This window comes from Rhinopithecus roxellana, chromosome 17, assembly GCF_007565055.1.
Source record: "Rhinopithecus roxellana isolate Shanxi Qingling chromosome 17, ASM756505v1, whole genome shotgun sequence".
Lineage (NCBI taxonomy): Eukaryota > Metazoa > Chordata > Mammalia > Primates > Cercopithecidae > Rhinopithecus > Rhinopithecus roxellana.
Window position 1 is genome coordinate 40,508,852 of NC_044565.1, and position 261,587 is coordinate 40,770,438.

General features: G+C 41.2%; 4 protein-coding genes, 1 non-coding gene and 2 pseudogenes across 14 annotated transcripts; 4 read left to right on the forward strand and 3 right to left on the reverse strand.

The window, feature by feature from the left end:
* Nucleotides 1–321: 321 nt before the first annotated feature.
* PEX13 (peroxisomal biogenesis factor 13) lies at nucleotides 322–34,589 on the reverse strand. Its single transcript, XM_010377559.2, has 4 exons — nucleotides 34,196–34,589; nucleotides 20,332–21,026; nucleotides 6,242–6,367; nucleotides 322–3,583 (listed from the first exon to the last, which is right to left on the reverse strand). The coding sequence occupies exons 1-4, from the start codon at nucleotides 34,285–34,287 to the stop codon at nucleotides 3,285–3,287; spliced, it is 1,212 nt and encodes a 403-aa protein (XP_010375861.1). The 5' UTR covers nucleotides 34,288–34,589; the 3' UTR covers nucleotides 322–3,284.
* Nucleotides 33,790–119,250, forward strand: PUS10 (pseudouridine synthase 10). Of its 8 annotated transcripts, none has more exons than XM_010377550.2 (18): nucleotides 33,790–34,039; nucleotides 38,636–38,776; nucleotides 41,853–42,107; nucleotides 44,295–44,381; nucleotides 85,177–85,211; nucleotides 89,779–89,890; nucleotides 91,923–91,984; nucleotides 92,322–92,367; nucleotides 94,540–94,604; nucleotides 95,873–95,958; nucleotides 96,898–97,023; nucleotides 104,152–104,208; nucleotides 105,075–105,151; nucleotides 105,245–105,300; nucleotides 106,131–106,248; nucleotides 111,860–112,002; nucleotides 114,555–114,654; nucleotides 117,243–119,250. In XM_010377550.2, the coding sequence occupies exons 2-18, from the start codon at nucleotides 38,651–38,653 to the stop codon at nucleotides 117,279–117,281; spliced, it is 1,590 nt and encodes a 529-aa protein (XP_010375852.1). In that variant the 5' UTR covers nucleotides 33,790–34,039; nucleotides 38,636–38,650; the 3' UTR covers nucleotides 117,282–119,250. The 8 variants fall into 8 exon arrangements, with proteins under 8 accessions (XP_010375852.1, XP_030776401.1, XP_030776402.1 ...); XM_030920541.1 differs by lacking the exon at nucleotides 33,790–34,039 and adding an exon at nucleotides 34,578–34,813; XM_030920542.1 differs by lacking the exon at nucleotides 33,790–34,039 and adding an exon at nucleotides 34,842–34,892.
* Nucleotides 119,251–119,571: 321 nt separating this feature from the next.
* LOC104673474 lies at nucleotides 119,572–121,568 on the forward strand (annotated as a pseudogene).
* LOC104673611 lies at nucleotides 121,514–122,901 on the forward strand (annotated as a pseudogene).
* Nucleotides 122,902–135,391: 12,490 nt separating this feature from the next.
* REL (REL proto-oncogene, NF-kB subunit) lies at nucleotides 135,392–178,800 on the reverse strand. 3 transcript variants are annotated; one of them, XM_010377509.2, is made up of 10 exons: nucleotides 178,433–178,800; nucleotides 168,356–168,498; nucleotides 164,969–165,117; nucleotides 158,453–158,544; nucleotides 141,617–141,757; nucleotides 140,293–140,397; nucleotides 139,982–140,194; nucleotides 139,103–139,171; nucleotides 138,579–138,647; nucleotides 135,392–137,146 (listed from the first exon to the last, which is right to left on the reverse strand). In XM_010377509.2, exons 1-10 carry the CDS (start codon nucleotides 178,440–178,442, stop codon nucleotides 136,371–136,373), a joined length of 1,767 nt encoding a protein of 588 aa, XP_010375811.1. In that variant the 5' UTR covers nucleotides 178,443–178,800; the 3' UTR covers nucleotides 135,392–136,370. The 3 variants fall into 3 exon arrangements, with proteins under 3 accessions (XP_010375811.1, XP_030776399.1, XP_010375828.1); XM_030920539.1 differs by lacking the exon at nucleotides 178,433–178,800 and adding an exon at nucleotides 169,055–169,135; XM_010377526.2 differs by lacking the exon at nucleotides 138,579–138,647.
* LOC115894492 lies at nucleotides 148,136–148,275 on the reverse strand. The gene has a single exon (XR_004054597.1). It is a non-coding gene; the product is annotated as a U4 spliceosomal RNA (small nuclear RNA).
* On the forward strand, nucleotides 178,441–203,904 carry LOC115894172. The gene is made up of 5 exons (XM_030920518.1): nucleotides 178,441–178,507; nucleotides 178,653–179,044; nucleotides 179,658–179,713; nucleotides 188,160–188,252; nucleotides 203,588–203,904. The coding sequence occupies exons 1-5, from the start codon at nucleotides 178,441–178,443 to the stop codon at nucleotides 203,616–203,618; spliced, it is 639 nt and encodes a 212-aa protein (XP_030776378.1). The 3' UTR covers nucleotides 203,619–203,904.
* The last annotated feature ends 57,683 nt before the right edge of the window (nucleotides 203,905–261,587 follow it).

Below are 261,587 nucleotides of genomic sequence, written 5' to 3' on the forward strand. Positions count from 1 at the left end.
CTTCATATGAATTCTAATACTGCAAAAGCATTAACAATTTATCTTAAAGAAAAAGTCAATCAAGTTTCACATATTTTTATTTCTCCATAAAAGTAACTTCACAACCTACTAAAAATAAAAATTTAACTGCATTCAGTTTCTGTTCATTTTTCTATTAAAGAAAGCACAAGATAAAGGATAGCCGTGTTCAAGTAATGTGTAATTATGACACAGATTGAATCAAGTACGTACATAAAATGTTAAAACATGAAAATGTATAGTTCTGTTACCATTTCCTTTCTGAACTCATAAAATATAATCAGAAAAATTAAAAGAAACATGTTTTATTATTGTAACTTATATTTTATTTAAAAATATTACGGTGTGTTAGCAATTTCTGTAAAGTAGCACTCCTTAAATAAGTTCCTAAAAATAATATTGGAGCCTTGAACATTTATCTCAGCTAAAAAAATTATTCTAAAACTGTCATGATAAAAAAGGTTACAAAATTTCTCTTTATTCTAGTCCTCAATTCCTTCTCCAGAATTTTAATACAAAAGGAATTTTCAGACACAAATAGTCACCAGATAATGCATACTATAATTTAGCAGACTTAACCAAACAATAAACACCCTTACAAAAGTGCCACTGTTTTATCGCTTTGTGCTATACTCTTCTCCCTATACATCTTTAATAGTGGTCACTTCTACTTTACTTCTAGCATTCAATTTAGACATCTCAACCCCAAATTTAATAATTTGTTTTATCAAAAATTTGTTTTGAGAACAAAATTTCTATAAATTATCTAACAAATCAAAGCAGAACCTTTAATTGTAGAACACAAATGAAAAATAATACACAAGAAACCTTATCTCTTCAACTTCAAGGCTAATACCTGGGTGTTGGAAAATTGGCCAAAGATAAATACGTTTTACTATAAAGTATTTATTTTTCTGCACTGGGTCAAGATTTCTGTTTTAAAAGATATGTTACTTATGATACTGTCATTTCAAAAAAGGGCTTTCCAAGAAGCCTTTAGTAAAGTTCTTCTATGCTGGGTATGTCCTTGGTTCCTGTATGTTTCAGTCTGAACTATTCGAGAATTACTTACTTGTTGAACATAGTCTATTAGAAAAAAAATACTAAACCGCCGGGTGCGGTGGCTCACACCTGTAATCCCAGCACTTTGGGAGGCTGAGGTGGGTGGATCACCAGGTCAGGAGATGGAGACCATAATGGCTAACATGGTGAAACCCCGTCTCTACTAAAAATACAAAAAAAATTAGCCGGGCATGGTGGTGGGTGCCTGTAGTCCCAGCTACTGGGGAGGCTGAGGCAGGAGAACAGCGTGAACCTGGGAGGCGGAGCTTGCAGTGAGCTGATATTGTGCCATTGGACTCCAGCCTGGGGGACAGAGTAAGACTCCGTCTCAAAAAAAAAAAAAAAAAAGAAAAAGAAAAAGAAAAACATACTAAATCACAATTTTTATCAAACAGTTCAAAATTTTCAACAATATCTATAAATGTATTCTTATACACCTGTATTCCTGATAGTATTACTCTGTAGTATGTTCATAGCAAGTATATGAAGTTTCCAATTTTCTGGGGAAATATTCAGTGTACTGAAAGTTAACTGCATTTAAAATCATTATAAACCAAAAAAACATGTCAAATAGCACTATCATATTCTTTTGTTTTTGTTTTTGTTTTGTTTTGAGACAGTCTTGCTCTATCCCCCATGCTGGAGTGCAGTGGTGTGATCTCAGCTCCCTGCAACCTCTGCCTCCTGGGTTCAAGTGATTCTCCTGCCTCAGCCTCCTGAGTAGCTGGGACTACAGGTGCATGTCACTGCGCCCAGCTAACTTTTGTATTTTTAGTAGAGACAGGGTTTCACTGTGTTGGCCAGGCTGGTCTCAAATTCCCGACCGCAGATGATCCGCCCGCCTTGGCCTCCCCAAGTGCTGAGATTACAGGCGTGAGGATTATCATATTCTAAATGGCAATTGAGCACTAAGACTATACATAAGTCACAGTAGTAAAAATTAAACCTAAAAGAGAAATGTATCCAATGTGACACATTTTCAATATTTACAGAGCATCCTAAATATGGAATTAAAAAAATTACACAAGGTAGAAGCAAAAAATCTATGAAACGATTAAAAATTACTATTATAACTGATTATATCATTAAGTGCAAACTCAAAAGAACTCTAGTATTTGTTGTAGGAAAAGTATACCTTTCATATACTTCTGATTCACCCAGTATGAAAACTAGTCATATTTTAAAGAGATAAATAATTTTTTTTTTTTTTTGAGATGGGGTTTCTCTCTTATTGTCCAGGCTGGAGTGTAATGGCGAGATCTCCGGCTCACTGTAACCTCTGCCTCTTGGGTTCAAGTGATTCTCCTGCCTCAGCCTCCTGAGTAGCTGGGATTACAGGGATGTGCCACCACACCTGGCTAATTTTGTATTTTTAGTAAAGATGGGGTTTCTCCATGTTGGTCAGGGTGGTCTCGAACTCCCAACCTCAGGTGATCTGCCCACCTCGGCCTCCCAAAGTGCTGGGATTACAGGCGTGAGCCACCACGCCCCGCTTAAAGAGATAAATAATTAAGTGATCCTTAGAAGAAATGGAACAGTTTGTAAGAAAGATAAATTTCAGACTTTTTGCTAGGAGGGAAAACTATTAGGGCTACATACTCTATCATTCTAGAACCATCTCCTTCAGAATGCTTCTGGGTGACCTTTTCAAGATAAATTTTTTAAAATACAGTAAAAGATAGTAGTGTCAGTTGTTTGTGGGTGAAAATATAAACCCAACACTGGATATAATACAGATCAGAAAATTTTATTGTTGAGATTACTTAAAGTTGTAAAAAAAAATTTACCTTTTGCCTGTTCTCATACTGATACGTTATCACTCCATTTCTAAGGATTCCAAGTTAATTAATTTAGAACTTTAAAAAGTATTAATGATCCCTACTGTACCAAACTGTGCATGTTACAGTTCATCAATCTTACTCTTCCAATAAACCTAGAGATCTAAGTAAGATGAAAATGACAGCAGTCTCCATAATCTTAAAATCTAGGTGAAACAAATGTCCTTATGGTCCAATAATGTGTGTAATAAAATGTAACCAGGTCACCAGACCAACATACTAGTGTGTAACTTTAATAATTTCTAGCAGCAAAACACCTGAAATAGCCAATAACAAATGTTTTCATTGGATTGTACATTCATTTCTTTGTGAGAAATAATTTTAAAAAGTACTCTATTGTTCAACTGCAAGCAAACATGAAAGATATCAAAGATCTTGCTTTTCTCCATCTCTCCCAGTGGAATCAGGTGCAACTGGAACCTTATTAGTTTCAACAAAAACAGATTCAAAGGCAGCTTCCTGTTCATCCAAAGAATCGGCAACCGTGGCTCCTTTAGTTAGTGTTGGGTTGGTAAAAGATGGTTGTTGCTTGGAAATTTTACTTGACTCCACCGTTTTCCTACCTTTTCTTTTACCAAGAATTTTGACATAATTTGCAGGTATAAGTCCTGTTGTTTGGCCATCAAGACTAGCCAGAAGCCAACCACGCACTTTGGGTTGTTGTTCTGATGGAAAAAAAAGACAGTCTTGTAATTACAATATACTTTGGAGGTCCAACAAAATATTAATGGTAAAGTATCATATTCAGGAAAATCTGTTATGCTTACATAGTAGATAACAAATAGTACATGCATATATATTCAAAATCAAATGCTGAGTAGGCTTAACAGTTCCAGGGTCCATTCTTCTATTTTTATTTTATACTGACTAAATATTTCCTTCTACCTTGAAGAACATACAGTTTGTATCAGTTGGTCCATTCATAGAGTAAGGAGAGTTAGTTCTCTCAAAACTGAAAACAATGTCTTTCACATTTTAAATTGGAGTCTAAGAAATGAGTATCTCATTCCTTCTCAACTGCGTAAGTTAGGAATAAGTATAGAAAAGATATACCTTTACACACTCAGCTTTCTTAGCCTACTTTTGGCAAAAATATAAAATTCATTTCATGTGATTGTGATACACAATTCTGAAGATAGTGAATATTAATTTCAATCCAAGTTGGGCAAAAAATTGAAGACTTCTGTTATTTCTAGCCGTATGATAAATAAAGGCAATATTCTAAGCTTAAAGGAAGATTATTTAATGTATTCAATATTCTATGGTATTTTCCTATCTTATCTATATCTTTAAAAAGCTGCTTAACTGTTACAATTTTAGTTCAACATTATAATTTAGGCACAATATAAGACTTTTTAATGTTTAATGCTCTATAATAATAGAAAAAAACAAATTTACCATTTACCATCAGTCTATGACTGATTTTGTTCCAAATGCCCAAACACACTTTTCTTGAGCAATGGAGGAAAGCCAAGAAGCAAGCTAGTGTTAAGAGGTACTATTCATTGAAGAATGAAATATAAAATTTTTCTGAAGTGTTATTAAGTAACTGAAAGAAACCACATGACCCCTAATGAAAATTATCTGTGTTGTTCCTGTCTCTAACAAGAAATCTTTAAAAAATCACTCATTTGAAACCCAAAATAGTAAATTGCTATTTTCCCTATAAGAAAAATATGAATAGGCCAGGCGTGGTGGTACACATCTGTAATTCCAGCACTCTGGGAGGCCGAGGTGGGCGAATCACAAGGTCAGGAGTTCAAGACCAGCCTGACCAACATGGTGAAAGCCTGTCTCTACTAAAAATACAAAAACTAGCTGGGTGTGGTGGCGTGTGCCTGTAGTCCCAGCTACTCAGGAGGCTGAGGCAGGAGAATCGCTTGAACCTGGGAGGCGGAGGTTGCAGTGAGCCGAGATGGTGCCACTTGCACTCCAGCCTGGGCAACAGAGTGAGACTCTGTCTCAAAAAAAAAAAAAAAAAAAAAAAAAAAAAAAAGGGAAAAAAAGAAAAATATGAATAGAACACCTAAAAGTCTAGAGGTTTGTATTTTATTTTTCTCTTGAGACATTGCCCAGGATGGAGTGCAGTGGTGCTATTCCACAGGTGTGATTACAGTGTACTACAGCCTCAAACTCCTGGTCTCAAGTGATCCTCCTGCCTCAGCTTCTTGAGTAGGTGGGACTATAGGCACACACCACTGCACCTCACTTAAGTCTAGGATTTTTGTAATAGGGATGAGGCAAAGATTTAGTAATCTCATCCCAAATTTTCAATTATTTACATAGTAATGATTTCAACTATTTGCATAGTAATGAACATTGAAGGTATTTCTTCCCTGCATAGAATGACCAAAGCCAAAAAAAGGTGAAGTTTCCATTAATAGATCCTTCCATGAAAAAACAGCCAGATTTGTTAAAAGCACAGGGTCTCAAGTTAGACAAACCTAGATTCATAGTCCAGCTCTATTGCACCTTGCCTTTGTGACACTGGACAATTTACTTATTCTGAGTCTCAGTTTCTTCAAGTGTAAAACAAGGAGAGGATAATAATAGTACCACTTCACAGTATTATTGTAAGGGTTAAATGAAATATGCAAAATATAGTACTTTGTATATAGTAAGTACTCAATAAATAATAGGTTATTGTTATTAGTACCTTTAGCAACAAAACATCACTTTTTGTAATAAACTTGAATCCCCACAAACACACATATTTAAAAAAATCCATAAAAATCCTGATAATCATTACTCAGGAAAGGTGAAGGAAAAGGTCATTTTGCCTAGAGTCATTAAAAAGTATCAGTGACTTGGTCCAAAAATAAACCCCAGATGTGTATAAATTTCTTGCTGGGGTTCTATAATACTTCATGACAATATTTCCTAAAATACTCATGATGAAATTTCTGAGGTAAACACTACTGAAGTAATAAAGAAGCAACACCAGTCCCAGTAATCAAGGACTAACAGTAATGCTTAGCTGATGCTAGATAATTTCTTTGCTTTATTAGATGTGTTATGTTTAGTTACTGACATCACATTTTTGTGTGGGGATTAACAGTTTGAAATTCAAGTATTTTGAGTTTAGAAAAGCCTATATAAACAAAGTCTTTCCTTATCTCAGTGAAATACTATTAGAATAGCTGCTGGGGCATTTCTTCCTGACTCCTCCAGATTTGGAAGCTCTAAATTGACATGAAAAAGAAGTTCTAGTAACTATCTCTAAGTTAACTAACAACGAACAAGATCATTTGTTGTAGTTTTTAATACTGCATTTATGAATATCAAAATTTACAGATAATTCCAATTTATTCATGGTTTATTACCTTTGAGAGCTAGGTTTAGCATATCACCAGCCCGGAAAGAAATTTCTTCTTCAGATACGGCAGCAAAATCATATTCTGCTCTGGCGACTACATGGTCATCCTCACCACTTGCCCAGTTGATGCTGTCTATAAGCCAAATTAAAATTAGGTTAATAAAATTTACAAAAGAAAAATGCAGATATTTCATGGCCTATGGTTTGCAAACTGCATAAATTTGCCAAGAGAAAAGTCCTACCCTCCCAAGTAAAATCTATAATGAATACTGTGTTAAATCAACAATAGATCCACTAGAGATACCTATTACGAACTTTTTCCTTTCTTTAAGCTCCAATCTCCAGCTCCCTTACCGTGAGGCAGGGGTTGGCAAATTTTTTCTGCAAAGGGTCAGAGAGTAAATATTTTAGACTTTGAAAGCCAAGAGGCAAAACAGGATATTGTGCAATTACTTATATAAAAAGAGGAAACAAAATTTCCATAAATTTATTGACAAGATTAAAAACACAATAACCATGTTCCTTTTTTGTAATACAGGTCTATTTGGAAGTTACTTAGAAGAAGGAAATATTTTGGGGGAAGGATATTTCACTTAATTGGAATTCAATTATAAATATTCATTTGCTAATTCTAATTTGTAATAAAATTTGAGGTACTGCATTTTTGAAAATGCCTTTTCACACCGATAGGTAAGGTCAAATCCTAATATCAGTCTATGAGTATGTGGTTTTAATTGAGCATATTTATTAGTTGGGAGAGTAACAGGCCAGAATATAATTCTGTTAAATTCTTCTCTTGATATTTGCCTTTTACCATGTTATTACATTGCAGATTAATCACTTCCAAATGAAGATTAAGTGAAAGTTCCTCAATCGCATAGTTAAATGGATTTTGAAATATGGAAATTCCTTTTGTGCTTGCATGGAGGTCCAAAAAATGCTCTGGCATTGTATTAGCTTAAGCTTGGAAAATGTATCTGCTGCCAACTTGCATGGGAATGGAGATACTGCTTGTGTTAACTTCTGATGGTCTGAGAGGTATATAAAGCAGTGTGACATCACTTGTGAGTCAAACTATATTAGGTGTCGTCAAAACTTTACTCCAGCCTAAGTTTTACATATAAGCACTGTTCTGCTTTGTGGTTTCAGTTTGAATTACTTAAGAATATAGGCCAGGCACGGTGGTTCATGCCTGTAATCTCAACACTTTGGGAGGCCGAGGCAGGTGGATCACCTGAGGTCGGGAGTTTGAGACCAACCTGACTAACATGGAGAAACCCTGTCTCTACTAAAAATACAAAATTAGCCGGGCATGGTGGCACATGCCTGTAATCCCAGCTACTCGGGACGCTGAGGCAGGAGAATCGCTTGAACCCGGGAGGCGGAGGTTGTGGTGAGCCGAGAGCGTGCCATTGCACTCCAGCCTGTGCAACAAGAGCGAAACTCCATCTCAAACAAAAAGAATATAAACAAGTCAGCTAGGCATGGTGGCTCATGCCTGTAATTCCAGTACTTTGAGAGGCTGAGACAGGGAATTGCATGAGTCCAGGAATTCAAGACCAACTTGGGCAACATAGGGAAACCTTGTTTCTACAAAAAAGTAAACAAAATTAGCCAGATGTGGTGGCACGACCCTGTAGTCTCAGCTTGAATCGCTTGAACCTGGGAGGCGGAGGTTGCAGTGAGCCGAGACTGCACTACTGCACTCCAGCAACTGGGTGAGGCCCTGTCTCAAAAAGAAAACAACAAAGAATATAACTAAGTCTGGGCTGGACATGGTGGTTCATGCCTGTAATCTCACTCAGCACTTTGGGAGGCTGAGGCAGGATTGCTTGAGGCCAGGAGTTCAAGACCAGCCTGAGCAACACAGTGGGATCTCGTCTCCACAATAAATAAATAAATTAGCCAGGTGTGGTGGTGTGTACTACTAGTACTAGCTACTTGGGAAGCTGAGGTGGGAGAATCATGTGACCCCAAGAGTATGTGGTTGCAATGAGCTATGATCACGCTACTACTGCACTCCAGCCTGGCTGACAAAGCAAGACCCTGTCTCCAAAAAGAACTCAGAATTTAACTAAGTCTGCAGTAAAAGGTGATTTCCAAAGCTGGGTTCCAAAGAATGGGTTTAATAACAATAGCTGAAAAGGTGTTATGTTCAGAAAAATTTCATTCTTGGCCTCAATCTCAAAAAAAAAAAAAAACTTAAGCCTTGTTCTGCCACTGAATTGCCATGCGGTAGGGCAAGTCAGGATCTTCAGCTTCTATATATGACAAAAATTCAGAAAACTGACAATGATTATGTCACAAGAGTGAATAAACTTTACCTCGACACTACCAGTTCAGTAACACATGACAAATTCAAATATTTTCTGCAATGTACCTGCTGATGAATAATACAATGATTAACCACAGAAAAAAAACCTGTATTTGCAAAAGTTTAACTTTTGTCCAACTAGGCCTTTTCCTGCTCCACCTATATTTTTCACCATTATCAGGTGCAACACATCTTAGCAGATTCAGGTTGTACAGAATCAGTGTTTTCACCTTCTTAGAAAATGTTCTTATCTGTAGTTGAACCATGACTATTCACAGAGGCTAATTCTTCAGTCATTTCCAATTCATCATTGACTTCTCAAACAACTAAGCGGTACTGTCTTTTTTTTTATTTTAGTAGAGACAGGGTTTCACCATGTTAGCCAGGATGGTGTTGATCTCCTGACCTCATGATCCGCCTGCCTCGGGCTCCCAAAGTGCTAGGATTACAGGCGTGAGTCATCGCACCTGGCCTGTCTTTGTTTTATGCTACTTTAACAGAATACTATAGATTGGGTAATTTGTAAACAATAAAAGTTTATTTGCTCACAGTTCTGAGGACTAGGAAATCCGAGATCAAGGGGCATTTGTTAAGGGCCTTCTTGTTGTGTCGTAACATGGCAGGAGGAATCACATGGCAAAAGAGTGCATGCAAGAGAGTAAGAGGGCCAAACTGGCTTGTATAACAAACTCACTCTCAAGATAATGAACTCACTTCCATGATGATAACATTTAGCCAACAAATTTAGCAAGTATTCATATCCACTGGGTCATTATGAACCAAGGAAAAACATTCAAATCATTTGTCTTATTTTAAGTTGACCATGTTGCTCAAAATGTCATCAACTCTTCAAGAAACTGTTCTCACTGAGAAGCTAATAACCTTAAACAAGTCTACTTACTCTGGACATATTTTTTTGGCTGTTGCAATTACCATGAGTAAACAGGTTTCCTTGCCTGGGTAACATATGAACCTCTCAGGAACTTATTTTGGTTGCAGCCTCATTTTATTTTATTTTTATTTTGATGAGGAAATTCTGCTGCGATGAGAATTCCATTTTAAATTTTCTAATTTTTTGACTGTTGATTTTCTGTGAAGAGTGCTCAATCTGGTAATGTTGATTTGTAGTATAGCCATTTAACATAGCTATAGTGTCACTGTATAATAAATATAGTTCTTTACCATCTAATTCAATAACAATAAAATTCATACTATACTGTGCCTTGAAAGCATGACACTCAAAGTACACTTTTTTCTTGTGTGCCATGTATGCATTTGTAATTTCATACACACACAAAAAAACTGTGGTTTAACAATGTATATATTACTCATCATGCTATCAAGTTATAACTCAGTTACTGAAATTTGTAGTGGGCAGAGCAAAAGTGAAGCCATCGGAATTTCACATACAGTCTCTGTGCAAACTATTCAATTCTGCTGTTATAGTGGAAAAGCAGCCATAACAATATGTATGAAAATAAGTTTGGTTGTGCTCCAATATAACTTTATTAATGAAATTTGAATTCTATATTATTTTCCTATCACAAATTATTTCAATTTTTAAAACAATCTTTTAATTTTCCAACAACTGAAAAATATAAAAACCATTTTTAGCTTGTGAGCTGTACAAAAATAGGAGCAGACCAGATTTGGCCCACAGGACATGGTTTGCCAATCCCTGCTCTAAGCAGCTAAAGTAATAGGACCTCAGTTTTGCTTCTCCTCAAAAATCTCTTTGTATCATTACCGATTTCCTCTCCTTTTGACTCAGATAAAAAACTGTCCTTCCTTTTTACCTGCCAGGTTCCGTAAGATCACACCCTCTCTTACTTCCTATAGGAGCTTCCTCATCATTTAACTCCTATCTTTCCCTTATTTATAACTGCTCCTTCTCTACTGACTCCTTTCTTTTAGCCTAACAACATTCTCAGATCTCCTCACTTCTGAAAAGACAAAGCAAAACAAAAAACTGACAATCACCCACCACAACAACTTGATCACTCAATTTGGCCATTCTTTTCCTCCCTCCTTCCATTCACTGCTAATCTTTTCTTTTTCACTTCTGACTTTATTTACCCTTTATCCTCTGCAGTTTGTCTTCTCACTACCAAAACTACTTCCTGGAGCGTGATGATTTCCAGTTGCCAGATCTAATAATCTTTTCTCAGTTCTTGATCTTATTGTAGAACCTTACATCATTCATCATCCTTCCACCCTTCCTCCATAATGCAGCAATAATACGGTTCTATTTCTGTTCTTCCTGATTTCCATCTTATTCTGTCTTCTTTTGTCGTTCTATGATAGTAGTATCATTCACTTACATTAGTTCTTCCATTTATTTGAGACGAAGTCTTGCTGTGTCACCTAAACTGGAGTACAGTGGTACAATCTCAGCTCATTTCAGGCTCAACCTCCAGGACTCAAGCCACCCTCCCAAGTAACTGGGACTACAGGCATGCACCTCCACACCCAGATAATTTTTGTAATTGTTGTAGATAGGTTTTCCCTACGCTGTGCAGGCTGACCTTAAACTTCTGGGCTCAAGTGATTTGCCAGGCTCAAGCGATCTGCAGGCCTCAGCCTCCCAGTGTTGGGATTACAGGTGTGAGTAATCCCAATCTGACTCTATCTCAGGACCCATGTCCCTGCCATGCTGAGCCAAGCCACCATCATTTCTCACTTGAATTAAGGTAATGGCTGCTTAACTCTCCTGACTGGTCTCTTCTGCCCTAGCTCAACCTAAAAACCATTCTTACCAAAAAGGTGTGTGTGTGTGTGTGTGTGTGTATGTATGTATATATGTGTGTGTGTGTATATATATATATATATATATATTTTTTTTTTAATACTTTAAGTTCTCAGGTACATGTGCACAATGTGCAGGTTTGTTACAGAGGTATACATGTGCCATGTTGGTTTGCTGCACCTATCAACTCGTCATTTACATTAGGTATTTCTCCTAATGCTATCACTCCCCAAGCTCCCCCATCCCCCAACAGGCCCTGGTGTGTGATGCTCCCCACCCTGTGTCCATGTGTTCTCATTTTTCAACTCCCACCTATGAGTGAGAATATGCGCTGTTTGGTTTTCTGTCCTTGTGATAGTCTGCTGAGAATGACGGTTACCAGCTTCATTCACATCCCTGCAAAGGACATGAACTCATCCTTTTTTTATGACTGCATAGTATTCCATGGCATATATGTGCCACATTTTCTTAATCCAGTCTATCATTGATGGACATCTGGGTTGGTTCCAAGTCTTTGCTACTGTGAACAGTGGCACAATAAACACACATGTGCATGTCTTTATAGTAGCATGATTTATAATCCTTTGGGTATACACCCAGTAATGGGATCACTGGGTCAAACGGTATTTCTAGTTATAGATCCTTGAGGAATTGCCACACTGTCTTCCACAATGATTGAACTAATTTACACTCCCACCAACAGTGTAAAAGTGTTCCTATTTCTCCACATCCTCTCCAGCATCTGTTGTTTCCTGACTTTTTAATGATCGTCACTCTAACTGGCATGAGATGGTATCTCATTGTGGTTTTGATTTGCATTTCTCTGATGACCACTAATGATGAGCATTTTTTCATATGTCTGTTGGCTGCATAAATGTCTTCTTTTGAGAAGTATCTGTTCATATCTTTTGCCTACTTTTTGATGGGGTTGTTTTTTTTCTTGTAAATTTAAGTTCTTTATAGATTCTGGATATTAGCCCTTTTTCAGATGGGTAGATTGCAAACATTTTCTCCCATTCTGTAGGTTGCCTGTTCACTCTGATGATAGTTTCTTTTGCTGTGCAGAAGCTCTTTAGTTTGATTAGATCCCACTTGTCTATTCTGGCTTTTGTTGTCATTGCTTTTGGTATTTTAGTCATGAAGTCTTTGCCTATGCCTATGTCCTGAATGGTATTGCCTAGGTTTTCTTCTAGGGTTTTTTATGGTGTTAAGTCTTACATTTAAGTTTTTAATCCATCTTAATTTTTGTATACGGTATAAGGAAGGAATCCAGTTTCAGCTTTCTACATGTGGCTAGCCAGTTTTCCCAGCACCATTTATTAAATAGGGAATCCTTTCCCCATTTCTTGTTTTTGTCAGGTTTGTCAAAGATCAGATGGTTGCAGATGTGGTGTTATTTCTGAGGCCTCTGTTCTTTTCCATTGGTCTATATATCTGTTTTGGTACCAGTACCATGTTGTTTTGGTTACTGTACCCTTGTAGTATAGTTTGAAGTCAGGTAGCATGATGCTTCCAGCTTTGTTCTTTTTGCTTAGGATTGTCTTGGCTATGTGGGCTCTTTTTTTGGTTCCATATGAACTTTAAAGCAGTTTTTTCCAATTCTGTGAAGAAAGTTAGTGGTAGCTTGATGGGGATAGCATTGAATCTATAAATTACCTTGGGCAGTATGGCCATTTTCACGATATTGATTCTTCCTATCCATGAGTATTGAATGTCCTTCCATTTGTTTGTGTCCTGTTTTATTTCACTGAGCAGTGGTTTGTAGTTCTCCTTGAAGAGGTCCTTCACATCCCTTGTAAGTTCGATTCCTAGGTATTTTATTCTCTTTGTAGTAATCGTGAATGGGAGTTCACTCGTGATTTGGCTTCCTGTTTGTCTATTACTGGTGTATAGGAATGCTTGTGATTTTTGCACATTGATTTTGTATCCTGACACTTTGCTGAAGTTGCGTTATCAGCTTAAGGAGATTTTGGGCTGACACAATGGGGTTTTCTAAATATACAATCATGTCATCTGCAAACACAGACAATCTGAGTTCCTCTTTTCCTAATTGAATACCCTTTATTTCTTTCTCTTGCCTGACTGCCTGCCCTAGCCAGAACTTCTAACACTATGTTGAATAGGAGTGGTAAGAGAGGGTATCCATGTCTTGTGCCAGTTTTCAAAGGGAATGCTTCCAGTTTTTGCCCATTCAGTATGATATTGGCTGTGGGTTTGTCATAAATAGCTCTTATTATTTTGAGATGTGTTCCATCAATACCTAGTTTATTGAGAGTTTTTAGCATGAAGGGCTATGGAATTTTGTCGAAGGCCTTTTCTGCATTTATTGAGATGATTATTTGTTTTTTGTTGTTGGTTCTGTTTATATGCTGGATTACATTTATTGATCTGTGTATTTTGAACCAGCCTTGCATCCAGGGATGAAGCTGACTTGATCATGGTGGACAAGCTTTCTGATGTGCTGCTGGATTCGGTTTGCCAGTATTTTATTGAGGATTTTTGCATTGATGTTCATCGGGGATACTGGCCTAAAATTCTTTTTTTGTGTGTCTCTACCAGGCTTTGGTATCAGGATGATGCCAGCCTCATAAAATGAGTTAGGGAGGATTCCCTCTTTTTCTATTGATTGGAACAGTTTCAGAAGGAATGGTACCAGCTCCTTTTTGTACCTCTGGCACAATTTGGCTATGAATCCATCTGGTCCTGGACTTTTTTTGGTAGGTAGGCTATTAATTATTGCTTCAATTTCAGAACCTGTTATTGGTCTATTCAGAGATTCAACTTCTTCCTGGTTTAGTCTTGGGAGGGTGTATGTGTCCAGGAATTTATCCATTTCTTCTATATTTTCTAGTTTACTTGCGTAGAGGTGTTTACAGTATTCTCTGATGGTAGTTTGTATTTCTGTGGGATTGGTGGTGATATCCCCTTTATCATTTTTTATTGCATCTATTTGATTCTTCTCTTTTCTTCTTTATTAGTCTTGCTAGCAGTCTATTTTGTTGATCTTTTAAAAAAACCAGCTCCTGGATTGATTTTTGAAGGGTTTTTTGTGTCTCTATCTCTTTCAGTTCTGCTCTGATCTTAGTTATTTCTTGCCTTCTGCTAGCTTTTGATTTGCTCTTGCTTCTCTAGTTCTTTTAATTGTGATGTTAAGGTATCGATTTTAGATCTTTCCTGCTTCTTGTGGGCATTTAGTGCTATTAATTTCCCTCTACACACTACTTTAAATGTGTCCCAGAGACTCTAGTACGTTGTGTCTTTGTTTTCATTGGTTTCAAAGAACATATTTCTGCCTTCATTTCATTATTTACCCAGTAGTCATTCCATAACAGGCTGTTCAGTCTCCATGTAGTTGTGAGGTTTTGAGTGAGTTTATTAATCCTGAGTTCTAGTTTGATTGCATTGTGGTCTGAGAGACAGTTTGTTGTGATTTCTGTTCTTTTGCATTTGCTGAGGAGTGTTTTACTTCCAATTATGTGGTCAATTTTAGAATATGTGCAATGTGGTGCTGGGAAGAATGTATATTCTGTTGATTTGGGGTGTACAGTTCTGTAGATGTCTATTAGGTCCGCTTGGTCCAGAGGTGAGTTCAAGTCCTGGATATCCTTGTTAACCTTGTGTCTCGCTGATCTAATATTGACAGTGGGTGTTAAAGTCTCCCATCACTACTGTGTGGGAGTCTAAGTCTCTTTGTAAGTCTCTGGACTTACTTTATGAATCTGGGTGCTCCTGTATTCGATGCATATATATTTAGGATAGTTAGCTCTTCTTGTTGAAGTGATCCCTTTATCATTATGTAATGGCCTTGTCTCTTTTGATCTTTGTTTAAAGTCTGTTTTATCAGAGACTAGGATTGCAACTCCTGCTTTTTTTGCACAAGAGATGGGTCTCCTGAATACAGCACACACATGGGTCTTGACTCTATATCCAATTTGCCAGTCTGTGTATTCTAATTGGGGCATTTAGCCCATTTACATTTAAGGTTAATATCGTTATGTGTGAATTTGATCCAGTCATTATGATGTTAACTGGTTATTTTGTCCATTAATTGATGCAGTTTCCTTATAGTGTTGATGGTCTTTACAATTTGGCAAGTTTGGCCGGGCGCGGTGGCTCAAGCCTGTAATCCCAGCACTTTGGGAGGCTGAGGCGGGTGGATCACGAGGTCAGGAGATCGAGACCATCCTGGCTAACACGGTGAAACCCCGTCTCTACTAAAAAAAAAAAAAAAAAAAAAAAAACTAGCCGGGCGAGGTGGCGGGCGCCGTAGTCCCAGCTACTTGGGAGGCTGAGGCAGGAGAATGGCGTAAACCCGGGAGGCGGAGTTTGCAGTGAGCTGAGATCTGGCCACTGCACTCCAGCCTGGGTAACAGAGCAAGACTCCTTCTCAAAAAACAACAACAACAACAACAACAACAACAAAAACAATTTGGCAAGTTTTTGCAGTGGCTGGTATCAGTTGTTTCTTTCCATGTTTAGTGCTTCCTTCAGGAGCTCTTGTAAGGCAGGCCTGGTGGTGACAAAATCTCTCAGCATTTGCTTGTCTGTAAAGGAATTTATTTCTCCTTCACTTATGAAGCTTAGTTTGGCTGGATATGAGATTCTGGGCTGAAAATTCTTTTCTTTAAGAATGTTGAATATTGGCCCACACTGTCTTCTGGCTTGTAGGGTTTCTGCCGAGAGCTGCTGTTAGTCTGATGGGCTTCCTTTTGTGGGTAACCCGGTCTTTCTCTCTGGCTGCCCTTAACATTCTTTCCTTCATTTCAACCTTGGTGAATCTGACAATTATGTGTCTTGGGGTTGCTCTTCTTGAGGTGTATCTTCGTGGTGTTCTGTGTATTTCCCAAATTTGAATGTTGGCCTGCCTTGCTAGTTAGGGAAGTTCTCCTGGATAATATCCTGAAGAGTGTTTTCTAACTTGGTTTCATTCTCCCCATCACTTTCTGGTATACCAATCAAATGTAAATTTGGTCTTTTCACATAGTCCCATATTTCTTGGAGGCTCTGTTCGTTTCTTTTCACTCTTTTCTCTAATCTTGTCTTCTCATTTTATTTCATTAATTTGATCTTCAATCACTGATATCCTTTCTTCCACTTGATGGAATCAGCTATTAAAGCTTGTGCGTGCGTCACGAAGTTCTTGTGCTGTGGTTTTTAGCTCCATCAGGTCATTTAAGGTCTTCTCTACACTGTTTATTCTAGTTAGCCATTTGTCTAACCTTTTTTCAAGGTTTTTAGCTTCCTTGCGATGGTTTAGAACATGCTCCTTTAGCTTGGAGAAGTTTATTACCGAACTTCAGAAGCCTACTTCTGTCAACTTGTCAAACTCATTCTCCGTCCAGTTTTGTCCCTTTGCTGGCAAGGAGCTGCGATCCTCTGGAGAAGAGGTGCTCTGGTTTTTGGAATTTTCAGCTTTTCTGCTCTGGTTTCTCCCCATCTTTGTGGTTTTTATCTACCTTTGGTCTTTGATGTTGGCGACCTACAGATGGAGTTTTGGTGTGGATGTCCTTTTTGTTGACGCTGATGCTATTTCTTTCTGTTTGTTAGTTTTCCTTCTAACAGTCAGGCCCCTCAGCTGCAGGTCTGCTGGAGTTTGCTGGAGGTCCACTCTGGACCCTGTTTGCCTGGGTATCACCAGCAGAGGCTGTAGAATGGCAAATATTGCCGCCTGATCCTTCCTCTGGAAGCTTTGTCCCAGAGGGGCACCTGCCTGTTTGAGGTGTTTGTCGGTCCCTATTGGGAGGTGTCTCCCGGTCAGGCTACACAGGGTTCAGGGACCTGCTTGAGGAGTCAGTCTCCACTCTCAAAGCTTGAACACCATGCTGAGAGAACCACTGTTCTCTTCAGAGCTGTCAGACAGGGATGTTTAAGTCTGCAGAGCTGTCAGACAGGGATGTTTAAGTCTGCAGAAGCTGTCTGCTGCCTTTTGTTCAGCTACACCCTGCCCACAGAGGTGGAATCTATAGAGGCAATAGTCCTTGCTGAGCTGCAGTGGGCTCTGCCCAGTTCGAACTTCCCGGACGCTCTGTTGACACTGTGAGCTACTCAAGCCTCAGCAATGGCAGATGCTGCTCCCCTCATCAAGCTGCAGCATCGCAGGTTGATCTCAGACTGCTGTGCTAGCAGTGAGCAAGGCTCTGTGGGCGTGGGACCTGCTGAGCCAGGCACAGGAGGAAATCTCCTGATCTGCCGATTGTGAGGACAGTGGGAAAAGCATGGTATTTGGGCAGCAGTGTACCGCTCCTCCAGGTACAGTCACTCATGGCTGCCCTTGGCTAGGAAAGGGAAATCCCCTGACGCCTTGTGCTTCCTGGGTGAGGCGATGCCCCGCCCTGCTTCAGCTCGCCCTCCATGGGCTGTACCCACTGTCCAACCAGTCCCAATGAGATGAACTAGGTACCTTAGTTGGAAATGCAGAACTCACTCACTTTCTGCATTGATTTTGCTGGGAGCTGCAGACCGGAGCTGTTCCTATTTGGCTATCTTGGAAGCCACTGCCCACAAAAAGGTATTCTTTTTAAAACCTACATCGGCTGGGTGCGGTGGCTCATGCCTGTAATCCCAGCACTTTGGGAAGCTGAGGTGGGCAGATTGCCTGAGCTCAGGAGTTCGAGATCCAGCTGGGGCAACACAGTGAAACCCCATCTCTACTAAAATACAAAAACTTAGCCAGGTGTTGCGGCGTACACCTGTAGTTCCAGCTATTTGGGAGGCTGAGGCAGGAGAATTGCTTTAACCCAAGAAGTGGAGGTTGCAGTGAGCTGAGATTGTGCCACTGCACTCCAGCCTGAGTGACAGAGCAACACTGTGTCCCCCCCACCAAAAAAAAAAAAAAAACCTAAGTCAGGTCATATTACTCATTTGCATTTGCTCACAAATGTCCAGTGGCTTCCCATTTTTGAATAAAGGCCAAAGTTCTTACACATGTCTATAACTTACACCATCTACTCCCTTCATCTCCTGCCACTAACACTTTGCTCCAATCACACTGGCCTCCTTCCTGTTCCCATGACATGCCACTTAAATACCTCTGCACTTTTGCTGTTCCGTATGCCTCAAACACTCTTCCTTCAAACAGCTGTAGGACTTATTCCCTTAATTCCTTCAGGGAGGCATTCTCTGACTATATGTAGCACTGCAACCCCTGTTACTACTCCTGTACTCCTGACACTCCCAACATTCTTCCCTGTTTTGTTTTTTCCCCTATAGCACTTACCTTCTGGCTTACTATATATTTTACTTATTTATTTACTGTTTCTCCCTATTAGATTGCCACAAAGGCAGAGATTTTTTTTTTTGTTTTTGAGACGGAGTCTCGCTCTGTCGCCCAGGCTAGAGTGCAGTGGCCGGATCTCAGCTCACTGCAAGCTCCGCCTCCCGGGTTTACGCCATTCTCCCGCCTCAGCTTCCCGAGTAGCTGGGACTACAGGCGCCCGCCACCTCGCCCGGCTAGTTTTTTTTGTATTTTTTAGTAGAGACGGGGTTTCACCGTGTTAGCCAGGATGGTCTCGATCTCCTGACCTTGTGATCCACCCGTCTCAGCCTCCCAAAGTGCTGGGATTACAGGCTTGAGCCACCGCGCCCGGCCAAAGGCAGAGATTTTTAAAATATATTTTATTCATTGTTATATCCCTAGCTCTGAGAATTCTTTGGTATGTAGTTGGCACCCAACAAATATGTATTGAGTTAATGAATAAAACATTATCCCTCTAATAACCCAAATTTAAAAGTCTAGGGCATTTTGATTTCTACTTTGCCTTTATATATCTCATTTAGTCAGTAACTACATCCACTGAATCTATTATATGAATCCTGCTTCTCACACACTCTATTTTGGGTCTTCATTATCTCTCAAACAGTCTAATACAAAAGTATCATAATTGATGTTTCCAATTTAATAAATATTAAGTACCTTCTATGTGCCAAGCAGGTCAGACAGTAGGAATACAAAGGTGAACACAATCCAAATCCTTTATGCACTTTACCATCTAATTACAACCTGCTTTGACTTCTACTGATTTATCTTAAACACTTCAGACTGACTTATTGTTTACATGTATGTCACAGTCTGCTTAAAAATAAACACAAACATAAACTACCAAAAAACCATCTATTCCTTACATAAAGATTAAGTCTCATAATGCCAATTAAGAGCTTCTACTATTAGCTTTCAACCTAATTTCTCAGCATTATTTCTTACTATCCAATGCAATACTATAGGACAACCGCCAAACAAATCTCATATTTTCTGCCTATATACTTTTGTTCAAGCTGGTCTATCAGCTTGACAGTTTTTGTTTCTTTATCTAACTGATGAAAGGTTGCCTAGCTTTCAAAAATCTAACTTAGATACCATTTCTTCCTGGATACCACAGTCAAAAATGTTAGCTTCCCTTTTCTAAAGTTAGCTAATACTTTCTACTAGTTGAGAGAATATAGCATAACATTCATCAACCAGTCCTGGTTTTGTTTATAGTTCTGCCTTATTAAAGATGTGACCCTGGGTAAGTGAGTTCTCTGGATTTCAGTTTTATCACTTGCAAAATGAGGATAATTCCTATCTGCTTGGGTTGTTGAAATAATTAAATGAGATAAAATACACAAAATACCTAGCACAGTGTCTTGCATATTAAAAAAGGGTTCAAGAAATCTTATGTCTCTCCCCATTTGTCGTATTTCTTATCACATTTTCTGCCTCATTACAATTACCTGTGTATGTGTTTTAAACCACCTCCCTTCCAACAAATTTTAGGAAGATAGGAATTATGCCCTATGTATCTTTGTATCCTCCACAGCACCAATTTCAGTACCTTGTAAACAGTAAGGTAATGTGCACTGTTAAACTGAACTAACAATAAATTAATCAGCAAACCTATTTTTGCTATATATTTCTCTGCCAGTTTTGAAGCTCTTAACTGAAAATAGAACTGGACAGAAACAGTAAATACAAACAAATATAAAGAAAACTAACAAATATATTCTTGAAATTTGAGATTGTTATATGGTATCTGAACCTGTTCCCTTACAGTTCTCTTACCTGTTACTTCATCACTATGAGTAGACAATAGTTTCCAAATGAGGTAAGGACCACCAAGGATAACAGCAAAGAACAAGAATATTGGCCATGACTTTGCTGAGGTAGCTGCTTGGTCCTCAGCACCAAGGCATGCCACAGTTCCTTCACTTTCCGCCCAGAGGTCTTCATTCTCAGAGCCTCTTCTTAAACCTAACATCCGCTGTAACCTTCTGTAAAGATACCGTATAGTCCTAACTAATGCAAAAGCTGAAAACACTTTTGTAAAATGTATTTTCAATCGGGAAAAGTGATTTGCTACATCCAATACAGCCCTGAAACTGTTATAGACAGCTGAAAAGGTAGCATCCATCATCATACTGACAGAGGCAAATGCATGCACAATACTTTCGATGGACTGAAATGCACCCCTGCTGCTTTCTTCAGCTTGCTGAACAAATCTACTGGGTGGAAGATCATCTACACGGAGGCGGTTGTAGCCCAGCCCATTATATCCGTAACTATAAGGACTATAGCTTCCATAAAATGAATTTCCATAGGCAGCATATCCAGAAGAAAATGAACTGTAAGCAGGTCTAAAAGTGTTCACACTGCTACTTCCTGTCTGCTGTGATGGCCTTGGAAGAATAGGTGGGGGCACTCTGGTAAGTGCTGGTTGTCCAGGTCTTGTCATTAAAGTAGGACCCAAATCAGCAGATCTAAAACCAAAAAAGATTCAAAACAGTTATTTAAGCATACAATAAATTCAATTCAAAGTAATTATTAAACACCTCCTATATACCTGGTGCTATGACAACTTCTTCTGTTGCCCAGGCTGGAGTATAGTAGCACAATCAAAGCTCACTGTAGCCTCAACCTCCCAGGCTCCAGTGATCCTCCCACCTCAGCCTCCTGAGCAGCTGGGACTACAGGCGCATGCTACCATACCTGGCTAATTTTTTATAGAGATGGGGTTTCCCCATGTTGCCCAGCTGGTCTCAATCTCCTGGGCTCAAATGATCCACTGCCTTGGTTTCCTAAAGTGCTAGGATTACAGGTGTGAGTCACTGTGCCCAGGCATCATTTTAAAGTTTATAATTTAATAGTTTTTAGTATACTCACAGAGGTGTGTAACTATCACCATGTTTAATTCAGAAGATTTTCATCACCTCACAAAAGAAACCCCATATTCATCAGCAGGTATTCCCCATTTCCTGCCCACCCCTCCACCCATCTTTGGCAATCATGAGTCTACTTTCTGTACCTAGACTTGTCTATTCTAGACATTCCATATATAGTTAATTCTCGTTATTTAAGATAGTTATATTCTGTAAAGTCACTGTGAACTCTGAACCAGCAGATACCAAATCATTGCTTCTTTCATCAATCAGTCAATACATATACTTATTTTATATGTGTTTCTGTTTAAAGTCACTTTATTCCAGGTATATTGTTAACTCATTAACAACTCATGGCCAACAGTACAATAGCTCATGCCTGAATGAAGCTTATCTAACACCTGTATTGTATCTGTAAGGCACACTACAGCCTTCCTGTGCTTAGGAACACTAGAGATCACTTCAGCACTATGCTTGGGGGCCATTTTAGACAGCAAAATCACCATTAAAAAATGTGAAAAAACCCGGCACTAAACAGACTTTGATAAGGACAACTGTTTACAGCATGAGAGCTGAAATAAGAAACCAGAGTGTTGCTTTTTTTGTCTCTCGGTTGTTCCTCAGTTGTCAGCTGAGGGACAACTCAGATTTTTACCTGATCTATGTTTGCCCTCAAATGACTGGGAAAATGCCAGGAATATTGATTTGGGGATTACAAATAAATTTTAGTGAGCAGACTAATTTGAAAATACAGAATCCACAAATAATGAGGATCTATGGTAAATGGACTCATACAATATGTAGTATTTTGTGACCGGCTTCTTTCACTTAGCATAATGTTTCCAGGGTTTATCCATTTTATAGCATGTATCAGTACAGGCAGCCCTTGGTATCTGTGGGGGAGTGGTTTCAAAACCTCCTTCAGATACCAAAATTCATGAATGCTCAAGTCCCTAATATAAAATAGCATGCTATTTGCATGTAACCTATGCACACCCTCCTGTATACTTAAAATCACCTCTAGATTATAGTATCTAACACAGTGTAAATGTTATGTAATTAGTTGTACTGTAGTGTTTAGGAAATAATGACAAGGAAAAAAGTCTGTACATGTTCAGTACAGATGCAATTTTTTTTTCTGCTTTTTTTTTCAAGAGACAGGGTCTCACTCTGTTGTCCAGGCTAGAGCGTTGTGGCATGATCATAGCTCACTGCAGCCTCCAACTCCTGGCCTCAAGTGATCCTCCCACCTCGGCCTCCCAAAATGTCAGGATTACAGGTGTTAGCCAACACGTCTGGCCTATTTTCTGACTATTTTTGATCCACAGTTGGTTGAATCCCCAGATGTGGAAGGCCAACTGTATTTCATTCATTTTTATTGCCAAATTATATTTATTCACACATCAGTTGATGTATATTGGGGCTGTTTTTACTTCTTGCTATTACAAATAATACTGCAATGACCATTTATGTACAAGTTTTTGTATGGACACGTTTGCTGGGTTATATGGAAACTCTACATTTAGCCTTCTGAGGAACTGCCAGATTGTGTTCTAAAGCAACTGTACCATTTTACATTCTTGCCAATATATGAGGGTTTCCAATTTCTCCACATCCTTGGCCACATCTGCTCTTATATTTTTCATTATAGCTATCCTAGTGGGCATGAAGTGGCATTTCACTGTGGTTTTAATTTGCATTTTCTTGACGGCTAACGATGTTGAGCATATTTTCATGTACTTAGTCATTCTGCAATCTTATTTGGAGAAATAGCTATTCAGATACTTTGCCTACTTTTAAGTTCACCTTCTTTTTTTTGGAGACAGGGTCTCCCTCTGTCATTGAGGCTGGAGTGCAGTGGTGTAAACATGGCTCAAGTGATTCTTCTGCCTCAGCCTCCTATGCAGCTGAGACCACCACTCCCAGCTAACTTTTTGGTAGAGATGAGGGTCCCACTTTGTTGCCCAGGCTGGTCTCAAATACCTGGGTTCAAGCAATCCTTCCACTTCTGCCTCTCAAAGTGCTGGGATTACAGGCATGAGCCATTGCACTTGGCTTAGCCTTTTTATTGCTGCTTTTTAAATTATTGTGCTACATGAGTCAAAAATATCTTTTAAAACTTTTTTTTTGAACAAAAATTCAATTAAGGCTCACACACTGCATTTGGTTGTTTTGTTTCCTTTATTTTCTAAACTAGAACAATTCAACTTTTTCAAATATCCCTGACCTTCTAAAGAGTCAACCCAGTTTTTTTCTAGAAATGTCCTACCCCCAGCCCAGGCGTGGTGGCTCATGCCTGTAATCCCAGTACTTTGGGAGGCCGAGGCAGGTGGATCCCCTGAAGTTAGGAGTTCGAGACCAGCCTGGCCAACATGGTGAAACCCTGTCTCTACTAAAAATACAAAAATTAGCCGGATGTGGTGGTGGGCGCCTGTAGTCCCAGCTACTCGGGAGGCTGAGGGAGGATAATAGCTTGAACCCGGGAGGCGGAGGTTGCAGTGAGCTGAGATCAAGCCACTGCCTTCCAGTCTGGGTAACAGAGTGAGACTCTGTCTCAAAAAAAAAAAAGAAATGTCCTACCCCCAGATTTGTGTTTCCCCAAAGTGTTTTTTAACTTGTACTCTTATTTTGCCTCCTATTAAATTAAGATTGCATTTAACAGTTTGATTAGAATCAGGTTCAATATTTTTTGGCAAGAAAAACTCATAAGTGCTATTGTTTACTTCACACAGTATTACTTTAGGAGGCACATAAAATGCCATATTATTGCCTCCTTATTTGTGAAGCTAAGTTTGATTAGTTGGTTAAGGAGGTGACTATGAGAGCTTTTCATTAAAATGTATCTTTCCCTTTGTAATTAGTATATAATCTATGGGATGACAGTTTGGTACCACACAAATATTCTATTCCCCAGCAACTGTTCATTTGATAGTTTAGCATCCATTCATCATCCATGCCTGAAACAAATATTAGATGTGGAACTGCAAAATGGTAATTTTCTAATCCAGGCTGAAGTTTTAATTTAGACATATCATAATATTATAAACAAGCTACTAGAGCTCTATTTTTTTTTTTTTTTTTTTTTTTTTTTACTGGATCTAATATTTAAAAATGGAACAAAATTTAAAAGGAGCTAGTGAATGGCCAGATAGTGTAACGCATTCAGGCTTTGATTAAGGAGTTCTGCTCCAAAGTAGAAGCAATAATAGAGAAAACAGACAGACAGACATTATCTAGATTTAACACAAGACAGACTTACGGAACAGAAACGAAACAGAAATGTAACATGGTAAGGAGGGCTGAAGCTACAGGCCTACTCAATTCTGGTTCTGTAAACAGGCAGTGACAGCCAAGATGCAGGCTTCCATGAAGTAACAAAAATGAAAAGAGCTCCATTAGAATGGAACCAGTTCATTGCTTGAGGCCAGGAGTGAGGATGTGTCACCTTGGCTCCTACAAAGAGATTATAAAATTTGCTGATGACAGTTTAATTATTTTGAGAAAGTTACAGAACTGAGAAAGGGAGAGGACTATGAGAAGGCCTCCAACCCAGGAAATGAAAGAACTACTGACCGATTTGATCTGTGATATCCTTAATCTAATTCACTGCTTTTATGGTGTTTTGTTTTGTTTTTGTTTTTGTTTTGGTTTTTGTTTTTGACACGGTCTTGCTCTGTCACCTAGGCTGGAGGCTCACTGCAACCTCAAACTCCTAGACTCAAGCAATCCCTCCCACCTCAGCTTCCCAAGTAGCTGGGACTACAGGAGTACACCACCATGCCTGCTAATTTTTTTTTTTTTTTGGTATTTTTTGTAGAGATGGGTTCTCATTACATCTTGAGAGGCTGGTTTCCAACTCCTGGGCTCAAGCAGTCCTCCTGCCTTGGCCTCCAAAAGAACTAAGATTACAGGTGTGAGCCACCATGTCCAGTCTGACCCACTGTTTTTACACCTGATTCTTACCTAAGTGGTAAGTAGAGGGAAGACGTAGAGGCAACAGGAAACCTAACCTGTTAGATAGAGAGAGGGGAATATGGAAGAGGGAAAGGAGAGAAAACAGAACTCTAAAATTACTACTCAAAATGACCATCTCAAAAATGCCACACACATGAAGAAATAAAAACACTAAGAAACAAGGCCAACAAAAACCAGCAAGTATAAAACCCAATTAAAAAAACTAATTTTATATAACAGCTCAGGAATGATTTTAGATATGTTAAAAATTATCAGAGAGAGAAATGAAACAATGTCTGTGAAATAAAAATTGAAATAAAAACATTTAAATATTTTAAAAATTCCATTAGAAATATTAGAAAAGGTGGCCACAGGCCAGGTGTGGTGGCTCGCGTCTGTAATCCCAGCACTTTGGGAGGCTGAGGCAGGTGGATCACGAGGTCAAGAGTTCAAGACCAGCCTGACCAAGATGGTGAAACTCTGTCTCTACTAAAAATACAAAAATTAGCTGGGCGTGGTGGTGGGCGCCTGTAATCCCAGTTCCTCCGGTGGCTGAGGCAGAGAATTGCTTGAACCAGGGAAGCGAAGGTTGTGGTGTGCCGAGATCGCACCACTGCACTCCAGCCTGGGTGACAGAGTGAGACTCCGTCTCGAAAAACAAAAAAGAAAAAAAGAAGAGGTGGCCACACCCACAGGAACCGTTTTCAACTACCAGTCAAGAAGAAAATCAGCTGCTGTACACTAAGGAGCAGACTGGAAATACAGAACTTGGGAATTCTACTTTAAGTAATGGTTGTCGAGGTAATTAGATTAACCCTCCCACTGAACTAGAAGGGTAGGAAATAGAAAAGAATTCTGTTTACACATTAGAGAACAAGGCACTGAGGAATTCTGGAGTCAAAATCCAGGAGGGAAAAAAAAAAGCCAGAGAGCCAGATCTTTTGAGATATTTCCCTAGAAACTAGGACCAATTCCAGAACAGATGGTTGACAGAATGAGAAGCTAGGCAGAGATTTTAACAGACTCCCTGGGCTAAGGAGACATAAATTGGAGTTCAGAACCCTAAAGAGGAAGGCCATAGGGAACCCTCACACTTCAGATTGGGACCTTAAAAAGGGAAATATGCTAGTAGAAAGGGTAAAAAGGTTAATAGGAAATGGACTAACTCTGGCAGGAATGAAAAACAAGTTTTAAATCAGCTCAATCCTTTATTGGATTAAAGTGATTCTAGATTGTTAGTGGCCTAACATTCTGGTCAAAGGGAAAAGTCTTTAGAGAAAGATATCCCTAGGCCTCAAATCACATTAAACTGTCTATATACAATGTGCAGCTCTCATTTAAAAATAAATGGGCTTGGCTGGGCACGGTGGCTCACTCCTGTAATCCCACCACTTTGGGAGGCTGAGGCAGGTAGGTCACTTGAATCCAAGAGTTCGAGACCAGCCTGTCCAGCATGGTGAAACCCTGTCTCTACTAAAAATATAAAAACTAGCCAGATGTGGTGGCGAATGCCTATAATCCCAGCTACTCAGGTGGCTGAAGCACGAGAATCACTTGAACCTGGGAGGCAGGGGTTGTAGTGAGCCAAGACTGTACCACTGCACTCCAGCCTGGGCAAAAGAGCAAGACTCAATTTTAATAATAATAATAATAATAATAATGATAATGGGGCTTATATAACAAAATTAACAAAATTACGGGTGGATCACGAGGTCAGGAGTTCAAGAACAGCCTGGCCAAGATGGTGAAACCCTGTCTGTATTAAAAACTACAAAAAATTAGCTGGGTGCAGTAGCAGGCACCTGTAATCCCAGCTACTTGGGATGCTGAGGCAGAATTGCTTGAACCTGAGTGGCAGAGATTGCAGTGAGCTGAGATCATGCTACTGCACTCCAGCTTGGTCAACAGAGTGAGACTCTGTCTCAGAAAAAAAAAAAAGAAACTTCGGATAATACAAAGAGCTCCAAAGGGGATCCAGATAATAGAGTTATTATAGAGTTATTAGGCAGAGACTTTAAACAACTATGTTGAATATATTCAAATAAAAAAAGGCAAGATTGGGATTTTCCTGAAGAAAATAGGAACTATAATATAAAGCAGGACCAAATGAAGATTCTACAACTAAAAACAAAACAAAACAAAACCTGAAACTATGAACTCAGTGACTGGTTTAGTACCAGATTAGACACAGTGAAAGAAAAATATCAGTGAACTAGAAACAGACGGGAAGAAAATACCCAGAATGAAGCATAAGAAACAGAAGGATAAATACAGAAAAGAGAGTAAGATACAGAGAGTATAGTGACACATGGGGGTATATATGCAAGTTGAGTTAAAGGAGTAAAGTGACAATAGATAGAAACCATATTTAAAGAAATAATGGCTTAACGTTTTCTGGAATTAATGAGAAGCATCAAAGTCAGATTCAAGTATCCCTATGAATTCCACCAGAATAATACAAAGAAAACCACACTGAGGCCTAACAAAGCAAATTGCTGAACACTAAAACAGAGAAATTGAAAGCAGCCAGACAGGGGGTGCGGTAAGGTTCTTTTTAAAGGAGCAAAGAATAAGACAGGGAGTTGTGGCTCATGCCTGTAAGCCCAGCACTTTGGGAGACCTAGGTGGGAAGATCAGTTGAGCCCAGGAGTTCAAGATGGGCTTTGGCAACATGGCGAAAACCCGTCTCTACAAAAAATACAAAAATTAGGTGGGCATTGTGGCATGTGCCTGTGGTCCTAGCCACTCGGGAGGCTGAGGTGGGAGGACTGCTTGAGCCCTGGGAGGCGGAAGCTGCAGTGAGGTATGACTGTGTCACCGCACTCCAGCCTGGTGACAGAGTGAAACTTATTTCAAGACAAACAAACAAACAAAACAAAAGACAGAGATGGCCAAAAAGTCAGAGAGCTGACAAAAGAAAAAAAAAAAGGAAGTCAGGAAAAACTTAGGTCCCTTGATGATAATGTTGAGAAGGCAGATCTCTAGACTTCTTGCTAACTAAACAATAAATGTCTTTATAGTCCAAATCACAGTAAGTCCGATACTGTTACTTATAGCAGACACTATTCCTGATATAATGCTTAACAGAAGAAGATAGTAAAGACTAGTGTTCAAACAAAACTTAAAATAATATTTAAAGGTATAATTGGTGAGAATTTTCCTGAATTAAAAAAATACATGAATCCTCAGACTGAATATGGTGGGTACTGAGCAGGAAGGAAAAAAAATAAATGTGTGTGTGTATGTGTCTGTATATTCATACCTGGATACAATATAATAAAGCTAGAGGACCAAACATATCAAGGCTACTAAGGAGAAGGCAGTCTGCCTACAAAGAAATGAATTAGGCCAGGTAAGGTGGCTCACACCTGTAATCCCAGCATTTTGGGAGGCTGAGGTGAGTGGATTGCTTGAGCCTTGGAGTTTGAGACTAGCCTGGGCAACATGGCAAAACCCCATCTCTACTAAAAATATAAAAATTAGTTGGGCATGGTGGCACGCACCTGTAGTCCCAGCTACTCAGGAGGCTGAGGCAAGAGGACTACTTAATCCCAGAATGTAGAAGCTGCAGTGAGCCATGTTTCACCACTGCACTGCAGCGTGGGTGGCAGAGTGAGACACTTTCAAAAAAAAAAAAAAATAGACTCAACAGAAAAATTTCTCTAGCTATAAAACTTTGATACAAAACCAGAATAGTACAAAGAAAGAAAACTTCAATTTTACCTAGGAAAATGTATGCAACAGTCTTACAATATTAGAATAGAATTCTTTTTCTTTTTGGAGACAGGGTTTTGCTATGTCACCCAGGCTGGAGTGCAGCAGTATGATGACAGCTCATTGCAGCCTTGAACTCCTGGACTCAAAGGGATCCTCCCACCTCAGCCTCCCTAGTAGCTAGGACTACAGGGGCATGCCACTACACCTGGTCAATTTAAAAATTTTTTATAGAGATAAGAGTCTTGCTATGTTGCTCAGGCTGGTCTCGAACTTCTGGCCTCAAGCAATCCTCCTGCCCTGGCCTTCCAAAGTGCTGGGATTACAGATGTGAACCACTCCACCTGGCCTAGAATAGAATTTGGAATAGCATATCAGAAAAAAATCATGACTAATCAGAGTTCATTAAGAAATGCAAGGATGGTTCAACGATAGAAGGTTAACTGATACAATAAACAACATTTTCTCTAATCTTGTCTTCTCATTTTATTTTGTTAATTTGATCTTCAATTACTGATATCCTTTTTTCCACTTGATTGAATCAGCTGTTGAAGCTTGTGCGGCATCACGAAGTTCTTGTGCCATGGTTTTCAGCTCTATCAGGTCATTTAAAATCTTCTCTACACTGTTTATTGTAGTTAGCCATTCGTCTAACCTTTTCTCAAGGTTTTTAGCTTCCTTGCAATGGGTTAGAACATGCTCATTAGCTCAGAGAAGTTTGTTATTGCTGACCTTCTGAAGCCTACTTCGACAAACTCGTCAAAGTCATTCTCTGTCTAGCTTTGTTCTATTGCCAGCGAGGAGCTGCAATTCTTTGGAGGAGATGAGGTGCTCTGATTTTCAGAATTTTCAGCTTTTCTGCTCTGGTTTCTCCCCATCTGTGTGGTTTTCTCTACCTTTGGTCTTTGATGTTGGTGACCTACAGATGGCGTTTTTATGTGGATGTCCTTTTTGTTGATGTTGAAGCTATTCCTTTCTGTTTGTTAGTTTTCCTTCTAATAGTCACGTCCCTCAGCTGCAGGTCTGCTGAAGTTTGCTGGAGGTCCACTCCAGACCCTGTTTGCCTGGGTATCACCAGCAGAGGATGTAGAACAGCAAATATTGCTGCCTGATCCTTCCTCTGGAAGCTTTGTCCCAGAGGGGCACCTGCCTGTTCGAGGTGTCTTTCGGCCCCTACTGGGAGATGTTTCCCAGTCAGGCTACATGGGGGTCAGGGACCCACTTTGACGAGGCAGTCTGTCCGTTCTCAGAGCTCAAACACCGTGCTGGGAGAACCACTGCTCTCTTCAGAGCTGTCAGACAGGGACGTTTCAAGTCTGCAGAAGTTTCTGCTGCCTTTTGTTCAGCTATGCCCTGCCCACAGAGGTGGAGTCTATAGAGGCAGTAGGCCTTGCAGAACTGCAGTGGGCTCCTCCCAGTTTGAGCTTTCCTGCTGCTCTGTTTACCTATTCAACCCTCACTAATGGCAGACGCCCCTCCCCCTGCCAGGCTGCTGCCTCACAGATTGATCTCAGACAGCTGTGCTAGCACTGAGTAAGGCTCCGTGGGCATGGGACCCGCCAAGCCAGGCATGGGACAGAATCTCCTGGTCTGCTGGTTGCTAAGAATGTGGGAAAAGCCCAGTATTTGGGCGGAAGTCCCGTTTTTCCAGGTACAGTCTGTCATGGTGTCCTTTGGTTAGGAAAGGGAAATTCCCTGACCCCTTGCACTTCCTGAGTGAGGTGACGTCCTGCCTTGCTTCGGCTCACCCTCCATGGAGTGCGCCCAGTGTCCAACCAGTCCCAGTGAGATGAATCAGGTACCTCAGCTGGAAATGCAGAAATCACCTGTCCTCTGCGTCAATCACGCTGGGAGCTGCAGACCAGAGCAGTTCCTATTCCCACATTTTCATATTAAAGCAAAAATACACACAATGGTCTCAACAGATGCAGAAAAGCCATTCATAAAATTTAATATTTCTTCACGATAAAAATCTGAGCAAGGTAAGGGCCAGGCGTAGTGGCTCACACCTGTAATCCCAGCACTTTGGGACGCCTAGGCAGGCAGATCACCTGAGTTCAGGAGTTCGAGACCAGCCTGGCCAACACAGTGAAACCCCATCTCTATTAAAAATACAAAAATTAGCTGGGCAGAGTGGCATGCGCCTGTAGTCTCAACTGTCCGGGAGACTGAGGCAGGAGAATTGCTTGAACCCAGGAGGTAGAGGTTGCCATGAGCCGAGATTGCACTTCTGCACTCCAGCCTGGGAGACACAGTGAGACTCCATCTCAAACAAAATAATAAAAATAAAACAAAATAAAAAAACTCTGAACAAGGTAGAGAGAGAGAATTTTGACAAGATATCTATCAAAAACAAAAAGCTAACTTCACATTTAACAGTAAAACTTCAGAAGCACTCCAATGGAAGTCAGGACCAATATAAGGATGCTAGCTTATCTGTAAATTACATAACTGGCTACACATAACTAAAGAGAATTTCAACCAAACCATCAGAACTAATAAAGAGTTTGAGATTATGATGTATATAATATTTACATTAAAAAAATAGCATTCTGCCATACCAGTTAATAACCAACTGGAAAATGTAAAAAGAAAACAGAAAGCCCATTTGCAACTACTACAGCAAAAATAATCTAGGAATAAAAAATAAAATATGGAAAAAAATTTCACGGAGACAGTTTAAGTTTTTTTTTTTTTTTTTTTTTTTTTTGAGATGGAGTCTCCCTCTGTTGCCCAGGCTGCAGTACAGTGGCATGATCTCGGCTCACTGCTAGCTCTGTCTCGTGGGTTCATGTCATTCTCCTGCCTCAGCCTCCTGAGTAGCTGGGACTACAGGTGCCCGCCACCACACCCGACTAATTTTTTTTTGTATTTTTAGTAGAGACGGGGTTTCACCGTGTTAGCCAGGATGGTCTCGATCTCCTGACCTCGTGATCTGCTCGCCTCAGCCTCCCAAAGTGGATAATTATAAGATATTTAAGGCAAAAAGATTATCAAAATTCTCACCAATTGTAGCTTATACAACATTCATGGAATAAAAACTTACTTGATCCATAAATTCAGCTCAGTTCCAATAAAAATCCCAGTAAGTCTTTTTATAAAGGACTAAGTGTAACAAGGGCAATTACAAAGAACAGCAATGTGTGGAACTCTTGACATACTACATATCAAGACTTACAAAAATTCTGTAATTAAGATAGTGTGGTGCTAGTAGAAAGTCAGAAAGTGCCCAAAACAGAACTACATATTTGGGAAAACTTGATATGATATAGATGGCATTATAAACTAAGAATAGACTACTCAATAAATGGTACTCAGACAATTAGCTACCTATGTGGAAAAAAAATTAGATTCCCTACTTCACATTGATTTTTATACAAAGTTAGTTCCATGTGGATTAAATATATAAATGGGAAAACCAGAAGATTTAAAAGAAAACATACAGAAGAACCGTCCTGATCTAGGTAGACAGGATTTCTTGACCAAGACAAAAAGCACAAACAATAAAATATGACAGTTTTGGCAATATTAAAATCAAAAACATCTGTAAAAAAATTGAACATAAATATAAAGGAGAAGCCACACAGTGAAAGATATTAGCAAAATGTAGTAACAAAAAAGGATTAGTATTAACAATACTCTTACAAATTGATAAGCAAAGATAGAGCCAACAGAAAATTGGGTAACAGAAAAAACAAAAACAGATATAAAAAAATCATAAACATTAATATGTAACTATATATGAAATATATATTACTGTTACATTGTTAAGTTTTAGATATAAAATGCATATAAATAGCACAAACCTAAGTACTAACGTTAAAAAACATTACTGGGTATGCGAAACACCAAATAAGGACAATAGTCACCACTACAAAGACGAATGGGAGAGTTTAACTTTTATTTTTAAAAATGCGACATAAATCTGGCAAATGTTAACATTTTTTAAAGTTGGGTAGTGAATACGCAGGTATTCTTACTCTCTACTAGTCTCTGTGTTTAAAATATTTCATGATAAAGTGGGCAAATGGTTAATTTTACATAAAAAGAACTTTAACAGATGCAAAAAATAAAACCTCTTCTCATTCGACAAGCAGTCTAAATGGGGAAAAAAGAACCGAATCATAAAAAAGGTAGCAGATCATGTCACCGTGGCTTACCAGCCTAATTAAAGCTTATTATTACTTATTATGTATATGTCCTTATTAAACTAAGTAGTTACCGTGTTAAAGCATTTTAGTGTTTAAATAAAAGATTTCAGAACACAGCAGAAATACATCCCAATATGCTGGGGTTTTTACGCTTAGGAAAACCTACAATAGTAGTTGATTTGACATTTGAATCACACCTATCTGAATTAAGATGTCCAGCACTACCAAACAAAAGCCACACGAGGCCACGAAACACTCCCAACTCTGCATGTTTTAGCCTTTTCAAAGTCCTAGAAACCAACTGATACTGATTAAAAACCAAACAAAAACCTATAGCCCTCAGAAAAATACATCATTTTGCACACAAAGGCCATCCATAGGCCTCAGATCTAGAACTCCTGCTTTAATATTGCTTCTCCAATCTCGAACTGAAACATTGGCTGAGTTACGCTGGAAAAGAAGGCAAAGTGTTCGGGGCTTGAGTTCTAGTTGCGTAAAACCTTCCGGGCTTTCGGCAACTTCTCGAGAGGTTAACACCTTTAACGAGAGACTTTGCTCCCTACCGATGCCGTGGCTGGACAAATGCCTCTGTCAACTGCTACAGACCCAAAGTCTACGCTTTAAAGATAGTGAAGCCGTTCTGTCAAGGTGAAAACAGAGGGGTAGGTAGGAAGCCGCCCCCCTTTCTTTCAAGCACAGAGACCCAGAGAGACGCCCAGGAGCTCCCGAAAAAAACGTTGGTGCTTAGAGTTGCCGGGTCAGAAACAGCTGTGAGACACTGAAAAATCCCCATTGGTAAGCGCCCCAGATCCACCTCGACTCCTACCCGCAAGGTTGGGGATTGGTTAAACGGGGGTAGGGAATACCTCCCCCAACAACCGCTTCAACCGCCTTCGGCCAAGTCCCCGCTCGGGCCCACCAACCTCACAGCCTGAAGAATCCCACACTCACTGGAAAGTGGGGCCGGGTCCTGGTCCCGGTCCGGCTCCCGGAATTCGGCGGGTCTCCCAGGGTTTGGGGGGAGGTGGCGGCTGGGACGCCATCTCCTCCGCCTCCGCTCAGCTCCCGCTCCTAGCCCGGACTGTCCAGGCCAGCGTAGACCAGCACCTCGAGCGCAAGGCACAACGGGCAGAACACCGAGCCGTCCACCCCTCCCACCCTGGCAGTCAGAACAAGGCTTGAATTACTTCGCCAGCTGAATCTTCGCCAGTAGCAGGGAGACTGCTACTAATTTGTAGGAAGAAACACGCTCTTTGTATTTGCCCCAGAAAGAGCTCCTGTTCTAAACCTCAGGGTAAAGGCTCATCGATATTTCTGGCAGCGGCTACGACTCCCTAGACGTCAGAGTCCAACAGAAGCTTTTCTGGGAGTGGACCAGTAGGGCTGGGAGTAAAGCCCCACGCACTCCTACAGTCGCGGGGGCGGTGGGGTGAGGTGGCAAAGTATGCGGTTTGACGGATTTCCCTACAAACAAGAAGGGAGAAGCTCACTTAGTCGTAGCGAGAACGGGCTGGTACTTTCGTTTAAAGCCCACGTTTCCTCGGGGAACAGAATTGCTAGACGCAATAGGTGCGTTGCCTTTAGTCTTCCCTGTTCCCTTCGAGGGCCGGAAGGGGTTAAATCTCAGGCTCCGGCGTCTGGGGAGAAGGTGAGGCGGATAGGTATGAGGTGAAGGAGTGCAGACTGGGTGCAGAAGAGGTGTGGCGAGAGAGAGAGGTCATTTCTCTCCTGCTGGAGCGGCTTTGTTAGCAAAGGAGGGGTGAGTGGGAAGTTTGTTGCACCTGACCGAAGGGGGAAGGGCTTGCTTGGCCAAAACTGAGGCTTGAGGTTAGATCTCGGGATGAACTTTTCAAGAGTCCACAGTAGATTCCATAGCTGAATGTTTCAGAAGACCAGTGAAGTGTGATCACCTCTTTCCCCGTAAATCCACACCCCCAGCCCCACGCTGCGGTACGAATGACACCCTTCGGTAGGGAAAGGAGTTTAAAAGATCTTAGGATATGAGACTCAGGCAGTTTTTTCTCACACCCTGCTCCTTTCCTCGTTTTCGATGACTGGTTTTTGTAATCGTCCAGGAGGTGAAAATAAAGTCCTTCCTCTCCTCCAGTAAGCCAGAGACTGGGCTAGTTATCCTTGGTCTGGGGAGGAGGGGTTCAGTCCTCCTAGGGAGCCTGACACATGAAAGGCGGCTGTGTAGCAACTTGTTAGCGTTGTTTCTGTAAAACAAACACGTAAACGAAAAGCAAACATCTTGAGGGTAACCAACACTGGAAAACTTACATTGTGGGATGCCTTTTTCAGGGCTTGCTTTCAAACATAATCTAATATGGACAACCGATTTCTGGTATCTTATGAAATCCTGACATTTCATTACCTCACGATGAAACAATCAAATTTAAGGCGTAACTTGTTTTCTCCTTTTAATGTTAACATTCTTGAGAAGTTGATAGATTGTTGGTAGGTGAAAATGATGTTGAGAGATTTGTAAATTCATAGCTCGTTTATTAACACACATTCAAAAGAGGTCTTTTTGTTTGGGGTCTATTTTTAGACCTCTTCAAATTACTCAGGACTGGAAGTTTTGTAATTCTCATCAATCAGGTTTGGGAACTTCTCAGAGCCAGGAGATTGTAATGTGTCGTTTATTCGCTTTGCATGATACCTTTGTTCTTGTGAATTTATTGGAGAAATAAACATTGTCTTATAGCCATGGAAAATAAAATAAATTTTAATATAGCTGTTTAAGTCTCGAGGGAAATCTTCCTTAAGTGTCCTTTTAAAGTGCTTATTGATTTGTTTATTGGAAGAGGGCGTATTTGTGTCTCTTTTTGAGTTAAATGTTACTTCTGAATTAAGTAAAATTCTTAAGCTAAACTAATGGAGAAAAAATAACTTAGAATATAACCGGTGAAACAGAAACAATTTCTCCGTGTATGTAGTCAGAGATGCACTGTAAATGCTTATATTCAGCCCCTCACAGCATCCAATCTTTTCTCTGCATCAAACTGGATTAAATGGACTGAGAAAAGGGATACAGATCACTAGTAAGTAATAATGACTTGACCTTGACCACACAGATCTTATTTATTTATTTATTTATTTATTTATTTATTTATTTATTTATTTATTTTGAGATGGAGTCTCGGTCTTTCGCCCAGGCTGGAGTACAGTGGTGCGATCTTGGCTCACTGCAACCTCTGCCTCCTGGGTTCAGGCGATTCTCCTGCCTCAGCCTCCGGAGTAGCTGGGACTACAAGCACGTGCCACCATGCCTGGCTAATTTTTTGTATTTTTAGTAGAGATGGCATTTCATCGTGTTAACCAGGATGGTCTTGATCTCCGGACCTCATGATCTGCCTGCCATGACCTCCCAAAGTGCTGGGCTTACTGCAACCTCCACCTACTGGGTTCCAACGATTCTCCTGCCTCAACCTCCCGAGTAGCAGGGATTAAAGGCACGTACCACCACACCTGGCTAATTTTTGTATTTTAGTAAAGATGGAGTTTCACCATGTTGGCCAGGCTGGTCTTGGACTCCAAACCTCAAGTGATATGCCTGCCTTGGCCTCCCAAAGTGCTAGGATTACAGGCGTGAGCCACTGGGCCTGGCCAGATCTTCATTGTTTAGAGGCTGTTTTCCACATATTCTGTCTTCTTTCTTGAAAATACCCTGGAGTCCAAATTTACTTAGGCAACCCTAAATAAGCGTTTCTCAATTCTAGTGTCTCAAAGTTGTCACCTAGTCAGCTTGTATGGTGTGTCCATACAAGCCTGATTTTTTTCTCCCTGCTGACTCACATATTCACCTGAATTAGAATTCAGCCAGATGCAATCTGTTTTTATTCGTCCTGGCTGCTGAACTGATTTTTATGGTGAAGAGTTCTATGTAACTATATACCTGTCTTCCTCATTATTTTGTGCAAGAATCTTGGTAAGTGGCCCCAAACATTTAGCAACTTGCAAGTAAGTAGTAAGTTTTAGAGATGTGGAAAACACAGACTAGAAGAATCACATCTTTATACTAAGCTGTTGGGAAGAGCTTCACCCTTCCACAAATTTTAAGCAAGTTCATTTGAATTATGAAACTGCACAAATTAGAAGATGCCACTGTCTTTCTATGACCACAGTTATAGCATGCCACAAGATTGCCATGCAATGATTATTTTCTAAAATATTGTTAGTTGATCATTTTAAGGTAGTATGGACTGTTTCACTAATTAGAAGATCTAGTTTTGCTGAACAAATTAGGTTGTTTGAAATTTTAGTACCCCTCCTTCCTGGTAACAGGAGATAGATTTGCCCTCATTCTCTATATAGTATTTTTTTGTGAGTTTATTTAAATTGCAAAAATTGGCAACTTAAGCAAACCGTTGCTCTCAAATACTATGTACTTAATTTGTTTTTGTTGGAGGTTTTTTTTTGTTGTTGTTTGTTTGTTTTTTTGAGATGGAGTTTCACTGTCATTGTCCAGGCTGGAGTGAAGTGGCACAATCTTGGCTCATTGCAACCTCCGCCTCCCAGGGTTCAAGAGATTCTCTTGTCTCAGCCTCCTGAGTAGCTGGGAGTACAGGCACACGCCAACACACCTGGCTAATAGTTTTTTGTATTTTTAGTAGAGATGGGGCTTCACCATGTTGGCCAGGCTGGTCTCAAACTCCTGACCTCAGAAGATCCACCCACCTCGGCCTCCCAAAGTGCTGGGATTACAGGCATGAGCTACTGCACCTGACCAAATTTGAGTAATATTTTTAGATTTTATGGCTGGCTTTGGGGAAAGGGAGTTCTGGTTTCTATGAACAAATTATATTGTTCCTTCACCTTGAGGAAGAGGGACTGTAGTTTTTCTATGGCTAGTCTGGGGAAGAATGAGACTGAGAGACAGGAGGGCAGAAGGTCAGAGAAAAAGTTTTGCTTCTGAGGCTGCTGCTGAGACCTTCATTTTGGGGTATGGCTTTCTAAGCGCCACCACCAGCAAACTCATTTTTAATTTCTTACAGGAAAAGTTTAATGAATTAACTTTGTACAATACTGAATGGTTCAAAACAAAGAGCAAAATTTCACCCTGTACCTCTGTTTTCATTACCCTCTTCAGAAGCAACCATTCTTGATTATTTTTATTTCTTTTGATCAACTTAGTTATATTGACATATTTTATCATAATCCAGAATGCTAAACTAAATTTCTTAACAATTAGAAACCTTTACTGGATCCATTTTATAAACTTCCTTCAAGTTTGTATTTTATAATATGTGTATAATGAAAGGGGCTTGGTTAGAGAGTACACAATAGTGCTTTTCAAATGAAAGCTAGTTTTTATCCCTAAACATGATGACTTGTCTGTGACGGTAAAATGCAGAAGCTGATCATTAGTTTTACTTTTTTTCTTTCTAGTTATAATTATTCGGTATGTTCCCACTGACTGAGGAAAACAAGCATGTGGCCCAGTTGTTGCTCAGTACTGGTACTTGTCCAAGATGTATCTTCAGATTCTGTGGTGTGGATTTTCATGCACCTTACAAACTTCCATACAAGGTATTTTCTTCTTTTTTTTTTTCAAGTTAAGAGAAGTTTCTCTATATTTTACAATGAATGCCTGTACTTTTGAGAGCAGGTATGTATTCATAACTCTTTTTTAAATTAAAAATCTATAATAAAATGAGTGATATTCTTAATTTTGGAATAGTCTCAGAAATGTAAGTTCCTTCTTAAGTGATTATATCTAGGTATCTAACATTTAGTGTAATGGGATCTTTGTGGAGGAACTCCCTGGTGCATTTAACATTTGTATAGATGTTTCCTAAAGGATATCTAAACAGAATATCACAAAATATTGCTTCCTCCCAGGAGGGGCTAATATTCCTTACATGTCCTACTAAGTGGAAGCATTGTGGGTATGGTTGCCTTTTTCTGTTTTTTCCCATTTTCTATATTACTAGTTGTATTTATAAATAGGTATTTGGAATCCTTTAGAAATAAATGCTTATCATAATCATTATTACTGTTACTAATGACGAAAGTAATATACAGAGATCTTTGACATTTATGGTAATATACAGAGAGCTTTGATGTTTAATATCATACTTTTTTGCATAAGGTATGTAACATTTATGAAATGTTTGATTCTAAAAGTGATACTCTTTTTAGAGGCAGATAGTAGTAATACACATGTAATTATATACTTTATAAACAGTATGTATACAACATATACACACACAGTTTCTTGTAATTTAAAAAATTGTCCAGGAGTTAGTAGTATCAGTTATTTTTAAAATGTTATTAGTTGTTTCTATTATTTTGGCAATAATAATACACAATATTCAATTATCATTACTATATGTCAAGGTCTCATATAATTCTTATAAACTGATTAGGTAAGTACATACTATGATTGTCCCTATTTTCAGATGAAGAAACTGAGATACAGAGGGGTTAAGCAACCTGCCAAAAGTTAGACAGCTATTAAGTGAGCAAGCTAGGATTTGAGCAGTCTGACTGAATTCAAAACCTAGGATTTGGAGCTAGAAGACATGGATTTGAATCCCAGTTCCACCACTTTGCAGCTTCAGTTTACTCCTCATTCCATGGGAATGATGATAATACCCACCTCACAGGACTTTAAGGAACGATACCTAATAAAGTATGTGGAAACACTTTGAAAACCAGAAATTGGCCGGGCGCGGTGGCTTACGCCTGTAATCCCAGCACTTTGGGAGGTCAAAGTGGGTAGATCATGAGGTCAGGGGTTCAAGACCAGCCTGGCCAAGATGGTGAAACCCTGTCTCTACTAAAAATACAAAAATTAGCTGGGTGCCGTGGCAGATGCCTGTAATCCCAGGTACTTGGGAGGCTGAGGCAGGAGAATCGCTTGAACTTGGGGGTTGGGGGTGCGGAGGTTGCAATGAGCCGAGATTGTGCCACTGCACTCTAGCCTGGGTGACAGTGTGAGACTCCATCTGAAAATTAAGAAAACAAAAACAGAAAACAAACCAGAAATGGTACTTGTGCTATGATGATTTAAATATGTGTATATTCATTTATACACAATATGACTGTAAAGTAATAAGACTGGTTTTGTGTAACCCTGCTTACACATTTTTTTCAGATTATTCTATTATATGTTATTAGATTTTAAATTTATATTAAACTATTATTCTATTATGTTATTAGATTTTAAATTTATATTAAGAGACTGAGTGTTACCAACTTTTCTTTGTTTCATTTTATGTAAAGTAATATACAAGAATATTTGGACAGGTTTTTGGAAATGTTCTTAAATTTTGATCTGTTGTATTCATGTAGCCATGTATGTACATGCACATCTGTATATGCACTATGTTTTACATACATTATAGATTTTAGGTAACAACAAACATACTTGTGTGAGTCAAAATGTACTTGTATATTTATCTGGTAAAGCAGGAGAGCTAATTTCTCAATAAAGTGGATTTAAATTTGTTTGAGTGGAAGATTTTTTCCCCTTAAAGTCAGTAAATTGTCATCTGAATGAATTTGAAAAAGATACTTTTTCATCAATGGCATAAAAAACATGTCTAAACAAAACAGAGGAAAATACTCTGAGTATTTAGATGAGAGGGATATCTAAATGAGAGAAATATGAGAATGGTTTCAAAGAAATGCAAGTTCTAATACAAGACAGAAATTAGGCAAACTAGAATATAGTAGAGCATGTCTTTCAATTAATATATGGAAATGGTTTATAATCATATGCTAACTTTCAGCATTGTCAGCATTTGTGTACTTTTCTTAGTAAATTTTCTCCAAATTATTTTTACTTATTACATTGCCTCTAATGATCAGGTTTCATATTAAATAAATGTTATACTTGGCCGGGCGCGGTGGCTCAACCCTGTAATCCCAGCACTTTGGGAGGCCGAGACGGGCGGATCACGAGGTCAGGAGATCGAGACCAACCTGGTTAACATGGTGAAACCCCGTCTCTACTAAAAACTACAAAAAACTAGCTGGGCGAGGTGGCGGCGCCTGTAGTCCCAGCTACTCGGGAGGCTGAGGCAGGAGAATGGCGTGAACCCGGGAGGCGGAGCTTGCAGTGAGCTGAGATCCGGCCACAGCACTCCAGCCTGGGTGACAGAGTGAGACTCCGTCTCAAAAAAAAAAAAAAAAAAAAAAAAAGAAAGTTATACTTGTGAGCTTTTAGTAATTGTGAGGTTATTAAATAACCTAGCAAGGATAGAAATTCAGTTTGTATTTTTATATGTTAATCATTAGAACTGAAGTTTGTTTTTACTGAAATTAGCGAGTGAATGACTCTCACAACAGAATTACAAATTAACAAATTTGTCATGGAGCCTTTCTCCCTCAGATTTATGACTTTTGCTTCACTGATATATGGAACTCTTTTGAAAAAGTATTCCCACATATATAATAGAGATAGGTAATTCTCTTTTAAATTCCATAAAAGCCAATGCTGGCTAATAAAATAACTGGATTGCTTCAGAATTGATATGTCAACATTGTAAAATCTGTGATATGTCCTAATTTTCACTCGTGTTTTCTTGTTTCATCTTACCTAGAAAGCCTTAAGGACATTGTCAGTGGGTCATTACTTTTTCTTTCATTAACTTTCCAGGAGTTGCTCAATGAACTACAGAAATTTCTGGAAACTGAAAAAGATGAATTAATTTTGGAAGTTATGAACCCACCTCCCAAGAAAATTCGACTGCAAGAACTGGCAGATAGTATTGATAATCTAAGTCAAAATGGAGAGGGAAGGATCTCTGTTAGTCAAGATGGAAGCATTGCTTCCAAGAACTCAAATTTAAATGTATGTAATGTATGCCTAGGAATTCTTCAAGAGTTCTGTGAGAAAGATTTCGTTAAAAAGGTAAATAACCTGTTTTTCATTTTAGGTACAATTATGTAGAGATTTTCAGTCTTAAGACCAAGAATTCTTTTTTCTTTCCTTTTTTGGAGATAGGACAATTCTTTTTTCTTTTCTTTTTTGGGTTTTATTCTATTGCCTAGGCTGAAGTGCAGTGGTACAATCACAGCTCACTGCAGCCTCCAACTCCTGGGACTCAAGCAATCCTCCTCCATCAGCCTTCTGAGTAGCTAGGACTATAGGCACGTACCACCATGCCCACCTAATTTTTTTTTTCTTTTTTTTTTTGAGATGGAGTTTTGCTCTTGTTGTCCAGGCCATAGTGCAATGACATGATCTTGGCTTATCGCAGCCTCCACCTCCCAGGTTCAAGCGATTGTACTGCCTCAGCCTCCCGAGTAGCTGGGATTACAGGCATGCGCGACCATGCCTGGCTAATTTTGTATTTTTAGTAGAGACAAGGTTTCTCCATGTTGGTCAGGCTGGTCTCAAACTCCCGACCTCAGATGATCTGCCTGCCTTGGCCTCCCAAAGTGCTGGGATTACAGACATGAGCCACTGCGCCTGGCCCTAATTTTTAAATCTTTTTGTAGAGGTAGGGTCTCCCTATGTTATTGTGCTGGTCTTGAACAACTGGCCTCCAGTCATCTTCCTGCCTTGGCCTCTCAAAGTACTGGGATTACAGGTGTGAGTCACTGCACCCGGCCAAGGCCAAGAATTCTATTTTTTTTTTTTTTTTTTGAGACGGAATCTCGCTCTGTTGCTCAGGCTGGAGCGCAATGGTGTGATCTTGGCTCAATGTAAGCTCTGCCTCCTGTGTCCATGCCATTCTCCTACCTCAGCCTCCCTAGTAACTGGCACTACAGGCACCCAACACCACGCCTGGCTGATTTTTAGTATTTTCAGTAGAGACAGGGTTTTACCGTGTTAGCCAGGATGGTCTCGATCTCTTGACCTCATGATCTGCCCACCTTGGCCCAAAGTGCTGGAATTAGAGGTGCAGGCGTGAGCCACCGCACCTGGCCGAATTCTTTTTTTTTTTTTTTTTTTTTCCGAGACAGAGTTTCACTCTTGTCACCCAGGATGGAGTGCAGTGGTGCAGTCTCAGCTCACTACAACCTCCACCTCCCAGGTTCAAATGATTCTCTTGCCTCAGCCTCCTGAGTAGCTGCCATTACAGGCATGTGCTGCCATGCCCAGCTAATTTTTATATTTTTAGTAGAGACGGGGTTTCACCATGTGGGCCTGACCTCGGGTCTCAAACTCCTGACTTCAGGTCATCTGCCTGACTTGGCCTCCCAAAAGTGTTGGGATTATAGGCATGAGCCACTGCGCCCGACCTTCTGGTTTTTGTTTTTGTTTTTGTTTTTGTTTTGAGACAGAGTCTTACTGTGTCACCCAGGCTGGAGTGCAGTGGCATGATATCGGCTCATTGCAACCTCCACCTCTGGGCTCAGGTGATCCTCATACCTTAGCCTCCCAAGTAGCTGGGACTACAGGTGCATGCCACCATGCCCCAGTACAAGAATTTTTATATTGAAAGGAACACTGCCGTTCATTTCAACTTGTTTCACACAATTGGAGCATTAAAATATTTTCTTATGTTTTTTAAAAAAACCAAAACCTACTATTCTCAAATTACTTTTTAATTGACATATCTGAAAATTAATAAAATGTATATTCATGTGTTTCAGTCATAAGTGCTATTTAATTGAAGAAAAATGTAGCAGTTTGTTTTCATTTTGCTGTTTAACATAGCTAAATTACAGAAAAGTTCATTTCTAGTCGTACTTATTATTGTCCCAAAAAGACAGGTGGTACAGCCCTGTAGAAGGTAAATGATTGAATGTGGGATTGTCTTTTGTTTGTTTTTTCTATCAAGAGTGCTATATTTGGGTTTGTTTTGTTTGAAAGTTAGGAGGTGACCTAATAGAAAGCTATTTTGACACTTAACAGTTTATTCTGCAGATGTTACTCCTGGCTGTTTTGGTTCTTTGTAGTATTAGTCTTCAGGGTCATAGTTAGGCAATATTTAATCTCAAGATATTTGTGAGTGTTCCACTGTCAAAAGTGAAAGTTTGAAAGTTTTGCCATGTCATCTCCTGGACCAGAAATTCATGTTGTTAAGATTAGAGTAAGTAATATTTTCAGCAATTCCTGGGAATTTACGTAATTGTAATGCTTTTTTAGGTGTGCCAAAAGGTTGAGGCCTCTGGGTTTGAATTCACCAGCTTGGTATTTTCAGTCTCCTTCCCACCACAACTATCTGTAAGAGAGGTAAGGTCATTTGCATGCATAAAACTGTATGTGAAGTGCACGCTAGGAACTTCTCAAAAAATGGGAATGTAGAAATATTCCTTACTCTATTATATTTTTTACAATTTGTGTACTTATTGAATGATTGAAGCAATTTATAGCTGCTTAATAAATACTTGTTGAGTGAGTGAATGACAAAAGGAATTAATTTTGTTCCTAGGACTGCCATCTTTTTTAAAGTCCCTCAATCGGTTGCAGACATTCATTATTAGCTCCATGTGAGGCATGAAGGTCAGAGAAAGACATTTGACTAGGTTTCCAGAGATCTTTTGAGGTGGATATGTGCATTTTAGAACAGTCGTAGAATAGGGTCATTTCAATTATGATGAGCCTTCTTCCCTCTGGAGTAAAATATAAAAAGATGGTGTATCTTCCAGTCAATGATAAAAGGGAGAGAATTGTCCTCATTTTTTAAAACTGTTTTCTTTGTTAATTGAAAAAAAATTCATTGCTGTATTATTCTTATGTGTCAAAACTGACATGAAAACATAACGTTTTGCTAATATTGTTAAATGAAGTATAGTAAGAAACTTCTGTAATCTTAAATTACAACCATGGGTTCTAAGCATATTCGTTTATATTTATGAGATGTCTTTTCCCTAAGAAACCTACAGTGTCACCAGAACATTACATCGTAAACCCTCACTTTCTTTGGGTGAGCATGTTTATTAGCCCTAAATAAGCTGAAGATCGTTGAAGCTGGATAGAATGATAAAGAAGAGCCAGGAAGTGAAAAAGGGTAGGATGATTTTATATAGTATCTGTGTTGCTGACAAGATAACTGAGCAAATGGAAGAATAAAGGAGATGATGATGATGATATACTGGGTTTATAAACACTTAGAGTAATTTTCTAGTCAATCATCAAAGCATTTCTCACTGATGTGTCATCTTCTGGTCCAATTTTGGTACAGAGAAACAGACTTCCAAAAGCTGAGTGACTCTCACTTTAGTGAGAGTTTTGAGAAACAAATAGGAATAAGAAGTGTATTTTCTGAATGTGGTTATACATCTTACCATCAAACCCTTCCTCTCAAAGCTTATATTTATATATTTCCATAACCCTCAGAACCTGTGAATCAAAGTTTATATTTTTACATTAAGATTCATATTATCCATTTTATCACTTATTTGATGATTTTAACAATATTAGCTTAATGTTACTATTTATAAGGTATTTCTATTCCATATTAGAAACAGAAGATACTGTTTTTGTTTGTTTGTGTTTTGGAGATGGAGTTTCACTCTTGTTGCCCAGGCTGGAGTATAATGGCGCCCTCTCGGCTCACTGCAACCTCTGCCTCCCAGGTTCAAGCGATTCTCCTGCCTCAGGCTCCCAAGTAGTTGGGCTTACAGGCATGCGTCACCACGCCGGTTAATTTTTTTGTGTTTTTAGTAGAGACGGGGTTTCTCCACGTTGATCAGGCTGGTCTCGGACACCTGACCTCAGGTGATCCGCCCGCCTCAGCTTCCCAAAGGGCTGGGATTACAGGCGTGAGCCACCGTGCTTGGCCAGAAGATACTGTTTTTAAAAATAGAATTATTCTGCTTAAACTCTACTTTTCATAACTGATTTTAACCAGAAAACTATTTAGTAGAAATATGTGACTGTTCTAATTATTGAAGAATTAATATGTTTCCATATTAAGTGTGCTATGTTTTTTTTTTATTGTAGTAATGAGTAATGTATTTTTACCCATTCATTTCCTAAGAATAATAGTTCAAGTAATTACAGTTTTATATGCAGTATACTCTTTTCACATCCCAGGTTTCTTCAGAAAGTTATGTTTATGGTTCAGTTCGTTATTTTCTGTTATTATTATGTTACTTTCTTTTTTTTTTTTGAGACAGAGTCTCGCTCTGTCACCCAGTCTAGAGTGCAGTGGCACGATCTCGGCTCACTGCAAGCTCTGCCTCCTGGGTTCATGCCATTCTCCTGCCTCAGCCTCCCAAGTAGCTGGGACTACAGGCACCCGCCACCATGCCCGGCTAATTTTTTTGTATTTTTTAGTAGAAATGGGGTTTCACCGTGTTAACCAGGATGGTCTTGATCGTCTGACCTCGTGATCTGCTGGCCTCGGCCTCCCAGAGTGCTGGAATTACAGGCGTGAGCCACCGCGCCTGGCCATATGTTACATTCTTTTATTGCCATCTTTTATTACTTCTTTGGAGTTGAGATATGCTGTGCAAGCCAGGCTGGATATAAATTGCTTTTTAAACCACTTATTTGTTGCGCATCTCAATTTGGACTAGTTACACATATCTTCAGAGTATTCTGCATTTTGAATATAAATTCTGTGATTTCTCTAGTGCCATGTTCAACATTATGGCTTTCAACTTAGACCTTGTAAATATCTCTACCTTAGAACTTCTTTGTCTGTTTGTAGAACAAACATCACTATACTATCCATAAAATTGATGTATGTCAATTACCTCATAATTCACACTAGAATATACAATTGAGTCCATTTGAATGATTTGTTTTTTTCCACTTCTAAGAAGTAGATGATCACAGATCTATTTAAAGCAACAATATTTTATCAACATGGTGGTATTTATTATATTCCTGCTTACAAAAGAAATAAGGGGTGGCCTCAAGTAAAGTTTTTTTTTTTTAAATTAAACGGCCAGTCGCAGTAGCTCTTGCCTGTAATCCCAGCCTTTGGGAGGCTGAGGTGGGAGGATCTCTTGAGTTCAGTTCAAGACCAACCTGGGCAACACAGTGAGAGTCTGTCTCTACAAAAAAATTAAAAAATTAGCTAGGTGTGGTGATGCATATCTGTAGTCCCAGCTATCCTGGAGGCCAAGGTGGGAGGCTTGCTTGGGCCTGGGGGGTTGAAGCTGCCATGATCACACCACTGTACTCTAACCTGGGTGACAGAGCGAGGCCCTGTCTCAAAAAAAAAAAAATTAAGCAATAAAATTTGCATTAACGCATCTATATTCCTGGTTATACTAATCCTTTTCTGATGATAGCATTTTTTTTTTTTTTAAGACAAGGTCTTGTTCTGTCAGCCAGGCTGGAGTGCAGTGGTGCAATCTTGGCCCACTGCAGCCTCCGCCTCCCGAGTTCAAGCCTTTTCCTGCCTCAGCCTCACAAGTAGCTGGGATTACAGGCACGTGCCACCACACCCAACTAATTTCTGTATGGGGTTTCACTCTGTTGGTCAGGCTGGTCTCGACCTCCTGATCTCAAGTGATCCACTCGCCTCGGCCTCCCAAAGTTCTGGGATTACAGGTGTGAGCCACCTCTCCTGGCCCCAGTAGTTATTATTTATCATCATTATAAAAGCATTAATTTAAAAGCTTAGAAAGAAAAGTCTATATTTTTGTTCACAGTATAATAATCATTTTCCACTGAGTTCGGGAGAATATGGAAGCAGAATGGAGTATATGTCCGAAATGTGTTTTCTTAGAAGGAACTAGCTAATCAATCAGAACAGTTTTAAACTGAATACTACTAAAGAGGAGAAGCTTAAGCAGATTAACTGGTGAAACAGTGGTAGACAGTAAGACATAGTAAGTAGAGTAAATAAAGGCAGTATTCAGGGATTCACAAGAGAACAATGTGGAAAGTCACGGGACATAATGCTTAGAGTCTCCAAAGTCTATAATGGCATACAACATTTTAATAATAAATTTGAGATTATGAGAGAGTAATAAATACCTTACGACTGTCATGGTGACTCTCTGGGTTTGGTCTTATCATTTGAATGTAATAATGGAAGGATAAATCCTTCTTATAAGGCTCAGATTTGTTAAGGGGAAAGATGTAATAGCGTGATATGGCAAGAAATTATGTACCTGCACTGAGATTTGAGATTCTGAGAGTGATCTCACGGTGGTGCCTGTGGTCCCAGCTACTGGGGAGACTGAGGTGGGAGGATCACTGTAGCCCAGGAGGCGGAGGTTGCAGTGAGCTGCGATTGTACCACTGCACTCCCACTCCAGCCTGGAACAAAATAAGATCCTGTCTCAAAAAACAAAACACAACAAAACAAAACAAAATAGGATAGATAGAGTAGTAGAAGTATACTGTATAATATCTGGCCAAGGGGAGGATTGATTAATTACAGACACAAAATAGTCACAAAGGCTAATGAATAAAATGGTGTGAGGGACTCCCAGTGTCTGGGTACATGATGGAAATCATGTTTAACTAAAAGTGTGTTATCTGACAACTTTTGGATTGGAACTGTTTCTTTTCCTAAAGTAGTGGTTCTGTAACATGCATGAGACTCACTTGGAGAGTTTCCCAGGCCCCATTCCCAGCGATGCTAATACAATAGGTCAGGTGAGACTCATGAATTTGCATTTCTAACAAGCTCATAGGTAATGCTGGTGCTATTACAACAACACTCTGAGAACCATTTTTCTAAAGGATGGTGGGGCAACTAATCTAGTCCTAAATGAAAAATTGATAGCCTTTTAAATTTGTATTCCTGAAGGATGGGAAGAGGAGGCATAAGTAGAATATATCCTAAACTTCTGATAGGTGTATTTCAAACACTACAAAGAAAAGGCAAAGAAAAATGGCATAGGATTCTGTCCTGAAAGATAAATTAAAAGGATTGAGAGCATCAAACAAAGTGCAATTCACATTTTAATTCAAACCAAACTATCTCAATGAATGAAAAAAAGGTTGGGGGAAAATACATCTCAATGAAGAAGAAATAGGGATCTCTTTCTGTCTCTACCTCTGTTTTTACACAAAGGCTTGTATTTAGATATATTTATTTGACATTTTAGTTTGGCCTGTGAACCCCTGTGTACCTGTCATCCAACTCCAACAGTTAAATTTTTTGCCAATCTGGGATCGATTTCAAAAGAAATACAGGAAAGGGCAAGTCAAATTAATGCAAATGAAAGAGGATGACTTGGCTGGGTGTTGGCTCATGCCTATAATCCCAGCACTTTGGGAGGCAGAGGTGGGTGGATCACCTGAGGTCAGGAGTTTGAGACCAGCCTAGCCAACATAGTAAAATCCCGTCTCTACTAAAAATACAAAAATAGCCGGGTGTGGTGGTGTGCACCTGTAGTCCCAGCTATTCAGGAGGCTGAGGCAGGATAAGCATTTGAACCTGGGAGGCAGAGGCTGCAGTGAGCCGAGATTGTGCCACTGTACTCTATCCTGAGGAAACTACATCTGAAAACAAAAAACAAACAAACAAACAAAAAAAAAGAGGTGGCTTATGGCTTATGTCTATAAGAACAGCAACCAGAAAACTAAAGCTACTAATGAATAGAAGCTTTCAAGAATTGCTAAGGAAGATTTGTGTACTTAAAATTATGTTTAGAGCAAGAAAAAGATGAAAAGGATGGATAGATCTGCTATTTGGAACTGATAGTATACTGCTAATATAGAGAAAGCAGGGCTCTGAAAAATCCTGTTTTGCTTCTGTGCTTTATGTCGAGGAAAATGATCTTCTTGCCGAAAAGAGGTAGACTGGTCATTGGTAAGGGAGAATGAATGCTCCACATGGTGAAGCGTTTCAAAATGGGTTCAGGTGTTTAGACCTGGGTGCATTACATTCCAGTATAGCTTCAGAAAGAACTTGCAGCTGTTCCTGATTTTTGAGGGCTTTTAACCCATTTATGCTGGAGGTTGCAAATTTTTTTGGTGAAAAATCAGACCTTGGCAATGACCTTGAGCAGCAGGATATAAATATCTCCCACAAGCTTAGCGTTCTAATAATGGAACACTAGGAAAATGGGTTAAAAATAGCAGATTTTACAAATGACTGGAGACAGATAAAGGCAGTTGCAATTTTCCAAAGGGGAAGAAAGTTGGCCACAGAGGTCAGGATAAGAGGGAGATGTGATTATAAAATAATGGTAAGAGAGATGTAACATTTATTCTGAAGCCGGAGTAAGGGAGCCATGAGCCAAGGAATGCGGATGTTCTTTTGAAGCTAGAAAAGCCTAGGAAACAGATTTATTACTTACAGCCTCCAGAAGGGAACACAGCCCTGCTGGCACCTTGATTTTAACCCAGTGAGACCTGTGTCAGACCTGGGACCTAAAGATATTAAATTGGTGTTGTTTTAAACCACTAAATTTGTGATAATTTGTTATAGAAGCAATAGAAAATGAATGCACATTTAGAGGATTTAGTGCATTCAGGTGGTGGGGCCATCTGAAACCTGGTCACAGGATCCACTGCTAAAGGAGCTTGGGTTATTTAATTTGGAGAATAGATGATGCAGTGGGATGAGTTTGCTTTCCTTAAATATTTGAGAGATTTCCTTATAAAAGAGGAATTAGATTGCTGCAAGAATAGAGTCAAGAGCTATTAAGAATTAAGAATTATCCAGAACAGGATAGATTGTTTCCAGAGACTTCCCATCACTAGGGTGCTTAAGCCAAGGCTGGAAAATACGATTGTCCCTTGATAGCCATAGGGGGTTGGTTCCAGGACCCCCGAGCCCCTCGCAGATACCAAAATCCACAGATGCTTAAGTTTCTCATATAAAATGGTATACTATTTGCATAAAACTTACACACATCCTCTTGTATACTTTAAATCATCTCAAGGTTACTTATATAATACAATGTGGGGCTGGGCACAGTGGCTCACGACTGTAATCCCAGCACTTTGGGAGGCTGAGGCGGGCGGATCACGAGGTCAGGAGATCAAGACCATCTTGGCTAACATGGTGAAACCCCATCTCTATTAAAAATATAAAACAAAATTAGCCAGGCGTGGTGGCAGGTGCCTGTAGTCCCAGCTACTCGGGAAGCTGAGGCAGGAGAATGGCATGAACCTGGGAGGCGGAGCTTGCAGTGAGCCGGGATTGCACCATTGCATTCCAGCCTGGGCGACAGAGCGAGACTCTGTCTCAACAAAAAAATAAAATAATAATAATAACAATAATAATACAATGTGGGTGGTATGTAAATAGTCGTTATGCTACATTATTTGGGGAACAATCACAGGAAAAAGTCTGTACCTGTTCAGTACAGATCTTTTTTTCCCCCTAAATGTTTTCTATCCAGGGTTCATTGAATCCATAGATGCAGGATCCGCAGATACAGAGTGCCAATGTACTTGGCCAAGATACATAGAAAGTGTGCACTATATAGTTGGTTAGACTAGAGATCTTAAGCCTTTTCAACTCTAAGATTCTGTATAGTTTTAACAAAAATACTTATTACAGTGTTTATGTATTTGAGACAGGGTCTCACTCTGTCACCCAGGCCGGAGTGCAGTGGTGTGATCACAGCTTACCGCAGCCTTGACCTCTTAGGTTCAAGTGATCCTCCCGCCTAACCTTCTTGAGTAACTGAGACCACAGGTGCATGCCACTATGCCCAGCTAACTTATTTTTTATTTTTTTTAGAGATGGGGTCTCCCTATGTTGCCAAGGCTGGTCTTGAACTCCAGGGCTCAAGTGATCCTTCTGGTGTGGCCTCCCAAAGTGCTAGTGTTACAGGCCACTGCACCTGGCCCTGTAGTGGTTATTCTATATTGATAATTGATTCCTCTAAACTTCTGCATCATAATGCCACACAAAAACTATAGAATGAATGTCTCAGACATATGCTAATATTAGGTTAAATTTGTATTTATGGGAAAAGATTCCATTAAGTCCCTTTTATAAGCTAAATGCTTTTTAGTTTTATTAGGTTCATCTTTACTAGTTGAGTCCAGTAGAGGGCAATATTGTACTATCACTTTGGTTTATTGGTCCCTTTTCATGGGTAGGGTATGGGAAACAGTTTGCTTAGTCCATTGACTTTAAATGTATATATTGTCTTTTAAGTGTTACTTGGATGAAACACTTCTCAATATGCAATTTGATATGGTTGGAGTTTTGTTAGATCAAAACCTTTTTCCTATCATTTATTATACTTTATAATTTCATACTTTGCAGTAAGTACTACCAATTATACACGACCCTAGAAAATTAGCTAAGAATAAAAGCAGTACCATTTCTACCCAAGTACTAACCAGGCCCGACTCTGTTTAGCTTTTGAGATCATGCGAGATCAGGCACATTCAGGGTGGTATGGCCACAGATGGCAGTACAATTTCTGTAGCAGCATTTTTTTATGTTAAGAAATTGTCTTCTTTCTTTTTTTTTTTTTTTTTTGAGACGAAATCTCACTGTCACCCAGACTAGAGTGCAGTGGCGTGATCTCGGCTCACCGAAACCTCCGCCCCCCAGGTTCAAGCGATTCTCCTGCTTCAGCCTCCCTGAGTAGCTGGGACTACAGGCGTGTGCCACCACGCCCGGCTAATTTTTGTATTTTTAGTAAAGACAAGGTTTCATCTTGTTGGCCAGGCTGGTCTTGAACTCCTGACAGGTGATGCATCTGCCTCGGCCTCCCAAAGTGCTGGAATTACAGGCATAAGCCACTGTTCCCCCCTGAAATTCTTTTTAAATTCTGAAAAATAGATATTCAAATGGCTTTGGATTTTTACTTAAATCTGTGGATTCTTAACTAATTTAGGATTATTGATCTCATTCAGAATCTGAAGAAAGCAGTGAATTCCTTTGTCCTAAAAATGCACATACTAAAAATTTTGTATGTGTTTACAGAGGCTTCTTAAACTCTCAGGCCATTAGTCCTAGAATCTTTTTTAATTGGTAATTTCCCTTCTATTATTGATTGATGTTCTTTTTCTAAAGGACTATATTTTTTCTAATTATGTTTAGCTCATAAATAGAATGTGACAAAATTCTCTTAACTTCAAGTATAGAGAGCCATATATATATTGTGTGTGCAGGCATGAGCTGGCTGTCTTTGTTCATTATCTCAACTTTCTGATTTAGCATGTGTATTTTCTGCTTTTTGTCCATTTGTGCACGGCTTCTCAATTTTTATTTTGTATGACAGGCACTCTTCCTAAATCTGTGTATGTTCTCTCTTACCCACTATTTAAGACCAACCCTAGGTCCACTTCATTCAGTAAACCTTTTCTGAGCTTACTAAGGAGTTTTCAGAATTTATAGCTCCTATTTTTGGTTAGATTAGTTTAGAACTCCCTTCAATTACTATATGGTCCACTTATCCATGCAAAGCAAGTTTGATTCCTCTAAACTTCTACAGCATAATGCCACACAAAACTACTATAGAATGAATGTCCCAGACGTATGCTAATATTAGGCCAAACTTGCATTTATGGGAAAAGAGAGAGCATTCCACTAAGTCCTTTTTTTTTTTTCTTTTGAGACGGAGTCTCGCTGTGTCCCCAGGCTGGAGTGCAGTGCCGCGATCTCGGCTCACTGCAATCTCCGCCTCCCGGGTTCACACCATTCTCCTGCCTTAGCCTCCTGAGTAGCTGGGACTACAGGCGCCCGCCACCACGCCCGGCTAATTTTTTGTATTTTTAGTAGAGACGGGGTTTCACCGTGTTAGCCAGAATGGTCTCGATCTCCTGACCTCGTGATCCGCCTGCCTCGGCCTCCTAAAGTGCTGGGAGTACAGGCGTGAGCCACCGCGTGCAGCCCCACTAAGTCCTTTTAAAACTTAAATGCTTTTGAGTCTTAGTTCTTTTAGGGACTGCCCCTTAAGGATCTTTCAATAGACTTTTCATGAGTGGGTTGGGAAGTGTATAGTAACCTTGCTAGTTTTAGGTATGCAGGTTGCCACTTTTAAAACCATTAACAGGAAATGAGTGTGTTCATGCAGCAATCCACCCTATCTTATAAAAGGTAACTCCAAGAACTTGCTTCTGTGAATATAACATTGGTGTCTGAAAGTCTGTGTTATTATAATCATGGAATCATAGATGTATATGAGACCTTGGTGATCGGCTAGAGCAGGACTCCCCAGCTTTTTATGGCACTTATTGAAAAAGTCAATGTATATATGGTTGTGATTTGTCAGAGTCTCAGCCAGGCCACCACCCAAGTGTAAACCTGTTTATACCTATTGGGAATGTCTGATTGAGAGTCCAGGAGTTTCCAACCTTTGCGTATACGGGATCCCCCTTTAATATCTGAGAGTTAATGGGTAGTATCTGTAGATTGGAAAGAAGATATGCTATGCTTGGGTAATTTTTTTCAGCTTCACACATTGAGACCACTTCAGTAGTCATCACACTCATCTTTGCTTAAAGAGGAGAAAACCAGGGCTCTTAGAGGTTATATGATTTGCCCAATGTGTCCCATTTATTGGAATCTGGATATGCCTCCCTGCTTCATGCTGCTGTTACTTTTTAAGTTTTGTTTTTGTTTTTTTTTTAAACCACACCATCTCTACATCTTGTATATTTTCGTATGTTTTATTTACCTGACTACTTTGGTTCCATGGGTATTACCTTTTCTTAACTACACACCCTATTAAGCCATACACTAATGAACATCACTAAAGGTCAGAGGATCACCAGAGTGATGAATCCAGGCAGAGCTGCTGTGTTTAGGAGAACGTAAGACTAGACATGGGTGCAGGTTTAGGACTCTGTTACGTGATACATCACTAGGATGTGTTCCAAGGGAGAAAGAATGAGTGACATGCGATTAGTCAAGGTCTATATAGAACCCAAGCCCTGGTTGGCATGTACAATCAGAAGTGCAACTATCAAAGAGTCAAAGCAGATATTGAAGAGATCTAATAACTCATTATTGGGGTACTGGCACAAGAAGCCCAACAGATAAAGCACCCAATCCCTGAGGTCACTGTGGCATGCAGCAAGGAGGAACAAATCACATTCCTGTGAGTAGGAAGCCATAGTCAAGCAGGTCTAGACGCAAGCCTAATTCTAAAGACTACCACAATAATATAATGTATATTGGATTCAGGATTGCAGTTGGAGATTATTCAGACATATATTTAAATGCTTAAAGATGCATCTCTTTATGGCATTGCCTTTTCCTTGACCTAAACCCAGCTAAGTATAATGGAGGAGGAGGCAAGGAAGAAAAGAAGTTGGTGTGGCTCATCTAGCAGTGTAGGTAATTGAGGGAGACCAGATGCATTAAGAACATGAGGTAGCCTCAAATATTTGAAGTTTCTTTTAAAAATTTGTATGGTCTTATTCTTGTGAATTGTCACATTTGGCATCTTTAAAATTTATAGTAAGAAATGGTAATATAGCAGAATAAAAAAGAATACAAGATGAAACACATCCTTTTTCTTTAAAATGTTTTCCCTGTGAAATGGAACATATTAGCACATTGCTACCTTCTAACTATAGAGATCATTATTAAACTATTTTTCCTCCATTAATTTTTAGGACCGTGTGGCTTAGTAGATTAAGTTGCTGAAAAAGGGAACTTCTAGTTTAGACTCTTGCCTGTTTCAGGTCTAGGTTTTTCTTGTTGCATAGAATTGTCCTTTTTTCTGATACCACCACTGTGTTTTATACCTAGTAATTCTAGCTTACTAAGATATGATTGTTTTTGAAAAATTATTCATAAAAATAACAAATATATGTGTATGTATGCATATGTATATAAAGCAATTGTTTATATGTAAAACAGCCACACCACCATAATGTGTAGTTATTTTTTAGGAGCAGCAAGATAAAACCCCTTTCTTAGGAAAACAAGCCACCAACAGTTATTTAATATTTTCATGGCAGAGTATGCTGCATGTGCTCTTTCATTTAATAATCACAACCCCTTAAAGTAGGTGGTGTTATCGTCTCCATTTTACAGATGATGAAATTGAAGCTGAAGGTCACATTGCTGATAAATAGCAGAGCTAGGATTTGAACCCTGATCTATTAAACTCCAAAGTTTATGCTTTTTTTTTTGAGATGAAGTTTCACTGTGTCACCCGTGCTGTAGTGCAGTGATGCGATCTCGGCTCACTGCAATCTCCATCTCCCAGGTTCAAGCAATTCTCCTGCCTCAGCCTCCCAAGTAGCTGGGGCTATAGGCGCTCGTCACCTTGCCCAGCTGATTTTTTGTAATTTTAGGGGAGACAGGATTTCACCATGTTGGCCAGGCTGTTCTCGAACTCCTGACCTCAGGTGATCCGCCTGCTTTAGCCTCCCCAAGTGCTGGGATTATAGGCATGAGCCACTGCACCCGGCCTTGGTCAGATTTCAAAAGGGTTATTGTCTTTCTGTGTTATAAGTGGGACTTAGCCTAGGTTTTGACTTTAGTATTATCTTTCTGTAAATGGTTCAGTATCTTCAAGGTTAGGGAAAGGATTCTTGGTAAAAATATGAAACCAGAACTCTTGTAATTATTTAACAAGTGTTATAATTTAATAAGAATAATGATAAACCACCAGCTTATTTTGTGATTCTCTAAAATGATAACTCTGGAAATAAAATTTAAATTATAATTTTAGCACTTTCCTATCACATTTATGTTCAGGTTTTGTTATCGGATGACTGGAATAGGTACAAAGATGTTTCGAGTCAAATATTTTATTACAGCACCTATCTTAAAATACAGGAGTTTCAAGTCATTTTTGTGAGGAGCTATTTTTGATTTTCCTTTTTTTTTTTTTTTTTTTGCTCTTAGGAAGATTGATGCATGTATGTGTGATGATGAATTATGATGGTGAAGTCCCTTAATTGGAGGTGGAAGTCCCAATAAAGTTTTCAGCCACATCCTTTGTCATGGATATGTCCAAATGTCCAAGAAGAGGGGCCTAGGTGGCAAGTGATACCTTGAAATCAGACACATCCAAACTCATTGTCAGAAACCTCTCTCTTAAGAAATAGTACTTCTACTTTCTTCCCTCCAAGCAAAAGGAAGGACTAGCAAAATAGTCTTTGGCTGGGTTTGTCAGTTAAGAAGTGTTGACAAATTGCAGTGCTACAGCTGCTCCTCCTTTTTAAAATTAGGTTTTACTGCTCCAAATATTGAAAGTTATTTTTACAAATCTTCCCTTTTAAATAAAACTGAATCTGTTTTTCCTCCCTGATATTAATACAGGATCAATACTAGTGGAATCTATTTTTTAGACTAGATACCATTCAAGGCCCCAGATGGAAATGTTTAGCTGGGGATTTTGTCTTTAAACTGAGTATCTTTCTCCTTTCTCCTTGCCATTATGTTTATTATGCAAAGTTATCCAGTTTGTCTTAATGGAATACATATTTTCCAGTCAATTTGTATACTTTCTTTTTTTCTTTTTTTTTTTTTTGAGACAGCGTCTCACCCTGTTGCCCAGGCTGGAGTGCAGTGGCATGATCTTGGCTTACTGCAACCTCCGCCTCATGGGTTCAAGTGATTCTTCTGCCTCAGCCTCTCAAGCAGTGGGGACTGCAGGCACATGCTGCCACACCCGGCTAATTTTTTTTTATTCTTAGTAGAGACGGGGTTTCACCATGTTGGCCAGGATGGTCTTGATCTCCTGACCTCGTGGTCTGCCCATCTCAGCCTTCCAAAGTCTTTGGATTACAGGCGTGAGCCACTGCGCCCGGCTTGGACACTTTCATAATTTATAAAGCTCTGATGTAAAAAACCATAGTTGAGCATTGGATTGCCATTTCACAGGGCTACTTCCTTTTTATTGCGTGTAACTTTTGGTTTCACAATTAGTGTGTCAGAGATCAGCTGGATATATGGCAGTCTCCAGAGCCAGGGCAAGAGTGCTCAGTAGGTACTTACAGAGGGCTAGTTTTTTATCTTTAAAAATTATATACATGGCAAATTAAAGAGTCATATATTATATTCATTAAATTATAATTTGAAAGCTACTTGTGTAAGTAAATGTTGCAGTGTTGAGTATGATTGAAACCTTTGATTCTTTTTTCTGGTGGAATCTAAGTTTCTGTCTAAACTGGTTGTTAAAATGTTACTGCCAGTAGCTGAGTAAAGATAATGTGAGGGGAACTAACTTGTGTGGGGAAAAAATAAAATGGATTTTATTTAAATGTGGTCATGAACCATATAAAAGCAAATGAAATAATAAAATAGATGCAAAGGTATCAACACAGATAGCCCTTTTAGTCTTGTATTAAGAAGCATAATATGAAATGGTTTCTGTTTAGAATTTAGTTCACATCCAGGATTTAAATTTTCTGTGAGGCTGGGGTGTTATGAAGTGTATTGATTATCTGGTATTCCTTTAGTATTATCACTAGAAATTCATATTAGAAATCATGAGTTGGTGATTTTAGTGAGACTTTCATATTCTGAAAGCATCACAGAAATTCATGACCTAGTGTGGAGTGGGCATGTGCACTCATGCCCTATTAAGTAAATCAGTAGCTAGTCATGAATGCTAAATTTATATTCCAAAACATTTTTTTTTTTATTGTAGACATGTATTAAGGTACTTCTGGCTGGGTGCAGTGGCTTATGCCTATAATCCCAGCACTTTGGGAGGCTTAGACAGGTGAATCACTTGAAGCCAGGAGTTCACGAGCAGCTTGGTCAACATGGCAAAAACTTGTCTCTACTGAAAATATAAAAATTAGCTGGGTGTGGTGACAGGCACCTGTAGTCCCAGCTACTCGGAAACTGAGGCAGGAGAATCGCTTGAACCTGGGAAGTGGAGGTTGCAGTGAGCTGAGATCATACTACTACACTCCAGCCTGGGTGACAAAGCGAAACCTTGTCTAAAAAAAAAAAAAAAAAAAAGGTAATTCTATTGAGTAACATTCAATCTGCAACTTGTTTCTTAGGTGGCATGCAGCAACTGATATTTCAATTACTGCTTTATTGGTCTGGCCCCAGGGAAGTGTCCCCTACCCCTGTTAAATTGGAAGTCATATAGTCTGTACACAATGACTTTTCCCCTCCAATTTTCGTAATAATTATTTTTTTTCTTGCCTTGTTGCATTGGCTAAGATCTCTAGTACAATGTTACACAAAATTAGGGATAATGAGAATTCTTTTGGATTATTTTTCCATTTAAATTCTACCCCCTCATGCCTATCATTATCTTAGAAGTTATGTATTTAAAGTTTTTCCTTTAATCTTAAAAGTACTGATTAAATTGGTACTCCCATTTTTACAAAAAATAAAAAATTATCTGGACATGGTGGCACATGCCTGTAGTCCCAGCTACTCAAGAGGCTGAAATAGGAGGATTGTTTGAGCCTAGGACGTTGAGGCTGCAGTGAGCCAAGATTGAGCCATTGCACTCCAACCTGGATGACAGAGTGAGACGCTCTCTCTCAAATAAAAGTGTATAAATATTTCTATCTTTCCCAGAGAATGCAAAGACCCTGGAATACTTAGATTCCTTGTATCTCTTAATTTACATTTCACTGTGTGTTTTAATTTGACACATATTTCAATCCCATATGACATTTTATACAAGTACTATTCTATACAATCAGTCAATATTCACAGATTTACCCACATATTCATCTTGTGTATTACCCTTTATTTCAGCTTTTATCTGGGATTATATTCTTCTGCATGAAGAATATCCTTTCGTTTAGTTTTTATTTTTTAAAATATAGGTCAGGCCAGGTGCAGGGACTCATGCCTGTAATCCCAGCATTTTAGGAGACTGAGGCAGGAGGATTGCCTGAGCACAGGAGTTTGAGACCAGCCTGGGCAACGTAGGGACACCCAGTCTCTACAAAAGAATAAAATGTTCGGCCAGGTGTGGTTGTTCACACCTGTAATTTTAGCACTTTGGGGGCCAACTCAGGATCATTTGAGCCCGGGAGTTCAAGACCAACCTGGGCAACCTAGCAAGACCTCGTGTCTACAAAAAATCAAGAAAGTTATCTGGGCATGGTGGCATGCACCTGTAGTCCCAGCTACTCAGGAGGCTGAGGTAGGAGGATTGCTTGAACCCGGAGGTGGAGGCTGCAGTGAGCTAAGATTATGCCACTGCACTCCAGCCTGGGCAAGACAGCAAGACCCTGTCTCAAAAAAAAAAAGAAAAAAGAAAAGAAAATTTGGACATTGATTACAAAAAACATAATTTGAAACCTAAAATAATGTTCTCCTCCAGAGAGGATTTTTGTTTTCTTCTGAGTTCTAGCTAGAGACATTAGCAATTCTGAATTACCTTAATTCAGTGACAGGGATTGCAGTGATTTGAAGTTGATCTTTAGCACCTTTAAGGGCTGTTCTCGTCCCCATTTACCCCTGCTTCTAGGGTGTCATCCTTCATGGTTTCAGCCAAAGCATAGGGCTTATCAGGATTCCCTCTCTCTCTTCTGACTGACAGATGCCCCTTGGGGAAAAGCTGCTCAAAATGCCTGGCTCATCTTTGGTTTCCTTCTTCTGAATTTTGACCCTGTAACTCTTCACTGCCTTGTTAACTTTCTGATGTCTTCATGGAATTTTTTTTTTCCAGTTGTCCAGCTTTTCTAGTTGTCTTCGGGAGGGTTGATCCACTATTAACAAATTTTCTCAACTTCGTTTCCAATCTTGTTGAGTTTTTCATAAATAGTAATACTATGTTTTTAATTCCAAGACCTTCTCTGTTTTCTAGGTTTTTTTCCCGTGCGTGTGTGTCAGAGAGAGTGTGTGTGTGTGTGTGTGTGTATTTTAGAAAAATAGGATCCTATTCTTGTTTGATAAACACAATATTTTATCTTTCTGAGAATATCAATATGTGTTGCTATTGTGTAATGTTTTTGTCTCTAGTTTCTTAAAGTTGCTTTTTTCAGTTTATTTTGGTACATTATATGTTAGGGGCTTTCCTCAGTTGCCTGCTTATCCTTGGTGAGTTGGTCATATTGAAGAGTACAGAATAAGAAGCAGTTGAGCCTGGGCGTGGTGGCTTATGCCTGTAATCTTAGCGCTTTGGGAGGCCGAGGCAGGTGGATCACTTGAGGTCAGGAGTTCAAGACCAGCCTGGCCAACGTGGTGAAAGTCCATCTCTAATAAAAATATGTTTTAAAAAATTAGCCAGGTGTGGTGGTGGGCAAGTAGTCCCAGCTACTTGCGAGGCTGAGGCAGGAGAATCACTTGAGCCCAGGAGGCAGAGGTTGCAGTGAGCTGAGATTACACTTGGGCAACAAGAGCAAAACTCTGTCTCAGAAAAAAAAAAAAAAAAATAAGACGCAGATGGAAGCTAGGTGTGTGAATAAAGAGGGAAGATTCTCTGTGAGCTTTACTGAATACTGAGCTATCTGTGTTCATTTAGGTCTTGGGCAGGTGACATTTCCTTATAGAAGATGCAGTCTCCATCTAGCAATCTGCCAAGGTCTAGAAATGGGTGGTGGCTGGGGTGATGTGTGTATATCATCATCTTTCTGCCTGTGTTTACTCAGTGAAGTATTAATGCCCTTAAGTGTGACTCAAAAGACTCAATCAAAAGACCTTCATTTTACCATCTCCAGGAAATAAAACTCTGGTCTTTTACTAGGGTTAGAGAGGGACATTCACCTGGCTGCATGAAGTGGGGTAGGGGATCTGAGAATCTGCCTCTTTTGCAAACAATTTTTTTTATTCCCACCTTTTACCTTCCACCACGACTTCCAGAATTCCTTGGTGCTGCTTATTTCTTAAACTCCTGTTTTGATTGTGGAGTATTCATTTCTTCTGCTGCCAATTTAGGATTCAACTTTTTGGGTGTCTGCTAAGTCCTTTACCACTGTTCAGTCCGCTTTCCAGCTTCCAAATTGTTGCTATTCCCTACACTCCCACTGTCACCATCCTAGTGGATTTTATGCACTTTTAACAAACCTTTGTATTGCTGTTTTAGGGGCTTAACAAAAGTGCATACCTGGCCGGGTGCTGGGGCTCGTGCCTGGGGCACTTTGGGAAGCCAAGGCAGGTGGATCACTTGAGGTCAGGAGTTCGAGACCAGCCTGGCCAACCTGGCGAACCCTGTCTCTACTAAAAAAACAAACAACAACAAAAAATTAGCCCAGTGTGGTGGTGTGTGCTTGTAATCCCAGCTACTCAGGAGGCTGAGGCAGGAGAATCGCTTGAACCCAGGAGCGGAGGTTGCAGTGATTCGAAATCACACTGTTGCACTCTAGCCTGGGCTACAGAGCAAGACTCTGTCTCAAAAAACAAACAAACAAACAACTGCATCCTCAATTTGATCTTCCCTTTTTACCAAGAAGGCCAGATATATTTGTTTACTTGTAAGATAAAACTTTTCTTTTGTCTAATTTTAATTTGTATTATAGTTACATTATTTGTATTTACTGCATTAAGCAAATTACGAAGACCAAAGTGTACTATCTTGTTTTTTTCTTCATCTGTAAGGTCAGAAATACTTTCTTACACTAAAGCAACCCTAATGGAAATCTACCAATCTAGTTTTTATTTTACAAACTAATTACAAGGAGGATTATGAAGAGAAAACATGTCAAAATTTTATTTATAGTAGTTTATATTCTTTTTGGCAGTTAATATAATATTAGAATTTACACCTAACAGTGACCCTTAGAATGTTTGCAGATTTTAAGGTTATGTAATGGAGGAGTAGTTGGCTAAAGAGAAAGGTAGAAAAAATTCATTAACGGTTATTTTCATAGTGTATTTAATAATCATTTTTGACATCTCATGAGCCTAGGGCTTTTAAAGTTTGTTTATTTATTTTATTTTATTTTATTTATTTATTTATTTATTTATTTTAGACGGAGTCTTGTTCTGTCACCCAGGCTGGAGTGCAGTGGCGCGATCTCGGCTCACTGCACCCTCCTCCTCCTGGATTTAAGCGGTTCTCTTGCCTCAGCCTCCCAAATAGCTGGGACTACAGGCATGCACCACCATGCCTGCTAATTTTTTTTTTTTTTTGAGATGGAGGCTTTCTGTGTCACCCAGGCTGGAGTGTGGTCTCATGATCTCTGCTCGTTGCCAGTTTAGTTTGCCTCCACCTCCTGGGCTCAAGCTTTTCTCCTGCCTCAGCCTTCCGAGCAGCAGAGATTACAGGCATGCCCAGCTAATTTTTGTATTTTTAGTAGAGATGGGGTTTCGCCATGTTGGCCAGGCTTGTCTGGAACTCCTGACTTCAAGTGATCTGCCCACTTCAGCCTCCCAAAGTGCAGCATGAGCCACTGCACTGACCTGTTTAGTTATTTTAGCTTCTATTTTTATATCATACTATATACAGTTAGTGGTGATATATGAATAGCTCATCACATTACCATTGTCCAAAAATTTACTTGAAATTTCCCACACACCTTTATCATTAGACCTCGCCTTTAGATAGGTTGTCACCAAATTATTTTTAGGAATCTGTGGTTCCTTTTTTCTTCTTCCTTTAAATCTCTCTCTCTCTCTCTCTCTCTCTCACTCACTTTCTGTATTTTTCTGCTTCTCTTTCTTCCTCCCTCCCTTCCTCTCTTCCCTGCAAATATTACATCAAGGTGTCCTAGTAAAGATAGTGGCAGGATTTAAATTGGACAGGATTTAAGGTCCAAGGACCCCTGCCTTTCTCCTTTCCCCAGTGTCTTATTGCACTTTGTCATTGGGTGTGTGGTTAAATCTGCCTTGGTCATTCATTACATCTTGCACACCCGTTAACAAGCATTCATAGCTAGAAACTAACCCACTGCAGATACTGTTCCATTCTCAGATTCATGGCAAAATTCGATAAATATCATATCATCTACTTAAACTTTTAGACTAAAACTAGAAAATTTGGAAAGATCAAAACTTGAGAAGATCCTTTTTAATTTAATGGACTTTAAGAAGCAACTTAATTTATTTTTTGAATTACTGAACAGAGAGTCAGGAGACCTGTATTATAAAAACAACAATTAACATTCTTATAAACTATCTCATTTAAACTTCCAATTTTACAAGAAACCTCATTTTTCCTGTCTTCTAGATGAGGAAAGAAGCACCTACAGGGCACAGAACTTACTCTAAATCACTTCCTGGCTAAGTAGGAGAGAGAACTTGAACGCTATTCTTTCTGTCTCCAAATCCCTTGCTTTGTTTGGGATACTTTATGACCTCCTTCCCATCCTGTTCTGATACTACTTAGGCAAGTCCCTGGAAAGAAAAGGAGATGGCAGGCACACTAAACTGACAGATTGAAGAGTTTTCTATTTATATTGGAAAGATTTTGTTTGAAGTTTTTAGTGTATTGCTTTAATAAATTTAGAAAGACTTAAATATCAATAGCTTGACATACAACCTATTTTTCAGAAAATTCATATAATTTTAAGAAAAGTGCAAAATTCACTAAGTTTAGGAAGATGTTTCTTTAAAAATAAAATTATGATATATGGGGCTTATGTGCATTTCACAGTTTATAAAGCATTCATTCTATACCATAATACCTCTAAAGTTTAGCTGTTGCATTTATGGGGAATGAGGTTTACATTCAAATAAATGGGTAACTGTTCTCTTTGAAATGAAAATAAAATATAGAAAATTTTAAAACACATACTTTTATTGCATTCAAATACATGTAGTAACTTAAACTAGGTCAACGTAGTCCATTCATTAAATTTCAACTTGAAAGAATCCTTGGAGTTATCTTTTAATGAATAGATAAAACCAAATTTGTAATTAGCGTGTTAATTTTATGGTCTTTAAAAATGTATGTGAGAGCGCTTTAAAACTGTTTTTTTTTTTTTTTAAACATTTAAAACATTGCCCCTGAAAATCTGGTTTGTGTTATTGATCTATCAATGAAGGAAGTACTTACCAAAGAAAGGTAAATCCTCCCCGCCCCATTCAAAAACATCACACATTCTGAATTAGTAGGTACTTTTAATGCATTTTCCTTTGATTTCCCTGATGCAAAAGTGCAAGTAACTTTTTTTTTTTTTTTTTTTTTTTTTTGATGAAGTCTGGTTTCTCCTATAACAAGTGTTCTAATCTTAGGAGCATATTTCTGAAGGATTGCAGACCCAACCTAGAGTAAACCCATTAGATACGGCCCCATCCAAGTAAGACACTGAGGAATAAAAAAGAAGAGAAAAGGCCGGGTGCTGTGGCTTACACCTCTGTAGTCCCAGCACTTTAGGAGGCTAGGTGGGTGGATTGCTTGAGGCCAGGAGTTGAAGACTAACCTGGCCAACGTGGTAAAACCCCATCTCTACTAAAAATACAAAAATTAGCTGGCTGTGGTGGTACATGCCTGTAATTCCAGCTACTCAGGAGGCTCAGGTGTGAGAATTACTTGAACCCAGGAATCAGAGGTTGTAGTGAGCCGAGATCATGCCACTGCACTCCAACTTGGGCAACACAGTGAGATCCTGTTTCCAAAAAAAGTGAAAAAAAATTTCATCTTTAGCACAAACTCCTCATAGAAATAATAAATTTCAAAAAACCTATAAATTTTTCAAAAGTAAAAATTTATTCTCAGCCCAAAGATAGAAACTCTTTTGTACTGTTCCTCTGTTTTTCATTGCTGAGAGGTAATAGTGAAGCAGCAAGATTCCTAAAAATATAGTGCATTTTAAAATAAATAGATCTCAACCTATTAGATAATATTTAAATGAGGATTCCTCAAACTAATAGTACGCAAGCAAATATACTATGTAACATTTTAAAATTTTGTGATCTAATATTACTATTAATTTCTTTTTAGTAAATTGATTTGGTAATAAATTGAGATAATTCATTTTAGCAAACTTACTGTTATACAAAAGATAACTTAGATAATTGGCTGGGAGTTTATAAAATAACCTTTAAATTTCTGAAAAGGACTCACAAGTATTACATTTAACTTTTTTCTTTTTTAAATTATAAAAGCAGCACATGCTTACTGAAAATGCCAAACAACTCGTAAGTATGTAAAGTTAACATTAGTCTCTCTCTTTCTCTTCCTCTTTTCTACTTCCTATTTTCTGGAGTAACATTTTGGTAATCTCTTTCTAAGACCTTTTGATATATACATATAAACATATACATACATGCACTGCACATGGTTTGGGTTTGTTTGCTTTAGTGAAACATACATATTCTGCATACTTTTTATCTTGCAACAACCATTGACAACTTTCAACTGTGTTAGAACTTACAGAGCTCACATATGCATATATGAGCTTTCCTGTACAGATGGTTAAATCAGAATTTCTTAAATGAATTCATTTATCCAGTTGAAGAATATTCAGATCACCTTCAGTTTTCAGTTTTTATTATTACAAATGAAATTTGCAGTGAACATTTTTGTATATGGAGTCTAGTATATCTATATTTTTGTCTGATACATTCTTAGAACTGAAACTGCTGAATTGATGGGAATACACATTTAGAATTGTGATAGGTATTTCCAAATTGCCCTCCTAAAAGGTGGTACCAGTTTACAGCAGTGTATTACAACTGCGTGTCTTTTTCAAACTGAAGTTATACTCTTCAGTATTTTCTAACCTATATGCAAAAGTTTTCTTGTTTTAGTTTGCACTTGTAGTATTTGTATTTTCAAGTGAACTTTTACATCTTTTTATATGTTTACTAGCCATCTGGGTTTCTATTATCTGGTTATTTGGCTTTTTAAAATTGATTAGTAAGTGGTCTTTGAACATAGTGACTATGAATCTTTCATCAATTCTGTTTCTCCCAGCCTGTCATTTGTCATTTACCTTTGTTTGTCGTCATTTAACAAACATAAATTTCTAATTTTTATGGAACTTTTCATCTAGGAACAAATTTCTCTGTATTTTTTCAATATTTGTTTTGATCTTTCAATTATATTACAGTTTTTCTCACATATTTCTTATATTTATTCCTATGTGTTTTTAAATGTTTTTTATTTTTAATTTTAGTTGAAATTTGAGTGGAATCTCTTTTTCCCATAATTTTTTTTTTTTTTTTTTTGGCTATTAGGAAAGTAATGTATGTATGTTTGTAGGTGTGTGTGTTTAATGTTTGTCTTGGAACTCACTAACTTACAGGTCTCTATTATTAATGCTAGTGGTTTTTCAGTTATTCTCTAGGTATGCAGTTACCTTATTTGCAAATAATGATACTTTTGTCATTTCTTTTTTACTATTTTAAAAATATATCAATATATTTAGGTGTATCATATGTATATATTTTAATACTAAGTATAGTGTTAGCTCTATTCTGATAGGTACCCTTTATCTAATTTTTTTTTTTTTTTCGAGATGGAGTTTCGCTCTTGTCACTCAGGCTGAAGTGCAATGGCACGATATCGGCTCACTGCCACCTCCGCCTCCCAGGTTCAAGCAATTCTCCTGCCTCAGCTTCCTGAGCAGCTGGGATTACAGGCATGCACCACCACGCTCGGCTAATTTTTTTGTGTTTTTTAGTAGAGAGGGGTTTCACCATGTTGGTCAGGCTGGTTTCAAACTCCTGACCTCAGGTGATCTACTTGCCTCAGCCTTCCAAAGTGCTGGGATTACAGGCGTGAGCCACCATGCCTGGTCTATCCTTTATTTAATGAAATTTGCTTCTATTCCAAGTGTAGTATGTTTTATTAAAAATAATAAATGGATATTTGCAGTAATTATACTTTTCTCCTTTTATCTATTTTGTAGTCAAGTAAATTAATAATTTCCTTGTGTTGAATTTTTGTTGTTTTCTTGAAATAAGCATTTTTCATTCTGATTATAATAACAATTAGACTTAAGGGCTGGGTATGGTGGCTCATGCCTGTAATCCCAGCACTTTGGGAGGCCAAGGAAGGCAGGAGGATTGCTTAAGGCCAGGAGTTTGAAACCACCATGGTCAACATAGCGAGACCCCTATCTCTACCAAGAAAAAAAATTAGCTAAGTATGGTGGTGTGTGCCTGTAGTCCCAGCTACTCGAGACTATATTTTTATCGATAAATTCTTAGAATTGGAAATGCTGAATTGAAGGGAATACAATTCAGCTGGCCGAGGCAGATGGATCACTTGAGGTCAGGAGTTTGAGACCGGCCTGGCCAACACTGCAAAACCCTGCCTCTACTAAAAATACAAAAATTAGCTGGGTGTGGTGGCGCACACCTGTAATCCCAGCTACTTGGGAGACTGAGACACAAGAATTGCATGAACCCGGGAGGTGGAAGTTTCAGTGAGCCAAGATCGTGCCACTGCACTCCAGCCTGGGTGACAGAGCAAGGCTCTGTCTCCAAAAAATAATAATAATAATTAAATAAATAAATAAATCCAGGGATCAAGATAAAGACAGATTTTCTGGGGAGAGGAGAAAAGTAAGTATAAGGAGTTCCCGCAGGAGCCAGGCAGTCCTATAGTCCTGGGACCAAATGCCTGCATTGTGACTAGGAGGAAAGGGTTCTTGAGGTCAAAAGTATTTTTATAATTTATAATAATTTGCTTTTTTCACTCTCATTCTTTTAAGAGTATACAGTGGAGTTTTCCAGAGACTATGTGATTACAGCAAATTGAATGTAGAGGCAGATATGAAAATCTAGGTGTCTCCTATTAAGATATATATTAAACAGATTTGCAAAAATGTAACACAGCATCAGTTTTCTCACTAAATTATTACGTTTGAAAAATATGTTTTTCGGGACGGGCGGAGCAAGATGGCCGAATAGGAACAGCTCCAGGCTCCAACTCCCAGCGCGAGCGACACAGAAGACTGGTGATTTCTGCATTTTCAACTGAGGTACTGGGGTCATCTCACTGGGGAGTGCTGGACAATTGATGCTGGTCAGCTGCTGCAGCCTGACCAGCGAGAGCTGAAGCAGGGCGAGGCATCGCCTCACCTGGGAAGCGCAAGGGGGAAGGGAATCTCTTTTCCTAGCCAGGGGAACTGAGACACACAACACCTGGAAAATCGGGTAATTCCCACCCCAATACTGCGCTTTAAGCAAACGGGCACACCAGGAGATTATACCCACACCTGGCCGGGAGGGTCCCACGGCCACGGAGCCTCCCTCATTGCTAGCACAGCAGTCTGCGATCTAACCGCAAGGCAGCAGCGAGGCTGGGGGAGGGGCGCCCACCATTGCTGAGGCTTAAGTAGGTAAACAAAGCCGCTGGGAAGCTCGAACTGGGTGGAGCTCACAGCAGCTCAAGGAAACCTGCCTGTCTCTGTAGACTCCACTTCTCGGGACAGGGCACAGCTAAACAACAACAGGGGAAGCAGCAGAGGCCTGTGCAGACACGAACGACTCTGTCTGACAGCTTTGAAGAGAGCAGTGGATCTCCCAACATGGAGGTTGAGATCTGAGAACAGACAGACTGCCTGCTCAAGTGGGACCCTGACCCCTGAGTAGCCTAACTGGGAGACATCCCCCACTAGGGGCAGTCTGACACCCCACACCTCACAGGGTGGAGTACACCCTTGAGAGGAAGCTTCCAAAGTAAGAATCAGACAGGTACACTCACTGTTCAGCAATATTCTATCTTCTGCAACCTCTGCTGCTGATACCCAGGCAAACAGGGTCTGGAGTGGACCTCAAGCAATCTCCAACAGACCTACAGCTGAGGGTCCTGACTATTAGAAGGAAAACTATCAAACAGGAAGAACACCTATACCAAAACCCCATCAGTACGTCACCATCATCAAAGACCAGAGGCAGATAAAACCACAAAGATGGGGAAGAAGCAGGGCAGAAAAGCTGGAAATTCAAAAAAGAAGAGCACATCTCCCCCTGCAGAGGAGTGCAGCTCATCGCCAGCAACGGATCAACGCTGGTCAGAGAATGACTTTGACGAGATGAGAGAAGAAGGCTTCAGTCCATCAAACTTCTCAGAGCTAAAGGAGGAATTACGTACCCAGCACAAAGAAACTAAAAATCTTGAAAAAAGAGTGGAAGAATTGATAGCTAGAATAATTAATGCAGAGAAGGTCATAAATGAAATGACAGAGATGAAAACCATGACACGAGAAATACGTGACAAATCCACAAGCTTCAGTAACCGACTCGATCAACTGGAAGAAAGAGTATCAGCGATTGAGGATCAAATGAATGAAATGAAGCGAGAAGAGAAACCAAAAGAAAAAAGAAGAAAATGAAATGAACAAAGCCTGCAAGAAGTATGGGATTATGTAAAAAGACCAAATCTACGTCTGATTGGGGTGCCTGAAAGTGAGGGGGAAAATGGAACCAAGTTGGAAAACACTCTTCAGGATATCATCCAGGAGAACTTCCCCAACCTAGTAGGGCAGGCCAACATTCAAATTCAGGAAATACAGAGAACACCACAAAGATACTCCTCGAGAAGAGCAACTCCAAGACACATAATTGCCAGATTCACCAAAGTTGAAATGAAGGAAAAAATCTTAAGGGCAGCCAGAGAGAAAGGTCGGGTTACCCACAAAGGGAAGGCCCATCAGACTAACAGCAGACCTCTCGGCAGAAACTCTACAAGCCAGAAGAGAGTGGGGGCCAATATTCAACGTTCTTAAAGAAAAGAATTTTCAACCCAGAATTTCATATCCAGCCAAACTAAGTTTCATAAGTGAAGGAGAAATAAAATCCTTTACAGATAAGCAAATGCTTAGAGATTTTGTCACCACCAGGCCTGCCTTACAAGAGACCCTGAAGGAAGCCCTAAACATGGAAAGGAACAACCGGTACCAGCCATTGCAAAAACATGCCAAAATGTAAAGACCATCAAGGCTAGGAAGAAACTGCATCAACTAACGAGCAAAATAACCAGTTAATATCATAATGGCAGGATCAAGTTCACACATAACAATATTAACCTTAAATGTAAATGGACTAAATGCTCCAATTAAAAGACACAGACTGGCAAACTGGATAAAGAGTCAAGACCCATCAGTCTGCTGGATTCAGGAGACCCATCTCACATGCAGAGACATACATAGGCTCAAAATAAGGGGATGGAGGAAGATCTACCAAGCAAATGGAGAACAAAAAAAAGCAGGGGTTGCAATCCTAGTCTCTGATAAAATAGACTTTAAACCATCAAAGATCAAAAGAGACAAAGAAGGCCATTACATAATGGTAAAGGGATCAATTCAACAGGAAGAGCTAACTATCCTAAATATATATGCACCCAATACAGGAGCACCCAAATTCATAAAGCAAGTCCTTAGAGACTTACAAAGAGACTTAGACTCCCATACAATAATAATGGGAGACTTCAACACTCCACTGTCAACATTAGACAGATCAACGAGACAGAAAGTTAACAAGGATATCCAGGAATTGAACTCATCTCTGCACCAAGCGGACCTAATAGACATTTATAGAACTCTCCACCCCAAATCAACAGAATAAACATTCTTCTCAGCACCACATCGCACTTATTCCAAAATTAACCACATAATTGGAAGTAAAGCACTCCTCAGCAAACGTAAAAGAACAGAAATTATAACAAACTGTCTCTCAGACCACAGTGCAATCAAACTAGAACTCAGGACTAAGAAACCCAATCAAAACCGCTCAACTACATGGAAACTGAACAACCTGCTCCTGAATGACTACTGGGTACATAACGAAATGAAGGCAGAAATAAAGATGTTCTTTGAAACCAATGAGAACAAAGATACAACATACCAGAATCTCTGGGACACATTTAAAGTAGTGTGTAGAGGGAAATTTATAGCACTAAATGCCCACAAGAGAAAGCTGGAAAGATCTAAAATTGACACTCTAACATCACAATTAAAAGAACTGGAGAAGCAAGAGCAAACACATTCAAAAGCTAGCAGAAGGCAAGAAATAACTAAGATCAGAGCAGAACTGAAGGAGATAGAGACACAAAAAACCCTCCAAAAAATCAATGAATCCAGGAGTTGTTTTTTTGAAAAAATCAACAAAATTGACAGACTGCTAGCAAGACTAATAAAGAAGAAAAGAGAGAAGAATCAAATAGACGCAATAAAAAATGATAAAGGGGATATCACCACGGACCCCACAGAAATACAAACTACCATCAGAGAATACTATAAACAGCTCTACGCAAATAAACTAGAAAATCTAGAAGAAATGGATAATTTCCTGGACACTTACACTCTTCCAAGACTAAACCAGGAAGAAGTTGAATCCCTGAATAGACCAATAGCAGGCTCTGAAATTGAGGCAATAATTAATAGCCTACCAACCAAAAAAAGTCCAGGACCAGTTGGATTCACAGCTGAATTCTACCAGAGGTACAAGGAGGAGCTGGTACCATTCCTTCTGAAAGTATTCCAATCAATTGAAAAAGAGGGAATCCTCCCTAACTCATTTTATGAGGCCAACATCATCCTGATACCAAAGCCTGGCAGAGACACAACAAAAAAGGAAAATTTTAGACCAATACCCCTGATGAACATCAATGCAAAAATCCTCAATAAAATACTAGCAAACCGGATTCAGCAGCACATCAAAAAGCTTATCCACCATGATCAAGTGGGCTTCATCCCTGGGATGCAAGGCTGGTTCAACATTCGCAAATCAATAAACGTAATCCAGCATATAAACAGAACCAAAGACAAGAACCACATGATTGTCTCAATAGATGCAGAAAAGGCTTTTGACAAAATTCAACAGCCCTTCATGCTAAAAACGCTCAAGAAATTCGGTATTGATGGAACGTACCTCAAAATAATAAGAGCTATTTATGACAAACCCACAGCCAATATCATACTGAATGGGCAAAAACTGGAAAAATTCCCTTTGAAAACTGGCATAAGACAGGGATGCCCTCTCTCACCACTCCTATTCAACATAGTCTTGGAAGTTCTGGCTAGGGCAATCAGGCAAGAGAAAGAAATCAAGGGTATCCAGTTAGGAAAATAAGAAGTCAAATTGTCCCTGTTTGCAGATGACATGATTGTATATTTAGAAAACCCCATGGTCTCAGCCCAAAATCTCCTTAAGCTGATAAGCAACTTCAGCAAAGTCTCAGGATACAAAATCAATGTGCAAAAATCACAAGCATTCTTATACACCAGTAACAGACAAACAGAGAGCCAAATCATGAATGAACTTCCATTCACAATTGCTTCAAAGAGAATAAAATACCTAGGAATCCAACTTACAAGGGATGTAAAGGACCTCTTCAAGGATAACTACAAACTACTGCTCAGTGAAATAAAAGAGGACACAAACAAATGGAAGAACATACCATGCTCATGGATAGGAAGAATCAATATCAGTGAAAATGGCCATACTGCCCAAGGTTATTTATAGATTCAATGCCATCCCCATCAAGCTACCAATGAGTTTCTTCACAGAATTGGAAAAAACTGCTTTAAAGTTCATATGGAACCAAAAAAGAGCCCTCATTGCCAAGACAATCCTAAGTCAAAAGAACAAAGCTGGAGGCATCACGCTACCTGACTTCAAACTATACTACAAGGCTACAGTAACCAAAACAGCATGGTACTGGTACCAAAACAGAGATGTAGACCAATGGAACAGAACAGAGTCCTCAGAAATAATACCACACATCTACAGCCATCTGATCTTTGACAAACCTGAGAGAAACAAGAAATGGGGAAAGGATTCTCTATTTAATAAATGGTGCTGGGAAAATTGGCTAGCCATAAGTAGAAAGCTGAAACTGGATCCTTTCCTTACTCCTTATACGAAAATTAATTCAAGATGGATTAGAGACTTAAATGTTAGACCTAATACCATAAAAACCCTAGAAGAAAACCTAGGTAGTACCATTCAGGACATAGGCATGGGCAAGGACTTCATGTCTAAAACACCAAAAGCAATGACAGCAAAAGCCAAAATTGACAAATGGGATCTAATTAAACTAAAGAGCTTCTGCACAGCAAAAGAAACTACCATCAGAGTGAACAGGCAACCTACAGAATGGGAGAAAATTTTTGCAATCTACTCATCTGACAAAGGGCTAATATCCAGAATCTACAAAGAACTCAAACAAATTTACAAGAAAAAAACAAACAACCCCATCAAAAAGTGGGCAAAGGATATGAACAGACGTTTCTCAAAAGAAGACATTCATACAGCCAACAGGCACATGAAAAAATGCTCATCATCACTGGCCATCAGAGAAATGCAAATCAAAACCACAGTGAGATACCATCTCACACCAGTTAGAATGGCAATCATTCAAAAGTCAGGAAATAACAGGTGCTGGAGAGGATGTGGAGAAATAGGAACACTTTTACACTGTTGATGGGACTGTAAACTAGTTCAACCATTATGGAAAACAGTATGGCGATTCCTCAAGGATCTAGAACTAGATGTACCATATGACCCAACCATCCCACTACTGGGTATATACCCAAAGGATTATAAATCATGCTGCTATAAAGACACATGCACACGTATGTTTATTGCAGCACTATTCACAATAGCAAAGACTTGGAATCAACCCAAATGTCCATCTGTGACAGACTGGATTAAGAAAATGTGGCACATATACACCATGGAATACTATGCAGCCATAAAAAAGGATGAGTTTGCGTCCTTTGTAGGGACATGGATGCAGCTGGAAACCATCATTCTTAGCAAACTATGACAAGAACAGAAAATCAAACACCGCATGTTCTCACTCATAGGTGGGAACTGAACAATGAGATCACTTGGACTCAGGAAGGGGAACATCACACATCGGGGCCTATCATGGGGAGTGGCGGGGGGGAGGGATTGCATTCGGAGTTATACCTGATATAAATGACGAATTGATGGGTGCTGACGAGTTGATGGGTGCAGCACACCAACATGGCACGACTATACATATGTAACAAACCTGCACGTTATGCACATGTACCCTAGAACTTAAAGTATAATAAAAAAAAAATTAAAAAAATAATAAAAAATAAATAAATAAATAATAAAAAAAGAAAAATATGTTTTTCAAGAAAAGTTATTTATGTTAACACATAATGGATTTATTACTTTGTCATTAATTTTTAATGAATTAATAAATATTTTTTAGGCCAGGCGTGGTGGCTCACGCCGATAATCCCAGCACTTTGGGAGGCCAAGGTGGGCGGATCACCTGAGGTCAGGAGTTCAAGACCAGCCTGGCCAACATGGTGAAACCCCATCTCTACTAAAATACAAAAATTAGCCAGATGTGGTGGCAGGCACCTGTAATCTCAGCTACTCGGGAGGCTGAGGCAGGAGAATCACTTGAACCTGGGAGGCAAAGGTTGTAGTGAGCCGAGATCTTGCCATTGCACACTAGCCTGGGTGACAGAGTGAAACTCAGTCTCAAAATAATAATAATAATAATAGTAATAATTCATGGTTTTAATTGCTAATATGGTAAATATTGATAGCTATAACCAACATAAACAAAAGCTACTTGAGGTTCTCAAAAACTTTTAAGAATGTAGGTTGGGCGTGGTGGCTCACACTTGTAATCCCAGCACTTTGGGAGGCCAAGGTGGGTGGATCACCTGAGGTCAGGAGTTTGAGACCAGCCTGGCCAACATGGCAAAACCCCATCTCTACTAAAAAAATACAAAAATTAGCCAGGCGTGGTCCCAGCTACTCTGGAGGCTGAGGCTGGAGAATTGCTTGAACCCAGGAAGCAGAGGTTGCAGTGAGACGAGATCGTGTCATTGCACTCCAGCCTTGGCGACAGAGTGAGAATCTGTCTCATAAAAAAATGAATGTAATGGGTCCTTTAACCAAACTGTTAGAGAACCACCGATCTACATATAACAGTTTAATTTTTTTGAAGGTGCCTGTACTCATCTTCTATAATTCCTTAAATTTTCTTTGAATAGAATAGTCTACTGTACATGTGTCTATATCTGCATCTATATATATAATTACATTTTATGTGCATTTTTGTTTTTACACATTTATTGTGTGTTCATGTGTGTTTGTCAACAGAACTGCAACTTGAATGGAAGCACTGACCCACTTGGTGTTTTGGTTCTTTCTTGTGGCTGATTTTGTCCACAGGCCAAGTTTCTAGAAGTGATTTAGGTATGTGAGCTAGTGGATTTCTGATGATAGTCTTGGATGAAAGGCACAGAGTTCCATAGCCACAGGCAGGAAGAGTTGGTGGGAGATGGGCGGTCCTTCAGAGAAGCTGCCATCACAGGTCAGCCTTATCCTCTGATGTTGTGCTAGATTTCTTGAAACTTGTATTGTGCTCAAGGCAGGAACTCAGAACTATCCTTAGAATGGGGCTTCACTGTACAAAGTCCTGGCCAATATGAATGTTTCAGAGAAGATGCTGGCTCTCTAAAACCAAATTCAAAGAGGGAGTACATTTGCACTTCTCAGCCACACCCGGCTGCCAAAAGATGTTTGAGATCCTTGCTTCACTGAGGTTATTAACTCTAGAGTTACCTGAAATTCAGTTGCTATGCGTGTTCTCTCTCATTTTCATGACACTAAAGGACAAGACTGAGCCATATCTGTCTTCATCTATCTATCCCAGAGCCTTTCATTTATTGTAACTATTCTGTCTTTTCTGATCCCCCTCCCTGCCTCTACATCTACCCCACCTAACTTGCAGAATTTCCTCTTGTTATTTCCAATCAAATCCTTCAGTGCTAAACAAACATCAGCACCTACAGTGTTGGAAGATGCAATGCAATTTCCTTAAAACTCACAACATAAAAATAGTGATTCCAGGAACTGGAGTAACAGAGCTGTAAAACCTAATTTGGCCCCACAGATTCACTCTGTCTTTGCTGATCTGTCCTTGCTTTTCCCCTCTTGACTTGTCGGAAAAGAAGATCTTCGGCCGCGCGCGGTGGCTCAAACCTGTAATCCCAGCACTTTGGGAGGCCGAGACGGGAGGATCACGAGGTCAGGAGATCGAGACCATCCTGGCTAACACGGTGAAACCCCGTCTCTACTAAAAAAAATACAAAAACTAGCCGGGCGAGGTGGCGGGCGCCTGTAGTCCCAGCTCCTCGGGAGGCTGAGGCAGAAGAATGGCGTGAACCCGGGAGGCGGAGCTTGCAGTGAGCTGAGATCCGGCCACTGTACTCCAGTCCCGGCGACAGAGCGAGACTCCGCCTCAAAAAAAAAAAAAAAAAAAAAAAAAAAAAAAAAAAAAAAAAGATCTTCAACCTTTTAAATGCTATCTAAAAGTTCTTATTACCAAAGTAGAGAGAAAACCTAGAGTTAAATGATCTCTTCTTATGTCTCACTTAATTTTTTTTTTCTCAACCGTGTGGAAAGAAAAGAGAATTTTGATGGGTTTTTAAACATGGCCAACATAAGTTTTATTTGTCAGAGGAGACACCCAGATTCAGTCTGTTACATTCATTTAATCACAGGTCTGATATCCAAGGCTTTGGGGGAAAAGAAGAAAGTAGGATTGAGATGGGGAGGTGCTGGGGGTGAGGAGATGGTGGTGGTGCAAGAGTCAACTAAGTGGTAGATCAAACAGTGGTTATAGGAAAATATTCCCCCTTCCTCTCTTACCTGTCTCTTTCTGCTACCACACCTGAGACGCAAGGTGAGGGGCAGGCCTTGGAGCGGCAGATGTTCAAGGTTATAGCATGCTGCCACAACCCTGACACACGGTGAGGCACAGGCCCTGATGGGGCAGAAGTTTAAGGCACTAGCAGGCTGGGGATGGGGAGGAGGAGGAGGAAATCTTAGGCAGCGGTCTGGATAGAGAGAAAGAAGAAGAGTTTCTCTTGTCACTAACCTCTTTATTGAGCCCAATTTCCAAATGAAGAGTGCAAGAAAAATTTACATAAATGTTTGTATGTATGTATGCCTATGTGTATGTGTATGTGTTGGGAGAAGAGTTTGGAGCAGGGGGTACTGCTAAATGCCTCCAGCTGCCCACACAACTATTGTCATTTTTCTATTGTCATTATTCTCAGTCTATATTTATATTATCTTTGTTATTATAAATGAGTCCAAGAGATGTGTAAAATTCAAAAAATACAGTTTGAAGGGCATTGGTGGTGATTTAGAAACCTCAACATCACTGCCAATCAGCAAGTCCTGCCAATCTGTGTCCTCAATACTTCTTAAAGTTGCCTACTCTTCATCATCACTAGCATTGCTGTAATATATTATTTCTTGCTTGAAATACTGCTTTAGTTTACGAAAAATCTTCCTTCTCTTTAATTCCCATCTTTTTCTTCTAATTCACAATGCAACCAGAGTGGGCATTTCTGAAGACAAATATGATCATGCTACTTCATTCTTTAAAATCCTTCTGTGGCACCATATTGCCTTAAGGGGAATATCTAAACCCCTTAGTATGGGTCCGATAGTTCTGTGATCTAAGTCCTGCTTCCTCCTTTGCATTTCCCAGCCACACATGCTCAGTTCTTTAGGGACCACTGACGTAGTCCCTAGAACCTTCCCAGCGCTCTCTGGCATTTGCGCCCTAAGGTTGCCTCTGTTTGGAACATACTTTCCACATTTCTTTACCCTGTGAATTCTTTTTTTTTTTTTTTTAAGATGGAGTCTCACCCTGTTGCCCAGGCTGGAGTACAGTGGTACAATCTCAGCTCACTGCAACTTCCGCCTCCCAGGTTCAAGTGATTCTCCTGCCTCAGTCTCCCTAGTAGCTGGGATTACAGGTGTGTACTACCATACCCGGCTAATTTTTGTATTTTTAATAGAGATGGGGTTTCACCATGTTGGCCAGGGTGGTCTCGAACTCCTGGCCTCAGATGATCCACCCACCTCAGCCTCCCAAAGTTCTGAGATTATAGGCGTGAGCCACCGAGCCCTGGCCTGCCCTATGAATTCTAAGTAGCTGATCCTTCAAAACTCAGATTAGGTGTCACTTCTCCTGCAAGACTGAGCCAAGGATCGTTTACATGCCCCTCCTAAGTGTATCTCTGTCTCAGCCCCCACCACTCTGTATTTTAATTATTTTCATTACTGTTACTATTAATATCTTAATGTTTATTATCCTTTTCCCTTAGTTCATGGGTTTGCTCATGGGCAGAGACTGATTTTTTTATCTCTGCATTCTCAATTGCAATCTCACCACATAGGCAATACCGCCTAAATAAATTGAATACCTTCCTCTTATGGTTTGAGAAACCCAGAAAGAGAAGCCACCTTGCTAGTGATCACGTAATAGAAGCAGAGCCTGCCTTTTGATCTCGTGTTTGTTTCCCTCCATCAGGAATTACAGACTCAGATGTCTAACTCAGATGTCTATAAGAGCCAGATAGACAGCAACAATGAGAAAAGTGGGCTGGACACATTCTCTCATTTTTCTGGAAAATATGACTTTTTCACACTACATTTTCCCATGTATGATAAAGAAATATTTTGGCACAAGACATATTTTCCTCTTAAACTGCCACACAAGAAAAACAATAGTATGAAAATGATGGTTATATTGCAACTTGATGAATTATAGAAGATTTAAAGATCAAATGTTTCTTTGTGCTGCCGCGAGACTTGGCATATACATAAATGAATCACATCTTATGTTATGGTTTCGGTCTTTGGGGTCATGACCTAGCTTGGCAGTCAAAACCTTCTGACCTTTCCAGTTTCATCTTTAATCGCTGAACCCCTAACCTCACTTATGAACACACATAATATACCCCAAAGTGTCCAACTTTACCGAATTGTAGTTTTGCAACACACCATTTTTAACACCTCTCTCTATCTCTATCCTTTCTCTGTCACCTCTGCTTGAATCAACTTCAATCCCTGGTCTTACTGTTACCCACTCTCATTATTTGGTACTAGATGAACCTCTAACTCAGAAAGCTCAAACACCATTCCCAGGCATAGACCTTCTGGTCTATGGTGTGTGTGTTAGTGTTAGCAGAGTACACAAGCACTTTAGCAAGCACTTAGTCAACTGCCCCATTTAGGACTTGCCTGACATTCTCTAATAAAGTCAAATATAGTCCGATATTAAATTGCATGTTTTCTGAATTTTCTGGAGGTGACATACTGCCTCTGGTATCAAATTTGATTAAACCTGGTAACTTTAATGCTATTTGGTTCTGTTGGGGAGGAAAAATTTAATTGTTTACTCTAGAGAATGGATTTTTTTCCATTGACTAAGGGACAGAACATTTATTAAAATTATCTTGGTGATCTGAAATGGAGAAATGTACTTCTTTTTCCTTGCCAGAAGCAGGTCCAGGGCATTATTAGCTTGTGGGAACAACTGATAATCGAGCAATACTGACTGATTTGAGATTCGGCCTTTAAGCCCCTGCTGTGTGATTAGTTCTGTCCAATCTGTTGGCATGCTGGAGTAGGGAGCCTGCAGAAGTTTAGGAAGGAAAAACCCTTTAGCAAGTCTCTGATACTAAAGACATTTGATTTAATTTCATGTATTACACATGGTTACCTGGTTTCCCTTGGCAACCTCCAGTTCCACCCTACTATATAGTTAGAGGATGGCAGGATACATTGCAGACTTGATGACATTACCTGAAAGTGACTTGTGGAGAACAGAATTTGCTTCAAAAGAGGAGACACAGTAGTCACTAAGAAAAGACAGAAGAGTCTGAGATCCCTTAAAGAAGAGACAGATAGTTTTCTATAGCTCAGATTTCATTGAATCTGGAGGTTTCAGAACTAGCTATAGCAAAGCAGTTTGGAAATATGATGGAATGAGATCAAGTCCTATAAATCTTTTAAGGGATAAATCTGAATTTTATTGTTTATAAAATACAGATAAGGTTTCAGTTCAACAACAGCATTAATTACCATTTATTCAGTATTTGCTAGGAACATGACTTGGGTCTTTACAAACACATTAAATCCTCACAATATTCCTGCAAGGGATGTATTAATATTTTTGTATATATAAGGATATGTGTTTATAGATCTCTTAAAGAATGAGGCTGGGCCAGGAGCGGTGGCTCATGCCTGTAATCCCAGCACTTTGAGAGGCCGAGGCAGGTGGATCACTTAAGGTCAGGAGTTTGAGAACAACCTGGCCAACATGGTGAAACCCTGTCTCTACTAAAAATATAAAAATTAACTGGATGTGGTGGCGGGTGCCTGTAGTCCCCAGCTACTCAGGAGGCTGAGGCAGGAGAATCGTTTGAAATGGGGAGGAGGAGGGTGCAGTGAGCCGAGATCATGCCACTGCACTCCAGCCTGGGCGACAGAGCGAGACTGTCTCAAAAAAAAAAAGAAAAAAAGAAAGAAGAAGAATGAGGCTGAAGGAAGGGCAGGACAAAATTAACTACAAGGTTTCAGTTTTAGGAGACCATTCTTCTTCTTTTTTTTTTTTTTTTTTGAATGCTCCCTAAGTCCCATAGGTCTCAATAGTCTATTACAAAACAGTTTAGTAACAGTGTCTATAAATGATTACCTTTAGCCATCCAGAAAAGTTTAAATAACAATCATCTTAGTAATTCTCTCATTGTACACATTAGAAAATTGAGTCCCAGAAATTAAGTAAAACCTAAAGTTAGGTTTCTGACTCATAGTAATTTGTGTGTTATAATACTATGATACTGTCCGGCACAGTGGCTCACGCCTGTAATTTCAGCACTTTGGGAGGCCAAGGTGGGTGGATCACGAGTTCAAGATATTGAGACCATCCTGGCCAACATGGTAAAACCTGTCTCTACTAAAATACAAAAATTAGCTGGGCATGGTGGCATGCACCTGTAATCCCAGCTACTCGGGAGGCTGAGGCAGGAGGATTGCTTGAACCCAGGAGGCGGAGAGGTTGCAGTGAGCCGAGATCACATGATGGCACTCTAGCCTGGGCGACAGAGTGAGACTCCATCTCAAAAAAAAAAAAAAAATTACCATGATACTATGCCCATGCATTTTGAAATAAGGCTCGAATAAATGAGAGAAAAGAAGGAAGGGATCTTGTAATACTACTATTATAAATGGTATTAGGTTGAGCTAGCAGAGTAAACAAACTAACAAATCAGAAGGTACTGGTGAGACATTCAGGCACTGGTGTTACGGGATCCTTGGGGTGTTGCTTGGCAACACTGTGGACAGTGGCGTCTTTGCCTGAGTTTTTCTCTGGCCCGCTAGGCTAGTTCTGCCCACTCGGCCTGGGAGGCTACACCTGGGTCCCATGCCTGCCAAGAGCAAGCCAGGCGTAGAGTAGCGAGGGTTGTGTGAGTGAGGATGGGGTCCAGCCATTGCACACAGCAGGCTCGCTGGCTGCAGTGGGACAGGCAGCTCCAGGTGCAGGCATGGCTCCCTGTGAAGCTGCGGCTGGACCAGACATACCATAAACAGCTTACACAGCTGACCCCGGGGAATATGGTGGCATCTGGAAACTTGGAGACGCTAGAAACCGCAGAGCCCTAAAGAGGGTGTCACAGCCCTGGCTCAGGGAGCTCCTCGGTCTGGGTTCCGGACCACAGCTCTTCTCTTCCTCTCTCCTCTCTTCTCTTCTCGTCCCCACCGTGGTGAGCAAGGGTCGTGCTTCAGCCCTATTTGTTTTACAGCTCTTTTAGTCCCACCATTCATCAGGTCCCGAGTTCTTGTCTTGCGTCCAGGAAGAATGTGGTATGCAAACGTGGAGGATGAGCAAGATGAAAAGGAGCTTTATGGGCGTGGTGGCGGGCGCCTGTAGTCCCAGCTACTTGAGAGGCTGAGGCAGGAGAAACACTTGAACTCAGGAGGCAGAGGTTACAGTGAGCTGCTATCGCACACCACTGCACTCCAGCCTGGTGACAGAGCGAGACTCCGTCTCAAAAAAAAAAAAAAAAAAAGGAGCTTTATCAAGTGATAGAACAGTTCAGAGAAGACCCACAGTGGGTAGGGTAGCTCCTCTGCATAGCCAGGGTGTCCCGATAAGTGTTCAGCTCTCAGCAGAGAGAGTAACTCCTCTCTGCAGGCAGGTCGTCTGTCATTTCTTCAGCTCTGAGCAGAGAGACCCTGGGGTGGGTAGCACCTCTCTGCTGCTGGTTGTCCCCTCATCTCATTGGGTCTGGCTGAGTCTGGGGCTTTATATGGGCCTCAGAGGGGAGGAAGTGTGTGCCAGTTGGTCCGTGGGCAGCCATGGGGGGGCCTGGATAAAGGACAAGTTCCTACTCCTGTCCCAGGGACTGGCAGCCTCACCCCCCAGGCTTCAGACCCTCCCCGACTTGAAGGTGGGGCTTCACTGTGGACCTGCCGCTTTCTGCCCAGGAACCTGTCTGCCTCCTGCTGCTGTTCGTTGCCCCCTGGCTGTTCCTGCCAAGGGGCGCCTGCAGGCCAGCACCAAACTGCCCTCAACCTCTCCTCGGCCTCCCTCCCGTGCTTGTTGGTGCCTAAAGTCCGCAGGGGGCTGAGGAAGCATGGAGCTGGCCTGTCAGCACTGCCCTGAGTGTGCACATACCTGGCTGGGCTGCGACAGTGCCCAGGCTCGGCCCCAACCTTGCTCAGAGATTGGTGCAGGCACAGGGAGCAGGGAGAGGCCAGGCAGCGGGAGCAGACACCTCCAAGCCTGTGGGAGGAACGAGGGGCCTTTCAGGGTCCCTGAAAGTGCAGAGATGCCTGGGTCCACAGCCCCAAGTTGGGTGGGACTCCAGGGATTGCCTGCCTCTGCGTTTTACCGACAGCAGAGGCCGCCCCAGCCAACCCCACGCAAATTAACCCGACTCTGTCACGGCTGGTCCCACGGTCCAGGCTGCGCCTTTGGCCAGGTGCTCGTGGGCTCCTGAGATGGCGATGGGGAGCGAGGTTGAGGCTGGGACGGAGGCTTTGGGCCTGAGAACAGGTCCTGGCCGGCCAAGCGAGAGCAGAGGTGGCACAGTTGGCTGCCTCGGGAACGTGGAGCACAGGGGTCCCGCCGCCGCCACTGCTGCTCCCACAACCCCTCCTGCCGCCGCCGCCCACACGTCCCCGCTGCAGCAGGCCTGATGGCAGCGGCCACTCCGGACGGTCCACGCTGCCATCACTGGTAACAGGTTGTGCCTAGCTAGCGATTAATTTATTCTCCTTGGCTCACGTCTGAAAGAATTAATGCAGCCAACCTTTCTAAGTGATCATCAGTCTTCAGGAGTCTATATAGTACCCTACTGGTCATTTGAAGGAAGTCCTGTTAGTTTAGAAGGACAGGTCTACATATGAACCACAGCTTATCTATAAATTAAGCCGTGTCTTGAAGTGGATGTGAATGATAATCATTGGCCTTTTTTGGTGACATGTAGAAGCAGACTACATATGGTATATTATTGACTTATACAATGTTTCCGTCATGTTTGCAAAATACTGTGTGCTGTGGGGGACATACCATTGCCTTTCTTTAAGGTGAAAACTGTGGGAGTCTAACAGGAAACAAATCTCAGTGTCAGTCACTTACTATGCAAAGCATTTGGCATAAATTTCTTTTCTTTCTTTTCTTTTCTTTTCTTTTCTTTTTTTTTTTTCTTGAAACGAAGCCTCGCTCTGCCGCCCAGGCTGGAGTGCAGGGACTCACTGCAAGCTCCGCCTCCTGGGTTCATGTCTTTCTCCTGCCTTAGCCTCCCGAGTAGCTGGGACTATAGGCGCCCGCCACCACACCCGGCTAATTTTTTTGTATTTTTTTTTTTTTTTTTTAGTAGAGACGGAGTTTCACCGTGTTAGCCAGGATGGTCTTGATCTCCTGACCTCGTGATCCGCCCGTCTCGGCCTCCCATAGTGCTGGGATTACAGGCGTGAGTCACCCCACCCGGCCGGCATAAATTTCATTTAATCTGGGCTGGGCACGGTGGCTCACTCCTGTAATCCCAGCACTTTGGGAGGCCGAGGCGGGTAGATCACTTGAGGTCAGGAGTTCGAGACCAGCCTGGCCAACATGGCAAAACCCTGTCTCTACTAAAAATACAAAAGTTAGCCGAGTGTGGTGGCGGGCACTTGTAATCCCAGCTACTCAGAAGACTGAGGTGGAAGAATCGCTTCAACCTGGGAAGCAAAGGTTGCAGTGAGCTGAGATCCTTCCACTACACTCCAGTTTTGGTGACAGAGTGAGACTCCCTCTCAAAAATAAAGAAAGAAAAAGAAAAACACTCATACCTCATTAATGAGAAATAGAAATCTGTAAGGAGGAGGGGGATACCCCTGCTGAATTCCTAGGCCACAGTAAACCAGCATTGCAAAATAAAATCTTACCTCATTTCTGATTTTAAATGAGACTGAGGTCACTGGTAAATTTTTGAATACTAACTCATCATCTAAAAAGGGGAGTTTGATTAGCAAATAGTTAAGCACTTCAGTAATGATATTGAGACTTAATTTCACTGAACATGTTTCCCCCTTTTCTCTTTCTGGGTGTGACTAAATTGCCTACAGCATGCTGCATGGTTGCTGGTAAAACAGGAAATGGGGTAAGTAATTTAGGTAGGGAATTTTTACTACCATTTAAATACAAGCTACCTGGTTCTTAAAGTACTTTTACTACTACAATCTCTATTTTTATAGTGCATTCACTAGCTACTAGAGAAATCAGCACAAAGAACCAATTTTTATTGTATACATTTAGGGTATCAACCTTGTTTCATTAGTTTATTTGCATAACATTAGTAGTTTATTAAAGCAGATTCATTTTTTGTGTGTTTTAATATGAATGTAAATACATGTTTATATGCATTAGGTACTTATGTAATGTAGTTTGGGCAGTTATATTTTTAAAATAAATTTTATTTATTTATTATTATTATTATTGTTGTTGTTATTATTTTTGAGATGGAGTCTTGCTCTGTCACCCAGGCTGGAGTGCAGTGGTGTGATCTCAGTTCACTGCAACCTCCACCTTGCTGGTTCAAGTGATTCTCCTGCCTCAGCCTCCCTAGTAACTGGGATTACAGGAGCCTGCCACCATGCCTGGCTAATTTTTGTGTTTTTAGTAGAGATGGGGTTTCACCATGTTGTCCAGGCTGGTCTTGAACCCCTGACCTCAGGTGATTCACCTGCCTCGGCCTCCCAGAGTACTGGGATTACAGGCATGAGCCACGGCGCACAGCCTAAAAATAAATTTTATATTAGTCTTAGAAACTAAACTATAAAGCTATGTCATAAAAGATAAAAAGTAACTGGCGGAACAACCTATGTGAGTTTACACATAGGTAAGACATAGAAAACATAGATTCACAATCCTTTATCTGAAACCCTTAGAGGCCAAAGATGTTTTGAAATATAAAATTTTTGGATTTTTAAAATGTGATATGATGTTAAAGATCATGTATATCATTTCCTTCCTCCCCCCCAGGCTCTGGGGTGGTACTACATAATCAAACATATTGATATTTCTGCAACAAAACATGAATATTCACAGTAAGTTTGATAAAGTCTCTAAATTGCCTCCTTCAAATCAGGATTTGATTCCCAACTGAGTTTAAAAAAATTTTTTTGGCTGGGCGCAGTGGCTCACACCTGTAATCCCAGCACTTTGGGAGGCCGAGACGGGCAGATCACGAGGTCAGGAGATCGAGACCATCCTGGCTAACATGGTGAAACCCCGTCTCTACTAAAAATACAAAAAATTAGCCGGGTGTGATGGCGGGCGCCTGTAGTCCCAGCTACAGGGGAGGCTGAGGCAGGAGAATGGCGTGAACCTGGGAGGCGGAGCTTGCAGTGAACCGAGATTGCACCACTGCACTCCAGCCTAGGCGACAGAGCGAGACTCCGTCTCAAAAAAAAAAAATTTTTTTAAATTCTCCAGAATATTTTGGAGTTTGAAACTAAAAAATACCAGTACAAAAAAGGGCCATGTGACTATTGGCAGTACCTGTACACTCTGGAGAGAAAAATCCAGGAAGAGTATAAATTTCTATTTTAGAATCTCATACTTGGTTAAGTGACTTATAGAAAAATAATTAATTTGACTTTTTTGTTTGTTTTGTGTTATATATCTGCATTTTCAAAAGGGTAATAACTACATAAGGTTTGGGGGTTTCGTTAGGTTTTATTAAATTAGTCGCAAATGGTTTAGATTCTGGTATAATAGTAAAACTTGATCCTATGTTTTTAGAAATTTGCTAGCATAGTCAGAGCATGCTTTTTTCTAAATGTTTTCAATTTATATCCATGTTGCTAATGCGTTACTGTTTCTATTTCAGTTTTTTTTTTTTTTAGACGTAGTTTCTCCCCTGTTGCCCAGGCTAGAGTGCAGTGGTGCAATCTCAGCTAATTGCAACCTCTGCCTCCCGGGTTCAAGCGATTCTCCTGCCTCAGCCTCCCAACTATCTTGGGATTACAGGTGTGCGCCACCACACCTGGTTAATTTTTTGTATTTTTAGTAGATGCAGAGTTTCACCGTGTTGGCCAGGCTGGTCTCTAACTCCTGACCTTAGGTGATCCACATGCCTCGGCCTCCCAAAGTGCTGGGATTACAGGCGTGAGCCACCACTCCTCGCTTGTTTTTATTTCTTATCAAAGGATTTTAAACTAAGTTTAGTTCTTCCTAAACATTCTGATTGATATAGGGATAATGGAACAGAAAGAAACACAGGTCACTGGTTTTTTGCCTTCAGTGTCCCTAGTTCATTCTGAGTTGAAAAGATTGTGGAGGAATTGCTGTTAAAGAATTGATTTAGGGAATTTACAAAAAAAAATTAATTGCCTTGCATATTCTGGTTCATCTTTTCTCTAGAATGGTGGTTGTGTTGTATCTACAGCAAAAGTGATTGCAACTGACACCCTCATAAGCACTTATCTGACAGAGAAGAGAAAGAGAAGTGTAGTTACTAAGTATGAAATGGGGACTGAATTTACTTTAATGAGTACTAGTCCCTCTAAAGGACAATCTGGTATATGCTAGGGACCTCTGTGAAAATATTTAGCCCAAATTATATTAGGAAAGTTATTAGTCCCATTTAACTTTCAGGATTGGAAATCTGGCATTTTAAGTATTATATTTGCTTTATATATAAGGATGAGGTTTCCAAGCTGTCTGTTAACCCTTTCCTCTGGCTCTATAATCTGGAGGGAAAAATTACCTATAGTTGAAGTTTTTAAACTGGGCTCAAATGCACTAAATATACATCAATGACTGTGAAGGATTTAAAACACCGGTTTTCTTAAATAATGTTTTAACTCACTTTTGGGATTGGCTTTTGTAACAACCCATTGGACTTTCCAGAATCTAAACAATTTAAAAAATAGTTTCCATTCTTGTGTTTTCTGTTTCAACGTTTATTCTTTAAAACGTATTTTCATATATTATTTACTTTCAACGGTGATGCTATTTTGTGCAAATATTAAATAGTTGAACTGTTGATACAATATCAGGATAGTCTTTTAAAATACCTAAAATCTTTCTGATATTCAGAGAGTTAGGAACAGTTTATGAAGCTCACAGAGTATTTGGATAAGTTCTTGAATATAGAGAAATAATTTGATTATTTGTCAGATGTAGAGTTTATCTGGGTATTTCATTGTTAAATCACAATCCCAAAGCATACAAAAGCTCTCTCTGTAACCAGTTATATTCTCAGCTGGATACAGAATGGGAAGATCAACTATTTCTTTCTTTTTTTTTTTGGATCAACTATTTCTTTTTTTTTTTTTTTTTTTTTTTTTTTTTTTTTTTTTTTTGAGACGGAGTCTGGCTCTGTCGCCCAGGCTGGAGTGCAGTGGCCAGATCTCAGCTCACTGCAAGCTCCACCTCCCGGGTTTACGCCATTCTCCTGCCTCAGCCTCCCGAGTAGCTGGGACTACAGGCGCCCGCCACCTCGCCCGGCTAGTTTTTTGTATTTTTTAGTAGAGACGGGGTTTCACCATGTTAGCCAGGATGGTCTCGATCTCCTGACCTCGTGATCCGCCCGTCTCGGCCTCCCAAAGTGCTGGGATTACAGGCTTGAGCCACCGCGCCCGGCGTTGGATCAACTATTTCATATTTTGCATTTTTAGAGGAACAGTGATCTGCATATTCTTTTTTTTTTTTTTTTTTTCTGATCAACTACATTCAGCCATTAGCTTAATTACTTTTTGTTTTTAACCTGTAGTTAGTAGTGTCTTTTGGTCTTAAATAACAAAGGATGTTGCCTATAAGAAGTAATTTCTATCAGTGAAAATTGGGCATCAAAAGGGATGATGCATAAGTTGGCCCTTACATCTCTTTCATTAAAAGCAGTCTTCTAAATAGCCATAAGGCTAGTTTGAAGTTTTAATTATTTAAATGATGTGGGCTTGTTAGTTTGTTAGTAATATCCCAGTGTTCTCAGCAGAGTAGAGGAGTTTTAATAATACCACACCATGTTTTTCATCCCTTTTATCTCAAGTTCCTTTCTATCACAATTTTAGGTTACAAACTAAAGCTAGAATTTATAAAAGGGACTTCCCAAAACCTATTTATTGTCTCATGAGTATATTTTGGGGGAATGTCAAATTTTTATTCAGCTATTTATCTGATAATACATTGATGAGCATTTCAGAACATTGATACTTTAGGATTTAATATTTCATCTTCATCAGTAAAGTTTTTTAAAAAGTACAACTTTTATGTTGATTTCCCAAAAGTAAGTCCCATTTTCAACAAGAGAGGAAAAGCAAGCATTAAAATGTGGATGTGATTATTGTAATACACAGTTTTATAGTTTATGAGCAGTAAACAATCATCTCTATCCCATCTTTCTGTCTTCTGATGTATAAATCCTGGAATCTGGCAACTCTAGCTCAGAAAAACCCAATAGTGTGCTTTTGACTTTGAAGCTTTAAAAATTGTGTTATATGCCTTTAAAAAAAAAGTAATTCCATGATTCCACTAGAGTTTAAGATCCACGAGGTGAGGAATTTTTGTCTGCTTTGTTCTCTGCTTTCTATTTAATGTGTAGAATAGTGCCTGGTACATACTAGGCACTCAATCAATATTTTAAAAATAATTGCATAAATTCTTGCCTTTAATAGAAAAAGTAAAGTTTTTCATGTCAGTGAATTAATTTTTATGTTATTCAGAAAGCAGAGTCTGTCGCTGGGAAGAGATGATATAGTTCAGCTAAAAGAAGCCTACAAATGGATAACTCACCCCCTGTTTTCAGAGGAACTGGGTGTTCCCATTGATGGAAAGGTATTGGGTCAACAGCATTGTTAATTTTATTCTCTGATTTTACTAGTTTTACTTAATTATATGGCAGGGTTTTGGTTAGCCAAAAAAACTTCTTTTTAAATAATCCAATGAAGGATTTTTAAGCTTTTAAAATGTTAAATTCTGATAGTCTTAAATTGAAGTCAAAGCATTTTTTTTTTTTTTCCCTAAGACTTCTTTATGACCTAAGACACTTATGAAGGTACCAGGTGCCCTAATTGACCTTAAAAGGTTAGAAATGAATCTTTGCCTTTAATGTATTTATAGTTCAATTGGAGGAACAGACTTGATGCAAAGCAACATATAAATAACTGCAAGCAAATGTAGAGTCAACTCTGGACTATTTAATTTTGGTTTATCTGTGGCTAGTCTTGTTTTCAAATGCATGGACAGAACCTATTCAACTACAATGAGTATGGGCTCAATCCTACCTTGTTGGTGTCTTAAATCTCCCTGTTTACTTTTTGGCAGTAACTGCCTTTGAAAACAGAACATTTCCCTTTTCCAGAGCAGACCTTATCTCAGTCTCTGAAATGGGTTGAATTTCAGGGAAGACTCAACAGGCTTCCAGATGTGAAAACAGGAAGGTCATCTTAAATTAGATTTTAATATTGTGGCCTCATTACTTCATCATTTTGCTAGAAGGAAATTCCCTGAATATCAGATACACCCCTATTCAAATAAAATCACAAAACTGCCTACTACAGCTAAACAGTTTTTCAAAACCATTCTGAATTATGCAGTAATATTTCCTTCTGTAAGAATATGCTCTGTTCTTTAACTGAATATTGAGAGAATAGAGAATAAAACCACTTCTCAGATAGCATGAAGAGGAAATGAGGTAATGAAAGTATTTTGGAAGTTAGAGAAGGCATTAATGCAAAATATTTTTACCTCAAATTTCAGTTTTGAACCACAAATAATTTTACATGTCATATCAGTGAGAACAGAAAATAGAAAACAAAAGATGTGGGTTGAGTGAAGTTTCCCTGAATAAAAGGAATGCGTTGTTCACTTTAATTATTGTATCGATTAGAATAAGGAGCAAAAAAAAAAAAAAAACAAAACAGCTATTCATTATTGTGATTCCAGAGTAGCTAATAGGTCTACTAACTATCCAATGAACTCAGTAAATATAAAGACAAAATTGTAACATAGTATGGCATTTTTAGCTATTCCCTCCAACCCCCGCCCCGCCACCCTTCCCCCATATGGAATTTTGTGTATTCTCCATGGAGGTAAAAGTATAAAATCATGCTTTTTTGGTGTACAAGGATGTTCACTGTAGCATTGTTGTTGTTGTTGTTACAGAAGACTTTTCTATAGCTTAAATGTCTGACAGTCCCTAGAGTTGAAAAGATTTCCATGATATAATATTAAAGCGATTTTCCAACAGCATGTCTTAAAACATAATACGTATACATTTATATTCACAAAAATGCCTAGAAAAAACATCAAGTTGTTAATGGTTCTGCTTCAGCAGAGTGGGATTGAAAAACTATCTTGTATTTGATCATTTTATGATTTAAGTGTATAATTTTTGAAATAAACAAAAAAATTAAAAATACATTAAGACGTTTGAGCACTTTAAAAAGGAGCTTCATACGGTTTTTAGGGATCTGAATAGTATGTTTTTTGCCTTGCTAATAATTTAAATCATAGTATTGGCAGAATAATTCTTCATTTCTTTACATTGTTATTTATTTTCAATTCTGTAAATTTTCATTCATCTTCACACCTAATTTACACATTTGTCCAAAAAGCATACAAATTTATTTTAAAACTTTTTTGGTAGGATCACTAACGACTGAGTTGTAGAAGTTAAAAAAAAAACAAAAACCATTTCCTTTACAGCTGCCCTGTGAACAAGTTGATTTGAGAGCAGTAGTATTTCCAGTTTTTCTGGTCATTCTTTTCTGAGCCAATCTTTGAGAATTAATTTCTATTTCCGTTCATAAGTTATTAGATGTTAGTTTCCTTTTGCTCATTTTTAAACTGTCTTTATAATTTTTAGAGCTTGTTTGAAGTGAGTGTGGTCTTTGCTCACCCAGAAACAGTTGAGGATTGCCACTTCCTGTAAGTTGCCATGTAAACAACGTCAATGGTGTAAAATTGTTAATGCTGTTTGGTTTTCATGAAAATAGTATTGCTTCTCATAAGCATAGGAAATGCTTCCTAATAAGCATTTCAGAACTTGTTATGTCTTAGTAGGTTTAAAATGTGCCCTCAAAAAATAAAATAAAATGTGTCCTTGAACATAGGTTCCTGGGCAAACCGACGTAGCTCCTACAGGGATTCATTTTGTCTGCTCCTGATGTCCTGAGTTTAGCAGCCATTTTGTACGAAATATATTTGAATTATATCTACCCCAAAATAAACTCAACCTTTTATATTAACTTGAATTTTATTTTAGAGCTGCGATATGCCCAGATTGTTTTAAGCCAGCCAAAAACAAACAGGTAAGGAAAGGTTCCTGCTTCTTACTCTTGAGTGAGTTTTGTCTGAGCTGAATATTCAAATTTCCAACAAAAAGGATATGCATTAGAAACATGGCAACTCTATTATACTAAGAATCAGTCTTTAAATATTTCCATTTGCTACATTAATTTTTTTTTTTTCAACTTTTTCAACCTTCACCTCTGGCTAGGAAGTTGTATCACACAAACATCCTCATGTTTGTATCAGTGTCTGGATTGTTCCCCTGACGGTGTTAAATTTAGAATCAATGTTTCGGTGATACTACTATTACTTATTAAATTCGACATTTAGATTTTAATACCCCAAATTACATCATCTGGGAAAATCAATGGTAAGTGTCAGTGGCATTCCAAACTTTCAGCTGATATCCATTTTCCAGAAATTGAGGTTTAGAATATATAATCCAAAGTAAGTTATTTTATTTAGGACAGTCCTGAATTAACATGGCCTCTTTCTGGCTACATTTGCAAAAAGGGTGTTTTATTCAAACTCTTCCTTATCATCTTAATGTTAGCTAATCTTCGTGTTAATGGACAAGTTAGTTAACATACACTCTTAGCTCGTATCATGTCAGGATAGAATGATGTGGTGTGATATTGGTCATCTTTCATGCGTCAGTTTCGTAGGTGGTTTTGTACACAGACTTAGGCATTCCTACAGTTTTTCTTACATTCATTTTGTTGCTGCGATTGTTAAAAAGAACATAAGCTCATTGTCAAATATACATCTGTTGGCTTTGCCTCTTGCTTTGACTAATTGCTGGGCCTTTTAGAACTGGGGGAAAGAAGTTTGTAACATTTGCCTAATGCCCTGTGCAGAAATAATTAGAAATGCCGACCAAGCCGAAAGCAGCGCCTCCCTACTTTTCTCTTATCATGGCACATCTAAAATATTACCATGTTTGTTCAGCACCCTGAGCGTAACAGGATGGAGTTGCTTCAGATTGGCAGCAATAGGACTGGGGTTTCCACTGTCTGAGGCCCTGCCCAGCAGCCCTTCTGAACTAAAGAGATCAACATCTTGGCACAACCATAGTCCACTGCTTTGCCACGCCAGTTGGGAAGTTCTGCCCAAATAACCTGTAAGATGTATCTATATTGAAGACCTAGTTTTATTTTATTTACCCTTGAGGAAATATAATAATAGGCATCAAGTAATAGGATTAAGAGATTTTTGTTAATGCATCATAGACATCACACCATTTGGCCAGTGGGAGTTGTAGACTCAAGTATAGTTTGCTTGCCTCATGCCTGGGAGCAAATTGAATGACCTTTTGAGACTTTTTTCAGTCCTAAGATTTCCTATCTTATCAAACAGGCACTTAATTTCAGTTGTAACCCTATGGTATCTTGTAGAATGCCATAGTGGTCCCTAGAATATGATTTTGAAAAAATCATTCCTTTGACTGGTGATAAACTGTTGAGCTGCCTACATTGTAATCCTTTTCAGTCAAATGTGATTTCTCATAACAGAAGAAATAATTGTGATTTATCATAGTAAGCCATGTATATATGCACTAATTAGTTCTAGTATATCTAGCATGCAGTTTGGCTTTTCTTATCTTAAAAAATCCAAGTGGAACATTTGTTGTAGATGCCCTTCTGTTCAGTACAGTGGATTTGCTTATTCTGTGGCTGGTGAGTGAGACTGAGTTGCTAGATGCCAGGGCCGGCGGGTTGACTCTGCTTTACCCCTTACCCTGGCAGCCAACTCCTAAATTATATACTGTGACCTCTGAAGGGATGTAGGAAAGAAAAGGTAGCTGAATCAATCTAAATTCCTGTTGAAGTCAAGGGAAAAAAAATTAAATCACACTTCCTACAATGTCATCATTTTTTTGTATTTGAATTATATCATAATTTGAGAGAAGTGGGACAGTGTGGTGAAGAAGACCTGTTCTGCTAGATCTACCTGTTATTATAGACATAGACCAGATTAAAGAGAAGGGTTACAGAGGTATGCCAGTTGCAGAACTGACATGAATGCTTAAGTTTTATTTATTTTCTTAAAAAGCTTAAGTATTTCTCCATGTTAAGTATATGAAATGATATAATGAAATGATACAATTTCTCCAACCATGTTCTGTGTTTCACATCTGACGTTTTCTTGTCTGGATAATAAAATGTCTTTTCTTCTCGTTTTACCCTATATAGTCTGTATTCACTAGAATGGCAGTTATGAAAGCCTTGAATAAGATAAAAGAAGAGGATTTCCTTAAGTAAGTAGAAGTATAGAAACAAAGAAGCGTCATGAAATTTTAGAATAAAGGGAATGTTAGAGATAAGCTGGATTATCTCTGAAACAAAATGATATATTTCAGGGGCTAGGATTGTGTCTTAGTCGTTGTCATCTCTCCAACCCCTGATTCAGTACCTGGCATATAGTGGTGTTCAGTAAATGTTTGTCAAATTAGTATCAAGTCTAACGTCTTTTTTAAAAAATATATATTTAATTATTTTTTGAGATGGAGTTTCACCTTTGTTGCCCAGGCTGGAGTACAGTGGAGCAATCTCGGCTCACTGCAACCTCTGCCTCTTGGGTTCTAGTGATTCTTCTGCCTCAGCCTCCCAAGTAGCTGGGATTATAGGCATGCACCACCACTGCCCAGCTAATTTTTTGTATTTTTAGTAGAGACAGGGTTTCGCCATGTTGGCCAGGCTGGTCTTGAACTCCTGACCTCAGGTGATCCAACCGCCTCGCCCTCCCAAAGTGCTGGGATTACAGGCGTGAGCCACTGTGCCCAGCCTAATTAGGTCTAACTTCTTGATCTTTTAGAAGAGGGTATTGTGTCCAAAGAGGGAGTTGACTTGCCTAAGCTAGTAATAGAGTAGACCTGGAGCCAGATTTCCTGACATTCTAGCCCAGTGCTACGCCCATTACATCCTTAGTCCTGTATTTCCTAGTATCGTTCATCTCCAGAAAAGGGAGAGGAAGGCTCATGAGTTTCCTCACTTGTTAAAATATGGTAAAATAAAATAAGTGCAGTAAACCTTACATTTTAATTCTCGGTACGTTCATTTTATTAAATAAAATATTACTGTAGTTTTCTTTCCAGAAGATTCTTCAATACATTTCAAACAATGATGTGATAAGGGGGGTAGAGTCAGCAGTAAACTGCACATGACCATGGACAGCAAAATGGTTAAAGAGCCTGACGGGGCTTCCACGTCCTTTGTATGGATTTTTCCCTCAAATCTTGAGACTATAGGAAAGTATTAGGTTGGTGCAAAAGTAATTGCAGTTTTTGCCTAGGAAGATAAGGCCTCCCGAGGGTGAAAGGTAGCAGCAGAGCCCTTATTTACTTACTGCCACTCTCATATGTTAAAATTGTTACTCTACAGGCCTGCAAGACCTTTATTGTTCTGAAACTAAAAGTTAGCAAGAGACTTGGGCTCTGTGTATGTCTCAGACGATGCTGATTCATCTAAGTTTTGTGATTCAATATTATGTCTGGAAAATAGCTATAAAATTTATTTTGTTTTGCAGGCAGTTTCCTTGTCCTCCAAACTCACCAAAGGCTGTATGCACTGTTCTTGAAATTGAATGTGCTCATGGTGCTGTTTTTGTGGCTGGTAAAATATTTAGTCTAGAATATACATACACTGTGAACGTACTCTCCTTTCTGAAAACTCAACTGACTCCTGTTCTATTTTATTCTTATTGCTGTTATTAGATTCTAATAAGTTTACTCTCTTGAGAAGTAGAATCAATAGCCAAACTTATTTTAGGTTTTGTGGGCATTCTGAAGGATCACTTAGGAGATCAGTTATTTTAAATGCCATGCCAAAAGGAAATGACACTTCCTAGGTTTTAATAGTTTTCATCAGAGGTGGCCAACTAGAAATATGGGTAGATGCAGAGACCCAAAACTGGTTTGGAGAAAAACAGCAGGACAGAGGCTATTTTATAACATAAAAGCAAACTTGAAAAAACAATTTATTATCTCCAAAATGACTAAACACTTGGCTTCCACTGGAAAGAAATTGTTCATTGACTTTCCCTAAAGGTAATCTGGCAGACAAATTTTTGTTTGAAAGTTACAACTGTTTTATAGTAATGGCTGAAGTGAAATTGTTCTTCAGCCCTGACTATAATATCCTATCCTAGGACAATGAAAACTACCTGCCTTACTGTAGCTTTATTCATCAGGTGTAAAAGCAAGTTTGGTTGTTTTTTTTTTTTTTAATCCTTGGTACTTTAATAATATTATATTATTTGTTCAATCAGCCAATCAAATTAAATATATTGAGCATTCCTTTCAAACTCATTTGATGCACCATTCTTATCATATATTTACCCATCTATTTTTTTGTTACTTTAAACCTTTTTATTTAATTCTCTACATGTCTGTGTCCCAGGTGTCCAAATTGAGTTGTTAGTTGGGTAAAGGATAGGCCTTGTTTTATATCGTAGCACTTGGGATATTGGCCCTTATAGTTGTTGCTTCTCTTTTTATCCTATTATGTTAATTACTCCATTCCATCCAGGCTGCCTGACTATTTCTTTCTCAGGAAGGTATAATAAATACTCCAGGAATCTACCACAAACTCCTTGGATAATTGATGGAGAAAGAAAGCTGGAATCTTCAGTGGAAGAGTTAATTTCAGATCATCTGTTGGCAGTATTCAAGGCAGAGAGTAAGTGTTACAATCTTCATACTTTTATTTCTTTTTTTTGAGATAGGGGCTTTCTTTGTCAACTAGGCTAGATTACAGTAGCACAATCACAGTTCACAGCAGCCTTAACCTTCTGGGCTCAAATGATCTGCCCACCTTGGTCTCCCAAAGTCCTGGGATTATAGGCGTAAGCCACTCCTGCCTGACCTAATCTTCATATTTTTTTCTCTTTTTTTTGAGAGAGAGGGTCTCACCCTGTCACCCAGGCTGGAGTGCAGCCTCAACCTCCCAGGCTCAAGCAACCCTCCCATTTCAGTGTCCTGAGTAGCTGGGACCACAGGTATGCACCACCATGCTCGGTTATTTTTTAATATATTTTTAGAGATGGGACTCTCACTACATTGCCCAGGCTGGTCTTGAACTCCTGGGCTCAAGTGCCCCTCCTGCCTGGGCTTCCCAGAGTGCTAGGATTATAGGCAGGAGCCACTGCACTCGGCCATATATTTAATACACTGACATTCGTGAATAGAGTTCTTAGAGGTGGCAAGAAAAATTTCTATATTTTGTTAATCACTACCAAGTCTGGGCCTCTTGGCCATAGGCTTCCTGTGAACAGGGATCATCATGTTCTGGGTGCCACTGGCCTGGGCTGGATTTCAGCCAGGGCACTCAAGAATATCTGCCTGTCCTCTCTCAAGATGACTGCTTTGCCGGGTGCAGTGGCGCGTGCCTGCAATCCCAGCACTCTGGGAGACTGAGGCGGGCGAATCACTTGCAGCCAGGAATTCAAGACCAGCCTGGGCAACATGGTGAGACCCTGTATCTACTAAAAATACGAAAATTAGCCAGTCCTGGTGGTGCGCACCTATAGTCCCAGCTACTTAGAAGACTGAGGCACGAATCGCTTGAACCCAGGAGATGGAGGTAGCAGTGAGCTGAGATCAGACTACTGCACTCCAGCCTGGGTGAAAGAGTGAGATTCTGCCTAAGAAAATAAAAACTAAAGTAAAAAAATGACTGTTCTTTCCTGGGGAAATTCAAAACAACTGAAACTACTTTAAATGAATGCACCTAAGCCCTGATGTTGGTACACCTCTGCCTTGGCCTCTTTGGGGGAATATGAGGAAATTAAAACCCATCTTCCACATCCAGTGCTTCTTCAAGAGTAATCACTGGCAAGTGTTTGGCTTCTCTCTTAACTTATAAAGTGTCCTGGAATAAAGTTCAGGCCTGGATAAAGTAAATCAACAGCAGCCATTTTACAAAGACTGAATGGTAGCTGTATTGTTTTTGAATTTAGGTATTAATGAGCCTAGGTTCGTGGGATGAGTCAGGTTCCATCAGGTTTATGTTTTCCTTGTCTCAACAGGCCTATCAGGTCAAAGGCAGCATAAAGTCTTGTGATTTCAATTGCAGGAAATTGTGTTACACGTCAGGAAAAACTGCAGGGCATGAATGATGTTACTCTTTGGAATGAGGCTCCTAGCATAATTAGAAAACTTTTTTTTTTTTTTTTTTTTTTGGTGAGACAGAGTCTTACTTTGTTGCCCAGGCTATAGTGCAGTAGTGTGATCATGGCTCACTGTAGCCTTTACCTCCTGAGCTCAAGCAATCCTCCTGTCTCAGCCTCCCAAGTAGCTGGGACTACAGGCATGTACCACCATGCCTGGCTAATTTTTTTGTATTTTTTGTGGAGATGGAGTTTTGCCATGTTGCCAAGGCTAGTCTCAAACTCCTGAGCTCAAGCAATCCATCTGCCTCAGCCTCCCAAAGTGCTGAGATTACAGATGTGAACCACCACACTCAGCCAGAAAACCTTTTTTTGACAGACCAGCTAGAAATCCATCCTTCTCTCTGAAAGACCTTAAGATAAGCATGCTTTGATCATGACAAACACATGGTCTAGATGAGACATGGCTCTGACCCTTCCAGCTCCCTGACTTGCAAGGAGGAAAGAGAAACACTTCAAACCACATCTCTCTTATAATTTGTTGCCTGTCGCATAGGTGGACCTTCTTTAAGGGTCTTTAAGAATTGTTTACTGAATGGAAATAAAAGTATCCCAGCACCCTAATATTTTCCAAAATCTTAGCAGTAAAGATCCTGGGCTATTGCCATGAGCTTTTTTGCCCACTTAATTTGGTATTTACAAATGAATTATCATGTAAGACATGCAGATTATGAAGAGATGAAAATAAAGCCTTAGCACAAAAAGTTTCTTCTGAATTCTTTTTGGGGCCACCTGTCACACCAACTGTCAGGTTCCAGCCCAAGCTGAAGACTGACGGGAGTGGGTGGATGAGTGGCGGGTAGCTGAAAGAACACTCAGGAGTCATAAGGAGTTTTGGACATGGCTTTATTCTCTCTCTCTGGGCAAAAGCCCAGGCATGAGCCATATGTACAACATCAGCAGGATAGTTATACCTTTTACAGACAACAGTGGCTCCAAGCCAAGTGCAAGTTCATGTGAGTAATCACCTAATGTGCCTCACATGGTGTGGTTACATAATGTGTGGGGTTGCGCGCCTGTGCACCAAACCTGCTGAGTCATGCTGTGCTGGAAGGCTGCCTCAATCTACTCCTGACTAAAGCACAGCCATTTCCCTTATACTCCACCCCCCAGGCTAAGAGTGTCCTCTGGGCAGGGACACATGCCCATAGGGCAGAGCCCTGAATCCATAATCCACAACAACAATACAGAGAGCAACAGATCACTACTAGGATCTCAACTATGCTACTTATGTCTATTAGGGCCCAGCATAGGCCAGAGCCTGGGGATGCCCACCATCTCCGCAGGGGGTCATCAGTAAAGCCCTCGACTATCTTAATCTCCTGTGAGACCCCTTGCAGGGCTGCTTGTATGTTCTGCTGATTATCCGGGATAAAGGTACAACATTGTGTTATGTTTATACAGACCATGATGGGTAGCCATCCCACAGTGGTATTACCCCAATGTTGCTCTATGCACCACAGTGCCTGGGCTGGGGATACTACATGTTCCCCCGCTAACCAGCTCCATCCATCATAAATGCCATGGGCCAGCCAGGGGGCAAGCATGCCATGGGTCTTGCAGCATCCTTTGTCCAAAGCTTGTGCATTGTGTTCCAGGCGTCAGCCGTGGGACCTCAAGTCTCCAACCATGTTCACTTCTCTACAGATGTGGGATATATGTGCCAGGGCAAACCATCCACAGCTGCTGCTGGAAGGGCGGTACAGATCCAACAGTTGGAAACATTGGTCACCTCAGCACAGGTGTGGGCCCAGTCCACAATGCAGTTGGAGCATGTGAACCCAAAGGGCTTGTACCTGCTGAATAACCAGCTTGGCTGCTAGGAAGGCAGTCTCAGCCACATCATCCCAATCTCAGGCAAGAGGGGTGTTGTTGCTTCTAAATCTCAGTATCCTGCTACATCACGTGCAACACCAAGTGTCGGGTTCCAGCCCAAGCAGAGGACCGAGGGCAGTGGGTGGATGAGTGGTGGGCAGCTGAAAGAACACTCAAGGAATCGTAGGGAGTTTCAACATGGCTTTATTCTCTGTCTCTGGGCACAAGCCCCAGTATGAACAGTATGTACAGCGTCAGCAGGGTAGTTATACATTTTACAGAAAATAGTGGTACCGAGCCAAGCAGTAGCTCATGTGAGTGGGCACCTAATGTGCCTCATCGTGGCATGGTTACATAGTGAGTGGGGTTGTGCACCTGCACTGTAAACCCACTCAGTCATGCTGTGCCGGAAGGCCACCTCAGCCTACTCTTGACTAAAGCACAGCCATTTCCCTTATGCCACCTTACTCCTTTTCTTTAAGAAGATTCAAGAAAGTTTCAGTTCTATTTGGGCCCCAGGGAAGACCCTGTTATCTCTAGGGCTGCTGGAGGACTGACTCTGAAACAGTTGTGTTTACCCCTTACAATTTTTAATGAAGGTGGTTTGTTGTCATTTTCCATTTGATGGGGGGAAAATTATCCCCAAACTGAAAAGAATAATATTGCATGCTTGATAGCTGTAAATGTGTCCTGACATAATTTATTGAGAGCCCCCTGAGAAAAAGCAGACCTCTGGGCCTCAGTGCTAACTGGCTCCCTGTCAGGAGATAAAATCTTGTTGTTTGAAATCTCTGATTGATGGCCGGGCGCGGTGGCTCAAGCCTGTAATCCCAGCACTTTGGGAGGCCGAGACGGGCGGATCACGAGGTCAGGAGATCGAGACCATCCTGGCTAACACGGTGAAACCCCGTCTCTACTAAAAAAATACAAAAAACTAGCCGGGCAAGGTGGCGGGCGCCTGTAGTCCCAGCTACTTGGGAGGCTGAGGCAGGAGAATGGCGTAAACCCGGAAGGCGGAGCTTGCAGTGAGCTGAGATCCGGCCACTACACTCCAACCTGGGCGATGGAGCGAGACTCCGTCTCAAAACAAACAACAACAACAAAAAAAACAAACAAACAAAAAAAAAAGAAATCTCTGATTGATAACATCAATTTGCTGAACCTGTCCTTCTCAGATATATTACTTATTATTGATTAGTGGTTCACATCTGACAACTCTGGGAAGATGGTTCTAACTGTGGTACTCCTAAGTGTCAAAGTTCTATAAACTGAGCCAGTATTGCATGGAGCAGTGTGGCTACCTATATAAACATCCCTTCCCCTATGTGAGATATACAAACTTGTTTCTCAGTCACTTCAGACTGCATGTCTTATTATTTACTTGTTAATTCCCTAATGAGTAATAATTTTGACATGTTCTCAGAAATCCGTATGTCTAAGAAATCTTCTCCTAATATATTTATTAATTCACTTATTGAAAAAATATTTTCCATGTCAGTTCCCTGCTAAAAGCTGGTCAATGGCTAGCTACAGGATGAAGTCCACTTACCTGGATATTCTGGGTCCTTCATTGTCTGGCCTCTGCCCATCTTTTGGTCCCATTGTCTGTCTGTCCCAAGTACGAGGACCACTGCAGATTAGCTGAACCCCTTATAGTTCCTGATCATTCTTGCCCTTGATTTTGGTTTTTAGGGGAATGAGACAAGGCACAATGTGAGTTTAAAAAACTCAACTAAGTTTTAAGCATGTATTTTCTAATACTTAAGGGAGTGGCTTCTTTTCCTTTTTTGTCAGCTGCCATTTATAATTGCACACTAGTAAGTTTTCAGGTTTGCCCCCCGCAAGTTTCTCTCACTCTGAGGTCCAAGGATGTTTCCTTAATTTTCAGGTTTGAAACATTTTTCTTTTTTTTTTTTTTTTTTGAGACGGAGTCTCGCCCTGTCACCCAGGCTGGAGTGTAGTGGCACGATCTTGGCTCACTGCAAACTCCACCTTCCGGGTTCACGCCATTCTCCTGCCTCAGCCTCCTGAGTAGCTGGGACTACAGGCACGTGCCACCACACCCAGCTAATTTTTTTGTATTTTTAATAGAGACAGGTTTCACCATGTTAGCCAGGATGGTCTCGATCTCCTGACCTCATGATCCACCCGCCTCAGCCTCCCAAAGTGCTGGGATTACAGGCATGAGTCACCGTGCCCAGCCTGGTTTGAAACATTTTTCTAAAAGATCAGTAAATATGCCTTCTCCTTTAGTCTGGATCAAATGCTTTTGTGGCCTTCTCAAGGGCCTAGCTTTCTACACCTCTTTCTTACTGATGGGCTGGAATTTGTGGGAAGTTTTATGGCTGACTTATGAATTTAAGATTTCTGCTCCTTCAGTAACTAGTAGACTTATCTCTTTGAGTCCTGTTCATTCCCTTCACCCCTGCCAGTCACAGGTTCCTGTTCAGTCACTGTGGACCCCCTGTTTTCCTGACAGGGGTGACAGGGAGACAGGGGTGGACAGGTATAAATCAAATCGTAGCCCCAAGGAGTCTGCATCTTCGGCTTCCCAGATGCCCTTTTTGAATTCATCACTGAGCTATGGCAATCCATCTGTTGTTAGCACTACAAGTTGAGTCTGTTGACTCTGATTAGAAGATACTGATGTTCCTATGGATTTATTAGTAACTTCACACTGGAGTGTAAACACAGAATGGAGAGTTTTTTGGGACTTAGTGGTTCACAGACTCCTACTTCCTGCCTGGCCTAGTTCTGTGTCTAAAAACGTTGTTGTATAAGCCCTTTGCCTTTTTGAAAAAAAAAAAAAAACAAAAACAAAAAACAATTTTCCTCTTCCAATATTTGCAGCTTTTAGTCTGTGATGATCTACTTATGATAGAGCATACACTGGTTTTATCACAGTTCCAGCTTTGGTTTGATGACATATATAATGAATTTGCTTTTTAGAGTCAAACCTTTTTTTCCCTCCTTTTTCTTTCATGGAGTTTAATTCTTAAATAATGAATGTTTTTACTTGGTTCTGTTTTAAGGAAAAAAAGAAAGATGGTAGAGTTTTTACCATAGGCTTATGGCCAGAGGGGTGGTGGGCTCTTCTTCCAAACAGGACTCTGCCTTGGCTTTCCCATGGGATGGTAGTTAAGGTCAGATTTTAACATCAGCAACACCTAGCTCTGCCATTTACTTGTGTGACCTTGGGAACATTACCTAACTTTTCTGAAGCTTAGTGTTCTTTTATTTTGTACTTACTTTATAAGGTTATAATAAGGATTAAATAGTACATGGTCCAGGTGCAGTGGCTCACACCTGTAATTCCGGTGCTTTGGTAGGCCAAAGCAGGAGAATAGCTTGAATTCAGGAGTTAAAGACCAGCCTGGGCAATAAAGCAAGACCTCATCTCTACAAAAACTAAAAAATTAGCCGGGTGTGCTGGTGTGCACTTGTGATCCTAGCTACTTGGGAGGCTGAGACAAGAGGATTGATTGGGCCCAGGAGTTTGAGGTTGCAGTCGGCCATGATCATGGTACTGCGCTCCAGCCTGGGTGACAGAGTAAGATTTCTAAAAAAATAATAATAAAATTTAAATCATATATATAAATTTTTAGTCCAATGCCTGGCATATAATAAGTTCTCAATAAATGGTGTTTACTATTAGCATTACTATTTTTAGTAGAGATTGATATTAGAGGTGGGGCGATGACTCTCCCGGGGGATTCTCCTGTAGATTGTTCAAGACCTTCAATTGGGTTTCTACCAAAGGTTGGGAATGAATATCTTAGGGCTATGATGTCTCTAATTTTTTTTTCTTTATCTGCTTTTCAAAGGTTTTAATTTTTCATCCTCTGGAAGAGAAGATGTAGATGTGAGAACATTAGGAAATGGTAAGACTGCAACAGCATCACCTGATTAGAACTAACTTTCTGATATTCATCCTTTCTAGACAGCAGGCTTAGTAGTCACTCAGTGAAAAACAAAGTGAGCAAGGTCGAGAGCTTCTCCAAGGGAGGAAGCTTTGTGGATTATGGAGGCCCCTTTATGAATTATATGAAATACACCTTAACAGGAATCATTTCTTCAGAGGCCATCCTGATTGCATACCTGTAGGTTATAAGGGACTTGTGTGTGCATGAACAAAGAGGTGCCTGATTTTTTTTCCAAAAGTTTGATTATTAATTTTTTCATTTAATAACATTTCAGAAGGACCAGTACAGTTTTCAAAATGTACATCTTCATTTAAAAAGTGATTCTGCTGTCTTAACCTTCATGTCTCTCATTTTACCCTGCTGCATTATCAGAAAGATGATGACATTTAATCCTCAACTGTTTGAGACTTATAGTTCCTTCCTCTCATGGAACCAAAGCTTTTCCATTTCACTAGTGGATCAGGCTAGGAGGATGGATTTCAACAGGGCATTGCTGCATGTGACAACTTTACATTAGTGTAACTAAGTTAATTAGCAGTTATTTGAACTGTGTTTTGTAATTAACACAGGCTTGTTCATGGGCCTTTGGGAAAGCAGTCATTTTCACATACTGCCTGTGCTGGGGTTTAGCAGCCCTTCTGCCCCCACAAAAAGCCCCTTGATTCTTCTCACACATTCTTCCCTCCCTCAGATGTAGTCATGTCACTAAACTTTCAGTCCTCTAGAGCTCAACCCATTTTTCACACCTCCTAACCCTCTTGCATTAGCCCAAATGTTAACTCCATCAACACGTTTCTGTTTCATGACGGGGTGTGTGCTGCCAGGAAGGCCCTTTGCAATTGAGCTGGTGAATCCTCATAGAGTACATTTCACTTCACAAGAAATTAAGGAACTTCAGCAGGTAAACCACTTCATGACATGGAAATCGTCATGTTTCTGCAATTCTGTAACTGAGCTAGACTTGCTAATTGTTTTTCTTTTTCTGCTACTACAGAAAATTAATAACTCATCTAACAAAATCCAAGTACGTGACTTGCAGCTTGTCACAAGGTAAGAGTAGGCTCACTGGAGACGATTTCAAAGGGATGTTTTAGTTGCAGGTCATATATCTTGATAAGGGAATTGCATCCAGAATATATAAAGAACTCTTAACAACCCAACTAAAAGTGGGGAAATGATTAAGTAGACATTTCTGCAAGGAGGATATAGGAATAGCCAATTAATGTATGAAAAAATGCTCAACATAATTAGTCATTGGGGAAATACAAATCTTAACCATTTCTAGATATTATATATGCAAGAGAAATGAAAACAAACATCCACACAAAGACTTGTACATGATATTCCTAGTGACATTATTCACAATAGCAAAGAAGTAGAAACTACCCAAGTGTCTATGAATAAACAAAATGTGATATATCCATACAATGGAATATTACTTGGTAATAAAAAGGAATGAAGTACTGATACATGCTGCAACCTGGATGAACCTTGAAAACATTATGAAATGAAAGTAGCCAGTCACCAAGCACCACGTACTGTATGATTTCATTATATGAAATGTTCAGAATAGGTAAATCTATAGAGATAGAAAGTCAGTTAATGGTTGTCTAGGGCTTGAGGAGAATAATAATGGGAAGTGACATTAATGGGTACAAAGTTTCTTTTTTGGGGTGTTGAAAGTTTCTAAAACTAGATTGTGGTAATAGCTGCACAACTCTGAAAACATACTAAAAATCATTCAATTGTACAGTTAAAACTCAGAAATTATATGTAAATTATATCTTATTAGAATTATTTTTAAAGAAAGGTTAATTTGGGGTAAGGTCTGTTTGCATTTTATTTATTCGGACAAGCTTTTAAAAATTGTTCTTGTTTAGAGAGGCAATAGGACATATGAAAGAAGGTGAAGAAGAAAAGACAAAGACCTACAGTGCCTTAATATGGACAGATAAAGCGATCCAGAAGACAGACATTGAATTCCTAAATGACATAAAGGTAGTTTAAGTGTGCTTGTTCTTTTTATTTCATTTTTCTGTTGCCTATCAAAGATCCCATTGTCTTCTAATTTATTACTAGCAAGTCACAGGGCATGGGCTTTGGGGTCAGCAAGACCTAGGTTCCATGCCTGGTTCTGCCACTGACTAGCTGAAGGGCTGGGCATGTCATCTAAGCTGCTGGAACGGCAGTGTGGCCAGTGGGGAAGAGCCCTACTCTGAAGACAGATTGCCTGGGTGCAAATCCTGGATCTGCATTTCTGAGCTGTGTGGCTTTGGACAAGTTACTTAACCTCTTTCTGCTTCAATTTCTTCATCTATAAAATTAGTTAAAATAATTAAATGAGTTTAATTAGATAAAGCACTTAGAACTACCTGGCACATAGGAAAAACTCGGCAATGCTATTATCATCTTTGGTCATTTGTCAAAAATACATATAAAATAGCACTTATCTAATAGAACTGATGCTGAGATTAAGTACATGAATAAAACATATGATAATATATGTAAAGCACATGCATTTTGCCACATGTGAAGTTTTCCTATACCTGAGCATGTGTCTGCCTGTTCACGTGCATACTTCTTACCACCTGCCCCCACCTCTTCTTATATAAATAGTTTACTTGCTTTTTTTCTTTTTTCTTTGCTTTTTTTTTTTTTTTTTTTTTTTTGAGACAGAGTCTTGCTCTTGTCACCGGGCTGGAGTGCAATGGCACGATCTTGGCTCACTGCAACCTCCACCTCCCAGGTTCAGGTGATTCTCCTGCCTCAGCCTTCTGTGTAGCTGGGATTACAGGTGCCCGCCACCACACCTGGTTAATTTTTGTATATTTAGTAGAGACGGGGTTTCGCCATGTTGGCCTGTCTGGTCTTGAACTCCTGACTTTGTCATCCCCCTGCCCCAGCCTCCCAAAGTGCTGGGACTACAGGCGTGAGCCACCGTGCCCAGCCAAAAACAGTTTACTTTCAAATGCAAGGAATGAGCATACATGGGCACAGAGACACATATAGTTACCATTGTTTAAATAGGCAATATTTTGCAACAACCTAGATGACCTACTAGAAGGAACTGGTTTAATGTTAATGACTTATTTGTATAATGGACTACTACTATTCAACCATTGAAAATTATGTGGTAGATAAATATTTATTGACACAGGAAAATGTTTCTGGTAAGTGCTAAGGAAAAAAATAAAAGTATAGACTCTAGAGAGGATGATATGCTGTGATTTAAGCCAGGGGTTCTCAACCCTCTGGTGGTACTGGCTGGTGACCAGTTAGGAATCTAGCCACACAGCAGAAAATGAGCAGTGGATGAGAGAGCAAAGCTTCATCTGTATTTACAGCTGCTCCCCATCACTCATATTACCACCTGAGCTCTGTCTCCTGTCAGACCAGTGGTGGCATTAGATTCTTATAAAAGCGTGAACCCTGTTGGAAATGACACATGCAAGGGATCTAGGTTGCATGCTCCTTATGAAAATCTAATGCCTGATGATCCATCAGTTGCAGGAAAACAAGCTCAGGGCTCCCACTGAATCTACATTGTGAGCTGTAAAATTATTTCATTATATATTACAATGTAATAATAATGGAAATAAAGTGCACAATAAATGTAATAAGCTTGAATCATCCCCAAACCATCCCCTCCTTCCCCAGTTCATAGAAAAATAGTCTTCCCAGAAACTGGTCCCTGGCACCAAAAAGGTCGGAGACTGCTGATTTAAGCACACACAAACGCATATATATATCTGTATACTCATGTAGCGGATTATGTAGAAAACAAATTGTATGGCAAAAGAGACTATAAATAGAATTTATACTTATGAAAAATATGAACACACAACAAATAAAAATAGACAAAGGATATGAACCAGTTAGCTGCAAAAAGAATAACTCCAGTGGCCAAGAATCATTTAAAAAGATTGATGTAACAATAAGACATCACTTTATTCCCCTTAGACTAATAATACCTATTGGTGGGTGGGAATGGAGAAGAGTTCTCAGTAGAAATGTAGTGTTTCAGCCTTTTTCAAAAACAACATGGTAGTGACTAAAAATTTAAAATATACTGAACTGTCCTGTAGAAATAAAACTCCAGTGCATAAGAATATGTACACGGTGTTTAAGGGCTTTAAGTGGCAGAATCAACAACAAAAAGACTGGGAACATAATCAACGTCCCTCAATAAGGAAACGGTAGAGTAAATTGGGATATTATACAGCTATTGAAAAAACAGAATCAGGCCAGGCATGGTGGCTTACGCTTGTAATCCCAGCACTTTAGGAGGCTGAGGTGGGTGGATAAATTACTTGAGGCCAGGAGTTTGAGACCAGCCTGGCCAACATGGTGAAACCCCATCTCTACTGAAAATACAAAAAATTAGCCGGGTGTGGTGGTGCATGCCTGTAGTCCCAGCTACTTGGAAGGATGAGGCATGAGAATAGCTTGAACCCAGAGGTCAGAGATTGCAGTGAGCCGAGATTGCAGTGAGCCAAGATTGCGTCTCAGCACTCCAGCCTGGGGGACAGAGTCAGCCTGGGGAACAGAGTAAGACTGCATCTCGAAACAAAAGCAAAAACAAAACCAGCATGACCCTATTTAATTTACGTATTAGTATGTACATATGTACCTAAAAATGCTGGGAAAAAAGATAGAGGTATGTCTATATCTATGACTCATAGGAGCACTTATGACATGAGAAAAAAGCAAAGTGCAGAATAATGTTTATAGTATGAGTATTTTCGTAAAAACGTACAAATCATTCACCTGCTTAAGGAAAGTCATTTATAAAATGAGGAGATGGACTAGATCATCTCCAATGGCCTCTCCAGTTCTCAGATTCTGTGATTCTATAGCTACGGCCCTTTGGCTCTTGGCCATACTACATAAGGTTCTTAGGATGGTAGTTATAATATAGACAGATACCTTTAAGATTGCAAAATGAATTTCTAAATTTCTCTATGCCTTCACATGGGTTGTACAAGTCATTGAGAATGTCGTGGGAATAATAAACTCATTTAAAAAATAGGTTCATAGTTTGGGGGTAGCCATAGAGATAATTCAGAAATAACACTGAGGTCAGGTGCAGTGGCTCGTGCCTGTAATCCCAACACTTTGGGAAGCCAAGGCAGGAGGATTGCTTGAGCCCAGGAGGTCGAGGCCACAGTGAGCCATCATTGTGCCATTGCACTCCAGCCTGGGCTGAAAGATGATTTTCATAGGTACAGACTAAGTGGTGAAAGGGTCTCTTTTAATGGTCCATAGCCTAAGTAGACTGATGCAACTAGTTGATTTCAAAAAATGTTTTTAGTTTTCAAATATTCCAGTTGGCATAAAAATTATAAAAACTGACTTTCTTCCCCATACTGAGAAAAAGTCATCTCAAATTTACTACTTAACCTCCTCTTCAGGAGCAACCTATTTCTAAAAAAAAAACAAGCGTATGTGTGTGTGTGTTTCTGAAAACTCAGCAGTACGGAAGCAGCAGAGTGCAATATTAGAATAAATGAAGTAGTTTCTTTTTATCAACTAAAAACAAACAAACCAAAAAAGACATGTGACTCATGGTATTTCCATTGACTGACTGTCTCATGGTCAGAGTACTAGGAATAACTCTAAAGGTAAAGGAAGCAGGGGAGAGGACTCCATAGATAGTCGTTAATTTAAAGGCCTGCTGTTTCTCTAAAGTGGAAGCCATGTCTTTATAGATTCCTTCACAGTTCAGCCTTGTCCTTTATATATATATATATATATATATTTATATATATATATTTTTTTTTTTTTTTGTCTCTTTGACCAGAGAAAAATCAGGTCTTATGGAGACAGCTTATCTCATCAGGACAAAGTATTTCTATAATAAAATCAAAGAATCATAAAAACCACAGAGTTAGGAGGAGCCATTGACTCACCACTCTGGTAAAAGCAGCCACACCCTTTCAAATGTGGTCTTTGTTAGAACTTGCTCTTTTTTTCTTGGTGGAGAACTTGATAGAGGAGAGACCAAACAGAAACTTTTCTTTCCTTAGCAGGCCTTCCGGCATTCAAGAACCATGGAAATTAGGAAGAGTTGTTCCGACAAGAAAATGCAGAGGATTCAGTTCTTTTGAATCTGAATTTCTGATTACGCCCAATTTTTAAAACTTGGAATTAGTTGACCTTTTACAGTGTTAACCTCTATTTCTTAATTTTTATCTTGTGACAGAAAATCTCTAACTTGAACGAATTGTGAGAAAAACAAGCCTGTGTCCCTAAAAAATCTGAAATGTAAAAAGACATGCAGTATTATTAGTTGCAAGCTGGGCTAACAAACATTGAAAGGTCCTGGTTTATTATGCACATCGATTTGTAATTATTATATTGAAATATCACCCTAAACAAGATGTATTAATATTAATATATTTTACAGATGTATCCTTTTGTATAGCCCTTTTCCTTCACCAAAAAAAAAAAAAAAAAAAAAAAAAAAAAAACCCAAACAACCCACCCCTGACAGTAGGTATGTGGGTCTCCCTAAAACATGCAAACTCGGCAGGGCGCGGTGGTGCGCACCTATAATCCCAGCCCTTTGGGAGGCTGAGGAGGGCAGATCACCTGAGGTCGGGAGTTGGAGATTAGCCTGGCCAATATGGTGAAACCACGTCTCTACCAAGAAAATACAAAAATTAGCTGAGCATGGCGGTGTGTGCCTGTAATTCCGGCTACTCTGGAGGCTGAGGCAGGAGAATCGCTTGAACCCAGGAATTGGAGGTTGCAAGTGAGCCGAGATGGCGCCCCTGCACTCAAGCCTGGGCAACAGAGTGAGACCTTGTCTCAAATAAACAAATTGCCATACCCCCAAGCGATGCTGATGTCCCACCTTCTGCAACCAGCCATTTCTCATGCAGCCTGAAATCCCCACTCTTACGTCACTCTGTTGGGTTAGAAAAAAAAGGTAAAGGGGCCGGACGCGGTGGCTCATGCCTATAATCCCAGCACTTTGGGAGGCCGAGGCAGGCGGATCACGAGGTCAGGAGAAGTGAGACCAGCCTGGCTAACACGGTGAAACCCCAATCTCTACACAAATTAGTCTGGCGCAATGGCAGGCGCCTGTAGTCCCAGCTACTCGGAAGGCTGAGGCAGGAGAATCACTTGAATACGGGCGGCAGAGTTTGCGGTGAGCCGACACTGCGCCACTGAGCTCCAGCCTGGGCGATAGAGCGAGACTCCGTCTCAAAAAAAGAAAAAGAAAAAAAAGTAAACAAAGGAAAGGCCTTGTCTTTAGGACAACCCGATAGACCTTAAGGGCAGGCCAGAACTCCAGGGCCCTCACCAATTTATTAAATATGAGAGTAAAAGAGACCTATTTGCTTCAAAGCCCTTTTTAAATGGCGAGGTTACTGGGGCCCAGAAAATGAGTAATGATAGACTGGCTTATGAGAAGTCCCACAGAGTTTGAACCTAACGGGACTCAATTCATTTTACCATTAATTAGTGTCCACCCCGTGATACAGATGGAGTTCTCTAAAGGAAACATCTGTGGTGAGCTATGGATGGTAAGGGAAGGGCTAAGATAGGCTTCACTGGGTGGCAAAGCTGTGACTCCGGAACTGTGTGTCACATTCTCCCCTAGGACTTAAAGATCGACCAGAAAACACCTTTGCGCGTCCTTCACCGAAGGCCCCTGGCCGTGCGAGCTCGCGTCATTCACTCCATGGAGACGCAATATGTGGATGAGCACCACTTCCGCCTGCGCTTGAAAACTCAGGCCGGCACGTATCCTTCCACCTGCTGCACTGCCGTCATCCAGCCAGAACCCTGTTGGAAAAGTTCATGCTGCCCTGGAAAACAGGGTCAGCTTGATCTGGGAGGGATTCGGGAAAGGATTATACTGCAGAAAAATATTTTTGTTTCTTGGATGTGTTTTTTTCCCACTAAAATTTGTTTTTCAAAATGATTCTAAACACTGAGGTAGCAGTGAGTTCAATGTCAGCTTTAAAGTTACGTTTCCTGTAATTGCAGTGTCTTACACAGTGCTGAGCGCATAGTATTCAGAAAATACTTTTGATGGATTCATTTGCTATCTTGACATTATTTGCAAGTCACGTATTTATGACCATATTTGGGTCTTTTCAACGTTTCAAGTATTTGCCTCAGATGATTAAACAGGTAGTAGTAGATGGGAATAGCACTACTTTACATCATGATCTTTACTTGGCCACTGGCCTAGTACAACAGAGAATATCTTTACGTGCCTTGTGAAAAAAACAAAACTAAAACGACTCAGATGACATATCATTAGCACCATTTTCCGACTGCAAAGAGCTTTGACTGTATTACAGAAAGGTTGAGATTCAGAGTTAAAATATCCATAGTCCAAGGCTGATAATTTGTTCATAATCTAACCTGACCTGTTATGATTTTTGTATCAGAACTGAGTCGCTGATTAAAATATATCAGGGACCTCTAACAGGCTTAGCTTTAGTTTACTTTTTGAAGGTCTTCCTAGTTTTTGTTTGCTTCTTGGTTTTATATTATTATGTGATCCAATAGCATGAAGTGACAAAATGCCTTCTAACTGGTATAGAATTAATGATGTACTATTGTATGTGTGTGTGTATATATACACATACATACACACTATATATATATGGAAAAAAAGCAAGTTTTAATTACCAAATACCATTCTTACTATATTGCTATAACTAGTCTGCCTGTCCTTCCCCACCAACCTGCATTCACTTCTTCCCCTGCGCCACCCTAGGACCTGGATTTACTCAGCTAAGCCAAGTATAGGTTATCTACTCTTAAAATCTTCTAAATTTTGTAATTTGCATCAATTTCAATTTAGACTCCAGTGGACAGATCTTTGTATCTTTGTTGTTTGGAGCATATTTGCCTATTATGGATGGAATTTCAAATCATGTATATATTTTTAAAAATCTTACCTAATCTTGGCCTTTAGTTTTGGTGGGCCAAGGAGAAATGTCTTTTGTAGAATATGATGTCTTTTCAATCCTATTAAAACATTTTTAGAACCAGCCATGTACATGTACTTAAGGTTTTAGCCAAGAAAGACTATGTGTTAAAGCTTTAGATGCCACATGGTTATACACAGAAGTATATGAATTTTTCACTTACTAAATTTACTTTATATATACCTTATATATTTACATTGATCAGTGCACTGAGATAGCTCATTTGACTTAAACCTTGTCCCTCTGGTTAGGAATAAGAACTTCTCTGGATGTTTTAACTGGTTATTCTGGGGCTATTTGGTTTTCTCTCTTCATCATTGCTATGCAGAAGGGGATTCTTTAAAGAAAATGAGAGACAATAAATAACAATTGTTGGGTAGTTGTGAGTTTATCAAAAAAGACAGTTACTAGATAATTATATGTCTTGTGCTTTAGTCAAAACATTTGGCAAAGGTAGAGTGAGTAAAACGTTCAGAAAGTGAGGACATAATATCAGTATATTATAGTATAGATTTTTCACCATCTAGAAACAAATTTGTTTCTCTATTCAAGTTCCATTAATTATTTTCTACTAAATGCTGGTTTGTAGAACAAAACATAATGCTGCATTTTTACTGAATGGTGGCAAAAACAAATCTTTTAGATAAATATTGTCAAAGCTGCAGTACAGTCCTGTGTAAGGAATGTTAATCTTAAAAATAAATTCTAGAATTAGTTATTGATTTCAAAATTTGAAGACCTATGAGAGAAATACAAAGTTGCCCCTTAAAAAAAGAGAGAATTAACTTAGTTCTTTTGCTAACCATGTTAGCAAACTAGATGGTAGGTCTTTGGTAATCCTTCTGAAGAGCCATCATTAGGACTAAACTGATAGTCTCATTATTCCTTCCCTCTGGGTCATGTTACAAGGAATGCCATCATTGAGATCATTCTGTGTGTGACGCTGTGGAAACCTGCCATCTGGCAGGTGACAGCTGCCATTATTAAAAAATGGGACTAACGATGATAATATAGAAATTGTGGCCAAGTTGTTTTTTAATAAAAGCATTCAGCTATAGTTAATTTTTAAAATCCACATCCAAACCTTGGCACTTGGAGATGAGCTATAAAGAAAAAAGAGTAATGATTTTTGGTAAGTTTGATGTAAACACATTTCCCAGGCTCTGATGTTGGCTGCCAGCCTACTAGGAATCACCTTGCCAAAGCTTTTTTTTAAGACACACAAGTCAGAGCTCAGAAATAACCTCTCTTTTGTAACATTTATGCTCTTGTTATCATTTTTGCCTGTCAAATCTTACCAAATAGTTGGCACAGCATGCTGTCTTCGTTTTTTCCTTAAACAAACCCCAGCTACATTAAAGAGTTTGTACATGGAGACTTCGGGAGAACCAAGCCAAACATTGGGTCCCTGATGAATGTGACCGCAGACATTCTTGAGCTGGATGTTGAGGTAAACCATTTTATTATGGAATGCACATTGGCAAATTGAATTCAACCAAAGTTATGCTCTTTGGCATTAAACTGTTTTAGTACTACCCACCTCCACAGGTATTTGAGAATGGTGAAAATCTCACAGTAACATTGTATTGAAGGGAGGGACTGCCTTTGGATTTTTTTGTTTGTTTGTTTTTAATACGAGGTCTCATTTATGTTCCTTGCAAATATATAGCTAATTTACTAACTGTGCTTTATCAAATCTAAACCCTTAAACCAAGCAAGGAAATAAAGTTGTAAGTGTTCTCCATATGTCCTTTGGACTCTAGAGAATTCATTCCCATACCTGTTGCATTTTATAGACTTTAAAGCAGCCTATTCAGAAACATTGATTCACAAGGGTAAGAAAGTGAGGTGAGCCAATGGTTCTTCATAAAAGCAGTTCTATAAGGACCCCTGTGATGTGGTCCAAGTTCTCTGCTCTTGTTGTCTGAATTGAAACAAGGTTAAATTCTAAAGTAATTGTAAGAATGGTTCTGTTGGGCAAGTCTCCATAAATATTTCATTTGAGTATCAATAGGTGTTGAGTCACGAGTAGTGTTTCTTCATGAAAATCTGACTAGGAATAGAGTACCTTCCCCACTACTCTCCCCAGAATCTTAGGACTTGGGGATTTGTACTTGGGAATAATATCAAAGTTATAGAAAGAAGTGGGCATAGTTGCCCAATGTGAAAACATCTATGGTAATCAAATGATCACTGGAGTAGTATTTGCATACTAGCAGTTCTCTCAAGTGCTCTGGGATTAGATTAGCTCCTGCAGTACAGCCAGTGATCGTGCCCTCAAGGTTGCAGGGAGCCTCTTCAGTGAAACTATCATTTGGAGGAAGACACCTTCTGTTACAGAAAATCTCTACTCCATTCATTTTTTTTTTTTTTTTTTTTTTGAGACAGTGTCTTGCTCTGTCACCCAGGCTGGAGTGCAGTGGTGCGATCAGGGCTCACTGCAACCCTGACCTCCCAGGCTCAAGCAATCCTCCTGCCTCAGTCTCCCGAGTAGCTGGGACCACAGGCGTGAGCCACTATGCCTGGCTTTTGTTGTTGGTGTTGAGATGCGGTCTCAACGTGTTGCCCAGGCTTGCATTAATCTTTTTTTTCCTTAATTCTCAGAACAGTTAGGAGTGTCAAAGACTCACAGGCCAGTGTTTCTCAACACTGACTGCCCACTGGAATCACTGTGGAGCTTTGTAAGCACTACAACATGCCTCCCTCCACACACACAGAGGTTGTGATCAGTCATGTTTTATTTTCAGCTTGAGAAAACACTCATTAATTTACATTTGGGTGTTTGGTATATGGCTAGATTCTGAAACAGAACCAAAATATCTTCTTGAGATTTGTAAAAGACACATACACATGTAGCTATTTAGGCTTTTCTAATACATTTTTTTTTTTTGAAGCCAGTACATGAAGTGACTCATGGATTAATGAAGAAATTTTCAGTAAATAATTTCATGTTTTAAACTTTAAATGTCAATAAAAACCACAGATACAGTGGAGTTGTTTTTTTTTTTTTTTTTTTGCTTTGTTTTTAACTTTCTCTTAAAGTAGATCCTCTAGCCTTTGATAGACCTGGTATGTGTTTATGTGGAGACAAACAGTCTGTTTACTGTAATTTCATTCTGACTCAAAGGTCAAGGTTTTGTCCTAGAAGAACAAAATAAAGGTAAGTAGAGATAGATGAACTGGATTTTAAAGAAACAGAAATTCTACAGAAGTGAAGCACAAAGATCCTTAATCCTTTTCTAGTTCCAGGTCATCTTTCATAATCATTTATTTCACATTTTGTTGCTATGTTGCAAACAAGACTTATAGGCGTATAGACTACTTGAATATTTGTTCAATGCAAGATGAGAGAATGAAAATGATCAGAAGAATGAAAGTTTCTGAGACTTCTGAGGGAAAATGGGTATAGTCACTTGAATTTGTTTGCTACTTTGACCCATAAATACCATTTTTTTTTTTTTTTTTGAGATGGAGTCTCATTCTGTTGCCCAGGCTGGAGTGCCATGGCATGATTTCAGCTCACTGCAACCTCTGCCTCCTGGGCTCAAGCTATTCTCCTGCCTCAGCTTCCTGAGTAGCTGGGACTACAGGCGTGTGCCACCATGCTCGGCTAAATTTTGTATTTTTAGTGGAGACAGGGTTTTGCCATGTTGGCCAGGCTGGTCTTGAACTCTTGACCTTGAGTGATCTGCCCACCTCGGCCTCCCAAAGTGCTGGGATTAAAGGTGTAAGCCACCACGTCTAGCCCCATAAATACCATTTAAAAATTTTAAATGTATTCTCTTATCAGTCAAAAAGCACAATTAATAACCAACTGAGTAGCCAAATACTGTTGCTCAATTAATTCAGAAGACCTCAGGCCCAAGAATCCCTAGAACAGACTTGAGGGTGTTAATTTATGGTATTCAATAGCTCTTTTCTTCAAATGCAATTTCTTCTGTTGCATTATATTAAAACTATTAAATTTATACAGCATTACCAGCAAATGCTTACCACAACAGCAATATTTGTTTTAATGACTTCTTGTCTCCCTTCTAGTCTGTAGATGTTGACTGGCCACCTGCTCTGGATGACTAGCTTTCAAATTTGGAGACAAAGAGTAGGGTTTTCCTGGCATGGTGTGGACATTCATGGAGCACACGCCGTAAAATGGCTGTTTACCCACCATAACGGTGTCTTGGAAACCATTTGGATCATGTTGATCTATATAATTGTTAATTTGTTGTAACATCTCAGGATCTATATATGTGTATATTTTGTGTTAAATTGTTCCAAGGATGTCTTAGGATTTTTTCTCATTCCCTCTCTCACCCCCACAAACCAAACTATGAATAATGAAATAATTCTCCTTAATTCTTTCATTTAGAAAGGTACACAAACAGGACACATTCTCTCTTAAGAAGCTGTAATTTCAGCAAGATTTCCCTCCACAAGAGACTTACTACCTTTAAAATCATATTCTAATTTTTAAAAATTATCTGAATAAAAGTTATATCTAGATTTATGCAGCATAATATCCTATAATATTCTAAGATTGCAAATGCAAATCTGACATTATTGTTTTTCCCAGGAAGCCTCAAACGAGCTATTACCAATGAAGTACTTTTGGCTGTGATTTGTCATAAATCTTAACCAAACTATGAATAATGAAATAATTCTCATTAATACTTTCATTAAGGAAGAATTTTGACAATCTAAAATTGTCAATACATTTTTCCTGTGGAGGGAAAGTAAAACCATAGGAACCAAGGCATGCCATGGTAGGAGCCTTTCATAAATCTTTTAAATAAGGAGAAACAAGTGCCTTTAATAACTTCAATCCCAGGGTTAAGAATTTGAAAAACTGAGAATGCTAAACAAAGATATTATTTCAGAATACTTCAATATATTATCCAATTATAAACATTTTAATGATACCTTATTAAAGTAGATAGGATATTGTCTCCATTTTATAAATATGGAAACCAAAGACTAGAAGTTAAATGACTTATCCAAAATTGTTAGCTACTTCTATATTGAGGACTAGCACTGAAGTTTCTTGGTCTCCAGGGTCTTTCTAATAAGCCCTATTATTGAGCACCTGTTTGTGTGAAGGGGCAGCTATGGATGCCATTTAAACTCACGTAACTGAGAATTAACTTTTGGAATGTAGTTACCAAATCAAAAAGCTTACCAAAAAATAGCCCAAGACTATTTAATGCAATCTTATATAGTTATCATTTGTTATTAAGTTAAAGCTCAGTTGGTATTACGAAGAGGAAAAACACTAAGCTAAACCTAAAAAAAATGAATGGGCCATTAAATTTCAGAAAGGAGCCTCATTACAATTTCAGATTTGAGTATAATTTCCATCACCCTAATTCAACTATTTGAGCTTTTTTTAAAGAATACATGTGACTTGACTAGTATTACTCACCGTTTCCCATCTCTGTATTAAACATAAATCACAGATATCAAGATTCACTTTAGATATGAGGAAAATGGTTTTAATGGACACAAAGGAGTCTGCCACGTTGGAACCAACATGGTTTCATACCACATTGAAACCATGTGTTTGATATATGAATAACAGCAAATAATTTTTTCACTATTGTCAATGCCAATGCATTGAAATGCCCAGAAAATGAGAAAAGGATAACAAATAAACTTTTGATAAAAAGGTAAGATTTTCTGTGTGGATGTTTCTCAGTTTCTGGGACAATTTTGCTACAAAAGAGACTTAAATAATTTAGGAGGCAGTCTTTTGCATGGTATTTTTGGCTTAGCTTTGAATTCAGTGGACCTGTAATGTGTAAGAATGAAGAACATGCTTAGCAAACTGAAATGAGAAGACTTCTGTTTCTTAAATTTCTATTCCTGAGATTATACAAAATTTCAAGCAAAGAGTAAGCATTAGCTTTAAATACTTCTTCCAAATGTTCATAGAATTTTGAGACAAAGATTGTTAAAAATTAATGTTTGTCTTTGTTTCAGGCAGAACTGGGAATATTAAGTAGTGAGAGTGCTACAGTTTCCCTTTTGCCTACATAAAAGCATTTTAAAATTAGTTTTATGATTTCTTTGTAAGCTTTATTTAAATTCGAAGTCTTTTTCATAACACTTAGAGAAAGAGCCCTTTGTACTTCTTAGTATCTCTTTGTCCCAAATATAGTCTGTGGTTTATTTTAGGAAAAACATCAACTCTGGATACCTGGAAAAGTCAAGAGAAAATAAAATTGGCAAAATGAAAAATTTCCAAGTAACATAACCGGTTACATCTGTGAGTTATGTGAAGTAAATTTAGAAGTTAAATTTCCATTTTCTAAGAGAAAAACATCTTACTTGGCAGATCTTTTCTTTTGGAGCTATTCTTTAAGTCCACCTCAGAGAATGAACTTTGGTATCAGCTTTTCTGATTTTTTGACAAAGGCTACCCTTGTTTATTATGAAAAATATTACTTTTATAATTCTATTTTGAATTTCTAAATTTTGAAATAATTCCAAACTTACAGGAAAAGTTGCAAGAAAAGGACAGAGAACCTTTTTCCCTGAACCATGGAGTCAGTGATGCCTCATGGTCTTAAAGGCTTCAGTGTGTCATTTCTACAAACGAGGACATTCTTTTACTTAACCACAACACAGTGATCAAAATCAGGAAATTAACACTGATATATTACCATCTAACCTACAGACCCTGTTCAGGTTGCCAGTTGTCCCATCAATGTCCTTCATAGTCAAGTGCTCACATTGCATTTTGTTACATCTCTTTAGTCTCCACCACTCTTACAAGTTTGTCTTTCTTGACTTTAATTACTTTAACATTTTTTAAGATTTCAGGTCAGTTATTTTGTAGACCGTTCCTCAATTTGGGTTTGCCTAATGTTTCCTTTTTGTTAGATTCAGATTGTACCTTTTTGGCAAGAAAACCACAAAAGAGAGATTGTCTTCTTCTTGCATCTTATCAGGTGTCACACAGTTTTGATTTGTCCAGTTTATTTCCTCTGCACTAACCCTGCAAGGGGCTTTTTCTCTAAGATCTGATGTCTTTTAGCAGAAAATGGTATTTAGAAACCAAGATCTGGGCAGTAGGCATGCTCATTGTTTTGTGCCATTGCTGTTCCCAAGCCCTCTCATGGAACAGAGCTAGGGAATAAACATGAATGCATGTGCATGCACACACACACACACACACCTATACATCTCTGTATACACATACTGAAAGCTGTAAGAGTTTATACCAGTACTTCCAATTCCAACCTTATTCTAGTTTTCACCCTTTCCAAATTTGTAATTCTCTTCTCTGACTATAAGAAATCTGGCTCCTGCTTTTTCCCTGCCGCCACCGAGTTGTATAGAGGTGGAGTCTCGGGTGCATTCAAGATTTGGCTTCACTTGTAACCCACTGCCATGGCCGAGGAAGGCAGTGCTGCTGGAGGTGTAATGGACATTAATACTGTTTTACAGGAGGTGCTGAAGACCGCCGTCATCCATGATGGCCTAGCACGTGAAATTTGCAAAGCTGCCAAAGGCTTAGACAAGTGCCAAGCCCATCTTTGTGTGCTGGGTGTGCTTGCATCCAACTGTGATGAGCCTATGTATGTCCAGTTGGTGGAGGCCCTTTGTGCTGAACACCAAATCAACCTAATTAAGGTTGATGACAAGAAACTAGGAGAATGGGCAGGCCTCTGTAAAACTGACAGAGGGGAAACCCCGTCAAGTGGTTGGTTGAAGTTGTGTAGTAGTTAAGAACTATGGCAAGGAGTCTCAGGCCAAGGATGTCATTGAAGAGTACTTCAAATGCAAGAAATGAACAAATCAATCTTTGGCACACACATACACAGACACGCACTTAAAAAAAAAAGAAAAAGAAAGAAAAAGAAATTTGACTCAGTCCTCCTCAAAAATAACCAATCTATTGCTGCCTCATTATTCAGTCCCCTCCCTGCTGCCCTCAGACGTTCTCCTCAGGCTCCACACTGCAGCCCTACACTAGGCCACTACCACTGCCCCCTGTGGTAACATCTTCTTGCACTTTGTACAGAACAAGCAAATGGTTTTTGTCCTGAATTATTCAGGAAGGGAGGGAGACAGGTGGGAAGGAAGTCAGGAAGGCAGAAAATAAAAATCGTTTGATACCACAGAAATATGAAGGATCAAAAGAGATTATTAGGAACAATTATATATTATATGCCAACAATTGGATTGCCTAGAAGTGGATAGATTTCCAGACGCATACAACCTACCAAGAATGAATCATAAACAGAAAATCTAAACAGACCAATAGCAAATAAGGGTCACCATTACTCTGAGGAGAGGACACTAGGTAGGGAAGCAGTAAAACTTTTAACTTGGAGCAAAACCATGCTCTAGGGAAACATTATTAGCATCACCAGCAACAGCAGCAGCCATCACTGCTGCCAATACCTGCAAATGGGAAAAAGGCCAGCAGCCAAAATGAAGGCTTGACTATTGACCCAAAGCATTTTAGGAAACCAGGAAAGAAGCCCTTCACCAAACAAAGCTATTTCTTTGTGGGAAGTGTTCCTTCTGAGGAGGAAATGAGGAAATGTGAGAAATACGGGAAGGCAATTTCACAGAAAGAGGATTTAAATAAAAAGGAAAAATGAAAAAATTAAAAACAACAACAACAACAAAGAAACATGGGAAGGCAGGTGAGGTCTTCATAAGGATAAAGGCTTTGACTTTATGCACTTGGAAGCACAAACCCTAGTAGAGATTGCCAAAGTGGGTCTGGACAATATGCAGCTGTGTGCACTCTGCCTGCCATAGTGCATCCCTTACAGTCCGAAACCTTCTAACAAACTTTTGGAAGAAGCCTTTTCTTTATTTGGCCAGGTGGAGGGGGCTGTAGTCATTGTGGATGATCAAGGAAGGCCCTCAGGGAAAGGCATTGTTGAGTTCTCAGGGCAGCCAGTTGCTCAGAAAGTGCAGGACAGATGCAGTGCAGGCTGCTTCCTGTTAACCACATTTCCTCATCCTGTTACTGTGTAGCCCATAGGCTAATTAGGTGACAAAGAAGGACTTCCAGAGAAGCTGGTTGTAAAGAATCAGCAATTTCATAAGGAGTGAGAACAGCCACCCCAGTATGCACAGCATGGCTTTTGAATATGAGTATGCCATGCACTGGAGGGTGCTCATTGAGATGGAGAAGCAGCAGCAGGACGAAGTGGATCACAATATCAAGGAGGCTCATGAGAAGCTGGAGATGGAGATGGGGGTTGCTTGCCTTCATCCATGCCAGGTCATGCTAAGGAGACAGCATTTGATGAGGTGCCAAGAAGAGCTGTGGAGGATGGAAGAGCTGAACCACCAAGAGATGCAAAAACGACGGCAACTGGAGCCCATGTGAGAGGAGTGCAGGCACTAGGAGGAAGTGATGCACTGGTAATGGTAGGAAAGATTCACCGGAACCTTCTCTGATATGAGAGAGCAGGAGGAGAGACAGCTGGGCCAGATGGCTGTGGGAGGTGCTATGGGCATAACAGAGGCACCATGCCCCCTGCTTCTGTGCCAGCTGTTACCCCAGCTCTTCCAGAAACTGAACCTATGATGCTAGATTGACCTCACCAACAACGGAATGCTTTGGCCAAGCTGCTGCAATGGAAGGAATTGGGGCAATTGGTGGAACTCCTCCTGCATTGAACTGTGCAACTCCTGAAGCTGAATTTGCTCCAAACACACGTTGCTGATACTAATAAAGTTATAGTGTCTAGTTCCTGAAAACCTTTAAAAGGACCCTATTTGGACTAGTCAGAATTCTACCCTAGAAAAGTGAGATTCCTCCCGATAGTTAGGTCTACACTACCTACACTACTCTAGGGAGTATTTTGGAGGAAGAGAGCAAGGGAGGAGTGGTATTTAACAAACCAGTTCTGTGTGGTATACTGTTTAACTGATCAGTTCTCTGTGGTGCATTACCGAAGTCCCAAATGTGACTGTTGAAGACCTGGGGGAACCACGGTGAAAGGAATCCAGTTAGAGACCCATTAATCTTGGTCATTCTTTTTTTTCTCCATCCTGTTTCATTTGCTTTCTTATCCATACACTGCCCAACCCCAGAGACACCACCACATATACCACAAAAAACAAACCTCCTCCAATGACCTTCGCCCCACTGCTCCATTCACTCCCAGGTGAGAATTCAGGCAAATGTCCACAGAGGTCACAAACAATGTACGTATAGTTCTTTTATACCCATATATTATCCCTTCATGTCCTAAGGAAGCCATTTTCTCTTAGAGATTTTCATTTCAGTGTATCTTTTTAAAAAATCTTGTGTTAACTTGCCTCAATCTTTTTCTTGGATAAGGACGACCCAGGAATGGCCCTTTTGTGTCTATGATGTTGCTGTTCACAACTTTCCTTGATAGGCCTAGTACAGTCTTGGAAACAGGGTTGCTGGATGCTGAAGGTCTGAGAGTAGCTCTTAACCTTGCCTATCTTACTTAGTAGTTATGCTGTGCAAATTTAATTGATGTACTATGTTTGATTTGTTGCTAATACCTTAAATTTGAAGTTTTTCTGAGAAATGGAGCAGCAATGCAGCATCACTTATTAAAATACATTTTAAGCCTTTAAAAAAAAAAGGAGATTGAATCAGTAATCCCAGCACATTGGGAGGCTAAGGTGGGCAGATCACAAGGTCAAGAGATCGAAACCGTCCTGGCCAACATGTTGAAACCCCGTCTCTACTAAAAATACAAAAATTGGCTGGGTGTTGTGGTGTGCACCTGTAGTCCCAGCTACTTGGGAGGCTGAGGCAAGAGAATCACTTGAACCCGGAAGGCAGAGGTTGTAGTGAGCCGAGATCGCGCCACTGTACTCCAGCCTGGTGAGAGAGCAAGACTCAGTCTCAAAAAAAAAAAAAAAGTCATCAAATAAAAGACCCAGAACCTGACAGCTTCACTGCTGAACACTATCGAACATTTAAAGAACTACGGCCAGGCACGGTGGCTCACATCTGTAATCCCAGCACTTTGGGAGGTGGTAGGATTGCTTAAGCACAGGAGTTTGAGACCAGCCTGGGCAACATAGGGATAATCTGTCTCTATAAAAAATAAAAAATTAGCTGGGTGTGGTGATGCATGTTGGTGGTCCAAACTACTCAGGAGGCTGAGGTGGCAGAATTAATTCAGCCCAGGCGGTGAAGGCTGCAGTGAGCCGTGATAGTGCCACTGCACTCCAGCCTGGGCAACAGGGCAAGACCCCCATCTCAAAAAAGGAAGAATACCAGCCCTTCTCAAACGCTTCCAAAAAATTGAAGAGGAAGGAATGCTTCCAAACTCATTTTACAAGGCCAGCATTACCCTGACACCAAAGCCAGACAAGGACACTATTAAAGAAAACTTGTCAATTAGACTGTGGCAAATATGGAAAAAAAGAAAAAAGAAAAAAGAAAGCTACAGGTCAATATTTCTGATGACCAGAGATGCAAAACTTCTTCTTTTTTTTTTTTTTTTTTTTCCTGAGACAGGGTCTCCCTCTGTTACCCAGGATGGAGCGCAGTGGTGCAATCATGGCCCACTGCGGCCTTGACCTTTCAGACTCAGGTGATCCTTCCACCTCAGCCTCCTGAGGTAGCTGGCACTTCAGGTGCACACCATCATGCCCAGCTAATTAAAAACAAAAAATTATTCGTCTAGGCAGGGTACCATTATGTTGCCCAGGCTGGTCTCGAACTCCCGGGTCAAGCCAGCCTCAGGCCTTGACCTCCTGAAAGTGCTGAGATTACAAGTGTGAGCCACAGTGCCTGGTCAAGATGCAAAAATTTTCAACAAAATACTAATAAACCAATTCAACAGCACACTGAAAAGATTAATCACCATGACCAAGTAATATTTATGTCAGGGATTCACAGATGGTTCAACATATGCCAATCTATAAATATAATATACCACATGAACAGAATGAAAGACAAAAACCATATGATCATCTCAATAGATGCAGAAAAAGCATTTGACAAAATGTAACATACTTTCACGATAAAAGCTCTCAACAAATTAGAAGGAGTACACCTCAAAAGTAAAGGCCATATGTAACAAACCCATAGCTAACACCATACTCAACAGTGAAAAACTGAAAGCTTTTCCTCTCAGATCAGGAACTAGACAGGGACTTCCACTCTCATTTCTGTTTAACATAGTACTGGAACTGAAGTCCCAGCCAGAGCAATTGGGCAAGAGAAAGAAATAAAAGACATCCAAATTGGAAAGGAAGGAGATTGTCCCTGTTTACAGATGATGATCTTATATATAGAAAAGCTGGAAGAATCCACCAAAAAGACTGTTGGAGCTAATAAATTCAGTAAGGTTGTACGCATATCAATATACAATAATCAGTAGTGTTACACAAAATAAAATACTTAGGAATAAATTTAACCAAGAAGGTAAAAGATCTCTACACTGAAAACTGTAAAACACTGATATAAGAAATTGGAGACATAAATAAATAGAAAGATATCCCATGTTCATTGATTGGAAGACTTAATATTGCTAAAATGTCCATACTAACCAAAGTGATCTAAAGATTCAGTGTAATCCTTATCAAAATTCCAATGACATTTTCCACAGAAATAGAAAAAACAATCCTAAAATTCATATGGAACCACCAGAGACCCTGAATAACCAAAGCAATCTTGAGCAAAAAGAACAAAGCTAGAGATACCACACTACCTGATTTCAAAATTACTACAAAGCCATAGTAATCAAAACATTTTTATACTGGCATAAAAACAGACAGTTAAACCAAAAGAATAGGAAGAAGAGCCCAGGAATAAATCCATATATTTACAGCCAGCTGATTTTTTACAAACGTGTGAAAAGACAGTCTCTTTAATAAATGGTGCTGGGAAAACTGGATCTCCACATGCAGAAGAATGAAGTTAGACCCTTATCACACACCATATTAAAAACTCAACTCAAAGTGACCTAAATCTAAGACCCAAAACTGTAAACTATTAGAAGAAAACGTAGAGAAAAAGCTCCATGACACTGGTCTGGGCAATTATTTGAATATGACCCTAAAAGCACAGGTAACCAAAAAAAAAAAAAAAAAGACAAATCAAATGGGACTATATCAAACAAAAGCTTCTGCACTGCAAAGGCCACTATCAACAGAGTGAAGAGACAACTTACGGAATGGGATATTTATAAGCCATACATCTAATGAGGGGTTAATATCCAAAATATACAAGGAACTCCAACAATTCAATACCAAGAAAACAAAGAGCCTGATTAAAAAATGGGCAAAGGACCTGAATAGACATTTCTCAAAAGACATACAAATGACCAACAGGTATAAGACACACAAATGCTCAACATCACTTACCAGGAAAATGCAAATTTAAAATCACAGTGAGGCACCACCTCAAAACTATTAGAATGGCTATTACCAAAAACGATGAAAGATAACAAGTGTTGGCAAGGATACGGAGTAAAGAGAACCTTTGGCACACTGTTGGTGGGAATGTAAACAGAAAACAAAATTTAAAATAGAACTACCATATGATCCAGCAATCCTACTATTGGGTATATGTATCCCAAGGAAACAAAATCAGTATGTTGAAGAGATATCTGACCCCCATGGTCTCTGCAGCATTATTCACAATAGCCATGATATGGCATCAACCTATGCGTCTATCAATCAGTAGATAAATGAAGAAAATGTGGTGTATATGACAGTGAAATATTATTCACCCATAAGAAAGGAAATGCTGTCATTTGAAACAATGTGGATGAACCTGAAGAACATTTTGTTAAGTGAAATAAGTCAGGCACAGAAAGACAATTACTGCATGATCTCATCTATATGTGGAATCTAAAATAGTTGAACTCATAGAAGTAGAGGGTAGAATGGTGGTTACTACAACTGGGAAGGTGGGATTGGGATAGGGGTTGTGGAATTGGGGAGATATCGGTCAAAGGATTTAAAATTTCAGCTTTATAGGAATAAGTTTAAGAGTTCTACTGTATGACACGGTGACTATAGTTAATAACAAATATATTGAAAGTTGCTAAGAGTAGATCTTAAGTGTTCTTCCTACAAAATAACTATGTGAAGTAATACATGTTCATTAGCTCAGTTTAGCCATTCTACAATGTATACATATTTCAAAACATCATGCTATACAAGATAAATGTTAATATATACAGTTTTGTCAATTAAAAAAAGGATTTAAGAAGAGGCCAGGCCAGCTATGGTGACTCGTGCTTGTAATCCCGCACTTTGGGAGGCCGAGGCGGGTGGATCACTTGAGCCCGGGAGTTTGAGACCAGCCTGGATAACATGGTGAAACTCCCTCTCTACAAAAAATACAAAAATTGGCCGGGCATGGTGTCATGCACCTGTAGTCCCAGCTACTTGGGAGGCTGAGGCGGGAGGATCTCTTGAGCCCAGGAGGCATAAGTTGCAGTGAGTTGTGATCGTGTCATTGCACCCCAGGGGGCCTGGGTGACACTCCGGCCTTTTGAGACTCTGTCTCAAAAAAGAGAAGAGACGCCCTAGATCTCCATCCTTCTCTCTCTCTAGCATGTGAGGATGGTGGGAAGGCAGCCACCTGCAAGCCAGGAGGAGAGCCTCAGCATAAACCATCCTAGTACCCCGATCTTGGACTTTCGGCCTCCAGGACTCTGAAAACAGATTTTTGTTGGTTAAGCCAAAAAAGGAAAAAGGAAAAAAATCTTGAAAGAAGGCACTTCAGTACTCTACAAAATTATTTCAAAGGACAGTTACATATGCAACCATATTCAGCAACAGCATTCCATAAAAAATGCCTAATGTTTCTAAGCAACCAGAACTACCTTTTCCTGTTAGGAAGATGCTATAAATATGAAGAAAATCTGATTGATATTTTAAAAGTTAAATGGCAACAAAATTTCAGCAAGTGTTTTAGAATATTTCCATTTATTATCAAGAAAAAAATCACTCTATACAAAGATATTACAAATGTAATAAAATATTCTGTATAATAAACGACATTTTGGCATTTTAAAAACAATTGCATCTTGATACTAAACTTAACATTAAATAACTGAACAGTACCTGAGAACTTTAAAAAATCACTTTCATCAGTGCCTCCAAATTCATTTCAGTCATTAAGCATATACAAATACTCAGCCAAAAAGATAGGATTTTGGTATTCTGCTGGGATCTAGATTCATCACAGCCAAAGGTATTTTAAGTACATACTTTTAAAACAGAAATCACTTCTAAAGGATTCACCTGGTCAAAACCATGCATTTAAGAATGCTGGTTACCCAAAAGTTTTGTGTTTTTCTTGCCACGGCATCTGAAAGCTACTTGAACTGTGAGACGGTGACCAACATTATCAGCTAATTACCCAGTAAAACTCACGTGTATCACCAATGAAGACTCATTAAACTCAAGTCCACAAATGGATCCTCAAATATTCCAACCTTATCTATATGTTATTACATCTTATGGAAAACTATGTTTTGATTAGATAATAAAGTTTAACAGGAAAAATGGGCAAGATGAATGTTTGATACTTTTACCAAAAATTTATATTTCATTTACTTGCTGATTTCCCTGAAAACTCAATTTGTTGAAGAAGCAACATTCTGTACTAATTACTGTGTATTACTATTCACACACAGGTGTTTAATGAATTTGACTTGTAATTCTTTAAATTTTTGAAAGTCCAGTAGTAAACTAAAGTTGTGGAAACAACTGATAAGAATATTAGAGGATGATAAATTCTACATCTTTAAATAGATAAGTACTAGCAGGTGGTATTTCCTAAAGCCATAGACATTTAGAATAAATAGAGTGATTACTTTTTAAAACTTTGATCTGTATTTTGTTTATTAATAGGGCATGAGTGGTTTTGTCTGTGCTTTTTGCATGCATTACAAACATTACAGACATGATTACTTTTTTTTTTTTTTTTTTTTGAGGTGGAGTCTCGCTTTGTCGCCCAGGCTGGAGTGCAGTGGCCGGATCTCAGCTCACTGCAAGCTCCGCCTCCCAGGTTTACGCCATTCTCCTGCCTCAGCCTCCGGAGTAGCTGGGACTACAGGCGCCCGCCACCTCGCCCGGCTAGTTTTTTGTATTTTTTAGTAGAGACGGGGTTTCACCGTGTTAGCCAGGATGGTCTCGATCTCCTGACCTCGTGATCCGCCCATCTTGGCCTCCCAAAGTGCTGGGATTACAGGCTTGAGCCACCGCGCCCGGCCACATGATTACTTTTGAGATTCAATCTTACCCACTGTTAACCTTGTGCTTAACTACACTGCTAAGATGTATTAGTTAAAATATTAATTTGACTGTGTCTCAGACAAAAAAGGCATAAAACTGGATACAAACAACCCATACATTTATCTCTGATTAGTCACCTATTTCTGGGCTTATAACACATGATAAATGGCATGACATTTTCTGTTACATGTGATATAAAAAGCATTATAATTTTTCCCCTTTTATAGTCAACATCTGAAAACAAAACAGATGAGAAACATTTCAGTGGCAACTTCATGAGCTATGAGATTCGTTTTTAGGAAAAGTCAAACCACTCCCAATTCATAATCAACTTTTACAAATAAATTAAGGGTCACAAAATTTCAGAATTGAAGTCATTAAAATTGGCCTTACCTTCACTAATCAATAGGAAATGCTTCTGGAAAAATAAGGCCAAAAGAAGGCTCTCCAAATCTGGGCAATAACTAGTCATTCTAATGAGAAGTCCATCTTAGGTTTCTTACTAAAGAACCTAATCCATAATGATCTTTCTCACTCTGTTGTGTATGAGATAACTAGAAGGAGTATCTGAATTAAAGATTAACCAGGGCCATAGGCTATACACAGATATTCGTTTATTAACAATATTTGCATATACACCATGGAATCCTATGCAGCCATAAAAAAGGATGAGTTCGTGTCCTTTGTAGGGACATGGATGAAGCTGGAAACCATCATTCTCAGCAAACTATCGCAAGAACAGAAAACCAAACACCGCATGTTCTCACTCATAGAATTAGGGAATTGAACAATGAGAACACTTGGACACAGGAAGGGGAACATCACATACCGGGGCCTATTGTGGGAAGCAGGGAGGGGGGAGCGATAGCATTAGGAGATATACCTAATGTAAATGACAAGTTAATAGGTGCAGCACACCAACATGGCACATATATACATATGTAACAAACCTGCATGTTGTGCACATGTACCCTAGAACTTAAAGTATAATAAAAAAAAACCCCAATATTTGATTCACACTATATAATTTACAGTGTTTCTTATGTACCATTTTATTTAATACAATACAACCTGTTAGGTAGCAGGCTGGGTATTACCTGACTAAAAAGTCCCTATTCTTTCCATTTCTCCATGCTACTTAATAGCATGTGGTGATCCTTCAAGAAATCAATTAAAGATATAACAAATTATTTGATGCCATTAGGCAGCCTGGATCACCAATTCCAAGTATTTTTTTTTTTTTTGAGACAGGGTCTTGCCCAGGCTGGAGTGCAGTGGCATAATCGCTGCTCACTACAGACTCAACCTCCTGGGCTCAAGGGATTCTCCCACCTCAGCCTCCCTAATAGCTGGGACCACAGGCACATGTCACCATGCCAGGCTAATTTTTTTTTTTTTTTTTTTGCAGAGACAGGTTTTCCTTATATTACCCAGGCTGGTCTTGAACTCCTGGGCTCAAGCAATCCCCCCACCTCGGCCTCCCAAAGTGCTGGGATTACAGGCGTGATCCCTCCACCATGCCCAATGTCCAGCTCCATGTCTCTCTTAACATGGAAATTATCACAAGTTTTCCTGAAGTATTAGGTTAGACGTTGATAACCCAGCTGTTTCTGTTCACTATGGTTGTGAGAGGCCCAGTTATTTAAAACGCCATTAAGATTGAAAATAGATTTAGAGGTGTAGGTACAGATTGGGAAGGGGCATGAAGGAAATTTCTGGGGTGGTTGGAATTGTCCTAAACATGGTGGTGACATGGGTGTTAACATACATAAAAATTAATTAAGCTGTACATTTAAAATTAGTCCCCTTTGTGCATGTTACTCTACATGTGTTATCCTTGCAAAGAAAAAGACTGACATCTTTGAGAGCAAGAGTTTTTGTCCTATTCACCTCTGTATAATTTCCAACATGGGGCTTTGTACATTAGACATTCAAAAAATGTTATACAAGATTGGTTGCATCAATACTGGAGTGTCTGTGTAAGGGTTAGGTGCTAAGGCTGAGAAGTATACGAGGGAGACTTGAGATTAAACCTGCCACATAAAGTGGAGAGAAGTAGCAAGGTCAGGGCTGTGAAATAATCCTAAAAACTTTAGAATTTCTATATAATACAGTTGACACTACTATTCTCAATAGAGCTGCTTTCAGTCTCAAAGGGCTGTGGTACACGTGCCTGTGTGTGGTAAAAAAGGGAAGCAGCAGGTCAAGGAAGAGAAGTGTATTTCACAAGACTTAAGTAATCTTGTCATTGCTGCTTTCCTGCCAGAAAATCATTACCTTTCCCTTTAAAAATCATTTCTATATACATTGCAATAATCGCTCCTATGTCAATTCCACCCTTCCTTCTCTAATAATAGCTACTATTTATTCAGCACCAACTAGTATACTAGGGACTATGCTGGGTGCTGGAGTCCCAGTGATGAATGAGACAAACACTTAAATAAAAGGATGTCCATAATACAGGCATGTACAAAGCTTCACCTCAACTAAGGAGGCAGGACCAACCTTCATAGAGAAGCCCAGTCTTCAAGGATGAGTGTTCTAGTTCCAGAAGAGCAGAAGCAGAGTGGGTAACATGTTAAAGGTATGGAGGCCCGAAAGAATTGCCTTTTTTCAAGGAATGCTAACTATGTAATAAGGTATAGGGAGAACGTGGTATTTTAACTGGAACATATGGAAAAGATTACTACTAGGGAAAAAAGAATGAAGGCCTTTACTAAGAAAGCAGCGGGAATGAAGAAGGGACAGATGCAAGAGGAGACAAGCTCAAAAGGACTTGATGATTAAGTATGAGTGTGACGGAGAAAAAGAATACAATACTTTGAGGTCCTAGTAAGCTTCTTGGGTGGCGTGGTAAATGGTAATGCCATTATGGAAGGTAAAGAAGAGAGGGAGCCAGTTTACCAGGGCATTCAGGTAGCATGAAAGAAAACTGAACCTGTGGGCTCTGATAAGATCATCCAGGGGAAAAATAGCACCAACTGAGGGGAGAGGTCGAGACTCATGGGAAATAAATCTCAGGGAGGAATCTTGTCTACCACAGAAAACCCAGACGAGTATCCAAACAGGGAAGTATAGAAGGTTATAAATAGGTCAAGCAGTGTGAGGACAGATAAAAAGACACTAGACTTGACAAGATGGGCAGTCTCTGCTCATCTTTCCCAGAATATCCTAAGAAAATTGTAGGAGCTAAAGATAGAGATCACTGGGCTAAGGAATAACTGGGAAGGGAGAAAACGGAGGCTGAAGGCATTTCAGAAGTCAGGATGCAAAGGCATCCAGGTGGTAGGAAAGGTTTTATTTGGTCTTTCCTTTTAGGCTAATGAAGACATTTACCATGTTTATACAAAGAAAGGAAGCACTAAGTGGTGATATAAGGATAAACACAGCCTGGGAGAGAAAGGAGGAGCGATCCAGTGCACAAGTAGAGTTCAGAAAAGTGCCTTAGAAACTAAAAGTGGGTGTTAAAAGGGCAGGGGAAAGGATAAATACATGTAGAGATAGAGGAGAAATGTTGCCAAATTCATTTTAAATTAAAGTCTATGATCAAAAAATAGCACCTGAAAAATGAAAAATCCATTGGGAATATTCTAAACACAGATGTAGCAGAACCTTAATTCTGCTTATACCTACTTATACTAAGTAGCCAAAGCTTATTTAGTTTAAAAAAAAAAAATCCATATAGCTATTCTAACAGTCAGTGTTTAAACTGATTGGTGCTAATTAATCCAAAACTATGAGATTCTGTATTAAAAAAAAAAAAAAACAAAAAAAACCTCACCACCTATCCATCACCATCTAGAGCCGTCCTGGGTTCATATTTTGAACAGAAAAGAAATTGTGCCTTCAGGTTTTTCTTTCTCCCTGGTAAGTTCTATTTATGTGCTTATGATTTTAAAAATTTATTTTAATTTATATTTTTAAATAAAAAATAAAAAAATATTTTCTACCTTTTTTACTGAAGTCTATGATTCTTATGAGATTTCACAACTGCTCATGAAAAATTTATAATACAGAAATATTTCCTTTTGAAATAATAATTTCTAAGGAATATTAATGGTACTCAGTTAGGTTCTTTAATTCTTTTTGTTTTTCCTTCCTGAACCATCCTGACCCCAAGCCTTATCTTGCTCTCTTCCCTATTTCCCAGTATCATTTAACTGAGAATTTTTGTTTTTATGGCATTCATACATTCCTCAATTTGACAGAAACAACTAATTCATGTAAAGTTATGGTTTGGTTAGACATCGTGTAAGTAAAATGACAGACTGCTTCTTGCTAAGAAGATATTCAACATTTAGGGCAGGTTCTAGTTGTATAACAAACTAGGTCTTGAATAAGTTAATTACTTAGCATAATGATAATTCCATCACAATTAAGACTACTGCCCAACTTTAATCTGTAATAAAATATAATGATCTAATTGACCCTTAAAATGTCTTTGAGAAATAAAAGGGCAAAATAAATAATTACATATCAAATGAAAACTCCTAAAATATAACTATATTTTGAAGCACAAGTAAAAGGTTTCTAAATGCCAGAATTATCAAAAGTTAGGAAACAGAAAGGGCAAATAAAGTGTCATGTTATAGCTACAACAACTCAGATAAAGCATGCAGAAACAACTAGGAAACACTGAGAATTTTAAATCTGATTAAGGAGCCAGCAGAGATTTCCCAGCATTCAGCTCACCATTTGAGACCAGCCAAATGAGTATGTGACAAGTCTCTTTTAAAAATCTTGCACTTTGAAAAGGAAATGTGTTATAAGTGTTACTCAATCTGGTAGTTACGGTGAGCTTGACAATGTCAAAACGTGGATTTAGAGATTCTCAATGAACAGATGTTTACCTTCAATAAAATCTCCTTTCATAAAAGGAAAAAAAAGATTACCCAAATTCTACCATCATTTTGCCACTGGGATTATTTTCCTTTCAAACAATTTGGATGACCATTATTATTCCTGGACTTGAATGTACATGATTCTCATAAACCCAATGTCACACTAAGTAAAACTGCAAAAATCATATATGTCTTGTAATTAAAGTTATTATTTCTTTCAAAAACTAAAGTTCTATTAGTAATACTTTTAATGTTCAATAAATATTTACTGAGTGTTTAATATAAGGTAGCCATTTTTCTACAAATTGGAGATTCAACAATAAAGCACAAAAATTTCTGTCCTTAGAAAGTTAATATTTCAGTATGGGAAAACGAACAGTAAATGAATAAATGCTTAGTAAAGTCAGATCATGGTGAGTGCTATGGACATACATAAAGCAGGGGGGACAGCGAATGCTGATGTATATATTCAAGGAAGACCTGCTCAGGTAACAGTGGAGTGACACCTGAAGGATGTAAAAGAGTAAACTATGCATTTTTCTGGGAGAAGAACATTCAAGGCAGAGGGAATACAAAAAGTCCAAGGCATGTGCATACTTGATGCTCTGAGGAGCACTGAGGCCAAGTTGCCCGGAGCTGCATGAGGAGGTGGGATATGGTAGTACCTGAAGTAGGACAGGGAGTCTAGGCCTGCAACTTTTAAGGACTTTGACTGCTCTGAGTGAGATGAGAAGCCACTGGATGGTTTTGAGCAGATGAATGGTAGGAGTTGACTTGTTTTAAAAATAATCATTCTGGCTACTTTATGGGGAAGAGACTGTTGGGATGCAAGGATATAAGGAGAATTTTTGTAGATGATAGCTTCAATCCAGGGAAGAGATGATGGTGGCTTGGAATAGGGCGTTAATAGTAGAGGTCAAAAGAGGTGGTCAGTTTTAGATATATTGTGAAGGTAGGGTCTACTAGATTTGCTAATGGATTGGATATGGGATCTAAAAGAAGAATCAAGGATGACTTCAGGGTTTTTGGCCTGAGCAACTAGAAGTATGGCATTGCCATTTACTGAGTTGGGGAAGACTGAAGGAGAAGCAAGTTTGGGAGGGAAGACCAAGAATTCAGTTTCAGATACGCTGAGTGTGAGCTTTAATTAGATTTCTAGATAGAGATGTCAAATAGGCAGTTTTATGAGACCACGGGGAGTGAGAACATCTAAGAAAGGAGAATGGTCCAAGGAAACTTCTTCCCCTTAAAAAATATGAGTGTAAAGCTAAAATCATAAGCAACTTTTAAGGCATAGATTGAAATAGTATAAAATGTGGAAAACCTCCCATACCTTGAAAGCTCACTTCAACTGCCTTCTGCCCAACTTAACATTTTAAAGATATTTTGATACATGCAAATCTAAGAAGCTCCAAGAAGCCTAAGAAAACCCCTTAGGGGTTACCTTGGCCCATGGGCCTCAAAAATAAGAAATTAAGTTTTTCAATGGCATAGCCATTACAAGTTTTATCTTAAATTTGCTTGAAATTTAAGAATACATTAAAACATTATAAAAAGAAATATAAAAAAGCGTTTTTTTTTTGTTTTGTTTTGTTTTTGTTTTGAGACAGAGTCTCACTCTGTCACCCAGGCTGGAGTGCAGTGGTGTGATCTCAGCTTACTGCAACCTCCGCTTCCTGGGTTCAAGCAATTATTGTGCCTCAGCCTGCCAAGTAGCCGCCAGTACAGGTGCGTACCACCATGCTCAGCTAATTTTTGTAGTTTTAGTAGAGACGGGGTTTCACCATGTTGGCCAGGCTGGTCTCGAATTCCTGGTCTCAAGTGATCCACCCGCCTCGGCCTCCCAAAGTGCTAGGATTACAGGCGTGAGGTCCTGCACCTGGCCTCTGAGTTGTCCTTTTATGACAGCTTCCAATTTTGTATTCGCTATGTCCAAAGTTGTATTCTTCCCTGAAAAAAGTTTTTTATATTCTCAAATATAGTATTATTATTCTCAGTCCGTATTATATATACAGTATAAATTACAGTATTATATTCCCAGTTAGACAAATACAAAATGCTGCATCTATATAGGTGGTATCAAGATTTAAAAGGATTTAAATCTTGCAAGTTATACTGGAAAAAATTCATATGGAAAGGAGTCACTCAATTGCTCATTTTGCATACTGCCAATACCTGAATACTGACTATCTTGAACAAAACTATGACTATTTGGATTAGTACTGTTTGATGGGCCCGACTCATTTATCATGCTGTTATCTGCACAATTGAAGTCAGATCCCTCAAATGCATCTGATTGTGAAACAAAAACAGTAGTATTGGAATTGGCACCTGCCGACATACTGGAAGAGGACATCTGATGGAGCTGTCTCAAGTCTCTTGGGTCTAACACTGAATTACATGAGGGGTTTTCAAGATTCATGCTGAGAAGTCTTGGATTATCCGTCTCTCCCATGCTATCATTGCTGGTTGTCATCATATTCACAGAACAATTAGACAGCATGTTGTGATCAGAAATACCATATAAGTCTGCTGGTGGCATGGATGACGCTTCCATTCCGACTATGTCATCGGCATTGTTATAAATGCAAGCATTAGAAGCATTTAAATCATTCCCAATAGGTATTCTCAGGAATGGTGGGATACCTTGCGAATTAGAAGGAAGTGTCCCTGTTGAAAAACTACTCAGTGGGTTTGTATTGCCTGAGCGTGGGGTGGTGTGGGCCACTGATGACCAGCTTGAAGAAGAAGGAAGAGGTGTCATTGAGGCATGATGTGACAATCCACTTGAGATGGGCCCAGGTGAGGGATAGTAGGATTCTGCTTGACTTGAAACCCCTGTAGGCATTTCTCTCACAACTGCATCATGAGAAAACAAGTTTGGTTCTGTGGGAGGAAAAATTTGTTTTACAAAATTAAAAGGAACAAAATTATAAAAAGTATTTCTAAATTAAAATTGCATAAGCACACAAATATATATAAAGAAAAATGTCAAGGAAACCAATGTAACATTTCAAATAAAAAAATGTAAAAAGCACTAAAATTATTACACGAATCCAAAATGAAATTCTGTAACATACATACCATTTTACAAATACAGATAAAATGATATTTGCAAGTTACTTTGGCATATGTAATTTCACTCCAGTTAAATATGAAAATCTAGTTTCTGAGGCTCTATAAAGGTATTTTTGAAAACTAAAAGATAAATATTAGAATTACAATTAATGGGACTCCAAATAGCCAAAATCATCTCTTACTGTCCACTTTTAGGAGAAAATGGAAGGATGGAGAAAACACTCATTAGGGATAAGAAAATATACATAACTTTTTTTTTTTTTTTTTTTTGAGACGGAGTCTCGCTCTGTCGCCCAGGCTGGAGTGCAGTGGCCGGATCTCAGCTCACTGCAAGCCCCGCCTCCCGGGTTTATGCCATTCTCCTGCCTCAGCCTCCGGAGTAGCTGGGACTACAGGTGCCCGCCACCTCGCCCGGCTAGTTTTTTTTGTATTTTTTAGTAGAGACAGGGTTTCACCATGTTAGCCAGGATGGTCTCGATCTCCTGACCTCGTGATCCGCCCGTCTCGGCCTCCCAAACTGCTGGGATTACAGGCTTGAGCCACCGCGCCCGGCCAGAAAATACACATAACTTTTAAGATATATTACGACAGAACTCTAAGAGACTATAAAATTCACAGTCAGAAAAAATCACAGAAAAAATTAATTCTGTATTTATTTACATATTATACAAATGCTTTATGAACTAAACCAGGAAAAAGCACTGATTTAAGAATGTACATGGGGGAAAAAGACTTCTAATTAGCCCTTGGTTGAATTATCTAAACTAGGAATTGGCAATTTTTTTTCTGTAAAAAGTCAGATTGTAAATATTTTAGGCTTTGTGAGCTATATACAGCCTCTGCTCGAACTATTCAACCCTGTTACCATAGTGTTAAAAAAAAAAGCAGTTTAGAGATAATATTTAATCAAATATTCATGGCCATGTTCCAGTAAAATTTTATTTATAAAAATAGGTAACTAACCAAATCAGTAACATTTTTTTCCATAACGCAATGTAACTAATAAAATCACTACCATATGAACAACATGTAATTTCTTGAACAATAAAGTCCAACACGATTGGTTTCTAACACAACCTTCAGAAGCCATGCTTAATTTATTCTATACTGAAAGCATGAAAAATTTGGAGAGAAAATTTTCAAAGAAGCAGTTATTCATTCCTAAAAATAGAATTCCAATATATTGTGCAAAGCACTGTTCCTTCTGATCACAAGAAATATGCTATAGGAAATAAAATACCTTTTTTGAAGTATCTTCCTTCTCCAAATGAACCGAGGAGACCAGGTCTTGGTCTCTCAGGAAAATTAACTGTTAGGATAAAGTTTTTCCATTATTAAATGGCATTTGAAAAATAACATTATCAGTTAAAATCTGAAAAATTGGCCGGGCATGGTGGCTCCCACCTGCACTTTGGGAGGCCGAGGTGGGTGGATCACCTCAGGTCAGGAGTTCAAGACCATCCTGGTCAACACGGCAAAACCCCGTTTCTACTAAAAATACAAAAATTAGCCGGGTGTGGTGGCACACACCTGTAATCTCAGTTACCCGGAAGGCTGAGGCAGGAGAACTGTTGAACCTGCGGGGGGACAGGTTGCATGCAGTGAGTTGAGACTGCCCCACCTGCACTCCAGCCTGGGTGACAGAGAGAGACACTGTCTCAAAAAACAAACAAAAACAAAACAAAAATAATAAAATTTGAAAAACTGAAAAAAGTAAATAAAACAAAACCTATTTAAATATGAATTGATCCAAAATATTCTTACCGTGATCCTGGCACAGTTTCTGGAAAAGCAGAGTTGTCTTTTGCTTCTTTGCTTTATTGCCATAAGTATCTGATTAGAAAGAAACCAGGAAAGCAGACAAAAAATTATAGGATTGTTTCCTCTCCTTTAATAAACAAATATTTTATTCACATATAGAAAATGTTTTCAATAAATACATATGTAATTTGGATTAAATAAGTATTATAGAATACGTCCCAAATCAGTAGTATCAGTAGAAAAGGATATTTTTCTCTTAGTAAAAAATTGTTTAAAGTAATCCCAGCACTTTGGGAGGCTGAGGCAGGTGGATCACTTGAGCCCAGGAGTTTGAGGCCAACCTGAGCAACATGGCAAAACCCTGTCTCCATAAAAAACAGAAAAACTGGCCGGGCGCAGTGGCTCAATCCTGCAATCCCAGCACTTTGGGAGGCTGAGGCAGGTGGATCACCTGAGTTCAGGAGCTTGAGATCAGCTTGGCCAACATGGTGAAACCCCATCTCTACTAAAAATAATACAAAATTAGTTGGGTGTGGTGGCACATGCCTGTAGTCCCAGCTACTCGAGAGGCTGAGGCAGGAGAATCACTTGAACCTGGGAGGTGGAGGTTGCAGTGAGCTAAGATTGTGCCACTGCACTCTAGCCTGGGTGACAGTGAGACTCTGTCTCAAAGAAAAACAAAAAACAAAAAAACAAAACAAAACAAAAAAAAAAAACAAAGAAATGCAAAGAGCATAAAGAAAAAACCCAACAGAAAGCTTCCAGGAAAAGAAACATAAATTGTGAATATACATAACTGTACTCAAATGAATCTTACAAGAAGATGTTATTAGCAGGACCACTTTAAGAAATATATAAATTATTACCAGCAAGATGTCATACCTTTTTCATCTGGCAGATATCTAAAATCCATAGATTCACTAACTTCCTGGTCAGAAGGTCTCCGCAACTGCATTTTTACTGTTACGGGTTCTGTGATGGCTTTGCAATATGGCGGAGTTTTGAAAACAATGGCTACTTGACGGTGTACATCAGCTTGTGAAAAGATGCCTTTTGCTTCCCAATCGTTCAACACAAAACGAACTTCTATGTCATCTAGTGAATAAGAAACCAAAAAAATAATAATGGGAAAACAAAGTAACTGCATCTATTAATCTAAAATTTTTTCTAAATTCAATGAAATAAATAAATACCTTTCTGAACTTTGTCGCAAAGTAGAAATATTTCATCTCCTCCTCTGACACTTCCACAATTCTTGTTTACACGACAAATCCTTAATTCTGCAGTATTTGGAGCACCTAAATAAAAAGGATTTTCAAAAAAATGAGTTGTTACCTTAGTAATATTTTATTCCTTTTTGCAGGGAAGAATTTGAGGAAAACCATATACAGAATAAAAGTTTTAGTGTATAGGTAAAGAACACTAAATACATTAATCATCTCTGTATCTGTCCACTTCCTTTCTAACTGCTTTACTTCAGACTTTGTGGGTTCATTTCTAGGTAATGACATATTCTCTAATTACATCTCCCTGCTTCTAAATTCTGATTCTGCCAGTCAATCCTATGCACTGTCACCAGATTAATCTTCATAAATCATGACCACATCTCTATGGCAATACAATTTTCCCTATGGCAATACATTTCCCTATGGCAATACAACTTTCATGCTTCCTATTATGTGGCCATAAGATTATATAATTATTCCTGGCATTTAAAGCTCTACATGATAAGGATACTCTGATCTACCTTTATAGCCCTACATCTCTCTATCCTTCTACACATAAAACAGGTATGGCCATACACCATTGGTGGACGTATATATAAGTCTATGTACACACACACACACACACACAGTATTTTGGGGGAAAGTTTCATAATCTTTTAAAATGAGATATATCCATATCCTTTGATCCAGCATTTGCCATGCAGTGAGCCATGATTACACCACTGCACTCCAGCTTGGGTGACAGAGTGAGACCCTATCTCCAAAAAAAAAAAAAAAAAAAAACCAATAAAATAAAAACATATACAAGAAAATATATTGCAGTACAGTTTGCTAGGCCAAAAAGAAAAAATGAGAAAAGAAAGAAACCAAATGTCTTGTAAGAGGGTAATTAATAAAATTATGATATAACTACATAATAAAATATGCTGCTACTGAAAAGAATAAGGTGATTGAAAGGAAAATGTTCAAGATATATGGTAAGAAGAAAGTTTTTAAAACAATCATCACTTATGATTTTAAGTTGCCAAAATTGTACTGTGTCAAAAATGATGATGATGACAATGTAGTTATGTATATATAGGAAGAAAAAACTGGTAAAATATGCACCTAAGGATAGTGATTATCCCTGGAGGATGAGATTAGAGAAGATTTCCTTTCTGTTATATATTTCTGTAATGCCTGGAAGTTTTCCTATCATGAATATATTGTTTTTCTAATTACCAAAATACTTTTAAGACTTAAACCATTACAAAAAAACAAGACTACAAATGTAAGAAAATGAAGTACTTACGGTTATCATAAATTGGGTTTGAGACAACAGGAGGAAGAGCAGTCGTCAAATTACCATGTTCATCAGGGAGGAAAACTTGAAAACATAGTCTCACCACATTGAGGTCACAATCTTCAATATCATTCAGCTGTTTTTCAGGGACTGAATAGTAAAAAAAAAAAAAAAAAAAAAAAAAAAAAATTTAAGAATGTAATAGTCACATAGACCTAAAGTCCTGCTAGGTCCTCCTCCCTGCCCATTATAGCCAATAACCTTGAATAGCATCCAAATCTGTACGAATACAAATAGGATAGTATACAAAGAATGCCTTGTATCATTCTTATCAAGTAGTCACTATCAAACAGTATTTGATAAATTATAGCCATGTTCAGGAAGTAACTATCCCCTCACCTGGGGATAATCCCAAGTTGACATTAATAACAAATCAAAGTTTTAAAAAAGAGTTGCAGGTTTGTACACAACAAAGAATGGCATTTACCCATTCATTCTACAAACATGTATTTGGTCCAGGTGCTGTATTAAGGACTCTGTAAATTATCTCCTAAATCTGTAAAAGAATTACTTTCATCCTCATTTTACAAATGAGGAACTGAATTTAATTAGCTTTTTTGAGATGGGGGTCTCACTCTGTTGCCCAGGCTGGAGTGCAATGATGCAATTTTGCCTCACCCCAACCTCTGCCTCCCAGGCTCAAGTGATCTTCCCATCTCAGCCTCCTGAGTAGCTGGGACTACAGGCACATGCCACCACGCCCAGCTAATTTTTCTATTTTTTTGTAGAGATGGGGTTTCACTATGTTGCCCAGGGTGGTCACGAACTCCTAGGCTCAAGTGATCCACCTACCTTGGCCTCCCAAAGTATTGGGTTTACAGGCGTGAGCCACTGAGCCTGGCCTGGAACTGATTTTAAAGAGAGGAATTACTTGCCCAAAGTTTCACAGTGGCAAGGTGGAAATGTGAACTCAAGTCATTAAATTTAGAGCCTATGCTTTTAAAAATTGAACTCTATTAGAAAATTGTACATATGTTATACATAAAAATGACATAAACAAGAATATCTACTAAAATGTGGATCAACATTTTAAGGATGAAATACCAAGAAACAAAAAAAGTAAGATAGCTAGTTTCCATAAGAAATTTTATGTGTAAATTTGTTTTGCTTAAAAATTTTTTTAATTAAAAATTTTACAGTTCTATAAAACTAGAAAAGCTCATGACAGAATATAGTATAATAGTTTGTTAAATTAATATTTGAACCAGAAATCCAGTTCCAAAAGAAAATATTGCCTTTTCAAATGCCATAAGCTAAAGCAATAAGTCATATTTTTAAAAAGCATGACATGCACATTATTTACACAACAATTTTACTTTGCAAAGTATTAAATTCTGAAACACTAAATTTAGAAACACAGTTAAGCCCAAATTCCTTATTTTACAGGCAATAACTAATAAAAATGATAATGTATTTTGTACTGTTTTTATTTAATGACACTGACAGTCTACGTAGCTATCACAACATTTAGAAGTATCCCAGTATTAGCATTCTTAGCCTAACCTTTGAAAGAGTGCATAAAAAAAATCTGTACTCTGTACAACTGAAAGGTCAAAATGTTATGATACCAACGCTTGGGTTACAGCAGCATACTCTACCGGCACTATTGTGTAGGCAATATGAGAGCTACCTCTTCAAAACCCATTTTTATAGCATTATAAATGTAGCATTCAAGATATTAGTGTCTATCAGTTGCAAAGATGAGTAATCAATATGCAAAAAAGATAAATTTGTAGCTAGATGTTCCTGATAAGTTAAAAAAAACCTATGTGAACTCTGTCAATGGATAAACCAACTGTGGTATAGTCCTACAATAGAATAAACTCAGCAATAAAAGAGAACAAACTGGCCAGGCTGGTGGCTCACGCCTGTATTCCCAGTACTTTGAGAGGCCGAGGTGGGCGGATCATGAGGTCAGGAGATCGAGAACACCCTGGCTAACACGGTGAAACCCCGCCCCTACTAAAAATACAAAAAATTAGCCGGGTGTGGTGGCAGGCGTCTATAATCCCAGCTACTCAGGAGGGTGAGGCAGGAGAATGGTGAACCCGGGAGGCGGAGTTTGTAGTGAGCCAAAAAAAGAAAAAGAAAAAAAGAACGATGGGGGTATATACCCCAAATGAATGTATCTCAAAACCATGCTTAGCAAAAGAAACCAGATACAAAACTATACTGTATGTTTCCTTTTTTTTTTTTTTTTTTTTTTTTGAGACAGAGTCTGGCTCTGTCGCCCAGGCTGGAGTGCAGTCGCCGGATCTCAGCTCACTGCAAGCTCCGCCTCCCGGGTTTACGCCATTCTCCTGCCTCAGCCTCCGGGTAGCTGGGACTACAGGCGCCCGCCACCGCGCCCGGCTAGTTTTTTGTATTTTTTTAGTACAGACGGGGTTTCACCGTGTTAGCAAGGATGGTCTCAATCTCCTGACCTCGTGATCCGCCCGTCTCGGCCTCCCAAAGTGCTGGGATTACAGGCTTGAGCCACCGCGCCCGGCCCGTATGCTTCCATTTATATGCAGTTTTAGAAAAGATTAAACTGGAGATTAATCTCCCAGTGACAGAAGGCAGATTAGTAATTGACTGAGGCAGAGGCAGGATAGGGAAATGAGTGAGAAGGGGACCAAGGAAATTTTAGGGGGTAACGGAAATGTTCCATATCTTGATTGTGGTGGTGGTTATGTGGCAGGATATATTCTGGTAGATTTTATTGCATCTCAATAAAAGTTTATTTTAAATATTTTTAAATATTACATAAAAGAAAAATAAATAAACTGGTCAATAAGCCAAAGTTTAAAAACATTTAGTCACATAATAGCTCTACTACAGGGAAGAAATTTTACCTACCTCTCAAAAAAAATCACTATTTATGAGATTTTGCTTTGAATCTTCTCAATGTGTGGAAATACAATTACTACTGCATCAGAATTACTTTCATCTCTGCACAACATGGTTAAAAACTACTGACAGGCAAGAACGACAGATACCCATTTTTACCCAATGCAAAATTCAGTGTAAGGCTGAAAACCCAGTTCAAAACTTCTTTTCTATAAAGCCTAACTTCATCCTCTGCAGTGGAAGGAATATTTCTCCTCTCTAAATCAGGGCAAGACTTGACCTATACCTTTCTTTTTTTTTTGAGATGGAGTCTTGCTGTCACCCAGGCTGGAGTGCAGTGGCACGATCTTGGCTCACTGTAAGCTCCACCTCCTGGGTTCACACCATTCTCCTGCCTCAGCCTCCCGAGTAGCTAGGACTTACAGGTGCCCACCACCATGCCCGGCTATTTTTTTTTTTTTTTTTTTTGTATTTTTAGTAGACAGGGTTTCACTGTGTTAGCCAGGATGGTCTCGATCTCCTGACCTCGTGATCTGCCCGCCTCGGCCTCCCAAAGTGCTGGGATTACAGGCGTGAGACACCGCGTCTGGATGACCTATATCTTTCTATGCACTTAAAAGTTTTTAAATCTTACATGATAATCATTTATGTATGCCTCTTCTATCATATTAGACAAAGTTTCAAATGAAGTCAGAAGGGGTGTCTGATGTATCTCCACTAGACATCGAACATAGTGGTTTACAAACATTTGATATTTATTATACATTTCCTCAATTAACATAAATGACTGAAGAAGTACTTAAAGGCCTATCAAATAACCAAACATTTAGATATTTTTTACAAATTACTGAAGAAAGCATAAAGTAAAAGTTAATAAAAAAGAAGTTCTACTTTTGGTAATGGCAGATGATAATCCATAAACTGGGACCAATTCACTCATAAGAAAGTGAACAAAATATGAAACAAAATTTCTCTAATGACATCAGAGAGTTAACAAGGTCATAAAAAATCATAGGACCAAGATAGAAGAGAAGAAAACCCACAGTTCAGAATGAGAGGCCACTTTTATCTAAATATAGCCTGACAATTTTCTAAGAGATGGTTAAGAAGATTGAGATGAACTCTCAATAAACTATGGGGAAAAATAAAGGAGTTAAGAGTCTGCCAAGGATGTGGGATCTGATAAATACCCAAGGCTTTGGGGGATTTGAGGTCTGGAAGAGCTATACCCTAGGAGTAAGGGTGAACTGGAAACATATCAGATTTCAGGGATGAAAGCCCATCTTCAAATAACCTAAATCATTCACTGATTTTAGGTGATCTGGGATTGCTAGTGTACTTGGCCACTAGCCAGAAGAAAATTTTCTGCAGGGAGATAATACTGTAGGCCTAAAATCTTTATACTTTTTCACAGAAAATGACTGGTATTTTATCTTAGATAATCAGACACATGAGGAGGCAAAATAAAATTTTTTTTTTCAAAAAAGAAAGCAACAGGCAATAAAAACACCATAAAATATCCAAATAATGAAGTTTTCAGAAACATAATTTAAAGTAACTATACTTAATATATTCAAGGAATTAAGATTGAGAGTTTACTGGAGAACTTGAAACTGAAAAAAAGGAATCAAATTCTAGAACTGAAAAATATAATAAATTGAGATGAAGAATATAATCAAATTTATCAAAAGTTTTATAGAAAATACGTTGTGTCTTGTCTTTTTATACCCCAAGGATTAAAATGTTTACCAACATAGTCTACCATAAATTTTTAAAGTGTTGATTCACTTTAAAGCCTTTAATCCATCTTCAGCTGATATTTGTATTTGATGTGAGGTAGGGAATCCAACTTAATTAAATAACTTTTTTTTTAAGCTTCCTTTCTCAAACATTTCCTCCTTTCCTCTTGATTATGGCATGCCACCTCTGTCATACATTAAAGTCGCATATTTCCTTAGCTCTGTTTCTGGGCTCTCAATTCTTTTTCTTTTTTCAATAATTATACATTTTTATCTTATAAAAATTGGGTGTAATATGTAGATTTAAACTGACAAAAATGTGTATTGAACAGTTCTGTCTTTTATAGCTTAAAAGAAAGATTTTGGAAGAAAATGAAATATCTCTTTTTGAAATGATTTATTTCTATTTTATAATACTTCTGCACAATCTTGCAACTTCAGAAGATCTTTTATATTTTTAATTTCAAATCTGCTTATACAAACAGTAAGTCTTCACTTAATGTCTTCTAGGATGATGTCTCTAGGTTCTTGGAAATCACAACTTCAAGTGAAACAACACTGTAATAAAACCAATTTTGCCATAGGCTAATCAATATAAACAAGAGTTAAGTTTCTACGGCAGACTTCTGGTCACAAAAACATCACTAAATTTATAAGCAAAGACCAAAACACTTGTAATATTAAATATTGAAATAAATCTGAGCCATACATACATTTAAGAAAGATTACTAAAAACAAGTTAAGATAATGATTTACCCAATTATTCTAGTTCAGGGTCACAGGTGATTGGAGTCTCTTCGGGGCTCTCAATTCTACTCCAATTAGTCAATCTGTCTATCCTTATCCCAATATGACACTGCCTTAATTAGTATTAATACTTCTCTCTGATGAGGTCAATTTCTCCTCACTGTTCTTTTTCTATAAAGTATTCTGTTCCTGTTTAGAATTACCATATTTTTTTTTTTTTTTTTTTTTGAGACGGAGTCTTGCTCTGTCACCCAGGCTGGAGTGCAGTGGCCGGATCTCAGCTCACTGCAAGCTCCGCCTCCCGGGTTTACGGCATTCTCCTGCCTCAGCCTCCCAAGTAGCTGGGACTACAAGCTCCCGCCACCTCGCCCGGCTAGTTTTTTGTATTTTTTTTTTTTTTTTTTAGTACAGATGGGGTTTCACCGTGTTAGCCAGATGGACTCGATCTCCTGATCTCGTGATCCGCCCGTCTCGGCCTCCCAAAGTGCTGGGATTACAGGCTTGAGCCACCGCGCCCGGCCAAGAATTACCATATTTAATATGGAATTGCATTGAATCTATTTATCAAGTGGGAGAAAATGACTTTTTTTTCTTTTTGAGACAAGAGGTCTTGCTCTTCACCCAGGCTGGAGTGCAGTGGCATGATCTTGGCTCACTGCAACCTCCACCTCCCGGGTTCAAGTGATTCTCCCTGCCTCAGCCTCCTGAGTAGCTGGGACTACAGGTCCATGCCACCATGCCCAGCTAAATTTGTATTTTAAGTAGAGACAGGGTTTCATCATGTTGGCCAGGATAGTCTCAATCTGTTGACCTCATGATCCGCCCACCTTGGCCTCCCAAAGTGCTGGGATTACAGGTGTGAGCCACCATGCCCAGCCCAGGAAAATGACATTTTTACAACATTACTATTAGAGAGCATGGAATATCTCTCCATTTATTTAAGTATTCTCTAAGATATCATAATAAAATTTTATAATTTCCCCTAAAGAAATCTTGATTATCATTTCTTTGTTTCTACATACTTTGTATTTCCTGACAATATTTGCTTTAAGGATGTTTTCTAGCTATTTGCTGCTGAGGTATGGAAACATGACTGACTTTTGTATACTAATTTTACATCCACTAACCCTTTTAAACTTTATTTTTTATTCAGTCTCCAAAAAGACTGTCAAAAATTGCCAATGCTGACTATACTGAAAGTCATGACATTAGGGTATTAGGAAAAAGTTTTCAATTAACAATAACCACTCCTGAGATAAACCTCACTTGGCTATAGTGTCAATGTGCAAAGCTCACTCTTTTAAACTTATTTGAAAAATCCATTTATATATCTTTTGGGTTATCACTATAATAATTTCAAATAATTACAGTTTTATTTCCTCATTTTTCAATCCTATGCCTCTACTTTTTGGGGGAGTCTCACTGTACACTGGCTACAATGCTCACTGCCCTGGCTATGATCTTCACTACAATGTTGAATAGAAGTGGTAAAAGTGTGCCTTGGTTTCTCATTCTTAACTTCAAAGTGAATGCTTCTGATATTTCTCTTATTTAGGATAATGCTTACTGTAAGTTTTTTAATAGATACATATTCTATAATATAAAATGCAGTGTTTTATTCTGTAAAGTGAAAACTGATACTCAGTTTTGTTTGTTTTGTTTTGTTTGAGATGGAGTCTTACTCGGTAGCCCAGGTTAGAGTGCAGTGTTGTGATCTTGGCTCACTGCAGCCTCCAGCTCCACTCCAGGGTTCAAGAGATTCTCATGCCTCAGCCTCCCAAGTAGCTGGGAATTACAGGCGTGCACCACCATGCCTGGCTAATTTTTGTATTTTTAGTAGAGACAGGGTTTCACCATGTTGGCCAGGCTGGTCTAGAACTCCTGACCTCAAGTGATCTGCCCACCTTGGGGCCCCATAGTGCTGGGATTACAGGTGTGAGCGGCCATGCCTGGCCTGATACTCAGTTTTAACATTTGCAAAAACTAACGGAAGGAAGCATGAGACCAATAAAATGCTCTCAAATTCCTCTTAAACTAGTTTAAAATTTCACTTTGTAGTTAGTCAAAAGAATGTAAGGTAATAACTATTCTCCTTCCTTTTTATGTGTGTGTGTGTGTGTGTGTTTTTTTTTTTTTTTTGAGACGGAGTCTCGCTCTGTCGCCCAGGCTGGAGTGCAGTGATGCGCTTGGTTCACTGCAAGCTCTGCCTCCTGGGTTCACGCCATTCTCCTGCCTCAGCCTCCCAAGTAGCTGGGACTCCAGGCGCCCATCACCACGCCCGGCTAATTTTTTGTATTTTTAGTAGAGACAGGGTTTCACTATGTTAGCCAGGATGGTCTTGATCTCCTGACCTCGTGATCCAACCGCCTCAGCCTCCCAAAGTGTTGGGATGGCAGGCGTGAGCAACCGCGCCCAGCCCCTTCCTTTTTATGTTAAATGTTTAATCTACCTTTAGAAAGAAATATCACTCCTTTAACCCTAAAATCAGGTGTGTAATGAGAATTTCATTTTTAACCAAGAAGATATTATCATGCTACATTTCTTTCATAAGCAGGAATTAAATTTTTAAAATCAATTATGATATCTACTAGCTCTAGAAGTGTAACATTTCTAAAATTCTAATACCGTCAAACACTACTAAAATAAATAACAAGGCAAAAATACACAGCATATGGAATAACAATTTTTTTTTTTTTTTTTTGAGACGGAGTCTTGCTCTGTTGTCAGGCTGGAGTGCAGTGGCACCATCTTGGCTCACTGCAACCTCTGCCTCCCAGTTCAAATGATTCTCCTCCTGCCTCAGCCTCCCAAGTAGCTAGGACTACAGGCGTGCACCACCATGCCCAGCTAATTTTTGTATTTTTAGTAGAGATAGGGTTTCACCACGTTGGCCAGGATGGTCTGTATCTCTTGACCTCGTGATCCGCCCATCTCGGCCTCCCAAAGTGCTGGGATTACAGGCATGAGTCACTGCACCCGGCCTGGAATAACAATTTTAAGAACTATGTCTCAGCCAGGCAAGGTGGCTCATGCCTGTAATCTCAGCACTTTAGGAAACTGAGGCAGGAGGTTCACTTCAGCCCAGGAGTTCAACACCAGCCTGGGCAACATACGGAGACCCTGTCTCTACAAATAATAGAAAAAAAAATGAACTAGGTCTCACTTAAGGAAAAATATAGAATTTAGTTATAATTAATTTACATTTTTGTTACTTAAAAAGTATATAAACTATCCCATATATATAATAATAAAAGCTGACATTTAAGTGTTCATGTGCCAGGCAAACGGTAAAGATGCCAGAAGTATACTAGAAGTATATCATTAATTTACTCAATCTTTCAACATACTTATTGAGTATCTATTATGTGCTACCTCAGTAAAATGTTAGATACAAATATGAAAAGACAATGCCTGACCTCAGTGAGATGAGTATCCGGATGAGAAATAGATACATAAACTGAAATTATATAATGCAACATGAAAAATGTTATAATGGAAGTATGCTCAAGGAATACTGAAAGCAAGAAAGTACACAAGTTCTGCCTAGGGTAATGAAAAAAAGGCTTCAAAAACTCTGACTGCAATGAAGAAAGGACAACGAAGTACATATGAGCCAGTTTTTTCAAGCTTTAAGTTCTCAGTTGTAAGGAAAGGCTTTTTCTTGTATTAGACCAGACTTCAGAAATAAGAATCTATGTTAGACTACTTGTCTTATTAAACTGAATTCCCTTTCAGACTACTAAGTAATGTAGTCTTCCCAAACTCAACTGTATAGCAGCCTTTTACTCTCATAACGACTCAAGATTCTCTTCGTGGGAAAATAGTAAAATACCTAATAAAACTTAATTGCAAATTCTTTATTGTCAAAATCAATTTTATTGCACAAAATTTAAAATTTAATATAGAGTTTAGATATTCTATGGAGTTTAATTGCCGCATACGAGAAATCCTAACATTTCATTACCAAAACACGTAACTAGAAAATGATATATAATTAAAAATTTTTTGGCCAGGTGCGGTGGCTCACACCTGTAATCCCAGCACTTTGGGAGGCTGAGGTGGGCGGACCACAAGGTCAGGAGATGGAGACCATACTGGCTAACATGGTGAAATCCCGTCTCTACTAAAAAATACAAAGAATTAGCCGGGCATGGTGGTGGGTGCCTGGAGTCCCAGCTACTTGGGAGGCTGAGGCAGAAGAAGGGCGTGAACCCGGGAAGCGGAGCTTGCAGTGCACCGAGATGGCGCCATTGCACTCCAGACTGGGCGACAGAGCGAGACTTCGTATCAAAAATAACAATAATTTTTTTCAACTTTTGCAGTTAAGAGTCCTCTACAAAGTCTAACTGCCACTCTTGTTCTAGCTAAGTACACACTGTTAAAATCTGACATTGGAGTCTTTAAATTCCTCACCCAAGTTAGACTTTGGCACATATTAAACAATTTGAATAATCCTTTACTTGAAGCCTCAAATTTGACAGTATTAAACTGCTTTATGTCCCCTTAGATACTGTTCCTTAGTTTTAAAGAACTAATGACAAGAAAGATACAGTCCGGCCTTAAAACACACTAACTGGGGAATCTATTGTGTGCAGGCAGAAACTCAATAGCTCAAAGCACTTAGCTGAGAAGATAGAGATTTATATAACAGTAAAACAAATACATTGTTTAGGTGCCAAAGTGAAATGGAAACAAGATTCCATCACAGACCCTGTCCACAATGAGCATGAAATTAATATTTGAAGACAATTCCTGAAGAATCAAATGATCTAACAGATAACACAAAACTTTCAAATGATTAATTGCTGAGTATACAGTATAATTAGGAAGATACTACCTCAGACTTAAGAGAACTGAGAAGGCTTTCGGGGCATCTCAGATAAGGAAAACAACTGTGATATTTTTGGTAGAAAAGTACAAATAAGACATGTTCGTCCATTTATTCTTTCAACATTTTTTTGTTTGTTTGTTTTGTTTTTTGAGACGGGGTCTCACTGTTATCTAGGCTGAAGTGCAGTGGCATGATCTGGGCTCACTGCAACCCAGCCTGCTGGGCTCAAGTGATCCTCCCACCTCAGCCTCTGGAGCAGGCTGGGACTTGCAGCAAGCACCACTATACTCACCCAATTTTTTGTAAGACGGGGTTTCACCACATTGCCCAGGCTGGTCTTGAACTCCTAGACTCAAGTGATCCAACCACCCTCGGCCTCCCCAAGTGCTGGGATTACAGGCATGAGCCACCGTGCCTGGCCCTTTAAACACATTTTAATCAAGCTTCTTTCATGTGCCAGAGATACATGGAAGACAGATCTCATCCTCCAGAATTTCATGATTTAGTGAAGGAAAAACATGTAAACAAAGTTATAGCAAACCATATTAGAAATATATACAGGATGGCCGGGTGCGGTGGCTCACGCCTGTAATCCCAGCACTTTGGGAGGCCGAGGCGGGTATATCACAAGGTCAGGAGATCGAGACCATCCTGGCTAACATGGTGAAACCCCGTCTCTACTAAAAATACAAAAAAAAATTAGCCGGGTGTGCTGGCAGGCACCTGTAGTCCCAGCAACTCAGGAGGCTGAGGCAGGAGAATGGCATGAACCCGGGAGGTGGAGCTTGCAGTGAGCCTAGATCTCGCCACTACACTCCAGCCTGGGTGAAGACTCTGTCTCAAAAAACAAAAAAAAAAAAAAAGAAAGAAATATATACAAGTACTGGCCAGGTACGGTGGCTCATGCCTGTAATCCCAGCACTGTGGGAGGCTGAGGTGGGCAGATCACCTGAGGTCAGGAGTTCAAGACCAGTCTGGCCGTGGTGAAACCCCGTCTCTACTAAAAATACAAAAAAAAATAGCTGGGCGTGGTGGTGCGCACCTGTAATCCCAGCTACTCAGGAGGCTGACGCAGGAGAATCACTTGAACCTGGGAGACAGAGGTTGCGGTGAGCCAAGATTGTGTGTGTGTGTGTGTGTGTGTATATATATATATATATATATATATATATACACACATACATATATATACAGGTACTTTGGGAAAACAGAGTAGAGGTCAGGGAAGGCTTTAAAGAGGATGTGATCCTTAAACTTGGAGGATGAGTAAGAAAAAATCACCAGGCAGATCAGGGTATTTCATGCAAAGGAACTGCATGTATAAAAGCACAGAGGTAAGAAAGAACATGGCTCTTCTAACGGTGCAGATAGTTCAGAATGGCAGAAACAAGGTATGCACTCAGTGGTAGAGGAAGGTGGGGTAGGAAGCTGAGGTACAGAATGAAAGACAGAATGGAAAGCAAGGCTTCCAGATTATGAAAGGCTTTAAATGCCATACTTGAGAAGCTGAATTCAGCATGTAGATCAGATCAAAGTTTCTCAAAGTAGACTCTGTGGATCACTTGCATCAGAATAATCTGAGATAGAGATTTTCAAATTGTAGTTTGGGAACCACTGATTGTAAAATTAATTTAGTGGGCTGGGTAAGCACTAACAAAGCAAGAGAGAAAGAAAAAGAAGGGAAAGGAAAGATACAGAATAGAATAGAGTACACTGCATGTAGTAGGGTGATATGGTTTGGCTCTGTGTCTCCACCCAAATCTCATCTTGAATTGTACTCCCATAACTCTCATGCGTTGTGGGAGGGACCCAGTGGGAGATAATTTGAATCATCAGGGTGGTTCCCCCATACCGCTCTCGTGATAGTGAATAAGTCTCACGAGATCTGATGGTTTTATCAGGGGTTTCTGCTTTGCATTTTCCTCATTTTCTCTTGCTGCCGCCATGTAAGAAGTGCCTTTCACCTCCTGCCGTGATACTGAGGCCTCCCCAGCCATGTGGAACTGTAAGTCCAATTAAACTTCTTTTTCTTCCCATTCTCAGGTACATCTTTATCAGTAGAGTGAAAACGGACTAATACACAGGGTATCGTTGTCCTAAGGGTGTGGTGTATGTATATATATTGAGCTGAAAAGTAAAATCTATTTCTTACTGTGGGTCACAGTCAAAGAGTTAAGAAATACTGATCTAGATGTTTGTTAAAATGCAGATTCCCAGCACACCTGTCTTTCAAGTCACCTGCTTGGCCCTCTTCCAAGTGTACTTTTCTTCCTTTCCTTCCTGCTCTAAAGCTTTTTAATAAACTTTCACTCCTGCTCTAAAGCTTGTCTCAGTCTCTCCTTCTGTCTCCTGAGGAGGCAAGAATTGGGGCTGCTGCAGACCTGAACAGATACTTCTGGCTGCTAACATACTTTGGTGCCATGTGACTCGGATAAGCTATTATTTTAAAAATGTTTTTTAAAATGCAGATTCCCAGGACCCATACCAGCCCTATCAAATTAGTGGAAGTGAGGCCTGAAATCTACATTTTTAACAAGTACTAAGATATTCCTATGCATATTCAAATTGAGAACCACTGAAGTGCTCGGGAAGGAATGAGTGTTTTAAAAACAAGTAAACAACAACAGAAAACATAAATAGTGGGAAGGATTAACTGGCAGGATTGTTCCTTCCCCAAATAAATATTCATCCAGGCAGCATGGTAGAGCTGTTAAAAGCATGACCTTAGAGCCAGGCTCCCTGTGTTCAAATCCTAACGCTACCACTCATCAGCTATATAACCTTGAACAAATTACTTTCCTTTTCTTTGCTTAGAGACAGGGTCTCGTCCTGTCGCCCAGGCTGAAGTGCAATAGTGAGAACACCGTTCACTGCAGGCTTGACCTCCCAGGCTGAAGCAGTTTTCCTACCTCGGCCTCCTGAGTAGCTAAGACCACAGCTGTGTGCCACTGCATCTGGTTAATTAAAAAATTTCTTTTGTAGAGATGGGGTTTCACCATATTGCCTAGGCTGGTCTCAAACTCCTGGGCTCACGCAATCCTCTCCACCTTGGCCTCCCAAAGTGCTGGGATTATAGGTGTAAGCCACCGTGCCTGGCCTACTTAATTTTTTTTTTTTTAATAATCAATTTTGTTTTTTTTTTTTTGAGACGGACTTTCACTCTTGTTGCCCAGGTTAGAGTTCAATGGCGCGAACTCAGCTCACCACAACCTCCGCCTCCCGGGTTCAAGCAATTCTCCTGCCTCAGCCTCCTGAGTAGCTGGGATTACAGATGTGCACCACCATGCCCGACTAATTTTTTTTTTTTTAATTGAGACAGAGTCTCGTTCCGTCACCCAGGCTGGAGTGCAGTGGCGCAATCTAGGCTCACTGCAACCTCCACCTCCTGGGTTCAAGCAATTCTCCTGCCTCAGCCTCCCAAGTAGCTGGGACTACAGGCGCATGCCACCACGTCCAGCTAATTTTTTGTATTTTTAGTAGAGATGAGGTTTCACCACGTTGGTCAGGCTGGTCTCGAACTCCTGATCTCGTGATCCACCCTCCTTGGCCTCCCAAAGTGCTGGGATTACAGGCCTGAGTTAACTTTTCTATGCTTCCATTTTCTTATTTATAAAATTGAGTTAATAATAGTACCTATTTCGTAGGTTGTTATAAGCATTAAATGAAATAAAATAAAGCACTTACTATCTACCAAGAACTATTTTAAGTGCCATTATGAGTATTCACTATTAATTATCATGCCTGAGTCAGGCTCAGTGGCTCATACCTGTAATCCCAGCACTTTGGGAGGCAGAGACAGGTGGATCACTGGAACCCAGGAGTTTGAAACCAGCCTGGGGAATACGGCAAAACCCATCTCTACAAAAAATACAAAAACTCTTGCTGGGCGTGGTGGGTAACACCTGTAATCCCAACACTTTGGGAGGCTGAGGCAGGAAGATCACTTGAGGTCGGGAGTTCAAGACCAGGCTGGCCGACATGGTGAAACTCTGTGTCTACTAAAAATACAAAAATTAGCCAGGCATAGTACACGTCTATAATTCCAGCTACTCGAGAGGCAGAGGCACGAGAACTGCTTGAACCCAGGAGGTGGGGGCTGCAGCGAGCTGAGACTGTGACACTGCACTACAGCCTGGGTGACAGAGTGAGATTCTGTCTCAAAAAAAAAAAAAAAAAAAAAAAAAAAATTAGCTGGGCATGGTGATGCACACCTGTAGTCCCAGCTACTTGGGAGGCTGAGGTGGGAGAATCACCTGAGCCTGGGAGATCAAGGCTGCAGTGAGCTGTGATCACACCACTGCACTCCAGCCCAGGCATCTCAAAAAACATGCCTGATTCTGAACTGCCAAAACTAAGAAAAAGGAACTCCACAGACAGCATCCTCCTTTTTAACCCTTTATCACTGGAGTCAAGGAACCTGTATATGAATCCCAGGTCTACCACTTATATTTGCAGCATGATTTGGGACAGTTAAATAACAAAAGCCTTGGTATTCTCTTCCATAAAGCAGAATTGTTCCAACGATTAAATAAAATAGTGTACCTAAAGCACTAACGTTTACTCCCTGACATACAAGAAGTGCTTAATAAATGACAGCTATCACTCATAATTTCCTTGTTTTATATTGCATCTAGACTTATCTGCCTCTTTAATTTAAAAGTCTGGCCTATTAATTTGGCAATGAATCACAATTTTAAATGAGCATACTCGACCCAGAAATTTTCCATTTCCAAAAATTTATCCTAGGGAAATAATCACACAAGAGCTCAAAGTGTATGTTCAGTGGAGCTTTTAAAACAAAATGAAAACAACATAAATGTTCATTAATAGAAGACTAAATAGACCGGGTGCAGAGGCTCATGCCTGTAATCCCAGCACTTCAGGAGGCCGAGGCAAGTGGATTGCTGAGCTCAGAAGTTCTGAGACCAGCCTGGGCAACATGGTGAGACCCTGTCTCTACAAAAAATACAAAAACTAGCTGGGCGTGGTGGTGCGCCAACTACTCAGGAGGCTGAGGTGGGATGATCGCTTGAGCCCAGGATGTCAACGCTGCAGTGATCTGTGATCACATCACTGCACTCCATCCTGGGTGACAGAACAAGACTATCTCAAAAGAAAAAAAAAAAAAAAGATGACTAAATAAACAAATTATGTTCTACCCAAACAATAAAACACTCTATTAAAAAAAATAAAAAGATTTGTAAGTACTGACACGGAAAGTTTAAGGTATATTCCTGAGTGGAAAAAAATGAAGGAGTAGAATAGGATATATAGCATGATTCCTTTTATATAAAATATGTATTTCTACATATAACTAAATATGTATAAAGAAAATTCTAGAAAAATATACGTCAAACTTAATAGCAGTCTCCCCTGCTAAGGCTGGAAGGGAAGAAGGGGACTTTTGCTTTCAGCTTTATATTAAATAGTATGAAAAATAAAACCTAGAGAAAAGAGATGCAGATCTTATGGCTCATAGAACAGTAATTATCTGTGAATATATTCCTTAAATTACCAACATAGCTCTTAAATTATTTTTATACATCCAGGAAAAATACAAACCACCAGTATAAGGATGTCTTAAATATGACCAAGAAATATATTCTTTGAAAATATTATAGTCAATTAATTCCTGACTTCTGCATATTTAAGTAGCTGCAGAAGACTTCAGAATGGAGGCTGCTCTAAGTATAGGATGCCAGCACCTACTGTGGTAGTACTTATCTACTCAAACAATACAGAGAGCTTACAAGTAACAGTCAGGGAGTATTAAGTATTTATACCTATAGCACAAGGCAGATAGTACCATAAGTATACTTAATAAATGCTATCCTCAATAAAATTCACTAAACAGTAGATAAACATACACACAAATACGCTATGAAAATACTCTGTGTGATATCTATTATCTCTATGCTTCTTCTTCCACATTGGGATTAAATCTTACTGGTGAATATACCCTTGAACTAAATGCACTCCAATACCTTATAAACACAGTGCCTATTTAACATTCAAAAGGGGGAGAGTATGTTGTCAGCTGGAAGTGGCATAAGGAAGGCCACATTCAAAAAGGATCACAACATTTTGAAGTTTTATTATATAAACAGTGATACTCTCCAACAATACCAGAAACCTCTGCGTGCCTAAGATTTTTTTTCAACAACTGTGAAGAAACTATTTTAAATAGTATACTTCATTCCTCAGATACAGGTATAAGTTAACAAGTAGAAAAGTAAACACAGAACTTAAAACACAGGTTCAAGATATAAACAGCTGGGCACGATGGCTCACGCCTGTAATCCCAGCACTTTGGGATGCCGAAGCGGGTAGATCACCTGATGTCAGGAGTTCGAGACCAGCCTGGCTAACATGGTGAAACCCCGTCTCTACTTAAAATACAAAAATTAGCTGGGTGTGATGGTGGGCGCCTATAATCCCAGCTACTCCGGAGGCTGAGGCAGGAGAATCGCTTGAACCTGGGAGATGGAGGTTGCAGTGAACTGAGATCGTGCCATTGAGCTCCAGCCTGGTGACAAGAGCGAAACTCCATCTCAAAAAAAAAGGGTGGGGGGGGGGAAGAAAAAATAAATAGAAATCAACACCCAAATAAATAGAAATGATTTTATCAAACATACTTACCATTGAATGGATTGATTCCTGCCTTTATTCTTGAAATAATAGCTTCTTTTACTTCTTTTTTCTTCACACATCGAATACCCAGATTTTGGAAACTAGGAGGAAAAAAACAATATTCAAAACTGCATTATAAACACATGGAATACTGCAAAAAGCAAACATAGCAATACTGAAGTTATCATGCTGTCAGCTGGACATACCAAAGCATGAATGTGCTTCCAATTGCCCTTAATAAAGATCAGAGAGTAAGAAGTGGGGTTATGTGGCTGGGTGCGTGGCTCATGCCTGTAATCCCAGCACTTTGGGAGGCCAAGGCGGGTGGATCACCTGCGGTCGGGAGTTCGAGACCAGCCTGACCAACACGGAGAAACCCCATCTCTACTAAAAATACAAAATTAGCCAGGCATAGTGGCACATGCTTGTAATCTCAGCTACTCGGGAGGCTGAGGCAGGAGAATCGCTTCAGAGGCAGACATTGCAGTGAGCCGAGATCACGCCATTGCGCTCCAGCCTGGGCAACAAGAGCAAAACTCCGTCTCAAAAAAAAAAGGAAGTGGGGTTGTACTTCTAAGAACTGTTAAAATGATATATACTGTATCATTTTAACATACAGTGTTTTACAATTACATCTTACTAATATGCCTATGTCAAACATACCAAAATATAGATTAACAGTAAAGCAATACCAAATGGTAAAATTTACCTCCCAAATTCGGAATCAAATCAATAAAGTCTGTATGGTTGATAACACAAAGCAAAAGCTGTAAAAAGATGTTCACAGGTTGGAGCTCACACCTATGTTTTGCTAGGCCCACAAAAGTGTTGCCTATATTTTTAAAAATCTGCACAGATTATCTACATTTAGAAATCGGGTAATTACATATGAACATCTGGATTTCTGGCTTCTCTTGTACATGTTAAAGACCTGGCAATACTAGGTTGGCACAGAAACAACAGGCTAGGGACTGAATCCCATGTATGCAGGGCTCTTCAGTTTGCTACAGTGCCTGTTAGTCCTCCCACACTTGACCCACACCACTCATTTATGCTGTTTGCCTAGCTCCACGGAGATTTGCTTTTTGAGCCCTGAATTCACTGTTACTAGCAGTAGAATATGTTTTGTGCTATATAAAGTTATAGCCATTCATCATAAAAAATTACTAAAATTTTTTATTAGAAAGAATTTTAATGCTAACAATAATATTTAACAAGTTTCAAAATGTCATTTATGAAAAACTTCCCAATAGCTACAAATATTACTAATTTGCATATGTGTAGCATAGATGATGGTGGGGGGAACTCCCCCACCACCATCAGTCATACTTGTTCCCACATGGAAAAACCATGACATCAGTAAAATTGGGTGGGTGTGAATAAGGAAGCAAAACTCAATTAACTCAATTATAATAACATTACTATTGTTCAAACTTCACATGGCACTTGCAACCAGAGGCTACTTTGTCTGCCTGTCTCCATGCTCATGCTCTCTTATGTTCATGCTCTTCACATTCAATACACTTACAATTTTGCTAGCACCTAAATTATCTCACATTTCCTTCCTCTGCCTCCAATAACTACAAAAATAAATCTTAAAAAAAAAATTTTTTTTTGAGATGATCTCACTCAGCCACCCAGGCTGGAGTGCAGTGGCACCATAACAGCTCACTGAAACCTCCACCTCCCAGGCTCAAGTGACCCTCCCACCTCAGTCTCCTGAGTAGCTGGACTACAGGTACATGACACTGTACCCAGCTAATTTTTGTATTTTTCTAGAGTAAGGGTTTCACCATGTTGCCCAGGCTGGTCTCAAGCTCCTGGACTCAAGCAATCCGCCTGCCTCAGCCTCCTAAAGTGCTAAGATTATAGGGATGAGCCACTATGCTTGGTCAGCTAAAGCCTGAATTCGTAATCCTTTCTTGAAATCTAGGAACTATAATCCTCTTCCTCAAAAGTATTCCACTTCTTTGAAAGATTCTTGGTTTGATTCTTTTTCTTTGGCAAAAGATTTTATAGAATTCTTCATATTAATACATTTATATTACTTCATTTTGTTTCATCTGGATAATCTCATATTTGACTGCTAGTCACAGAATATTAGAGGTGGTGGTAATTTTTGAAATTCTGAAATGAAGGATCAAGAGATTGTTTGAATCAATTATTCATTCATTCATTCACAGACATTCAACAAGTTTTGGGGTTCGTACTATATACCAAAAACTCTCGTACTATATACCAAAAACTCTGCAAAGTAATGGGGATATACAATCCCTTTCCTCAAGAAGCTTACAGTCTAGTGGAAAGGTTGGCAAACTGTAACTCACGGACCAAATCCAGAATCTTGTCTGTCTTTGCACATAAAGTTTTATTGGAACATAGCCAAACTGATGTTTACATATTATCTATGGCCGCTTTCATGCTACAACAGCACAGCTGAGCAACAGAGACCATACAGCCTGCAAAACCCCAAATATTTACTATCTAGTACTTTACAGAAAAAGTCTGGTAGTCTCTGGTCTAGTGAAGCAGATATACATTAAATAATCACACATACACAAATGCTAAACTGCAATCATAACAAGTTTTATGAAGGAAGTATACATGATGTTATGGGAGCCTATGATGGAACAGAAGAGACTTCCAGACAATAGGAACAGGTCACACAAAGACCCCTATAGAAGAGCACTGGAGGAGGAAACAGAGGAAACTAAAGGAAGGCTTTGTGAGTGGAGTGTAAAAATTAAGGAAAGTAGAGTTTAATAGAAGGCTAGAAATACAGGTGGGTCACGTGGGCCTTATAGGATATAGAAGGAATGCTGTCTTTATTCCAAGAGCCAAACAAACCCATTAAAATGTTTTAAGCAAGGGAGAGACAATTTCATTTGTATGTGGAATTCCATAAGATCACTCTGGCTAAAGTTAGGAAAGACAGAAGGTTTGGAAAAGGTACAAAATGGTTGATGCAAGACCAGTCAGGTTATTCCAGCAGCCCCGGTTTAGACTACAGTGGTAGTACGACGGTGATGAATTTCACTGAGTGAAGTGGATAGATTCAGAACCGCTTGAGAAAGTAATTGTTAGTAGATTCAACGTGTACACCTGGATGAGGAATGCCAGAGATGACACCTATAGGCCTTTCATAGCAATCACTAACACATGGCACATTGGAACAAGACCAATTATGAGGGGAAAGAGATATGATCACAGTAAAATCATGGTTTGGGGCATATTCTATTTGAAGTGCTTTTTTTTTTTTTGTAAGAGATAAGATCTCGCTATGTTGCCCAGGCTGGACTCAAACTCCTGGGCTCAAGCAATCCTCCTGCTTCAGCCTCCTGAGTAGCTGTAACTACAAGCATTGGGCACTGTGCCTGGCTACTTAAGGTACTTTTGAGACATTTAAGGGAATATGTTGAGAAGGCAATCAGACTAAACACCATTCCCCACCAAAAGGAACCAAGAATCTCTGGAAAAAGCTGATAGCTTCACGGCTGGGCAAACAAAGCACAAGATGGTCAGGCACAGTGGCTCATGCCTGTAATCCCAGCATTTTGGGAGGCTGAGGCAGGAGAATCATTGAGGTCAGGAGTTTGAGACAAGCCTGGCCAACATGATGAAACCCTGTATCTACTAAAAATACAAAAATTACCTTGGTGCATGGTGGTGCACGCTGGTAATCCCAGCTACTTGGGCGGCCAAGGCACAAAAATCACATGAACTCGGAAGGGGGAGGTTGCAGTGAGGTGAGATCGCACCACTGCACTCCAGCCTGAGCAACAGAGCGAGGCTCTGTCTCAAAAAAGAAAAGCACAAGTCTTGAACATTTTGTTTTGTCAGAAAGTAAAAAAGTGCTCAAAGAAAGATGAGGACATATCAAAAAAACACAGGAGACAGTTTGAAGAGGCTTGCATTAATCAAATCTGGGTCAATTTGAAAATCAAAAGAATAACAATAACTATAATACATTAAATACAAGAATGCATGAGTTTATAGTGATACTTTTTAAATGGAGAAAGAGGAAGAGAAAGTTCTTCTTTATAATAGAATGCCAAGATAATATCGCTAATAATGTAAAAAACTGAAGGGATATTTTGAGAATTATACTGCATCACTTCTATAGATTTCTTGCCCAAAATGTTTCATGCTAACATGAAAATATTATTCATGTTATTCATGTTAAATATAATGCTACCTATAGTGTGTAATCCTTAATGGGATCCTGAATTGGGGAGAGAGATGGAACAGCCATAAAGAGCATTATTAGGACAGTAAGTAAGGTGATCCAAAAATTTAACTGCCTGTAACTAAGAAAGAACAGCCAGAAAAGCAGGAAGTAAAATGGAAGTTGTTTTCACAGAAAATAAGGAATAAAAATGTTTCAGGTAAGGAGTGATCATAGCGTAAAATGTTGTTGGGAGGTCAAGTAATATAGACAAATATTTGCCAAGTGTGTATAATACTAGATATTTTGTGTTATTGTAAGAGGAGCATTTAAAGCACTTTTTTCTAAATGGTTATTACTAATATATGTAGAGACTATTAACCTCTTTTCTGTTGTAATTAGTTCATTTTTCCCCAAAAGCCAATACATGTTCATTACAAAAATGAATTATAAAATATAAGTTAAAAGAAAAACATAAAACCCTACAATCTTATCCACCCAGACAACTACTAATACCTTAGTATTAACATATATACATCATGTATATGTATAAATTTATCTTAAATGAAAATAGGATTATTCTTTACATATTGTTTTAAAACCTATTTATCTGGCCAGGCAACGTAGCTCATGCTTGTAATCCCAGTACTTTGGGAGGCTGAGGCAGGTGGATCACCTGAGGTCAGGAATTCGAGACCAGCCCAGTCAACATGGTGAAACCCTGTCTCTAATAAAAATACCAAAAAATTAGCTGGGCGTGGTGGCACATGCCTGTAATATCAGCTAACATGGGAGGTTCAGGCAGGAGAATCGCTTGAACCAGAGAGGTGGAGGCTGCAGTGAGCTAAAATCACACCACTGCACTGTATCCTGGGCAATAAAGCAAGACTCTGTCTCAAAAACAAAAACAAAAAAACCAAAAAACAGAAAACCTATTTATCTAATATATTGTGACTATCTTTACATACCAATAGACATATTGGCAATATGATTTTGAAGGCTGTACAGGAGTACATTGCATGAATGTATCAGTTTATTTAACTAATCCCCTTTGCTTACTATTTGAATTGCTTCTAGCTTTTTGCCATTAAAAAGAGAACTGCAATGAACAGTATTAGAGCATAATGTCTGAGTACACTTAATTATTTTCTGAGGCCAAACTCCTAGAAGTGGAATGGCTGGCTCAAGAGGCATTCATATTTTTTGGGCTTTTGTTATGCAGTTAAATTGCCTACCAGACAACTTTATTAATTTACCTTCTAACATGATGAATGGGCCCGTCTTCTGGTAGCCTCACTATCATGAAATATTACATGATTATTTTTATCTTAGAACTACTGTTATATGTTAATTCTATAACCTGCCATTTTCTAAATAATAACTCTAGAGTTTTCCAGTTGATTTTTCTCACATCCAGGCATTTTTATGTTAACTGCAAATGGGCGTGGCACAATGGCTCACATCTGTAATCCCAAGCACTTTGGGAGGCCAAAGAGGGAAGATTGCTTGAGTCCAGGAGTTCAAGACCACCCTGGGCAACACTGCAAAACCCAATCTCTACAAAAAATACAAAAATTAGCTGGGCATGGTGGTGCATGCCTGTAGTCCCAGCTACTCAGGAGGCTGAGGCTGAAGATGGCTTGAGTCTGGAGGTGAAGGTTGCAATGGGCCGAGATCATGCCACTGCACTCCAGCCTGGGTAACAGAGCGAGACCTTGTCTCAAAATAATAAGTTAACTATAAATGAAAAGACAGAGGCTGGGCGCGGTGGCCCATGCCTGTAATCCCAACACTTTGGGAGGCAGAGGCAGGCAGATCATCTGAGGTTGGGAGTTCGAGACCAGCCTGACCAACATGGAGAAACCCCATCTCTAATAAAAATACAAAAAAATTAGCCAGGCGTGGTGGCACATGCCTGTAATCCCAGCTACTCGGGAGGCTGAGACAGGAGAATCGCTTGAACCCACGAGGTGGAGGTTGCAGTGAGCCAAGATCGTGCCACTGCACTCTAGCCTAGGCAACAAGAGCAAAACTCTGTCTCGAAGAAAAAAAAAAAAAGAGTGAAAAATTATTTCAAAAACTGTCCACCCCAAGAAAGGAAATCACAGTATACAATAAGTTTACGTTTACTTTAAGTAACAATAAAAATGTTTTCCTGCTAACCATCATAAGATGTGTCTACTAATGAAGAATGAAAGGGTAGTTCTAATGCAAATAGTAAAAATATAAGTGTAAAATATAGTAAATAGAAGTAGAATGAGAAAATTATTCTGCTAAAAAGTAACAGATTGTCACGGAGAAGAAACAGAACGTCCTATGTCTTATCTTATTTCTGAAGATGTCTGTAACTGTGTACTTACAACAAAGGTCTGCGTTCTTGTCCAAATTCCGCTTCGTAGTAGCCATCTCTGCAGTCTTTTCCAACTAAATCATGAGGATGAGGTTTATACGGGTCATTCTTTGTTACTAATGTAATTCTCACTTTTCCTTTTCCATAATAGTTCATAATCTGAAAAAAGGGGGAAATTAAATATATGATCCAAATAGATCGCATTATAAACTGATCTACTAAATGAGAGTTCAATTTACATTAATTATAATGTAATTGGCACTAAATAAATAAAGTCCAACTGACAAACAACTGCAGTTTAGATGAAACGTTCCAGAGAATACCAGTATAGAAGAACTTACCTCTCAGCTTCTTGACATATTTTCTGCCCTAATTTCATTTGGTCATATCATTTGACTCTACTTAATTTTCCTTTCAAAACAAGTAAAACTCTACCCAAATTTTATCATAGAACATGAGAAAACAGATGTTAAGTCACTAAATGCCCAGCTCTTAAATGTACTGTCATACCATAAACATTCCTTGAATATATATTAAGCCTTATTGGAAAGGATAGCACATAAATATGATCATTTTACTTAATATGTGACGTTTCACTTCACAAAAATATTTTTTCAGTAAGCATACCCCAAGTGCACTCTAGAACAGGCAATAAATCAAATTGAGTTTAACAACATCAAATTTCATATACAAAGTACATCTTAGAACACAGAGTAAAAAGGAGAGTTTAACAGGGAAGAGGAAGGAAGACAGGAAATAATGCTTAGTTTGAAAGCTAGTAAATTTGCAAGAACAAAGCAGGGAATATGAAAACCAGCATACCACAAAGGAGCAAGGTAAAGTAAGAATGGGTAGCTTACAAGGTAGAGGAAACTAAAATCCATAATTTTGAATTAGAATTTGAAAGTAACCAGGAAGTATTACATTTCTTTCTGTATGAAAGTAAAGGTAATTGCTCAAGACTATAAGTAGGCAAATACACAACTCAAGCTGTAAAGTGTTTAGGACCTACTGGAATAGTAAAAATACAGATCTTAGAAATATTTTAGAGATGCATAGGATAAGATGAATTATGAAGAAAACTTTAAAAATGACTCAAAAAACTGGCCAAATAGTATTTCCTTAGTTCCTTTTTATTAGCATCTCACCCATTTTAACATTTAAAAGACTTACATAACCCAAATCCATACTATTGTCAAAAATGTGATAAAAATAGAAATCTGGAATTCAATATATAATTTCGCCACTGATTTATTCTATAACTTAGCAATTCCCTTTAAGTTCATCAACAGAATAGACTTTGTAAATAATCTAGTTATAAAACAATGAATTAAGATCTCGTGATAAAAGTAACACTTTTCAAATAAAAAAAAGTAACACTTTTCAAAATCTACTTTGACATTAAAGTTTTTAATTGGCATTTAAAGGATAAACACTTCACTGAAACTCAAATGAAAAACAGTTTACAAATAGAAAATATAAATTCAGTACACTGGGCTGGGTGCAGTGGCTTACGCCTGTAATCCCAGCACTTTGGGAGACCGAGGCGAGCGGATCACGAGGTCAAGAGATTGAGACCATCCTGGCTAACACGGTGAAACCCCATCTCTACTAAAAATACAAAAATTAGCTGGGTGTGGTGGCACATGCCTGTAGTCCCAGCTACTCGGAAGGCTGAGACAGGAGAATCACTTGAACCCGGGAGGCGGAGGCTGCAGTGAGCCAAGATTATGCCATTGCCCTCCAGCCTGGGCGACAGAGTGAAACTCTGTCTCAAAAAAATAAAAAATAGGCCGGGCGTGGTGGCTCACACCTGTAATCCCAGCACTGTGGGAGGCTGAGGTGGGTGGATCACGAGGTCAGGAGATCAAGACCATCCTATTCTGGCTAACATGGTGAAACCCCATCTCTACTAAAAATGCAAAAAAATTAGCCAGGCGTGGTGGTGGGCGCCTGTAGTCCCAGCTACTCAGGAGGCTGAGGCAGGAGAATGGCATGAACCCGGGAGGTGGAGCTTGCAGTGAGCAGAGATTGTGACACTGTACTACAGCCTGGGCAAAAGAGTGAGACTCTGTCTCAAAAAATAAATAAATAAATATATAATAAGTAAATAAATTTAGTACACCTTGGCCGGGCGCGGTGGCTCATGCCTGTAATCCCAACGCTTTGGGAGGCCGAGACGGGTGGATCACCTGAGGTCAGGAGTTCGAGATCAGCCTGCCCAACATGGTGAAACCTTGCCTCTACTAAAAATACAAAAATCAGCTGGGCGTGGTGGTGGGCACCTGTAATCCCAGCTACTCGGTAGGCTGAGGCAGGAGAATCACTTGAACCCAGGAGATGGAGGTTGCAATGAGCCAAGATCGTGACATTGCACTCCAGCCTGGACGACAAGCGCGAAACTCCATCTCAAAAATAAATAAATAAATTTAGTACATCTTATAACTATTAGTATGTTTACCAAAGTCATTTTTGGTCAAAAGCTGTTAAAAATTTATGCTAATGTGAGAAAACTACATTTATAAAGTGGTATTTCAAATCAGTCAATGACTCAGAGAATCAGAGACAAGCAACAAAGGTAAGAAAAAGGAGAAAAAAATGTTCTAGCCCTAAGACTAGCCAAGAAGAATTATGACTGAGTTATCAAACCTATGTTTAATCTACAGAATAGTATCACTCACCTCTGTAGAGAATGAGTTTTCCTTATTATCTTTGCGTTCCATGAAAAAGAACATGATCCAAAAGCTGCCAACTATCCCCACTGCAGATAGCTATATGGTGCTGTGTATTAATCTAAGTGGAGCGACTAAACATTATGAGTCGCTCTACTTAGGTTAATACACAGCACCATATAGCTATCTGTAGTGGGGAAGACTCCACATTATATTTAAGAGATGTCCTTAGACATCTATCTAATAGATGTCTTTTTAACAGATCCGTTTAAAAAAAAAAAAGGAAAAAAGAAAAAGACAAAACTGTGGAGATGACTGTTAAGAAACTGTCCCTGGCCGGGCGCGGTGGCTCAAGCCTGTAATCCCAGCACTTTGGGAGGCCGAGACGGGCGGATCACGAGGTCAGGAGATCGAGATCATCCTGGCTAACACGGTGAAACCCCGTCTCTACTAAAAAAAAAAAATACAAAAAATTAGCCGGGCGAGATGGCGGGCGCCTGTAGTCCCAGCTACTCGGGAGGCTGAGGCGAGAGAATGGCGTAAAACCCGGGAGGCGGAGCTTGCAGTGAGCTGAGATCTGGCCACTGCACTCCAGCCTGGGCGACAGAGCGAGACTCCGTCTCAAAAAAAAAAAAAAAAAAAGAAACTGTCCCTTTAAAATAATTGCTATAGCTAATATATGAAGCAACTAATAGCGAGATAGACATAGAAGAAGGGTCTATTACCTGGATAGAAGGGTATGTTCGGTTGTTGTCTGTGCTGTGCTCCCCTGGAATGCTGCCCGCTGATCGCCCTTCACATTTGTATCTAAAACGCATTCCCCTCTGCCTGGGTTGTTCAATTATCTCTATATATGGGTTATACGCACCTGAAAAGTTTTTTAAAAGGAGGAGGTCAGTGAGATTAATATAGCAATTAATAATGGATTTTAACACTCCTGCTTTTTCATAACAGCAGACTAAAATAAAGATTTTTTTTCCTCCTAACATTAAATAACAAGGTTGAAATGTTATCTTGGAGATTGGCTGGGAGAGGCACCTTTTTTTCCCATTCAGATTAAGTCCCTATGTAGTGTCAAAACAAGTCATTCAAACCATATTGATTGGTTAGCACTTTATAGCTTATTATCTATAGCTAACATCAATATGAAGTTCTGAGATAACCACTTCAGAGATATCCACCTCCCACGTGAGACCTAGCAGAAGGGTTTCCCCCAAGATTCCCCAAGAAGGGTAAAGAAGATAGTACTCAGAAGTAAAATATTACACTCCTAAAGTGAGTTAAATGTATTTAACTGCTTGATTTTACATCATATTCATAATACTGAATGAAAAGACCATTCACTGAAAATGAAAATGCATTTAAATCCCTGCAGAAGCATATGTAAGTTTTTTCTATCTCCATTCAAATGTTAAAGGACTTACACATAGTATATCAAAACAAGCCCCAGGAGGGACTTCAGGCTCAAAGAATGTGTCATCAGTCCCATGTAAACCTTTTCTAAAGATACAACAGAGAAAAAAAAAATATTTACTTTCTATAATAACTAAAATTCAAAATAAGCATCTGCAGAATGAATTGCTGATACATATAATAACATGGATGACTCTCAAAATCATTATGCTGAGTGAAAGAAGTTAGACCAGAAGAGCACATACTGCATGATTCCATTTATATGAAACTCTAGGATATGTAAAGTAACATACAATGAACAATAGCAGATCACTGGTTGCCTAAGAACAGGGATATATGGTGGATAGTAAAGGCAGGGGGGACAATGGACATGTTAATTATCTTGTGATGATGATTTCAAGGTTGTATATATACGTCAAAACTTATCAAATTGCATACTTTAAAAGTGCAGTTTGTTGTACATAAATTTTATGTCAATATGTCAATAAAGTTATTTAAAATATATGCAACTTTACTATTTTTTATTATCCAAATTGTGGGGGGAAAGGTAAATAGACACTCAACTGTACTTGCAAGTAGGGGAGTTAATAGGGGTGTGATGTTTTCCATTAAAAAAAAGGGGGGGGGTTCCTTAATCAGTTTAGTGCCGACTAAGGCTTCTCCTGTTAGAATGCAAGCAATCCTGAGAAATGGTAACACAGTGGGCCTTATCAGAACAGTATGAAGAAGAGGCTTCTAGAATCCTACCCCAGCTACTTCCTAACAGTAAGACCACGGAAAAGTTATTAAAATTAAAATCTCTTCGTTTCCGCCTCTGTAAAATAGGAATAATCATAATAGCACCTACCTCATTGGGTTGCTGTGAAGATTACAGATTATACGTGCTAAATTCTTACCAAGTGTCATATATACATATACGTTCAATAAATGGTGTCTATTATTTCAGATGCTTTCTTGATAACAATGATTTAGTGATACCATGGTGGCATCACAACTGTCACTCTAAAAGACCTTACAGAAGAGCAAGGCAAACAACACATATTATTAGACTACAGAAGGAAGGAAAGCACTAACAAAATTCTGTGGAAATGAGAGCGGAAGAGTCAGGAATGCCCAACTGTGTCAGTGGAAAAAGAGCGGTTAATAAAGCAAAAGAGTGGGGGAAATAAAGAGGAAAAAGGTAGGTATTCTAGGGAAAGGGGAACAGTGTGTCCACAGAGGAGGGTTTATTTAAGAATCACCAATGTAAGTGGAATACACTTCCTCTCTTACAAAGAGAACTAAAAGTCAGAGCATACTTGGCAACGTGGATTTCATTTTATGTGTGATGAAATCAATGAATATTTTGATGCAGGCAAATCACATGATCATATTTACATTTTAGAGTAAAAATTTTAAGCGGGGCACAGTGGCTCACGCCTGTAATTCCAGCACTTTGGGAGGCCGAGGCAGGTGGATCACGAGGTCAGGAGATCGAGACCACCTGGCTAACACGGTGAAACCCCGTCTCTACTAAACATGTAAAAAAAAATTAGCCGGGCGTGGTGGTGGGCGCCTGTAGTCCCAGCTACTCAGGAGGCTGAGGCAGGAGAATGGCGTGAACCCGGGAGGCGGAGGTTGCAGTGAGCCGAGATCGCGCCACTGCACTCCAGGCTGGGCGACAGAGCGAGACTCCGTCTCGAAAAAAAAAAAAATTTTTTTTTAGTTACAGCAGACAGATAGAAAAAAGAAAGCAACGTGATCAGTTCAGAGACCACTATAATAATGTGGGCAATGATGACAGTATGTCTGATATATGGCAGTGATAAAAGGAATGAAAGATTATTTAAAAGATAAAATTGACAGCACCTGGTGCCTGAATATTAGGGTTAAGAGAAATTAAAAAATCACTGATGGCTCAGAAATTAAAGAATCATTGATGGTTCCATGGCTTCTACTTTGGGTTACTGAATAAAGTATTACCGTTACTTTCAATTTTATTCTGTATGGTGCAAAATCCCTTTGCTTGAATCTACTACCTATTTGTTTATTCAAAAGATGAAGAGCCAGAGAAAACTGACTTTAACCCATACATAATCCTTATTTCAGTTTTACTCAAAAGCATAAGATATGCAGATGAGTATTTCACAATTTTATCCTTGCATATTTCAAATATTTCAAATTCATACTGCAATTTCAAAAAAAAAAATTTTTTTTGAGACTTAGTCTCGCTCTGTCACCCAGGCTGGAGTGCAGTGGTGCGATCTCTCCTCACTGCAAGCTCCGCCTCCTGTGTTCATGCCATTCTCCTGCCTCAGCCTCCCGAGTAGCTGGGACTACAGGCGCCCACCACCGCGCCAGCTATACCTGGCTAATTTTTTGTATTTTTAGTAGAGACGGGGTTTCACCGTGGTCTAGATCTCCTGATCTCGTGATCCGCCCACCTCGGCCTCCCAAAGTGCTGGGATTACAGATGTGAGCCACTGCGCCTGGCCACAATTTCAAGTATTTCATACCCTTATATATCCTTGTAGAAGTATTTAAGAAAGAGTATATTTTCCTCTTAAAAACTGTTAAAATCAACATTATTTTTTATTTTATTTTATTTTTTTTGAGACGGAGTCTCGCTCTGTCGCCCAGGCTGGAGTGCAGTGGCGTGATCTCAGCTCACTGCAAGCTCCACCTCCCGGGTTTATGCCATTCTCCTGCCTCAGCCTCCCGAGTAGCTGGGACTACAGGTGCCCGCCACCTCGCCCGGCTAATTTTTTGTATTTTTTAGTAGAGACGGGGTTTCACCCTGTTAGCAAGGATGGTCTCGATCTTCTGACCTCGTGATCCTCCCGTCTCGGCCTCCCAAAGTGCTGGGATTACAGGCTTGAGCCACTGCGCCCAGCCAAAATCAACATTATTTTTTAAGTGGCATTTTAAATAATTTATGTGGCTGAAGTAAAGGCCAAATAAATCCCCGCCCACTACTTATTTAAAGGTGTCTTGGTGGGAAACTGATATAAAATGACATCGTTAATGATAAGTGTTTAACTTTGGGAGGGGAGAGTATGAATTAAAATTCTAGGTTCATAGTGAGCATTCAAATATTTCACTGAGGCTGGGCATGGTGGCTCATACCTGTAAAGCCAGCACTTTGGGAGGCCAAGGTGGGTGGATCACTTGAGGTCAGGAGTTCCAGACCAGCCTGGTCAACATCGTGAAACACCATCTCTACTAAAAATACAAAAAATTAGCCGGATGTGGTGGCAGGCACCTGTAATCCCAGCTACTTAGGAGACTGAGGCAGGAGAATTGCTTGAATCCAGGAGGCGGAGGCTGCAGTGAGCCAAGATTGCGCCATTGTACTCTAGCCTGGGTGACAGAGCGAGACTCCATCTCAAAAAAAACAAAAACAAAAACAAAACAAAACTTCATTGGTTACAAGACACTTCTTTAGATTGTTTATTAAAATGTCTATTAAAAGAACAGAAAAATAATTGTTGAAAAGAATATTTTTAAATAGTAAAAATTACATAAATATTGGTTATCATATAATATTGAGTATTTAAAATCCTTGGAATTTATTTTTCTCATTGCAGAAGCTCTTAATTGGTAAAAATTAACAAGCTGGGGGAATGTAGAGTATTACAACCAAGTAACAGAGTATATTGTAATGCTCTACATTCCCCCAGCTGGAAATAATCTCCCCTCCTTTAAACTACCATAGTATTCTGTTTATAGCAATTATTCCAAATAACTGTAATTTAGGGAAAACTTACCATCTTATTTCTTCTTGAGATAAAGCTACTTGTTTTATTTCTTCAAGCTACTTGAAAGCAGAAACTGTGTTTTACTCATCTGTGCCTTGTACACAGATATCCATTAAACATCTATTGAATGAACGACTAAAATATCTTAAGGTCTTTTGTTTACACAAGTTATTCAAATGTTAAATAATCATGTAAGTGATTAGTCAGATTTTTTAATTAGATTCCACTACCAAGGAAAAAAAAAATAGTGCTTTGTAGGTACCAGGATTGCTACACCTCAGCATTTCCTCATACTCATTCATATTTCGATTTATCTGTGTTTATGATTTTTAAAAAACTTCCCAGCTATAAATCATTTATATAATGCATCAGTACAATGCACCAGTTATTTCCTTCCTTAGTACTGTGCTTTGCACAGTGCCATTCTTCCTGAATATAAAATGTGCTGAAAAGTAGTCATCTATGGAGTGGAAGAGGGTAAATTATATATCAGGAAATTGTAGGGAAAATAAGTACTCTTAATTAAGATAACCTTAAATCACCACAGTTTTGAAAAGCACAAAAACGTCTCCAAAGTTGGCTCTAAACAAGTTGATTACTGTATTTTTCTTTAAGCAATACTATGCAAAGTTGGGACTGACCCCTATATTCTGAAGAGTATTTTAAAAGGCTAATATACATCAGAATAAAATCTGAGATATAGCCAAAATGTTTGTAAGATATATTTATGTTTTTATTTGCACTTAGGCAAGAAAGAGTGCTATTTTAAAACATAGTGCCTATCTAATAAAGAATGAGTTTTTAAGATAAAAAATTACATTGAAATAAATGTTTAAATGGATCATAAATTATCAGAAATAGACACATTATTAACTAACATCTTATTGCTAGAATGAGCAACCAGCATCAAGTATATAGAACAAAAAGTTAATTATTGTAATTATAACACTTTTTAAAGACCCCTTTATATACATTTCTCATTTGATCCTCTTAACTTTAATCTCCATTTGAAAAACAATAGAAATTATTATCCCAACTTACAGATGATAAAACTAAAGTTGAAAATTATATGGTTATAAGAAAAATGAATTATGAATGGTACGCTAATATGGCACTGCCAAATTTAAAAAACAAGCATAAAAGCAACTGGAGGTAATAACTGATACAGCACATAACCTGCAATCTAAAATAAATGCAACTTAATTTAAGAAGATAATGCATCCCGGTATAGCCAAATGAGTATTTAGATCCAAAGAAATCCCTAGAACAGAGTTCATACTGGGGATGTACATCAGAATCACTTAGGCAGTTTTTTCAAAACATGTATGTCCCTACCCCACTTGAGATGTTTAAAAGAAAAAGAAATCTTCAAAGTTTTTAAAGCCCAGATACATGTTTCTGAAAAAGCCTTCCAAGAAATTCTAACACACTCCTGATTAAGAATAATTGCCTTAAAACATGAAGTGAAAGCAACAATGCACATATTGAGAGAAGCAATCTGGGCAAAGCAATTCTGGCTACTCGTAACTTGTTTTTCTCTCCCACTCAAAAAAGAACCTTATTCAAATGCAAGCAAGAAAAATGACAATATACCAATAGCCTTCAAATGCTCTCATTTATTTAAAAAGTAAATAATTTACAACACAAATATTTTAACTCTTGCAACACATCACACAAATGATTGTCACACCAGTGTGTCAACACCATAGTTGAGAATAGCTGCATGTCTCTCATAAAGGTCCTGGGTGACAGACTGCCTAAGACCTAAAGGAGCCAATGGAGCTAACAATGGACCTTTTTCCAAATATCACCTCTACTCAGTTTGGAGAAAAAGAAAATAAGATCTACTATTTTTTTCCTCAAACCAGGTCTCTCATCAGCCAAAGGCTATTCCAATGTATCAGGCTGACTTCATTACTCCAATACATCAGCTGACTTTCAACTGGGCCTTCAGAATCAAAGAAAGGAAATTTTCAGATGAGTATTCAACTGATTCATGCACCACAAGGTAAAAACTGTAAAAGATTCTGGCAATAGGGATTCTGTTACCATGGGGGGTAAAAAGGTAAGTCTTGAAAAAACTCCTGCACGTGCCAGGGTAAAATAAAGAAATTTAAAATTCTGTCCTAGATTATACAGGTATTAAAGTTAAAAACAAATGGCAAGACCAAATCACCTCTATTTAAAAAATAAAAATAGAGGAGGCCCAGATAAATATGAATTTCAGAAAAACAATTTTATCCCATGCAATATTTGGGTCCTGTGCCTACAAACAAAACCATTTTCAGAGAACCCAGATAAGAGAAAGTTGGAACAAAAGGAAATTCTGAGTCCCTTAAAATGCATAATCTAGATGCTCCTAATTATGATTCATTGTCTGGCTCCTCCCTAGTCATTACATTAACTCATTCCCTTTATCTATGCCTATCATATGTCACCTTAATTATTTAACACCACTGTTATTTCTATTTTTTCAAGTGTTGCATTTCTGAAACATTCATGCTCACGTGTGGCCTTTTACTTAAAAAAAGAAGTCATTAGCTGTAGCTATCCATTCCTAACTTCCAGCCCTGTTATTAAAGATTAAGTTGCATCATACTTACTTCCATTTCCCCCCTTTAATCGAGAAAAATAATAGTTCTCTTGAAATTCACACTACAAATAGTTGGTAAGAAGTGAGGTTTACAAAAACAATTCATTCCGGTACTTCCTATTGTGTGACACAGAAGAACCATACTAAAGAAAAATGTGAATAAAAATAAATTATCTAAATTTTAAAACATTTTACCAAAGATAGCACTAATTATTAGTTAACAGAGCTACATGCCACACAAAGACATTTGCTCTTTTTTCTGGAACAATGAGAAGGTTTAAATTCAGACATAAATTATCTAATTTTACTTATATTAAATAAAATAGAATAAATATACAAAAGCAACGACTGCCTACTATGCATACCTTAGTTGGGTTTGGGAACATTTTCCTTCACTATGTCTATTATTATGTCAAAAGACTGTAATCAAGGTGTAATTTTTCAAAAAAAAGCCACAAAAAGCAGCTTAATACAAGCTGAGAAATCCTAATTAACCTGCTAACTTATCTAAACAAAATTTAGAATCATATTATATACATGATTTTAAACTACATTCTAAATCACAAAATTTTCCTTGTAAGATTATGATTTATGTTACTTTTACATCATAGCTATCACATAATCAACACTTATACCTATTTACACATGACATCTGGTGAGAAATGAAGAAATGCTCTTAAATGCTTTGTAATGAATAAAAGTACTTTTTGAGGTTTTAATACTACCTTACTACAAAGAGAATCTAAACTAGACAATGAAAAATAAGCAATTTCTTTTCTTTTCTTTTCTTTTTTTTTTTGGTCACTTTTCCGGTTAAATTGCTGTTTCAAAACAGAATAGGAATTTAGAATTTCATTAGTGAATCTTTTTCTATCTCTACGGTCTTTATAACAGATTAAGGAAAAGTACACAGATTCCTTTAAACATTTTCTTTCTTTTTTTTTTTTTTTTTTTTAATTCCAGGCTTGGCAGTTTTCTAACAACTGAATTACAATTTAAATAACTTGTTACATTTTAAATAGTCCCATTTTAATGCAACTCTTGAGAAAAGACCAAAAAAACAAAAAGTTAATCACCCTTCAACTTCTAAACCTTTAAAACTTTCTATTTCTTTAAACATTTCCTCCTTACTTTTAGGGAATCCTTCCTCCTCACAACAGCACAAAATACAGTGTCAATGAACAAATTTAAATTGTATCACATTTTAAAATCCTGTGGGTCTTAACAATACTCTATACAGAAATGGTTGTTTCCTCTCTCATTTGAAAAAATTATAAGTATTACATTTATGCAATACATCAATAAAGTTTGATTAAATCGCCAAGAGGCTGAACTTAACTTACAATGCTAGCCATTCTTCATTACTTCCAAACAAAATCTTTCTGATAACCAATAAATTAACAAAATATTTGAAGTCATCTTAGCACTTCTAATCTACACATGCTTTGAATTCACAAATTTACAGGATTATCTGAAAGTCTGGTGTCAAGTGGGAAAAGGGAAAGCTGAAATATTTTAAACTTCACTTAGTATTCTCACAACCACAGACAAACTGAAATCAAATGTCATGTGAAACACCCCAATTTCCTTTTCTGCCTACAGCAATAGCTATGGCATTGTTCTGCTCAACCTTTTAAAAAGGTTCTTTAATCTTCCTACTTCCTCATCTCCACTAGACATCAACCTACTTCTGAGGGTCACTGGACCAGTCAGTTTGGGGATGCGAGTCAAGTTCATAAACGGTGCCCCCTCTTCACTCCCTTAGGTACAGCATTTAACATACGCGTTTAGCCCTCCCTGCCTTTGCTCACTCTGCTTCCTCTGTCTGGAAAGCGCCCCCCACTCACCTTGGCAAATCCTGGTAAAAGACCAACTCGAACCCAGGCTACTTAATTTATCCCCCCACCCCGGCTCTCCCGTCCCCCCAACCTTAAGCTCCAGGCACCCCGAAACCACGTCTGTGTATACAGGAGACTCTTCCTTGCTCTGCAATGTTTCTTATAAACTTATTTCCCCCCAAAGGGAGAGATCGAGCATTTATTAAGGGAAAATATACAGTCATATAAGTGATGAAGTTGTATTCACTACTACGCATTATTTTAAAGCACGGATAGTCTAAAACTCCTCTTTCCCCTTATTTCCAGCGGGAAGGAAGGGGGATTCAACGTCTCTATTCGTCAGATTAGAAACTGTGTGCTTTATCTCACAGTAAAAATTACACACTCTATTTTTTTTTTTTAATAGAGACAGGGTCTCTGTCGCCCAGGCTGGAGAGAAGGGGCGCGATCTTGGCTCACTGCAACCTCCACCTCGCCCAGGTTCGAGCGATTCTCCTGCCTCAGCCTTCCGAGTAGCTGGGATTACAGGCGCGCGCCACCACGCCAGACTAATTTTTTGTATTTTCAGTAGAAACGGGGTTTCAAAATGTTGGCCAGGCTGGTCTCGAACTTCCGACCTCAGGTGATCCGACCGCCTTCGCCTCCCCAAGTGCTGGGATTACAGGCGTGAGCCACCGCGCCCGGCCTACACCTGGTCGATGCAACATTAACACTTAAAATACCACGGATTTTAAAATTCGTGTTAAAATACCACGAATGATTTTTAAAGCCGTGCCACATTTTGTACAACTGTCAGTACAAGGGGGATCACCTCTTTGCATTTGACGAAATTAAAAAGGGGGAGAGAGCTTGCCCGAGGTTTGAAGGTTCCTCATTCTTGTTCTAAAACATAAAACCACCACCTCAATACATATCCATTTTTAACATGAGAACTCCTCGTCCTCCTTTAGTTCGCTTATGACTTCCCTAATCCTAAAATCAAGTCATTACGAATTTCTAAGTTTCCTGCTATGACAACAGGATCAAATTACTGAGCGTGGCTTGGATTTTGCACGCAAACCCTGAAACAGGTTAACTTTTTTAAAAGCTGACAAGTTTACCATATGAGATTTTAAAGACAGAACGCGCCCCAGCCAAAACTGAGCTCCCTAAACTCACAGCGGCAGGAACCCCAGAAGAGCTGCTTCCCCCCGGCCCAGGCCTCCGCCCCGGAACACTCACCGGAGGCCATGGCTCCGTTCCCCGCACCTTCCCGCAGGCAGTTCCCGGCGTCCTGGCCAGAGGCGGCCGTGGTTAGTCAGTCAGGAGGCCGAGGGACCTCTGCAGGCGGCGGCCCCAGTCCCCCGACCACCCCAGGGTCCTCCTCCTTCTTCCCGCCCTCCGCTGGGTTTGCGGCTCACACCTTCCCACCCCCTGAATTCTTGCGCTCCGGGTCACCCAGCGTCGCCCGTCCACCGTGCGGGAGCCAGGGGCAGGGGGTGCAGCGGGACGAGAGCAGAGTGCCGGCCAGGCCGAGAGGCTGGCAGCCTGGCGGGAGGGGAATTTCCCGCGGCTGACGTAGGCCGGCGCAGCCTTCAAGCCGGAGGCGTGGGGCGGGGCGTCCTAGCTGTCGTAGCGCGCGCGACCGCCCCCAGTGCCCCGCCCTGCCCGCCCCCGCTCGTTCTCACCATCCGCCCCGGCGAATACGCCCCCGGCGCTGCTGTGGCGAAGGGCTTGGGCGGGGGTCGAGGGAGCGGGAGCTTGGAATGGGCTTCGGGAGCGCAGGGAACGGCGGGAGCCGGAAGGTCGCAGCGTGAGAAGGCCGCCGGCTCCCGAGAAATCCCCCTCCTCCAGGTTGTTCTTCCGAGTGTGGTTTAAAGTTCAGGAGCGGGCGGGGGGGGGGGGGTTCGGTGGATGACGTAGAGAGGGCCGGCCGCCAGGGAGCTTTTCGGGGTGCGCCGGGCGGCCGAGCGGGGCCGACCCTCCAGGCCCGGGAGGGCGACGCCCGGGGTTTTCGAGAGGTGGTTCCCCCTCTTCCCGACTTCGCACATGCAAATCTCCACCCCCGCGCCAGCACGGAGGGGGAAGTGCGGCGGCGGCAGAGCCTGTCTTTTTCTATAATTCCTGTATTTGCATACGGGGACCCCCCACCCCGGCTGATTTTTTCCTCTTTCTATCTAAATTGCGAGGGTACTGTGAACTTTACGTCTTTTACCTACTGAAACCCGTTTAAACTCCAAAGGTCCGCACTTCCAGGTCGTTGTCTCATTACGCAGTGCACTGAAGTTTAGTGGACACTGTATCCTGAGATTTCACACAGATACCAAGAAAGGGGGAAATGGAGCAAACATTTAGTGCATTAAAGGACCTAGGATAACTTCGTTTCCTTCATTTGAATAGTACCTGCTATGCGTCAGATAATGTCTATACCTAATCTATGACGTATTTATTATTCCTAATTGTATAGATGAAGTATTCGGGGTTCAGAGAAGTTACTTCAACATACAGCGCTTCCGAATGCTGGTAAGAAAAGGCACAGTTTAAAAAAGCCAGGGTTGTCTGACTCCAAAGCTCCATACCCTTGGCCCTATCCCTTACTAGTTAAAATAAGTACGGAGAGGGAATGGGGAGTATCAGCCTGCCATACAAGTGCCCAAAACTGGGGAACCCAGGTGGGCAAATAATTAAAAATATCCTGCCAACTCCGAAGTATTCTTTCCACGAAATGCACAATGTACAACAAAAGAATGAAACAGTTTTATTATTGGATACATACTAAAACAGACCATGATGCACATCACAGGCAATCCACTGAAGAGAGTGCAAAGACCAAAAAAAATAAACCTAATCCTTTCATATGGTCAGGCACATACAATCCATTACATACCTGTTAATTGTCTTTATCCAAAGGAAAATAATGGAAAGTTGTATCTTGGAGCCAAGAGCCAAGGCTTAAACCCCCCTAGAGACAGAGACGTGGAGCACCATCCTTGATGTTCACTTTCCAAGAGATGGCTCCAAGGCCCCCAAGAAAGACCTTCTGAGGATGCAAAACTAGCAAGAGGCTTATTTAGCTTTTTAAAACATGTACATACATTTCAAAGAGATGGAAAACATTTTCAATTCTCTGAAGGAATTTCAAAATGAAAAGTGACTGAGGGAGAGGAATGTTCTGAGGAGGTGACATTTGAGCTGAGTCCTCAGTATAAGAAAAAGCTGGCCGGGTGCGGTGGCTCACGACTGTAATCCTAGCACTTTGGGAGGCTGAGGCAGGTGGATCACGAGGTCGGGAGTTCAAGACTAGCCTGGCCAAGATGGTGAAACCCCGTCTCTACTAAAAATACAAAAATTAGCCAGGCGTGGTGGCAGGCTCCTTGTAACCCCAGCTACTCGGGAGGCTGAGGCAGAGAATTGCTTGAACCTGGGAGGCAGAGGTTGCAGTGAGCCGAGATCATGCCACTTGCACTCCAGCCTGGGTGACACAGTGAGACTCTGTCTCAAAAAAAAAAAAAAAAAAAAAAAAATGCCATTCACAGGGAGATTCAGGTAAAGAACATTTCAGCTGGGGGAACAGCAGGCAGCAGGTCCTTGAGATAAGAAAGAGCACAGTCAAGAATTGTCCCTCATCCTCACGACCTTCAAATGTCTCACCAAACATTCACATTTGTGTAGTTGAAATGCCTATTTTAATAATATATGGTTAGAACACAACTCCCTTTCATATATAAATATAAAATATTTTTGTATGATTTTAATATACACTGAATTTCCCAGGAATACAAATATTGTATAAATTGAAGACAGACTGTTTTATTAAAAAATGTTTTAAAAGTTGGAAAATTGTAACTGACAGCTCATCAATACAACACAGTATGCCGGGTGTGGTGGCTCACACCTGTAATCCCAGTACTTTGGGAGGCCGAGGTGGGTGGATTACCTGAAGTCAGGAGTTCAAGACCAGCCTGGGCAACATGGTGAAACCCTGTCTCTACTAAAAATACAGAAATTAGCTGGGCGTGGTGGTGTGCACCTGTAATGCCAGCTACTTGGGAGGCACGAGAATCACTAGAACAGGGGTGGCGGTGGTTGCAGTGAGCCGAGATCGTGCCATTGCACTCTAACCTGGGTGACAGAGCTAGACTCTGTCTTGGGGAAAAAAAAAAATACAACACAGTAATATCAGGCTGCATTTGCAGCACTTGCATTCACACTGATTCTAGGTAGAAGTACAAACATCTGCAAACTTTATTATGTCTTTTTTTTTTTTTTTTTTTTTGAGACAGGGTCTCACTCTACACCAAGGCTGGAATGCACTGGCATTAACACAACTCACTGAAGCCTCCATCTCCTAGGCTCAAGCCATCCTCCTACCTCAGCCTCCCAAGTAGCTGGGACTACAGGCGTGTGCTACCACACCCGGCCCATTATAGCTTTTTTTTTTTTAAGATGGGGTCTTGCTACATTGCCCAGGCTGGTCTCGAACTCCTGAGCTCAAGCAATCCTCCTGCCTCAGCCTCCCAAAGTGCTGGGATTACAGGCATGAGCCACTGCATCTGGCCATATTATGTCTTTTAATGTAGTTATGCCCAGGTATTTACATACTGAGGTCGATATTATTTTCCTATAAATTGCTTTCTTTTTATTTCTTAATATTGCTGTTAGAATATTATTTTTATTTATTTGAAAATATTCATGTAAAGTAGATTATGAATTTCACTTCAAGCTACTAAAGGGGATGTTACAAATATATGTTATAAAACAGTGGGCACTGATCTGAAAGGGCGGAGAACCTTTAGAACCTTTAGAACTCTTGATACTAAAGAACTTACCTTAAATATATGAAAAAAATTTTTTTAATGATGCAGCAGTCAAAAAGTCACAATTCTCTAGGAAACAAACAAATCTGATTAGCAAATGGATGTGTTCTGAGTCTGTGATTCCAGAATATGAAAAAGTAAGAGTGAGGGATCAGAAGTGAAATTGCTCCATATGAGATGTTTTTGGTTGTTGAAAGAACAAGACACCCATAGTTAAACTGAATGGATACAGTTGTAACAGTTTCAGAATAAAATCAAACGTTGTGGTCACCATAGGCTCGTAGAACTGGAACAAACATATATTATTTTGGCAGTCTTGAGCTTTCCCAGGCAGGAACTAAAGGTGACTGAAGTCATCATCCTAGGGACATGCTAGTATTTGTTTGGGTCTCTTAGTGTGGGGCATGGATAAAATAATGTGTGCTCAGAATCTGCAGTAGTTACAGGCCAAGGCTGAAGCCTAGTGGAGAACAGGGCTCAGAGAAGCCTTGTTAGAGTGTCACCAAGGACAGAGTCTTTGTAACCCACCACCTGGATTAAGATACAGAATGCTTCCAGCCACTCAAAAGGCTGCCTCAGGGCTGCTTCTAGTCAATATCCACCCGCAAAAGGCACCGGATATTCTGACCTCCTTGACAGTAATTAGTTGTATCTGTTTTTAAACTTGATATAAATGGAGTCATGCAGTATATACTCTTTTAAGTATGACTTTCTCACTTAACATTATGTTGATGTGTCATGTCCATATTGTGTGACAGTAGTACATTCATTATTGGGGAGAAATCCATTGTATGAATATAGCACATTTCATTTATCCAGTCTGTTGATAAATATTTGAGTTGTGTCCACATTGTTGTCCATCTTTTGGTGGATATAAGCACTTATTTCCATTGGTTTACACCCAGGAGTAGTACTGCTGGATCATATGATAAATATATGTTAGTTTTAGTAGACACTGCCAGTTTTCCAAGGTGGTTGTACCAAATTATATTCCCACAAAAGAAAATTTAAGAGGCTGGGCGTGGTGGCTCACGCCTGTAATCCCAGTACTTTGGGAGGCCAAGGTGGGCGGGTCACCTTAGGTCGGGAGTTCAAGACCAGCCTGACCAACATGAAGAAATCCTGTCTCTACTAAAAATACAAAATTAGCCCTGCATGGTGGCGCATGCCTGTAATCCCAGCTACTTGGGAGGCTGAGGCAGGAGAATCGCTTGAACTCGGGAGGCATAGGTTGCAGTGAGCCAAGATCATGCCATCGCATTCCAGCCTGGGAGACAAGGGCGAAACTCTGTCTAAAAAAACAAACTAACTAACTAACTTAAGATAATTCAGTTTGTTTCACCAACACTTGGTATTGTCCTTTTAATTTTAGCCATTCTGATGCAGGTGTAGCAATACCTTCTTGTGGTTTTTATATACATTTCCCTGATAACTAGAGATGCTGAACTCCTTTTTTTTTTTTTTTTGGAGACAGAGTCTCGCTTTGTCGCCCAGGCTGGAGTGCAGTGGCGCAATCTCAGCTCACTGGAACCTCCGCCTCCCAGGTTCAAGCGATTCTTCTGCCTCCGCTTCCTGAGTAACTGGGACTACAGGCACGCCCACCGCATGCGGCTAATTTTTGTATTTTTTTGGTTTTGTTTTAATTTTTTTTTTTATTTTTGTATTTTTAGTAGAGACAGGGTTTCTCTGTGTTGCTCAGACTAGTCTCGAACTCCCGTCCTCAGGTGATCCGCCTGACTTGGCCTCCCAAAGTGCTGGGCTTACAGGTGTGAGCCACCACGTCCGTCTGTAATTTTTTTTTTTTTAGAAGAGACAGGGTTTCACCATATTGGCCAGGCTGATCTCCAACTCCTGACCTTGTGATCTGCCCCCGTTCGCCTCCCAAAGTGCTGGAATTACAGGCGTGAGCCACTGCACCTGGCCAAGATACTAAACACCTTTTTACAAATTTATTAGTCATTTGGCTATCTTCCTTTGCAGAGTACCTGTTTCAGTCTTTTGTCCATTAAAAAAAAATTGGGGCTGGGCACTTTGGGAGGCCGAGGCAGGCGGATCATGAGGTCGGTAGTTCAAGACCAGCCTGACCAACATGGTGTAACCCCGTCTCTACTAAAAATACAAAATTTAGCCGGGCGTGGTGGCACACACATGTAATCCCAGCTGCTCAGGAGGCTGAGGTAGGAGAATCGCTTGAACCTGGGAGGAGGAGGCTGCAGTGAGCCGAGATCACACCACTGCACTCCAAACTGGCGACAAAGTGAGACTCATCTCAAAAAAAAAAAAAAAAAAAATCGGATTATCTATCTTTTTCTTATCGATTTGTAGACATTCTTTATGCATTCTGGATATGAGTATACCAGGTGGGTTCTTTGGCAAGCAAGTACCAATATGAAATTAATAATGCAAGAGATTTATTGGGAGTAACATCTATGAAAGATAAAGGGGAAAGAAAAAAGTTACAGGCAGGGAAAATCTTAAGATGCAGGTCTAACACTGGTGAAAAGAAATGGGAAAGGAAGGTAAATTTGGTAGAAAGAGAGTGAGATGAGAGTGCATCTTTGAGGAAGTCTCAGTAAATCCAATGGGGAGCTCTAACACAAACCCTGTGCACAGAGATAGTGAGTCCTTATACTACCTCTGTGCTTATAATTGGCTAGGTGGCTCCGAGGAAATTTGTGGCCTTGGCTTGAAAGCTGAGGCAGATCCCCTCTGGAATGGAGATCTGAGCAGAGCACCTCTATGGATGCCACAGAGTTGTTATCAAATATATGCATTGCAAGTATCCTCTCCTAGTATGTGGCTTGCCTTTTCATTATTTTATAGAAGTTTTTAACTTAATTAAGTCTGATTTATTTTCTTTTTTTTTTTTTTTTTTTTGAGACGGAGTCTCGCTCTGTCGCCCAGGCTGGAGTGCAGTGGCCGGATCTCAGCTCACTGCAAGCTCCGCCTCCCGGGTTTACGCCATTCTCCTGCCTCAGCCTCCCTAGTAGCTGGGACTACAGGCGTCCGCCACCACGCCAGGCTAGTTTTTTGTATTTTTTTAGTAGAGACGGGGTTTCACCGTGTTAGCCAGGATGGTCTCGATCTCCTGACCTCGTGATCCGCCCGTCTCGGCCTCCCAAAGTGCTGGGATTACAGGCTTGAGCCACCGCGCCCGGCTGATTTATTTTCTTTGATAGTGTTTTACATGTAATGTTCAAGAACTCTTCTTGGACTGAGGTTATGAAAATATTTTCCTATGTTTTCTTCTAAAAGTTTTATAATACTCAGTAATATTTAACGGAGGCTCTGGAAAACATCTGCTAAATTCTCTCTGTTCCACAGCTAAAGGCCCTGGCTTTGCAAACACACAGGCCTGGATTTGAATCTTAACTCGTCCTAGATTGCTAGCTGTGAGACTCTGGGCAAGTCCCTTAGCCTCTCTGTGCCTGTTTGCTTATCTGTAAAATAGGGGTAGTAATATGGTACCTACCTCACAGGCTTCTTGTGAGGACTAATTGTGATCACTAATACAAAGTACCTGACACAGGGAAAGCACTCAAAAATGTTGGCAGTTTTTTTTCCTGTTTTATTATAAAAATTATTGGGACCAGACATGGTGGCTCATGCCTGTAATCCTAGCACTTTGGGATGCAAAGGTGGGAGGATCACCTGAGCCAGGAGTTCAGGACCAGCCTGGACAACAAAGTGAGACACCATCTCTACAAAAGATTTTTTTTTTAATTAGTTGGGTGTGGTGGCACATACCTGTGGTTCCAGCTACTTGCAAGGCTGAGGAGGGAGGATTGCTTGAGCCTAGGGGGTCAAGGCTACAGTGAGGCATGATCCTTGCACTGCATTCCAGCCTGGGCAACAGAGTAAGACCCATCTCAAAAAAAAAAAAAAAATTCAAATATACAGCCAAACTGAAAAATTTTTTCGGGGAACATATGTATACCCACTAACTGGATTCCACTACTAACATTTTACTGCACTTGCCTTATCACCTGTTTATTTTTCCATCCCTCTGTCTATCCATTCATCTATCTGGTTTTTAAAAATGTATTTCAAAAGAAGTTGCAGACACTGGTACTCTTTCCTCTGAATACGTGGACATGTATAACAGTGATTCTTACACTTCTCTGATAACCACCAGAATGATTGTATTTGTTGGATTCAATGGTGTTCTCCCTCAGATAATTCTAGATAAATGGCCAGATTTCCTCTTTGATACCCTCTTTGAGTTACCTGTCTTCCGTTATGTAGTTTATGTAGATACTTTACATCAATTTAAGCCACACGGTTCTCTTACAAAAAATTAGACCTAATTGAGAGTACCCTGTAGTCCCAATTAACATACTAGAAGTCACTGCCCAACTCTCTGTAGTGAGGAGGTGTCCTTCCACTATTAAGGACAAATAGCTGCAACAGCTGGGTTCGACCACCATAAGTGAATTTCACCAGTGCTGTTGGCCAAACCCCACTCCTGCTCTCCTGTTTACTTATTGCATTAGTATTGTTTGAGATCTCTGAAACTCACTTACGTGATTTATAAGGTTGTAAAAGACAAAACTAAGGGGAAAAAACAAACAAACAAAAAAAAAACTCATAAAGAATGAGAGTCGGGGCCGGGCGTGGTGGCTCAGGCCTGTAATCCCAGCACTTTGGGAGGCTGAGGCGGCCAGATCACGAGGTCAGCAGATCGAGACCATCCTGGCTAACACGGTGAAACCCTGTCTCTACTAAAAATACAAAAAAATTAGCCGGACATGGTGGTGGATGCCTGTAGTCCCAGCTACTCGGGAGGCTGAGGTAGGAGAATGGCGTGAACCTGGGAGGCGGAGCTTGCAGTGAGCCGAGATCACGCCCCTACACTCCAGCCTGGGAGACAGAGCAAGACTCCATCTCAAAAAAAAAAAAAAGAATGAGAGTCGGGTGTGGTGGTTCACCCGTGTAATCCCAGCACTTTGAGACTGAGACTTGAGACCAGGAGTTGGAGACCAGCCTGGGCAGCATAGCGAGACCCCCATCTGTACAAAAAAAAAAAATCCAGGTGTGGGGGCATGCACCTGTAATATTAGCTACTTGAGAGGCTTAGGTGGGAGGATCACTTGAACCCAGGAGTTTGAGACTGCAGTGAGTTTTGTACACAACACTGCACTCCAGCCTGGGTGACAGAGCAAGACCCTGTCTCTTAAAAAAATTTCACAGTTTGGCATGTGACAGCAGACCTAGATCCTGTCATCAGTTTTGCCTGCTGTCCCTCCTATCTAACACAAGTTCATGTGCTGCCATCTTTAAAGCACACTTTAGGGGAAAGGGATAGTCCCTAAAGTAAAAACTATACCTCTGAGGAAACCTGTACCACTCACCTATTTTCATTTAAGGAACTGAAACATAAGATTAATGAACACCCAGAGAAATGAAATCTTAGTACATAAAAACTCCAAAAAGCATTCGTAAAATATCCATTGTTAAAAATTTTCTTGGCTGGGCGCAGCGGCTCACGCCTGTAATCTTGACACTTTGGGAGGCTGAGGCAGGAGGATTGCTTGATCCCAGGATTTCTAAACCAGCCTGGGCAACATAGCGAGACCCTGTCTTTATTAAAAAAAAAAAATTGGCGGGTCGTGGTGGCTCACGCCTGTAATCCTAGCACTTTGGGAGGCCGAGGCGGGCATATCACTTGAGGTCAGGAGTTTGAAACCAGTTTGGCCATCATGGTGAAACCCCATCTCTACTAAAAATACAAAAAATTAGCTGCGCATGGTGGTGCATGCCTGTAATCCCAGCTACTCAGGAGACTGAGGCAGGAGAATCACTTGAACCTGGGAGGCAGAGATTGCAGTGAGCCGATCTCGTGCCACCGCACTCCAGCCTGGGCAACAAAGCAAGACTACATCTCAAAAAAAAAAAAAAAAATCTCTTTTTAATCTTTTATTTATATTGTGTAGGCCCTATACTGTGGTATGCTAGTTTTGCGTATATAGCACTGCTTAGAAGTATGACACAGTGTGCTGACTTGGGTTTCTCTAACTATAGTAATATCTGATGTGTCACAACCATGAGATCCAGTGATTACTTGTTCCGATTTAGAATTAACATTTTTCAGAACGAGTAATGAAGTCATCATCACCTTCAAGTCATATGGTGCCTCTTTTATGTCTCAACAGGAGAGAGTTCAATTTTACGGTTGGAAGGAACCCTATAGATCATTTAGTTCATCTCCCTCATTTTACACATGAGGAAAATGAGGCACGGAAAGTGTAAGTACCTTGCCCATGTTCATTAGCTAGTTAATTGTTGAGTTGAGACTTGAAACCAGACCTCCAGACTCTTTGTTTCTTTTTCACTATGTCACATCACCTTTCAAAATGTGACCTAAGATATAAAGCAATATAACTGGCAGCCATAATCTTACTAATAAAAATGCAAATATATGAAGGTTTAGCATTCACAGGCTCCATATCTTTTAAGACTCTTATGTCTTTTGCCAAAAATTCTCAATTCAATACCTGTGTGGGAAAAGTAAAAATCAGTGCGTTTACTTTTTTAATTAAAGGCATTGACTGTGTCTTGTTCATCTTTTATTCCCTAGAGTGGCTAGTATAGTGCCTTGAGTATTGTAAATGCTCATTAAATGCCGAATAAAATATAAATTATTACACATTGAATCACTCCAGTATTGATAGGAGTGACAATGTATCACCACTGGGCGATACCATCAAGAAAAAAAAAAGAGACACAAGGCTCAACTCCTGCCCAAAGTGATAACTATGCCTGCAGAGAGGTATGATAGTGATTATATTAAGACAGGTATCAAAATCATGATTAATGTCATGAAAGCAAGCGAGCTGGGCCAACCAGTTACTAAGTTCATATGCATATTTTACTTATTTATTTTTAGATTGAGATGAGATTTCAGTATGTTGCCCAGGGCTGGTCTCAAACTCCTGGGCTCAAGCAGCCCTCCCACCTCACCCTGCCAAAGTGCTGGGAATACAGGCATGACCCACTGCTCCCAGACCTAAATTCTTTAATAACATTCAAAGTCTTTGATTTTTTGCTAAAATATGTTTATTTTTAAATTACAACCTAAAAAAAATACACATATAAAACATTAAAGAAAGGCTGGGCATAGTGACTCACACCTGTAATCCCAGCACTTTGGGAGACCATGGTGGCAGGATCAGTTGAGACCAGGAGTTCAAGACCAGCCTGGGAAACATAGTGAGACCCTGTCTCTATAAAACAAAACAAATAAACAAAATTAAATAAAGATTGGAGAAAAGAAGAAAACTCACCTATAATTCTACCTCAGTAATACAGACATCACCTACATGCATGTGAGTTATGTTTGTATGTGTTGTCTTCTAGAGATTTTTCATATACAGGCTTTGGTTTATTTCTTCTTCTATTACTTGATCATGGTAAAAAAAAGTTAAGGCAGAGAAAATGAAAGTCAAGTAAAATGACCAACCCTATGCAAAAAATAACCAAGAGTAATAATTTGGAGTATATCCTTGTGTAACTTTTATTGTGTATTTTATATCACTCTATATCATATATACATAAACTTTGGTAGCCTGGATTTTTCTTTCATGCCATAGACTTTTTTTTTCTTTTTAGAGACCAGCCGTCACCTTGCAATGGCACAGTCACAGCTCACTGTAGCTTCAAATTCCTGGGCTCAAGTGATTCTCCTGCTTCAGTGTCGTGAGAAGCTGGGATTACAGGGACAAGCCACCATACCTGGCTAATTTTAAAATTATTTTTGTAGAGATGGGGTCTCCCTATGCTCGCTGGGCTCGTCTCGAACTCCTGGATTAAAGCAGTCCTCCTGCTTTGGCCTCCCATAGTGCTGAGGTTATAGACATGAGCCATCGTGCCTGACCTGGATTTTATACTGAGCACTATAAGGAAGGAGGTGATCTAGAGAATAGATATCCTAGGAAACTGGGAATGGTTCCAAGGCTTGTAGGTCCTAATCAGCTTAAAGAACAGATTTTATGTAACCAGGGAGTTGAAAAATTGGAAAAACAGGAAATTATGAGCAGGAGGTTGGGCTTTCTAAGTTATTGCATAAAAAAAACAGGCTTATATTTAGATATCTAATACCACTGAGATTGAAGACAAGCATGACTTTCATGTAATAATAGTTACAGCAAACTATCAAAAAGTCTAATGAGATTTAAAATATATTAAACCTAATTTTGGATATTCCAGATGAAATATTTTCATTTTCTTTTCTTTCCTTTCTTTTTTTTTTTTTTTTTTGAGACAAAATCTCACTCTGTCGCCAGGCTGGAGTGCTGTGACGTGATCTCAGCTTGCTGCAACCTCTGGCTCCCTGGTTCAAGCAATTCTGCCTCAGACTCCTGAGTAGCTGGGATTACAGGCACGCGCCACCATGCCCAGCTTATTTTTTTTTTTTTTTTTTTTTGTATTTTTAGTAGAGACAGGGTTTCACTGTGTTGGCCAGGATGGTCTCAATCTCCTGACCTCGTGATCCGCCTGCCCCTGCCTCCTAAAGTGCTGGGATTACAGGCTTTGGGAGCCACCGCACCCAGCTGAAATGTTTTCATTTTCACGGTAAATGTGTACATCTTTATTTTTACTTAGTGCTTAACTAAAAGTGATAGATCAGGTTAGGTGTGGTGGCTAATGCCTGTAATCCCAGCACTTTGGGAGGCCGAGGCAGGGAGATCACTTGAGGTCAGGAGTTTGAGACCAGCCTGGCCAGCCTGGTAAAACCCTATCTCTACCAAAAATATAAAAAATTAGCCAGGTGTGGTGGTGCGTGCCTGTAATCCCAGCTACTTGGGAGGCTGAGGCAGGATAATTGCTTGAACCCGGGAGGCGGAGGTTGCAGTGAGCCAAGGTTGTGCCACTGCCCTCCAGCCTGGGCAACAGAGCGAGACTCCATCTCAGAAAAATAAAAGGTGATAGATCAATATTATAAATAATAAACTCATACTTTCCTATTATTGGGTATATTTTGAATATATTTTTTTGCCTTAGACTTTTGAAACAATCTTGGTCACATTACTTATTATTATTTATTTTTTTGAGACAGAGTCTCACTCTCTCATCCAGGCTGGAGTGCAGTGGCACAATTTTGGCTCACTGCAACCTCCACCTCCCAGATTTAAGTGATTTTTCAATACCTCAGCTTCCTGAGTAGCTGGCACTACAGGCATGTGCCATCTCGCCTGGCTAATCTTTGTATTTTTTGTAGAGACGGGGTTTCACCATGTTGGCCAGGCTGGTCTCAAACTCCTGACCTCAGGTGATGCGCCTGCCTTGGCTTCCCAAAGTTCTGGGATTCCATGTGCAGCCTGGAATAGGTTTTTGCTATGGTTTGAATGTGTCCCTCAAAATTCATGTGTTGGAAGCCTAATTCCCAATGTGATAATATTAAGAGGTGGGGCCTTTAAGAGATGATTAAGTCATAAGGGTGGTACCTTTATGGATGGGATTAGGACCCTTATAAAAGGACTCAAGGTTGAAGGGGGAGCTCTCTTGCACTCTTACATGTGATGACACGCCAAGAAGGTCCTTACAAGATGTCAGCACTTTGATCTTGGACTTCCCAGCCTCCAGAACTATGAGACAATTAATTTCTGTTCTTTATAAATTACTCAAAGTCTCCAATATTCTGTTATAGCGGCTCAAACGAACTGAAATAGTTTTTTGTTTTGTTTTTTTCCCACTCATAAAAAGGGACACCCGGGAATTTACTAGACTTTGCTGTGTCTGCATGTGACAAGTAAACCACAGAAGCCATTTTAAGACAATGAGTTAAAAATAAAGCCACCATGGGCTGGGCACAGTGGCTCACACCTGTAATCTGAGCACTTTGGGAGGCCAAGGCAGGCAGATCACTTGAGGCCAGGAGTTCAAAACCAGCCTGGTCAACATGGTGAAACCCCATTTCTATTAAAAATACAAAAATTAGCCAGGCATGGTGGTGCGCACCTGTAATCCCAGCTACTTGGTAGGCTGAGGCATGAGAATCGCTTTGAACCTGGGAGGTGCAGGTTGCAGTGAGCCAAGATCATGCCACTGCATTCCAGCCTGGGTGACAGAGTGAGACCCTTTCTCAAAAAATAAAAATAAAGCCACCATGCTGAAGATGTTAGAGCAGAAAGAACTGGAAGGAATCTGAGTTTTTGGTGACATGATTAGCCGCTGAATTGGAACCATCCTACCTCAGACTCCTTGTTATATGAGATAACAAATTTACATTATGATTTAAATCAGTTGAGTTTCCTGTTATTTGCAGCCCAAAATAAGAGAGATCCAACTATCCCTAAAAGAGAGACTCAGCCTGGCTGAGGTCTGAGCTCCTAAAAAATGGTCTCCATCATGTATTTCCTTAAACTGAGCATTTAATTCTATCAATCTTCAGACATAGTACTTTGATTTTCACTTCCTGTATTATACTTAACAGTTACCGTATGTGTACTGTTGCTCAAGACCACTGGCGGATTCAGAAATAGAACACAGTGCCTAGGTCAAAATGGAAGTTTACAACTTTAATGAAGCTTTTTGACAGAGTACAGGAAATCAAAGTCAACCAAACAGGAAGTAGGTAGAGCAGAACAGAGCAGCCGGAAATATTTGGGCCTGGCACAAGAATTGGTCTATATACAGAACACGTATAAAACAAACAAAATATTAAATTTAAGTGTTTAAATTTGTAAACACTTAAAGGGGATCATTTAAAGAAGAAGAAAAACAAGGAAGTAAACGGAAGACAGAAATGTCTCTTGCCAGAGTACTAATTGCGTAAACCAAAGAATGTTTCTGCACAGCTTGTAGCAGTTTTAAAACGTTATTTAACTTAATTAATTAAATTCTTTTCAAGGCAGGGTATTGCACTATCTCCCAGGCAGGAGAGCAGTGGTGCAATCACCGCTCACTGCAGCCTCCACCTTGCGGGCTCAAGCAGTCCTTCCACCTTAGCCCCCCAAGTAGCTGGGACCACATTAGGTGCACACCACTAGGCCCAGCTAATTTTAGTTTTCAAACATACCTGCAAATTCCTTGATCTTCCCCCCATGAAGAGGTGAACTTTGTGGCCCTCCCTTTGATTTTGGGCCAAACATTAGTGACTCGTTGACCAGTAGGGTATGGCAGAAATGATTCTGTGTGACCTTCTGGACTCAGTCAAAAAAGGTGGTACAGATTCTCCCTGGTTCTCTGTACCCTGCATTAGAGCCTTGAGCCACTGTCTAAGAAGCATTACTACCCTGAGACCACCATGCTGCTAGGAAGCACAAATTAACTCATGTAAACAGATCACATGGAGAGGCCCTGACATCCCAAGCTCTCCCAATGCCTGCTCTTCCATCTACTGCCACTGCATGTGAGACATCAAGCCAGAACCACCGAGTGGAGCTCTTCCTGAATTCCTGACCCACAGAAACCATGAGATAATAAAATGATTGTTGTTGTTTTAAGCCAGTAAGCTTTGGGGTGGATTGTTATGCAGCAATAGATAACCGAAACAGTAGATGAGGTGATTTAAATGCTATGGCTCTTTAATAAGTAAGGAAAGAACTCAAGGACCCATTAAAAGTCATTATAACTAATTACTATAACCGTCAAGATGAAGTGGTAGCTTCCAGTCAGAGGACCTGTTAGCAATAATAAAAGCAAATGATTATTGGTGAGGCCAAGCATGGTTTAAAAAAAAAAAATCTCGATTCTGAAAGAACAAAGAACACTTTATTAAAATGAAATATTTAAATACTATGCCATGTTTCTCAAGGGCAATTTGTGCAAGCAGTTTTCTTTTTACCACTTTTTCCCCCCGTTTAAGAGATTCATATTATCTATAAGCTATAACAGATATTTGGGCTGATTCCTGACATATCATAACTTAGCAACTCAAAAAACTACAAGCTGGGAGATTGAGGACTCCTATGCACTGAGTACCACTTTCTTAGCCTTTGGATATTCAAGCATTTAACATTTCTGTAAGGGAAATGTAGCCAGTGGGACCCTATCTGTGGGATAAATTTCATGATGGAAAAGAGAGGATGTCAGAAGTGTCAAAGACTCCTAAGACTCACACAGTATTGATTCTTGTTTTAAAGTATTAAAATAACATAAATAAAAATTAAGATCAGTCAAAGCAAATACAGAAAAGTAACATGGAAAATGTATATGTAATGTCCAGAGTGGGCAAATCCATACACAGAAAGTAGATGAGTGATTGCCTGGGGCCAGGGGTACATGGGGTCTGACTACTAAGGAATTTCTTTATGGAGCCCTGAAAATGTTCTAAAATTAATTGTAATGATGGTTGTAAAACTGAATTTACTAATATCCATTAAATTGTGTACTTTAAGTGTATGAACTGCACGGATGAATTTCATAATGTGTGAATTATATCTCAATAAAGCTGCTATAAAAAAAGTAACTGGAAAGTTATATAAGATGAAAACAGATTAAAAAATAGATCCTTTTTATCGTAATAAAAATGTTTCTACTGATGCTTAGAAATTCCCTGGCTAAATGAGTAGGTGAAACTGAGATTCCACTAGAGAAGAGTTCAGCAAACTTTTTGTCTAATAGGCCACATAGAAAATACTTTGTAGCCTGGGCAACATAGCAAGACCTCATCTCTACAAAAAAAATTTTTTAAATTAGCTGGGTATGGTTACCTGTGCCTGTAGTCCTAGCTACTTGGGAGGCTGAGGTGGGAGGATTCCTTGAACTCAGGAACTGGAGGTTATAGCAAGCTATAATCAGTGCCACTGCACTCCAGCCTGGGCAACAGAGGCAACAAATCTGTCTCTATTTTTTAAAAAAGAAAATATTTTAGGATTTGTGGGTGTGTTAGTCCATTCTCACACTGCTACTAAAGACATACCTGAGACTGGGTAATTTATAAAGGAAAGAGGCTTAATTGACTCACAGTTCAGTATGACTGGAGAAGCCTCAGGAAACCTACAATCACGGCAGAAGGAGAAGCAAACACATCCTTCTTCACATGGTGTCAGGAAGGAGAAGTGCTGAGCAAAGGGGGAAAAGCCCCTTATAAAACCATCAGATCTGTGAGAACTCACTATCGTGAGAACATCCTGGGGCTAACTGCCCCCATGATTCAATTACCTCCCACTGGGCTCCTCTACAACAGATGGGCATTATGGGAAGTACAGTTCGAGAAGAGATTTGGGTAGGGACACGGACAAACTATATCCATGGGCCAAGAGGCAAAATTGTGGATACTACATAGGTCCTCATATAACAAGAGAAAACAAACTTCTGCACATTTTTAATTGATGAAATTAAAAATATAACAATAATTGAGTACAATTTTTTGTAATAGAAGTCTACTAATGAGAAGACATATTCCTTTTCGGGGGATAACATTTTGCTTAACTGATGTTTAAAGTTGGTGTTTCCTATCATCAGATTGACTGCAAATGTTATTCTGAAAAAAATAAATCCTAGTTCATGGGTCATACAAAATCAGGCAGTGGGCTGGATTTGACCCATGGGCTATAGTTTGCCACCCTGTGCTCTAAAGGAATAAATTCCTAAAGGTTGATACATTCATTTCTTAGGGCTTCTGTAACAAAGTATCACAAACTAAGTGGCTTGAAATAACAGAAATGTATTGTCTCACAGTTCTAGAGGCCAAAAGCCTTAAAGCTAAGTGTTGGCAAGGCCTTTCCCCCTCCAAAGGCTCTAGAGGAAGATGCTTCCTTTCCTCTTTCAGCTTTTAGTAGCCTCAGGTGTTCCTTGGCTTGTTGCAGCACAGCTCAAATCTCTGCCTCTGTCTTTATATGGTCTTCTTCCCTCTGTGTCTGTGTCTGTGTTTTGTCTCATCTTCTTCTGAGAGCACCAGTCATATACTAACTCAGTATGATCCCTTTTTTTTTTTTTTTTTTTTTTTTGAGACGGAGTCTTGCTCTGTCTCCCAGGCTGGAGTGCAATGGCACAATCTCGGCTCACTGCAACCTCTGCCTCCTGGGTTCAAGCGATTCTCCTGCCTCAGCCTCCCAAGTAGCTGGGATTACAGGTGCCTGCCACTGCTAATTTTTGTATTTTTTGATAGAGATGGGGCTTTGCCATGTTGGCCAGGCTGGTCTTGAGCTCCTGACCTCAGGTGATCCCCCACCTCAGCTTCCCAAAGTGCGGGGATTACAGGTGTGAGCCACTGCTCATGGCCTGATCTCATCTTAACTAACTATATCTGAGATTCTAGAGATCTCAGTTTGTTTCTTTAGTTTGTTTCCACTTTAAAACTTTTTAAAACAGTATAATGTATAAAGATTCTAGTAACACCCACCACTCCCAAAAGAAGAAAATGATAAAGCTCACAAATTTGAAATCCATCCCTGTTTGTGCCATCAGAATCTGGGACATCTCAGTAGGGTAAGGTTTGGAGGTTTTATGGATTGTCTTATGTGCATCAGAAGGGTAGCTAGAAACATCAAGCCACACCTGTAATTTAACTTTCTTGAGAGAGAGGAGATAAACTCTTGAAAGCAAAGATGCCTTTTAACCTGTGAGACTGTTGTGTATGTTGTATTTCCCAGTAGAGCGTGGACAGGTGGGAGCAGCACAGTTGTCTCAAGGATTTCCTCTTTATGACTGAGACTTCAATGGTTAAAATTTGAAAAAAGAGAATTTCCTCTTTAACGATTTTATCTTCAACTGAGCAATTTTAGTGTTCAAAGAAGTAGTTTGCAGTCATAAAATCATGAACTGTTCACATTGGAAGAAACCTCCCTTCCTCTAGCTTAACAGATGAAGAAACAGGCTCAAAGTGAAAAAACTAGGGGCTCAAGATCATTCATTCATTGAACAGATATGTATTAAACAACCACCACAAGGCAGGCTATGTACTAGGCCCTGAGACATAGAAGTGAACAAAGTGGACATGGTTCCAATTCGGAAGGAGCTTCAAAGTGACCACATATCGATAATGGTGACAAGTGTTACACAGGACAAGTGCAGGAGCTGGAGCCCAGGCAAGGAATGAAAGGGCTGGACTGGGGATGTGGGAGCTGATGGAGCTTTCTGGGCAGATGGAACTGGAATGGAATGTTTGATGTTCTGAGGTGGAGAGGAGCAAGGTGTTTCAAGGGATCGAGAAGGCCAGTGTGTCTGGAGTGCCGTTTGTGAAGACGATTTAGTTCTTCATGAGGCAGGCCAAGGGCAAGATCTTGAAGGGCCTTTTAAGCTATGGTGAGCCCTTGGACTTTATCCTTAAAAAAACTTTTTTCTTCCTCTTACTCTCCTTCCCAATGGAGTTTATCGTATGACCAGTTGGGAGCCCTAAAAGCTTCTAAGCAGAAGAATATCATGCTCAGATTTGATTTTGAAACATGCAAAAGGCCTTGGATACTGATTAAAGAATGGTTGAGAGGTCAGGGAAGAAGAAAGCTGAACTCATAGGACTGTAAGTTAATACTCTGTCCAGGCAAGAGTTGATGATGGCTTGTACTGGGGTATAACTATGATGGTGGAGAGAAGTGGATGGACCGGATAAATGATCTGTTCATAGGATCTACCGTGTCTGGAAAATTAATATATATAAGGGTGAAAAAAAGGTGTCAAGAATGACTTTCAGGTTTGGGGCATGAGCAGCGGTGTAGAGAGTGGTACCATGGAATGAAACAGGAAACACTGGAGGAGCCCCAGGTTTGAGGGTAGAACGAGGAAGATTATGAGTTTGCTGTGAGTATGTTCAATGAGGAGCCTGTGGAACAACAAGACAGCTGTCTATATGGGTCTAAAACTGGAGATACACAATTGAGAGTGGTTGTTGGGATGTAAGGGAAGCAGTGAATGATGTCCCATACATTCTGAGTGCCGAAGCAGCTGAGAACTAGATACTGATCTTGGGAATCAAAAATCTCAATTTTTTTATTGGTTAAACTGGATTATAGAATGTATCTTTTATCTGTAGACAAAATTGGGCTTTTTAATATCTTCTCCTTCAATTTCACCTATTGGCCCCTGATATAGTTTGGATGTCCCCTTCAAATCTCATGTTGAGATGTAATCCCCAGGGTTGGAGGGAGGTCTGATGGGAGGTATGTGGGTCATGGGGGTGGCTCCCTCAAGGCTTGGTGCTGTCCTCCCCATAGTGAGTGAATTCTCAGGACATCTGGTGGTTTGAAAGTGTGTGGCACCACCACTCCCCTCCACTCCATCCCCATGCACTCCTATTTCCTCCATGTGACGTGCCTGCTCTTGCTTCCCCTTCCACAGTGAGTAAAAGCTTCCTGAGGCCTCCCTAGAAGCAGATGCCGACACTGTACAGCCTGCAGAACTGTGAGCCAATGAAACCTCTTTTCTTATACATTACCTAGTCTCCAGTATTTATAGGAATGCAGGAATGGCCTAATACAGCCCCCATTTGCAGAACAGAACCTGGCCCAGCAAGAGTGCATTATGTAGGAGAGAGGACTGGGTGCCTGGTGCAGGGGCACCAACCCGTAGAGGGAGGGAGAGGAGAGGAGAGAGAGGCACTCAGCTGTCTGTGAGTCACCCACTTTGGGAAGGACTGAGTGTTCCAACAGGAAACAGATGGTGCATTCAAAGTGGAACCTGAGGAGAGTTTAGCAAAGGGACACCACCTTTAACCATGTCCACACCTTGTGGAGATGTGGGCAAAGTTAAAAGTACCAACAGGGGATGCAGATGTATTCAGGAACTAGATACTAGAAAGTTCTAGTAGGGACAAGGGGTGGGAGCTGTTACTGTAACTCAGTGGGAGCTGTTGCCAAGGCAGGCAGAGATGCTGCTCAACAGGAATGTGGCAGAGGGAAGAAGCCAGAACCAAAACTGACTGGCCAGGTGTGAGTGTGGGCTGTGAGGGGAGGTAGATATCATCCTATCTACTCACTCTTCCCCCCTTATAACTCCCTCCTATCGATGAAACCCACCAGAAACCAGAGGACTGTCATGAGTAGGGAATGTAGTCTGCAGCAGTCAGCCTGCCTGGGCACATAGCAGGGCAGAGAAGGGTGGAGAGTGGGCCATTCGAAAATTACCAGCATGGGTAATGAGGGCTGCAGAGAGGACAAGAGGCATCACTCTGCTGTCCTACCAGTGAACTTCCCTGAGGTGAGCACTGGAGACCTGCTACCCTGCTCCCATTTTATAAGGTTCACCTCCACCTCTCTCTCCATAAAATCCATTGCCCTTTTGAATTCCTTCTTCAACCACTCAGGGATAGTTAGCCTTTGTTCCAAAAAGGCTGTGAAGTGGGAGCAGAACCATTATTTAATTAAATTATCAATACCTACTGCACCGTGGGGTGAAAACTCATCACTGTCCTATTTCTTAATCTCATATGTCCTCAGCTGTAGCATCCATTTGGCTCCCCAGAAGATATGAAGTAGATCAAATAATAGAAATGTGTGACAATATGCTGTCTGACAATAATATAATGCCAATAAAATGGAAATGTCCTAAATAACCTACTTTTATTACAGTATTTCATTAATTCTAAGATGTCCATGTTCATTTTCTTCCCCCACATTTTTTATTTTTTTTAAGAGACTAGGTCTTGCTATGTTGCCCAGGCTGGTCTTGAACTCCTGGGCTCAAGATATTGTCCCACCTCAGCCTCCCGAGTAACTGGGATTGCAGGCACCCACCACCATGCCTGGCAATTTTTCATATTTTAACCTCTCTGAAATTGGTGTTCATATTATAGTCTCATCATCCAGGCTGCAGTTATGATGGAGTTGTCATTGTCTGCACATGTGTATTAAAACTTTAAGAACAGATACCGGCAGCTTGGAAGAAAATACTGCAGACAGAATGAAACACTCTCCTATAAAATGCTCTATCATCAGTGCTCTTGGTGACACAGAGAGTGACACTGAGATGCACACAGGCCATTCTGAATTAAAAAGTGATTCAGAAAGCAAGTAGATGAGTGGTTGCAGGGGCTGGGGGAGCAGGAGGAGTGGAATGGGGAATGACTGCTAATAGATAACAGGGTTTCTTTGGGGAGTGATAGAAATGTTCTGGAATAGTCCCTTGAAGGATTTTAATAAAGAAATCAAGAGAAATGTTCTAGAATAGATAGTGGTGACAGTTGTACAACTTCATGAATGCACTAAAAACACTGAATTGTACACTTTAAAGGGATGTATTTTATGGTGTGTGAATTATATCCTGGTTTTCAAAAAGTGCTTCAGAACATGGGGAAAAGCCGGGTAATGAGCACATGAGAGCTCTATACTTATTGTGAATCCAAAATTATTTCAAAATAAAAAACTTAAAAAACTTTTGAAATATCATCCAAAATTGAGGTCCTATATAGAAAAATCTGTATTCAGAGTATGTTACAGGCTTGTGTGAACTATGTCTTGGGGGGAAAAAAGACATTCAATAAAAACTTGTCCAACTTTCAGCTGAGCGTGGTGGCTCATACCTGTAATCACAACACTTTGGGAGGCTGAGGCGTGTGGATCATCTGAGGTCAGGAGTTCGAGACCAGCCTGACCAACATGGTGAAACCCTGTCTCTACTAAAAATACAAAAATTAGCCAGGTGTGGTGGCGGGCTCCTGTAATCTCAGCTACTCGCAAGGCCAAGGCAAGAGAATCACTTGAACCCAGGAGGTGGAGGTTGCAATGAGCTGAGATTGCGCCATTGCACTCCAGCCTGGGCGACGACAGTGAAACTCTGTCTAAAAATTAAAAAGAAAAAAGAAAAAAAAAAACTTGTTCAACTTTGAAAGCAAAGATGATTCAGAATATTTGGATTTCTAATATAAAGAGCTTCTAAGAATACTTTACGTTATTTTGCTTATATTTTCCTTTGTATACATGCAAAAGCGCAACCTATGATACAAATCTATGTCCAAGTAAGTCTAAAAGAGGTTGTTAATAAAGTATAAACATTTTAAGTGACAAAAGACCATTTTGTCAAAGTTTAGCTGGCATTTTCCCCCTTCTTAATAATATGTTAGTTATTAAATACATTCCCAAGGAGGAATGCCCCCCGAATCAAATTTCCTTTCTCTTATAAGGTAAAGACCAAGGATATTAAAGTCCATGAAGATCTCCTGCAAACACTCTCATACCATTCAGCCTCAGCCCAGGGCCTTCACCCGGTGGCTGCAGTCAATGTCTCTTGTGTGTTCCACTTTTAGAGTTCATAGGGTTAACAGAACAGAGAAGATTATCCTAGCACCAGCCCCACGCCCGACTTAGAAAACATGAACTAATTTGCTTTCCCCTACAGCAGTTAGACCAGTTATATCAGTCCTGATTCTAGGTTATGAGCCACAGAAACCAACATTGCCTGATTTAAGCAAAGAAGGAATTTATCCGTAGTCCATTGGGTAGTTGGGGGAATTACATGGAAGACAGGAAAACCTGGCTTTGCGTACTATGACCTATGAACTAGTCTGGTGAAGGCATTGTCAGCAGCTGAGTGGTGTCCCCATCATCATGGGGACCTCTCTGTCGGGCCTCATCTGTGCATCACTGACTCCTGGTTCAAAGTCCAGAGTGGGTCCATCTCGCTGGCCGAGCCTTGGGCACATGGCTGCATCTTGGCCACATGACTGCAAGGGAAGCTGGGAAAGTAAGTGACATTTTATGCTTCTATAAAAGGAGATAGACTCTGCCTCCCACCAAGACTTTTAAGGAGGGGAAAGAGGTTCAGTTGATGAACAGACAAAAATCATATGAACATCTACTTCACCAATCAAAATAAAGTCCCCAGAATCACAGAATACACACATAGTATTGGCACCAGCTAACAAGCCTAGCAGAGGCCCAGCGGTATCTGTGGGAAGTAGAGAAAACAGAAAAGAAAAGAAAAAAACTTTTAGATATCAGCCTGTTCTTAATACCTCTCAATCGATGTCAGTTTTCTATAGTTCTTGACTGATGAACTTTACACTATGTTAGGAGAAGTCTTTCAACAATAAGTTAATTATGGCCTAGGGCACGTCTGGAAATTGAAACCTTCCTAGCCTCTTGCAAAATTTATAAATTTTCAGTGATGCCTTAGAAGTTACTGGAAAATCCTGGGGCTCGGTGGATTACAGGCGTGGTGGCTCACGCCTGTAATCCCAGCACTTTGGAAGACCGAGGCGGGCGGATCACGAGGTCAGGAGATCGAGACTATCCTGATTAACACGGTGAAATCCCGTCTCTACTAAAAATACAAAAAATTAGCTGGGCATGGTGTCAGGGGCCTGTAGTCCCAGCTACTCGGGAGGCAGAGGCAGGAGAATGGTGTGAATCCGGGAGGCGGAGCTTGCAGTGAGCCAAGATCACGCCACAGCACTCCAGCCTGGGCGACGGATCGAGACTCCGTCTCAAAAAAAAAAGTTGCTGGAGAATCCTTTCCTCCCCGTTCTGTAGATTTAACGCCCCTTAATTTCCATTTCCCCTGTGTCCCCGTCGAGCCGGGAACACAGCCCCATGTCCTCTTGTAAGCAGTCATTGGAATGGTGTGCTGGTAAACTGGCTCTCTCAAATAAATCAGCCCTGATTGGCAGTGTTTTCTCATTTCTTTGGTGTAAATACTCTCACTGTGCAAGATTTTAAGCTGTTACGGTTGTGGCATGTACAATTCCTAAATATTTATCACCCCTTTTGAATGCCTAGGAGCGATTGCCCACGCTCTGTCACCCAGGCTGGAGTACAGTGGCACAATCTCGGCTCACTGAATTCCCGCCGCCACCCCCCCGCCCCCGGTTCATGCGATTCTCCTGCCTCAGCCTCTCAAGTAGTTGGGATTACAGGTGCACGCCATCACGCCGGGCTGATTTTTGTATTTTTAGTAGAGACAGCGTTTTGCTTTGCCATGTTGGCCAGGCTGGTCTTGAACTCCTGATCTCAAATGATCTGCCTGCCTTGGCCTCCCAAAGTACTGGGATTACAGGTGTGAGCTACCGTGCCTGGCCATTGCCTGGATTTTCATAGGACTGTGATACCTGCCTCTTGGGGCAGTTTTCTCACTTGTTTAATCTGGAGAATCATTAGTAGTGGATTCCTCAACTGAAGCTGCTATGGAATGTATGTTCCCAGGGGGCAGAGGTCTTTATTTTGTTCACTGCTGTACTCGCAGTGCCTAGAACAGTACCTGGCACATAGAAGGTTCTTAGTACCTATTTGTCTGTGGCTCTGAGGATTTTCACTAAGGCTTGGTGAGGACAAACATCTCTGCCATGTGCTGGTCCACAGAGCACTGCCTCTCTCTGCCTTGAGGATTAAAGCTGTGTCAAAGGCAGCAGCAGATTACCTTATGTCCTGTCTTTTACTGAGAAGTGGAATATGTCTCTGATCATCTATATGCCTCTGTTGTTCCACTTCTCTTTTCAGGGCAGCGCAGCCGAGTCTTTCACATTTTACCTTGCTTCTTCAGTTGGCCATTTCCTTCTTTATCACATGTCAGCCAGCACTGTTTGCTGTACTGATTAGTGTTTTCATCTTTATTTCCCTTTGCTTTTGAGTCAGGACATTTGTTTTTCTGATATGGTCCTTAAGTTCTGCTTTGTGGGGTCCACCATAGTGAGCAATATGAAATTATAAAGTTTTGAATCTGCTAACAACGTGACTGTTGAAACATATCTTGTTCTTCTTTCTCCTTGCAGGTGGTTTTGTCCTGTTGGATCAATTATCTAACCTGGGCCTGGACTCCATCTACCACTGTCCTGCCTGGTTCACTGCAGCTCACTTCATCTTCCTGTGCCTTCTCTGAAAGGCCCCCTCCAAAAGTTTCCTGGGTATGTCCCCTCAAGGTACATACCATGCCTACATTCCCACCTGTAGTATTCTGACTGAGCCACCTCAAAACTCACTGGTAATGCTGCACACATTCTGTGCCCATCTTCCCAGACCTCCCTCCCCAAATCCGGCCACAGTTGCCTGACTATCTGGTATAACTGTCGTAGTCTTTAAAGGGTGATTTCCCCAATTAAACTTATTGTTGACTCCTTATCTGACCTTTTAAGAGAGGACCTCTCAAGAGCTTCCTGGAACTATGCTCCCTGGTTGAGGGTGGGGTGGGTGTGTAGATTATTCCAGTCTCTTCTCTGAAATCTCTCCTTTTTTATTGGAGTTCTTTGGACCCGTGTCACCCTTTTTGGCGTAGTAGTAGCCAAAGGAAAAGAGTCTCTATTAATAATACCTTATTTGAGAGCAGTTGGGTCCAAGCATATCTCCCTTTGCCTTTCAGACTGGACTAGTCTTGCCTTCACAATCAAAACATTTCTCTTAAGGAAATCCTTCCCTCTACATGTTAGTGGTGCTAAGGCTCAACTTTAGCCAGTCAGAATGGACACTGGCTGCAAACAACCCAAGTGTGTCTCTGGCTGAACCCCAGGCTTCCCCTGCTGTCCTCCCTTCCCCCATTATCAGCCTAGCTCTTTCTCTCCAACTGCTCTCATTCTGACGTTAGGTCAACGTGTCTAAATCAATTCAGCTCCTCCTTGATTCTTGGAGACAGTATGCTCCTGCCACAGGTCTTTTTACTACTCATTTTTTCTTTCTTTCTTTCTTTTTCTTTTTTTTTTTTTTTTTTGAGATGGAGTCTTGCTCTGTCACCCAGGCTGGAGTGCAGAGGCATGGTCTTGGCTCACTGCAACCTCCACCTCCCAGGTCCAAGTGATTCTCCTACCTCAGCCTCCCAAGTAGCTGGGATTACAGGCACACACTACCACACCCAGCTAATTTTTGTATTTTTAGTAGAGACGGGGTTTTGCCATGTTGGCCAGGCTGGTCTCAAACTCCTGACCTCAAGTGATCTGCCCGCCTCAGCCTTCCAAAGTGCTGGGATTACAGGCATGAGCCACCACGCCTGGCCAGTTTTTCTGTTTGTTTGTTTGTTTTTTGTTTGAGACGGTCTTGTTCTGTGACCAGGCTAACTAAGTGCAGTGGTATGATCCTGGCTCACTGCAGCCTTGATATCCTGGGCTCAAGCAATGCTCCCATCTCAGCTTCCCATGTAGCTGGGACTATAGGCATTCATAAACAACCACTCCTGGTTAATTTTTTATTTTTTATTTTTGAGATGAGGTCTCATTATGTTGTCCAGGCTGGTCTCAAACTCCTGGAGGCATGCAGTCCTCCCTCCTTGTTCTCCCAAAGTGCTGGGATTACAGGTGTGAGTCACTCCATCCAGCCTATTCCTCTTAATCTTTGGTTTTACTAAGATTTTCATTAATGCCCCAAAAGATGGCCAGCCATCTATAAAATAAGGGCCCCAATTTCTTTATCTGTTCATTGATAAAAAGCCACTACACTCTGTGGCTGAACCTCCAAATCTGGGTCTCTGATCAAAACCATGGCCAGGGTTAAGTAACAAATCTACAGAAGACTTTATGCCATGGGCTTTGAGAGTGATTCTAGGAGTCTGTAGGTAAGTGTACAGAATCAGGATATTAATTCCACCACAGTTCTTTTCTTGGCCCTAAAATCGGATTCAGGTCAATACAACATAAATAGGAAGGGAATTTGAAGCAGTTGATGGAACGCGCGGAAGGCTAGAACCACACAGGCTAGTGTACTCTAACCCAGTGGTCCTCAGACCAGTAGCATCACCTAGGAACTTGTTAGAAATGCAAATTCCTAGGTTTTACGCCAGATCTACTCAATCATGGAGTGGTCTCCATGATTGTATCCAGTGGGACTAGATACAGCCCAGGAAACTCTATTTTAATAAGCTTACTCAGTGACTCTTATGCATGTGAGAGTTTGAGAACCGAAGCTCTAGCCCACATGGAGCTTAGCTTCCTTTGGCCTATCCCTGCCTGAGGAGCATGGTAGGAATGACAAAAAAGTATCCCAACTACTGATACCTAAAGAATGTATTCACTGAAGCTTTGCAAGTTTTAAGTGACTGAACGATTCCTCTAATGTTGTCTGCACCTGCTTAGATCTATCAGTTACAAAGTCTGTGCAGCCTGTGTATACTGAGGTAGCAAAGGCCTGAGTTTGCTGAGGTCCTGCGACACTAGTCTTATTAAACTGCTGTATCCTAAATAAGTCAAGGACCTAGAATCCCCTCCTGTCCAAAGCATCCTTCTTACTGGGTATATCTTAAGTCTCCATCCCTGTGCCCGTTCCTTAAGCTTTCCTGGGCTTTGGGCCCTGTGCGAGTTTTGAGGGTGGTAGAATGAGTCCACAGCTAGGGATCAATATGAACTTTATTGCTGATAAAGTTGGATTGGAAAATGCAACTGGGACTCTGCAGACACCACTGAGCTTCCTAGTACCTTCCCCAGCACTGAATCTCCCCACCCAGCTATTGACCTCCCCTTGGCAGAGGCAGAGGCTCCTTGGTGGGATTGCCAGACCAGCCATATGGTCCAGTTTGGCTCACTAGAGCTTATGCAGCCTTTCCCCAAACCCCACGTCCATCCCCCCGTCAGCTCATTTACCTGGTCTTTGGAAGAGAGTGGTAAATGGTGGAGAGACAGCCAGGGGAGGTGCTCCAGTACTGTCCCCTCTGGGGTGGATGTGAAGATAGAGAAATAAGGCTTTCCCTGGCTGTGGGAATCATATCTGAGGTCATGAATAGGAATAGGAATGAGTCTAGAATAGGAAGAGGGGAAGGTCAGGACAGGCTTGAGTGAAGCTTACATGTAAACATGGTTGCAAGGAGGAAGCCCCAAACTAAGAGGAAAAAGGAGAGTAGGAGGAGAAACCCAAGGAGCATGTGGCGTCACAGAGGTGGGGGAAGAGCATTTTGAGGAGAGAGTGATCCGCAGGGCCAGAGTTTCCTGAGTGGGCAGTAATATGAGGAACAAAACCAGTTCCTTGGATTTAACCACATGGAATTACTGGTGACTTTACAGAAGGGTGGAAAGGGGAACTGAGCTTTGAGATAGTCACTGGAAGGAGACAGGGTGGCCTGGGGGAGGCTAGAGCTTGTTTGAACACTGACACAGAAGGACAGCCACATGTACTGTGGAGGCTATGGCAGGGGCGATAGCCCAGGCCCCATGCTCCTGGCCAGGCACCTTGGGTGCAGGCTCTGTCATCTATTTGGAGGACCTTCCCTAATTTGCACAAAAATCCTTCATGAGCTAACAGCTGCCCTGGATGGGAAAGATCTCCCAGCTTGAGATACCTCCAAACCCCAATTTTCAGTGACAACCCCTTAGTTTCCTAGGAACCACACTTTAGATTAACAAGGAGTGGACTGCAAAGGCAATGGGGCAGCTCTGACTCTCAGGATGGGAGAGCATCTCCCTGGACCAGTTGCTGCTGTCCTGATCCTCAGAGCCCGTATTCCTTAAGAGCTGGTCTTCAGGCATGGTTTTTAGAAACATGGATTTAACTCTTATTTACAATATCTTACCTTTTTCAATGAAATAACTTCCAACTATGATATCGTAGAAATATTACTACCACCAGAGACATCTTAATGATAAGCTGCCCCTGCTAATACCACATGCCTACAGTTTCCCACACAACTTACCATATGTTCACGTTTCCAGAAAACCAAAATAAATGGAATTGGAAAAAACTGTTTAGCAATTTTGGTCAGGGTGCATTCATTCATTCATTCATTCATTCATTCATTTATTTGTTGTTTTTTTGTTTTTCTTTTTTCTTTTCTTTCTTTTTTTTTTTTTTTTTACAGTCCAGAGGTCGTTTAATTTTTTTTACACTGATTACACCATGAATTCATATAGGGAAGACTGTCCAGCGGCTCAGGCTGTTTCCCGTTGACTCTCACTCAGCTTCTCCAGGTGAAGCAGGCTGGTGCCTCAGTTGAACCCAAGTGCCTTCCTCTTTGGCTTCCTTCTTTTTCTGATCATTTTCCTTCACATGTTTCAGGAATCTATGGCGGCTGCGCTTAATGTGCTCAATAAATACCCCCATTAATTCTCTTGGCAAGAATCTTGCCCTCAACTTGTTTACGACAATGCCAATAGCATGCTGTGGAACACTGTAGACTCTTCCAGTCTTGCCGTGATAACATTTGTGGGACATTCCTTTTTGAACAGTACACATTTCCTTGATGTCTACAATATCACCTTTCTTTAGATTGGCATATATGTGGCCAAAGGAACAACTCCATGTTTTCTAAAAGGCCTAGAGAACGTAGGTTGGGTGCCTCGCCTCTTTCTCTTTGTGTTTGTCATTTTGGGAAATTACTGGAAGATGCCAGTTCTGACTGAAAGGGTCATTTAGTTCATATTAAGATTTAAATCTGGCTGGGTGTGGTGGCTCACACCTGTAACTCCAGTACTTTGGCAAGTTGAGGCAGCAGGATCCCTTGAGCTCAGGGTTCAAGACCAACCTGGGCAACAAAGGGAGACCCTCTCTAAAAACAAAAAGAAGAAAAAGATTTAAATGTGTTATTAAAGGGAAAAAATTAGGATTGATACTAAAAGTTTATTTTAAATTGGCCTCAGGATAATTTAGATATGTAAATTATTTTTTTCACACACACACACACACACACACAATCCTATGAAACAACCAGATTTCGTTTATTTTATTTTATTTTATTTTTTAGTTTTTTTTTTTGCCTTAGATCCAGGGACAGACTGGATGACAGCCAGATTTGAAATGTCTGCACTTTGGATGCTATAATTAGGAGTCAATTAATCAATTATTTTATGTTAATAAAATTCTACCCATGTTTCTGGTATCCCAAGGTAATAGAAATGACAAAACAAAATGATTTATTATCGGGAAATGACTAAAGGAGATAACTGTAATATAAAAGATAAAGAATGATAATTACTATTATATACTTGGTAGCCAGAAACTTAAAACAGACTGCTTTCTGGGGAAAAAAAATTAGTACAGGCACATTACCCCCTGTAGGACATTTATGACAAACTCTTTTTTAGGAGATTAAAATATGATACTGATAGGCTTCAAAATAACATAATAACAAACATGTCAGGGACTTATTTACAGATGAAAATGACTTCTAGTGGGATTTTGGCACTTCCTTGCTACAGGGTCCAAGGTGGGGTGATCTATGCAAAAGTCCATTTTAGGCTTAACAAGGCCTTCTAGAAGTTTTAACGTGTTCTAGTCTTCCTGCAAGGCCTAGGAGGGAGCCAGCTATATCCTGTCCTGGACATGGAGGATGCATGACCACTTTGAAGAGACATAACAGATCTATGTAGAGGAATGGTTCCTGGGTTCAGACAGGGCTATTGCATGCAGGAGTGAAGAGAGAGGGGTCAGGATGGCCCCCTGTGTAAACAAAATGCCATTTAATATATTACAGTTGTTGCCAATGGGGTTGTGGGGTGGACACTGGGGAATGAAAATGAAAGGAAATAAATACGTAAATAAAACAAGAGTGACCTTTTACCACCCAAATATATAATAAGGATGATAATGATGTGCCTAGAACTGGGGAGTAGGATTAATGGTTCAATTAAAAATGCATACATCAGCTGGGCACAGTGGCTCACACCTGTAATCCCAGCACTTTGGAGGCTGAGGCAGGCAGATCACCTGAGGTCAGGAGTTCGAGACCAGTCTAGCCAACATGGTGAAACACTGTCTCTACTAAAAATACAAAAATTAGCCAGATGTGGTGGCAGGCACCTGTAATACCAGCTACTCAGGAGGCTGAGGCATGAGAATCACTTGAACCTAGGAGGCAGAGGTTTCAGTGAGCCGAGATCGCACCACTATATTCCAGCCTGGGAGATAGAGCGAGACTCTGTCTCAAAAACAAACAAACAAACAAAAAAAAAAAACATGCATCACACATACATAACTAAAATATACCCAAAGGGAGCAAGGTTTGTTATCAAGTAGGTTTGTTTTCAGTGCCTTTTTACTTTCCATTCACCTCCTTTCACATTCCTGCTTTCCTAGCTTTTCTTTCCCCAGTCTTGGGCTGGCCCCCTTGGCTGCCCAGGGACTCCTCATTGTGAGCTCCTCCCCAGGCAGCATCCCATGCTGTCCACATATTCTCCTTTCTCTCTTCCTTGGTATTTCTCTGTTACCTGCTTCACTCATTAGAACTGGCAAGAGGGCCGTTGCCCTGAGTCCTGCACTTTAGAGGGGCCTGCTCCTGCCATGCCCCTCTCCATGGGGTGAAGAGTCCTTAGGACCAAGGGGACTCCTCCCCAGCCCGGAGCCCATGCTCTCCTTCAACATCAGAGTTTGGGAACCTGAGAACTCAAAGAGCCCCAGCTCTCCTGCAGGCCTGTTCCCAGTGTCGGTGCTCTTGAGGGCAGACTACGCTTGTGGTGTGTGCATCCCAAAGCCCAGAGTAGCCAAGGGGCAGCTGGACAGAGCTTGAACGTGCAGGCAGGGGTGTCCACATACCTATACGGGAGGCCCCTGTGGTGTGGGAGGGATCCAGGGTGGGAGGAGAAGGGAGACTGGACATGAGCTGAGGCTAGAGGCTGACTGGCCCTTCATGTGCCACCACTTCTGGCAGAAGTCTAAGTAGACTCTGAGAATTCTGAAGTTGAACCCAGCCTTCCAAATTATCATCAGGGTAGGAAGATGGAACATATTTCATCAGTTTGTTGGCTTGATTATAACTTTCAAATATTTAGACACATATGGTGTAGACCTCCTTTGGAACCGACAGGTGTAAAGGATTGTCTTGGATTGAACCCTCTGCCTTCCACAAGGACATCTAGGGCTTTGAAACGTGGCCCCTAGAAACACGGGGTCTTTACCCAAGGAAGGGCTATCCTGATCAGAGCATGGTAAATACTGTGGCAGGGGGTTGGTGCAACAGAGTCTTTGGTATCCCTCAGATCACACTAGATGAGTGGCTGCCTCATCTGCTTTTGCTGGCTGGTCCTAGCTGGGGGATGGGTTGGGCATGCAGTGATCACTACTGTATAAAAATGAATAAAGCAAACTGCCCCCTCCCCACCAGGCCCTGGGACTGTCAGCATCTCCTCCACCCTCTCCCACCTTTAATTTACACAGGCTATAAATATCTTTTTTATTTTTTTCTTAAGACATGCCACTGGATAGTGGTTTTTGTTTTTGTTTTTGTGTGTTTTTTTTTTTTTTTTTTTTTTTTTTTTGGAGATAGAGTCTTGCTTAGTCACCCAGGCTGGAGTGCAGTGTTGTGATCTCAGCTCACTGCAGCCTCCACCTCCTGGGCTCAAGTGATTCTCCTGCCTCAGCCTCCTGAGTAGCTGGGATTACAGGCATGAGCCACCATACCCGGCTGATTTTTTTTTGTATTTTTTAGTAGACACGGGGTTTCACCATGTTTCCCAGGCTGGTCTCAAACTCCTGACCTCAAGTGATCTGCCTGCCTCAGACTCCCGAAGTGCTGGGATTGTAGACGTGAGCCACCATGCCTGGCCAGGATGATGGGAATTTTTAATGGGGAGGCTGTGACACAACCTAAAAGAGGCACCATTAGTGAGGCAACCAGGCAGAAGGAGTCTTTGGATAGGAGGAGCAATGAACCTGGGAGAGACCATCGAGGAGGGGCACATGTGGAGAACCCGCTTGGGAACCTATTAGAGGCAGAAAAGACCCTGGGCAAGTCCAGTTCCTGTGGATCAGGCATTCCTTGGAGTGTCCGCCCTGCATTTGTCTTCTCTCCTTCCCCTTTCCTTGCGGTACCCCCAGGCTCCCACTCCTGTTCCTGGAACCAAGCCAGGTCCGGCTGTGTTTTCTGGAGGCCCAATAACGAGAAGCAGACGAACTAGGAAAGAAGGGAATTGACTACTGTAGCTGGATACAGGGAGAAGGCCGGAGATAATTCCACCAGACCAACTTAAAAGTGTTAAAATTTTCTTAGTGCAGTCTAGCATTCGCCCAAGTCTATTGCTAACTAATTTTGTTTCAACTAGAAGGTCAGAGGCAAAAAAACAAACAAACAAACAAACAAAACCAAAAAAAAAAAACAAGGCCGGGCGCGGTGGCTCAAGCCTGTAATCCCAGCACTTTGGGAGGCCGAGACGGGCGGATCACGAGGTCAGGAGATCGAGACCATCCTGGCTAACACTGTGAAACCCCGTCTCTACTAAAAAAAATACAAAAAACTTGCCGGGCGAGGTGGCGGGCACCTGTAGTTCCAGCTACTCGGGAGGTTGAGGCAGGAGAATGGCATAACCCGGGAGGCGGAGCTTGCAGTGAGCTGAGATCCGGCCACTGCACTCCAGCCCGGGCAACAGAGTGAGACTCCGTCTCAAAAACAACAACAACAACAACAACAACAACAACAACAACAATGCTAAGTCCGATTAAAATGTCCCCAGTACCTTCAAGGCCTGTCTATGATGGTACAGAGTGATTATTTCTATCTTTTTTTTTTTTTTTTTTTTGAGACGGAGTCTCGCTCTGTCGCCCAGGCTGGAGTGCAGTGACCAGATCTCAGCTCACTGCAAACTCCGCCTCCCAGGTTTATGCCATTCTTCTGCCTCAGCCTCCCGAGTAGCTGGGACTACAGGCGCCCGCCACCTCGCCCGGCTACTTTTTTCTATTTTTTAGTAGAGACGGGGTTTCACCGTGTTAGCCAGGATGGTCTCAATCTTCTGACCTCGTGATCCGCCCGTCTCGGCCTCCCAAAGTGCTGGGATTACAGGCTTGAGCCACCACGCCCGGCCGATTATTTCTATCTTATCTCTTTTACAGCTTGGTCTGGAGAGCTGCCTTAGACTCTCCAATGAATTTATTAAAACAGCTGCTTCTGTAACCTTGACTTGTTTCAGATTTTGTCGACCCGAGAGGGGTCCTGGCACTAGGAATGTAAAACTGTCTCTATTATTTTGGTTTGCTCCAGCAAGGGAGAAGCCCATGCAAGGCTCCTACTGACTGTATGTTTCATTTCTAGCTTGGATGTCTGGGCACCGATTTCCCTAGGTTTAACTATTTGCTCAATGTTCAGGCAGCACTGTGGAAATCTGTCTGTGTAACTGGGGTGCTATGCAGGCCTGTATGTGCTATTGTCAGGGAGAATTGGCCTGCTACACACGTACTCATTTCTGCATTCTCATTAAGGCATATCAAGGATTAGAAAGGGATTGCTAGATCAGGCCTGGCTAGTCTTCCTTAAATGGAACTTTGAGAAAGAAAGGGGAAAACCAAAACAATTTCCCCCTTCAACTTTTTAACTGTGTTTCTCTCAGGCTAAAGACCTCTTAGGGATTTCCCCCAGGAGCTCTTTCACGAAGGATGTTTTGTTTTTCATTCATGAATAGGGACTAATTCATTCATTAAACCAACATCTACTGAGCTTATATTACAGGTAAGCACTGCTCCAGGTGCTGGGGAAAATGGAGTGAACTGAAATCACAAAAACCCTGCAGCGCTTATGCCATGTACATTCTATTGAGGAAGACAAGCAATAAACAAGATTAATAATAATGACAGTGAGGTTGTGTGCACACATGTGCGTGTGAGTGTGTTCAGTGGTGAGAAGTGCTAGGGAGAAAATAAAGGAGAGTGGCCAGGGAAAGCCACACTGAGAAGGTGACAGTTAAATACCTGGGCCAGGCACAATGACTCCCGCCTGTAATCCCACCACTTTGGGAGGCTGAGGTGGGTGGATCACCTGAGGTCAGGAGTTTGAGACCAGCCTGGCCAACATGGCGAAACTCCGTCTCTACTAAAAGTACAAAAATTAGCTGGGCATCGTAGCAGAAGCCTGTAATCCCAGCTACTTGGGAGGCTGAGGCAGGAGAATCCGTGGTAGCAGGAGCTTGTAATCCCAGTTACTCCGGAGGCTTAGGCAGGAGAATCGCTTGAACCCGGGAGGCAGAGGTTGCAGTGAGCAGAGATCGTGCTGCTCAGCCTAGGTGATAAAGCAAGACTCTGTCTCAAAAACAAACAAACAAACAAACAAACAAACAAACAGGAGGAGGAGGGAAGAGGCACAAGAACATCAGGAGGTGAAGCATTCCCAGCATAAAGAACAAGTGCAAAGGTCAGAGGCAGGAGCAAGCCTGGCAAGGTTAGGGATCTATCCGCAGGCCAGTGTGGCTGAATTGAGAACAGGGTGAGCATGGGAAAGAGTAGAAGGTGATGTCAGAAAGGTGTAGGTGGGTGGGTGGGTGGGGGCCTTGGACGGCTTTTCATAGGACTTGGATCTACTTTGAACAAGATGGGAAGCCACTGTATAATCTAAGCAGTGCAGGGACATGATCTGAGTTACATTTTAACAAGACCACTCTGGCTGCTGGGTTGAGAATAAACTGTGAAGGACAAGGGTGAGACCTGTTAGGAGACTATGGCAGTAATCCAGGGAAGAGAAGAAAGTATCTTAGACCAGGGTAGTAGTAATTGGGACAGTGAGAAGTTGTGAGATTCTGGAAATATTTTGAAAATAGAGTTACTTGGGAGACTGAGGCAGGAGAATCGCTTGAACCTGGGAGGCGGAGAATAAACTGTGAAGGACAAGGGTGAGACCAGTTAGGAGACTATTGCAGTAATCCAGGGAATTTGACTTGAGCAACTAGAAAAAGAGGATTGCCATGAACTGAAAGAGACGACTTAACGGGTCCAGGTTTGGGGAAGTTCAGGTATCCAGTTATGGGAATTGACATCCCTGTGAGAGGTCCTAGCAGAAAGGCCAAGTAACTAGTCAGTTTGGAATTCACGGGAGAGGTCAGGGCCTAGAGATAAATTTTGGGAGTCTGGAATTAATAAATGGCATTTAAAGCCAAAAGATGATGGCTGGGTGCTGTGGCTCACACCTGTAATCCCAATACTTTGGGAGGCTGAGGCGAGTGGATCATTTGAGGCCAGGTAGTTCGAGACTAACCTGGCCAACATGGCAAAACCCCATCGCTACTACAAATACAAAAATTAGCCAGGCGTGGTGATGCACACCTGTGGTTCCAGCTACTTGGGAGGCTGAGGCATGAGAATCACTTGAACCAGGAAGGCGGAGGTTGCAGTGAGGGAACACTTCACTGCACTCCAGCCTGGGCGACAACGAGACTCTGTCTCAACAATAAAGTAAAATAAAATAAAGCTGATAGATGATGAGATTTTTGAGAAAATGATGGTAGATGGAAAAAAGAAGTCTAAGGCATGAACCCTGAAACAGTCCAGCGTTTGTGATTACAAAGAAGAGGAAAACAAGCAAAAAAGACAGGAGGGCCAGTCAGTGAGACAGGAGGAGAATAAGGAGAGTGTGTTGTCTGTCCTGGAAACCAAGCAAAGATGAATCAAAAAGGGAGCAATTGACCATGCCCAGTGCTGCTGATGGAGCAAGTAAGATGAAGACTGGGGAATCCACTGTTGCATTTAGGAAAGTCAGAGGCATTGGTGACATTGAGAAGAGGCCAATGGCGTGGAGAGAGTGAAAGTCTCACTGAAAAGGTTAAAAAATGAATAAACATTGGGAGGCCGAGGCGGGCAGATCACCTGAGGTTGGGGGTTCAAGACCAGCCTGACCAACATGGAGAAACCCCGTCTCTACTAAAAATACAAAAATTAGCCAGGTGTGGTGGTGCATGCCTGTAATACCAGCCCTTCAGGAAACTGAGGCAGGAGAATCGCTTGAACCCGGGAGGTGGAGATTGCGGTGAGCCAAGATCTCACCATTGTACTCCAGCCTGGCCGACAGAGCGAAAGTCTATCTCAATGAATAAACAAACTACAAACAAAGAATTGGAGTCAGTGACCACAGACAATTCTTTGAAGGCCATTAGTTGTAAATGGAAGAGAGAAATGGAAGTAGAGGAGGAAGAAGGGTTGGGAGAGTTTTTTTAAAGATAGGAGAAGCTGGGTGTAGTGGCTCACTCCTGTAATCCCAGCACTTTAGGAGGCTGAGGCTGGCAGATCCCTTGAGCCCAGGAGTCTGAGACCAGGAAACATGATGAGACCCCATCTTTACAAAAAAATACAAAAATTAGCCAGGCGTGGTAGTACCTGTCTGTGGCTCCAGCTATTCAGGAGGCTGAGGTGGAAGGATCGCCTGAGCCCGGGAGGTCCAGGTGGCAGTGAGCCATGATCGCATCGTTGCATTCCAGCCTGGGTGACAGAGCGAGGTCCTGTCTCAAAAAAAAAAATAAAATAAAAATAGGAGAAATAATTGCCTTTTATATTTATGGAAAAGACCCAATAGAGAGGAAAACATAGAAAGGATTCAGTAAAGAGGGAAAAATTGAAGATGTAGGACTCACGGGCTGTTTCTGGTAATATGAAGAATATCAGGCTGAGTGCAGTGGTGCACATCTGTAACCCCAGCACTTTGAGAAGCTGGGGTGGGAGGATGGCCTTAGCCCAGGACTTTAGCCCAGCCCGGGCAACACAGTGAGACCCCATCTCTACATAAATATGTAAATAAAATTTAAAAATTAGCTGGGGTTGGTGGTACATGCCTATAATCCCAGTGACTCAGGAGGCTGAGGCAGGAGGATTGCTTGAGCCCAGGAGTTTGAGGTTACAGTAAGCTATGATAGCACCACTGCATTCCAGCCTGGGTAACAGAGCAAGACACTGTCCACAAATAAAAATTTAAAAATCTACATTGTATTAAATGCTTACTATGTATTTGTTTTTATAGATAATATTCATTTCTTAAAACCTAAAGTATGTGTATTATTATTCCTGTTTTACTAATGAGGAAATTGAGACTCAAAGAAATTGAACCCTTTGTCTAAGGTCACCTGGTGAGGACAGGGAAGAGCTGGGGGTCAGAGCCTAGCTGGTCTGAGGGACACTCAGGCCATATTGCTCCTGAAGGCACCCTTCACTCTTCTGGTTGTGAAGAGTCCCAGGCACAGAAGGGACACATTTCCGCTTCTTCATTCCTGTCTGAAGGGAGGGTCTCTGTGTTTCTCACAACCAAGGCCTGAGACTTCCGTGGCAGGGAAAGTCTGAGTCATTTATTCTGCTTTCTTTTTTTTTCTTAAACCCTGATACGGAAACTCTCAAACAACTGAGAAAGTGCCTCGATACCTGGTTTGCCCAAAACCTCTATACATTGGATGTCTTCTGAATAAGGTTGTGTTGTATGTTGGGACAAGCAAAGAGATGGAAATCAAGAATACTGGGTTTTAGTCCTGACTGTCACTACGTGGCTGTGTTACTTCTAAGTTGTGTCCTTATTAGCAAAAAGGGAACACAAATATCTGTACTGTTTTCTTCCTGGATAGTTGTGAAGACATCATAGTCTATGCCCTGTATCCCTAGGACTCCAGCACACGTGAGACCATATGCCATTTGCAAAGCATGTGATATATGATGGCATTGGTGGTTCTCCTCATGCACAGCAGAATCACCCAGGAAACTTTTACAAATACTGCTCTCTTGCTAGAATGTGGAGCAAATAGAATTCACAAACATTGTTAATGAGAGTATAAATTGGTAGAATTACTTTGAAAAGCAGTTTGGCAACATCTGCTAAAATTGAACCAAAACCTACCCTGCAATCCAGCAATTCCACTCCTCAGTTTATACCCAAGAGAAAATTGTGCGCACGTGCACCAGAAGGCATGTACAAGGATGTTTGCAGCAGCATTATTTGTAATTGCTCAAACTAGAACAACTCAAATGCCCAGCAGAATAGACAAACTGTGATATACCCAGTTATGCAAATATTAAAAATATGTATGTTTTGTGATAATTCACTGAGTTGAACACATGATTTGTGCACTTTTTTGGCTATTTATATATTACTTCAATTAAAAAACAAAACTGGCTGTTCACGATGGCTCATGCCTGTAATCCTAGCACTTTAGGAGGCTGAGGCACAAGGATTGCTTGAGCCTAGGAGTTTAAGGCTGCAGTAAGCCATGACTGCACCACTGCACCCCAACTCTGGGCAATGGAACAAGACCCTGTCTCAAAAACAAAACAAACACACACACACACACAAAGCAAAACTACTACTTAGTTTCCCACCCCAGACCAATTAAATTAGAAGCCTCCGGGTGGGGCACAGGACAGGTGTTTTCAGGAGTGCAGCCAGGGGTGAGAACACTGCCTTCTCCTTTGTTGGTGCTGTTCGTCCCAGGGGGAAGATCAAAGACTGTGTCTGGGTACTGCTGAAAGTGCCTCAAGGTGGTGAGGGGACAGGGCTGTCTTCGGGAGGGAAGGAAGGTAGCAGGAATGGCCCACACCTCCACACCTCTGAAAGTGAGCACAGGCTTCTCCCCTGAGGCAGTGAATGAAGACTACCACCAGCCTTCAGGGGCTGCCCCTGGCTGTCCTCCCTTAAGAAATTCCTGAATTTAATTTTAGGCTTACTCTTCAGAACAGTTGCAGCTTTTTGGTATTTTTATTTGCCTGGTCCTTTGTGGAGGGTTTGTCTCTTAATTTGTATTTTTGTGTTTTACCGTAGTGGCCTAGTTGTTGTTTAAATTCTTCTCTGTCTTCCTTTTAATAATATCTTTTAGTCTGCAAACTAAACAACCTCATCCGATTGTGCCATCATCTGCCAGGTGATGTGAGCTGGTTTTCTAACTCTTGTCCTACATGTGAGGGACAAATTCTGAATGCATGCCACTCTTCGTGTTCGCTATTCACAACTATTCTCAATTAAGAAAAGGGTTATAAACATGGAGACCCTTTAGTATCTCTTGACTTTATTCTGATTTCTTTCTTCTATGGATCTCCTCTGTGGAGATATTCTGGTTTCATAAATGAAAAACATTTATGGGTCAAGCTATGTAACTTGATAAAAGATCCTGCTACACTTTTAACATATCTTTAGGGGTTTTACCAAAATAATACCACTAGACCGCAACTTAAATAGCATTTTAACAAGACTGTAGCCTCTTGAACATTTATTAAAATAGCTAGATATAGATGTTTAAAGCTATTTTTATTACATAATATTGAAGGTATTATCAAAAGAAATAAAGTTTGTTATAATTCCAAACTCATAGCAAAAATTATATAAATTTTGTGTATTATATAAATTATATAAGGAACTTGAAATAATGCATAAATATCTTTCTAGATGCAAACACATTCTTCATATGACCATTACAATTTCTGAAAGAAAATCTTTATACATACATATCTACTATGCAGAAAAAGAGCTGTCGGCCGGGCGCGGTGGCTCAAGCCTGTAATCCCAGCACTTTGGGAGGCCGAGACGGGCGGATCACGAGGTCAGGAGATCGAGACCATCCTGGCTAACACGGTGAAACCCCGTCTCTACTAAAAAATACAAAAATCTAGCCGGGCGAGGTGGCGGGCGCCTGTAGTCCCAGCTACTCCGGAGGCTGAGGCAGGAGAATGGCGTAAACCCGGGAGGCGGAGCTTGCAGTGAGCTGAGATCCGGCCACTGCACTCCAGCCCGGGCGACAGAGCGAGACTCCGTCTCAAAAAAAAAAAAAAAAAAGAAAAGAAAAAGAGCTGTCTACTGTGGCTATCGTTGGATTATGAATGATTTCACATGTTTTCACTTTTTTTTTTTTTTCTGAGACGGAATCTCACTCTGTTGTCCAGGCTGGAGTACAGTGTACCATCTCGGCTCACTGCAACCTCTGCCTCCTGGGTCCAATCAATTCTCCTGCCTCAGCCTCCTGAGTAGCCGGGATTACAGGCACGTGCCACCATGTCCGTCTACTTTTTGTATTTTTAATAGAGGTGGAGTTTCACCATTTGGCTAGGCTGGTCTCGAACTCCTGACCTCAGGTGATCCGCCTCCCAAAGTGCTGGGATTACAGGCATGAGCCACCGCGCCTGGCCTGTTTTCACTTTTGTTTGCATTTTTTTTGCTTCAGTAAAAAACACTTGAGAAGAAGTAGAAAATAAGAAATATAGGCATCCTTCTCCATGTTGCAATTAAGGTCTTAATAGCAAAGAAACTGACTTCTGGGACTGGCAGTATCAGCATCACCTGGGAACTTGTTAGAAATGCAAATTCTTGAGCCCACCCCAGACCTGCTAAATTAGAAACTCTGGGGGTAGATTCAGCAATCTGCTTTAAGGAGCCCTCCAGGTGACCCTGATGCATACTAAATTTGAAGACCACTGTTCTAAAGAATAGCACAAAACCAATTTGGCCAATTTGGCAAATGCTTGAGAGAGATCCAGTCTGGGAATAGATGTTTTGTTTTGTTCAATTTGGTCTCTGCCCCTTCCCTTCCCCAGCTGCCCTGATTCATCTTGCTCCAATCAAACCTGTACCAGTGTTTCTCAACCCTGGCTGGGAAGCTCTTAAAAAATGCCTGTGCCCAGGTGTCTCCCCAGGCCAATCTAATCACACCCTCTGTGGATGGGTCCTGGGCATCCAGGTGCTCCTGCTGTGTGCCAGGCTTGACAAATTCTGTTCTATATTCAGGCACTTTTGCGGTTGAAACAGATGATTGTTAGCACCTGCCCTCAACTTCTTTCATTTATTTCCTGCAGACTATGAAGCAGAACTCGGACCTCTAGCGTCTGCTAGTCTAGATCTAAAGGTGTTTCCTGAGGGACAGTGTGGCCTGGCATGCAGGTACCTCTGCAGACCACAACAGTGGGCAGAAAACACTCCCTCCCAGCACGCACACAAGGCTGGCTCCTTAGCCAGACATCAAACACCAACACTGCTGCCCATGCCAGATGCCAAGTGAGATAATGTGTGTTATACCCTTAGTGTGTTACAAAGAGAAAAAATTAATAAACGTTAGCTATCCTTATCTTCATTATCTAAGTAAGGCATGTGGATCTCTTTTCACTTAAACTCACAAAATATCTGCTCAGAAGGCCTATCATGGTTGTTTCATCCTGAATTTCCTAACCCCCAACTTTCAGGTAAAGCCGGTGAGGGACCACTCACATTCATGAGGGATGTTCTAAGCCAGCAGTTCTTAAAATGTGTATCACGCAGGATCTTGTTAGAAATGCAAACTCTGGGCCGGTCACGGTGGCTCAAGCCTGTAATCCCAGCACTTTGGGAGGCCAAGACGGGCGGATCACGAGGTCAGGAGATTGAGACCATCCTGGCTAACACGGTGAAACCCCGTCTCTACTAAAAAAAATACAAAAAACTAGCCGGGCGAAGTGGCGGGCGCCTGTAGTCCCAGCTACTCGGGAGGCTGAGGCAGGAGAATGGCGTAAACCCAGGAGGCGGAGCTTGCAGTGAGCTGAGATCCGGCCACTGCACTCTAGCCTGGGCGACCAAGCGAGACTCCGTCTCAAAAAAAAAAAAAAAAAAAAGCAAACTCTGGGCCCGGTACGGTGGCTCACGCCTGTAATCCCAGCACTTTGGGAGGCTGAGGCGGGCGGATCACAAGGTCAGGAGATTGAAACCATCCTGGCTAACACAGTGAAACCCCCATCTCTACTAAAAATACAAAAAAAATTAGCCAGGCATGGTGGCAGGTGCCTGTAATCCCAGCTACTCGGGAGGCTGAGGCAGGAGAATGGCGTGAACCCAGGAGGTGGAGCTTGCAGTGAGCTGAGATCCGGCCACTGCACTCCAGCCTGGGCGACAGAGCAAGACTCCGTCTCAAAAAGAAAAAAACCACAAAAAACAAATGCAAACTCCACTGGGCCTGGCAGCTTTTGCCTGTAATCCCAGTGCTTTAGAAGGCTGAGGTGGAAGAATTCTTGAGCTCAGGAGTTCAAGACCAGCCTGGGGAACTTAGTGAGACCCTCCCCGCCCCCACTTCACCACTTCCCTTCTCATAAATGAATGAATGAGTAAAAAGAAATGCAAATTCTTTATTTTATTTATTGTTTTTGAGACAGGGTCTCACTCTGTTACCTTGGCTGGAGTGCAGTAACTTCATCTTGGCTCACTGCAGCCTCTGTCTTCTGGGTTCAAGCGATTCTCGTGCCTCAGCCTCCCGAGTAGCTGGGATTACAGGCACCTGCCACCACGCCTAGCTGATTTTTGTATTTTTAGTAGAGGTGGGGTTTCGCCATATTGGCCAGGCTGATCTGGAACTCCTGGCCTCAAGCGATCCACCCGCCTCGGCCTCCCAAAGTGCTGGGACTACAGGTGTGAGCCACCATGCCCAGCCAAGAAATGCAAATTCTTGAGGCCCACCTCAGTACTACTATATCAAAAACCCTGGAGGTGGTGCCCAGCCACCCGTTTTCACAAGGCCCCCTGTGTTTCTGATGCATGCTTAGGTTTGAGAACTGCTGCTCTAAGCCTTCAGCCTCTCAAGCTTGTTGGAAATGCGTGACCTCAGGCCCCACCGCAGATGACTGATTTAGAATACGCAGGTCATTCAGATGCACATTAGAGCTTGAAAAGCACTGCTCTCGACTGTCTCCCACGGTCAGATTAGAGTTAGAGCAGCAGAAAGAGGTACTCTTAGATGGAAGCTTCTCAGCTCCCCACACAAATGCCATCACAAGACAACAATTTAAGTGTAAGAAATCGACACATGAAAGACATTTCTGTATCTGTGAAAAAGAATTTTACTGCCATTCACCATCCCTGAATAAAGATTCTGTCAGCTTTCTTAGAGTTTAGAGCAAGCACGTGTGTCCTTTTTTTTTTTTTTTTTGAGACGGAGTCTCGCTCTGTCGCCCAGGCTGGAGTGCAGTGGCCGGATCTCAGCTCACTGCAAGCTCCGCCTCCCGGGTTCACGCCATTCTCCTGTCTCAGCCTCCCGAGTAGCTGGGACTACAGGCGCCCGCCTCATCGCCCGGCTAGTTTTTTGTATTTTTTAGTAGAGACGGGGTTTCACCGTGTTAGCCAGGATGGTCTCGATCTCCTGACCTCGTGATCCGCCCGTCTCGGCCTCCCAAAGTGCTGGGATTACAGGCTTGAGCCACCGCGCCCGGCCCTCGTGTGTCCTTTTTTTTTAAAAAAGAAGGTGAAGTTAGGAAACTCATGATACCTAAATTGCCAGAACACTTTCATTTTAGCTCAATTCTTTTTTTATTTTTTGAGACAGAGTCTTGCTCTGTCGCCCAGGCTGAAGTGTAGTGGTGTGATCTTGGTTCACGGCAACCTCCGCCTCCTGGGTTCAAGTGATTCTCCTGCCTCAGCTTCCCGAGTAGCTGGGATTATAGGAGCCAGCCACCATGCCTGGCTAATTTTATTTTTGTATTTTTAGTAGAGTCAGGGTTTCACCATGTTGGCCAGGCTGGTCTGGAACTCCTGACCTCAAGTGATCCTCCTGCCGTGGCTTCCCAAAGTGCTAGGATGACAGGCATGAGCCACTGCAGCAGCATTTTAACTCAATTCTAAGAAATATTCTTAGTCTAGGTTTTCTCATATAGCTCTCTCTTCTCTTCCTAAAAGTGATCTTTGTGTTCCATTCTTGTTTTAACAATCTATTATGGCTGCACTTTTTTAATAAGTAGCTTCAAATATTGTGTGAGAACTTAAGGAGAAATATCTTTTCCTGACCCATCGCTAGGTTTACAGTGGAAAGCTCTATTACAAAAGACAGATTAACAAGAGAAAAACATGCAAATTTATTTGGTATGTTTTACTGTGACACAGGGACCTTTTAAGCAAATGAATACCCAAAGGTACAGGGTTGTGTATTGTTATTGCTAGCTTTGATGAAGAGTGAACGGTCATGGAGAAATATAACAGGACAAAGGGGATATGATCTAAAGATAATAAACTGGGGGGAGCTTAGCAACATACATTTGTTCAGATTCTTCTCTGTGTTCCTATGTCTTCAGAGATAAGAGTGTTCCTTTCTTCTGACCCGGCATGGTGACTCACTCTTGTAATCCCAGCACTTTGGGAGGCCGAGGTGGGCAAATTGCTTGAGCCCAGGAGTTTGAGACCAGCCTGGCCAACATGGTGAACCCGTCTCTACTAAAAATACAAAAATTAGCCAGGCATGGAGGCACATGCCTGTAATCCCAACTACTTGAGAGGCTGAGGCAGGAAAATCGCTTGAACCCAGAAGGCGGAGATTGCAATGAGCTGAGATCACACCACTGTACTCCAGCCTGGGGGTGACAGAGTGAGATTCTGTCTCAAAAAAAAAAAAAAAAAAGAAAGACAAGAAAAAAGACAGTTCCTTTCTTCTGGACATAGGGAGGGCACCTCTTGAATAAAAGTCTTACGGCCTGCTTCAGGGCAGAAGGGCAGGGAACGGTCAGAGAGACCTTCCAGTAAATGTTGTTTCTCAAATTCCTTCAGCTTGAAATACTCAGTGTGCCAAGGTGCTGTATTCTGGGGATACCATGTCCTGAACCACAACAGGGCTACTAAGAAATGAGCGTCTGTGCTATGACTCAAAGCATCTCTGCCTGGATAAAGCACAGTGACCCCAAGAGCGCCATTCAGATTCCCTTTGCTCCATGAACCTTTCCTGCTGTTCCCCGGAAAGCCGTAATTAATACGGCCCCAGATAACACAGTTTGTGATTTGTCATTACACATCACACTCTGCCTTATATTTTGAGGTAATGTTTGTGAAGTGCTTAGAGTAGTGTAGGAACATAGTACACACTCAAATGATGATGATGGGCATTATTATTGCTGTTGTTTGTGTATATATATATGTGTGTGTGTGTGTGTGTGTCATTCCTACTTGACTGTAAGTCTCATTGGGGTGAGGAGAGGACCTTATTTACTGATGGATTCCCAAGTGAGCCTGGTTTATGCTACACTCACAAGAGGTTCTTATATATAACATTAATGAGAGTAAATATTAGAGTACTTTGAAAAGGAAGACATAGTTTGCTATGATAAATTGGAGTACTGGGTCTCAGCCGATGCTATCCAAAAGGAGAAGCTGTTTGACCAACAAGAGCATCACATCCCCTAACCTCAGCCCCAGAGGGCAGCAGAAAAAAAAAGGAAGTGAAGGATAAATGTCACCGAAGTTCTCAGTGAAACAGAAGAAACTCTGACCAAAACCAAAATGGAACCGACTGAAAATGTTAATGGTCATTTTTAGTAAGTCACAAGAAGGTTAAGAAATGCTATTTTAATAAGTAGAACAATTTCATTTTCCATATACCCTGGGAAATTGAGATGTAGATGGTTTCTTTTACATAGTCTCAGATCAACTTTGCAACTCTTTTGCTGAAAGCAGTATGGTTTCGCCTTCAGTAACTTGTGGAAAAAAAGAACAAAAGGGATAATATCTTAAGTAATTGTTTACAAGAGAAAAGCACATTGGAAGTGAATGTTATATGTGGGATTATCCAACATAGTATGCTGGGAGGAAAACATTCAGACAAGAGAAGAAAACTGAGCAAAAAATCAAGTTTGCATGATGTATAGAAGCAGGTTCATGGAGAAACCAATAAAGACTGAGTCCCAGCCTCTTCTAGCACCCCAAGAGGGACCCTAGCGATTTTGTGTTTATAATTATGTATTAGTGTTCACGAAAAGGGCTTCCCAAGGTGCGTAAGTTTCAAGCTCTATAAAACTTGAACCACTCCTGATGAAATGTCTGTAAATTTGTGTAGCTCTTGTTTCTCAGTTTACTTTTTTGCAACCATTTAGCTCTGCCTTGCCAGATGAAGTGATACAACAACTGGGAACTTGGTCATGAGGAAGAAGGTCCTTGGAGAACTGTTAGTTAGGAAGATCATCACAGTTGAGTTCAAAGTGATAAAATGTGGACACTAGTATGGTTTTCATCAAGGATTATTATTATACTTCTAGGGTAGTGATTCCCAACCAGGGGCAAATTCTACCCCCAGCGGGTAGGGCTGCTACTGGCATCTAGTGGGTAGATGCCAGGGATACTGCTAAACATCTTATAATCCACAGGACAACCTTCACAGCAAAGAATTATCTGGCATCATATTTCGTTAGTGCTGAGGTTGAGAAACTGTTCCAGGGTGCTCCTTTTACCATAGGTCAATTGACAATCGAAGTTGTCAAAAAGAATGACCAGCAGCGTAAGGTAACATCTCAAAGGCATTCTGTATCAAAGGCATTTGTTGGGTCTGTCATAAACCATTGCTTATCATATATCTGGCTCTTCCTTCTGTACGCACACACAGGAAGGTTGTTAGGGCAGTGACTTGCGTGAAAACTGGTGGAAACCTGTCTGATGCTAATGGCTGTGAAACAGGGAGTCCTAGAATTATAAGCACTGGAGTGGTGCTTTGTCGTGCAAACCTGGATCAAAAGACCAGCTTCCCTAAAACTAGAGTTTAGACACTTCCTTCACGGATGTGAATGTCCACACAATGTTAATGGAAACGTCGATCCCTCTCCACGGCTGCTGGGATCCCACTCCCAGGCTGCTGAACCCTACCAGTTCAAGTCCAAGAGTTACCAATGGACTGGCCCGAATTCCTGCCCTTGGACCTTTGCTGGTCCTTTACCACCTCATGGCCTTCCTTCTAGTCGCCTTCTGACTATCTCTGTAATAGTCCCATGGCGGCTCGCTTTCCCAAAGTGCCTAAACCATCCTCTCCCTGTTACCCTCCTGCGGATGCCTGCACCTCCTGCTTCCTTGAGATGAGTAACAGTAGTAATAATCACAGCTGCTACCATGTATGCAGCAGCCACAAGCACTAGACTGGCGCCACAACTACACTTCATCTGCAAGGCAAATATCGATAACCTTGTCTTGCAGATGATGAATCCTGGATTTAAAGAGGCCTCTAACTTCCTCCAAGTCACAATACAGGCATTTGGTCCCAAGACTGCCTGGCTCTAGTAGGAACTCCCTATACTTACTTCTCTCCTCTCCCTAGAAAAATCTGTTTTTGTCTTTATCCCTGGATTTGTTTCTTTTTTCTTTCTTTCTTTTTTTTTTTCTTCTTCTTCTTTTTTGAGATGGAGTCTTCCTTTGTGGCCCAGGCTGGAGTGCAGTGGAGCGATCTCACTGCAACCTCTGCCTCCTGGATTCAAGTGATTCTCCTGCCTCAGCCTCCTGAGTAGTTGGGATTACAGGCACGTGCCACCATGCCTGGCTCATTGTTTTTGGATTTTTAGTAGCGATGGGGTTTTGCCATGTACTCCAGGCTGGTCTCGAACTCCTGACCTCAGGTGATCTGCCCACCTCGGGCTCCCAAAGTGCTGGGATTACAGGCGTGAGCAACCGTGCCCGGTCAATCCCTGAATTTTAGATGAGGAAAAGTTCTTTCAAACCAAAGTTGACTCCTCCATCTTGATCTTGTTCTGCTGTCTCCTACTGCCTTTCACTCTGTCTCTTTTATCTATCACAGCTTCTTCTCTCTAGCGGCTCCTTCCCCTACAAATGCACCCTCTGACCCTGCTTCACCGCCTGCCTCATCTGCTTCCTTTGTTTCACTGTCAACTTATCAAAAGCAAGAGGGTCTCAGTTTGGCCACTCGTCTGCTCCCTCATTCATTTCCTGGCCTGTCAATGAACAAAGTCTTGCTCTCTTCCCTGGCTCCAAGCCTCGGGATGGTGATTTGTCTGTGGACCCTTGGGACCCTCCGCTCTCTCTGGATGGAGACCATATCTACCTCCCACCCTTTTGTTTCTCAGGGCCTGGGACAGTGCCCTGAAGGGTGTGCGTGATGGGGATGACCTCACATTCAGACCAAGGCAAAAACCAGATAAACCCCTCCCTCCCAGGGGGCCAGGGAGACGGCTGAAGCAGGGCTCCTAGGGAAATTCCTTTGGGCTGGAGCTCTATTCAACAGAATGACAACACACTATTGACATATTTAGAGCAGTGATTGCCTCATGGAAATACCCTATTTCACCAGGGACTGAGATCTTAGCTTCATATCTAAATGTCATGTACCTCTTCACTATAACTGAGGCTCTGAGAAAACAGAAACACATGACTACATACTAGGGGATTCAATTCCTGTTTTTCCTTCCTGTTTGTCCTCTTCTAAAATAAAAAAGAAACTTCTTGGTATTGTTATCCTGAGGGTATATTACTGCTACATATGTGGAGAAAAAGTTAAATGAAACAAGTAGTTTCTGAGCTGTTGGCAGTAAAGGCCATCCATTTTTAAAAGGAAAGTAAGTAACACCTAAATCTATATTTGATGGCAAAGATCCTTTCTCTGAATAATTCCTTTCTCATACCCTCTCCACTGAAATGTGTGTAGGAATTTCCATAAATTGGTATTAGGCTTCTGTCTAACCTTCATCCATCTATCTACTGGTTCATTCCTTAATTCAACAAATCTTTATCCAACTTGTATGCTCAGTCATCAGACAAGAGAGAAGAAAGACACTGTGCCTGTTCTCAAAGAGCGAAGTCTAACCTGGCACCTACAATCAGGGTGACAGATGCTGGATAAGAGAAATGTAGGGTGTGGCAGGAACATTCACACAGATGCTGACCCCAGACTTGGGGGCAGCCAGTCAGGGACAGTTTCCAGGAGAAAGTAATGTCTAAGGTAAACTCTAAAAGCAGTAGGTGAATGTGGAAGGGGTCAGGTTGCGAGGAGAGGTTGACCCAACAAGAGAGAATAGTGTTTAGAAGGCCCAGGTCAAGGGAGAGAGAAACAGAGACAAAAGACAGGAGAGAGTTTTTTTTTTTTTTGAGGCGGAGTCTCGCTCTGTTGCCCAGGCTGGAGTGCAGTGGCCGGATCTCAGCTCACTGCAAGCTCCGCCTCCTGGGTTCACGCCATTCTCCTGCCTCAGCCTCCCGAGTAGCTGGGACTACAGGCTCCTGCCACCTCGCCCGGCTAGTTTTTTCTATTTTTTTTAGTAGAGACGGGGTTTCACCGTGTTAGCCAGGATGGTCTCGATCTCCTGACCTCGTGATCCGCCCGTCTCGGCCTCCCAAAGTGCTGGAATTACAGGCTTGAGCCACCGCGCCCGGCCTGAGGAGAGAGTTTTGAGGGACCAACAAGTTCGTGCTTACTGGATCAGAGAAGAGGAGATGAATGGAGAAAGATTCAGGCACATGAAGTGGGTGCCATTATCATCCCCACATTGCAGATGTGGAACTGAAGCACTGAGAGGTTAAGTAACTTGCCCAAGGTCATCCAGCTGGTATGCAGCAGATCCTAACTCAACCTAGTGTCTGTGCCCTTCACTGACCCATGCTGCCTTTGAGATCATTTTCTTTTCTTTTTTTGGAGACGGGTCTCGCTCTGTCGACTAGGCTGGAGTGCAGTGGCATGATCTCAGCTCATTGCAGCCTTGATGAGATCATTTTCAAAACTCCCTCCCAGATATGGTTTGGAGGCTCCAGGAGAAAAGAGTAGATTGAGGCGCTAATTTTATATTCAGTGAGAAGTCTGAGTGGGAATGTCAGCCCCAGAAAACCTGTCTTCCTCTGCCTGCTGCCCTCCATAAGTCAGATTAAGACAAAAGTACCACTCTTCTGGGGGGATTTTCATTTAAATGGGGTAGGGCCCAGAACGTTTTCAGCACCCTAACTGGCAGGGGAGATTAAGGGAGACATTTTGTTGTAGCGGTCCAGCCTGTGTCCCTTCAAGGGGATAAATATGAGGGACCACCTCATCATATAATCAGAGGCATCTTTTTGCCTAGAAGGGTTGGTATGAATCACTAAGCTCTGAATTTTCTGTCAGAGAATGACTTAGGCTGTTGAAAGTTACACATTAGAAGGTTTTTTTCCCCCTTCCAATTACGAATGGCATAAGTGAAAATTACTGAAGTTGACTCAAGGACTAGATTGTTTTATTCAAAGGAGTTGAGTTTTGTTTTCATTCAGTGACTGATTTTGAGCTTCATAGCCCTTAAGGGGGAAGACAAAAAGGCTTTAATGCCATACATTTTGCAAGGGAAGACTTCAAAGTGGTGAAGTGTGTGAACAGTTCACCCAAGCATGGAACATGGAGAGCAGACTTCTCACGACCAGATGATTTCTTATCGCCAATTACCCACCAGTTAGATTAACCCTTTAGCCAATTAATTCTCCCTAGAATAAAAATATTTCAGTGTGAGAAGCGTCGTCCCCAAATGCTCACTTTTCTTATTTCATTCCAGTTGCCTAGTTCCTTCTCAAGGGATAGACTAATCCCTTAGCTGCTGAGACCGGTTTGAGTCAAAAAGCCCATCTCCAAGACCGCCTATGGTTATATGGAAGAGGACTTTTCCACGTCTATTTTCAACACTGGTGGAGTTGATGGTCTGGAGAGTATGTGTGTATATACATATAATACAGAATATTATATATATTGTATATACACAAACATATATATTATGTGTATTATATATACACAAACATATAAATATATATGAAACTGGATATATATCTGGAGTTGGATTGGAAAAGAAATTTTGGAAAAACTGACGACCAATGACTATGAACATGAACATGTTGGTTTGGTTAAGGCAGAAAGAGTGTGTGTGTTTTGTATCCTTGTTTATACCAGGACCTAGGGAACTCAAAGTCACATGGAAATTGGATATGGTTTATCAGTTAGCTCTGTCTACTCAAACCATTCTTCCCACCAAAAAATGGACAGTAGTTTGATCAGCCCTTTTCCTACTACTTAAAACTCTTTCTTCCACTTGGCCAGATCTGATTTTGTAATTCTTTTCTGGCAAGTAGATAGAAAGTTTGGTTAACAACTTCTGCTTGTTGAATTATTGTATAAATTATTAGTTGATTCATCACCATGAAAATTCAGGAATGCCAGCTATAATGTGCTATGCTGATCAGGTGTCTGCTCTGATTTTGGCATCAATGTGGTGACCTCCCAGGAGCAGGGGACCACCAGGTTGCCTAAGGAGGGGTGACCCAGCCCAGGTCGGAAATGGAGCAGGTCAAAACTCCCGTGGTGATCAGTAGTAGCATTGCACCTGTGAACAGTCACTGCCCTCCAGTATGGACAACATAGTAAGATCCTGTCTCTAAAAAAAAAAAAAAAAAAAAAAAAGGAAAAAAGAAAAGAAAAATCAGGATTGCCATTTATATAGTGATTAACCCGTTTCATAGGACATAGTCTGACATATGTGCCCTTTAGATCCATATTGTGGTCAGAAAATGAGCAGTTAGCAATGAGCCTTTATCCTTGTTTATTTCTCTGTTGCCATTGAGTTTTCTTGTCACAGTGGTGAGAAAATAGATGGCATGGCACTTCTGGCTTGGAAGTCATTGAGAGAGTGATTGAGTGGAAGAGGAGAAGGGAAGTGAACAACTAACAAACCCAACTCTACCAAACCAGTGTCTTCATGAGTGCTGGAACAATAAGCATGCCATGGTGGTTCTCATTCCACAACCATTTATTCATTCAGACAAATGGAGCCTACTGTGAGCCCACACTAGGAAGACACAAGGTCTGACCTCGAGAGCTCGCATTAGGAGTTGCCCAAAAGTGGGGCCATCAAAGGTGCTGAAAAGAACAGACGTGCATTTGCAATCAGCAGGCTGCTTCCCCTTTTCACAAGGCACAATGGATTGAGTTATCTTCCACATTCCTCAGTCCTGAACTTACCTGTATTAGCAAAGTTGAGAGAGACAGGCTCAGAATGATTTCGACAAAAGAGGAGATTGATTGGAAGGCATATAACAGAAAGTTCAACAACCAAATCACAGGAAGGGCAGGGCATCAGGGATGACGGAACCAGGGAATCCCTCCCTCCCTCACCCCTGCTCTCCATTCCACACTCCTTTCTGGCCAACTCACTTCCTTCTCTTTCTGCAGAGAGGGGCTCTCTCCACAATGGTGGTGCCCCAGTCTTACATCTTCCAGACTCTATCCTTCTCCTTCTCTGTCTCCTTAGTAGGCTCAGCCCCCTACCTGCCCATCAAATGCTGGAGTTCCTCCAGGCTGCATCCTAGGCCCTCTTACTCCCTCCCTGAGATCTCGCTCATGTGAGGTCAGTCACCACCTCTATCTAAAGGATTCTCAAATGTATTCTCCAACACAGACCTTTCTCCAAGCTCTAGGCCTGTGTATCCAAATGCCTTCCTGATACCTGCTCTTGGGTATCTCAAAGCCATATGAAACTTTCCACTTCTTTCTTGGTAACAGAATCCCCATGCTGTTGGAAGTGGCAATGAACCCAGTGAAAAGACGACATTTCCCAGCATCCCTTGCAGCCAGAGGTAGACAATGAGGTGTAAATGGAAGTAATTAGATTGAGTTCCTGCAAAAGTCCTTCACAAAAGGCTGATTCAGCTGGATGTTTTGCCATTTTCATCCTTATGCCTTCCTCCTTCTTCTGCCTGGCATGTGGACATAATAGTGCTACAGTGATCATCTTGAGACTATGAGAACTTGAAGACTGAAACTAGCACCCAAAATGGCAGAGAGAACGGTATAAGGATCTTGGGATAAAGGTACTTATTTCCTAGCTTTAGACAACTTTTAGGTGAGAAATTATAAATTTATATCTTATTGAAGTCCCCTCTATTTATAACTAGAAGACAAACAATTCCTAACAGATATAACAGCCTCTTCCTACCCTTCCAGCCTTATCTGGAACCAGGCCCCCCCTGCACCCTTCTCCCTCTCTCATCACACTGCCTTCTTGCTCTCCCTGCACTTGCCATGCCCTCTCCTGCCACTCAGTCTTCTCACATGCCATTCCCATTACGTAGATCTCAGCTCCGTCATCGTTTCCTTGGGGAAACCATCCTTGACCTACTTCCCCAGTTAGTTCCCCCACCACAGGTTCTCAAAGTGCCACCAGCCTCTCCTTTTTTGTATCTGTCTTCAGTGTAATTTTATATTTATTTGCATCAGCTTTGGACTCACACATGTCCCTCTCACTAGATTGTAAGCTCTGGGGAGGCAGGGACTGTGACCTTTCCTTTTCTTACGACTGTATTCTTTATACCTAAGCACAGTATTATCATAAGTGTTCACCCCCAAAGAGAAAAATGTTGAATACATTAATGCACCACAAAGGAATTACTCAGACCTCTCTGGTCTATGTTTTTTAAATCCTGGGGAAGAATTCTGAATGGCCTAGCTAGGACCAAGTTTCTACCTCAGGACTGTGGCTAAGAGCAGGCTCTATAAGAATGTAGCTGGCCAGGTGCGGTGGCTCACACCTGTAATCCTAGCTCTTTGGGAGGCCAAGGCAGGATGATCCCTTGAGCCTGGGAGTTCGAAACCAGCCTGGACACCAAGCCAGACCCAGCCCTTACATAAAAATAAAAAATAAAATTAGTGCAGTATAGTGGCATGTGCCTGTTTTCCCAGCTACTTGAGAGACTGAGGTGGGAGGATGGCTTGAACCCAGGAGTTTGAGACTGCAGTGAGACAATGATTGCACCACTGTACTCCAGCCTAGGTGACAGAGCAGACTCTGTCAAAAAAAAAAAAAAAAAAAAGAAAAAGAAAAAGAAAAAAAAAAAGAAAGAAAGAAAAACAAAAGGGGGAAAAAAACATGGCAGACCCCATTCAAATCACATGTCCAGAATAGGGAAAACATTAATCCCAAAAGAAACAAAAGGCGATGGGCAGAATAAACATCCACACCCTTAAGGCCATCCTTGATGCATATTTTAACATGATTTTACCTGGAGGAGAGCCTGTGGAAAGAGTACACAATATAACTTGGCTCAGGTCCTCCATGCCCTAGGAAAGGATATGGTTCCCAAACTCCTCTACGTAAGGCTGGGACAACCTTGTCATATTCCCCCGGGGTCTATTATGCATTAATTGTCAAAATTAAAAAATGAGAAACCCTGTTTTATCTGATTTTATGATTCCCATTCAGTTCAACAGACACCTAGAATAAAATATAAGCTCTTCACTTAGCCCAAAGCCCTTACCCCCTCGCACCTCCACTCCTTCCTGCCCCCATTGAGTTCCATCCACTCAGGCCTCCTCTGATTTCTCAAAGCCTGAGCTCAGTTCTGCCTGGGGAACTTTACACTGCTGTTCCCCTATGTCTGAAACTCTCTGCCCCTAGATCTGGGCAAGGCTGACTCCTGCGGAGGCTGAGCCGGCAGGGCTACCAGAACACTTCTCCAGTTTAGGCACTGCACAAAGATGCTGGACTGTGGGGGTGGTGATATCTGAAATTCAGTCCCAGTGCTGCCTGCTCTCTTGTGCTCTGAGAAGAGGTGCATTTTTCTTCACCAAATACAGCATCCCGTAGCAAAGTCAAGGGTCCTTGGGGCTACATCTGGCTAAAGGGGAGATCTTTGTCTAATTTATATACACCACATAAGGCTAGTAGTGGTGGCCAGGCTAGAGGGCCTCCTCATCAGAGCTGGAGAATTTTCTCCCCTACTGGATGATGACCATGTGGCTAAGTTGACACTAGAGCCAGAATCTTGAAACTTAGGACAAAGGTCACCTGGTCACCAGTTGACCCCTCTAACTGAAGATGAGGGAGTGGGAGCTTCAGAGGGTGATTCTGAAAGCTGGTTCTGGGCTCTGCCTGTCTCCATACTCTTTCAGTTCAGTTACTTCTTCACCTACGCACTCCGTGTCACACTATCTGAACTCCAATCATGTGTGACCCAGGGATTACAGGCCCTGCCCTCAGAGAGTTTACAGTCCACAGGGAGATATAAATAAAATAATCACACCAACGACATGGACATTAAACTGTGATGAGTGACGGGCGCAGTGACTCACGCCTGTAATCCTAGCACTTTGGGAGGCCGAGGCGGCTGGATCACTTGAGGTCAGGAGTTTGAGACCAGCCTGGTCAACATGGTGAAGCCCCATCTCTATTAAAAATACAAAAATTAGCCAGGGGTGGTGGCACACGCCTATAACCCCAGCTACTTGAGAGGCTGAGGCAGGAGAATCACTTGAACCTGGGAGGCAGAGGTTGCAGTGAGCCGAGATTGCGCCACTGCACTCCAGCCTGGGTAACAGAGCCAGACTCCTTCTCAAACAAACAAAAATTGTGATGAGGGCCAGGAAGGAGGAGTGGGTGGGGCTTTGAGAGCACGTGGTGAAGGTACTTGACCTAAGGTGGAAGGGTGGGGGTGAGAAGACGTCCATGAAGAAGTGATTCCAGTTGAGAATAGAAGGACAGTGGCCAGGTGCGGTGGCTCATGCTTGCAAACTCAGCACTTTGGGAGGCTGAGGTGGGCGGACTGCTTGAGCCCAGGAGTTCAAGAGCAGCCTGGGCAACATGGGGAGTCCTGGTCTCTACAAAAAAGTAAATAATTAGCTGGGCGCAGTGGCATGTGCCTATAGTCCCAGCTACTTGGGAGGCTGAGGTGCAAGGATCTGCTTGAGCCTGGAAGATCGAGGCTGCAGTGAACCATAAGTGTGCCACTGCACTCTAGCCTGGATGACAAAGTGAGACTTCGTCTCAAAAAAACAAACAAAAAAATAAGATCCTAGAGGGATGGGAGGAGGTGATCAGGCAGAGAAAAGATGGGACATGTGGAAGGCAGTAGCCTGGTCCAAAGAAGTTTTTAAAGGAAAAACTTCAGCTGAATTAAATTTAAAAGAGTTTGAGCAAAAAATAATTCACGAATCAGGCAGCCTGCTGAGCCAGAGTAGGCTCAGAGATTCCAGTGCAGCCACGTAGTGGAAGATTTATGGACAGAAAAAGGAAAGCGGTGTACAGAAAATGAAAGTGAAGCACAGAAACAGCTGGATTGGTGCCAGCTGCAGTGGCTCACACCTGTAATCCCAGCACTTTGGGAGGCTGAGGCAGACAGATCACCTGAGGTCGGGAGTTTGAGACAAGCCTAGCCAACATGGTGAAACCCCCTCGCTACGGAAAATGCAAAAATTAGCTGAGTGTGGGGTCGCGCACCTGTAATCCCAGCTACTCAGGAGGCTGAAATGGGAGAATGGCTTGAACCCAGGAGGCAGAGGTTGCCGTAAGCTGAGATCACTCCATTGCACTCCAGCCTGGGCCACAGAGCAAGACTCCATCTCAAAAGAGAAAAAAGAAAAAAAAAAAAAAAAAAAGAAAGAAAAGAAAGAAAGAAACAACTGGATTGGTTATAGCTCGGCATTTGCCTTATTTGAACGCAATTTGAACAGTTGGCCACATTTGATGGCCAAAACTCAGTGATTGGCACAAGAGTAGGCTATCGTCTGTTTACAGTTCCATTTCGGTTATAGTTCATGATGTACAGAAAAACATTTAGGCTGAACTTAAAACATGTAAGGAGGTAGCTTCAGGCTACACTTGATTTAACAAAATACAGAGGCCGGGACCCAGCTCAGGGTGTAGGTCATGCTAGTGCCCAGACGTGTTTCAAACAAGGCTTTTTGTCTTTTAAGAATCTGCTGTTATTCATCACTGAGGTGACATGTGCATATCATTCTGGCAAGCTTTCTCTCAGGTCCAAGTAGAGCATGACTCAGTGGCATGTTGGAGAAGGTTCCTCTCTGCTTGCAAGAGCTGACTGCACGTATCCCTTCCCAACTGCACATTCAGTGATGTCTCATTGGCCTGGTGGCACTGTTGCTCATGGTGGCAGTATTTGCACCAGGGAAATCAGGACACACTGCAAAGCAGGGCATTTTGTTTTTCTTAAGAGTTGATGATAAATATTTACTAGCATGCCACAGCATGAGCCACCTTTCACAGTCCCAGAGAAGATGCCCAATTTCTCAGAGCATCACAAATTTTCTTGAAAAGGTTGGATTCATGACAAAGTGACATGACAGCCTTTGGATCCTGCCTCAAACAGCTGAAAAAAGACAGCTGCTGCCAACATACTAAAGATCTAGCATGATTTCTGTCACTCATGGAATGTTTCCTGCAATCGGCTTTCAAGAAACAACTTCCTAACTGCTGTCATTTGAGGGGGATGGAGAGGGTTGGACTTGGCCATTCAGTGCTGTTTGCTAATTCCCTCCATAGCCAGAGGCTGTTACCACATCCTGGGATAAATAGTAAAGGCACCTATGACCTCATCTCTCTCCTCTGAGGACTAGCAGTTGATTAGCAACATAGGACAGTTACAAATTATGGGTGTAGGCCTGGTGTGGTGGCTCACGCCTGTAATCCCAGCACTTTGGGAGGCTGAGGTGGACAGATCACCAGAGGTCAAGAGTTCGAGACCAGCCTGCCCAACATAGCTAAACCCCATCTCTACTAAAAATACAAATAAATAAATAAATAAATAAATAAATAAATAAATAATTAACCAAACCTGGTGGCGGGTGCCTGTAATCCCAGCTACTCAGGAGGCTGAGGCAGGAGGATGGCTTGAGCCCGGGAGGCAGAGGTTGCCGTAAGCCAAGATTGCACCACTGCACTCTAGCCTGGGGCGACAGAGCGAGACTCTGTCTCAAAAAAACAAAACAAAAAACAAACAAAAACAAAACCCAAAGCAAAACAAAGCATAAAAACAAACAAAAAGACCTCACAAATTATGTGTGTAATTCTGTAATTCTGATCCCCAGCTTTCTACCATCCTAGTGCTTTTGGAGGGCCTGATTCAGATGAAGAGTCTCCTGAGAGCATGGACTGTCTCATGTATCTGTGTGTTCCTCAGTGTCTGGCCTGGTGACTGGCACACAATCGTGCACTAGATGCTGCTTTTGAATTAATGCACGCCATGAAAGAGGACCCAGAAAGTTTACACAGCTGGAGCTTCTCCTCACCCTGGGTCTTCGTGATTTGACTTGCTGGTGATTTCTATTTATCCTGCTAAACTCAACTCAGGGGAGTCCTGGAAGCCCTTCCTAGTATGCTGAGGCTGGGGAGATATGGTACTCCTTATCGCAAGGTATCCCCAGTACCTTTCCTCCCAGGTGGTTCTCCCCACTCTGAGTGTCTACATCTCATTTATTCCTCCAGTCCCAGTCTTTGGCACAGTGCCAGTGAATATTTAATATGTGAATGAGGGGCTGAAGCTAGTGCAAACAGGAGCTTAAAGTTCAGGAAAGATTGGAGAAAGCCACACTTAACAAGCTCCTTCTGTATGCCAAGTATACGAAGGACAGCACAGAACATGCCACCCCAAAATATGCTACTTTGGCATAGGATTATTTTGAGCTGATGAACACTGAGAAGAAGCAGATACAAGAAAGGCTCTCTGCTTGCCCTCTATTTGCCCAAAAGCAGGACACCAATTTTTCTTTCTTTTTTTTTTTTTTTTTTTTTGAGATGGAGTTTCACTCTTGTTACTCCCAGGCTGGAGTGCAATGGTGAGATCTCTGCTCACTGCAACCCCCGCTTCCCAGGTTTAAGCAATTCCCTTGCCTCAGCCTCCTGAGCATCTGGGACTATAGACACACACCACCACACCCAGCTGATTTTTGTATTTTTAGTAGAGACGAAGTTTCACCATGTTGGCCAGGCTGGTCTCAAACTCCTGACCTCAGGTCATCCGCACGCCTTGGCCTCCCAAACTGTTGGGATTACAGACATCAGCCATGGCACCTGGCCCAGGACACCAATTTGTAAAGGTTTCTCCTCCTCTCCTCTCTACCAGGAAGGATAGAAGTTAATCACTGGAGACAAGTCTAGACCCTTATAAACCCAGAGAGGGCACCAGAGGAATATGCATAGCACACCTTACTCACTAGCCCTTATCTTCCATTGGTTTCTCACAAGCCCAAGTTCTAACCACCCTTTTAAGTTACTCAGCACAGGGTACTCCCATACGTATGTGTGATGCACATGTTAATCTATTTTTCGTCAGTTGAATTTACAGGGCCCTAGCTGGAAAATTTAGGAGAGTAGAGGGAAAAATATTTTCCTCCCCTACACATTGTACAAAGTCCTTGCATACTTTCTCTCTTTTAATTTTTATAACAACCCCTTGAGGTAAATTCTACTATTCCCATTTTACAGAGGAGGAACTGAAGATCAGAGCTGTTAAGGAACTTACCCAAAGTCACACAGCTCATCACAGGAGGGGTTCCTATTAGAGTCCAAATATAATGTTGTGCCTTCTAGTGCAGTGATGTAGGGTGGGCTGGAGTCAGAACACTAAATTGCAGCCAATGAGACACTGCTGAGTATAAGGGTCCCTTTCTTTGCCTGTTCCTTGCCTGCAACATCACCACCTTCACCCCTAGAAGCCAGTTTGATATTGACATTGATTTGATATTGATTGATTTGCATATTGATTTGATTTAGGCTTACAGGAGTTCAGGGACTATTCCGGTGTGCTTCTTAGGGAACATTTTGCAGTATTTGTTTCATTCACTTCAAATTCTTTAGACTTACGTTTTCCCATTTATGGGAACGTGGACCAAGAAGCTGATGGAACCAGTAAGTGTATGCTGCTGAGACTCTTGACCAGTGTGTCTTACAGTGAAAACTAAAACTAAAATTCTAAGCCCCCAGTTGACTGCATGGACCCCCTCTTGGTCAAGGGGAACCCCAGAGACAGCTGAAAAACAGACTACCTGGCCATAACGGGAAGGAAGGTCAGACCTGCCTCATTATACCCACTCCCTTTTGGAGTTTAGGCACCACAACTGACCAGCCTTAATGTTAAAATAGAGATCACAAGACTGACAAAATCGATTCTTTGTGGCACTAAGATTCCAGATTTTAAACCAGGCAAGGTCAGGGTGAAGTCATGCCTGCAGGCCATCAATTTTGCTACATAGCATCCTTATCTTAATTTAAAACATTCTTTTCTGCTGGCGCCAAATTTTAGACAGAGCCTTACTCCTTTAACCAACTGTAAATTAAAGAATATCTGAATCCACTTATATAACCTGTAAGCCCTCCACTTCAAGATATCCCAACTTTTTGGGTCAAACCGATATATCACTTCCATGTATTGATTTATGTGTTTGCCTGTAAACTCTTGCCTCTCTAAAACATATAAAAGCAAATTAATCCGACTGCCTTTGACACACTTTTTTTTTTTTTTTGAGACTGAGTCTCGCTCTGTTGCCCAGGCTGGAGTGCAGTGGCCGGATCTCAGCTCACTGCAACCTCTGCCTCCTGGGTTCAAGCAATTCTCCTGCCTCAGCCTCCTGAGTAGCTGGGACTACAGGCGCCCACCACCATCGCCCAGCTAATTTTTTGTATTTTTAGTAGAGACAGGGTTTCACCATGTTGGCCAGGCTGGTCTGAAACTCTTGACCTCAGGCGATCTGCCCGCCTTGGCCTCTCAAAATGCTGGGATTACAGGCGTGAGCCGACGCGCCCGGCCACCTTTGGCATACTTTCTTGGGACCTCTTGAGGCTGCGTTTCCCCAGACCATGGTCACTCACATTGGCTCAGAATAAACCTCTTTAAAATATTGTACACAGTTTGTTTTTTTCCATTAACAGAGTGTAACTCCAGGATAACCTGCATCAGAATCCCTGGGGCCATGGGTAAGATTTAGTGTATCAGTCCATGGAGCGGGTCTTTGGATGAGACCCTGAAATCTGCATCTTACCCAGGAACCCCTGTCTGAGTGTTCTGAAGGAACTTTCAAGGATCTGTTTAAAATTTTAAGGTACAATTTACATAGAGCTAAGTACACAAATCTTAAGTGTATTATAGCTAGAATTTTTATATAAGGATACACATTTTAACCTAATTACACTTTTGCGGAATAACCATTCAAATCAAGATAGGGAAGAAAAATTTCCCTCTAAGTCTTCCCAGAGGTACATACTATTCTGACTGTCACCGTGGGCTAGTTTTGGTTGTTCTTGAACTTCATAGATCCTACAGCACATACTCTTTTGCATGTTTCCTTTTACTTATACTATGTTTTTGCAATTTGTCCATGTTGTATGTGTAGCAGTAGGTAGTTCCTTTTTATTGCTGGTAAAATTGCATTGTATGAATATATCCCCATTTACTTATATATTGTCTTGTTGAAGTTCATTTCAATTGTTTCCAGTTCGTGGTTATTATGAATAAAGCTGCTGTGAGCATTCTTGTAATAGTCTTTTGGCTGTCTTAGGCACTTGAGGTTTTCTTGGGCAACTACCTAGGAGTGAAACTGCATCAGGCTTAAGGTTTGACAGAGGTAGGTGAGGGCTTATATATAACCATGAACAAGTGATGCATGTTGGGCAGGAACATCAACAGCTCCCACCCCAAAGGAAGAGAGGGCCTGGGTGGGGCACTTAGTGGCTGAGCCTAGCTCACGGACTTCCAAAAGGTGATATTGAAGCTGGGCGCAGTGGCTCACGCCTGTAATCTCAGCACTTTGGGAGGCCGAGGTGGGAGGATCAGGAGGTCAGGAGTTTGAGACCAGTCTGGCCAACATGGCAAAACCCTGTCTCTACTAAAAATATAAAAATTAGCCAGATGTGGTGGTGTGTGCCTATAATTCCAGCTACTTGGGAGGCTGAAGCAGGAGCATCGCTTGAACCTGGGAGGTGGAGTTGCAGTGAGCCAAGATTGTGCCATCGCACTCCAGCCTAGGAGAAGAGTGAGACTCCATCTCAAAAAACCCCAAGAAACAAAAGGTGATATTGCCCCCAAGGGGCTGAAAATTGTTTACTGAGAGGGATGTGTATGTGAAAAAAGATCTTAGACATTACAATGATTTGTAGCCTTTAGATATGCTGACATACAGTAATGTCATGGGGAGAGGAGCAATAGAAAAAAATGTCTTCCAAGGCTCCTGGGGGGATGAAAATGAAAACAGCTTGAGAAACATCAGTCTAGCTAAGTCTGGACTTTCTCATATCTCCAAACCAGAACCTGCAAGGGTGATCTCACTCTTTGGTCAAGGAGTCAACTTGGGAATAATAAGCCTCACAATGCAGAGATGCCCAGCGAAAACCAAATAGCTAGGCCAGATGTAGTAGCTGCTGCCTGTCATCCCAGCACTTTGGGAGGCCAAGGCAGGTGGATAGCTTGAGCCTAGGAGTTCAAGACCAGCCTAGGCAACATGGTGAAACCCCATCTCTACAAAAAATACAAAAATTAGTCAGGGGTGGTGGTATATACCTGTAGCCCCAGCTACAGGGAAGCTGAGGTGGGAGGATCGCTTGAGCCTGGGAGGTTGAGGCTGCAGAGAGCCGGGATCGTGATATGGACAGGAGACAGGGAAGTACTGGGTAGAAGAGGGTGGTTCCCCGGCAAAGACCTCACCCTTAAGCCTAAAGACCCACGGCCCTAAACAAGGACAGCATTCCTGTTTTTGTGCCCAGAAAGTTGCCTTTTGGTCTGCCATGCCCCCTATCCTGTACCATCCTGTACCCATACAAACACCAAACCCCAGGCTCCAGAAGCAGACAAGCGGGTGAAAAGACGAGAAGACAAGCAGATGGAGGGTGGAATGGAGGGTGCGGCAGAGAAAGAGAGAAGAGGAGAAACATCTGAATGCCGAGAGGAGTTGGGCTGTTGCTGGTGGGAGAGGAGTTCAGCTGCTGGACGGCCAGGCTCCAGGGGAAGATTGTCTTCCCACTCCATCCCCTGCTTCCGTCTCCCCATCCATCCCGCTGAGAGCCACCTCCACCACTCAATAAAATTCTCACATTTATCCTTCGAGTCCCTGAGTGACCCAGTTTTTCTGGGATGCTGGACAAGAGCTTAGGATACAGAAAGCTGTCACATGGGCCCCCTGCCCTTGCAGAAAGGCAGAGGGTCCATGGAGCTGGTTAACACTTGAGCCATCCATGGACGGCAAGGCTAAAGGGGCACATTGTAACACACACCCACCTGGGCCCCTGCACCTGTCCATCTGTGTGCTCCCCCTCCCTTAAGGGCTTTGAGCAATGGTGGCGACCCAACAGGTGAGCCACACCCCTGTCATGCGTCCTGCGAGGGGAATCAGGGAGCTCTACCACTTCGGTCATGCCACTGCACTCCAGCCTGGACGACAGAACAACACCCTGTCTCAAAAATAAAAAATAAAAAAAAAAAAAAACTCCCAAATCGCTAAATTTCTGTGTGCATGTCGGGTAGGGCAGGGGTTTGTAGGCACAAGGACACACTAGCACCCTGAAAGGACAGGTAAGTAACCAGAGTCTAGAAAGATCCTGCTCCAGTCAGCACAGGGACCACCTGGCCTGGAAGAGGAAAACTTTCTTGGGTTCACACCTTTCGTTGAGGGAGGAAGTGATGAATGTCTCCGTAGGCCCTGCTGGGCGTCACTGCAGATCAGATCTGGCGTGGAGGAAGCTCAGGAACCACAACACAGCCGCCACACTCAAGGCTTACTCGGCACCTCTCACCCATTGTTCTCCTTTAACTCATGCGTGATGTTTCCGCCCTCAGAAGGTCTTCCCTTGTGAGTGAATGGAAAGTAAAAAATCTGGAAAGAATGAATGCGCCCAAGAGAGAGCAAAAACCATGAATCAAGCCAGAGGGAGACACACTCAGCCCACAGACACCAGGCAGGAAGAAGGGAGGCTTTGAGAGAAGGCTTGCAGCTCTCCTTCACCCATGTTCTCTGTAAGCCAGGTGTCCAGTGGGCCGTTCACTGCATCTGAGGGGTATGTGGCCAGCTGTGAGAAGGGCCACAGGGGCAGCGCACCCCACCAGGCCAGGCACTGCCTTCAGCCCTGGATGACACATACCGGCAGTGTAGGACGGTGGTGGAACCCACTCATAACCACGTGGCCTGAGCAGGTTTCAGACCCATCCATTCTTTAGCTTTCTGTGCTTCAGTCTCCTCAACTGCAGAACAGTGCTGGGAATAATGGTCTCTTCCTCACTGTGGTGTTATGAGGATTCAATTAGTGAATATACATTAAGTATTCAGAACAGATCTTGGGACACAGTCTCGCTACGTGGGCACTGGCTTTTTTTTTTTTTTTTTTCGAGACAGGGTCTCATTCTGTTGCACAGGCTGGAGTGCAGTGGCATGATCATAGCTCACTGCAGCCTTGAACTCCTGGGCTCAAGGGATCCTCCCCTCTCAGCTTCCCAACTAGCTAGGACTACAGGCGTGCTGCTATCCCTGGCTAATTGTAAATATATATTTTGTGGAGATGGGGTCTTGCTACGTCGCCCAGCCTGATCTTGAATTCCTGGCCTCAAGTGATTCTCCCACCTTGGCCTCCCAAAATGTTGGAATTACAGATGTGCACCACCACACCCCACCAAGGACTGGCTTTTATTATTACAAAAGACAAGTGATGCCAGCCCTCAAGTGGCTCCCATCACTAGGGACGGTACCACCTTCCCATTTCTTGTTCAACTGAGAAGGCTGACAGGAAAGAATAATTATAATAATACTTTTGCCTGTTCTTCTCTAGACTTCAGGCAGGGATACTGCTGCCCCCTTGGGGTTGTCATTTCTTGACTGACTCACTTTCCCCTTCTCCTTTCCTCTCGGCAGCCAGACTCCCGAAAGGGATGATCACTGTCTTTGGGGTGGGGGTGGGATGTGTAGCCCAGAGGAAATGTTGATCGAGCCTCTGATGACTCATGAGTCACTGTAAGTTGGACTCCACAGGGTGAGGTCACAGTACAAACAGGGAGCCCAAGCTCAGGGTCTGAAATGGAGCTTGGCCAAGAAATGGACCCGTTTTCACATGAGGGATGCTTCCGAGCCATGGCAGTGACTGTGGACCCTGCACACCACATTCTCTTCCTCCCCATGTTAGTTTGTTAAGAGCGATATGATGAGCTGGGGTCATGAAAACACAGGTAGGATTGATTCCTCTGCTTGTTGGTGTGGCTTTCAGTGGCCCAGCTTATTTGTTCTGTGTCCACCTACCCATAGATCCTTCAACTTCCTTAGGAAGCCATCCAATGAATAATTCTGAGCGTCACGGGTTGCATTCTCCAGGAAACAGTCTCCATGACGGCAATTTGTGCACAGAAAGTTTACTGGGGAATACTGTCAAGATCAACACCTGTGTGGGGAGAGGAGGAAGACAGATGAATAGAGGAAAAAGCTGAACTTTAATGCTGTGGAAACAATGGCTCCTGCCAATGCCACAAGGAGCTCCGGAGCTAGGACAGCCCTTTGAAAATGGAGTGTGGGGCAGGTTGCTACCCTTGCATTGACCATGGGATGCAGGCTGCCCTAGAAAGTGGTAATGGCCTTGATTGAGGCAGCTTCTCCTCAGCCCAGAGCAAACCCTGGAAAAGATGCAGCTGCAAGCTCAAGCTGCCAATACTCCTGGGAGCTGGCATTATGAACACCTCTACTGCAGCCCAGCATCCACCACACTGGGCATAGGCTTTAGACCTTTCTTCCTTTTACCACATGTGTTTGTTTGTTTTTGTTTGTTTTGTTTTGTTTTTTTGACAGTCTCTGTTGCCTAGCTGGAGTGCACTGGTATGGTCTCGGCTCACTGCCACCTCCGCCTCCACGTTCAAGTGATTCTCCTGCCTCAGCCTCCTGAGTAGCTGGGATTACAGACATGCACCACCACGCCTGACTAATTTTTTGCATTTTTAGTCGAGATGGGTTTCACCATGTTGGCCAGGCTGGTCTCGAACTCCTGACCTCAAGTGACCCATCCATCTCAGCCTCCCAAAGTGCTGGGATTACAGGCGTGAGCCACTGCACCCAGTCACTGCCATGAGTTTAAATCCTTCACATTCTCTATGATCTTTAAGTATAATAGTTATGGACACAAGTTTTGAAGTCCAACAGACTTGTGTTTACATCCCATTCCTGCCATTCATTTGACAATATTTATGGAGTATCTCTATATTTCAGGTGTGTTTAAGGCACTGAGGGTACATCAGGGAGTAAAAGAGATAAAAGCCCTGCCTCTGGGGCTGAAGTTCCATGAGCGACAGGAGATACATAGATGATTAAAAGAGAAACATAGAATACATGGTGATTAGTGCCATGTGATAATATATACTTATTACACTTAAAAAATTAAGGGGGGCATGTGGGGGCAGTGGAGGGAGGGGGAGGAGGGAACTCAGGAAAGGCTTCCCTGAGAGGTGTGGCCATGGAGAGATCAGGGAAGCTGGATTTGGGGTTGGGGGAAACTGTGCAAAGGCCCTGAGAAGAAGGTGTGATGGGGGTGTACAAGGCACACAAGAAGGAAGAGAGAATGGGTAGAGAACAGGGTTTCAGAAGTAGGAGATAAAATCAGAGAGAAATATCCAGAATGGGCAAATCTGTAGGCACAGAAAGCAAGTTGCTTAGGGCTACAGGATTGGGCACAATGGGGAGAGGTGACTTTGGGGTGCAAGTTTCTTCTTGAAATAATGAAAATAACCTGAAAGGCACTGGGATGACAACAGCTGCACAGCTCTGTGAATATATGGAAAATCATACAAGGGCTTTTTCAGTGTGCGCTTTAAATGAGTGAGCTGTGTGCTGTGTGAATGGTATCTTAATAAAGCTATTTATTGTGTGTGGGGTTTTTGTTTTGTTTTTATGGAGTCTTGCTCTGTCGCCCAGGCTGGAGTGCAGTGGTGTGATCTCAGCTCACTGCAACCTTTGCCTCCCAGATTTAAGAGACTCTCCTGCCTCAGCCTCCTGAGTAGCTGGGATTACAAGCACCTGCCACCGTGCCCGGCCAATTGTGTGTGTGTGTGTGTGTGTGTGTGTGTGTGTGTGTGTGTTTTTGGTAGAGATGGGGTTTCGCCATGTTGGCCAGGCTGCTTTTGAACTCCTGACTTCAAGTGATCTGCCTGCCTTGGCCTCCTAAAGTGCTAGAATTACAGGTGTGAGCCACTGCGCCCGGCCAATAAAGCTATTTAAAGAATCGGAGTAGTGACTGACACAAGACTGTACCATGCAGGGCCTGGTGGGCCATGGTCAGGATTTGTATTTTGACACTGAGATGGGACACTACCAGTGTTTTAACCAGAAGGGTAAAATGATCAGATTTACATTAAAAAAGAATCCCAGGCTGGGCACGGTGGCTCACGCCTGTAATCCCAGCACTTTGGGAGGGCAAAGCGGGCGGATCACGAGGTCAAGAGATCGAGACCATCCTGGCCAACATGGTGAAACCCTGTCTCTACTAAAAACACAAGAATTAGCTGGGCACAGTGGCAGGCGCCTGCAGTCCCAGCTACTCAAGAGGCTGAGGCAGGAGAATTGCTTGAACCCCGGAGGTGGAGGTTGCAGTGAGCTGATATCGCACCCCTACACTCTAGCCTGGCAACAGAGCGAGACTCCATCTCAAAAAAAAAAAAAAAAAAAAAAAAAATAAGAATCCCAGCTGAAACATAGTGGCTCACAACTCACAACTGTAATCCCAGCACTTTGGGAGGCCGAGGTGGGGGGATTGTTTGAGCCAGGGAGTTTGAGACCAGCCCAGGCAACTATTGGAAGACCCCATCTCTGTTTCAAAAATTAAAATAAATAACAAAAAAAGAAAAAGAAAAGACTCTCTGCTGCTGTATTGAGAACTGGCTGAAGGCAGACACTCGTGGATGCAGGGAGAGGAGCAAGGAGCTTAGTGCAAGAATCCAGGTAACAGGTGATGGTGGCTTCCAAGCAGGTGCTGGAAGCAGGGGGCAAGTGGTTGAAGGTAGACATGCTTCGATATCAGAGCCGGCAGCAAGTGCCCCGAGGATGGCTGGTTGTGGGTGTGTGAGAGAGAGGAGCTGAGGTTTCTTGGTTCTAGCTGGTTCTAGAGTGGAGCTATCATTTACTAGGCTGGAGAGAGCGGTGGGAACAACACATTTGGGGTTGGAATCAGGAGTTTCTGTATGATATGTGAAGTCTGAGAGGCCTGTGAGAGAGACCTCTGAGGCAACTGGGAATTGTGTCCAGAATTCAACATGGGAGCAGTCTGCACAGGAGACTCTGCAGGAATCTAGGAGCCATCAGCATATCATGGAATTTATTCTTGAGACTGGATCAGACCCTCAGGAGGAGCAGAGACACATAAGTCACGGCCAAGTGTCTGACCCTTTGAGGCTCAGTCGTCAAAGCTATAGGAGATCTCCCTTGCATGGCTGTTGTGAGTGGGCGGCAGACGCAGAATGGACCCAGTGCTCAGTGGGTAGCTCTCTCCCGCTGAATATTTTTTTTTTTTTTTTTTTTTTGTCTCAGAATGGCACTATTGTCAGCTCAGCTCCCTTTGGACCTTAGTGTCTTCAGTCTTCTTTCTTTTTTTTCCTGTACCCTCATTAGAAGTGAAGGCTAATCCTCAGCCTTATTATTTTTAACTACTTGATCTAGTTCAGCACTGAGCACCAACTGAGAAGAAGCTGCTCTGCTAGAACATCAGCTACCTAAGGATCTTGGCCCACGCTTTCCACTCCCCAGGGATGCACCTTCCAATGGAGAAAACAGAAAACCCCATCGCCTTCCTAAGAATGTACGGCCAACTGCAAGGCTGTGCAGGTGCAACACTGGGCTGGGGGTGGGGAGACATTAATTCAGACTGGGGACATTTGTGGGACTCATCAAGGAAGCAGAACATGAGCTTGAGCTTGAGAATTGAAAAGGAATGTGTTGGGGAAAGATGAAGGGCAGATGGGGTGGAGATGGAAGGGAGGGCAGCACAGGCAGATGTGACGAGAACAGACCAGAGAAATCCTTTATGGCTAAAGCAGGGTGTTTGTGGTGATGCAGCAGAGGGGACTCAGACTGGCTTGAACTAGACTGGAGGAGTTGACAGGGGGCCACTCCATGTTAGCAAGCATCACCCATGGGTACACCCCGAGTTGTCTAGATACGCAGAAGTCCTCCCCTAAAATATTGTGACTCCTCTCACTGTTAAGCCCAGCACATCAACTCTTTAGTTTCAATGAGACTGCCATTTTCTGCCCAGCCATCCAGGAGCTAACCTCCTCTGTTCCCGTCCTGTGGTTCTATCACTGTGGCCCATCTCTTGCCAGCATCCTCAACTGTTTGCCTCTTTGGTTTTTGACCCATCATCTTATAAACTTTGAGTCCTGGATCATTTCAGTAGCTTATCTCTCTTCTTTTATTTCAGGATGTCAAGGTGGTTGGACAACAATCCTTCAACTGCATATAGTAGTAGCTTTGACTTTGTTGCCACTAGTCTCAACTAGGTCCTTAGGGGTACTGTTCCATTCTTTTATTTATCCTCACCCAGCTTAATTTTCCATTTTCCATGGTGGCCATGCCAACCCTTTGTATCTTTTCTTAACTTGTTCTCAGCAAAGAAAATAGAAGGCTTTCAGGCTCATGCTCCTTCAAATGTTTGCCTTCCCTGCATGCAAACTTGTGTACTTTATTTTATCTTTGAGACAGGGTCTCGCTCTGTCACCCAGGCTGGAGTGCAGTACATGAACATGGCTCACTGAAATCAGGCGCTTCTTTATGCCACCACTCACAACAACCATGCAAGGTAGATCTCCTATAGCTTTGACAACTAAGCCTCAAAGGGTCAGAGAGTTGGCCATGACTTGTGTGTCTCTGCTCCTCCTGAGGGTCTGATTCAGTCTCAAGACTAAATTCCATGAATATGCTGGTGGCTCCTGGATTCTATCTCCTGCACAGATGGCTCCCATGTTAAATTCTGGACACAATTCCCAAATGCATATGGCCTCTCTCATAAGCCTCTCAGGACTTCACATATCACAGAGAAACTCCTGATTCCACTCCAAAAGGTGTTGCTCCCCCAGCTGTCTCCATCCTAGCGGCAGCTTCCACCTCCTGGGCTCAATTGATCCTCCCACCTCAGCCTCCTCAGTAGCTGGGATTACAGGTGCACATCACTATGCCTGGCTAATTTTTATATTTTTTGTAGAGACAGCGTTTCACCATGTTGCCCAGGCTGGTCTGGAACTCTGGTGCCCAAGTAATCCACCTGCCAGGCGTGAGCCACTGTGCCTGGCCACTTGTCTACTTATTAGCTGTCTATTGCTGTGTAATAAATTACTCCAAAACTGAATGTCTTAGAACAATATACATTTACTATCTTATAGTCTGTAGACTCTGGTTTTGGTTTAGCTGGGTATCTCTCATTCGGGGTCTCTCATAAGATTACAATCAAGCTATTGGCTGGAGCTGCAGTCACCTCAAGGCTTGACTGGGGCTGAAGTCTCCTAAGGTCATTCATGTGGCTTTACATAGGGTTGCCTTAAAATAATATGACAGCTGACGTCCCCCAGGGTGAGCAATCCAAGAGAGAACAAGACAGAATGCCTGTGATATTATGATATATATATATATATATATATATAGAATATATATTATACATATACATATATTATATATTTATATATTAATACATACATAATATATATAAATATATATGTGTGTGTGTGTGTTTCTGTCCACAGTTCCTGGCTGATAACTCCTATAGTCCTTCTTGTGTCCTAAGTGACTAAAACAATAGCATATCTTTTGCTAAAGTATTTGTCCCTTTGTCCTTGGTTCCTAAAGTAGCTTCAGAGGATAAAGGTGAAAGACAGTGTTTTGTTACAATGTTGGCGCACTTTAGGCCTCAGGAAGCAGAATCTCTGTCTCTGATCTTCTCCTGCGGACCTTTCACCTGATCTTTTTTTCTCCCCAGGGTAGGCCATAGGAACTAAAAGTAGAATCTTGCCCCACCTTTCTGCCTCGGTACTGGTCATAAATAAGTTCTCTGGCCTACCTTGTCTGATTGTAGGTTATAAGACCCCCATTTCAGAAGGGGTCCTGCCCCATACCTGTTCCAGGAGAAAGGAACGCTGCACAGAGGGCCAAGAAGAATCTGAACGGGTGGGCCTTGCTGAATTTCCCCACTTAGCCTCTTAGTATTAGATTATACCCTTTTTGTCCAGTCACATTGCTACATGGTTGTCCAGGCTTCAGTCATGCCTATCCAAGGAAGTCTCAAGGCCCAGGAAGACAGGGTATGGGAAGCTTTCGAACAGCTGAACTCATGGAGGCTTCCAGGAAGGTGAATAAAAACTCATTAAAGAGGCCAGGGGCGGTGGCTCATGCCTGTAATCTCAGCACTGTGGGAGTCTGAAGCAGGCGGATCACTTGGGGCCAGGAATTTGAGATCAGCCTGGCGAAACTCTGTCTCTATTAAAAATACAAAAATTAGCCGGGTGTGGTGGCAGGCACATGTAATCCCAGCTACTAGGGTGGATGAGGCAGGAGAATTGCTTGAATCCCGGAGGCAGAGGTTGCAGTGAGCCAAGATAGTGCCACTGCACTCCAGCCTGAGCAAGTCTCAAAATAAATAAATGTAAAAATAAATAAATTAATAAAATAATAAATCAGTAAACATAAGTGTTTCCCAGAGTTTCATGAGCCACTCCAGCAAATGAATCACGCCTAAAGAGGGCATCATGGGCAACTGGTCAGTCTGAAGTGATGGAGGCCTAGACTTGTGACTGGTGTCAGAAGTGGGGGCAGTCTTGTGGGACTGAGCCCTTAACTTATGGTATCTGATGCTATCTCCAGGTAGATGGTGTCAGTGTCAGAACAAAACTGAATTAGAAGACACCCAGCTGGTGTCCACTGCAGAACTGACTGCTCGCTTGCTGGTGGGGAGAAATCTCCACACATTTGCTCACAGAAGTCTTCTGTGCTGATTCCCGTGATATGACAGCAGAGGAAAAAGTTTGTTTTCCAATGCAGTGCCTAAGATGAAAGCCACATGCTTTTTATAACCTAATATATCAGAGGTGACATCCCATCACTTGTACAGTTTTTTTTTTTTTTTTTTTTTTTTTTTTTAGGTAAAGTCTCTCTGTCGCCCAGGCTGGAGTGCAGTGGCATGATCTCAGCTCACTGCAACCTCCGCCTCCCAGGTTCAAGGGATTCTCATGTCTCAGCCTCTCGAGTAGCTGGGACTACAGGCATGCACCACCACGCCTGGCTAATTTTTGTGTTTTTAGTAGAGACAGAATTTCTTTTTTCTTTCTTTCTTTTTCTTTTTTGAGATGGAGTTTCATTTTGTTGGAGTGCAATGGCACGATCTCAGCTCACCGCAACCTCTGCCTCCCAGGTTCAAGTGATTCTCCTCGTTCAGCCCACCGAATAGCTGGGATTACAGGCATGCGCCATCACGCCTGGCTAATTTTGTATTTTTAGTAGAGACAGGGTTTCTCCATATTGGTCAGGCTGGTCTCAAACTCCTGACCTCAGGTGATCCGCCTGCCTCGGCCTCCCAAAGTGCTGGGATTACAAGCATGAGCCACCATTCCCCACCAAGATAGGGTTTCACTATGTTGGCTAGGCTGGTCTCAAACTCCTGACCTAAAGTGATCTGCCTGCCTCGGCCTCCCAAAATGCTGGGATTAAAGGTGTACACCACCACACCCAGCTATGTGAATAATATTTTATGTATTAGAAGTGGGTCAATAAGTCTAGCGCCCACTTAAGGGGAGGGGTTACACCAGAGCATGAACACCAGGAGGCAGAGATCTTTGGCGGCCATCTTAGAAGCTGCCTACCACAACTTCTCCTCTTCTTTCCATGGTTCTACTTGCCTCCAGGGCCAGTTCCTCAATATGTGCAAATATCCCTGTCTTCTGGGTCTGGCTCTATAGAGTATCTACCATTGTTCCATTGCTTCCTTCCCCTCAACCTTAAGCCATGTCCAGAAATCTCCCAAGTTAAACATAAACCTTCCCTCCACCTTGATCTATGACCAGTAGTCTCTCCTTCTTTCCCCTGCAACTCTTCTTGAGAATGTGACCTTTCTTCTCTGCATTCACTTCCACCTCCACAGCACCACTCTGCTAAGGTCATCAGTGGCCTCCAAATGCCAGATCACATACCTACCTTCTTTTAATCCTAGTCTTAGTGGTCGTCTGCAGCACTGAATGCCATTAACCCTCCTCTTCAGCTTCTCCTGTCTTGCTGACTTCACATTTTTGGCCTCCTCTATCTTCACTTACCCCTAAATCTGAGATTGTCCAGGCTTTGCCCACACTCCTCGGCTTCACTCCCTCTGAATCCCCACCTCCCATACTCCCAGCACCTCTATGTTCTGATTACTATTGCTGCTGTGAATTTTAGTCTTCCAACTCACATGTGAAAGAAGTAACACAGGTGTTTTGTGTTTGTTTGTTTGTTTTTGAGACACAGTCTTGCTCTGTCACCCAGGCTGGAGTGCAGTGGCACCATTTCGGCTCACTGCAACCTCCGCTTCCCAGGTTCAAGTGATTCTCCTGTCTTAGCCTCCTGAGTAGCTGGGATTACAGGCGCCCACCACCACACTCGGCTAATTTTTGTATTTTTAGTAGAGACAGGGTTTCACCATGTTGGCCAGGCTGGTCTCAAACTCCTGAACTTAGGTGATCCACTCATCTCGGCTTCCCAAAGTGCTGGGATTACAGACGTGAGCCACTGCACCAGGCCATGACACACTTCCTGACTTTGTTTAAATCAACTTCAATCTGATATTGAGCCGCCTTCTACTGAACTGACAGGAAATTAATCTCAGTAATTGCTGAATGTCCCACATTCTACTCAAGGGTGTGCCAAAGTCGGCTCCTCCTGGGAGGTCTTGCTAGGTAAAGGCACTGGTCTTCGGCTCATGCTGGTCACTGCTGAGGTGCTCCCTGGTTAGACTGCATTGTCCCTTGAGGTTTAATAGTCTTGCTGCTTAGAGCAAAGGAATCTTTGGCAAAGTGAATGCTCCTGGGCCTGGAGTTCAGCCTTCCTAACTACACAGATCAACCACCCCCTTGAGGACTTGCTTCAGTGACCTGACATGGAGCAGCACCCAGACCCCAGTCTGCTGGAACCTGTTATTTCCTCTCTCCCAATCCCAGGGTGACTCTCTTCTCTCTCCTCTTGCAGCTGTCAAAGTCCCCACCCCACAAACACCAAAGAAAACCAGTATCTGTTCTTCACCCTGAAAAAACATCTCAGGAAAGGAACTAGGCCTGGCCACCAGCTTGGAATGCAGAGGAGGGAAAAACAACAAACAAAACACAAATTAGCCGGGCATAGTGGCTCACACCTGTAATCCCAACACTTAGGGAGGGTGAGGTGGGAGGATCACCTGAGGCCAGGAGTTTGAGACCAGCCTGGGCAACATAGGGAGACTGCAACTCTCCAAAAAAAAAATTTTTTTTTTAAACTGGGCATAGTCTCAGCTACTTGGGAAGCTGAGGCAGAAGGATCGCTTGAGCCCAGGAGGTCAACACTGCACCCCAGTTTGGGCAAGAGAGTGAGGCCCTTTTCCAAAAAACAAACCAACCCACACAAATTAATACTGTTGGGAGCCTGGCAGTGGGGTTCAATACATGACACTCTCTTTTCTCCCTTGCGAGTTTAGGACACAGACGGAGTCTAAAACATTTGCCTTATTACTAGTAGAGCTCATTGAAGACAGTGGCTTCGAGTGTGCTCCAAACAGGGACTCTTCACAGTCAGCGCCACCAGCAGGCACAGAGGAGTCACTGCGCAAGGCGGGAAAAACGTAAAAAGGAGGAGCCACGGGGTGTGGCCGCACATGCTCAGTTCCTTCCCCGAGCTGACCAATCGGGTAAGCCACCCCTCCTGCTTGGCAGGGCAAAGCCCAGAGCTGCCTGGAGCTCCTGCAGCAGGTCTGGGGAGGTAGGAACCGAGGTTCCCCCTTAACAAATATCCATAAAGATGACTCTGTCACGCTGTGAAGCCTGGACATCCAGCCAAGGTCTCTCTCCTGGGCTCCAGACCAATACTTCCCATGGTCTACCCTACATCTCCACGTGGATGGCCATAAGGCAGCTCCAGTTCAACACCCCCAAATCTAAATTCAGGTCCCCTCTACCCCAGCCCTCCCCTAGTATCTCAGAGTTGATTAATGACAATACAGTCAGCCTTCCAATCCAAGGAAGGTAGACACCCTTCTCCACTATTCCCTGAATACAGTTTGTCAGCGACTCCATCCTTTCTACCTCCAAAGTTTGCAACGTGTTCTTTTATGTTACCTTAGTTTCTTCTCACCATCTCTTAGCCAACAGCAGGAGCCTCCTTATCCTTACCAACTCCATGCCTCTGTCTTTTCCTCTCCCTCTCCTGTCCATGGGAAGCAGGACTCTGCCTACATTCCAGCCTCATACCTTTTCCCCAAATGCAACTAATGCTCCTTTCACACAGCCCTGCTACAACATCCAATTTCCACAATCTTTCCAGCCTTCCAGCTCCCCCAACTTTCACCTGGAAAACTCCTAATTGGCCCACAACATTCAGCTCTGGGGCTGTTCTTTCCCAACACCATCCCTGACTAAGGCAGAATTAAGGGGTCCCTCTGCAGTGCTCCCAACAGTGCAGCATAACCTAGATATTTGTCAGTTAACTTTCCACCAGTCTGAGGGGTCCTTCAGTGTAGGGTTTAAATCTTGTTTATGCTCTGGGTGCCTGGCTAGCTCAATGCCAGGTGGATGCTAGGGGCTCGATAAACGTTCAGGGAATGAATAGCCGTGTCCCACAGGCCCCATCAATTTAACCTTGTCAAGCCCATAGCATCTTTTCTTCTATCCTTCCCCACGCCCTTCACCTGGTGACCTTGGTGCAGCGAATCGGTTGAAGAGCTCACAGGGAATTTAATGGTGCTTTCCCTCTGGTGTGCTCAGCTGGAGGCAGGCAAAGCAGGCTTCTCAGCAGGCAGTGAGTGGGCCATGCTAGAGGAGTGACTGCTTTGTGCAACCTCGGGGCCTCCTGCAAATCAGACTCAATCGCCTTCACTTCCTGTGCTTAGGGAGATTAGATACTGCCTAATCAACGCCAATTTTTTTTTTCTTTTCTTAATATTTGAAACTACCAAGTACCAGTTGCCATCCTAGTGGGTGGCTTTCAGAAATCCCCTCTTTTCTGGTGTTTGACTTCTTGTGAGTTTCAAGAAACCAATCTATGTGGAAAGAACCTGCACATAGAAGTTCTTTGAACTGCTGAGAAGCCCTGGCAGGAAGTGACTTGGGATCTGGGTTAGACAGTTTTGTCTCACTCCCAGGAGAGGTGGGAGTAATGAGATACAGTTGCATCTGGGTGTGGGTGTGGCTTTAGATCATTCCTGTGGCCATCTCTCCACGTGTGGCCCATTTTCTAGATCTCGTCAGAGCTGAAATTAGGATGACTGTTTATGCTGTAGAACATCTATTACACATTGGTGGTGCACTCTACCAGGCATTCTGGGAATCCTGGGCTGGCAGAGATGAGCTTGATAAACTTTTTCATCTCAGTTTAATGTTATAATCTTTGTTGTTTTTTTGAGACAAGGTCTCACTGTCGCCTAGGCTGGAATGCAGTGGTATGATCATGGCTCACTGCAGCCTCAACCTCCCAGGCTCAGATGAATCTCCTGCCTCAGCCTCCTGAGAAGCTGGGACCATAGGCACATGCCACCATGCCTGGCTAATTTTTAAATTGTTGAGACAGGGTCTTCCTATGTTGCACAGGTTGGCCTTGAACTCCTGGGCTCAAGTGATCCACCTGCCTTGGCCTCCCAAAGTGCTAGGATTACAGGTATGAGCCACCACGCCTGGCCCTATTATAATCTTTAAGTGAACTGAAGTACTCAGTGAAACTTTTTATTTTCTTTTTTTGCCAGAGACAGGATCTCACTTAGTTGCCTAGGCTGGAATGTGGTGGCACAATCGTAGCTCACTGTAACCTTCAACTCTTGAGCTCAAGCAAACCTCCTTCCTCAACCTCCCAAGTAGCTGGGACTTTAGGCACACACCACCGTGACTGGCTGATGTTTTCTTCTGCAGAGACAGGGGTCTCACTGTGTTGCCCAGGCTGGTCTTGAACTCCTGGCTTCAAGTGATCCTCTCGCCTTGGCCTCCCAAAGTGTTGAGATTAGAGGCATGAGCCACTGAGCCAGGCCTTCAGGGAAACTTTGTAAGAATTCAATGAGTTCTACACATTTCTCCGAATAAAACTGTTTTGAGAGGTATACTTGGAGAAGGGCTTGGTGACAGGGCAAAGGCCATGTATTTCCACACTATTGCTCAGGAGGTTGAGATCTATTCCTCAGTCTGGCTGGAGAGACAGACACTGGCCTTCTTCCCCGATTCTTGTGATGTATTTTTAGGAGAAGGGGTCACTGTGGGTCAAGCACCATGCATAGTATATGACATATGCTATTTCATGTAACTCATCATGCCGCAAAACCATCTCTTGAACTCCACTTTGTACTAGGAACTTTTGGATTGCCTCTTTTAATCCATTTAGCAACTCTTTGGGTGTAGATTCTGTTATTATTGTCACCATTTTTTCCGAAGAGAAAACTGAGGGACCGAGGCATTAACTTCCACCATTTCTCATAGTCAATAAATAAGTGCTAGAGCTGGCAACTGAGGCTAGGCCATTGAACCACAGAGCCTCTTAAACCCTTCACTTTTTGTCATATGAAGTAAGTGTTGAGATTCCCACTTTGCAGAATAGTAACCTTGAACCCAAAGGTTAAGCAGTGTGTCCAAGGTCTCACAAGTGGTAAGAGATGTAGCTGAGGTATCTACCTAGGTCTGTCCGCTTCAAAGTCTACAACATTCTCCTACCCCCTACTGGTTAGATAGTGGATATATTAGTTTAAAACTCAGAAAGTTCAGCTGGGCACGGTGACTCATACCTATAATCCTTGCACTTTGGGAGGCCAAGGCGGGCAGATCTCCTGAGGTCAGTAGTTTGAGACCAGCCTGGCCAACATGGCAAAACTCCGTCTCTATTAAAAATACAAGAATTAGCTGGGCATGGTGGCACATGCCTGTAATCCCAGCTACTCAGGAGGTTGAGGCAGGAGAATTGCTTGAACCTAGGAAACAGAGGTTATAGTGAGCTGAGATTGTGCCAGTGCACTCCAGCCTGGGTGACAGACCGAGACTCCATCTCAAAAACAAACAAACAAACAAAAAATTAATCTCCTACTTTCCTGTTTCTCATTCTTGATATCTGCTCCCTAGAGGCAAACATTTTCATCATTTTAAGACTTTTCTCGTACTGATTACTTACAGTTTTCTAAATAACTTGCTTATATTATTCTAGATTTTTGTCTTAGATATCTATTTTCTACTCACTACCACTGAAGATGAGGATTTCACTCTCATATCCTGTCCTACCTCCCTCCCCCATTCTTCCGAATATAGTTACAATTTTTGGCTAGTTCAATATTGTCTATTCTCTACTTGTAAAGATTATGTGCGGCCGGGCGCGGTGGCTCAAGCCTGTAATCCCAGCACTTTGGGAGGCCGAGACGGGCGGATCACGAGGTCAGGAGATCGAGACTATCCTGGCTAACACGGTGAAACCCCGTCTCTACTAAAAAATACAAAAAACTAGCCGGGCGAGGTGGCGGGCGCCTGTAGTCCCAGCTACTCGGGAGGCTGAGGCAGGAGAATGGCATAAACCCGGGAGGCAGAGCTTGCAGTGAGCTGAGATCCGGCCACTGCACTCCAGCCCAGGCGATAGAGCGAGACTCCGTCTCAAAAAAAAAAAAAAAAAAAAAAAAAAAAAAAAGATTATGTGAACATTCACAGCCAAGCCATTGATGGCAGCAGCGGCCCGTCTGGAGCGGCCCCTGCGAAGATGCAGGCTGCAGCAGGGAAGGTGCCGCCAGGGCGGCGTGTTCCACGGAGCCAGCAGGAGCCTGGAACAGGCGGGAGCCCTGCCCACTTCTGAGTTTGCAGGGCAGGAGCCTGATGCTCCTGGACGCGTCTACTGCCACCCAGCCACGACCGCGGACCCAGGCATCCCCAGCTCTCGCGGACCTGGGAAGCCCCTCTTCTCCCACAGGCTTGGAAGTGCCTGCTCCCGCTGCTTGGCCTTTCCCTGCTCCTGGCCCCCACTCCAGGGCAGAGCAAAGTTGTGGCTGAGCCTGGGTGCTGTCACGACCTGGCCAGGTGTGCATGCGCTCAGAGTGGGGTTGACACACCAGCCCCCTGCTGCCTAAGCCCCTCCGGACTTTGGGCACCGAGGAGCACAGGACGAGGGCCAAGGGGTTGCTGAGGGTGGCTCCATGCGGGCCTGCAGGTGTCCCTTGGTAGGAATAGCCTGGGCACCATGGATGACATGATTGATGGAGGCAGGACGTAGACAGGCTCCTGAGCGCAAAGTTGAAGCCACAGCTTCAGGCCAGGGAAGGGGGCTGGGGTGCCAGTTCTGGATGGAGTCTGCGGCCCAGAGTGGCAACTTATGGTGCTTTTTCTGGGGCCGCCCATGGCCACCCATGGACCAACCAGCACACACTTCCTCCTTCTGAGTCCATAAAAACCTTGGGCTCAGACAGACTCATACAGATGTTTGGACTACCAGCTGTGGGAAGGAGCTTGCCACTTCGGGTCTTAGTTCGTCAGGATGAGCTGTCTGCAGAAAGGAGCTATCCATTCCAGGTCTCCTCTCTGTTGAGAGCTGGACACCCATCAGGGTGACCTGCCTGTGGAAAGGAGCTACCCACTTCAGGTCTCCTCTCTAGTGAGAGCTGGACACCTGTGGGGGTGACCTGCCTGCAGAAAGGAGCTTGGACCAGCTTCAGGTCTCCTGAGAACTGTTCTGCCGCTCAATAAAGCTCCTCTCCGCCTTGCTCACCCTCCAGTTGTCCATGTACCTCATTCTTCCTGGACAGGGGAAAAGAACTTGGGACCTGCTGAATGGCTGGACTAAAAGAGCTGTAACACAAACAGGGCTAAAACACACTGCCCCACACTTGCCATGTTGTGGGTGACAAGAAAGACAGAAAGCTGTGGCCCTTTGGGGAGCCCAGACCTAGATGCTCCCTGAGCCAGGACTGTGACCACACTCTTTGGGGCTCTGCAGTTTGTGGCGTCTCCAAGCTTCTGGCCACCACTGCATTCCCCTCATCCAGACACAGGTGCCCACAGTGGAAGCCACTTGCGGTGCATCTGATCCAGTCACAGGCTTGCCTTGCATGGAGCTGGTGCCTGGAGCTGCCTGCCCTGCCACAGCAGCTGGCATGCTTTGTTGTGCACAGTGGCCAGACCCCTGTGCTCACTTGCCCACACACCCCTCGCCACTTCATGCCTGGCTCGCCCTTGGCAGATGTGGGATCCAGGCTGGTAGTGCAAGCCGAGTGCAGCCTGCCAGGCTGAGAGGGCAGAATGAGCCCAGTGGGCACAAGCAAGACTTGGGCAAAGGCACCACCGGCCACAGAGTTTTCCTGTAGGAAAAGCAACACCTGAAGGATCCTGTGACAGGTGAATGCTGCAGTTACGTTTCCTTTTATTTAGCTTTTGGATTTCTCTGGAATATGTATCATTTAAAAAAATTTTACTTGGTTATTTTTGGGCCAGGTGCAGTGGCTCACACCTGTAATCCCAGCACTTTGGGAGGCTGAAGTGGGTGGGTCATGAAGTCAGGAGTTCCAGACCAGCCTGACCAGCATGGTGAAACCCTGTCTCTACTAAAAACACAAAAAATTAGCCAGGCATGGTGGCGTGTGACTGTAGTCCCAGTTACTCGGGAGGCTGAGGCAGGAGAATTGCTTGAACCTGGCAGGTGGAGGTTGCAGTGAGCCGAGATTGCGCCACTGCACTCCAGCCTAGGTGACAGAGTGAGACTCCGTCTCAAAAGAGAGAGAGAAAAAAAAAAGCCTGGTGTGGTGGCGCGTGCCTGTAATCCCATCTACTCATGAGGTTGAGGCAGGAGAATCCCTTGGGCCCAGGAGGTAGAGGTTGCAGTAAGCTGAGATCGCACCACTGCACTCCAGCCTGGGTGACAGAGCGAGAACTCGTCTCAAAAAAACAAAAAAAAATTTTACTTGGTTATTTTCAAGCTCTTTGACAGAATCGTTAATACCTTCTCACAATGTTCAAGCATATCAGATAAACTTTCATTTTCTTTTCTTTCTTTTTTTTTCTTCTTGGAGATATTCCTCCTGGATCCCTTTGTCTTTCTGCTCCAAGCTGGCCTGATGGGTAAGGAATGCTACGTAGCTATTATATTGGGAGATTAACTGTCCTCCCTATTTGAAAACCCCTGCTGATCTTTTGGAATATTTTCATGTTATAGCTACCCTGTGAGGTTTGAAGGGTGTTTCAGATGGGAGAAAACAAAGCATAGGGAGTTCAGTGTCAGAGTTACAGAGGTGCAAGCAGCAGAGCCAGGCTAGAACTGGGCTCTCTGCAGGAGGTACAGCGCCCCCTGCAGCCTGACACAAATGACCTTCATTGCCACTGGCCAGGCTACTCTCAAAAGTTCCTGATCTCATGGAACGACAGAGGATGGTGGGAAGTTGATGCACATATTTCCATCTAACTTCTTTCATAAGTAGAAGATGGGGTTGAGCACTTGGACTTTAAGTCTGCCACTTAATAGTTATGCATTTTGAAGCCGGTCATGTAATCCCTCTCAGCCTCAGTTTCCTCATCTGTAGAATAATAATAATAGCGCTATTCAACATAGTGCTAAGATTAAGTACCATAATGTTTTAAAAGGCACATTGTAAATGCTTAGTAAACATTAAGTACTTTTTATAATTATGGTGAACTTCCCAGGAGGAAGTTTACTATTGGACCCCTGCAGTCCAGTATACTTGAGTGTCTGGACTATGTTGAGATATTATATGAGAGTGGTGTACACAATCAGATTTTCTTTTATTTCTTTTTTTTTTTTTTTTGAGACGGAGTCTTGCTCTGTCGCCCAGGCTGGAGTGCAGTGGCCAGATCTCAGCTTACTGCAAGCTCCGCCTCCCGGGTTCACGCCATTCTCCTGCCTCAGCCTCCTGAATAGCTGGGACTATAGGCGCCCGCCACCTCGCCCGGCTAGTTTTTTTGTATTTTTTAGTAGAGACGGAGTTTCACCGTGTTAGCCAGGATGGTCTCAATCTCCTGACCTCGTGATCCGCCCGTCTCGGCCTCCCAAAGTGCTGGGATTACAGGCTTGAGCCACCGCGCCCGGTCCACAATCAGATTTTCTAAAGGAGTAGTTTCTGCATCTCATTTGTGCGAATCTTTGTTAGTAAGATATCCTTGTTATTCTTGAGTTTACCCCAGTCCAGTCTCTGAGCATCTTGCCATCTCTTGGCCCGCTGAGGTTAACTAATATTAAGATGAATACCTTCCAAGTGTCCAAATTCATGCTTTTGGCTTTTATTTATTCATTTATTTATTGAGCCAGAGTCTTGCTCTGTCACCCAGGCTGGATTGCAGTGGCATGATCTTGGCTCACTGCAACATCTGCCTCCCGGGTTCAAGCAATTCTCCCGCCTTAGCCTCCTGAGTAGCTGGGATTACAGGCGCCTGCCACCACACTTGGCTAATTTTTTTGCATTTTTAGTAGAAACAGGGTTTCACCATGTTGGCCAGGCTAGTCTTGAACTCCTGACCTCAGGTGATCCGCCTGCCTCGTCTTTCCAAAGTGCTGGGATTATAGGCGTGAGCCACCA

Excerpts from the sequence above, each read along its gene's own strand:
- PEX13 (XM_010377559.2), bottom strand. The coding sequence starts at position 34,287 with ATGGCGTCCCAGCCGCCACCTCCCCCCAAACCCTGGGAGACCCGCCGA. Across the intron at positions 21,027-34,195 it reads GGACCCGGCCCCACTTTCCA|ATCTGCTGATTTGGGTCCTA; the intron begins GTGAGTGTGGGA and ends TTTTGGTTTTAG. Across the intron at positions 6,368-20,331 it reads TCATAGTGATGAAGTAACAG|ACAGCATCAACTGGGCAAGT; the intron begins GTAAGAGAACTG and ends TTTGGCTTATAG.
- PUS10 (XM_010377550.2), top strand. The coding sequence starts at position 38,651 with ATGTTCCCACTGACTGAGGAAAACAAGCATGTGGCCCAGTTGTTGCTC. Across the intron at positions 38,777-41,852 it reads CTTACAAACTTCCATACAAG|GAGTTGCTCAATGAACTACA; the intron begins GTATTTTCTTCT and ends TTAACTTTCCAG. Across the intron at positions 114,655-117,242 it reads TTCTTGAGCTGGATGTTGAG|TCTGTAGATGTTGACTGGCC; the intron begins GTAAACCATTTT and ends TCTCCCTTCTAG.
- LOC115894172 (XM_030920518.1), top strand. The coding sequence starts at position 178,441 with ATGGCTCCGTTCCCCGCACCTTCCCGCAGGCAGTTCCCGGCGTCCTGG. Across the intron at positions 179,045-179,657 it reads GAGAAATCCCCCTCCTCCAG|ATGAAGTATTCGGGGTTCAG; the intron begins GTTGTTCTTCCG and ends CTAATTGTATAG. Across the intron at positions 188,253-203,587 it reads GAAAATGAGGCACGGAAAGT|GTGGTTTTGTCCTGTTGGAT; the intron begins GTAAGTACCTTG and ends TTCTCCTTGCAG.
- REL (XM_010377509.2), bottom strand. Across the intron at positions 165,118-168,355 it reads GAACATACCCTTCTATCCAG|ATTATGAACTATTATGGAAA; the intron begins GTAATAGACCCT and ends CCCTTTTTTCAG. Across the intron at positions 158,545-164,968 it reads CAAGAACGCAGACCTTTGTT|TTTCCAAAATCTGGGTATTC; the intron begins GTAAGTACACAG and ends TTTTCCTCCTAG.